The 285895-nt window shown below is 50.8% G+C and overlaps 2 protein-coding genes and 2 long non-coding RNA genes across 13 annotated transcripts in view; 1 reads left to right on the forward strand and 3 right to left on the reverse strand.

The window, feature by feature from the left end:
- ZCCHC7 (zinc finger CCHC-type containing 7) overlaps positions 1-13862 on the reverse strand; it is a 143660-nt gene extending 129798 nt beyond the window's left edge. For 3 of the 6 annotated variants that reach the window (XM_065046605.1, XM_065046606.1, XM_065046600.1), the window contains exons 1-4: positions 13778-13862; positions 13227-13266; positions 10694-10806; positions 6583-7287 (exon numbers count right to left, since the gene is read on the reverse strand). In XM_065046605.1, coding sequence (XP_064902677.1) covers positions 6583-7270 — 688 coding nt within the window. In that variant the 5' untranslated portion in view covers positions 7271-7287; positions 10694-10806; positions 13227-13266; positions 13778-13862. Of the gene's footprint in view, positions 1-6582; positions 7288-10693; positions 10807-11226; positions 13267-13777 lie in introns of all 6 variants that reach the window. The other 3 variants (XM_065046604.1, XM_065046603.1, XM_065046601.1) reach the window with 3 other exon arrangements.
- Positions 13863-44483: 30621 nt separating this feature from the next.
- PAX5 (paired box 5) lies at positions 44484-191047 on the forward strand. The gene is given in 12 exon segments (XM_065046608.1): positions 44484-44678; positions 51820-51918; positions 51921-51984; positions 56297-56494; positions 60292-60356; positions 62449-62577; positions 95950-96125; positions 115401-115457; positions 121475-121604; positions 155190-155291; positions 178046-178132; positions 185645-191047. Coding segments are annotated over 12 exon segments (1230 nt in total). The 5' UTR covers positions 44484-44632; the 3' UTR covers positions 185722-191047.
- LOC135577338 (uncharacterized) lies at positions 186112-216336 on the reverse strand. 2 transcript variants are annotated; one of them, XR_010469092.1, is made up of 5 exons: positions 216130-216336; positions 210630-210722; positions 210161-210199; positions 199867-199949; positions 186112-198443 (listed from the first exon to the last, which is right to left on the reverse strand). It is a non-coding gene; the product is annotated as an uncharacterized LOC135577338 (long non-coding RNA). The 2 variants fall into 2 exon arrangements; XR_010469093.1 differs by lacking the exon at positions 210161-210199.
- Positions 216337-266160: 49824 nt separating this feature from the next.
- Positions 266161-275829, reverse strand: LOC102097609 (uncharacterized). Of its 4 annotated transcripts, none has more exons than XR_010469099.1 (4): positions 275498-275828; positions 273833-274015; positions 268533-273349; positions 266161-268430 (listed from the first exon to the last, which is right to left on the reverse strand). It is a non-coding gene; the product is annotated as an uncharacterized LOC102097609 (long non-coding RNA). The 4 variants fall into 4 exon arrangements; XR_010469097.1 differs by having other exon boundaries at positions 273833-274246; XR_010469098.1 differs by having other exon boundaries at positions 268533-269139; positions 273172-273349; positions 273833-275807.
- Between the last annotated feature and the right edge of the window lie 10066 nt (positions 275830-285895).

Genomic DNA, 285895 nt, shown 5'->3' on the forward strand with positions numbered 1-285895 from the left:
ACAAACCCAGGATTCAAACCTCCGCCCCTGCAACAACCTGCACGGCATGTGTTGTACAAACCGGGATTCAAAGCCCCGCCACCGCAACATCCCGCACAGCGTGTGTTGTACAAACCTGCATAGCATGTGTTGTACGCACCCGGGGTTCAGACCCCCACCCCTGGAACAAACCTGCACAGTGTGTGTTGCACAAACCGGCACAGCATGTGTTGTACAAACCGGCACGGCGTGTGTTGCACAAACCGGCACAGCGTGTGTTGCACAAACCCACAGGGTGTGTGTTGTACAAACCCGGGGTTCAGACCCCCATCCCTGGAACAAACCTGCACAGTGTGTGTTGTACAAACCCGCACGGCGTGTGTTGCACAAACCCGCACAGTGTGTGTTGTACAAACCCGCACGGCGTGTGTTGCACAAACCCGCACGGCGTGTGTTGCACAAACCCACATGGCGTGTGTTGCACAAACCCGCACAGTGTGTGTTGCACAAACCCGCACAGTGTGTGTTGTACAGAGATTAGGATTGCAGCTCTCCACGGGAGAGGAAATACGTTAAATGGAAGCTGTTAATGAAGGGATGGATGAAAGACTTCCAACTACAGGAGATTAACGTTCTTATCATATATACTCTTATTGCAAGTGGAGGACGGGGTGGGAGGGGAGCACCCTCCTTCAGACACCCGGAGACTCCGGCACTGAAGAGGAAATCGCTACATTTAGTGCACTGTACAGTTTCCAACAATTCTCTTTGCACACTCTCTCCTGGACTCCAGACGTTTTGAAAATCAGGCAAATGATACCAAAGACCTAGATTTCCTGAATTACCTGTTTTCAAACACCACGTGAAGCAGGCAGGACACGTTCTGCAAAGTACCCAGCAGCAGCAGCACACGCGTTTCCAAATGCCACCAAGGAAAGCCCAGGTGGCGAGGGGGACAGGTGACACGCGGGGGTAGGTGGTCACCGCTCTTCAGCTCTGCGGGAGCTATGCACAACCTCACCAGAACAGCACGGCCAGGGCACCGTGCACACCGCGCACACCACGCACACCGCAGGCACTGCACACACCACGGGCGCTGCGCACACCGCGGGCACTGCACACACCGCGCACACCGCGGGCACTGCACACACCGCGGGCACTGCGCACACCACGGGCACTGCGCACACCGCGGGCGCTGCGCACACCGCGGGCGCTGCGCACACCACGGGCGCTGCGCACACCGGGCACACCGCGGGCACTGCACACACCACGGGCGCTGCGCACACCGTGGGCGCTGCACACAACGCGCACACCGCGGGCACTGCACACAACGCAGGCACTGCACACACCGGGCACACCGCGGGCACTGCACACACCGCGGGCACTGCGCACACCGCAGGCACTGCGCACACCGCACACACCACGCACACCGCAGGCACTGCACACACCGCGGGCACCGCGCACACCGCGGGCGCTGCACACACCGCGGGCACTGCGCACACCACGGGCACTGCGCACACCACGGGCGCTGCACACACCGCGCACCACCGTGGGCACTGCGCACACCGCGGGCACTGCACATGCCGCGGGCACTGCGCACACCGCGCACACCGCAGGCACTGCACACACCGCGGGCACTGCGCACACCGCGGGCACTGCGCACACCGCGCACACCACGGGCACTGCACACGCCGCGGGCACTGCACACACCGCGGGCACCGCACACACCGCGGGCACTGCACACGCCGTGCACACCGCGCACACCACGGGCACTGCACATGCCGCGGGCACCTCGCACACCGCAGGCACTGCACACAACGCGGGCACTGTGCACACCGTGGGCACTGCACACACCGCGCACACCGCAGGCACTGCACACAACGCGGGCACTGTGCACACCGTGGGCACTGCACACACCGCGCACACCGCAGGCACTGTGCACACCGCGGGCACTGCACAGACCGCGGGCACCGCGCACACCGCGGGCACTGCACACGCCGTGCACACCGCGCACACCACGGGCACTGCACATGCCGCGGGCACTGCGCACACCACGGGCGCTGCACACACCGTGCACACCGACCACTGACACTGCACACACCGCGCACACCCCAGGCACTGCACACACCACACACACCGTGGGCACTGCACACGCCGCGGGTGCTGCACACACCGCACACACCACACACACCACGGGCACTGCACACACCGCGCACACCGACCGCGGACACCACACACACCGCAGGCACTGCACACACCCCGGGCACTGCACACACCGCGGGCACTGCACACACCACGGGCACTGCACGCACCACGGGCAATGCACACACCACACGCACCGCGCACACCACACGCACCGCGCACACCGCAGGCACTGCGCACACCGCGGGCACTGCACACACCACGCACACCGACCGCGGACACCGCACACACCGCGCACACCGCGGGCACTGCACACACCGCGCACACCAACCGCGGACACTGCACACACCGCGCACACCGCAGGCACTGCGCACACCGCGCACACCGCACACACCACGCACACCGCGGGGACTGCACACACCACGCACATCGCGCATACCACGCACACCGTGGACACCGCACACACCGCGTACACCGCGGGCACTGCACACACCGCGCACACCGTCCATGGACACCGCGCACACCGCGGGCACTGCACACACCGTGGGGACTGCACACACCACGCACACCGCGCACACCGCACACACCGCCCCGGTACCTCCGTGTGAAACTAGAACGCCAGCACCCGCTGCACATCCCAGGTAACAGGAGGCTGCCACCAGCTGTGCGTGCGGTGAAGCCGGCAGGCGCAGGAGGAAAAGTGCTGCTTTACAGATACAGCGCTGCTCAACGTTAGACGAGCAAAAATAAAACGTGAAAGGCGTCTAGAGCCACCTGCAAAGAGGGCGGGACAGGGAGACGTGTTGAGCTCTGCGCTGAACAGCAGGGTTTATTTCCAAGATGTCACCTGAAGACAAAAGGGTAGAGGCAAACCTGGATTTACCATTGGGACCCAGAGCTGGTTACCCAAGGCACAGTGACATCTGTCTGCCACGGCAGACGGTGGTGACGGAGAGCAGAGGGCCACACGGGAAGAAGACTCTGCACTGGAGGCACCAAGGAAGTCTTATTTGTTTATAGAGAATATTGAAAATAAGGAGGCTGTAGACAAGAGCAGTGCAGGCAAGTAAGATGTAGAGAAGATAACAGAATACAGAAACAAGCTTAATTCCTTTCTTCGAGGATTTCTGACGCCAGTGGAACCTCAGCATCTCTATTTCTGGGTCCCAGACTCACCAAACGACTGACACAACCGGCAACTCTCACAGCCAGAGAATCGCTCATATTTCAGCTTCCTGTTTAGTGTGAAGCAAACTGGACACCAGACACGCCAGGACACTGTCCTGGGAGGCCGTCCCGTCGGCACAGGCACAGGCGGCACTGGGGGAGAGGGAAAGGGAAGCCCCGCACCCTACACGTCCACGCGAGCTGGTACTGCAAGCCCTAAAACCGGGATTTACATACCCTGCAGTCAGCTAAATCCTTGGTCTCATTCCTTAGAAATCCTGAAAACAGAACTGTGCATAGCTCAAAATAATTTAAATGAATTAGAAGATAATATCTTTGAGAGGATAATTTGCCAACAGGTATATTTAAAACGCATTTCTTCCTTTGGATTTAAATTTTTTATGTTTACATTTAGGCAAAGAAGTCCTTTATAGAAACAGAGATACAGTGCTGTGTAAGCTCAATAAAGAAATTACAGTTACTTTACGTAAGGAAGACTGATGGCTTTTGTTCCCTACAACTGTTTTGATGCTGTTTCGGTCTATCACTACACACACAGATACGTGCAGCACTGATTTGTTTTCAGCCTGTGTCTCTGCATCCCCATCACCACCCACGTCAGAAACAGAGCAGCTGAACCACACTTCGGTGTGCCGGAGCCACCCGGATGCCATTCCCTGGCACTGTGCCGTGCTTGAGAGGGGTCTGGACGGAGCCCACCCTGCGCGGACCCCGCGGCACGGACACTGCGGCATGGAGCCAGCGGCACAGACCGCATGGCATAGACCCCACGGCACAGACCCCGTGGCACAGACCCCACGGCACAGACCCCGTGGCACGGACCCTGCGGCATGGACCCTGTGGCACGGACCCGGTGGCACGGACCCCACAGCACAGACCCCACAGCAGCAGGGACCCCACAGCAGGGACCCCACGGCACAGAGCCCGCTCCGCCCGGGGCACAGAGCCCGTGGCACAGAGCCCGCTCTGCCCGGGGCACGGAGCCCGTGGCACAGAGCCCGCTCCGCCCGGGGCACGGAGCCCGTGGCACAGAGCCCGCTCCGCCCGGGGCATGGAGCCCGTGGCACAGAGCCCGCTCCGCCCAGGGCACGGAGCCCGTGGCACAGAGCCCGCTCCGCCCGGGGCACGGAGCCCGTGGCACAGAGCCCGCTCTGCCCGGGGCACGGAGCCCGTGGCACAGAGCCCGGTCCGCCCAGGGCACAGAGCCCGTGGCACAGAGCCCGCTCCGCCCGGGGCAAGGAGCCCGCGGTGCAGCAAACGCAGTGGCAGTGGCTTGTGCACAACTGGAAGAAACATGCAGAGGTGGAGACTTTCTGCGAACCCACCCGCGCTCAGAAAGGCAACACAAAGCGCACACAGGGCCGTGTGGGTCCCGCCAGCTCCGGCTCCCCCGCCGCCACGTGTCCCCAGGTCACCTGCCTGCCCAGCAGTCATGAGAGAATATACTCCACCCTGAAAACGTATTATCTGTGCTATGCACAAACTGCATCCGTGGCCAGCAGTCACCACACGCCACCAAACACTGGCTCCCCAACAGGCAGAGTAATTTAAGAGAAAGACAAGATAATTAGCTCTAGTTTCAAAGAAAGACAGGAGATGAAAATGGAAAAAGAAAGGTACTATGAAATTTAGCAACTGTATGTTAATTCTTAGAAAACACATTTTAAAATAATTATAGGGAGAAAAAAAAAATACACAAATTCCAAATACAACACGGCTGTGTGGGGTCCTGGCCTGGCACCTGGTGCTTCTGCCACCGCCTGTGCCGGGGACCGTTCTGAAGCCCCGAGGCTGGGCCAGCGCGTCGGCGCCCTGACCAGCCCCCAGGATCCGCGCACGTGACGGTCTGGACTGCGGGCAGCGACGCAAGAACACACACAAGAACAGCTCCCGAGCAAAAATGAAAGTCACGGGCAAGGAACAGGCATTTTACCAGAAAAGATGGCAAAGGCAATTTGTCAGCTTCCCCCCTCCATCAGCCCCGCAGCAGCGTGACAGCCGCGCTGCTCGCACAGCCGACCCGAGCAACCGCAGCCTGCAGACCAGCGCCGCAGAGCCCTTCATCTCCCGGCGCCCAAACCCACATCGCTTACACGCGCAACAAGTCAAATCACGGTATACTTCTTGTTTAAGTGAAAAAAAACAGAAAGCAGTGTTTCCAAGGTGTCCCCTCTGTGGTGACCAGGCGGGCAGGGGACACTTCTGGACACTGCCTCTGTTCAGGAAACCAGTGGGCAAGAAAAAGCACGGCTGACCATCTCACAGAGTTTTTAGTTGCTGGTGACAAAGCACGTATTACATAGTATGATTATTACAAACACACATCTAAAATACCTCACTAACCATCACATGTACTAACTTTCTGCGCAGTAATGCAGAAGAATATGTTGCAAAATACCAAACCATGAGATATTAGTCTTGGTGGTTGGGAATCTCTCTGAATCATTCAGTGCAGAATCCATGCAAGAAGTTACAGTACATTTCAGACCAAGAGCATGAAGTGCCGGGCTCCCACGGCAACAGCTGCAGAACCGCCGGGCGCTGTCCCCTCCGCTCCGCTCCGGCTCACGGCAGCGCCTGGCAGCGCCGCGGCAGCGCCGGGGGCACCGCGCCGGGGCACCGCGCCGGGGGCACCGCGCCGGGGGCACCGCGCCGGGGGCACCGCGCCAGGGCACCGCGCCGGGGGCACCGCGCCGGGGCACCGCGCCGGGCAGGCTGGGGCAGAGCAGCAAGCTCAGCACAGACCGAGCGCCGACGCTGCTCCCAGGTTACGAACACCTGTTCCCTCCCTACCCTGCAGCACTCTCCATCAGTCGTTTCCTCGTTGTGCAGTCCCTACCTCTGATTTCCTTTACACCTCCAGTCCTCAAAATGTGGCGGGTTTTTTTTCTACTCACTTTGTTTACAATAAGCAACCGCTGTATTCCCTCTGTATTTCACCCCCGCTCCTCCCTGCCCACCCGCAACTTCTTATTTGCTCGTAAGAATACAAAAATACAGGAAAGTCGTAAACTCCACAACATGAATCATTCTGATATTACTTCTAAACTTCTAGCAGCAGAAACACTCTTTCCATATCTGACACTACTGAAATAATGGTATTGAAATGGTATAAAAAAATGGCTATTTCCTTCATCATAGTTTTGCAACCATCGTTAAGAACTCCAATTTGGTTTCTTTTTGTCTTTCTTTTCAAACATTGACATCAGTATTGTTGCAGACAAATCCTCCCATATACAGAAGAATAAATAAGTGATTAAAAAAAGTACTGACCTTCGCTGACCGGAGTTGCACAGCCCTCGAGGTTCAGCATTATATCTTTGTCTCTGTCATCAGAACTGACTCCCAGCAGCATCCAGCTCTCGACGTTATCACTTTCGGATATCAGGCTGTCCTCCTCTGAGCTGTCATCTATTATGAACACATCTTGGATGGTGTGAGCTCCAGCAGAACCACCTGGGTCAGGCTTCCCACCGGTACTTTTCCTTTCCCTTGGAACGTCTGTGGCTGACGCAGTGGGACTCAGGGCGTTACGTCCCGGAGCTCCGGGGTGACGTGGTGTGGAACAGACCGGAGGGGTTTGTCTTCTACTGCGAGCTGAAGAGCTTGTTGACTTCTTCCCTTTGCTTTTATAAACACTGTCTTCATCCGGTGTGTCAGACAAGACGATGATCTCGGGGTCATCTGTAAACTGAACACCACCATCAATTAATTCAGTGCTCTTCTTGTCTTTGGAGCGTTTCTCAGTTAGAATTGAACTATGATCCAGGACTCCTGCAACATCGTCTTCTTCATCCATTTCCAGTGTGCTTATTTCTCCAAGATTTTGGGAATAGTGGATCTGGCTGTAGAGATGAAATTCCACCTCACTATCAACGCTCTTCTCGCTGGACGACTCCTCGCGATAAAGTTCATCTTCGTACATTTCAGCATCATCAGCGTCTTCGTCTCCAACAAACATTCTGGAACGCGAGTAGCCTGTGTCAACAAAACCCAAAAGGCTGTGTCAGAATGGTCACGAATGCATGCCCCAAACTATCTTTCAAACGGTACCCTTGGTCTTTGCAAAACTGCTAACGTTAGACACAGAGCTCTGTGTGGAGAAGACAATACTGAGCAGACTGAGCAGCTACGACATCCGTGCTCAAATCCGTAAGAGCAAAAGCTACTTGAGGATGCACATTGTTTAATCTTAACTACTGATTTAACCTGAAGTACTATGGCTTCTGAAAGTTGTACTCCATGTGCTGTCAGCCTCCTCGGCTCCCCACCATTCTGGGCTCAAAACCAGGGTACCTGCACAGGCTGGGAGCCAAATGAGTGTCTGAATCCCAGTTTTGATCATTCCACCAACTAGTGTCAATTCTGGGTACTTTGCAACTTGTTTTACCAAGTAACATCTTACATACACACCTGAAAGAGCAGGGAAGCAACACTCCTCAGTATTCAGTGCCTATCTACACTCGGGCTGCAGAGTCACCTGAACTGGTGCTTCAGAACTTAACCCTGTGATGGGAAGCGCCAGGGCTATGGTACAGAAGCACACAGACACGCGGCACAAGCTCAGGTCTGAAGACAGCATAAAAGATGAAAGAACAGTAAAGGTAGTATACAAACCTGCAGCCTTCATACAAACTGATATGTTACGTGGTTCCAACAGGATGTAACAAACTGAGTTACAACACCATGAAAATGCAATTACAATGGTCTTAGACCTCAGTAAGGTGTAGCTGCAAACAGCATCCGCCCAGCTCAGCGTCAGCTATGACACCTCTGTACTGCTACCAGTTCCGCAATAATTATTTACAACACTTAATGGCCTTTCTGGTGGATGTACGACTAAAGCCACAATTTCCCTTCTCATGTACTCAGCCATACTGCTTTTTAAACAAACGTGCGACAAGAACTGGCTGGTGGGACACAGTTAACCCCCAGCAAGCTTGCAGACAATGTAAAAGGAGTGGCTGACACCCTGGATGGCTGTGCTGTTACTCGACGGTGCCTCAGCGGGCTGAGATGTGGGCAGAAAGGATCCTCACGAAGATCAGCAGAGGTAAATGCCAAGTCCTGCCCCTGGAAAGGAGAGGCTGGACACCCACCGCTCGGAAATCAGGACCTGGAGATGGGACTGGTTCTGATTTTTGATCCTGAGGGTGCTGAGAGCCTGTGCCAGGTACCCAGAGCGGTGGTGGATGAACCGTCCCTGAGACATCCCAGGCCAGGCTGGACGGGGCTCTGAGCACCCTGAGCTGGTGAAGATGTCCCTGTCATGGCAGGGGACTGGGGGGCTTTGGAGGTTCCTTCCAACCCAAAGCATTCTGTGATTCCATAAGACAACACAGTTTTCAGACAAAATGCCTCCTGGACTCTGGGCGAGCGGCACCCGTGGGCCGAGGGACGTTACCGTTCTGCTCCGGTCGTCGCTGACGGGACCAGAGCTGGGGTGTGAGCTCCAGGCTCCCAGTGCTCAGCAAAGGGCCCTGCAGCAATGGCAGGATGGAGCCACTGTCAGACAGGGCAGGCTGGGACAGCTGCGGCCGCTCGGCCTCGGGGATCTCATCATTACCCGTGAATGCCTGATGGGAGGCGCTAAATAAGACAGAGCCAGACTCTTCCAACTGGTGTCCAGCACCGTGGCAAGAGGTAGCAGGCACAAAACACAAAATACAAGAAATTCCACTTAAAGAAAAAACTCCTTTATTCTGATGCCCAGGAAGGCTGTGGACCCTCCTTCCTTGAAGATGTTCAAAACCCAGAGGGACACAGCCCTGAGCAAACTGCTTGAGGTCACCCTGTCTGGAGTCAAGAGGGCTGGACGCGTCCTGTGACCCCAACCCACGGGCTCCTCCAGAGCTCCCCACAGCTCCCAAAGGCATCTGAAGTTACTCTGCCTAATTCATGGGACACTTTATTTCATTTACACGGCCACATCATGCATGGAGGAGAGGAAAGTGAATACTTTATATGAAAATCTGTCTCTATTTCTGTGTTACAGTTACTCCCAAACTGTCAGAAGGAGCTCAGTTATTTGTTGTGGAAGGAAGTGGCACAGTATTGTTTAACTTCACACATTGATACACAAGTGATCTTGATTTGGAAGCCTTATACATGAGCAATTTGTGTGATGATGGTATTTAAGGAACCTAAAGCCTCATTTGACAGCTTTCTGGGCACACCCTGCAAGAGTCCTTCCCTGATCATGACGGATTCAGCCTCATCTGTGTTCCCGGTATACCTGAAGTCAGATCACAGGGGAACACACCTTTCCCACAGAAGCAAACAAAACCAGGCCACATAACACAGGGGCACACAAGCGGGAAAACACAAACACTTACTGACAACCCACGCGCCGTACCGTGCTCTGCTTAGGCCTCCAGCGGATCAGCATGGATCACCCAGCACAGATCACTGCGCACATCACTCACTCTCACCCACTTGATCCAGCGCCCGCTGAGGTCCCACCCAGACCCGCAGAACCCGGCTCATCCCAGCACCTCTCAGCTCCACAGTCTCCTAATACGCTCAAGCTGACTTCTGTCCTACAGCCGATTTCTAACGTACAAATGCAGTCCTAACACTTACCAAGGGGAGGGCAGAGAATCTGTTTTAAAAGCTGTCCTGTCCACACCGTGACTATAGCCTCCTGGACACCTTTACACCTGACAACACAAAGCTCTGCTTGGCAGCACGACACATGCAGCAGTAACCCAGGGATAACCTGGATAAGTCTGTATCTGCTAGACTCTGCCTCTCTCATCTGGGTTCTTAGGTAAATATAACGTCTATTATGCCAAATAAAGTATGAAAGAATGTGGTGATATAGGTTTATTGTGTCTATTTCATAGTTGTATTTATGTTTGGTTGCCATAGGGAGAAGGAAAAAGTAAAACACTGGTTATCTCTGTGGTTGTAGGTAGTAAAAATATAAGACAGGAAAGCTCCTGACAGATCAAAGAAAGCTCCTGTACTTAAACATTTCTCTCAGCTTTACATGGGGCCACCCCTTCACACAGGTCTTTGCCTCTTCCCATCTACGGGGTGAGAATAAAAGCAGAGCTGGCTCCAGTCAAGCCCACCTACACTATTAATCTGTGGTTACATGACGTGAGAAAAGAGACTTTCAGTGATGTAGGGAATGAAAGGTCCCCCCAAAGCGTGCTGCGATTTGAGTGACACTCAAAAAGCCAACTGAATTCAAGCACTCTTTCCTTCCCACTCTGTCATCCCCTGGATGAAGTTACACGAAGTACATGACCGCTGCTGGAAACATGCAGCTCAACAAGGCTGCGGGGCCACAGCTGTCAAAGGACACACAAGGACCTGACTCACGGACACCTCATAACGAAGGCAAGAGGAGGAAGAGGCAGCAGGACACGACACTTACTCTGATCTGTCCTCCCCGCAGCTCGGGTCCAACAGCAGCTCCTCCTCCTCTCAGGTCCACGCACTCCGGGATGGCAAAGGGCTCCTCCTCTTGCTCAGCACATATGGCAGGCCCTGGGAAACAAGAAACAACAAACGTCAGCATCGCCACGCAGGCTGGGGTGTCCCGTGCCCTGCTCTCCACCCCCAGGCTCAGCGGCAGCTGCTGCCCCTGCTGCATCAGACCAGAGGGGTTTGGCACCACGGCAGACAAAACTCTGCCTCTAGGAAAGGGAAGAGGAGCTCGACTGACAACGTTCTCCTGTTTTTCATACTGCCAGAGTGAAAGCATATCTGACTGCCAGCCTTCAGCAATTCAGATTTCATTTCACCAGTGAAAGGTTTAGACTAGGAGCAGCTGTCAGTTTTGCTACCAGCTAGACTACAACGGAGACATCCCACACGTCTGACTGCGAAAAGCACATTAAAAACAACAGTCCTGCAAAGAGTAACTGATCTGATACAGGCTGCAGAGAGTACAACACACCGACGCACCACGGGAGGACCTCATCCCTTAGGCAGGAGCAATCCTGTTACCACCCGGGCCCAGAGCACGACTCCCCTCAAAAGTACCCGACAGCCCCTCTGGGAGGCCCCAAGTAACAGCAGCTCCAGGAAAGAGCTAAAGAAAAAAGTCACAGCAATCTGAACTTCTTTTAACCGCTTCCAAACAAATCTCCAGATGACTGTAGCTAGAAGTGGCAGGAGATCATCCTCCCAGGTCATTTACAAAGACGGCTGGCCAGCACCCTCCATCCCGCCTCCCGCGGCTCGGACAGCAGGAGGATGCGGCGGCGGCTCGGACAGCAGGAGGATGCAGCGGCAGCTCAGACAGCAGGAGGATGCGGCGGCAGTTCGGACAGCAGGAGGATGCGGCGGCAGTTCGGACAGCAGGAGGATGCGGCGGCTCGGACAGCAGGAGGATGCGGCGGCGGCTCGGACAGCAGGAGGATGCGGCGGCTCGGACAGCAGGAGGATGCGGCGGCGGCTCGGACAGCAGGAGGATGCGGCGGCGGCTCGGACAGCAGGTCCGACGCGGGGCAGAGCACCACCGCAGTTCAGCCAAAACTTCGGAGCAGTTTGGCACACGCAGGTGTCACGTGAGTGAGAAGGGGCTTTGCCCAAGTGCCAGGAGGATGCCCGGGCCAGTCCTTCCACACCATTCCCGCTCCCAACCAGCTCCTCCTCTCCTCTGCTTCACTTCATCACTTCTGCTGCTCTTACCTTTTCAACCACTAAAACCTTCCAGAGCTCACACAATAACCTTCCTCTGCCCCACTCTTGCCATTTGAAATGTGCGTTCTGCTTAACCTCAAATACCGAGATTTCTTAAAACAAAAAATAAAACAAAAAAGGGTTTGCAAAAATATTACTTTTTCATCCTTTGCAAATACGACTTTTCCAATAACTGTACTATTCCCACCACAAATCATCAGGGAATTCCAAATATTTCCCTTACTTGCTCTCTGCTTGATCTTTGCAGTAATGCTGAATCTAAAATTTTATGACAAAGGCTGCATTGAAAATGCAGCAACAAACACGCTCTTTGCTGGTTTAGGAGGTAAAGACAAAACACACCCTCAGACTCTCTGTTGCAGGCAGGAGCAACAACAAAATGGGAAAGAAAGGTCTTCTGAGGAAATTACCAGCAACTCCCTAAAACCGCATTATCTACCAAAGGAGCAGCTCGGACATCAGAACGGCAGGAGCCACCAGCAGACCTGACGGCCGCGGTCACGCTGGTGACACACGGCCTGCCCCACGCTTCAGGCTGTTAAGGCACTGCACAGGTACGGCCGGCATGAAAGCGACAAAGAATTTAAACGTTTCACTGCAGTTTAATGAAATCTTCCACGTCAGCCGCTGTAACTGCTTCTGTACCCTTCATCAGTTTGCATACTCTTCTTTTTGGGAGCAATCAAAACTACTGTTATGAGGCACAGCACCAAAATGAAAATCACATTGTTGCTCTTCTTGCAGCCCTGTGAGGGTATGCAAACGTCAAATCTGAACAGATTTTTTTAAAAAGCAATATACGGCTATTATCACGGGTCGGCGACAGGAGACAGCTCTTTCCTTCACCTGTGTTGTGCTTCTGTGCCCAAGGCAACGCAGATCTGATCCGGGCTCAGCGGGCAGCAGCGCAGCGCAGCGCCCTTGGCCTGCGCCAAGCAGAGCCGACAAGCGCAACACACATCCTGCGCCTGTTGTCACCGCTTTAAGGAGCCAAGAAAACAGGCAGGCGGCACCAAGACGCTGGTCTAACAGTGACGTTTGCTATCAGTCATTTTTGGCTAAATTTTGCCACACATTTATTCCAAGGATAACGTGTGTTGCTCAATGCCGAGATGTAAAACTTTTTCTTATGTTCACTTACTGTGTGTTTGACAACATGTTTCTTTTCTGTACTTTGTTTAAATACGGTGCAAACAAGTGTAAAGGAGAGAAGGAGAGCTCTGGAGAAGAGGGAAGTGATGTCTAGTGACAGGCTATACCTTCAGGAGACCTCGGGGATCTATCTTCCACACCCAAACCCTGGAAAATAACAAAACATTCAAGTTTACTTCAAGCCTGTCGGAAGACTTCTCCCCTCAGCAATTCTGGAAGCACGTTCAGCTCAAATCAATGGCTTTGCTGCTTCTCAGATCACGACCGAACCCAGCCCGGTGACCCGAGCACAGCGCCGGCCCGGGTGTCCGCGGCGGCGGGAGCGGCGGGGGCGGGCTCGGGCCCGCACGGCCGGGGCTGCGCCCGCCGGGCCCGCGGCAGCGCAGACGCGCAGGGACGCGGGGCTCGCTCGCCCGCTGAGCGCCAGGAGCGCCGGGCTGCCGCGCTGGGCCCGGCCGCGCCGCTGCGGGGGAGGCCCGGGGCCGGGCGGACAGGCCGCGCCGCGCGGGCACACGGCGGGGCTGCGGCGGAGCGGCGAACGGGGGCGGCGAACGGGGGCGGCGGGGGCCGGGGCACGCGCCGAGCCGGCAGCGGGCGGGCCCGCGGGGGCGCGGGGGGCGGGGGCCGCGCCGGGTCCGGGGCCGGCGCCGTCACGTACCCACCGCCGGCCGCGCGGGACACGCCGAGCAGGAAGTGGCGGCGCACGCGCCCCGCCCGCCGGCCTCGTGCTTCCGGCCCCGACCCCGGCGGCGCTGCCATCACGCAGGCGCGGGGCGCCCCGCCCCGCCCCCTGGGGGTTCGCCACTCCCCCTCGCGGCTCGCCACGCCCCCTGGCAGCGCGGGGCGGGGGGCGGGGGCTGGCTGTCCAGAGTCTCGCGGCGGCCGGTGGGGGGCGTGGCTTAGCGCGGGGCGGGGGCCGGGGGGCGGGGCCGGAGCCGCCCCCCGTCGCGGCTCGGCGCTGGGGCCGCGGGCCCGGGCCGCTCGGTCCCGCCCGCCCGGGGGCCGTGGTGCGGCGGGCCGGGGCCGGCAGGGGCCCCGCGGTCTGCCGGCGGTCAGCGCCCGCGGGCCCGCGCTGCTCCCGCGCTGCTCCCGGACAGCGGGCGATGCCGCTCCGCCGGGGCAGCGCCGCCGCGGCTGCAGCCTCGGGGCCGGGCCCGGGGCGGGACTCCGGGCTGGACGGTGCGGCGCTGGGGAGAAGGCCCCGTGTTGGGGGGCGGGGGTCCCCGTGTCCCTGCTCCCGGCGCGGGCCGGGCCGCGGGTGCGGGGTGTCCCCGCGGAGCACGCAGCCCACCCCGCTTCCCGCGGCTCCTGCCGGGAGCGCTGCGGCCGCACGGGTGTCCCCACGGCCGCGCCGGTGCCGTGTCCGCTGCCCTGCGGCTCCGTGAGCAGGACCGTGGGGCTGCAGCTCCGTGGTGATGGGGGCAAAGCGCTCACACGGACGGCTGTGCCGTGCCAGGCGCGGTGGGGGAGCTGGGAGGAGGTCGTGGTGTGTTTGCGGGGCGGCCAGGGGACGGCGTTGCCCGCAGGCGCGGCCGCCTGGCGCACAGCCGGCTGAGGAGGCGGCGGCCGCTGGGGTGCAAGGGGCTGGGCAGCCCCAAATCAGTGGACCTGGACACAGGGATGAACCGTCAGAAGGACCTGCTGAGGATTGCCAAGGACGTGACTGAGACCGGGAACAAACACGTTGTGAGCTTTGGGGAGCGGCCTGGAAGATCTGAGCCTCTTGTCTGAACTACCAGGCGGATTTAAACAGTTTAAACAGATTTTTCAGTCCCAGCCAGCGGGTGCTTTGGAGGGGGCAGAGCGGTGGCAGGGCCGCGCCGGGTCAGTGCTGGGTTTGGCAGCGGCGCTGAGCGCCCCGGCAGCCGGGCCGGGCTGAGCGGCGCTGGACCACGCGCCGTGTCCGGGGTGCAGCCACGAGCTCCTGAAGAGCTCCTGTCTGATGGCACAACCGATGGCTGTCAGTCTGCTTCTGACTGGCCCTGTCACAGCCAGAAGCCCAGAGCGGCAGCCCTTCCCCGCACGGGACCTGCCGGGCGTGCTGGTTGGAAGCGTTCGGTGCTGCACGGCTTGTGTGTCCCTGCACCAGAGGGCCCCAGCACTAGCAATGCTGTCCTCTCTTTATGGTGCTAGCTCTAATAAATAGCATTTTCAGCAATACTTTACAGAGTCTTAGTGCCTTTCTTACGGGGATTGTAGTGAACCGGCTGCCTCTTTCCTGACCAGCTAATACAGGAGTTTTCCTCATTACTCTGATCTGACAAGGACAGCAAGTGGTCACGTTTCTTTGTTTTACTGTCTTTGAATTTTAGAATAAACTTCTTGCACCCTGGAAGGACACAACAAGCATTGCAGATTTTCAAGAATATGCAATTGCAGGAGGATTTGCCGGAAATGGGAATGTTCAGTTAAACCCTGCTTCACGTTTTTCGCCTGTAAGTGGTTTTGGATATCACTGTTTCATTCGGCATTCTCTAAGCTCCATTTCTGCATCTGACTGCTTTTCCTGCTGCTCTGATGGCGGCGGTTCAAAGATTTTCCCATGCAGGTTACTGAAGATGAATAAAAATGACTTAGGAAAAGCAGATAAAGGAGCTGAAGTCAACATCTGATGGAAAAATGCCCTCTGTGCAAAAGTGTGTTTCAGAAACCAAACCCAAGAGACTGAGAGGTGTTCTCAGCGCCCTGGTACCCTCATGCAGCACGCTGCGAAGTTCAGCACGCTTTCTATTTCTAGTTCAAATGCTCACAACAGATAGGAAGAGCAAGCAGTATTCACTTAAACAACAGCACAGACTTCCAAGTAACTATATTTTTCCTTTGTTCTGGAAAGCAAACCTCTGTGCAAATTTAGTTTTCAAACATTTTGTCATTATGATGTGTAATTCTCAGCTTACGGCTTTCGGTTGAACTTACTTCCATGGAAATCTCACTGGTTTTAGCAAGACCCGCTGCTCTTCTGGGCCTGGTGCGATGCTGGAGGTGTTGGTTTCTGCTCGGCAGACCAGCGGCACCGTTGTCACCATCACGGGCACTGGCGCTGGCGCAGCTCGTGAGCCAGCGTCTCTTGCTGTGCTTGGGAACGGGTGACAGCAAAGGCTTCGGACAGCGCGGGCGCAGGTTGGACACGGAGACCGCAGAGAGCAGCAGGGACAGCTCACCAGTGGTCGGTCACCAGTCGCTGGAAAAGCACGACGTGGAGAGCTGGGGAAAGCTCTGGCTTCAGGGGAGAGCCGACAGCCGAGCGGGGCAGGAGCCGTCCCGAACGCGCAGAGCGGGAGCTGCTGCCACACCGGGTACCCAGAGCAGCCAGGACCAGGCACTGTCTGCACCGGGCGCACAAGCAGACACGCGCACGCAGAGCACGTGGACACAGACGTGCACGCAGCGGCCACGCAGATCAGCGTGATGGGAACAGCAGCACGTGCACACACAGGCAGCACCGGCGGCGCAGTCTGCTTCCCCTCTCTGCCCGCTCCAGGTGCCGTCCCTTGGTGAAAATCACGCGCGTGTGCATGTGTACATGCGTATGTATGCACACATGTACGCCGTGTCGCAGCTTTCGCCAGCCTGCGCGGTTGCTGTGGCTGCCCCGGTGTCCCCAGCGCCGCACACAGACTGTGCACCGAGCGGTTGGGCTGCTGTGTCCCACGAGCTCCTCTGCTCCAGGCTCTCCTGCACCTGCCTCTGGCACTGGGCTCCCGAGCCTCCCGCCCTACTTGCTGGCCCACACAGCTGTGTGTTTGGTAGCGATTTCCCTTGCTGGCGTGCACCCACAGCACAGGGACACAGCGCGTTGCTCCCGATGCTGCACCGCTGCCCTTGGCCTCCACAGCCCCGGCCCAGCTCCTCCGGCTGGCGCTGTGCCTGGCGTGCACGCCGCGTGGAGAGCCCCTGGTGCAGGAAAGCAGCTGTGTGTCCCATTTCGTACTGCCAAACAAGCTCATGACAGGGCTTGCACAGTGCGCTGCTGCTTCCATGCACGCGTCGTGCCTGACGAGCGGCAGCAGCAGCGGGGTCACGCAGCGGTGGGACAGGCCAGCAGGACCCAGCGCTGCAGGGGCACCGGGGACACTTCTGCTGCATCCTATGCCATGGTAGCAGTCCTGCACCTGGTCACCCCACACTCTGGAGCGGCCCCCATCCCACCCTCTCCCACCCACCCTCTCCCATCCCACCCTCTCCCCATCCCACCCTCTCCCATCCCACCCTCTCCCACCCACCCTCTCCCATCCCACCCTCTCCCCATCCCACCCTCTCCCATCCCACCCTCTCCCCATCCCACCCTCTCCCATCCCACCGTCTCCCCATCCCATTCCTCTCCCACCCACCCTCTCCCCATCCCATTCCTCTCCCACCCCACCCCACCCTCTCCCACCCCACCCTCTCCCCATCCCACCCTCTCCCCATCCCACCCTCTCCCACCCCACCCTCTCCCCATCCCACCCTCTCCCACCCCACCCTCTCCCCATCCCACCCTCTCCCATCCCACCCTCTCCCCATCCCATTCCTCTCCCACCCACCCTCTCCCATCCCACCCTCTCCCCATCCCATTCCTCTCCCACCCACCCTCCCCGGTCCCTCCGCAGACACGTGTGCGCTGCTGCGCCCGCGGAGCACAGAGCTTTCATTTTTCATTTCATTCTCTGTAGGTGTCTCAGACTTGGGGGTTTCCTTAGTGCACTGCAGGCGCTCTGTTTCAAACATTACTGGGGTGTAATTACAACCTGCGTTCTGCCGCTGGGAGGGTCAGCACGGGCGTGTTCACCTGGCTGCACAGCTGTCGCTGGAAGGTCAGTGACAAAAAATGACGCACAGCGTCATACGCAGGTTTTGTCTCGCAGCAGAGAGCGGGCACCCCTGGCCAGGGTCAGAGCACAGCCCCCGCAGCGGTACTGGCAACAGGTGCTTTTCTCTGATCTAATCATGATACTTTTCGAAACAAAAACTTTTTGCTGTTACAAAACCTTCTCAAATGTAACAGATAATTAATTGATGTAAAACAATTGCTGTTAATCTGATTAAACGAGGAGCTGCAGTTGCACCATGTTGTACAACTCTGAGGGCCCTGAGGGCAGCAATGGAGGGCACTGACCGGGGCTGCGTCCGACCCCCGCTCCCCCGGGCCGATCTTCCCCGCCCTCAGGCTGGCACGGCCCAGCTTTGCTCTGTCCCTGTCCCCGCCTTCGTCTGTCCCTGTCCCTGCCTTGGCCTGTCCCCATCCCAGCCTTGGTCTGTCCTTGTCCCCATCCCCACCGTGGCCTGTCCCTGTCCCCATCCCAGCCTTGGTCTGTCCTTGTCCCCATCCCCACCGTGGCCTGTCCCTGTCCCCTTCCCAGCCTTGGCCTGTCCAGGTCCCCACCGTGGCCTGTCCCTGTCCCCATCCCAGCCTTGGCCTGTCCAGGTCCCCACCATGGCCTGTCCCTGTCCCCAGGGAGGGGTCCGGGCTGCTGTGGGGTTTGGGGTGGGCCATGGCCCTGCCCTGCCAGCCCCTCGCGGCAGCTGCTGAGATGGTGTAAAGTGCATGTTCAGAGAAAGACCTCAGGTCGGGGACCTTTCGTCAGAGCATTTCCAGGAAACGTTCTGTATTTCTAGAATGAGCAGCAGAAAGACCAGAGGGTTTGGGTTTAGGACTGACCACAGGGGTATTTTATGCTTGCAAGGACTCATTCTTGCCAAACTCGACCTCGAAAGGAAGTTTATTTCCGGCGGCACCGCTGCGGAATGCAGCGGCCGCCCCGACGCGCCCTGCGCCGGTTGCCTGTCCGCGCGGACTCGTGTGCCCCCGCGGCCCTGGGACACGGCGGGGCCGGCAGCCTCTGCAGGCGACAGCGGCGCTTCCCGTCCCCGCTGCCGGCCCACGAGCCCAGTCTGCGCCGCAGGTGTGTGTACGGGACCGCCCGGTGACGGGCGCGGGAAGGGAGGCCTTGGTGCGGTTTGTGTGGCTGTGGCGGACGGGTCCGAACAAACCTGCACAAACCTGCCCAGCAGATCTGTGCCGACAGCGCCCAGCGTGACCCTCACCCAGCGGGAGCCGCGTGTCTTCTCCAGACAATCCTGTGCGCAGATGAGCCGATCAGGAGCCAGAACGGCCTCTGCTGAGCTCGACTTGAAAGCAGTCATGGCTCTAGGAGGGCACTGAAGCACAGAGGGTTAAGTGTGACACTGAATTTCTAGATTTCATATGACATACGAAAAGCAAGGCGACATGTTTGCCTTCATCTTGTTTGTCTTCCCTTGAAGAAGCAGCCCTTGTCAGAGCTTTTAGGTGACACCGTCCAAGTGCATCCACCCCAAGCATGGAAGTGCCACAGCTCCATTCCAGATGTGCTACCGGGTACCTTGCAGCTGCAGAGACGCAGAGCTGCCTGCGTTAAATGCAATGGGACTTATATCTGATCCTCAAGCACTGGCGATTCCACCATTGCCCTCTTTCTCTCCCAGGTTAATTGGGTCCTGCTGTTGCCTTTGCTTCTGAGTGCTGTTTCCAGGAGGAATGATAAACTCCACCTGCCACGTGCCTGAAGCCAGTCCAAACTGTTAATCTCCTTCCCCAAATTGCCCATCTTTGGTGTGCCAGCAACTTGCTCATAAGAGGAGAGGACCTGAGCACAGAGGTTCAGGTCCTGATGCTCATACTTGGCCAGGAGATGAGGGGGTGGCACCTGCTTTGCACCTCATTGCTTGAGCTGAGACACACACGGTTGTGTCCGGCTGCACCCCCCGCAGAACGTTCCCTCTCCCTCCAGAGCTCGCAGCCTTCTAAGGTGTTCAAAGAGGCACCTTCCTGCAGCCCGGGGCTGGGTGGTGGGACTGTAAGCAGCCCTGCCTCCTTCCTCTCTGGCACCGCAGCCAGCTGCTCGAGGCACCTCTCGGCAGCGCGGGCACCCTGCACACGGAGTCCAGCCAGTGGGCTCCCCGCAGCAGCGGGCGACGGTGCCGTGGCTGCCACGGTGCCGCCTTCGCGCTGTGGTTTGCCCAGGTCTCCCCAGAGGTCTGTCCGTGCAGGGGGAGGAACATCCCGAGGGCGCTGCCCTGGACCCCTGCGCTGCTGTCCATGCCCGCTCGCCCGCCCCGCGGGACTGGCCCCGGGGCTGCACAGGCCCCGCCGGAGCAAGCGGGCACGACGGCGCCCGCAGGGAGCCCCGTGTGCTGGCACGGGGAGACTCCGCGGCACCGCCAGCTGCACGGGCAGGCTTCGGCTCCCAGGTCTCCCAGAGGGCAGGATCCTGGTGGAGACCATCGTTCTACCACCACAAGCCTTATGTGCTTAAGAAAGAAAAGCATAGAGGGAAATTTTCCAGATATATAAACTAGTAATTTACAGTCCAAATGCCAGTAGGTGGCACCCAAGAATGTGCAGCATTGTTCGTAGCCTTTGTGCAAGCCTGGCTGCTTGCTCTCCAGAGGTCTTCAGCTCCTCGGAGCCCCGGGAAAGCCTGGAGGCCTCTGCCACCGGGTGGAGACCCGTCAGAAAGGACCCGGCCAAGAAAAATGCTGATTTTCATTTGCTTCTTTCCAAAGCACGTTTCTGAGCACTGTAGGAAGCAGCATGAAGGAATCCAGAATTAGTCTCAACAGTGTTACTCATCGATAAGGTGTCCGTGTCAGGATGCTGGTTTCTGTTGCTCTTAACTCTGCTAGATGTCAGGAAACGGCCTCCAGGAGCTGCTCTTCACCCGGCGTTCCTGTGCGGACGTACGGCTGGGAGGACCTGCCCTGTCCATGAGCACCGCTGAAGAGACTCACAGGACCCCTGTCCGCGTTGAAGACTTCATGATGTTCCTTCCAGTCTGGAAGACTGAGAATGCGACTGAAGAATGCCAGCGTGCAAGGAGGACAATTAAATGTGCACAGGCTTAATTTTCCAATATTGACAAACGCTATTTTTGCCTGGCCCCACTGGGTGAGGTGGTTGCACTTGTTTCTGGTTACCTGTGCTGAGCGAAGTTGTCTCTGACCCAGCCTGGGCTGTTTCCCGACGATGGGGCTGTTTTCGTCCTGCAGCTGCAGCGGGTAGCAGTTTTTATGTTGGGTGTCTGGGCCCGGGAGCTCCATTTTCATCTGTCTTGATCTAGTAAAACACGTAAACTTTGAGGTGACGAGCCTCTCCTCCTCCTTGAAGTTCAAATGTGGACCTGCCCCAGTGTGCCAGGCAGGAGCAAGCAGCACCACCTGCACCGGCCTCGCACAGCACCGGAGGCAGGAGAGGCAGAGCAGGGGAGGGGGACGCGGGAGGAGACCCGCTCAGCCCGGACAGGGAGGAGGCGGCAGGTATCTGCCATTGCTGTTGCCATCTTCCCATCTCACTGCCCATTTCAGCATCAGAAACCTGCATTGCCCACGTCACAGGAACAGCACTTTCAAAACTATTTGCACTGAAAAGCATGAAAATTGTAGGTGCTGAGCCCTGGCAGACCTTGGGGTGCCCGGTGGCCTGCTGTGTCATGGTCCCACTCAGGACACCTTCACAAGATGCGGGAGCTGTGCACGGCTCCGAGTGCCACTGGGTCACAAGCCAAGGGACATTTTTCACCACACTGCGTTTGGACCCGCGCAGCCTCCTGATCTGCAGCCCATCATCATCCTCAGCCCAGGGCGGCAGGGACAGGAGCTCTACCGAAGTTAATTAAATTCCCACCCCCCACCTGATCTGCTCCTCCTCCTCCCAGTGCTCCACTTTACCACTTCAAACCGAGCAGTGGGAGAGGGGAGTGTAATTATTTAGCTCCTTAGAGCTATAGCTCTACAGTGCTTCACAGCTTGTTAATTACAGTTTCAGCTGCTTGAGTCAGTGGAGGACCAGGAGAGCATGTGGGGGGCGTGGGGCACAGGCTGAGCGAGGGGAGGGACCTGGTGGGGTTGGGAAGAAGCCACTAGGGCTGGCAGTGGGGAGAAGCCAGACGGCAATGGGGCGGAGGAGCAGAGGCACCGGCAGCCGGGAACCTGGGAGAGCTGCAGGGAGTGGGAAGCAGCTGGGGAGCAGAGGGAGATGGAGAAGAGAGGGAGAAGGCAGAGCGGCGTAGGGGTAGCGGTGACAGGGCCGCAGGTGACACCAGGGATGCTGTGCGCTGGCGTGACCCAAGCATGTCCTCCGTGCCCACCTGCCCTCTCTGGCAGAGCAGGTAAGTGCCCAGGCTCCAGATTCGAGTGTGTCGGTGAGTGTCCTGCAGCATGGGGACTGGTTTCTGGAGAGCAGAACGGCTTTTACGACACACTGACCCTTGTCAGAGAAAGTATTTCCTGTCCAAACCATCCTAATTTTCTCACTAAATGAGCCAAATAATTGCAATGGTATTCTGCCTCTCTCCTAGTTCCAGCAAGTAAGAATCCTCAGCGTTTTCAGGGCAAATCCCCGACACCCTTCCTCCGATGCAGAGCTGAAGCCTTGGGGGACACAGGAGGACCCGCTCTGCTCGGGAGGTGCTGCACGACCCGCACCGCAGAGCCCGGCCTGACCGAGCTCCGAGCTCGGACACGACCGACGAAAAGCGGGGCTGCTGCTGGCCCGCGGGCTGCCCGGGGCGGTGCGGGGTCAATGACCGGGGCGGGGCGGGGCCGGTGCCCCCGGCCGGTGCCCGCTCCCCGCAGGCTCCGCGCAGCCCCGCGGCCCCGGGAAGGCCGGTCCTGCCGCCCGCCCGGCGCTGCCCCCGCGCGGCGGGGCGGCGGGGGAGCGGGACCCGGCGGGGCGGGGCTGTGCCGAGCGGCGCTCCCGCTGCCCGCGGCGCCGGGACGGGTCCGCTCTTCATCCGCCACCGCCAAACGCAGATTGTTTAAGAAGTGTTGCGGAGGGAGGAGGGCGCGAGTCCTCCGTGGAGAACCATCCTGGGCTTATCTACCGCTCCTGAAACGAACACGTGCGAGTTTCCTCTTTCTGTCAGCGGTGAAAGGACAATTCAGAGCCAGAAAAGACACTGTGCTCAAAGACTTAATGCTGCACTGCCGATAGCTTTTTAGCTCTGACTTCATGATTTCCATTTTCCTTTGGCAGCTCCCAGTCTCTGTTTCTCTCCTTTTTCTCGAAAATTTCCCTTAAGGAGCCACCGGTGACGGCCCAGGAGGCAGCGTGTGAATGCTTTTCTTTATGTAATGCTTTGACATTTGGCATTCCCATGGCATTATGCCCCATCAATGCAGAATAAGTTGTCAGAGCATGAAATTGGTATTTTTACATATTCTTAATGTACAGATGTCAGTCTGAAAGCCATGCACCAGCATTATGATTAAATTCTCTGTTTCATTCTTTGCCTATGCATGGATCTGTTTGGAAGCGTTCTTTCCTTTTGGGGGGATATAGGGAAAAGACATAACCTTAAAAAGTAATAATTCTACTTAGTAGCACTATTGAAAGGTGAAGGTGAAAGCTGAGTTTAAGACATTGCACACTGAATGCAATACGGACTCATGAATCCAGAGCAATAGTGTTCAATTTTTAGCACCTGTGTTCCTGGCACGGTAGAAGAAAGTGAACAACAAGTACCAGATGCATAGAGGGAATATAATCACTGACCCTGTTTCTGGTGCCAAATGTATCAACATGTTCCAAATCAAATCTGCTCAGAGTTTACAAGTTCGTTATTCTATGTTAATTACCCTGTAAGAATGGCAGACCCTTATGGGAGGCTTAATGTGCCAAACATAATGTACATGGAGAAAGAAGGGGAAGGACATGAGAAAGGATCCACTTAGGGCTCAAAATTGCTTGATTTGGGGTTCTTTGATCACAGATACATGAAGAGGAGCTCTTGCAGGTGACCTGCTTGGAGGCAAATCAGCTGCTCTACCCTCTGCTGCCAGCCCCTGTCTCAGGAACCTGTGCTGTGACAAAGGCCAACACTGGTGCAAAGTCACACAAGGGGGTGTGCAGACTCCGTTGTTGGGAGCTTCCAAGACCAGGCTGGGTACAGCCCCGAACATGCTGCTCGGGTCTCAGAGCTGAGCTCTGTAAGGGCTGGACTAGAGCCTCCCTGGGGACCCTTCCAGCCTAAATCGTCCCGTGACCCTGGAGGCAGAAGTTTAGAGTAAGAGCATGTTTGGACTTCCTGTAGGACTTCTTAGGGTTTGTCCAAAGAGCTTTCAAGGTTGTGCAGACCTGCATCCCAGAGCCTCGACGTATGTCAAGAGTGCACGAGGGTCCGCGGGTTCACAGGATGAGCCAGGAGCTCCGCCAGGACCCCAGTTTGCAGTGAAATCAGCTGGGAGGCCAAGGGCTTGACTTCTCTCCATGTGTAGAAGAAAACAGCCCATGGACTCTTTTTAGTTGGATCTCCCTGAAAAATAAGGTAATCAGTCATTGCTTGCTCCTCTTCCCTCCCAGGGGCTGGTGCTGTGCTGGCCATCACAGAATCCCAGAGTGTCAGGGGTTGAAGGGCCCTGGAAAGCTCATCCAGTGCAATCCCCCCATGGAGCAGGAACACCCAGATGAGGTTACACAGCTCCTGTCAAACACAGCAGAGCAGGGAGGGATTAGAGAGTAACAGAGATCACAGGCCTTTCTTTAAAAACAACGTCTATGTGGAGAAGAGCGGGGCAGACCAGTGTCCTCACTGGTCAGAGGGCTCCAGAACAGGCTCTGCAAGGGTCTCTGTGGCCTCCTGGCTTGGTCATGGTTTAGAACGGCCAGACCACAGATCGTCTCTTGCTCAGGGCTTGCTGGAGGGGTGAGGATGGGTTCTCAGTGCTGTCAGAGGATGCTGGGGAAACAGGAGCTGCGAAATTATAAATAGGGGGACATAGGAGTGGAAAGGAAGAGAAGATTGCACAGAAAGACAGAGGAGAAGATGAAAGCTGGCTTTATTGGGTGAACAAGGGAGACAGAGACATATGAATAAAAGTTTAAGGCTTTGTTAGTTCTGTTAGTTACTGGAGAAACTGCTAATTGATTACATTCCTAATAAAAATCCACTGGCATGAATGAATATGATGTCACTTGGGCTTGGCTTTCAGCACAGAACTTACTCCTGGAGACAGGAGTGAGATTAGAGATAGAGCAGCTCAAGCTTTAGAAAGAGCGATTCAAGCCAGAGACACAATGCAACGCTAGAAGAGTTTCAAGACTGTTCTATGAAGTGGTTTTAGTTTCGCACCCTTGCAGCACAGCGGGGCTGGGGGGCGTGCGCAGGAACCCGTGCCCACGGGCCCCGGACTCCGCAGCCCCTGTGCAAAACCTGCCGTGGCCAGAGGGACGCCTGGCGCTGCTGTTGGTGCCGAGGGACGAGCACCCTCAGCCTGAGCTGTCTGCTTCTCCCCAGTGCTCACCAGCCACCACAGCTCATCCGTTTGTTTGAACATGATGGACCATTTTCCTCTTCCTGTAGGAGATTCTGATGTGCTGAGCAGGGACTGCCAAGGGAAGAGGTGCTGTCCCAAGAAAGCCATCTTTTCCCCAGACTGACCGTGTCTCTCTTCCTACCCTCTGCTCAGCTCCCTGCCCAAACGTCAGTCTGGCTGGGAAACACGGTGATCGGGAATTTGGCCGGATAACTTCTGTCCAGTCCGTGGGGTGCACCCGTCTGCATCCATCCACCGAGCCCCTGAGCCGCTGCTGTGCCTCCGGGGGCGCCCGTCCTCGGAGAGCCGGGAGCAGAGGAAAATCCGCGTGCCGTCCAGCTCTGCTGCTGAAGACAGTCTGATCTGAAACAAATGAACGAGTCTCTCTTGGGAAATGAACCAAAGCCAAGTCGTTTCGGCAATGGTTTCAGCAATGCTCCAAGGCTGCAGCCGCATCAGCTTTGCACGTGTGGCCCGGGAAGCAGCGGGCACGGCAGCCGTTGGCCATCGGCATGAGCTGTCGTGATGCGCTGCACAGCCACGGGTTCCCCTCCGGTGCGCTCCATGGTGCTTCAGCTCCTCAGTAGCTCCGGAAAAAATGTACATGTGAGCATGAATTGTTTTGCCTGAGAAAGAAAGACATGCTGGACCTTCTGCCTGAAGCGGGTGCCACCGCAAGGACCTCAGGGCCTTGTTACCAACAGGGCTGTGCATTCAGATACGAATGTGCGCTTAATCATCATGAGGAGGCCAGCAGAGGAGCAATCCACGCAGCGACTGTGAGAGGCAATCCCCCACCAGCGGGCACCTTCCATTTACTGCAGAAAATGTCTGTTTTCCCAAACAGGGGTATGAAGTTAATCCTCATAAGGAGAAGTCTAAGTCCTGTGCTACTCTCTGCAGGATTTCTCCTACTTCATTAAACACTGACATCTCAGAGGGCAAATCCAAAATGTCACGTCACTTGTGCTTGAAAAAAGCATGTGTATCAATGCTTAATGCAAGCTTATTTTCCCTTCTTATTTTGCAAGTGTAATTATGTAGTAAATCGAACTGTGGGCTTTTATTTTCTTGTTAGCTCTAGGTGTGTATCAGGCCATATGTTTTAACGAGAACATTATCGCAGATCTGGAGCCGAGTCAGCCCGTGCCAGCTGCGGACGCGGCCCGTGTCTCTGCCCTCACCCCGAGAGTTTGAGCGAAAGGCGATCAGACGCGGCGATGACTTTGCCCGAGGTGCTGGGCTGGCAGATACCCTCATTTGCAAAGACACCACTGTGATACTCCTGACCATTTATTTTACCACCAAGATTTTGGTCTCATCTAACATGGCTTTTCTCAGAGTCTTTCTGTGCAGGCTGACGACATTTTTAACGCTTGTAGGAGCAGAATTTGCAGGAGCTCTGTGAGGTTTGCCTCCCTGCTGCAAGGTGACCAGCCAATGGGGGGAGGCTGGCACGGAAAACCTGGGAAGCGCCAGCACCGCAGCCTGTGCTGGGGGAACGGGCTGGTCCTCGAATGCTGCCCTTTTTGGTATTTAAAAATGCAGGAAGAATTGCGCTGAGCAGGAGCTGTGACCCGGACAGTGCAGACCACGCAGCTCCTCTGAAACGATTTCCTAGTAGCTCTCATAGCAATTGATGAAAACACCCCATTTGGGGAAAAAAATGTAACACACAGCAAAATCTGTCTTCCTTTGAAGTTTTCCAGCACTATGCAGTCAACCGCCCCGGCTGTGGGTGCCCTCACTGCTCAGAACCGTACGCCTTGTTTCCAGTCAGGGTTTATCCGGCATCTGCTCCAGATGCTGGGTTGTGCTCTAAACATGTCGGCTGCCCCCTCTGCCCAATTCCTCCTCTCAGGAGGGCGCGGATAGTGCTCACAGCCCCCTCGGTAACCAAAATGCCCTTTGCGGGCTGTGCCCACGATGTTTCCAGCCCTTCCAACCCGTGTCTCGCCCTGCGCTCCTGTCTCTGAGGGGGACAGGCAGGATGGACCTGGCACCCCCGCGACTGCTGGGCTGCCCTCGCGTCCCAGCACGGGACGTGCCAGCGCCGAGTCACCCGCTGTCCCCTTCACACCCGCCCCAGGGTCTACGCTGCCCAGCCCAGGGTGACTCTGCATGGGTCATGAGTGTCGTTGCTCATTCTCATGTGATTTGCCACCAATCTCTGGCTCTACCAGAGATTCATCCTTGTGAGTGCTCACCCTGCTCTCACTCTGGAAACAGCATCAGTGGAGACTTTGCCTGTTCTGTCACAAAACTGGGGGAATTACCATCGATCCAACTACACAAACAAGCAGAGAGAAGGCATCCTCCAGAGCATGCTCCAGACAGACGCAGGTTGAGCTCTTGCAGCCCAGCTTACCTTCCTCCTGTGCAGGAGGATTTCCAGTTAAACCCAGCAGGTTTGCCAGCTTACCCCACAGCTGCCTCTGCAGCGAGGTGAACCCCTCTTCTCTTTTCCATGCCCCACATCAGCCCCCAGGAGGTGTGGCTGTGAAAGGATGGACCACGTATAGCCCTCCCACCCCCAGTGCACACTGCGGCCTCTGCAACAAGCTGCCAGTGAAAAGAGTGGAGGTGTGGGGGCTGGTGGTGATGGGGGGCTGGTGGGGTTGGGGGCTGGTGGGGATGGGGGGGCTGGTGGTGAGGGGGGGGCTGGTGGGGTTGGGGGCTGGTGGGGATGGGGGGGCTGGTGGGGTTGGGGGCTGGTGGGGATGGGGGGGCTGGTGGGGATGGGGGGGCGGGTGGTGTTGTGGGGCTCCAAGCCGGGGCCTCCAGGACAGCCAGGTCCCATCAGGCAGCACCCGGGAGGGACGCACACCCGCAGCAGGCCAGGGCAGTATGCTGACCACCCCACTCCACGCCCCTCCAGAACCTGCTTCTGCACTGTCTTTACTCCTTGGTGGCCTCCATGGTGTTTGTTCATGGGAAGGAGCTCCAGCCGGAGAACAGCTCATCTCATTCTGAGGATGGGCAGCCCAGAGGACATGACTCAGGATTAGGGAAGGCAAAGCTAGCTGTCAGGTTGCCCTCACGCCCGTTCCTGCAGACGTTCAGTATTTAACACGCTGGGGTGCTCTGTCTGCTCTGCAGCCACAGGGGCAACAGCAGCTCGTGCAGGGCCACCCGGGCCGAGCAGCCTGACCCCAGCGCAACACCGCACACAGAGATGAGCTGCTGCAGCGAGGCTCACCAGGGCCCTGGGAGACCCCGGGCCACGCTGCGCTGGTCTCTGAGCTGCAGGCCGGAGCCGGGGCTGCTGGGGCCGGTATTGCCAGGCCGTGTCATTCTCCAGACATGCTCCGCAGGCTCGCAGATCTGCTTTCCCTGTGTGCAGGGTCTAAAGACAGAGAATGAGCCATGCCAGGAGATGGCCCTGCAGCTCTGACCCCTGAGCACCCTGCAGAGCTCAGCCGCCATTCCCCTGGGCATTTGGGACATGACTTTTGATTTGAATGGTGTTCAGCTGTTGACAGCGCCAGACCCCAGGTGTGAACAGCAAATAGGGTTTAACACAGCCAGCATGGCCAGCGAGGAGGCAAGACAAGCCACAAGTAGCCCAAGCAGTGCTGCACACAAATGTGACACCGGGGCACTGCTGGAGCCAACAGCTGCCAGGACAGATGCAGAAACTTTAACTGCCTGGCCACTCGCAGCCCACTGCCACTTCCTTCGTTTTGCATTTCAGCAGGACAAGTGGAGGAGGAATTGTATTTTTAACGACATCCAGCCAGCCCCATCCCTGCTGCGTTCCTCCTGCCTTCTGCTGCAGAGACAACCCTGCAGGAGAGCTGCTGCGGTCCCTGCGGAGCGGCCAAAGGGACACGCATGGCCCGTGGTGGCACTGCCTGGCTCGGGCGCCGGCGGGTGAGGTGTCCACGGGACAGCAGCTCTGCGCCGTGTCCAGCTGCGGCAGCCTCGGGGTGTTTTGTCTCTGCTGTAGAGGCACATCCCCAGGGACACTGCAGGAGCAAACACCATGTCTCCTGTGGAGGCAAACGGGACATATTAAGCCCGGGCAAAGCAGGTGGTTGCTGAGTGCGGTGTGCGGCAGGGCAGGCACCGCTCTGCCCTTCGCCGGGGCAATGGGAGTCACCGCGGTGGCTGCTGCGCCACAGGGACGTGTCGGGAGGCTGGGGACTGCAACACCCCGAGCTGGGGGAGGGGGTGGAAAACACATCTTCCAGCACAGGAACATCGTGGTCATGCTGATGTGTGTAGAACTATTTTAAACATCACAAGTTTAGCTAATTCCATCAGTGAAGTAAGTAGTAGATACCTAGCTCAACATGCTGTTGAGTGTCCTGTTGAACAGCTCCATATTTCAGCAATGCAATTGGTTCAAGTCGCTCATCTCTTCAGGGCCACCAAGCCAGTCCAGGTACTGCTTGTTGCTGAGAGCAGGATGGTCCGGAACAGCTCAACTATAGAGTCTCGTATGGCAGTGCTGGAGCAAGGTGACAGAGAGGGGTGTCTCTAGGAGCAGCTGGAGGAAGCAAACTCTTTAGTCAAATCCCCTGCATTTAGTAGACAAAAAATGTCTCTGAAAATCTCTTCAGCATGTCTTTCCTGTGCCAGAGAAACAGACTGGCTGCTCGCCAATGGGCAGACGGGCTGCTCTCCCTTTGCTCTGTAGGACAAAGCTGAGGCAGGAGGGACCACCTCCCCAGGACGCCCTGCTCAGACCGGACTGAAGCAGGCTGCGCTCTGACCCTATGAAACCAACACATGGCAGGCCCAGGGACAGGAAGGAAGAGGAAGAAGACAAGGTGCTGCTCAATGTAGGTGGAAATTGAGTGTTTGAGCAGCCAGTTGCCTAATCTCTGCTGATCATATCTTGGAATCAGCAATTCACAGTCTTCTCACGCATACATGACTTTCCACAGGGAAACATAGATGTATAGCCCCGAGGAGGACCCCTCTGCAAAAGTGTGATGTTCTCCTGGTAGAAACTGGTCAAAGTAGTGCTCCAAAGCAACGTGCTTTTGGAAAAAAGGTCATGGTAGGACTACAGAAACAATTATTATTTTCTTGAGAAATAATTACTTTTTAATCAAAGCTCTTCCAGAAAACAAATACACACACATAAAGAAGCCCCAAAACACACCATAGTCTGAGTCATATACATGGTGTGGAAAATTTCAACCCGAACACTTAAAATTTGGCGAAGGTGTAAGCACTTATGGGAAGTGACGGCTGTGCTTAGTTAATCAGTGAAGCTTGAATCACCTATAATTAGGCAAGGAAACGTGTGTATGCCGGAAACTATACAAACAAGCTATTAATAACTGCTTCTTTTTCACTGTTCTCCAGCCAGCAGCTGGGGCCAGGCCGGTCCTGGCGCCTCGCTGGCGATGCTGGGCTGGCCTGGCCACAGTGCCCCCGGCACGGTGCCCTCAGACCCCACCCCACCACACCATCCTCATCCTCATCCTCGTCCTCGTCCTCGTCCTCGTCCTCATCCCCATCCTCGTCCTTGTCCTTGCCATCATCCTCGTCCTCGTCCTCATCCTCATCCCCATCCTCAACCTCATCCTCGTTCTCCTCTTCATCCGCATCCTTGTCCTCGTCCCCATCCTCGTCCTTGTCCTTGCCATCATCCTCGTCCTTGTACTCATCCTCATCCTCATCCTCATCCTCATCCTCATCCTCATCCTCATCCTCATCCTCATCCTCATCCTCATCCTCATCCTCATCCCCGTCCTCATCCTCGTCCTCGTCCCCATCCTTGTCCTTGTCATCATCCTCGTCCTTGTCCTCATCCTCATCCTTGTCCTTATCCTCGTCCCTGCAGCTGCCAGTGCCCAGGAGACCTGCATGGCTGTGGGTCCCGGTGCGGGAGCTGGGACAGGAGCTCCCGTCTCTGCCTCCGTGTGCCGGATGTCGGGCACGCAGAGACGTCCCAAGTGCAGGGTCGTTCACTGACCCCTGCCCTCCTCCCCACCGCACAGGGCAGCATGTGCAGAGCTTTGACAAATACCAGCGTGGCCCCAGGAAAAGCAGGAGGGCAGAACAGGTGTCTGCAGTGTGAGGAGCTGGGAGGTCACCGCTGTGCCATCGGGGCAGGGGACAGACCTGCCTGGGCATGGGGACCTGTGCGGGCAGGGAGGTGGAGAATGCGGTTTGTGCTGGTGGAGCAGACGGTGGTGGATTCAGTCCCTCACGTGCAGGACCTGCCTGTTTACAGGTCCCAGGATTTAGGTCTTGACTGTGGGTGGCACAGGACACGTTCCCCTGCAGCTGGATGCAGATACCACCAGAGACACCCCGTGCCCTCCCTGGCCTGCTCCTGCCTACGAGGAGGTGCAGCAACTGTCATAGAATCATAGAACCATAGACTCATAGAATCATTTCAGTTGGAAGAGACCCTCAAGACCACCAAGTCCAACCATAACCCAACTCTAGCACTAAACACTAAACCATGTCCCTAGGAACATCATCTGTGCACATTTTAAACCCCTCCCGGGCTGGTGACTCCAGCACTGCCCTGGGCAGCCTGTTCAATGCCCCACAGCCCTTTGGGGAAGAAATTATTCCCACATCCAACCTCAACCTCCCCTGGCGCAACTTGAGGCCGTTTCCTCTGCTCCTGGCGCTTGTTCCTGGGGAGCAGAGCCCGACCCCCCTGGCTCCAAGCTCCTTTCAGGCAGTTCAGAGATCAGAAGGTCTCCCCTCAGCTCCTGTTCTCCAGCTGAACCCCCCAGGTCCCTCAGCTGCTCCTCATCAGTCTTATCTCTGTGCTGGTGGTGGAAACGAGTCCTGCTGGGGGTGTTGAGTGCAGTGTCTTTGCTCTCCAGGACCATCCTGCCCTGGGAAGATCTGGAGGTTTTTCCTGGTAAGAGAGTTTTTGTGTGTTCAGGTTCACAGGCTGTGCGCTGCCCCCCCTGCGAAACATGGTGGGACCTGCTGGTCCTCGGGAATCGAGTTCCCTGTTAGCGGGAAGAGGGGTGGGTGCTGTCACTGCTGGCACAGAAACGCTCCAGTAAAATCACTCGTTCACGTGTTTTACAGAAACACGTCGGTCACCTCGTTACTGTGATCTGAGAGGCACGGGCTTAAGTGGGAGTCCTAGGAAAAGGACTGTTAGGATAAATCCTGGAGGTTTAGGTTCAGTCACTGCACTGTGTGTTAGCACTGCCTCTTCTGTGAATATCAATTTCTAGAATTAACTAGAAATCTCTCTAATCTTTTTCTTGCTTAGTTAGAATTCAGTGATTTCTGCCAGTGTTTCAATATTTTTCTTTAAAAGGGCAAAATTTCCAGTGCTATTGACATGAAGAAGCATCTTTGACACACGTGTGTGATAGGGGTGGGTCTTTTAAAACGCAGCATTTATGAATTTGTTGAAATCAAGCTGCCTGATATCAGCTTTCTCTGTGCAGAGAGTTCACGCACTGCGGCCTCATGTTTAGTGTACTGTATCTGTTGAAGCACCCTATAGTTTCCAGGATGTTTTCTGAGGTATTTAGATTTATTTAAATGTTTGCGATGTATTTGTTGTTAATTAAACATATTTACCCAGGCTAACGCAACACGAAAGAAATTACCTTGTTTACAGTGGAATCTTGACAAAAATACATGCAGAAAAGATAGACAAACACACATAAACCTGGATTGCTGAGTGGAACATTGATTTGCTGCCACTTCCAATTTTTCTCATTAGAACTTATTTTATTTGAACATAACTCAGTACCCCGTGTAAATGTGAAGTTGTTAATCTTATTACTATACTGAAAACAAATTAATTATTATGCATGATGTTGGAAATGGGTTGTTAGGTTGGCATTGGGAAGATTAGAAAAATATACTCATTACTTCAAATGATATCTGATGTACAACTCTGCCTCTAAAATCAGCTGCAACATTCAGATAGCAAATGGAGCAAGTAGAAAAGCCCTTCTTGTGCGGTTTTAGAATTTCAGGCCCGTGTTTTGAAGGCTGGATTAAAGACTGTAGTTTGCAGCTAGACTTCGGTATTTTGAAACACCAGTATTGAACCAGAGCAAATGAAGTTGTTAGACTGAATTTCATCCAGCTGCAAGGTAGGATTCCCTGTGTTGGTATAATTAACTAGTATGAGATCCAGGTGTCTTACCTGGACAAGAACCTGCATTGCAGGTCTGCTATCTCACCATGACCACTTCTCGAATCACCGGGGTACAGATGAAGTAAGCCCACTACTGGTATTGGTTTGGTTTGTTTTTTGGGTCTTTTGGGGTTTTTTTAATAATAATACTGGGAGGAGGAACAGGAGCCTGTATGTAAGGTGTTTTTAGACCTGTGGTTCTGGTAGAAATGATGTTTGCTGGTTAGTGAGTGTGGTTTGAGGAAGGTTTGGGGTGACAAGAAGCTGTCCTGCTCACGCTCTGTCTGGAGCACGCAGTGTTCTTGCTGGCCGGGCGGTGGGGGTGGCCGGGTGGGTGGTGTGTCCTCTGCTCCGGACGGTGCTGGCGGTGCCGTCTGCGGTGCAGCGGTGCCCAGTGGTGCCGGCTGTGCTCACAGCACCGCTCAGGATGCCTGTGCTCGCCCCGCGAGCCTCTGGTCATGACAGTCATTGGAACATTTGCTGTGTGTAAGTGCCGCTCCTGCGGATGAGCTGGTAAGAGAACCCCCAGTCCAAACTGCAGGTCACCAGCTGCAGAACTCTAACGTATTTAGTACAATAAGAAGCATTTTCTTCTAGCGTGAAGCCTTCTTTTCTGCTGTTAGCTTTGCGTGCTCAGGAGCTGCCTCTAGTAGCTTGTCCTCTGCAGTTTTGCAGATACTAAATGTATTGCTTTTTCCAAGGAGAGCTGACAGCCTGGTGAGCATCACGTGGGCCAAGTGGTGGAGATTTTAACAAAAGGTGTGTCAAAACTTGGAAGAGCAGAGTGAGCAAACAGCAGTGGAGAGTTCCCACAGATCTTTGTCTTGCTCACCTCACAGGTTCATGCTGGAGTCTTTTTGTAGGTCTGGCAGGTCTTAGGGCACATTGTGCCCTGCCCCGTAACCCAAATGACCATCTAGGATGGGACCATATGTGAACCATCTCTTCCATCCCAAAGCCTTTCTGTTTTTCAGATAGAGTCCATTCTTCCCCCTGTAAACTTCCCTCACTGTCCACCCAGCACTGGTATTGTTCCCTTCTCAGGCTTGCACAGACTTTTCCTTGAAGTGTGAAAAGAGCTGGTGGCCTCTTCCTTCACAATGGTGGCAAGTTCCAGCTGCTTTGTGCCATGGGCGAGGTTGGACTGTGCGCCAGGACGGTTCCTCTGGTCCTGATGCTCAGGAGGGGAGCAGAGAGAGGCAGCCCTGCCTAGGAGCAAGGTCCCTGTCACACTGGAGCTTCCAGAGAGGTCTCCCAGCCGGGCAGCTGGCACCGCGTCCGCAGAAACAAAGGGTTAACAGCGTCTGGTGAGCTTTGCTGCAAGACTTCTGCCCCTCCCCCCACCCCCAAAACTGGTTGCTGTCTTCAAAATAATGCGTGTTCTACGGGACAAGAAATAGAGACAAAACTAAAATAGCAGCATTAATGAGCGAAGTAAATATCAGAGCAGAGCTGTAAAAGCAGTGAGGAAATTCCCCTAAAGAATGTTTTGTTCCGCTTTAGTGACACGAGATACAAAGGTTTGTCCGTGCAGTCCCCATCATGACGAGGCTGCTGGAGCCCCGGTGACGGGAGCACGTCCTGTGCTGGCGGGAGACTCGGCTCACCGGCACCGCTGCACCCCGGCGCCGCAGCCCCACCAACGATCTGCTGGGGTCTCCAGCCCCAGAGAGGAGAGAGGGTAGATTTCGGTGGAAAACGAGCCCTTTCTTCCTGCTTGAGCAGCTGAGTGGGCAGCAGGTGCCGCGGGGCTGGTGCCGCCCTGGGACGGCAGCCGGTGCCAGCGCGGGCTGCGGCTCTTCCCCCGCGTCCGGGCCCGGGTACGGTGAGGTGGTGGAGCCGCGCTGCCCACCCCAGTTTTGTCCTTTGGCGAGGCAGCCTGTGTTCCTGCTCGCAGGTGTTGCCCGATCCGGTGCTTGACTGAAATATTGTATTTTAAAGCAAGCAAGGAAATTCTTCAGTTTTTTTTTCCTGCAGAACATATCACAAGGTAAATGGCTTTTCATGGCGGTTATAGCTATATATTGAGCAAACAGGCTAAGTGTTATCTCACTGCTCTTTTTTAATTTTCTTCTTATTGATTTCAAAATTTAACTAAAAAAAGGTTTCAATTACAAGACAACCTTTTTATATTTCACACTTAGTAATTTTCATACAGCTGTGTAATTGGAGGTAAGCAGTATCTGGAGTTAATGAAATAGATTTCTGTATTGTTTTTAGGGTCTCCAGTTGACTACAATTCACTGTGTGATAAAGAGCACAGTGCTCTGTCACCTGCTCTAAACAGCCCCCACCCTGCAGAATTAGAGTGAATGCAGATAAAGAAAGAAATTACACTAAAAATACCTAAGGAGAGGAAAAACCCACAACCTTGTGTGTTAATTGTTCTCAAAGGAAGGCAGGGACTGGAAGCACCCCGGCCTGTTGCTGTATGCAGCCACGGCAGCTCCGGGTCCCCGCGTCCCGCACGGCTGGTCCCGCAGCGCTCGGGGTCCCCGCGTCCCGCACGGCTGGTCCTTCAGCGCTCGGGGTCCCCACGTCCCGAACGGGTTGTCCCGCAGCGCTCGGGGTCCCCGTGTCCTGCACGGCTGGTCCCGCAGCGCTCGGGGTCCCCATGTCCCGCCTGGCTGGTCCCGCAGCCGCTTGGGGACGGTCCTGCGTGGCACCGCGGAGCCGCGGCTTTTGGTCCTGCGGGACGGGGGGTGCCCGGCCCCACCGCAGCAGTGCCGGGGCCAAGCAGGTTTTGCTAGCACAGCCCGGGGGCCGCTGCTGCCTCTTGAAGTGTTTTTCGAGGGCTGGTGGTTTGAAACACTGCCTGGCAGCGCTTCCAGGTGAAGAAATGTTCTATTCTGTTTTATGCTGTGTGTAAGTTACTGTGAGGCTAATGGCTTGGGTGCAGGTGAGAGAAACACAGGGAGAGCAAAAGGGAAGGAGCTGATTCTTGAAATGAAAAGGCAATAAGCCTTCCAGACCTTTGAGATTAAAATAACCGATGAAGTGCAGATGTGGTGAACCTTTCCTTTATTGTTTTTATAGTTTTACTTGCTGGGCAGCAGAGGTTTTCCTCAGTCTGCCGTTCGTGGCAGTGCCGCCCGGCGCCGTGCCGGGCAGCAGCGCAGGCGGAGCCCAGCGGCAGCGGCTGCCACAGGGCTGGGGAGCAGAGGCGGGAGGCGCGGGGGGAGCAGGGGGGCTGGAGCAGCCCCTGAGGACCTGGCAGAAGGCAAAACAGAAGAAAAGGTCCCTGGAAAAGCATCCGTGCTGAGCAGAGGCAGAACTGCAGGACCGAGGTTTTGGCCTGTCTGACCAAACCGTGCTGGCCAACCACCCTGGGGTGGCCCTGGCGATGGTGCGGTTCTCAGCACCCGTCCCGCTGCCAGGGGATGATCCCCAGTCTATTAGAGACCATTCCATCTGGATCCTGCCAGGACCTGCCGGTGGAAACCCTGAGCAGCAAAACAATAGAACGAGAGCAGAGACGGCAAGAGACGTAATTACAATTTTGGGCATCACAGCCAGAACATACGGCCTCCACGCAGGCCAGCCAACGTCATTTGCTCCTTCCCGGGATCCGAGCGAGCCCGGCTGTAGGTGCTACCCCGTGTTCTCTCTGCACAGCACAGGTGACCCTGCACCACTGTCCCCAGACCCCCCCAGCTGCGTGTCCCCATGTGCCCTGCCTGCAATGTCCCTGTTTGTGCACCGCAGCACGGGCCCGTTACGGGAGTTATTGCACAGGCCGCTCTGGGATTGTTATGAACCGTTTGTCTTCGGTCGGCTCAGCTCCCCAGGGACAGCTGCAGTGCAGACCGGAGGGGAAGAAGATGCCAAACCTGCCTTTTGGCTGCGGCTGGTTCCTGGACATACACTGTGACACACACTGTGTGACCGGCAGACCTGCTGCAAGCAAGACTGTTCTGCCATGTAGGGACCTTGGGAAGTGTTTTTGGCTACAGATATTAAAAGAGATTGAAAAACCCAACAAACTAGGGAACTCCAGCCTGTCCTGTCAAAAGATCATCTACTTGTCCGCAGTAGCGGGGGAGCGTCTGAGTTACCCGGGTGGTGTTCTGCAGTCAGGAAAACCTGGCAAATGGCTGCAGCAAGTCCTTTGCTTTCCCCAGCCCCTGGTCCCAGCAGCCCACGTAAGAGACAAGTCCAGCACCCCGGCTGCGCGCCCCGCTCTGCACCGCCAGGCCGCCCGCACCGCGTGCCTGACCGGCGTCTCGCCCGGCGCCACTGTCAATGAAACACTTCCTGGGTTGTGACAGCGTGGGGTTTGCTCTGGCGATTAGCATGGTAAAATGTGCATTTAAATGTTGTGCATCTACCGGTGTGGGTCCTAAAAGTATGGAAAGAAACCTTTCGGCAAGCCATTGAAACACCTACTAGGTGCTGTGATGCATCTGATAAATATTCCAGGGAACATCTGAAATCTCTTACGCTGGTTAAAAGCAAAGTATGTTAAGATGAAAAATCCTTTGGCAACTGGGATTTATAGCAGCATCTATTTACGTATGTGGCGACATGTTGCCTGAGAGATGTGCTTACTTAACAATCAACCAGTTAGCCAGGGAGGAGCAGCAGAATATTGAACTGTGTGTCTGTGGGTATTAAACCCCTGATCTAGAGAGATCCTGAACAGAGCAGGGCTTTAAATACTGACCAGTTTCTGATCTTGGCCGTTTATTTCATTAGAACTAATTAATTATATTTGGAGGCTGTGACTTGCCATCTTTTTTTTTTTTCTTTTCCCAACCAATAGGGTAGAATCAGTTTATTAACATGGAACTTAACCTAGGAAAGATAACAGTTAATATCACGTGTGTGTCTCCTTTTCAGCCTTGAGAAAGACTCAGATTTCTTAACCTCCTGCTTGCATTTTCTGGACACTTATGTCTAGCAAAGTCTCGCTTAATCAGCTGTATTTTCCTCTTCCCTGGCAATTCTTGGAAACAGCTGTTTAGCGATTTAACTTCCTGTCTTCCAATCTACCTCTTCTTCCAGCAGTTCTCAAAGCAAAGGAATCAATTTGACCTTTTCCAGCGTTTTAATAGCAGCAAACACAAAAGTTACATCACAGGATGAACTTGGGTTTAAATCTTTGTTCTTGACTTTCTTGAGAGAGACTGGAAAAGAAGGCATTGTGTAGTTGAGTCGGCTGCTTTTGAGCTAGAACTCCCATCACGAAATCCTCCTCCTTGGTTTCATTCCTGTGCAGCATCGCCAACATGGGCCCCTCTTTTCAGAGCCCCCACTGGAGGCTGCAGTCAGAGACAGAGAAACAGGGTGTGTGACTAAGCAAGCTGTTCTTCAAGCTTAACACAGAAGTTCGGTTACAACCTGCCTGTCAGGGCTCCTCATGTGCCAGGCGCGCGGGGCACTGCTGAAGTCCCGGCTCGGTGGCAAGGGGTAGGACTTGAGGGAGCTTTTTCACCACTCCCTGGCCTACAGCTGCCAAGATGTGGTTCCTGCTCCGTGCTCTGCTCAGATCGATGTGGTTCCTAGCCGTGCTCTGGGTCTCCTGTGTGCCATGGGGCTCAGCCTTTCCCTTCTCCCACATTCCGCTGGGCAGGCTGCAGCTGCCCTGGCAAGGCAGGGGCTGCTCTGCCCCCCAGACACCATGGCCCTTGGGCATCCCTTTGCTCTGCACTCTGGTCCCAAAAGCAGCGCTCATCCCTCCTCTGCTGCTGCACCGAAACACGCGCTTTGCCTTCCCGAGGAGCTGCTGAGATGCCTTGCGGGATGCAGGACACCAGCTCTGCCCTGGCAGCTCCTTGCCTCAGCCCTTCCGTGGGGCTGGACCCGGAGCCGTGGTGCGGGGCCGGGGAAGCCCGCGCTCTGCCGCCCAGCCGTGCTGAGCTCCCAGGGGGCCGGGCCCTCACGCTACCGCGTCACTGCAGTAATTTCAGAGGGTACGGTGGGGTTTCTCACAGAGCGCGCAGGAAGAGGCAGAAGCCAGCATCTGGCGCAGCTCGGCCTCCCTCGGATGCTGGCTCATTTTCAGTTGTGCATGTAAGCGTGTCACCAGGCCAAAAGTTCTGCAAAGCTGGCTTTTAAAACCGTGTCTTTTTAACTATCAAAATAACCACACTTGAGATCAGTGAAAGTGACTGAGAGAGGACTGAAGCGTTCACTGTGGCCCTGAACCCTTCCACACCAGGCTGATAAAACAGGTACAAGCAGGGTGTAGGCTATTCATTGCTTTGATAAACTAGATTGCTCTTTTGCTTTGGCACAAATTTATCTCCAAAAACGCAGGCTCTACTCATTGTATGGTTGTGGGCTGAAGAAAAAAGGTCTGAAGGCACAAAAATGGGTGGTGAGGATGAGCCCTCAGGGCGCAGGACAGTGGAGCTGGGGCAGCCCGTTCAGAAAGGCGTTTCGGTGCTGCCTGCTGCCGGGCAGCAGCAGCTCTCTCTGCTGAGACACTCGCAAGGGCCCCAGCGTGCTGCTCGGCTCCGGGTACAACGGGCAGCACTCGTGAGACAGCGGAGAGTGGTACGTGAGGGGAGAGCAAAAGCAACAACGCATATTGACTGAAAAAGAGAAGTCTCTCGGCATTTCCTGCCCACATCTCATGCTCTCAAAAATAAACCCCCCGGTTTGTTAGCCACGCCACCTCAGCTCTGCCCCCTCACTAGACCAGCCACACTGGGAAATGGGGCACTGTTAAGTTTGTTGACATCTCTCCTCATGAATCTCCGGTTGCTGGATCATCATCCGGGGGACACAGAGCGCTCCTTCCGCGTGGACCGCCCGAGCAAACGCCGCTGCCCACGGGAGGCGCCTGCTCCACGCTCTCTTCTTTCAAGCCTCATTTCCTGATGGCTTCCCATGGACAGCTCTCTAAAGATCACTGAGGATAGCAGATTATGCTGCCCAAGTGCTCCCAACTTTACAGAACTGCTCATCTCACACCTTTAAAATTACTTCAAACTGATTAGGCTACCGCTCTCAGAACTCAGTTTTATCTCTGGGAACATACCGGGCCACGACCACCTCTAGATCTCCCGTATTTTGAATATAAAATTACAGGCATCGCAGGAAAAAGAGGCTGGTACTGCAGAGAAGTAGTGGCTATTTCGGAAAGAGTGAATCCCCCACCCTCTAATCCTGCCTAGGCTGAAGGGTAGATCGTAATTTCGAGCAGTGCTTCCCCTCCACACATTTGGTATTATTATATTTTACAGAAATTGGAGAAAACACAAATAACTTTAGAGATGGCATGTGGCTTTGAGCACTCTGTGTAACCCTTTGCTCCTCCACTGCCCCGAAATCATGATTAACGGCACCTCGGGGAAGGGCGGCTGCCCGAGGAGCAGGGCACGCTGGCATCCACGGGAGCAAGGTGATGCCAGCACTTGGCTCTGGCACTTCCATGTGTTTTGGCTGCAGAATGGTTCTCCACAAGCCTTGAGCAGTGCCTGGGTTTGCAGTACGTGTGTGAGCGTTGTGGGATGGGGGTTATCCTTTCCCTTCCTACCGTTCTGCATCAGAGATAAAAGCACAAAAGTTTAGGCCAGGTTTATCGTTTTCTCATTGCTGCAGGGAATGCAGGCAGTGACAACTGTCCTTGGAAAACTCCAAAAGCAGTGTCAGGTTTCTGCTGTGCCACCGTTTCATGTCTTCACTGTATTTTTGTTTGCCTCTTGCCGTGTACAGAAAGCTCAGAAGCACTCTAAAGACGGTCCGGAATGGTCAGAGACGCTTGTGACTTTGCGGTGGGCTCCCGAGTGTCCCTGTCGTGGGGACTTCAGCCACGGTGCGATTTTGCACCCCAGCAGAAGTTGCTCCTGGGAGCATCGGGAGTCGTTTTCCAGTGACCGTTCCAAGTAGAGCCCACTTGAGCGGCTGCATCCCGGCTCTTTCCAGACCCACTGACAGCAGAAACGTTCCCCTGTGTGGGAACGGCAGGGGCTTTCCCCGGGGGTCCGTGGGGCCGGGCTGCCCGGTCACAGCGCAGCAAAGGCGAGGGACGGGGTCCCGGGTGGACTCCCGCCCCTGTCATCCCGCAGAGCGCAACCCCGCTGCTGTGAGCACCATGCGGTCCCGCAGCCCCGCTCCTCGGGGTGCAGTGCAGGCCTTACCCCAAACGTCGCACCCCAGAGCAGGCCCCCTCCGCGGAGCCCTCCACGCTGTTTCCGTTAATGCGCTTGCCGGGATGTCCTAGCGGCCCCGGGGCTGTGCAGGAGCGGCCGCGGGGCCAGACGGCGCACAGCCGCAGGATGCCGCGGCCCCGGGGCCACCGGGCCGGACTGCGGGCCAGGCCAAGGCAGCGCCTGTGCGGGCGCGCGGCGGCGCACGGCGGGCACGGCCCGTGCTCGCAGGCGGGGAGGTGAGTCTGCGGCTGCACATCCCGCAAGGCCGCACATCCCGCAGGGCTGCGCACCCCGCGGGGCCGTGCATTCCGCAGGGCCGCGCACCCCGCGGGGCCGCACATCGCGCAGGGCTGTAAATCCCGTAGGGCCGCGCACCCCGCGGGGCCGCACATCGCGCGGGGCTGTAAATCCCGCAGGGCCGCACACCGCGCAGGGCTGCGCACCCCCCGCAGCACACGCGGGTGGCCCCGTGCACGTCCCCGTACCGCCGGCCGCGCCGGCCGCCCTTCGGGGCCGTGCCCGTTCTGCCGGGCCGGGACCCCGTTGCAGTCCCTTCGCCGCCTCCCCACGCTCCTCCTGGGGCTCCGTTGCCGAGGCGGGAGGGGATGCGGGAGCCCTGCGGTTTGTTTTCAGGACAATAAAGTGTTTTTCGTTCATTTCGCTGCACGCGGTCACAGAAGCGCTCCCGGGCTCCTCGTTGCTGCCGGGGCCGTGGGCCGGCGTGTCCGGGAGAGGAGAGCATCTGGAAGGATGGGGGTTCTGGTCTTCATTTTGCTGGCTTATGTGGGGCTGCCTCTTCCCGAGGCAGCGCCGCAGGGAAGGACCATCCCAGGGCGGTTGTTCGCACGGCGGCTCGCATCGCGGGAAGCCGGCTCTGGCCGCCGGTTATTTTTGTGTAAGCAAATGAGAGCGAATAAACGTTGGTGAAAAGGGAAGCAAAAGAGCGAGAGGCAGGAGCCGGCCTCTCTCCAGCCGCGCTGCTGGCGGGGCAGAGCCAGGCGGCCAGGGGTCCCGGTGGGCCCGCCCCGGCCCAGCTGCGGAGCCGTCCGAAGCTGCCGGGTTGCCGATCCTGGGATGCAACGGTGTCCGAAGCGTAGGGATGGGCGGGAGGGAAAAGGGAGGTTTTGGAAACAGCGTGGCGCCCATGTCAACTCCCAGAAGGGCCCGGGGAGAGGGGCTGCGCCGGGAGAGGCGGCTGGGAGCCCCTTTACCGGCCTCGCGTCCTCAAACCCGCAGAACCCGGCCCGAGAGGAGCGGCCCCTGCCCGCCGTGTCGCAGGCAGCGGGGGACCCTCCCGCCAGACCCCCGCTCTTCTCCTCTGCCCTCGGCCGGTCGGCACCGGGCCGCGGGTCCCGTGGGGACGCCCGGTTTCACGGGAGCAGAACCCACTCTCGTCCCCCGCCCGAGGACTGGTTAAATGTCTGGGCGGGTTCCCTGGAAGATGGACCGGGCGGCGGCCTAGGAGGCCGCGCTCGGGTGGGAACGGGTGAGGAAAAACCCACGGCCGCAGGCGCCGATGGGCAGCAGGGCAGGCAGGGCGCCGGCAGGACCTCTCTGCGGGCCGGGTTCACGGGGAGCTCCCCGGCGCTGATGTTTATTTTTTCCTTTGGGAAGGGGAGAGCCGTTTTGTTTTTTGTTTTTTGTTCTTCTGGGTTTTTTTGTTTTGTTTTGTTTTGTTTTGGTTTTGTTTTTTTCCCCAGTCGCCTCTGTTGAAAAATAAATATGGGAGCGATCGAGGCCTTGTGAATTCGCCCCCTCCCCTCTCCCCGCCCTCACTCGCGCCGCCGAGGCCTGCAGGACTCGGCCGTGGGTCTGCAGCCGCTGCTCGGTACAGGCGGAAAACCCCCGAGCACACGGGACGTGGTGGGGGGAACCCGAGGGGACCCCCAGGGCCGGGAAAGAACAGCCCGGACCCCTCCACCATCTCCATCGGACCGCTCGCTCCCGATGCCCGGGCTCGGCTCCGGCCTAAGGGCTGTTCGCGAGGGCGAAGGGCAGGGCCGGGGGTGATGCGGGGCGCTGGGTCCCCCTCCGCCGCCCCCCAGGCAGTGGCAGGCGAGTCCCTGTCCCGCCCCCGCGGCCGCCCGGCCCGTCGGGGAGCGCGGCCCCAAGGCTGCGGCGTCACCCCCCAGTTCGGGAAGGGGAAGTCGGTTCTGCTGAGAAGTTGGTGACGGGCTGGGGCTGGCGGAGGCAGAGCGGGCAGGTGCCGCTGCCGGTGCCGCTGCCGCCGCCGCCGCTCTGCAGCAGCCGGCGGAGCGCTCGGGGGGCGGCTGGTTGCGAGCAAACTTTGATTCCTGCTACAACAGATGTCAGAGTTTTCCTGGGTTTTGGCTGCGTCTGGGGACATCTTGTGATGTTTTAGAGAACAGGACATGATCTCACATGGCGAGGAGCTCTTTAGGTTCTTAATCATTTCACGGTTCCTTCAGAGGCTTTTTTCCACCTAAAACGTTTAGTTTCAGCTCAGTGATCAGCTGCAAAAGCTCGGCGGGGAGCGGAAGAGTTGAATTATTCCAACCTGCGAGAGCCTCTAAAAAAATAAAAAAGGAAAGAAAAAAGGAAAAGAAGAAAAGGAAAATAAAAAAGAAAAGAAAGAAAAGAAAAAAAGAAAAGAAAAGAAAAGAAAAGAAAAGAAAAGAAAAGAAAAGAAAAGAAAAGAAAAGAAAAGAAAAGAAAAGAAAAGAAAAGAAGAAGAAAAGAAAAGGAAAGGAAAGGAAAAGGAAAAGGAAATAAAAGAAGAAAAAAGAAAGGAAAAGAAAGGAAAAGAAAGAGAAAAGAGAAGAGAAAGGAAAGAAAAGAAAAAAGGAAAGGAAAGAGAAAAGAAAAGAAGGAAAGAAAAGAAAAGAAAAGAAAAGAAAAGAAAAGAAAAGAAAAGAAAAGAAAAGAAAAGAAAAGAAAAGAAAAGAAAAGAAAAGAAAAGAAAAGAAAAGAAAAAGAAATAAAGGGAAAACAAACAAACAAAAAAGAAAAGACAAAAAAAAAGGAAAAGGCGATAACCACACGACGTGGAAAGTTTTCTCTCTGTCCGGTCCCGGAGTCCTGAAAAGCCGTGATGGAGTTGGAGAAAACCTACGCGACCCCCCGGGCCGGCCGCACAGGTAGGACGCGAGTTGGGCTCCGCGGGGAGCCCGGCGACCACGCTGCCGCGGGGGACGCCAAGACCCATCGCCGCGGCCCGTCACGCGTGGGCCGCGGCGTGGGGCAGAGTCGGATGCGGAGGAGCCGCACCGGGACCGGGGCGGGCGGCGGGGCTGGCCCCCCGTGGGACCTTCGGGGCGGCGCGGGGGCTGCCGAGACCTCCGTGTCGCGCGGTGGGTTCCCGCGCAGCCGCCGGGGTTGCCCGTGTGTCCGTCGGCCCTACGGCTGTGTCCGGGAGAGCGAGGGGACCGGGACCGAGTACCGACGAGAGGCCGCGGAGTGCTGTGTCCTGTGTCCCCGCGGGGAGCGTGGCGCCGACGTGTCCGTGGGACCGGGGGCGAGTGTGGGCGCGGAGGCGGCCTTGCGGTTCGGTGGCGGAATGCAATTCCGAAGCGATCGATGGCGCCTTTTATTAGTTAAATCGCCTGAATAATCGTTTAATCGATAAAGCTTTCCATGGCGGCTCGCCGCACCGGGCCGGCGGGCACAGCTCGGCGCCCCGAGGCCTCCGCCGCCGCCGCAGCCCGCGGGCACCGTTGTGCCGCCGCATCCCTGCGGGGTATCGGGCGGGGGGCGCCTCACCCGCGGTGTCCTGGAGAGGAGGAGGAGCGGGGTGAAGGCGGGATGAAGGCCAGACAGGGAGAAGTGCTGACCCTGCCCCCCCGCTCTCCCCCCTCCTCGCGGGCCGGCATGACCCCGATCCCTGCGCCCCCCTCCCAAACTCTCCCCAGGCCCGAGACGCAGAGCGGCGGAGCGGGGCGGCCGGCCCGACGGCCCGGGTCTCGGCTGTGGGGCTGAGCGGGAACCGGCCCTCGCCGCCCCGTCCCAGCCCCGCGGCCGCGCCCGGCAGTTTCGCGTTCAACGAAAACTCACCCGCCCCGCGCCGCCTGGGCGGCTGCAGCGGCCGACAGTTCCCCGCCGTGGCGGGGGGTCCCGGCAAGGCCGTGCAGCAGCCAAGGCCCCGAGGGCGCGGGTGCCGGGCTCAGAGGGGCTGGCGGCCGTGGGGCGGGGGCAGAGCTGGCCCTCGGCGGGGCGGCAGGCGGGCAGCGCGGCGGCGGGCGGGGGACGTGAACTGGTGGCTGGAATGGGAACACGTCGGCCGCGGACGCTGTGGCTCCAGTGCCGTAGCGAGCCCTACGCAGGGCCGCCGAGTCCCTCCGCGACCGCGGGCCGCGCGGGCGGGCGGAGGCACGGACCCGGATCCGACCGGGCTACTCCGGGCCCGCACCCACTGCCCCCACTCGCGTGGCGAAACCACGGCCCGGGCCGCGCTGTCCAGACGTCGGGGGCACCAGCGGACCCCGGACCCGCCAGCCGTGGGGGATCCCCTGTCCCGGGCCGCCCCCGGCCCCGGTGCCCCCCTCCCACGGTCTCGCGTGGCTGCGCCCCGCCCGCTGAGGGCGTGCGGCCACGCCCCCCGCCCCCATTGGCCCGCAGCCCGCCAATAGGCAGCGGCACCGCCCGGCGGCCAATGCGGGGCGCCGGCAAGTTAACTTTTGCGATTGGCCGGGGCGCTGAGTGACGGGCGGGCCCCGCCCGCCGCCGCCGCCGCTGTCCAGCCGCGCGGTGCTGAAGCGCCGCCCGCCGCGCCTCCTCCGCGGGCGCGCTGGGCCGCGCAGCCGGGCCGAGGGGCGCGGCGGGGCCGGCGGGCGCGGGCGCGGTCCCGGGGCGGTGCCCGCCGCAGCCGGAGAGCCCCCGCCCCGCCCCGCGCGCCCCCGCCGGCCCGCCCCCGCCCCCGCCCCCTCCGCCCGCCACAACCCCCGCCGCCCGCCGCGGGCCGGCAGCGCGCCGGGCGCACGGCCCGAGCCAGGCAGCGCCCCGGCACCCGGCGGCCGACGGCGGGCGGGAGGGGGCGGCTGGGGCCCCGCGGCCCGGCGGGCGGCGGCGGCGGCGATGGGCGCGCCGCGGCGGCGCCGCGGGTCGGACGGCGGCCGCTGACGGGGCGGCCCGGTCCCGCGGGGCCGCGGCGAGGCGAGGCGAGGCGAGCCCGGCCCCCGCCCCGCTCCCCGCCCTCTCGCACACCTTCCCCCGCCGCTCCCCTCGCTCGCTGCCGCCCCACCCGGCTCCGCGAGTTGCTGTGAGCGGCGCGGCGGGGGGCGGCACAGGCGGAGCGCGCCGCCGCCCTGGGACCGAGCCCCGCGGACGGGGCGTCCGCCAGCGCTGCCGTCTGCCCCGGCCGTCGCCGCACAGCCGCCGGCGCCGCCAGCACAAAGAGCCGTCGAGGAGACGGCGGTGGGCTCCGGGCCGCCGGACTGAACCACCCGCCGCTCCGCGCCCAGCGCCGCGTCGGAGCCGGGAGTCCGTTAGCCGCCATCCAGGGAGCGGCCGGGGGCAGAGCGCAGCCCGCGGCGGTCGCTGCTCGCCCCCTCGAAGGAGTGACCGGACATTGCCGGAGACGCTGGGAGCCGCGCTCGGCCGCCGCTGTCGGATACCGCGGCCCCGCTCGGGGCGGGACTCTTCGTGGGGTTTTTTTTGCCTCCCCCTCCTTTTTATTTTTTTCCCCTCCGGCTGTCTCCTCGGGTCTCCTCCCCCACCCTCAGTCGCGAGCGCTGCCGGCGAATCGAGATCAGCCCGGCGAGGCCGCCCCGGCCCGGACCGCTCCGATGGAAATACACTGTAAGCACGACCCGTTTGCAGCAATGCATAGTAAGTAGGCTGATAGTTCAACTTCTCTGACACGGCCGCGAAGGGCCCCGCGCGATAGCGGACGGCGCCGCCGGGCCGGCTCTTCCCCGCCCGCTCTGGGTCGCCGAGGAGTCCGGATAAACGGCAGCCCGGGCTGCCGCCTGTCCCGGGCGGCTCCGCCGTGTCTTTCCCCGGCCCGGGCCGGCCGCCCGCGGCCGCCGGGACTTCCGTGCCCCTTCGGGAAGCGCGGCCGCGCCTCGGGGATGGTTTTGCCAGCGGACGGACGGCGGCGGGATGCTGCGGGTTAGCGGTGTTGTCCGCGGTTTTTTTCCCGTAGAGAAAGAGCCGATGCAAATAGGTGTTTCAATATACACGTAAATATACACACATAGTTTACTATATGTGTATATCTATCTGTATATATTCACGCACCCTTATGTATGTAGTTATATATGTATATGTGTATATATATTTTTTCCCCGTACATAAGTCTCCGTGAAGAAAGCCACCCGGCATTTCTGACGAACAGAAAAGTTTGCTATACGATATTCTCACTCTATTTCAACATTTTGATATTCGTTAGTTAAAAACAACGAAAAATATAAAAGGCAAACAAATACGAAGGGCGCGGGGCTGGAGGGAAGATTTTTTTCTTTCTAACCATCGAAGAAAGACAAAACGGTTCCTGCGAGCTCCGCGCCGGGCAGCGCGGCAGAGGACGAGCGGGCAGCAGAACTGGTTAAGTTAACAGGTCGTGGGTGCTGGGCTTGGCTCAGATTTGTTGTGCTTGAGAGGTCGGGGAAGACTTATCCATTAGCACAGTGTTATGTGAAATGACATCTTCTCTCACGGTGAGTTAAACGCTGCATTACGGCGAGAGATTGCGAGAAAATTTAAGGTAGAACTAATCTCATTTCCCGGTGCACCGCAGCCCTTTAGCTAGAAGAAATTTGTTTTCAAAATAAACGATCCAAAGAAACCTTCCAGCGCTAGAACTGGAAACACCCCTCTCTTCGTCTTTCTCTCTCCCGCTGTTTGTCTGCCCTCTCCCCCCAGCTCTGTTCGTCACACGGTTTTGGGGGTGTCCGGAGCGGGGGGCGGCAGCCGGTAATGCGCTTCTACACGCCCACCCGTGAAAAACGAACTCTTCTTCCCGTGGCAACGCGGCGTTTTAAACCCGCGTTTATTTCTCTCTCATCATTGAACCAAACCACGTTTTTTAAAGGCGAACTTTAAGGGCAGAAAGCCGGCGGTGCGGGACGCGGGGGTACGCGGAGTGGGAGCGGGACGTGGTGCTCTCGGACCCGCTGCCCACGGGGGACGCCCTTCCTCCGGGGGGCTGAGCACCCTCGGCGGGAGAAGCCGCGGCGGGTTCCAGCGACGCCCCCCATCATTCGCAGCCGTAGAAAATCGATGCCTTCCATAGGAATTTCAGGGCAAACAGAAGGGGAAAAACAAAAAAACAATCAAAAAAAACCCAATCCAAAACCCGAAGTTCCGATGCCTTCGGTCTGTCCGCCGGCCGCAGAGGGGGAGCCTCCGGAGCCATTCGGCCCCAAAAGACCTCCAGACCCGCTGCTGCCCCGGGGCGGGGCGGACACGACGCCGGTGAAACGCGGGGAGGAGAACGGGGAAGCCGGAGGCTGCGGCCAGCGGGGGCAGCGGGGCCAGCGGAGCAGCCCAGGGCACGGCGGCCGGGGACAGGGCGATCCCGAGGGGACCTCGGCCCGTTGTGCCGCCGCCACGAGCCCTGCGGCTTCCCCGTCCCGCGTGGGCAGAGCCCAGGACCGCCGCCGTCCCGGGCCCCATGGGCGTCGAGGCGGACGGGGACAATCGGTGCGGCCTTCATCCCGGGGCTGCTGGTCGGTAGCGGCGGCTGTTCGGGACCGGACCGCTCGGGCCGCCTCGTCCTCCTCCCGCCCGGCTTCCCCGCCCGCCGCTGCCCGGGACTCCGGGTAGGGCTCGCGGACCCCGCACCGGCTACCTGGCTGGGGCTCCCCACCCTGGAAAGAGCCCCTCGTCTCGCCCCGTCCCCGCTCCCTGCGGGGTCTCCAGGGTGCGGACTGGGGCACGGGCTCGCTCCCCCAACCCCGCATCGCTCTGGCGGCCAGAGCAATGTCTGTCCCTCCTCTCGCAGGCCCCCGGCCCGACGGGGCCCCCGGTGTCCGTTAGTGCCCGCAGCTGTCCGGGGTAGCGCGGTAACCGGCGGAGAGAGACCCTGGGCGGGCAGGGAGCCGGGCTTGGCGCCGGAGCCGCTTCCTGAGACAGTGGGCGGGTTTGGGGAGGGGTCCCCTGGCGCGGCGGGGGGGACGGCGGCGGCCCCAGCCTTTGTTTCCCCGGCGGCTGCGGGGTCGGATGCTCTCGGTCTGGGCAGGCCTGGGCTCTGCCGGCCTCCTGGTTCTGGGAACTGGCTTCGGGGTGAGAATCAACACTTGCCCTAAGGAAATGCATGTCCTTTTTCTTTTTCTTTTTCTTTCTCTTTTTCTCTTTTTCTTTCTCTTTTTCTTTCTCTTTCTTTCTTTTCTTTTTTCTTTTCTTTTCTTTTCTTTTCTTTCTTTTCTTTTCTTTTCTTTTCTTTTTCTTTTCTTTTCTTTTCTTTTCTTTTCTTTTCTTTTCTTTTCTTTCTTTTTCTTTTCTTTTCTTTTTCTTTTCTTTTCTTTTTTCTTTTCTTTCTTTCTTTCTTTTTCTTTTCGGTTTTTTTTTTCTATTTCTTTTTCCTTTCCTTTCCTTTCCTTTCCTTTCCTTTCCTTTCCTTTCCTTGTCCTTTCCTTTCCTTTCCTTCCTTTCCTTTCCTTTCCTTTCCTTTCCTTTCCTTTCCTTTCCTTTCCTTTCCTTTCCTTTCCTTTCCTTTCCTTTCCTTTCCTTTCCTTTCCTTTTCCTTTCCTTTCCCTTTCCTTTCCTTTCCTTTCCTTTCCTTTCCTTTCCTTTCCTTTCCTTTCCTTTCCTTTCCTTTCCTTTCCTTTCCTTCCTTTCCTTTCCTTTCCTTTCCTCTTCGCCCCCCTTTCCCTCGTCACCGCAGGATCTTTCTGTTCATATAGAATGCACTGTATGTTGGTTTTGTAGGATTAAAGCCGGTAATACAGGAGAAGCCCCAGGTCTCGCTCACCGCAGTGTTGCGGGGTTGCTCCTCATGCCTCCGCCGCCGAGTTGTCCCCGCGGCGGCTGCAGCAGCGTCCCCGGGCAGCCCACGGCTGGGGGCCGTGCCCGGGGTCAGCGGCCAGGACCGCGGTGCAGACGTTTGTCTGCTTGCCACAGGCTTTGGTTTAGCCATCACATATTTCATGTGGATCCATTATGTGCCCCGACAGTTTTAGAAGGTGTTTGCAAAGTTTGACAGCAGTTTATCAATGAGAAATGACTGGATTTAAATAAAAATAGCTCTACATAATATTTAAAAACAACAACAACAACAGAAAAAAACAACAAAAAACCACAAAACCCAGAACCAAAAACCAAAAAAAAACCCCAGAGAGGCATTTGGCTTGTCAGCTTATTCAGTACTCTTCAAGTCCTGTGCAAATAGAGTGATTTTCTGTATTATCTTTGTTCCAGAATTGGCAATTTGTACTGCCCCTATTGCTTGTTTCCAGTTTCTCCACTTCTCTATGGTTTGGATGATTAACAACATGAGGGTTAATTGTACTTCCTCACTCAGTACATGGGATTATTATATGTTCATGAGGTTTACATAGTTTCACTACTATTTATCCAAGTGGGTCCTGTTTCCCACCGGATATATGATTCATCTTGCTAAAGGTGAACAGTACAAATCTGCTAGAAAAGGAACAATATACTGGACGTGCCTGGGTGTTCACATTTCATTTGTGGGATCATAATACCTGCCAAGACTGCTGTAAATTGTAAGAGCAGAAATCATCTCCTTTATTTATTTTCCCCCCCCATTGATTAAGTCAAGGCATTTGAAAAAAAAAAAAGCTCCAAAACAAGCAACAAAAACAAACAACAAAAAAAACCCCAAACAATAAACCGAGCACATATTTAATTTCAGGTATCCTGCTCTGTCCTTAGACACAAATAGTGTGTAGGCTGAGCCTACCCAGCCTTGTTTTCGGTGGGATTCTCGGGCAGAGGCTCATGAGCAGCCTCAATGCGCACCAGCCCTGTCCCCGGAACTCGCAGCCAGGCAACAGTGGCCACTGGCTCTGGGAGGAGGGTGGCCTGGGCATCGCTGCGTGGTTTCCCATGGCCATTGTCCCCCACAGCCCGATCTGCCTTCCCGCAGGAAAGTTTCTCCCCCGTGGCGAGTGGCATTGTGGCAGCATGGGCCGTGTGGCCGCGGCCACCTCGGGGCTACAGGTTGCAGGGAAAAGCAGCTGGAGGCTGGCCCGGGTGCTGGGGAGGTGATGCCCAGTGCCGGGGAGTGCTGGGCTGGGGGTTCTGCCTTGCAGAAACATCCAAAACTCTCACACAGCTCTCCTTCTCCTGCCCTTCTCCCCCCCCCCCTGTGTTTTTCAGGACATGGCGGCGTGAATCAACTAGGGGGTGTTTTTGTGAACGGCCGCCCCCTCCCAGATGTTGTTCGCCAAAGGATCGTGGAGCTTGCCCACCAAGGGGTCCGCCGTGTGACATCTCCCGGCAGCTCCGCGTCAGCCACGGCTGCGTCAGCAAAATACTTGGCAGGTAAAGGAGGGACGACCCCACCTTCTGTGTCTGTCAAAGGTGTCAGTGTCAGACCCTTAATTGAAGGCTGCAAACAAATGGAGAATAGTAGAAACCTCAGGAAATCAGTCCAGTGAGCACAGGGGTTTCCTGACCACTCATGGTTTCGTATGCCTGACGTGGGAAAATGTGCCAGTATTTCGCCTGTCTGGTTTGCCCCTTTCACAGCTCCTTGTAGGTAATTCTAGCACAAGGAGCAAATTGTCATGTGGGGTGTATTTGCTGTATATATGGCATACGTCCCTCACCTGTCTGTTCTGAACAGGTGGAGGAATCCTGGAGCCACCTTCAGTAAAACTGAAAAAAAACATAGAAGTTGTGGAAGTTACTAATTTTGCTTTCTGAAAAAGAGTCTCTTTTAGAAATAATGTCATTACATATTGCATCAACATTGCCGTGTGTTCATTCATGTAGGCTATTCTGATATCTGTCCCACTGTTTAATTCAATGCCTTTCTTCTACTCTTGTGCTGGAACACATTCTTAACTAGAGCACAGAATATCATAAATAACTATTTTGGCTATTTTGTGTGTGAGCACTCTGTTCAGGCTGGAGCTGCTTGAACCGCTGTGGCAACAGGAAGTTGAACTTTGAATGCATGTAATTTCCTGATTACATTTTAAAATTTGACATAGATTCAGGTAAAAAATACCATCCTTGCTTCTTTGTATCTTAGGAGCAAATCTAAACATAATTTTTATAAATTATAGTGTTAAAATGGTTTTGAACTACAGGTATTCTGAGGGAGTTGAGCAACTTATATTAAGGATTTTTTTTTCCTTAGAATATGTTTTTCTTGATAAGCTGGGGAAGTTAATTCTTGAACTATTTACTAAACTTTAACAGTTAATTGTTTAAACTTTTGCTCTTTTTATTTTTACCATATTTTTCTTTTCCAATTCTAAACCGATTTGCTTTCCTGGACATAGCATAACTGCAAAGGCTGTCAAGGCAATTTTTTTTGGTAGTATCACGCAGAGGATCTGCTTGGATTAGCAGCATTTGCGATCTCTCAATTGCTGTTCAAATGTTCAGAACCAGGCTGACTTGGCAAAGTCACAGCCCCTCGTTTTGTAGCTCTTGGCACTGTTTTCTCTTTAGATCTCTCTTACCCACTCTTGCCTTAACCGGTGGACACGGTCTCCATGGCCGCGCGGTGGTTCCAGAGCCGCATGAGCCCGCGCACCGGTCGCACTGAGCATCCTTGGGCTGGATGACCTGGTTGCAGGGAGATGCGTTTGCCTGTGAACCACACGCGTTGCTGCTGGAGTAGGTTTGAGGACACTGATACCATTACTGTTTGAGAGGAAAGCTTTCCGCGGGCTGTGCGTGAGACCTGCCTGCGCCCCACGGACTGTGTCACTTGGCTATCGCTCTGCATCCGCCGTCGGCACAGGCTGGCGTGGGTCGGCTGGTGACGCTCTTTACCGCAGCAGAATTGCCACCAATTCCCACCACGAGCAATGCACAGCTAAGGAACAGGCCATTTATTTACCTACCAGGCAGATGCCTGATGGTTTTACTTTTGATAGTCTGAATAGCTTTGCCATTAGATATATTTGCACTATACAGCTAAGAGAGGCTCCAGAGCTTTGTCATTAAAGTTGTCAACAATAAATTGGAATTTCATACCTCATTATTTTCATAACTAATCATTACAGTGGGTAAAATGTCACTGTAATTGCAGCTGTGTGTGTACGTGTTTTTTCATGTGTGTGTATGTGAAAAAGTGGGAATACTTAAAATAAATCCTTACATTTGGAATATTACGGTCAGATTTCTGCCAGTCCTCGGTGCAGAGTTAGAAAGCATGCAGAGGCAGGTCCGCAGCAGCCGCAGTGCAGGCGAGCCCCTCACTCCCGGAGGGGGCACCGCGGGGGCCGCACTCGCCGCTGCATCCGCAGCTTGCTGGAAGCGAAGGGCCGGGAGCTGATGTGCACGGAGTGACGCCAGCAGCCCCTGTCCCTGCCCTTAAAATGGAGACGGGCGCCAGGGATGCCAGCGCATCTGCAGGCCCGCTGCCGGCACCCGGGCCCGGTGCTTGGGTGACGGGAGGGAGGCGTCAGTGGCACTGGGCCGGGGCTGTCCCTGTCACACCGAGCTGTCCCGCTGCCCAGGGAAAGGGGCCGCGGCCCAACCGTGCACCCTCCCACTCGGCGAGCACCTTTCCACTGCGTGTGTGTGCCGGGCAGGGCCCCAGGAGGGCAGGCCGTGGTCGGGATGTTTGGGATGGAGGCCCTGCTGTGCAGAGGGCACTGGGGCTTGGTGCCACGGGGAGCTCGGCGCTGCCGTCGCGGTGCTCCCACCGCGAGAAGCACCGTCTGGCCTGTGTGGCCGTGGCTGCCAAACCGTGGCTGCCCGTCTGCTCCGCCAGCACCGCCAGCACTGTGTGGTGGTGCCGTGAGGCACCACTGCAGAAAAACACTAAGGAAGGTTTGTAACACCCATAGTTTGGGCTGGAACGGAAGAAATTGTGACTTTTTGTTTGGCAGCGTTCATGGTGTTGTCTGGCTTCCTTCCACACCCTCCTCTCAGGAGAGGCACTAGCAGCAAAGGTTTTGAGCACACAGGTGCAAGGTCTCAGCAGCATGTGGTCCGCGTTTGCCATAATTTTGCCATGTCCTTGGGAAGCACGGGAGGAGCTGAATTTCACCCCCTGCCCTAAAGCTCCCTTCTAGACTGCGTTCAGGGACACCACGAGGGTTAATCCATCTCTGACACTCGATGCTTGTCTTTACTAATATTGCTTAAATGTCTCATGGAGACTGATGCATCTGAGTCCACTCTCATATCCAGAATATCTGAAAAGAGGTATAAACAACGTGGTGTCAGTCTCTTTAAAGGAATTTTAGGCCTTGCACGCAGAGCTTTTCCAGGAAGACTGAAAACCGATAGCCTGGCAGAAATTTGATGAACATGGTTGCGTGTTACGGTGAGACAGACTTCAGCTGCTCAGCCTGTTTGTGTTCTGCTCACACCAGAAAGATTTGGGATTTTTTTTTTTTTTTTTAATATAATGGGTATGTCAAGTAGCTACATAGAAAATATATTAATAAGCAGTTTTATGTTCTTACCTGGGAGCAGTTTCTGAGCTCCCTGCTGGAAGTACGGGCAGGGAGCATGGAGTGTGCAGGTCGGAGCCGCCGCGAGCGCAGCGCAGTGCGCCAGGTCCGCGTGGCACAGGGGACACGCTGGCTCGGGGCAGCTGGGGCGGCTGCTGCGGGTTGGCACAGAGTTCATTCTTCATTTGGTCACAAGAAAATTCACAAGGTAGAAAGACGTGAACGGCTGGGAGCGTGTCTCGGGTGTTGGTGCCCTGACAGTGCAGCGCAGACGAGCACGGTCTCGTTCCGGGTCCCCGTTCCGGCCCTCCGTGGGTAACATACGACTTCTCTTAGCAGCAGGTTTGAGGCTTCATTTGTTAGGAGACTTGTGGGGCCGGGGATCTCAGCTGTGATGTATTGTTGCAATGCTACCAAAAGCAGTTGCTCTTCTGTGATTCATATGTAAAGAAATCCGGCATATTTCCATTGGTTTAGGGATCCAGTCTCCCGCCTTTCCCGGCGTGGCGAAGGTGCTGCACCCCAGGAAAGGCAGCAAGGGTGATGGCAGAAACCAGCCCCGCAGCGGCTGGACCCCTCTGGAACACAGCCAGCTCTGTTTTCCTTGGAATTTACAATTAAAACTACTAACACCATAACGTTAAAAAGAATACATTATGGAAAATATTAACCATTAAAATCATAATACTCATATCAAAACCATCGCACGGGAAAAAGCTATACCAGCATACTTATTCCAGAGGTGCAAATAAAATACAATACTTAGCCTTCTTTTCACTATGAAATGGTATCAAGCCATATATATTAATGACAGAGAATTTCTGGAGAAACAGTAATTTACTACAAAAGAGTTCACAGCAAAAAGTGGTCTTTGGTGTGATTTGTTTCTATTATTGCCAACGCTGCTGATTAATAACACACATTTTCAGTTAATTTTGGATCCCGGCATGCCCTTTAATCTTGCATTGTTTCTTTTGTCTTGCTATTACAGAAAAATATATATTGTAACCCAAGGCCCAATTCCAATTACTATAAGTTAAGCTATTAGGTGATAAAGCACTACAGAGGCAGAAAATGTGTATGTGAAAGTGAAGATGTATCTCAGGATTTGCTGGGGTTTGGTTGCCTTGAAATTATGTTCCCTATAAATCTCAAAGCATGTTCTCTGTCTATTCGTGATAACTAAAGCTTTGTTTTGGATGTTGTCCCAGGTATTACGAAACCGGGAGTATTAAACCTGGAGTGATTGGAGGATCAAAACCAAAGGTTGCCACACCCAAAGTCGTTGAAAAAATTGCAGAGTACAAACGCCAAAATCCCACCATGTTTGCCTGGGAGATCAGGGACAGACTCCTTGCTGAGCGAGTGTGTGACAACGACACGGTGCCCAGCGTCAGTTCAATTAACAGGTAAAGATCTGTTTGTCCTGGGGAGGGACGTTCCTCGGAAGCACTGCTGCTGAATCCTCATTCATTAGCACTGCATGTTTCGGGCTGTTTGCAAGAAATGCAGCTTGCACATGTTTCCGTGGTGCATTTGGGGCTGGGCAGCGGCTGCGGGCTCACCCAGCGGCCACAGCGTCGCAGGTTGCGAGCATGTCCCAGGGGTGGGCAGGGTCTGCTGTCGGCCTTTGCTTCTGCCCCGTCCTTGCCCCAGGCTGTAAGTTGCCGTCCTGGCTGGTAGCGATCCTGCCTGTTTGCTCTGCATGAGTCCTCGGTTCTGCTCTGCGGGGTGGGTGTTTGGTGGGGGGAAGCTCCGATAGCTGTTGAGTGGGGGAGCGGTCACCTGGGAAAGGGGAGTCCTGGGGCCTGGAGGGACCCCAGGCACAGCCTACGGTGCCGCTTCTGTCCTCCTGGCTCCTGCTTGGTCTTGCTGAATTTGACCCAGAACCGTGCTGGCTGCTGCCTGTCAGCGTGAATATCACCCAGGGAATTCGGTCGGTGCCTCAGCTGTCTGCTCATTACATGGGTGCACTTAAATGGCCTTGAACTGCTCGTGTAAAAATGCAGGACAATCTCATTTGCAGCCTCAGTTCCTTGTCTGGGAGGTTTTTTCCAACCTTGCTGGGCAGGACTGGGCTCGAAGCGGGGTCAGGAGCTGTAGTAACCTACTGCCGTCTGGGTTACACCTGCTGTACTCACCCACTTCTGAGTTGAAGGATGCGTAAAGCTGGTGTTGAACAAACACTGTGTTATGCCTCCAGCCTGCCAGACCAATAATAAGGGATTAATACTTGGAAGGTAGAGTGCTTGGGCAGGCTCACGCACACCCGTCCCCTGGCAAGCAGAGTCCTTCCATTTTCATTTGGGGGTTTGCTCTGTGCTGGGCTTCCAGTTCACCATGCTGGTGAGATGGTTTTCACTTGTGTGATTGCATGTGAATTCTTTGAATGCAGCTAGCTATAAAGTCCCATCTGTGTCCATGGACGTGAAATAAATTGATGCAATATTCTTTTATTGGCTATCCCAGCCTGATTTGCATTTATGGAGTTGCCGCTTGAGTAGCCGGCGTGGCTTCCCCGGCGCTGGCGGAGCGCGGTGCCTCTCGCTGCCGAACCGGGCGCCGAGGCAGACATCCCCGTGTTTAAAAGCAAAAATGGGTCAGTTGGCGCAGCCTTTCCTGCTGCCTGGGGGCCCCTGATGGGCCGAGGCTCCGAGCAGCATTCGGTAGCCCTGTAGACATGGCATTTTCAGTTTTAAAAAGGATTTGAGAAATAATATAGACACCAGGAAAACTGAGGGAAAATATCAGTCTTACTGACCTCAGATAACTAAGGGCAAGCTCTGCTTCCACACAAGTCAGCTGGAGCCTGGCCACGTGAGGGGCACCGCTGCTGTGAGCACTCCTGGGTTTGTGTAGCAGGGCTTCAAGCATGCTCAAAAAAACTGCCAAAAAGGCAGTCTTAGCTCTGGGAAAAAACAAGATTAAGAAGCTTCCAGTCATGTTTTGAGCTGCTTTCCACATCTACCTCTTGCTGTGTCCTTGCGTGTTTCCACACTGATAATGTGCACACATCTACTGCCATTACGCCAGGAACCCATTTCATGATCTGCCACCAAGTTTTTTGGCCATAAATCTCATTATTTCTCACCTACTTACAAGTGTGGCTCAGTTATTTTCCTTTTCTTAAAGGTGTGAAATCCCCCTTCAGAAATGCATACGATCTTTTTGAATTGAATTTGAACCCAGATGGTTTGTTTTGCCAGCCTAGGGGCACTTCGCTTTAACGCTAAATCCTTCCAGTTCCATGTTGAAGCCTGTGGGTTTTATCCTTATATTTGAAATTAAGCGTGTACTTCAGGGCTTTGCTGACAGGCATGTTGCACACCAAGGACTCAGATCCCTGCTCGCAATGCCCGGATTCACCACTGAGGTGCAAATCAGGAGCTGCCTCAGGTCACTGCGGACCTGAACCCACCTGAAATCGTCGTGTGGTTCCCATCGTGCTGCAGGAGGGTGAAACCCAGCAGCTCGGGGACGACAGGGTGGCCGTGCTGCTCCCGTCCCAGCCCCCCCACGGCGAGGGGATCTCCCCGGGGATCTGGTTCCCTGCAGTGGGGCTGGTCCCTGCGGCGGGACTGTGGGGGCAGACACGCTCAGCACATCCCCGCTGCCGAGCGTGCTTTTTAGCAGATGAATTTGAGCTGTTGCCCCCGTATATGAGCGAATAATAACTACTATTATTAATTAATAACATTAATTAATATTAATAATAGTCCACTCTTCCACAGCAGGAGCAACTCTGTGTGATTAAGGCTTAATTAATCATTGCGATTAGTTTTGCTCAAATAAGCCGAGAGCTGCCCAGCTGCTTCGGAGTGCTCCACTCCTCCGTCCCTCCGGAGATGAAGACATTTATGTGTCAGAAGGCGCTGGACACCCTTCCCTCCCTTTGGCAGGGGCTGTTTGCAGCCCTGCTCCAGCCGGTCCTGGCGCTTTGCTGGAGCTGCTCGCCGGCCCCTGTGCCGCCACAGCGCGCTGGCCGCCGAGGACCAGCCGCGGGCCGTGTCCAGCGGCAGCGCCTTCCCTCGCCAGCCGGCAGCCAAAAGCTGGTTTTCTGACAGACCTCACCCCTTCCAGCCTCTGCAGGCTCGGCAGAGGGTCGGGAGCGCAGGGGACGGCTGTGTGTCCTGTTTTGGGAGGGGCCGTGTGTCCCCGGAGGTGGTTCCTGTGCCGCTTCATGGGGTGACTTTCAAGCAAGCAACTCCTGTTTGTTCCTATGAATGCATCCACACACCAGCTCCATCTCATGCGTCCTCTCCTCTTCCCTGTGCCAAATCTGTGGCATTTCTCCAGAAAGGGCAGCGGAGTTTTCTGGGAAGGAGAGCAGCTGCACTCACTGCAGCGTTGCAGTTGGGCAGAAATGCACCGGGCAGGGCGAGGTGTGCTGAGGAGCAACCCGCCTCCCACGAGCACGTTCCGATTCTGCTGCAGCCGGTGGCAGAGCTGTGTTATCTCCGGAGACATTTCAGACCCCATATTTTCTGTTTTCACAGCGCACCTGGTAGAGCAACTCCAGCTCTCCTTAGCAGCTGCCCTCTGTCCTGCAGCACAGCACATGCCTTCTAGTTTTCCCACATCTCTGAACTTTTCCTGATTCACGTCATTATAAAACAGAGCAGACGGTGTCCCTGGTGATGACAACGTAGTTATTCAGCCTTTAAGCTTAGCATTTAATCCAACACATTTTTGATTTAATACTGATTTGGCTAAGCAGATCCTTTTCCGAGGTGTCCAAGTTCTTCAGCTGTGTGAGTGCAGTACCGGAGGCAGGCTAGGGACAACCTGGTCCATGCGCCCAGCACCCGAGGGTGCAGATCACAGCCTGCTGGGACGTCTGGACCCATATGTGTCCAGCGCCTTCAGGAGGGGTGCTGGGCCCAGTGGGTGCCCAAACAGCGATAGGTGTGTCTTTCCTGGGTGGTGAGGACTGGGGCCTCGAAGGGACCGAAGCACGAGATTCCGCAGTTCCCCGAGGAGGATGTAGGAGTCAGTCGCCCGAGGGTCCCTAATGGCAGGGGCTGGAGGCAAAAATGTGGTCCTGGATCCACCCGCAAACTTCCGTCTTTCAGTGGAGGACGAGGGGATAGTGTGCAGAAAAGCGTTTTCGTGTTGGTGTAGGTGTCCTGCACTGAAAAAATAGCGTTGTGCCCCCTGTGAATGCATTCCTCGTGCTAAGTAGTCATTTCTTTTCAACTACGTACAGGATCATACGGACGAAGGTGCAGCAGCCACCCAATCAGCAGGTCCCAGCCTCCAGTCACAGCATAGGTAAGGGAAACTTTTATTTTTTTAAAAATATATTTAAAAAATAGCATAATGGATTACAAATATTGTAAAGAACTTTAATCATCCTTATGGACAGATAATTCTGCATAAAACACTTCAGCATACGTGCTAATGTGCCTTCTTTGTCATTCTCCAAGGGCTGAACATAGCAAATGAATTTTATAAATACTGCTAAAAGGTTTTGAATTTTACTGATTATTATGATAAATAGCTTTCACCATGAGACAGAAAATTGAAATCTAAACCAAAAAACCCCCACTAATGGGGGTCTATAGAATGTCAGATAATTAAAGTAATAAATCAAGAAAGGGATACTTATTCATAACATTTTCTGCATCATTAGTCAGTAAGTAGTTTTGAATGTGTTTTTTTCATCTATCAACCATCCCTTCCATAATTCTTTGTGCACTTGCAGTCTTGAGTGAAGAGGTAGCGAAACTTTCCCAAACTTTAATTCAGGTGCAGAGCAACGCTGCTGCGCCCTGCGGGGCCGTCCCAGCCCCTGCCGAGGCTGGCGGGGCTCGGGGGGCTGCAGCGGGGACAGAGGGGCTCGCTTGTCCTTGTCCTTGCTGCGTGGAAGCTGCCGGAGTGTGGGTGAGCCCTTGCTCCACAGGCAGAAGGAAGGTGCAAGGGGGCCTTTGTCCCTCTCTGTCACTTCACAAGTGACATGTGTCACTTGCTAAATGGGGAGATGCTTGGCGACCCCCCCGGCAAAGGTGGGCGGGTACCCTGGGACAGAGTGTGGGCGCTGAGCTGTGTTAACTTCGCAGGCTTGTCAGGAGCAGACGAGGGAAATGTTTCTCAGGGCCTGATGGAGGCAGCAGGGATTCCCGGTGCCTGATTGCTCCCTTGGGCTGCGGCAAGTCAATGAGGTTCTGCAGGACCCTCTGTGCCAGGGGCTACACGATGCTCCCCAGGACACAGGGACATGCCAGTACAGGCACAGCTGGGAGCTGGAGCAGGTGACAGCGGTGCTCCAACCCTGTCCTGCAGCTGGAGCAGGTGACAGCGGTGCTCCCTCCCTGCCCTGCAGCTGGAGCAGGTGACAGCGGTGCTCCCTCCCTGCCCTGCAGCTGGAGCAGGTGACAGCGGTGCTCCCTCCGTGTCCTGCAGCTGGAGCAGGTGACAGCGGTGCTCCCTCCCTGCCCTGCAGCTGGAGTAGGTGACAGCGGTGCTTCCTCCCTGCCCTGCAGCTGGAGCAGGTGACAGCGGTGCTCCAACCCTGTCCTGCAGCTGGAGTACGTGACAGCGGTGCTCCATCCCTGTCCAGCAGCTGGAGCAGGTGACATCGGTGCTCCCTCCCTGCCCTGCAGCTGGAGCAGGTGACAGCGGTGCTCCATCCCTGCCCTGCAGCTGGAGCAGGTGACAGCGGTGCTCCATCCCTGCCCTGCAGCTGGAGCAGGTGACAGCGGTGGTCCCTCCGTGCTCGCTATGCTGCAGCCTTGAGCTCCTGCAGCACTGCACAGACACCATGTCTGCAGCCCTGGCTGCATCTCCAGGCCTGCAGTGGTTGTGGTGAATGACCCCTTGGCTGGGCAGAGCCAGCGTGCTTTCCTGAGGGCTCTGACCAAGCAAAATGGATTTAATTACTATTTTTGAGAGCCTCAGGGCCTTTCAGCCATGTATCCTACAGCTGGCCATCCCCTGGTCCCAGGGGCTAGAGGCTGGTAGCTTGGCAAGAGGGTGCTGCTCCGGTCCTATGGTCCCTGTGCTGTGGGACCTTGCTGCCAGTCTGTGCCCCCAGCCAGCTCCACCCCCCTGCTGGTGACATGCGCTGCTGTGTCCCCTGATGGGTCTGCCATCCCGAGCAATGTGGCTTCCCACCACGCCTCAATCAGGACAGGTGACCGACCGCTAAAGGCTTAGCATCACCATCCACAGTGCCCGCCCCAGTGCCTTGTGGTGGAGCCAAGGGATGACCGTGCCCTGGCTGCTGTGGGCTGGGCTGGATGGGGCCAAGGGGCTGTGGGGCAGCAGAGCCCCTGTGCTGCGGCCACACCGTGGGGCCGGTGGCTGTTGTGCTGGCTGTCCTTCGCCCTGTCCTGCCCGTTGACTGCTCGGCCTTGCCTTGCAGCCTCCACGGGCTCCGTGACCCAGGTGTCCTCTGTCAGCACCGACTCCGCTGGCTCGTCCTACTCCATCAGTGGGATCCTGGGAATCGCCTCCCCTGGCACCGAGAGCAACAAGCGCAAGAGGGATGAAGGTACCAGGAGCTGCTTTTGGTGGGGATGGTGTGCCAGCACGCAACCAGGGTGGGATGGGGTTGGGGGGATGCTCGTACATGTGGTGTGATGGAGCTGCAGGTACCCTCCATGGCCATCAGCTACGGTGGGGTTTGCTCCCAATTCGGCAGGCCTTTGCCAAGGTCACAGCCTACCTGGGGACCATCAGTGTGACGTGGTGGCTACAGACAGGACCTCTTCAAGGAGCAGGGGCTTGCCTGGTGTCTCAGAAAGCACTGGGGGTGTGTCATAGTTTTTTAACCAGACCCTCCTACTGCTTGGGGGACATTTTCCTCCCACCAGTGAAAAGGGGAAGAGTCGTCATGTTGAGTGTGGCCACCTGAAATATCAAATGTCAGAGAGGTGTCCTCAGACACAATGAGACAGAAAATTAACAGCAGAACTGTCTGCGATGCTGCATCTCTGCACATCCCCGCAGTTCTGGGGGCTTTTGTTGGCTCAGGGTGTGGAAACAAGCACAGTCTGGTTGGGGTTGGACATTGCCAGGGCTCCTCGGGTCTGCTGCAAGGATTATGGTCCTGTTTCATTCTGTGTCCTGGGCACTTTCCCAAAGAACACACTGCTTTGGAGAGAAGGGTGTTTGGGGTAGAGTACAGGGGAAAAGGAGAAATTCTGCATTGGTGTCGTACAAAAGTGCCTTTAATCTAGAGCATCCCCTTCATTTACTAACGGTTTACAGGGAAGAGTTGAGGCCAAGGCCTCAAGCCTGGTACCTGAGCTGCACAGACAGGCTCCAGTGTCCGTGACTGTGCTGGTGCAAGCGGCTGGTCAGCTTGCAGAGCAGGGTGTGGTTTTACCAGACTGGGGGAAAAACTGCAAGAGGTTTATCAGGTCAGTTTCAGCCATGTGGAGACTGGTCCGATGGTGCGGGTACGAAACTCTGTGTTCAGGCACCCGCTGTATATTCTGTTAGTTAACTCTGCAATTGTACACCTGATTTCTCTTTTACAAATCAAGGCCACAGCTCCATGGCTAAATATTAAAGGACGTAGGGTAGAAATTTTGTATTTTATCAGCCATGCCAGGTGGGAGGCCTTGCATGTTGAAACCACACGGCTCTGTCACAGCCCCGTTGTGAAGCATTGGTTATTGGGTGCCTGTGATTACAGAAGACTCTGGTCTAATTGTAGAGAAAATGATCAAATATTTCCATGGGAAGATCAGGAGCAGAGGTGAGAAATTCCCCAGCTTTTGCCAGTTCACATTTAGAAGACTGCACATGATTTCTAAAACAACCCCCATCATTTTGGCAGGATGAGTCATGTTTTTCAAGCTCATAAGCTGGACAGTAATGCTGTCCTCAGCAGACCATTTAAACTGCTTTTATAATAGGTTCAGAGCTGCAGATTTAGAGAGACATAAAAAGATATTTCAACATCTCTGTGTGTTTGAGGGATGCCCAGAGCACTGATAACCGCTCCCTGTGCTGTGCAGCACGAGGTCCCTCTGCAGGGCTGGGCACGAGGCACTCGCGGAGGCGTCTGGGGCTCCACGCTGCAGGTGATGAGGGGGTGGATCATGATGCGAAGCCACTAATGTGCGGAAGAGAAGCATGTCGTCTAATTACGGCCTGTATCATGATGCAGATGCACAAGGGGGCAGAGTTAACTTTACCATTTCCTGACTTTGGAGAGCCAGAGAGAACCTCCCTCAGCGAGCCGCTCGCATCGCGTCCTTTCCTCAGCGGCTGCGGGAGGTGTGTGCCCTTGCTGTACCTGCCCGTGTGTGCCTCCTGGAGCCACAGGCTCTCTGGTGCCCGTCGGTGGTCCCAGGTCCCCTTGGCTGGGGAGCAAACCGCGGTGGACTTGTCCCTCCGGCTTTCAGCCGCATCAAGCGCTCGGTGTGATTCATTACCCGGTTTTGTTCTCCTCACTCTTGACATTTTTTCAGCAGATGTCACCAGTCTTTAACCCAGTGGGGAGCTTGCTGGGTAGCAATAGGAGCAAACCAAATCAGACAGTCTTTATTGGTTTATATAGCTGAAGGTGTCATTTTTTTCCCTGTTGTAATATGGACTTTGAGCAGATGTACCTTGGTGGGGGATCGGTTGCTTTCGCTTGTGGTTAAAGGACATGCTACTGGAGGCTGACATGAGAAGCAGGCTGCTCTGTAACAAGACAGATACAGCTGGTTGCCGCAGCAGCAGAGCCTGTTTTGCCTGCAGATTGTCTCTGTGAGTTCCATGGCTGCACATTCGCCTGGCCCTGCAGCTCAGAACAATCTGCCGAGGAGCAGGTGGGTGTCAGGGATGTGCAGAATGATCCTGCTGAGCCGCCTTCTATCGAACACGGTGCTTCAGGGGAGCGGAGCGTGGGCAGCAGACCCTGAGCGTGAGTGGGCAGAGCTCCGTCCCCGCGTGCGGCCGCCGCCGGTGCGGGGCTGGTGTCATCACTCCGCTTGCAGCTGGTCGGGTAGCTGGTGATGGTCCTGCAGTGCTCATCTGACAGAGTGTGCACTTTTGGGAAGTGCTGAGCATCCCCTGTCTGAAAGTCAAAGCTTTCTGAGGGGTGATTTGGTAGTCGTTGGTGGGCAGTTAGAGGACGGTGGAGGGGAGCTGTGTCCCCAGGCAGGCACAGAGAAGCCTGGGCCAGAGACAGCATGCAGGGCACGTTTTGGGGGTGTGGAAGGTCACTGGGCTGTGTGTGCTCTGGAGGAGGATTTGAGAATCCTGTGAAAGGACAGAGAAGAAGGACCAAAGCAGCAAAGCAGCCAAGAGCCCACCCCTCCTTATCCTTTCGCTCCTCTTTCCCCTAGCCCTGGTTTCCACCCTGCACTGCAGAGTTCTGCAGGCATGGGGGAGCAGCACAGTGACACTCCTGGCACATTTGTGCCATCCCAGCTCAGAGGATGCTAAAGCAGGCACACATGCCAGAGGCACGGATGTAGCTCTCATCTCCTGGTTCTGTGTCTGCAGGAGAGAAGCATCTCTGTCAAAGGCACAACCCAGGAATCCTTCCACGAGAGGCCTGTGCTCTGCAAGGGGTGGCTGTGTCTGCTGTCCCTGTATGAGTGTGTTCACCTCCCTGGCGCGAGGGGACCGTGTGGGGATGGTGCTGGCTGCCGCAGGGACAAGCTGGGTGCAGGAGCAGCCGCATGCCTTGTCCTGAGCCTGTTTGCCAGCCGAGGAGGGCTCGAGCTGCTCATTCTGAGCACGTCCCGTCTGTACGTGAGTTTGGGCTGGGGCACGTGCAGCAGTCGCTCATGCGCTGCTTCAGCAGCCGCTGGCAGGACCGGCCTGGGACAGCGGGTCAGTCCCGCGCCCGCGCAGAGACGTCACCGGCTCCCGGGGGTGTGCGAACGGGGCTGGAGGAGTCACGTGAATCTCCATTCTCCTGTCTCTTCCTTGTTTTATGCAAAACCATCTCCCTGCATGGGAATGGCAACCTTTGGAGCAAATACTGCATATTTTGATGGGGAACTGCACGCCTAATTGTTAGCCCTCTACCAGCCACCTGATTCTGCACTGGCAGACACTCACATGTTTTAGCAGCTTAGCCCACTCCAAAACTGATGCAGAAATATGCTCATGCCCTCACTTCTGACTGGAGCACTCAGAAATCTCTGATACTGACAGGTAATAGGGGCAGTTTGCAAATGTGAGCAGCAGCCAAGCTAGGCTGAAATCTGTTTGCATACAGTAGACGCTCCGTAAGTCCAGGGTGCCTGTTGTGTCACTGACGCTACATCTGTGTTGCTGAACTAGAGACTGTTGGTGCACTGGCCCATTCTGCTATGGTCAGCACCGCCCCAGCATGATTTTGGTGTGTGCAAGGGGCTGTTCTCTCAACCAGTGTCTGCTGACACAGGGGGTGGCATCGGGGGACATCACCACGCTGCTCAGCTCTGGTGCAACCGCGATGGCACTGATGATACGGGTGTTTCCTGGCAGGGACACGGGCTGTGCTAGGCCACTCGGCCTGTTTTCTTCCCTCATGTAGATGCATCTGGTCAGAGCAAAAGGCTACGTGCAGCAGCAAGGGCCTCATCGCAACCCGCCGGCTCAGCCCTGGCCCCAGCCAGGAAACACCGTCAACACCGCAGCAGCGGAGCTGAGCAGGACGCGCTCAGCACAGCACCAGGCGGGGTGCGAGTCTCTGCAGAAGGGGTTTGACAGATTTAAATACCTGCACTGAACAGCTGCACAAACCGTATTTCAAATTCACTGGTATAGAGTCTTCTCAGCAGTGGAAGCATTTGGGGAATTGAAACCATCATGACAGGAGACCTTCGCTCGTACCAGTTGTTTTCTTTCCATTCTCACCAAATATAACCCTATGTTGCTGCCAGCATCTGGTGTGATGATGTAGGTGCTTGTGCTTTTTGTTTTCTCAACTGAACTCTCAGAAAAAGGCCTTTCCTTTAAACCTAAACTTGGTATATTTAAAGGCATTTGGGTCACAGCCTTCTGTCTGGGAGGATAAGCCTCCAAGAGGGGCAGAGACGCTAATGGGAACGAAAATAATCTGGGAGCGGGTGCATTCCAGTGCCTACAAAGCCATCTGATGTTGCAACCACTGGTTTTCCATGCAGGGATGCCCCCGGTCAGGCGCGTCTGGGCAGCCAAGCAGCACCGGTGCACCGGTGCACCGCTGCAGCGCGGGCGCGGTTCCGAGGGCGCTGGGCTGTGGGAGACGCCTGCACTGGAGAACGGCCAGAAAAGGGTTTTCACTGACAGGCGTGGACATGGGCTCACTGAGTCAGTGACGCATCTAACGGGAGAGACCAGGAAAAGCAAAGCAAGCGTCACTAAACATGAGTGAGGACTAAGAATACACACAATATTTCTGCATTTTGTGTCTTTTCTCCATACAAGGCCCGTGATCTGTGTTTTCCTAGTGGGCAGAAACAAGAGGCGCACTCACAGCCAGGCAGACACTCGCGAGGCTGTGGGCACTGATGCCTGGAGGCTGCACGGCGGATGGTTGGCAGCCTCGGGAGGGAGCTCAGCACAAAGGCGCTGCCAGGGCCTCTGGTCACCTCTTGCGGCTGAAGGACGCAAGAACGGGGTGGGTGCCCTGGTGGCAGAAGATACAGAGAAGGCAGAATTACTGAATGCGTTCTTTGTCTCAGTCTACTCTGCCGGAGGCTGTCCTGGGGAGCCCTGTACCCCTGAGACCCTGGATAAGCCAGGTCAATGGAGGAGTTTGCTTTAGTTGATGAGGACTGGGTTAGGGAGCAATTAAATAGTCTGGACATCCATAAATCCATGGGTCCAGATGGGATGCATCCGCGGGTGCTGAGGGAGCCGGCTGAAGTCATTGCTGGACCGCTCTCCGTCATCTTTGCCAAGTCTTGGGAAACGGGGGAGGTGCCCGAGGATTGGAGGAAAGCAAATGTCACTGCAGTCTTCAAAAAGGGCAAGAAGGAAGACCTGGGTAATTACAGATCGGTCAGCCTCACCTCTGTCCCTGGGAAAGTAATGGAACAGCTAATCCTTGGTGCCATCTCAAGGCATATCAAGGATAAGAGGGCTATTAGGGGCAGTCAGCATGGCTTTACCAAGGGTAAGTCATGCTTGACCAACCTCATAGCCTTTTATGAGAATGTAACAAGGTGGATGGACGATGGCAGAGCGGTGGATGTGGTCTACCTTGACTTCAGTAAAGCCTTTGACACAGTCTCCCACAGCATCCTCACAGCTAAGTTGAGGAAGTGTGGTCTAGACATTAGAGTAGTGAGGTGGGTTGCAAACTGGCTTAAGGAGAGAAGCCAGAGAGTGGTAGTCAATGGTGAGGAGTCTAGTTGGAAGCCAGTATCTAGTGCAGTGCCTCAGGGGTCAGTGCTGGGGCCAATATTATTCAATATATTCATTAACGATTTAGACGAGGGAATAGAGTGTACTGTCAGCAAGTTTGCTGGTGACACCAAGCTGGGAGGAGTGGCTGACACGTCAGAAGGCTGTGCTGCCATCAGAGACCTGGACAGGCTGGAGAGTTGGGCGGGGAATAACCTGATGAAATTTAACAAGGGAAAGTGTAGAGTCCTGCACCTGGGCAGGAACAACCCCAGGTTCCAGTATAGGTTGGGAAATTACATATTAGAGAGCAGTGTAGGGGAAAGGGACCTGGGGGTCCTGGTGGACAACAGGATGACCATGAGCCAGCACTGTGCCCTTGTGGCCAGGAGGGCCAATGGCATCCTGGGGTGTATTAGAAGGGGAGTGGCTAGTAGATCGAGAGAGGTCCTCCTTCCCCTCTACTCCGCCCTGGTGAGACCACATCTGGAATATTGTGTCCAGTTCTGGGCCCCTCAGTTCCAGCAGGACAGGGAACTGCTGGAGAGGGTCCAGCGTAGGACAACGAAGATGATTAAGGGAGTGGAGCACCTCCCTTATGAAGAAAGGCTGAGGGAGCTGGGGCTCTTTAGTTTGGAGAAGAGGAGACTAAGGGGGGACCTCATTAATGTTTATAAATATATAAAGGGTGAGTGCCATGAGGATGGAGCCAGGCTCTTCTCGGTGGCCAACAATGATAGGACAAGGGGTAATGGGATCAAGCTGGAACACAAGAGGTTCCACATAAATTTGAGGAGAAACTACTTCTCAGTGAGGGTGATGGAGCACTGGCCCAGGCTGCCCAGGGAGGTTGTGGAGTCTCCTTCTCTGGAGACATTCAAAACCCACCTGGACATGTTCCTGTGCGACCTCACCTGGGCGTTCCTGCTCCATGGGGGGATTGGACTGGATGATCTTTTGAGGTCCCTTCCAATCCCAAACATACTGTGATACTGTGATACTGTGAAGGACAAGGTGTCTTCCAGGGCATCTACTCTAAGAGATTGCTGGGAAAGCTTGTGAAGTGTTTTTCCCCTTTGATTTAACTCCACTTCTTTGAACGTTGAGCACCGGAGCCACAGCTGGTACCCGGCTGCACTGGGAGTGGTCAGTGTGATGTCCACAGCTCTGTCCCCATCTGAGCTCTGCCTGTCACCTGCAGTGTATTCAAGTGGCACGAGTCATGTCCAGGGGCATCCCCTGCTCTGTCTTCTCATGGCCGAGACAAACATTTGCCCGTTCTGCCCTCGGTCCCACTGTCCTGCTTGTGCCCTCCATCTGTCCTGCCAGCAGGCAGCTCCCGCCCTGTCGCTGAGCAACTGTGTCACAGGCATGGCCGTGGCTTTTCAAGCCTTCACAAACACAAAGTAGATCTCATGGTATCTTCCCTGGCTGCGAAGGTTCTTTATTATTCTATCTTGGAGGGCTGGCATGTGGGACTCCTCTGGTCACCCATGGGTCCCTCTTGCTGGCAGCCAGAACCTGCTCTCTGGGTCCCACTGCTCGAGTGTAAGAGCCCTTCCCTCTCTTGCGGTTGGGATGTCCTCCCACTCCAGATTTACCCCTTGGAGCCCCGAATAGCTTTAGGCACTTCTGGCCTGTGGGGGTATGAGCGAGAGGACTCGCTGATGAGGGGTCACAGTGCCGTTGGGGACCATGGAGCATTGAACAGTTGCTGGTGTGGGAGTGCAGGAGCTCAAGGAGCCCCCAGACATGTTTATGTTGTTGGTCCATGCTCCAGGGCATTGGCAACTGTAAAACAGACTTTGCAGCCAGCGGGTATAGAGTTGTGTGCAGAAATTAACCTCCACCAAGGTCCTGTGTTGACAGAAGTCCCCACAACTCCTCAGATAAGGACCTCAGCCTCACAGCATGTGGTGGAGATCAATATTGTCCTCTTCAGCAATTCCTTGGGGTCTTCTGCACCATGCAAGTGATGTGCGAAGGACTGAAGCCTTTGGGGATCTGAACTGTGAGGGAAACAGTCAAAACCAGACTGTGATGGGAAAAAAGCAGCAGGTTATGGGGAGAAAAAAAAATCACTTGCTGATAGAAACTTGTACTTTGTGATGCCAAAGTGCCGCACTGTAAGTCTGGGCAGTGACGAGCGGGGAAGGGGACTGGAGGGGACCGTCCGTGCTCCAGCGGCACCGCGATGTGCCTGAGCTGGCGTGTGCGGGTGCAGAACCCGCTGCCGGGTCCGCGACAGCCAGAAAAGTGGTGCAAAAATGCATAAAAAATCAGAAACCAAACCCTCCATGGCACAAGCGGCGAGGTGGAGCAGGGGAGTCACCCAAGTCCACGCAGAGGTTAAAGAGAAAGAAATCCCCCCAGAGCCCCAGGGAGGTGCTGGAGTTTGATAATTTCTAGGCCCCCTCAGCAGTGCTTACTCACTGGAGTTGTCTTTACTCCTGGGGATAACTCCAGTGACTATAATGAGATGAAGCCTTTGAAGGAAATGAGGTTTTGCAGGGTCAGCAACTGCTGATTTGAATTTCTCCTGCTGATACAGGTTGTCCTCTGCATCCAGGGATCCTTGCCTGGTATTGTGGAGTGGGGAGAGCTGCTCGTCCCAGCAGTTCGTCAGCTCCTCCAAAGAGAACGTTTTCCCTCAGCACACAGACACTTAAATCATCCATTTACATAGAGTTTGAGCCAGACTTTGGTAGTTACGTTGCAGTTATGGCTTCGTCTGTGCAATCTATGGCTTGGTGGCGCTTTTATTTTTTTTTTTAAATTTTATTTACTTGAAAGCTTTTTTTTTTTTTTTCTGAGTCCTTGGATATTATTTTGTACAACACCAGGGACATTGTTTTGTTTCACTCTTAGCCTTTACCTTTTGTGAACCTTACACAGGGAACTGTGGATATGCTGAAGTGGCAGCAGCTCTGGCCATGCTGGCAGTTTGACACCATCACTGACAGTGTCATCCATGGACGGTCCTGGTTTGACACAAGCAAAGACATTGTCGGCAGTGGATATTGGTGTTTTGACACCAGCAGTGATGGTGTCACCTATGGATGGTGGTGGGTGTCCGGAGGAGTTTGACTCCTCCATGGGGTCTGACTAAAACCCTCGGGGGTTCCTCCTTCTGTGGGGTTATTGGTGCTGAGCTGGTCATCCTGGACGTTAACAAGGGGAGCTCAGCTGGAACAGGGTTTCTCTTTGAGAACAGTCCTCATGAAATTCTAGGGAAAACAGCAAATGTTGGCCAGTTCAGCTCTCAGCTGTGGCAGCGCTAAAATGAGGTAGGGTTGCTCTGGGCTTCAGAGAAAGTTCTGCACATCTGAATTCATGAAAATGAAACCAAAAGCCATTTGAGCAGCCAGACTGTGCTGTTCTGACATGTGCCAGTGGTGCGTTCCTGTGAGCATGGCCGAGGATGGACTACGTTTCTGAAAAGGATCAACCCCTGCCCAAGCGGGTGGTGGATTTTTGGGCTGGGTTCTGCATCTGGGAAAACTCCCTTCAGCTCTGTGTGCCAGCAGGAGCATTGCTCGTCCCTGCAGTCTCCGTGCGCTCCCCAGCATCCCTGCGACACCCCGGGCTGTGGCGTGCTGCCCATGGGGCTGCCAGCGCCCTGGTGCTGCTGGTGCCGCTGCTGGTGGACGAACCCTCCGGGGTGCCTGTGCCGCGGGGCATGACCGGGCAGCGGCAGCGTCTGCACGTCCCCGTGCCCTGTCAGCGGGTGCGGAGGGGCTGGCTCTGCCCCGGCACCGGCATCGCTTGCCTGTGGGTGGTATCACGCATTCACAGCTCCGTGCAGGAAATGCCCCGCCGGCGCAGCTGCCCTTTCCGAGCCAGTGGTGACCGGCTGTCTGGTGCGCACGTCAAGCGTGTTGTCACTTCTCCCCTAACGCGGTCCCCGAGGCCCCTGTTTTCCAGAGCGCTCTCCTCCCGCTCCAGGGTGAAACCCCACGGGCTCCCGCCGGTGCCGGCGGAGCGGGGCTGCTCCTCGAGCTGTGTTAATGAAAAGCCCAGGATTCCACCGCTCCTCACAGCCCTGCTGTAGCTCCAGCTGTTCTCATCAGGAGCTGTCGAGTGCTAGATGCTTTTCAAGGAATAACCTCTTCATATAGGTTTAGCTAAAATCCAGTTTATGGGTAGATGTCTTGTCAAATTATTCTGTTGGTGCCAGTACTGGGGCTGGCCAAGATTCTTTTGTGGGAATATATTTTCCAAAGAAAAAGCCGTTTTGTGGAAAAACAAGACTTGTCAATGTTGATGAACGTTTTTTATAAATGCTAATACAAAATAAAACAGAAAGGTGATGAGCAAGATGAATCCTTTTGATTTTATCGAGAAACTGGTGGCATCCAGAGAGGATGAAATACTGAGCTGCAGTTACAATGTGCATTTGTACATATGTATCTATATACACCATGTAAGTACATACCTCTAATGTCTCCATCAGCTGCATATATATACAGATAGAGGTGATAAAAGTTTTGCCTTAGGATAGATACATTATATTATTCACAGACTTTCTCAATTATCTTTCCATGTTGTAAGTGATGGTAGTGATCTTTCAGACGGCTGAAGAAAAAAAATCCAAGAGAAAGGGTTGTTGTTTGGGTTTTCACTGGTGTACCAGTTATTATTGTGATTTTCCGTTCAAATGACGTGCTTGAGAGAGGTGTTTCTGTGAGAAGGGTTGTGGTGCATTATGCTGGATTTTCCCCTTTTTTCCCCAGTGCAGATCTGCCTTGCTCAGCAGTGTCAGAATATGTCTGCACCGTTAAAAGAAACGTTACGTTTTCCAGGGTGTAGGGGGCTCTGGGAGCTGCGTTCAGCGCAGCGCGTTTGCCCTGCAGGAGGGAGATTTGGCCACTTGCAGGTGGTGTTTGGAGAGACACAGGGGAGGTTCCACATGGAATGTCTGACGCCACGACATTAAACAAAGGGTTTGTCACCTCCGTGGTAGCAGGAATCCTCCGAGTATCACGTATTTCTGTGTCAGATGGGTTAGCCAGGGTCTCCATCCCACCTCTCCAGTCTGCTCTTCTTCCTGGGGAACAGCAAACTGGGTTCTCCTGTGGGTGGTGGCAGGTTTGCCGACTTCATGGTGGCACACAATGCAGTGCTAGTACCAGAATTATCACGTAGGACTGAAATCTGCTGCTGTTGCAGTTGGTGCTGTATTTGATTTGATCTTACTGGGATTTTAAAGTCAGAATTATTTTCTTGGCTGAAACGACAAACTCCTGAAATCCTGAAAGATAGTGGAAAGCTACTTTTTCATTTGGTGCTTTGGGAAGCCAGAGTTAATATTTTAAGCTGTAATTGCTATTGTTGCCAGTTGGGAAGTTCTCAGTAAGCAGACAGCACAAAACTGTGGGATGCAGAAAGTGGGGTGTCCTGAAACTGGTGTTTTCTTCAGTTCTGTTTTGTCTGCCATAGCCTTTGTGCCGAGGCTTATTTATTGCTAGAGGCAGCTCCACAGTATTGGCTGAATCCTGCCCATTTTGGTCTCTCCTAGCATTTGCGTAACAGTTCTATTGTTTATGAATCTACCCCATTATTCAACAAATCCTGGAAGGCAATGCAACACAGGCTGTGGAATTATTTGCGCCAGACTTGGTAACTGCACTTTGTACTTCAGGTGTTTTTTAGCTAATTGCTGGTCATACTGAGTTTGCACATGAGTCTTGGACTCATACCTGCGGGCCGTCTGTGTTGTCTGGATGTGCCCAAGAAGAGCACATTCACAGATTTGTCGTGGCGTGGTGCCCAGGACACGGCAGAGCTTGGAGGGAGCTGTAGCACTTGATAAGGACGGCCGTTTACTCGCCGTGTGCCGTGCTGGAGCAGAAATCCCTGGAGTGGGGCTTGTTCTGCCGTGGAGCTGCAGGTGGAAATAGGGGCAGGTGCATTCTGCAGCGTGTGCTGCGGCTCCGGCGCAGCTGGTCTGTGGGGCGGGAGCTGGTGCTGGCACCAGCGGCGCTTGTCTGAACGTGCCCCGTACCACGGTAGCTGCTCCCGGGGCTCGCAGACACCCGGCAGCCCTCAGCAGCAGGGAGCAGGACATCCAGATATGCTGCACAGAGAGCCAGATCCATCTTTTTGTTCTTTCTTTTGCTTGAGCAGACTTTGCAGATGGAAAAAGACCTTGCTGGGAAAATCCAGAGACGCGTGTCCCTACCTGGCCCAATGTCACATCCGTGTCTGGTAGATGAATTATTCCACTGATGTTTCACTGAACTTCCACAAGACGATGATGTTCAGGTTGTTTTCCTGTGTTATATTCGGGCAGGGTTTTTTCCCGTCTCTGGGCAGCGGCCCGGGCGGGCTGCGCCCCGTTTCCCTGCGCTGCGGCTCTCGCGCCCGGCAGCAGCGAGCGCAGTGCCGAGCTGACATGCTCTGCCGGGAGCTGTGGGGCGACTTTGCAGAAGCTTTTCCTTGGAGTTGGTTTTAGAGCCACAGCCTTTGCTTCCCCTGTTCTCTTCATGAGCCTCAGCTGTGGGGACTGGTGTTACATGGGGGTTCCTGCACGGCCGCTTCCTTGTTTTTGTGTGTTCTCAGTTCTGGCACCGAGACGATCCGTGTGTTGATGCCCATGAATTCAGAGACAGGAAGAGTTCTGAAAAGCAACCAATACCTTTTCTTCTGGCAGATGCCTCGAGAACATGAGTGTACAATTTTCCCACGTTTTACCTCCTCTGAGAATCTGCTGAGAGAGAGTTGTAGTTAAGGCATACTTAGGGTAATTAAATTACTCCAAGGTTATGTCTCTAGCATGAGACTGACTTTTCTTTGCTGCTGCAGTTGCGTGTTACAGGTGTAGGTCAGAACCCAAGGAAGTTTAGCTGAGGTGACTCCCCAGGCCCCGCGTGGGAGGGAAATCCAGTTGCAATCTCCTCTCAGCGGGGCACAGATCGGCTGGTTTGTAACATGGCAAGAGGGATGTCTACCGCAGAGGTACTGGAAATCTGTCAGGTGCTGACACCAGTGAGACGTGGTGGCTTTCTGATCACACGGACGCTTCGTCTGCATAAAACAGCTTCCCTGCAGCCGCGCACCGGGGTGCCCAAGCAGTGATGCGGCTGGAGGCCACATCAGCTGAACGCTGAACTTCTCTGGTCGCAGGCTGGGTGAGGAGCTGTGGCTGTTGCCAGCACTTTGTTCAGAAACTTTCTGTAACTTGGTCACTGTGGTACTTCAATATCCTGCAAACTGGCACAGAGCCAGAGAAAAGATGTCTCTTGTTGGACTGAACGCCAGGGATGGTTGTGGGCAGAGAGGCCAAGTGCTGTAGGGGTGCTGTTCTTGTGGGAAAAGATGCCATCACTAAGGGAACGTGCTTCTTCCAGGTGCTTTACAAAAATCACGTCAACTTTTAGTCAAAAAGTGAAGAATGCAATCTCAAAAGCAAACTTGCAGTTTGCTGTCCAGGAGACACCTGGAAGACCAACTTTGGTTGAGTGGTGGCCATCTCATATGGCAGAGCTTAGACTGGCCTGGCTGCAGCAGTGGCTGGTGGGGTGCTGGGTTTTCCTGGTGGGCTGTCGTGTTGCCCTGCGGGAGCCCATGTGAGCTGGTTTTGCCTCCACCACCACTTCTGATGTCCGGGATGCATCTTTGCCCATTTTGCTGCATCATGAGGGAGAGAAGATGAAGCCCCAAGGGAGGAGCTGTGCTTGATGCACAGGGGTGCCCATCGAAGGCTTTGTGGTGGCCGACCATTTCAGCTGAAGGTACCAGAACATCCTATATCGACTAAATATGCTTCAACCCCAACCCCTCTTAATTCTGAGCAATTACTTTTGGACTTTGTGGTCAAAGTATTCCCTCGGTTTTCACTTTCCTTGGAAAATAATTTTCTGTAGCTGCTGTCTCTGGACTGTTTGCATGTCAGATTTCTTCATTTGGAAGCTCTTGTAATGAGCAGTTGTCACGGGGCACAGCGGGCTCAGCCTCCTGGCTGTCCTGAGTGCAGTTCCTCTGAGTCAGACAGAGTTTTTGGTGTGGAGCTTGTAACAAATTCAGATCCTGCAGGTGTGGCACTGATTTCTTGGCAGCCTGATGTGACGTCTCGAAGTGTGTGCCTGAATCCCGGCAGCAGGTGCAGTGTCTTGTGTGTCAACTGGAAACCCTCTGGTGCCGCCCGCTGCTGTGGGGTCCGACCCGGCAGCGTGGGGGACGTGCATTCTGTCCCTGCTGGGCTTGTCCTCGGCTGGGGGCGAAGGGCAGCGCTGACTGACCAGTGACTCGTCTCCCCCACTCAGAAAACCTGTTCCTGAGGCTGGAGAGAGCTCAGAAGCCTCCTGCCGTGTCAACGGGGCTCCTCTGCTTCTCCTCCCGTCTGCCTGTAATGGATTTTACACCTGAGCGGTTATTTTTGGTGGTACAATTCCTACCTGTCCCAAATGGGACATTTTGTCTCTTGTTACAATTCACAGAGCCAGACGAGGCTGGTGGTATCATGCTGTGTGGCATCGACACATGATGCCCTTGTAAACATTACTGTCAGAAGTGGCAATTCCATCTCTATTGTCCCAATAAGATTTCATGCTTGACAGTGCTTGACTTTTTTTTCTGTAAGTCGACTAATAAGAAATAGTCATGTAGCAGGTTTTTCCTCCTCTGATTCCTTGGTTTTCCAGTTGCTTCCCTGAGAACTGGCCCCCGGCTGTTCCCTTCCCATCCTTGCCCAGGTTTCTCCACGCAGGAGGACGCGGGAGGTGGCGTCTCTGAACAAGTCAGGTTTTGCGGTACAACAGACTTTGTCTTCTCCTGCCCAGTCCCAGTTGCAGGGACAGAGAACAGTCCCCATCCATCTGGCCTTGGCTGGCAATGAGGAGAGTGGCCAAGGCTTGGTGCAAGTGGTCCAGGGTGGCAGGAACACAATTGTAGACATGCCCAAATTCAAGGAAGGTATTTTTTTAACTGTTCAGGTGTGTGATTTTGAGTTTTGAATTTGTGTAACTCTTCATTTAACCATTCTCCATCTCTTACACCCACATGGTCCTTGTTGCAGAGGTGTGTGATGCCTGATGGTTTAACCACCACAGCACCTTAGTGGGTCAGTTTACTTTAAAGAAGGAGTTCAGAGCATGGAGATACTGACAAATCTATTTGTGGTTCCCTGGAAAGTTAGTGTTTGGTGTGTGAAATCAGTGTGAATGTCTGGGACTCTTTGGTCCTGTCCTGTTTGCCAGGTCACCCTTCCAGAGCCTCCTCACAGCCAACATAAGGTCCTGAGTACGCTCCCCGCTAGGATGCTGTGGATGAAAATGGAGCCGTTGAGTCAGTGTCTTGGCTCCTCGGTATGAAAGCGGTGCCGCTCCACTGCTCTGAGTGTAACAGCTGTTTGGCAGTGGGGTACCATGTGTGTTTTCCCTGGCCACTGCTGGGGCAGGACCCCTGGTCGATGCTCGTGTCACTGCTCCCAGGCTCCCTCCAGCAGCGCAGCGTGTCCCAGCGGTGCTGCGGAGATGCTGGTGCGGAGGCAGCAGTGGGCAGGGGCGCTGGGCAGACCCGGGGAGCAGGGGGAGCGGCCCCCTGCACGTCACTGCGCTGCAGAGCGGTCCCTTGGACCCGGTGGAAGCGGCACTGCCGGCCAAACCCATCCCACCCTGCTGAAGCTCCCAGCACTGCCCTCGCCTCGGATGAGACACAAATCTTCCCGCGCAAGCTGTGAGCTCCAGCATCACCTTGCACCACCAGCCATGGCATCATGCTGCTGCGCACCCGCTTGTCACCTTGGAGACAAAAACCAGCCAAAATCATTAGTGTCTGTTCTGTCCTGTGGCTCTCCCAGCCGGGAAGCTTTCCTCACCTCTGATATTTAAAAAAAAGTAATGGTGCTGCTTGATTTTGCTTCCTGATGCCATGCTGAGTTTGTAAGCTGGTCACATCTAACCAGTTACCACAAAATTGATTCTGGAGCCTTCTGTTTAGAAACCTGCGAGGTACATCCCAGGCAATCACGCTATCTCCATCAGGCACTGAATGAACCAGTCAATAATCACCATTGCAAAGGGTACAGAGGTCTTTCCTATTACCCTTGATATTTTTTTTTATGAGTATCGCTACATATAGGGAAGAGCTATATGGATGGACGGGTGGAATGTAGACGGCCACTATGCATGTGTACACATATAGTGTATATATGTGTGTATAGATAGTTCTAGGTATGGATATGCACACTGGTGTGTTCCTTGTAGCTCCCTCTTTTGCTTTCTGAATATGTCACTCAAATACACTGGCCCAGGTCTTTAAATCAGCCTTAGCTAAACCTGTAGAGCTTCTGTCCGAAACCTCGTCATGGAGATAATTGCGCACGCTGTCCTGATAGCTGGCCAGCCCAGAATGAACACACCTGCCTTTTTCTAAGGTGCCAAATGATTTTTGAAAGGACTGCAGACAGTTTATAATGGGAAGGACTTTGCAAACAGGAGATTGTTACTACATGTTCACTTACAGCATCTTCACCAGTGGGGAAACTGAGGCACGAGGGGCTGGCCAAGTCTTGCCAGTGGCACTGTGGAAGAGTCAAGGCTTGCAGTCAGGTTTGTGGATACCCAGTTCAGGGCCACGTTCATGAGCGTGCAGTGTGCCGGCCCATCTCAGTGTTCCAGGGAGCCTGTCCTGCGCTCGGAGGAGCTGCCGTCCCAGGCAGCCATGGTGGCGTCTCTTGTGCTGGCTGGTGGGAGCAAGGTCCTCGCTGACACCCCTGAGCACAAAAGAGAAGTGGTATCCTGACAGCTAAAGCTGTGTCTATTTTTGGTCTGGTAGGATCTGTTCTCTTCTGGTGGCACCATGCTCAGCTGGAGGAACGTGTGCATGGGGATGTGTTTGCTCTCATGTGTACCTGTCTGCCCCATCCTCCCCAGCCGGTGTGTGTGCACAACACGGAGTGATAATGCCTCAGCAAGGGCTCCGTCTGCATCCAGAGAGGTTGTAACTGATTTGTTGGGCCATTTCCATGGGCTTCTGCTGACCCCTGTTTTTCCCTGGGTGGTGCCGCACGCTCTGTGGGAAGGTGGAGTGGTCAGGGAAGGGCAGGTGGGTCTGTTCGGCCCGTGGGCCAAGGGTGCTCTGCAGCTGAGTGACTTCATCTCTTATCACTGATCAGTGTTTGCCTGTTTGTTCTGACTGCACTTCTGCTCTGCTTTGCCTCCCTGGTCACCCTTCAGATTCCACCATTGCTCTTGACCTCTGGTAGCTGGAGACATTAGTTTTTGCCATTGATGCTCATCTTCCAACCCTCCAGACCTGTCAGTGTGACTCGGTCCCATCCCCTATGCCTCTCACCCCAGGCACAGGTGAAAGTGTGGTGGGACATTGTGAGGGGGCGTCAGATGGGGTGAGTTTTCTTGTGGGATGTCTTGGAATCTTGTGCTGGCAGTTATCACTGGCTCTGGAAGGTCACAGCAGTGAGGAAAAGGTTTCAGCCATTGCTTTGGTGCACCAGAGCCAGCAGGTGCCATGTCTGGATTGGGCCTTTCCCCAGGTGGAGGAGACCCGGTGTCCCTGGTGGGAAGGGGCGGTGGGCGTGCGCAGATGCAGCCCTGTCTCATTGCCAGGGGGGACAGCCCAGCGCAGCCTCGCACGGGCTCCTGCTCCCCACGTGTCACAGCCCGTCATGCGCTGTGTGTCACCTCCAGCAGCTCCAGCCATCCTGCAGCTCCTGACACCGCTGTTTGGGGCAGCGCTGACGAGGGTCCTGCCGGGGCTGAGTGAACTTCTCCATCAGCGGCTGAGCAGCATCATGGTCACTGCGGCAGGGAGTGGGGCAGGCCACCATGTGGGAACCAAAACCCGTCCGTCTGGTGGTTTCTGGCAGCTGTTAAAAACAAATCATGAATGGCAATACCAGATACAATTGCATTGAGATGGCAGAGGTCTGGGAGAGTCCTGATGGGCTGCCGATAGTCAGTTGAAACAAATTGCCCAGTGCTGTGATACCTCAGCTCCCAATAACAGAGGGCAAATGGCCTTCCAGGGGGAGATATAGATTTTCCTTTGAGATATGGAAAGAGAAATAAATTAAATTATGTTCGAACATAGGGTTCTTTTTCTCTCTCTCTCTTTAAGAAGAAGAAGGGGAGAGAGAAAGAGGGAAGGGAGATGGGGGGAGAGAGAAAGAAACAGAAAATAAGCTTCAGCGGGCATTTGCAATTTAATTGATATCTGGCACCAGGAAGCCAATCAGTATAAGTAAATTGACGTTATAAGATAAAAATAATTGCCTAATGGGATGCCTTCCCCCACGGCTGCAGCAGGCCAAATAAATACGGCGTCACATGTGGCAGCAGCGTGGTGGCTGCCGGTGGGCACCGGCTGCTCCACCGCTGGCGGGCTCGGCGCGGGCTGCCCATCATTTTTATGGCATCTGTCTCCGCTCCCTGAGAGCAGGCAATGAGGGGTTGCGCATTGATTGCCGCTCCAGCCAACGGCGGCCGGGGGAGAGACCATAATTAATGGCTTTATTTGCTGGAACACCGCTGAGAACAATTGAGACCATTGCGGTAATGACCGGTGCCCGTGTCCTGGCGGCGCGGGGGCTGTGGGTGCTGCGGGAGGCCCCGGGGCGCTGGGGGCGGCTTGGCGGGCAGCGGGTGATGCTGAGCGTGGTACCGGGGTCATCCCTGCTCGTTCCAGCGGAGGTGGTGGAGCAGACCCCGGTCATCGGTCCCTCTGCAGCTGCGGGCGGAGCTGCCACGGCGTGATGGGGAGAGGGACTTGGTGATGGCACTGGGGTGTCCCGCGGGCAGGTGGCGGCCCTGCTGCCCAAGCCCTGCGTCGCACCCACCCCGGCGCTGCCCTGCGCCAGCCCTGTGGCTGTAGCAGAGTCAGCTTCGCACATTAGGAGTTTTCTTTCTTCTTTTTCTCAAAAAAAAGTCTCTTCCAGAGATTTCAGCTGTCAGCAGTGGTGCAAACCAGTAATTTTTGTGAACTGTGTGTGGTTTAGTCTTGTTGGCTTTAGCTTTGGCTGGGATGCGGGACGGTCACTGCTTTGCAGAGCACGCTTCGTGAAGAACCTGTAGCTGTGTGTAGGTGTTTATATGTATATGTATGTGTACATACGTAACGAAGAAAAGGCTTAGGCATCATTGAACCTGAGTGTGTGTCCTTCTTAGAGGCAATGCGGTCAAGACGAGAGCTGGGGAAGTAAAACCACGAAAAATCATAAAGAACCCCTCCTAGAGATTCTGTAAAGAAAAAGTGCTTGTCTTTTACTGAACCATTTGTGGTTCATCACAAAGTGCAAAGTTGGATATATTTTCTGCTTCTGATTAACCAAAACTCATTTAACTTAAAAAGCCTGCCAATTAACCCCCCAAATTATTATTTTTCATTTTGAAAAGTGTTTTAGACAAAAGCTACAATGAAAAATCATCATGCCTTATACAAGTCAGAGAAAAAAACTTGAAGAGTTTGTTTACACCTAAAACACTGTTGTTTTTAAAGCATGTGTTCTGTTGCCCTGGCTATACAGGGCAATCCCGTCTCTTGGGTTATGTGCATTTGCACTAGCAGCGACGGGGATTCGGCAGACAGCGCCCAGTGCTCCGGGTGACGCCGCCAGCACGGGCAGCAGTGCCGACCACGGGACACCGCAGCGCGGGCCCCTGGGCCGAAGGGAGCTCCCAAAATGGGGCAGCGTGGTGGGCAAGGAGGGCTGATGCCCAGGCCTGGTTAGGTGTGAGGAATGGAGGCTTATTTATGTTTAAAACTTGTACATGTGTATAGATAGATAGATATATAGATTGATGATAGGATGAGAGGAAGTGGCCTCAAGTTGTGTCAGAGGACATTTACATTGGATATTTGAAAAAGTTTCTTCCCAGAAAGGGTTGTCAGGCATTGGGACAGGCTGCCCGGGGCAGTGGTGGAGTCACCACCACTGAGGGTATTTAAGAGACGTGTAGGTGTGGTGCTTAGCAATGTGGTTTGGAGGTGGAGTTGGCAGTGTTGGGTTTGTGTTTGGACTTGATCTCAAGGGTCTTTTCCAGCAGCTATAATTCTGTGATTCTACATAATTTGATTACCTTATATTCAAACACTAAAAATTTTGAACTGGAGAGCTTAAATAACTTGCATTCCAAAGTCTAAGGATGGGCTCTCTCAACACATTCAGAATTTTCCCCAGTCGGGCTTTGTGTCACACTGTTCTTCAGAAATGATCCCCACTTGGGAACAAGATTCAGTTTCAGTCAATCAGTCTTTTCCCATAGAGGAAAAAGCCTCAAAAATTTCCCGGTTGCTGCAGGTGCGTTGTGCGGTCAGAGTCACATCCCCTGACCAGACTGAGCAAACCAGAGACTCGAGACCCGTGTCTGCCGTGCTGCGCCGCAGCTCGAACCCCCGGTTCGGAGAAACGCCCGGTTCGCCAACAGCTGGCTGTTGGAGGAGAGGGGTAACATTCAGATCCAGCAGTCTTGAAGAATTATTTGCCACGCTCTAGCCATATACCTCTCTATCTCTATCTCTATCTCTATCTCTATCTCTATCTCTATCTCTATCTCTATCTCTATCTCTATCTCTATCTCTATCTCTATCTCTATCTCTATCTCTATCTCTATCTCTATCTCTATCTCTATCTCTATCTCTATCTCTATCTCTATCTATCTATCTCTATCTCTATCTCTATCTCTATCTCTATCTCTAATCTAGATCTAGATCTAGATCTAGATCCATCTCTCCATACCTCTGTATCTCTGTATTTCTATGTCTATATTTTTTTTTCCTGGAGGATTTATCGCATTAGATGGGAGGGGAGCAGTTGGGTTTAGAAGACTGGAGCAGACATGAGGGCAGCCTCAGCCGTGCCATGGAGCTGTTATCTTTGTGTTTGTCCCAAGTGAGGCTGCAGGAATGGACCCACCCGCTGTCAGCCCAAAAAGTGACCCGCTCAGCCTCCCTTCGAAAGAAAGCAGGATTTGAAATAGTAGAGGCTCATGCAGTGAGATTCTCCCATACTTGCTTAATAAGGGCATCCATGTGATAAGCACAGTGTCAAGGGAGTTGTACTGTAAATTGCTGAGTTTCCTGCAGGATAAATAATTAATGTTTAGATGACACTAATTAATTATGATAATTAGCAAAGAGCTACACTGTTTTTCCTCAAAAGTAAAATCTTGGCTGATTAATTTTGTTCTGTGTCCAGTGCATCAGAACATTTAAAGCAGAACCTTAAGCTACAAATATGTATAGGGAGATATAATTTTCTTTGGGCCACCAACTGACTTTTTATCCTTTTCTGTTCCGCTGTTTAAAAAAACCCCACAAGAGTGTGGAAGCATGAATCCACTTAGAAAGCTAAAACAGTGATAATATAAACAAAACTCATGTTTAACTGCCTTTTCAGTGAAGCCAGCCAGTGTGACCACTGCCCACGTGCCCGTGCATGCTGCGGGCACCTCTGCCCCTCCCCAGCCACGCTGGGCTGGACGGGACGCTGGGGACAGAGCTGGGCCAGGGCAAGCACGGTTCTGTGTCTGCTGGGCGCTGCCAGGGGTGGTGCCGCAGCCGCCGCAGAGGACAGCTGGGCGCTGTTGCTGCTGTGAACGGGTCCTGCCCCACCTGCCAAAGGCTGCAGGCTGCTCCCCATGTGTCCTCCTTTCTTCTCCCTCCTCAGTGTGAAACTAGGTGCATGTCAGAAATGCTGGCAGCTGAATTCCCCTGTGGTGGGCACAGTGGGGCAGCAGCGAGGAGGGTGCTGGGGACAGCAGGTCGCTGCCTCCACCCGTCCCCACCATGGAGCACGCGGCTGCGTCCATATACGCGCTCAGAGGGGCTGAGGCCGGAAGCATTGGTGCACAGGGTTTTGCTGCATGTTCCCTTTTCCTGCACAGCATCTCTCAAACCGGCTGTGGGAGCCAGGGTGGTGGTAGCAGCATTGTGTCCCCCCAGCTTGAGGAGGATGCTGGGGCTGGGGACACCAGGGGATTCCCCACACAGGGTGGGTGGCAGCTGGGAGGACCCTGCTGGTGCTGTTCCACCAGGAGCAGCTGCCAGAGCTCCAGTGCTGTGGCGGGGGTGGACCTGGGGAACCCGCACAGGCGAGACTGGGCATGGCCTCACCACTGTCCCGCCTCTGCTAATGGCAGCAGCTGCCTCCCATGGGATGCAGGAACCACCTCGGTATCTGCTTTGGGAGCTGGTGTGATGGGCCTTCTCCATCGTCCAGCTGTCCGCTGGGAGGAGAACAGAGCACGGGGACACACTGTGCTCCACTGGTGGATGCGGCACAGCCAGCTGCGATGGCAGCATGTCCGGCAGCACCGCAGCCCAGCCACTGCGCCGGGGGATGTTTACGTACAAAACGTGGTGGCAGACACAGGCCCAGGGACACTCGGGTTCAGTGCAGGAGAGCGCACAGACGTTGAGGCAGACGGCAAGTGCAGCTGACGGACGGTTGGTGTGCAGAGGCAGCTTTTGGATGTCAGAAGCGAATGGAAATTTTTGAAGTGTAAAAATCTGCATTACACAGATGTGGAGGATCTTTAAAAGCTAATTTTGCTTGAATAATCCATGTGGATAACTATATAAAATACTGTGAAACTTGCACTTCCTGTGACTTGTAAAAATCTATAGATGCATGTTATATTATATTTTATAGCGGTGTTTATACTAGGTGTGTAAGCCATTCTGTTGAATGCAATCCAGATATTTCTTTGCTTCGTTGTAAGCATGCACATTTGCAGGCTTGAGACCACAGTTCTTGGGTTTGTAAAATGAGGCTTTATTTAATTTATGCACAAGAAAATCTGTAGGTATTAGCAGTTTTCCATGAGTGCTGTTTGTGGATAATTGGATGGAGAGCATGGACTGACACCTCCCACTTGTTGGATGGTGCGTGACACCTCTCTGCAGACTGTAGGTGCAGTGCTGGCGCTGCGAGCTGCATCCTCCACAGACTTTCCCCCTCTCTCCTTCGTGTGTGGCAAACGCGGCCTCGTCACCGGTCGGTGGTCCTGTTTGAAAGTTCTGCTGGGAAAGCGCGGTTCAGGAGGAGCAGCGTCGCTGCCGGGAGTGCCTGCTCGAGGAGCTCTGCCGTGGCGTTCGGCAGCACGGTGGAACCGTGGTGTGCCAGCGGCCACCCTGCCAGACCACAGCGCTCCTGGTGCTGCCGAACTGGGAATTCGGGGTGGGATGTGGGTGAGCTTGTCACCGCTGTCATCCTCTCCGGGTAAGTGTCCCAGATAGTGCTTTGTGAAGTATTGAGGTTGTTAGGTGGAAACGTTGCTGCGCCGTTTTAAGCTTGCATAGAAAGACTAGTTTTGGCTGTTGGCAACTGAGTAGCCCGTGTTTTCCTCATTGGCTGTCAGTTCCTGGGAAGGGCAGGGGCTTGTCTGTCTCTGCTGGGGTCACGCAGGCTGATGCTGTTGCAGGTTGTGCAATGGCAGCTGCTCGTGCTGTGCAAACTTCTCGCTGGCTCCCGTGGGTCTGTTCTCTGCGCTGGTGCCCAGGGCTGTGGTACCGAGGGGTCGCTCCTCTGCGCACAGACCCTGCCGGGCTGCATCTGCGTGTCCCACCACTGCTGTTCCTCTGGCTGCCAGATTTCGTTCTCCTGCTGTTTTTCAGAGCTGTAAATTCTCTCCCAGACACTCATAACCAGAGGCCAGTTTGGTGTTTTCAAAGCTACACAGGGCACAATTTCATCATCAACCCACTTTTGTTCCTGTCGCCCAAGCATACCTGGAAATGATTCTTCGAAAGAAATGACGAAAGGATGTGTTATGGAATGGTATGGAAGTAGGTATAAACTGTGTTAAAATAGCTACAATGAGCTTTTGAGAGCTACTTAAAAACACATGAATTGGGGGTACATGAAATAAAGTACAGGTCTCCACAGCTTGCTGCTGAGCACAGCTTACAAAAACGGATTAGGGAAAGAATCAGTTTCTCAAAATCAGTCATTAATAAACTTGTCATGACTTATTCTATATCTGTAGCTACTGTAGTTGTATCTCCCCCTAATATTACAGAAGCCATAGAAATACCAGCCCATAGACATGTTGTGCAGCATCTGTACGTGGAGTCCTGCTGCCCCAGGGCTTGTCCAGGCGCCCACAGCCCCACGGGGTCGGACGGGCCTGCAGAGCACGAGCTGGGCTTGGGCCACCACTCCATCCTACTGATCCAACTCTACATGTCCAGATTCCCCACCAAGGTGGGGAATAATCACTGACGTTATTGTTGCTGCTTTTTAAACATGAAACTGCAGCATAAGAGCAATCACAAAACCCAGAGCAGCTCCACCTGTCCCTTGAGCTGCTGTCCTCATTCTATGAATCTATGAAAAGAGACTGGACAATGTGCTCAGACATACAGTGTGACCTGTGGGGTTGTCCTGTGCAGGCACAGGAGCTGGACTCGATGATGTGTGGGTCCGTTCCAGCTCAGGACATTCCGTTGTTCTCTGGATGAGCTCTGCCTGGTGTCGGGCTGCTGGCCGCCCGAGGGTGCTGCCTGGGGCTGGCACGCACAGGTCTGAAACGGGCAGGACAGCCCATGCCGTTCAGCAGATTGCTCATCCTGTGGGCTGAGACCCCTCTGGGGTGGGCACGTGTGCGGCCAGTGTTGCAGGGAGGATCCTGAGCCCCGGGCACCAGGCTCCCCGCAGCCCTCGCGGCAGCCGCTGGGCCGCGGAGCATGGCCAGGGCTGCCCACGGTGCTCTGACCAGCCTGAGGCCCCGCAGCCGCTGGCATCATCCACCTCCCTCCACCAGGGCCACGTCCCGTGCGTGCAACGCACCAGCAAACCCATCCTGCTCATGGCCTTGCGGGCGCACAAGCGACCCAGCTCCACTCAGTGGCACTATTTGCACAAGTGTTTGCTCAGATGTGCAGGCTGCCAGGTTCACCAGTGTTCTGGCTGCTGAGGTGCGAGGTCCCACCACACCTTTGCTGAGCACTCTGGAGGGAAGTGTGGGATGGTGGTGACTGCAGGGCTATCCTAGCACAAATCAGGAGATATATAATAGAATTTCTGTGTGGCTACTGCAGGATTTAAATCACTGTAGGAGGAGATGAGCTGTAATCTCATGGGAAATCTGTTCTGTTAAATAGCCCCCCCTTTTTTGGCGATGGCTCTAACCTGCTTTGCAGCTATGGAGTTGCACCCCGGGTGCCACCCTGTGGCTCCATAATGTGGGTGTGCAGCCTGGCTCCAGCTGGTACGTCAGGGAGGACCACCAGCTGCCCTAGAGAGCAGGGACAAACACTCTTACAGTGGAGATGAGCTCTATCTCTTCTCAGCACTAGACCAGAGGTTGCTGGTTGAAGCGCTAATTGCTCTGCTGCTGAGCATTTTAGGAAGACAATGATGCAGCTCCGCTACTTCCATCCTGCTTCTTACACTTCCCGGAGCTGGTGCAGATGCAGTGCTGGGTGTCGGGGCAGCCACTGGCCAGACGTGCCCTGCACAGCTGACGGCGCTGCCAGGAGCGGCATGGTGGGCGTTTGCTGCCGGGAGCCAGGGAGTTGCCACCTGCTTCGCAAGACCATGCATGGGGTGAGGGGTCCCAACCTCCGGCTGGGGTGAGGGAGCCGGACCAAGGGGCAGCAGAGCCCGAATGTCCCTTGGCTCCAGCAGCGCTGGGTGTGCGGGCGCACAGAGCAGCACGGTGGGAGGCTGGAGGCATGGGGGTGTCCCCGGGCTGGCTCTGCGTTCACACAGCCGGTGGGAAACCACCGCACAGTGCCCAGCGTCCAGTGCCGACTGCTGGCCAGCCACGCTGCCGCAGCGTCTGCGCACGTGCTGGGACATTCCCTGGGTCAACATCACCACGTGCCCATGATGTGCACCGAGGCCACTTTGCAGCTTGTGCTGTACTCAGGGGCTGCAGGGCCACAAAACAGGTATTTTCGCTGCTTGTCCAAGCGGGGACGGTGTGCGGTGGGATGTGACAGTCACTGAGCAGAGGGCAGGGGGCTCGGGCCACTTGGGCTCCTTGTGTCCTCGTACCCATCCCACCTCTGAAATGAGTGAAATACCTGCAAAAACACAGTGTGAAGGTGTGAGTGTTCATCAAAAACCGCCGAGCTTTTCCGAGGCGGAGGCAGGACAATGCGCTGCCGTCAGCAGATGCAGGTCTCTGTGTCTCCAGGAGGAGCAGAGCTGGTCCAAGTATATCTAACAGGTCAAGCCTTGAAATGAAGAAGCAATAAGCCACTGAAATGGTACTATCACCGAAACATGATTGATCAATTGAATTCTATCAGAGACAGTGGGCAGTGAGATTAACTCAGGCCTGATGGGTTCAATGAGTTAAAGCATGATGTTCATTTCAGCTTCATTTCACCAGTCTTTGCTTGTGAAATTGGTCAATCAATAGAGGTTGAAGATCATATATATATATATTGGTGACCATCTTATAGGGAATATAATCTAGTGTAGTCAGCTCCTGACTCCGGCTGCCTTCAGTGGGTAATGGAGACAGAGCAGAGACTCTATCAGTGCCATCGAAATGGCCTGATATCTTCTCCAAATGAAAAGTATTTTTGGATCTCTGATGATTTATCTTTTTTCCTCTCTTTCTCACTTTGATCTACAGCAAAACCCATACCCATCTTCATGAAATATAGTGATTTCTCTTGAAAATATTTGTGCGATGATCAGCTATATACACTTCAAAATATAAAGCTTCTTTTTAGTGACACTGTCCTTTGAAAAAATAAATAACAGTGCTTAGAAAACCCTAAGAGTGTAAACGCAAAGATTCCTCGCAGTGCGTGTGGCTCTGAAACTGACCCCTAACTGGGAGAGCGCGGAGCTGCCGACTGCCGCATGCACGCAACCCCAAGAAGGTGGCATGGAAATTCAGTTTGTGTTTTAAACAAAGCCTTCCAAATGGTAATTAAAAAAAGTCTTTATCTTCTCTGGACTAATTTACAGGCGTGCTACAAGGAAACAAATCACCTTTTTGCCTCCTGGTAATATTTCATTTGCTTCATAATGTTTTAAATGTGGTGAATAACACCCTTCCTAATTAGCCTGCATTTCCCTATAAGGTGGATTAATTAGGTATGATACCAGGTAATGAAGTTGGACAGTACAAATTAGAGACAGAAACCATGTCCTTAATGAATATGGGCTGTTCATAGTACTAGCTATTTACTTCCTTGATTAACCCTATAAAACCGTGCTGTTTAAAAAAAGAAACCAGAAGATTCTCCTTTTCTTCAGAAGAGTGTCGCATCAGACCAGTGTACCATGGCGGTGTGCACTTCATGGTATATCATTATTATTAATAACACTGGGAATATTATTGCCGTAGAATTTGTGGATGTCACCAATCTCTCAGCTGCTGTCACCTGGCTGAGACACTTCACCGGACCAGGGCAGGGGCTGTCCCGGGCTGTTTTCCAGGGACACTTCATAACACAATCATTAAACTGTGTTGTTGCAGCTCCCTGAATAGAAAAATACAAGCTGTATTTGATCTCTTGCTGCTTTCTGATGTTAAGCTTTAGGGCTTTCAAACATGCTCTTGTGTTTTGTGAAGGTAGAGTCTAGGGTCCTTTGTTCTCTCTGTTGTGGCCCATAGTCTTAGAAATGTATAAACAAAACCCTGTCTTAAATTAAATGAGTTAAGTGGTGAGAGTCGCTAAAAATCTTTTGAAGGCGTATTTTACCAATTTCAGATACTCTCCTGCTGTTTCAGAAAACAAGTCATGGATGAATATTTAACTGTAAAAGTACCCTAAAAAAATTAAATTACAATTTGCCAAACTTTTTGAGCTGATGAGTATATTGAGTAGTCATGCATGAGTATTGAAGTGTAAAAGTATCCTTAAAAAAAATGAAACTACAGTTTATCAAAATCTTTGATCTGATCTTGCCATTTGCTTAGGCCTCCAGAAAATAATGTCCTCTGAATTGGTGTAGATGCTGTATTTCTGGGTGATAGTCGTGCAGTTCCTGCAGCCTTTTGTCGGTGAGACGGCGCACGGTACCTCTGGGAGGCGGATCTGCTCTGTGCCTGACTCTTCCCGGGCTGTTCAGACTCTGGTCAGACACAGGAAACCGTCACTCGTGTGTGATATTGATGCCACGTGAGCCTCAGCTGACTGAGCCGGGTTCTTTAGAACTGCACCCAGCTTTTCTTGTGAAACCACAGGTCCTTCTGAGCCAGAAGCAAACAGGGAAGAAGTTGTTCAAAATGAGAAATGATTGCTTTTTCCCGCACACAGAGTGTGGAACTGGGGGTGTCAGTGGGTCTGCCCCAGGCAAAGCCGTACCTGACACAGCAAGTCCTCCAGCTGCAAACGCCGGATCACACACTGAGGGGTACACTCCTGAGGCACCCAGATGGTATCTGGATGGGGCTGGATGCTGGAAGGACCTTCATCAGACACAAGGAGGCAGCTGGAGCAGGTCTGGGAGCTGCTGGGGCTTCGTGATGGCAGAGTGGCAGGCTCGCTGTCCGTGGGGCATCATGGCAGATCACGATGCACAGGCTACCAGTGCATCCCTGAGGGTGATGGTGCATCCCTGAGGGTGATGGTGCATCCCTGAGGGTGATGGTGCATCCCTGAGGGTGATGGCACACCCCTGAGGGTGATGGTGCATCCCTGAGGGTGATGGTGCACCCCTGAGGCTCATGGTGCACCCCTGAGGGTGGTGGTGCATCCCTGAGGGTGATGGTGCATCCCTGAGGGTGATGGTGCATCCCTGAGGCTGATGGTGCACCCCTGAGGGTGATGGTGCATCCCTGAGGCTGATGGTGCACCCCTGAGGGTGATGGTGCACCCCTGAGGGTGATGGTGCACCCCTGAGGGTGGTGGTGCATCCCTGAGGCTTATGGTGCACCCCTGAGGGTGGTGGTGCATCCCTGAGGCTGATGGTGCATCCCTGAGGGTGATGGTGCACCCCTGAGGCTGACGGTGCATCCCTGAGGGTGATGGTGCACCCCTGAGGCTGACGGTGCATCCCTGAGACTGATGGTGCATTCCTGAGGCTGATGGTGCATCCCTGAGGCTGACGGTGCATCCCTGAGACTGATGGTGCATTCCTGAGGCTGATGGCACACCCCTGAGGCTGATGGTGCATCCCTGAGGCTGATGGTGCATCCCTGAGGGTGGTGGTGCATCCCTGAGGCTGATGGTGCACCCCTGAGGGTGGTGGTGCATCCCTGAGGCTTATGGTGCACCCCTGAGGGTGATGGTGCATCTCTGAGGCTGATGGTGCACCCCTGAGGCTGATGGTGCATCCCTGAGGGTGATGGTGCATCCCTGAGGCTGATGGTGCACCCCTGAGGCTGATGGTGCATCCCTGAGGGTGATGGTGCACCCCTGAGGCTGATGGTGCACCCCTGAGGCTGATGGTGCATCCCTGAGGGTGATCGCACACCCCTGAGGCTGATGGTGCATCCCTGAGGGTGATGGTGCACCCCTGAGGCTGATGGCACACCCCTGAGGCTGACGGTGCATCCCTGAGACTGATGGTGCATTCCTGAGGCTGATGGTGCATCCCTGAGGGTGGTGGCAAACCCCTGAGGCTGATGGTGCACCCCTGAGGGTGGTGGCACATCCCTGAGGGTGATGGTGCACCCCTGAGGGTGATCGCACACCCCTGAGGCTGATGGTGCATCCCTGAGGCTGATGGTGCATCCCTGAGGGTGATGGTGCACCCCTGAGGGTGATCGCACACCCCTGAGGCTGATGGCACACCCCTGAGGCTGATGGTGCATCCCTGAGGGTGATGGTGCACCCCTGAGACCGATGGTGCACCCCTGAGACCGATGGTGCACCCCTGAGCCCCGGTGGTTCTGGCCTTGTGCTGTGAGGGAAGTGTGTTGCATGAGAGGTAGTTCAGGATGTTGTGGTCAAATGTCACCATCTTGTCCCATCTATGTAATATACTAGAGAACATGGATGAAACATTTGCCTGAGAAGAATGTCCTTTTTTTGCATTAAGAGGAGTATTATATCTGTGCTTTTTATTTGCATTTCTGGAAAGATGCTGGTGGACTGGGAACTAATTGTTTTGCAGAGTAGGTAGGCACACATGTAGTGCTACTGTCAACAAAACATAACCCTCCTAGGTGGATGCATTGATTATATGAAAAATGTTTTTACCACTCCCTGGAGCCTATTCATAAACCAAAGTGTTTCAAACCTGCCAACAGTATTTTAATTATCCAAGATATTCTAGTGTATTCAAACAATGCATGATGCTAATGGTAATTATCTCACATTTATATAATGTCTAGCAGCCAAACACATCCCAAAGACCTTAATGAACTTTTGGGTGTCACGTGCAGCGTACAGAAATTCCTGGACTGGTGCGGTGAAGTGCAGCCCTTCCCTGCAATTGGTCTGACTGTGCGAGCACAGCGCAAAAGAACAACTATTCCTTCATTCACAGGATGTTGGGGGATTGGACTAGATGATCTTTTGAGGTCCCTTCCAATCCCAAACATACTGTGATACTGTGATGCTGTGGAGTGATATTGAGGGCGAGTGAATTTTGGGTGTTTCCCAGGCCCCTCTCACCAAGGTGCCGGATCCTCTGGGCGGTGACAGCCGTGCTGGTGGTGCCAGCCCTGCCCCCTCCTGCCCAGGTTCTGCCGGCACCAAGACCAGTCCGCGCTGCTCTGTATCCCAGCCCTGCACGCTGTGCTGGGACGCGTGACACAGAGTCTGATCCCACCACAGGCTGATCCCACCTCAGGGGTTGATCTCACCTCAGGGGCTGATCCCACCTCAGGGGCTGATCCCACCTCAGGCTGATCCCATCTCAGGGGCTGATCCCATTTCAGAGTCTGATCCCACCTCACGCTGATCCCGACTCAGGGGCTGATCCCACCTCAGGGGCTGATCCCCTCTCACAGGCTGATCCCCTCTCACAGGCTGATCCCATCTCACAGGCTGATCCCATCTCAGAGGTTGATCCTGTCTCAGAGGCTGTTCCCATCTCAGCTCCTCAGGACGGCAGCAGGACCGCAGCAGCCAGAGCCAGGGGAATGACGCAGGGAGCAGCCCTCCCTGGCTGGTTCTGCAGATGATGCTTGCAGCTCCATGCCAAGTCCTGACCCTCAGCTCAGACCCCTGCAGAGCTCCATCGCCATTTCCGTGTGATTCCCTCCCCTGCTACACTGCCCAGTGCTGTGCGGCAAGGCGCCTCATCCTCTGGCTTGCACCCAGGTCCCTGCGGTGTGGTGTTTGAGGATTTCCCTTGCAGAAGGAGATCTGCTGTTCCTCAGATTCCTGGGGATGCTTTGGTGGCAGGTGCCCAGGAGGTCCCCTCCCTCGCCGTCCCTGGGAGGAGGGCGGTGGGGGCGGCTCTTGGCCATGTCTCCATCCGTGCCCATCCCAAACCGCTGCTCTGGAGCTCATGCTGCAGGACGGGGTGTGATGCTGTCCCCATCACGACCGAGGTTGCTGGCCAGCTGCCACCTTCGCTGGCTCCTCTCCAAACCTGCTCACCCCCAAAACATCTGGAGCAAATGCTCCGTAACACCAGCGCTGCTGGTGGAACACAGGTCAGCTGCTCTGTATTTGCATACGATGGGTTCTTGTTATACACCTGATCTCTGGGTGTATAAACAGTGCACAAACTGTACCAGCGTCACTAAGAACATTTTCCAGGTCATTCCATGTCTTGGATCATTTCATTCCATTTCATCACCCTCTTTAGACCAAAACTGCATAAAGCTTTACCTTGGATGACAAATGGTGAATAACATTAGTTTAACCTGGAACTTAAAGCCAGCATTTCCGTGCTCCAGAGACAGGGTCTCCCTGGCCTCTTGCTACCATGCAGCTAGCAACCAGAATTTTAATTTTATAAGCCATGGTTGACTAAACCCAGCACCAGGTCTATTAGATATTATTTGATTTAGGATAGTAAAAAAAAAAAAAAGAGATTTAAAGATACACTGCTCTCTTATATCCTTTTGTACTTTTTCCAAGCTCTGTACACGTGTTTATCTATTCAGAGGACAGTTCAGCGCTTTTCTCCTGTGTGGAATGAACTAATCCTTGCATTTTACAAAAGCCAACATTGCCCTCTTGATTTAAGTTGCATGACTTTGTTTCAACAGGTAAATACTACATAAAGCTGTTGTTGCCTAAATTGCCGAACTAAAATTTAGAACAAAGTCCCAGCATTGATTGCTAACATGAAATGCCGGTTCAGTCTAAGCAGTTTGTTACAAAGGGTGACCTAGACTGCAAAAGTATTTCTGTGTGTTCTTCCCCTGGTTTGAGATATCTGTCTCAAAGCCTCCCGGTTTTCTGGACACACAGCACTTCCTGCAACATCCAGCTGTGCTGAAGGACGATCTCGGATCAATGGTCCTTAGTGAAAAATGTCCTCTGCCTGGCATTGCCTGTCAGTGACGGGCGGTGCGTGTCTGGGGGCAGAAATGGTGTCCACAGCAGCGGGCTGTCTTTGCATAGGTCTCCTCTGCACTCACCATCAGAACCTGATGCAGAATCTGCCAGGGAAGGTCTGAGTGGTGTTGTGCTCTGCAGACTGTGTGGACAGTAAACTACTGCGGCACTCATGAGCGTCCTGTGAACAGTGCATTTGAATTCTGCTCCTCGAAACTATCTTGGCAGCAAGATTCTATTTTTAAAACATTTCTTCCCTCTGTCTGGTGCTGTGTTGCCATCTGGAAAAGAAATCTGATATGTACTGTTGTTCTTGGAGTTCCACCTCCTGGAGTCCTGGGAATACTGCAGACCTCAGCTTTCAGTGCATAAAAAATACACATTTCTAGCACTGACAGGTGAAGGAAAAGTAGAAAACCACTGTAAATCTGCAAAAAGCAAATTGAAACAAGCCCCTGTATTGCACATGTCTTTTTGAACTGCCAATCTAGACATTTCTCAAACTTGTCTCATGGCTTTTCAGCCATGAGCAGTCACTTATGACTTCTGCTAAAAATCTCTGCCAAAGGGGAGAGATGGAAGAACACGTGTCTCGGAGCCCAGGGTTCCGTCACACCGGTAAGTGCAGGAAACGCTCGGTGCGATGGCACTGCGAGCTGGCAGAGCGCGGGCCCAGCCGTGCCCGGGCGCTGCAGCCGTGGGCCAGCCCAGGACCAGGGCCGCCCGGGCGCTGCGGCCGTCGGTGTGGGGTTGTGTGGGCAGCTGCTGCTGGACAGCGGGTCCTGCTGCCCGGGGCGGGACCACCACAGCTCCAGGCTGATGGGGTGGAGCTGAGCGCGGCGTGCACGTGCTGCGGGAAGGGGCCGAGTGTCTGGATCTGCTGGAGCTGCCCCCAGCCAGCTGTGCCTGACTGGTCATGTACTTACCATCCCGTGTCCTCCTGCATCCAGAACCACCAACCAGACAGGTTCTCAGGTGGTGCAGTAAAAGTGATGTGAGGAAAGACGTGACCATTATAATTTGTCCTGCCTTTAAATTAGGTGTGAAATCCTTTATGGTAGATTGTGTTGAGGGTTGGCTGTAATGGGAGACTGGTCAGAGCATCTTCTGGCAATATGTCTTGCTTGCAACCTCCTCTGAGAGTCCTCATGGTGTCACCATATGGATACCCATATCTATGCGCAGGACAGGATGATGCACTCCTCTGTAGATCTCATCGTTGTGATGATTACTTATTCTCTGTCTTCTCTCTCCTCTTTGAAAGGTATTCAGGAATCTCCAGTACCAAACGGCCATTCTCTCCCAGGCAGAGATTTTCTTCGAAAACAGATGCGAGGAGACCTGTTCACCCAGCAGCAGCTAGAAGTATTGGATCGAGTCTTTGAGAGACAACATTACTCCGACATTTTCACAACCAGTGAGCCCATCAAACCAGAGCAGGTACTATTGCAAATGTTCAATATTTTCCTAATATGCTGTCTGCTGGCAGAGGTCTGTTTGCTGGACATCATCAAACACTTCTCAGAGTCTCAGTAGAAAAACACAGAGAAACAGGTGTTGTATCAAGCTCTTCAGCCAAGTGCATGCTAGCCATGAAAGACTGAGTATTAAAAAATGAAGGAGAACACTTGTTGTGTAAACATTAGCAAGTGTTTGGTTATGAAATTACACCTGCTCTGGACTGGTTATATCAAATGAGTCCTTAAAGAGCATCACAGCTTGTGATGCTTTTGTTACATCAAAAGCAGGTAACAAGGAGAAGACTTGCAAAACCCAGTGCCTAATTGTGGTTCATAGTTAGCATGATTGTGCACACAAATTAGATTTTTGTATCCAGAAATGGCTTATTAGGCATGTAATTGGCCATTTGCTGAGAGAAACACCCAATTAGCATGTGAAGGTAAATTAGTTGCACCTACAGATTAGCAGTGTGTTTGAGAAGGACTTGGCACTAATTTTTTGGGTAAGTTCCATTTTTGCAATACAGAAGCACATGCAAAAACCGATGAGCTGTGTCTCTCTGTGTTCTTCCTGGGCAGCAGTCTTTAATTTAGCTGCTGAGAGGGAGGTAGAAATGAATATATTGCTGTCAGCATCAGCATCAGTTTAGCTTGCTACTTAATGATGTATTTGGCCATTAATCTTCCGTGTTCTTAATATTAGATCTGCTTTTTAACAAGGTGGATGGACTTTTCAAGCTGCAGACAAACACTGATTTCCCTTGGAGGAATTCATACGTTTGAGGGCCACTGGAGGTTATCACATGGCAGCCTACAACTGTTTTGGCTCCAGTTTAAGGAACATATATTGGTATAAATCCTTTGAAAAGTTACTTACTTATGCTGAAAGCCATATGGTAGAGTAGAAATTTCTCATACCTTTAAGCTTACGTGTCACTTTTTATTTCATTCGTAGAGTCAGTTGATTTTCACCAGCTTCAGCTGGTTTTGTGGTTTCCCTGGTTTGTGTTTGCTGAGGAGCTCTGCAGATCTGAACTCCACCTGGAAGAACATGGGGAAGATGCTCAGGTCAATGTGATTTTTTGAAATGGTCGTTAGGGAAGACGGAGGTCGGTGTGTCTGGAAGGTGACATGGCCTTCACGTACCACTAGATGGTGGCTGTCCTGTCCCAACACCCGTGGACCGCCAGCCTCGCAGCTCTGGTCACTCAGAAATCGTATGGCATTAGCTCTGTCCTCGAGAAACTTTTATACACCTGAAAGAGTCATTGCAAAGTGAGCAGTGATGGAAGAGGATCGTTTCTTTGTTTCTGTATCGTGAAGTCTCAGAGTCGTGCAGAACTACAGCTCGGGGCACACAGCCCAGCAGCGCACATTTATCCAGAGATAAATTCTTGCTGGTTTAATAGGAAGAACGGAACGAGGATGCTGCTGAAGCATTACCCCCTTGCCAAACCTGGGGTATCTGGCAGTTGGAGGAGTAGGGATCTCCCTGGGTCCGTGTGAGCAGCTATAACCGGAATGGCTGTGCTGCTAGAGAGTTAAGACTGGAGATGTGCCCCTATTTGGTTAACAGGGTACGCCCTGCATGCTCTGTGGAGTCAAACTGGTGCTGAGAAATGTGACATTTCTGTCACATTTCTGTGACATTATGATGTACAAAAGGTGCTTAGCAGAACTGACTTGCCTAGGCATTTTTAAGTTTAATTTAACATGGAGCTTGTATTTGTTTGCTTTTATATTGGCTGGAGCATTAACATTTGCTTTTGGAAGGCTGGGTCATGGTTAAGGGCTTGTGGCTGTTTTGGGTTGGCTTCTGCTTTTTGATGATGTGTAAAGTGTAACTTTGGTCACGAACACATGTGATCCATATGATCACTTCTGGTTGGGCAGGATGCAGTACGAGCTCCGCTGCCCGCCGGAGCAGTCAGGTTTACAGCAAAGCTGCGTTGATACTCAACCAGAGCGGATGAGCTGGCTGGATCAGTTAGCAAGGCCAAAGAAATCAATGAGAAAGAAAATACTGAGAGCATCAATGATCTGACTTGGAAAAGCAGAGCTGTCCCTGAAACAGAGCGCTGTGGTGAACCAGGCCTGGCTGTGGCTGCCCCGAGAGCCCCGAGCCCTGCGTGAGGAGCTGAGCGGGCCGCGACACGTGCGGTCCTGAGCGCTTTCTGTAGAGGGAAACAGGAAAAAGATGCTTCTCTCCCTAGAGACGAGGTGTGGGGAGAATTCTGCTGACCCACTGTTTATCTGTTTTATTAGAAACATGGTCCAGGAGCAGCCAGCTCAATATCACTAATTTTACGTGGGCACAAAAAGCTGCTGATGTCCCTGTGCTGTTCAGCTGAGAGAACTCCAGGTATTTTAGTAGAAGAACTGCTGTCTTTAGACAAGGAAGTTCCTTGTTCTCCCTGCTTTGAGGCTCCTCTTGAAGTCGTCCCCTTGTTCGTCGGCAGCCTCAGCACGCTTGGTCCCCAGCTGGATGCTGCCTCCCTCTGCCTAAAGTCCTCCTGCTGCATTGTCTGCGCAGAAGCTGGGCTTGCCTATTGGAAAGGGTGCAGGGTCTCACACACAGGTCAGTGTGTTGATGGACTGTGTGGGAGTGCTTGCTCACCGCTGCCAAAGCTTTACCTTGAGCTCTTCCAGCTCATTTCCTTTACTTTTCCATCCTAAATGTTTCCCTCAGTTCACCTGTATAAAATGGAGACTCATGAGTTATTTCTCACCTCAAAATATGTTGTGCTTTTGACAAGCATCATCTGAGTTTTCATATCTGCTGTAAGCTCTGCCTTCTATAGAGAGACCCACCAGGGAACAAACACCTGTCTTTGGGGGAGGGCTTATACAATGCTGAGAGAGAAGGAAGGCAGCCACTGGACAGTGACGGGAAGATAAAATGTCAGCGGTGCTTCGTTCGTAAACAGTGCCCATCGCATGCGCTGGGTGAGGCAACGGTCCCGCTGTGCGTTCGTGTGATTGAAGACGGTGTCTGGCTGTGTGCATTGGGGGTAGAAGCAAGGGATCTCCTGCTATGTGCCTCATTTTGTGACTCAACACCGGCAGCACAGCTGCGTGTGCGTAGGTGTGTGCTGTGCAGCACAGGCGTGCAACACCTGCACACGTACAGCAGGGGAAATGCTCAACAGCAGGGGAAGTCCAGCAGCTGGGAAGCCTGAGCGCGGATGGTGCAAATGGAGTCAAGTCCTCTTGTGCCTCTATGTCATGGGGGAGTAACCGAGGCATAAAGTCAGTACTCTAGAAGCACACTGGCCCCCCTGCCCCCTGACAGAAACCTGCTATAAACATGAATTAATGTACAAAAAGAGTGCTTTTCCCTCACGTTTGTGCCCTTTTGAGCTCATGTTTTGAAAGCAACCTGTGATCGATTTACACTGGCTGCAAATGTTCACGGAAAAATGATTTCACGTATTTCTGGGCACGGATTTTGAAATGCACACAGTAGTGTGGTTGCAACAGCACCATCGCGCTGCCATTCTGCCTGTGGCTGCCGCCACCACCACCTTGCAGCACTTTCATGTGCTGGGGCAGGGCCCACAGTTAAACGTCACAGAATCCTGAGGTCTCGGAGGAGGAAAGCCTTCACAGCCCCTGCCACCGGGAACGCAGCAGCTCCTGCTCTCCTCTCTGTGCCCCGTGCTGCGTGTGGGCGTCCTGCTGCTCCCCGCTGCATGGGCTCTGCGGTGCGGCCCCGGCCCATGGGCCGTGCTGCTGGTGCTGCTTGCGCAGCCGACATCCGGACTGCCCCGGGTGCCCAGCCACGCTCCCTGCCCGCCCCGGGGCTGTGCAGACCCACCGCTCATGTTCACTGCACCGGCTTTCTCCAGAACGCTCACCCATGTTCCTGCGCACAGAGCTGCAGCACTGGCCAGTGCAATTTTGCAGTGCCCAGTCCACGAGGAGCATCCAGCTGGAGGTACTGGGGTGCTGGCTGTACCCAGCACCCCCTCTGCACGGCCGATTGTCCACTGGTTGTTTCCCACGACTCCTGCTCGAGACGTGGAGGAGCTCTGCCCCCGCTTCCTGGGGAAGAGGTACAGGGCTGGCGGGCCCTGTGGCACCGGCGTGTGAAGCGTCAACTCACGTGCACTTGCCAGCTGAAGTGTGGACAAGAGATGTTCCTGGAGATCCAGGCCTGGGAAACAGCCGTGTCCCAGGGGCTGCACGGGGCAGGAGGCGAGCCTGGGGCTCACAAACAGATCTGCTTTTGGTGGCCGTGAGACCAGGATTAGTGTTTCTACAGGGCAAAACTGGGATGAAGAATATACAGCTGGATCAGCTTGACAGGAAAGGCAGTGCATTAATTTCCTCAGAATAAAGAAGATAATTACCTATGCTGGATTTCTGTTCACAACAGAAATGGATTCTCTTGTATTTCCAGCTCCACACATGCGTCCAATCGAATACTCATTGAAGCCAAGAGGAATATTTCTATTGACTTCAATAGACTTTAGATCAGGGCCATAATGAGGCACAACATGATGTGACCAGATCCAGCACTCTGTAGGTCACTGACTTAGAAGAGAACTGTTTGCCACTAATAGCAGATAATTCCCAGGCACTTGCTGATGCTTTCCCTTTGCTTTCAGCTGGAACTAAACCACGTGTCAGTTCTTGGATTAGTTTCTGGATAAAATGGGCTTATTTTATGGGTATATTCTGGGTTTAGGTTGAAACCAGTAACCTGGCAAAGGTATACTAATATATTTATTTATGATATGCAGTGTAGGTAAGTCTGGATCTGGAGGAAGGCACAGGCAGATGAAATTTGGATAACTAATGAACCTGAAAAGATTGCTAATAAATTGAAAAAATGGAAAAATTGCACAAAGTTAGAAACTGATTACCCTGTTTTGGAGAGAGTTGTGATGAAGCTCTCTGAGCTCACCAAGAGAGGGGTGTGAGTCCTTTCGAAAATCTTCAAGTTGTACTTTGTGTCCAAGTATCTGCCAACATTCCCCTCTCATTCCCTTGAAAGTGGAATCTGTCTTTGTCACTGTAGGGAGCTCTGTTGGAAGGTGTGTTTGTAGGACGGTCCTCCTTACAACGCTGGGCTTTGATCTTCGGGAGTAACAGGGAGAATCCAAGATAAAGCCAGAAAGTATGACCTGTCTCTGTGTTTTAAGTGTGACTCAGTCACTCTCCAAGTGCAGTTACTGGAGAAGCAGAAGGAAGGAATGAACCATGCACTTGGTCCTGGTCCCTGCAGTGCGGACAATAGATTTTTTTCTGAGGGACACCTTTGGGTGAACAGAGGATGCTGAGGATCTTCTTAAAATACCCTGAGACTTGCACTGAGAAATGTAGAGCTAATATTTACTTGTATTTTCCCAAAACTTTATGTTGTCCAGTAGCAGTGAGAACTCACGGCTACGTTTGAATGTGCAGAATAAAATCTTTTCTTGATCTGCCACCTGCAGATGTGATTTGAGCATTTAAATGCAAGCTCTTACTCATGGCTTGTGTGACACACCGTGTAAATAAAGAGTGAATTAAAAAGGGAAACAAAACAACTGCACATGGCTTGAAAAATGGACACAAATGCTAAAACCGGGAAAAAAAGAAAAAAAGAAAAACAGAAAAAATTGAAAGGAACAGAGGAATTCAGGATGGATCTGCCAGCTCTGCAGACACCTCCTGGCAGCAGGCGGGGCTGGCGGCAGCGGGGCGGACAGGGCTGCTTGTTATGGGACAGGGCTGCTTGTTATGGGACAGAGCTGCTTGTTATGGGACAGAGCTGCTTGTTATGGGACAGAGTTGCCTGTCTGGGGACAGGGCTGGCTGTTTTGGGGACAGGGCTGGCTGTTCTGGGACAGGGCTGGCTGTTTCAGGACAGGGCTGGCTGTTCTGGGGACAGGGCTGGCTCTTCTGGGGACAGAGTTGCCTGTCTGGGGACAGGGCTGGCTGTTTTGGGACGAGGCTGGCTGTTTTGGGACAGGGCTGGCTGTTTTGGGACGGGGCTGGCTGTTTTGGGATGGGGTTGGCTGTTCTGGGACAGGGCTGGCTGTCTGGGGACAGGGCTGGCTGTTCTGGGGACAGGGCTGGCTGTTCTGGGACAGGGCTGGCTGTTTTGGGATGGGGCTGTCTGTTTGGGGACAGGGCTGGCTGTTTTGGGACAGGGCTGGCTGTTTTGGGATGGGGCTGGCTGTTCTGGGGACAGGGCTGGCTGTTTTGGGACAGGGCTGGCTGGCTAGGGAGAGGGCTGCCTGTGCCACCCCAACCCTGACCCGTAGGTGCCGTCAGCTCTGCGGGGTGTCAGGGGGCATGTGACGAGGAACAAGATGCAGGATGAGGTTGCAGGAGCTGCGTTACCTCCATACTGCCCCATCTGCCACCGGTCGGACCCTTGTCCCCACCGGCAGGGCGGCTGGTGCCGTCTGCTGTCAGGGAGCGGGGAGCGGGTCCCCCCGCTTGCCCGCACCGAGCGCCTGTGCCTGCAGAACGGGGCCGGTGGGGAGCACCAGTGTGAGCCCCAGGCATGGGCCGCTCTGCGGTTTTACAGCTGCACTGCTCCAGCTGAAACCTCCTCTGATCCACTCCCTGGCTTTATTGGTGGGAGGGGAAAAAAAACAACTCTAAAATCCAGCCTAAGAGAGCACATCAGGAGACGAAAAACCTTCCCATATTTACTCTCAGTAGACTATTAAACAACACCAGGCTATTAATTTGGCTTTTGAGTCTTCACTAAAGCCCATAAAAGCGCACAGTTGTCAAATGGAGTTCATTTTAATTTCCTTTCAATCACAGTAAATTATTCAGGTGATAAATCAGCTGGGGCAGCCTCCTGGCTGTAATAGAAACCCTAATTCCTGGCTAATTATCCAGCCCATTGCTGCCAGCAGATCAATACCCTACGAATGGAAAGGGCGCGGGGCCTGGGCGGGCAGGGTGGCTGAGGGACAGCAGCTGGTGGCCTGGGCGCCCGTGACCCCTGCATGGGGCTGGGGGGTTGAACTGTGCAGAGCACCCCCGTCCCCCCACCCCTGAGGGACCTGTCACCTCCGGAGGGACATGTTCCCCCGCAGGCAGCAGTGGGACCGTGACTGCTGTGGCTTGGTTGGGGGAGCAGGGTGCGGTGCCCCCACCCATGGGTGCAGGATTTGGAGCTGCTGGAGCTGGAGGGGATTTCGGCACTTGCCCGCTCTGCGATGACCCTGCTGTGCTCGGGCCACTCAGTGGGACATGGTGCTGGCCCTTGGCTGCAGCTGTTGTGTCGATTCCCCGGGTCCGGGACTCGGCTGGTGACAGGTAACGGCTGACAGAGGAAAGCAGCTGTGCCCGCAGCACAGGTTGGGCAGAGCAGCCACGTGTCCACAGTGCCCAGAGGGGCTCAAGCCTCAGGACACAGTCTCTTCTCTGCACCCTCTGTCCTTCCATTGTGCTGCTGGGGTTGGGGAAATGGGCAGGGGGTTGCAGCACATTCTCCCTTGGCTCTGCTCTGTGGTCAAGAAGGAGAAAATAAACCTGCCACAGTGTTTCTTCCTGCTGAAAATCAACTTCTATGACTAAAAAGTGCTCTGGTGAAACACCCTGTCTCGATGCTGTGTCCAGTTCTGGGTCTCCGAACATACAAGAGACATGGACCATAGGGTCGTGTCAGGTTGGCAGCCAGTCACTAGCGGGTTCCATAGGGATCCATCTTAGTGCCAGTACTCTGCACTGTCTTTACGAGTGACTTAAACTCAGGACTTGAGGGATTGCTTAGCAAGTTTGCTGATAACAGAAAGTTGGGAGGAGCTGTTGACACTTTGGAGGGCAAAGAGGCCCTGCAGAGGGATCTGGACAAATTGGAAAACTGGGCAATCACCAACCACGTGAGGTTCAACAAGGGCAAGTGCCAGATTTTGCACCTGAGACGCGCAGCCATGGCTGTACAGACAGACTGGGGGACGAGATGCTGGAGAGCAGCTCCGCAGAGAGGGATATGGGGGTTCTGGTCTATGGCAAGTTGAACATGAGCAACCAGCGTCCCTGGAGCCAAGAGGGACCTGTGTCCTGGTGCACCCAGCTCAGCACGGCCAGCCGGGCAGGGGGGGACTGTCCTGTTCTGCTCTGCGCTGGGGCAGCCTCACCTGCAGCATTCACTGTGTGCAGGGCTGGGGAACAGGATAAAGGAGATAAAGCTACTGGAGGGTGTCCAGAGGAGGCTACGAGGTTGGTGAAGGTTTGGAGGGGAAGCCGTGTGAGCAGTGGTTGCAGTCCCTGGGTTTGCTCAGCTGGAGCAGAGCAGACTGAGGGCAGAGCTCATGGGCTGCAGGTTCCTCAGCAGGAGCAGGAGGGGCAGGCTGAGCTCTGCTCTGTGACAGTGACAGAGCCCAGGGAACGGCAGGAGATGTGCCAGGGAGGGTCAGTGGGACATGAGGAAAAGGTTCTTCACCCAGAGGTGCTGGACACTGAACAGACTCCCCAGGGAGGTGTCACAGCCCAACCTGACAGTGTTCAAGAAGAGACTGGACAACGTCCTCAGACACACGGGGTGACCTGTGGGGTGTCCTGTGCAGGGACAGCAGTTGGACTCCATGATCCTTGTGGACTTTCTATGATTCTATGACCTGTTGGAGTGAGTCCAGAGAAGGGCCAGGAAGATGCTCAGAGCCTGGAGCACCTCCTGTATGAGGACAGGCTGAGAAAGTTAGAATGTTCAACCTAGAGAAGAGAAGGCTCCAGGGAGACCTTATGGCAGCCTCCAGGACCAAGAGGGGACCTACAAGAAAGCTGTAGAGGGATTTTTTACAAGGGCAGGTAGTGACAGAACAAGGGGTGATTGCTTTAAAGTTCAAGAGGGGAGATTTAGATTAGATATAAAGTAGAAATTCTGCCCCATTAGGGTGGTGAGGCCCTGGGACAGACTGCCTGGAGAACTGTGGATGCCCCATCCCTGGAAGTGTTCAAGACCAGGTTGGACGGGGCTTTGAGCAGCCTGGTCTGGTGGAAGGTGTCCATGCTCATGGCAGGGAGGTGGGACTGGATGGTCTTTAAAGTTGCCTTCCAACCAAAATAATTCTATGGTTCTTCTAGAGTTGCAGCAGAAAGCACAGCTTGTTGGGCCAATACCTCACATTTGCATCCTTGCCTCTCTGCCTTCCCTTACAAGTGTTGGGCATTTTTTTGTGCAAGAGCTTCTGAAGACTGCACAAAATTCCCCGTGTGTGCTGCCTTGTTGTGACATGTCACACTGGGTGATGACACTCACAGCAGACTGCTGTACGACACCTAGTATTTTGTGTGACAGTGGGGCCGTGGTGGCAGGGAGTTTCTGGGGAAGCAGCATGACAGGAGCCATGTATCCTGCTAACGTTTGTCTGTGTCAGCATCCTCTCGGCAAAGAGCTCCCTGCAGCCTGCATGGACGCCTGGGGGTGCCTGTGTGAGCGGGTCCTGAAACTGAGCCTGTGGGTCCTTGGTGAACTTGCCAGGAAACCACGGGCTGTCTTGTCCTTCTGGGTATCACTGTCTCATCCATGCTGCAGTGAGTCGGAGCCTGAAGAAACGGATAAAAACCAAAGAATAAAGAGGCCCTGGGCTGCACCTGCTTATTCCCTCTCTGCCCAGCAGCATGTGGCCAAATCAGTGCAACGAAACCAAGCGGGGAGAGAGCAGCAGCGCCTGGGTCTCAGGTATTTCTGGGTGCTTTTGGAAGACCATGGCTCCCCAGTGGCTGCTGTTTGGTTGGAGAGGCCACACGATGGGTTTGCGCTGGCGCTGTTTCCCCGAGTTCGTCACGTCAGGCTCGCAGGGGCTCGTCCCCCCAGCTTGCAGGGCTTTTCCTGGGGCCACATCTGGCTCTGGTGGGGCAGAGCATGGGTCTGTCTACTACCCGGGAGTCCCTGCACCTCCTGCCCTTCCCTGGCAGGGACAGGGGATCCTGAATCACTGAGGTGGGCAGCGCCTTCAGGAGTTGCAATGCATTCATGGGTTTTAACATCCCCTTTTTTCCTCCTGACTGCTCTCAGGTATGACCATATGTGAAAATACGAATCGCTTAGTTAAAGGAAAGGCCAGACTTGCTGTGCCTGGAGCTCTGGCATGTCCTTTGTCCTTGTCTCTTTTCTCTGTACTCTGTACAGATGTAATGTGGGGTGTTTTTGCCCACAGGCAGGCTCCCCAGTTGTGCACAGGCTCATGTGAAGGAGGTGATGTGTGGTGTGGTCGGCAGTGCCAAGGATGCCGTGGCTGGTGCGTCACCGGCTGCTGTCCTGGCATCCTGACGATGTGCCCAGTGCTCCCGTGTGCACGTCTGAGCCGCGGAGACGAGATCCATCTCCCTGCGCAGAGCAGCTCCGGGCACCCCGGTGCTCCTTGGGGACTGAAAGGCCGTGGGGCAGGAGTGTGCTGAGATTTCTCCCCCAAGGGTCTAGGGAAACAGCGTTTGGAAATTGCAGCCTCAGCACCATTTCTGCTGAGTAATGCCAGCAGGAGATGCTTTGCCAGTCACCACGTTTTGTCTCAGCACTTTACACCATCTTTACACTCGTTGCTTAGTGACAACAAAGGAACACAAAGTCCTGAAGAGGCAGTGGGTGTTCTCATCCAGACTTGCCACGGCTTCCCTAGGCATGGTACAGAGGTCTCAAGTTTAAGAAAAGCTTTCTTCTCTTGTTATCTGCCAGGAGTGTCCACATTTCCTTGCAATTCGGAAGCTGGTTTTGAGTAATTGTATCTCTTTGTTCATCATATGTTTTGTGATCCATAGATATTTTTTTCAGTTTAGAGAGATAAACCAGGTCCATCCCATCAGCAAGTTTTAAATAAAAATCCATGTTTGTCTTCAGTGGAGGCTTCCAAGGTTTCATGTCACCGAGAGACAGCTGATGGAAAGTTTGTCATTACGGAAAGTCACAGACAGTAGCCAGTCAAAGAGTGGACTCTGCCCAAGAGCTGAAGGAGAGCAGTGATTTACTGGCCATGTGTCAGATTTTCAATATCACATCGAAGTGCAATATATGAGTTAGATGAGCAAAATTAAAATTGCTCATGTAGTCTTCATCCCTTTGAAATGATTTGAAAAATAATATGGGAGTCATCCATGCACTTTACAGCGTGTATGAACATGATGCTCCACTTGCATAGGAAAACAGATCTGGAGTTGCCCTGAGGCTGGTTTTCTCTGTGGAAAAAGACAACATGGTGTAATGGGGCAGTTGGCCAAGATTATGTCATAGCAAAACAGACCAACCTCCTTTTGTCTTCGTTAGCCCTGCAAGATAGGGAGAAACAAATCTGTGAGTAAACAGACTTGCTCATTGATTTATTTCATGTCTGGTCTGCTCACATTGTGAGTGAGTGGAAGGACTTGCACTGGCATTTGAAGAATGGAACAAGACTTCTCTTAGTCCCTGTTAAATGTCTGGATCCCGCAGGCTTTGAATAGTTTCAAATGTAATTTCCACCCTTTGGCTTGGAAATCGCTGCTGTTTTACACTCATTCCATAGGCTTTCTCTAAATCTGTCCATCACTTTAATCAACAAAGATGGGTTTCTCAAAGTATGGTCCCTACACTAGTGAATACCTGTACATCTTGATGTGCTAAGTCATCCTAGAAGGACACAAGCTCTCACAGCAGTGCCAGCTGGGAGCACAAGAGACAGGGGCGTGAGCTGTGGCAGGGCCCAGGGGCACAGTGCTTCCCGGGGAGCGGGCAGGCAGGGCAGAGTTTGGCCTCACAAGCTGTGCAGTCTCCACCCATGGTGGTTTTCAAGACCCAGCTGGATGAAGCCCTGAGGGATGTGGCCTGGTCCCATGGCTGGCCCTGCTTGGAGTGGCCTCTGGAGCTTCCTTCCAACCCGGAATATCCTGCGACCACGATGTCCAGCTACCTGCTGTTCGTTCCAGCTGTTATGATGTGACTTAGGGATATTTCGCACAGCTGCGATGGAAAATGTGGGAAGTGTGATTGGGGTGGGAGAGTGGTGCCCGATTCACACCGTGTCCAGGATGAGACAGAGGGCTGTCGGGGATGGAGCACCTGAGGCTGCTCAGTGCAGACGCTGAGTTTTCTGAAGAATGCTGTAATTTTGGGTTGCCATTTGTTCAGGAAGGGATTGAATGAAACAACCTACAGAAGCAGTTGTATGATGACAAAAAACAATTGTGGAGCTAAGTCACTTCCAGAAAAAGGGTCTGGTTTCAGAATTCCTCTCTGCTCATAGGAATAGTGGCTGCTTAAGATTCTGCTGGCAGCAGAATTTGCTGCTGAAATGAAAAAAATAATTAAATCTGAAAGGAAGGAAACTCTTACGCTAAGAGAGCAGCTTAACATGTAGGGGATGGTTTCAGCCCTACTCCTCTCACCTTGAAAATATAATTGAATAAGGGCGGCCTCGCAGAAGCAGGGGATTCCTCTGCTCGTCCTCCGTGCTGCATGCATCCTCGCCAGGCTCAGAGCGGCCTGAGGTCTGGTCAGCCCGCAGGAGCCAGGGACGGAGACATCGCGGGGCTGGGGAGGAGCGGGGCCGCGGGCAGCGGGTGCCGTGCTGAGACGGGCTGCGCAGGCAAGCCGGGCAGAGGCCGCGCTCGTCAGGCACCGCGTTTGGCTCAGGGTGTTTGACCTCTTATTGACACCTGTCTAAACAATTAAAACACTCAGTTAAATAATGGATTAATTAACATAGACAAGAAATAGTCATCAAATTATGTGGCTGATGAGTGCTCTTCAAGCACTGTCCAATTGTGAGGTTTTGTACCAGTGGGAGTTTTTTCTGAAGGTACAGATCCCACATCCGTGTTTTCGTTCATACGGACGGTTCCTCCTGTGACAGTAGACAAAAGTTTAAAATATGACTCCAAATACACTTCTGGCAGAACAGTGGGGGTGTCTGTGGGGTGGGGGGATGCTGGGTTCACACCAGCAGCGTGTGCCCCCGCGTCTGGTGCCATTTCCTCGTGGTGACATGTCACTGCATGTACAGCGCCCAGGCGTCTCCAGCGCAGCTGCTGTTTTATCCACAAAATGATTGTTATTGCAACAGCAAACGTGTCTGGTTGAACTGTCTTTCCAACAGATAATATTTTGATAAAAAGTGAAATGTTTCACTGAAACCTGTCATCTTTGATGATTTTTCCATGTAGAAGGTCCCTTGCTGGAGCCTTTTGTGGTAGTGAGGAGGTGCAGAACCTCCACAGCAGCAACAGACTGTGGGTGTCATCAGACAGAGTCTCTGCCTGGAACCACCACCCTATAGGTACCCCGCTCTTCGGTCAGCCTGCCTCTGTTTTGCTGCGTTTTCTCCAGCCCTGTGCAGACAGTTTCTGATGGTTCTGGCTGTTTTATCTGAAGCTGAGGAGCCTGTTCCCCGATCCGCGGGCGGGCAGGGTGGATGGGGTGTGTGGGTGCAGAAGCGGGTGTCTGGGGTGGGCAATGCTCTCCTGCCCGCTCTGCATGAGGACCGGCCCGCATGCTCTGCCAGCGCCTTGTCCCGAAGCCGCTGCGCTCTGGGCCCGCTGCTGGCTGGGTTTGGTTGTCAGTGGTTCTTGGCTAATTAGTAAAGGGGAAAAACACTGCATGGGATATTTTCCATGGAGCACTGCGTGGAAACCAGCTTACCGTGCAGAATACGTGAGATGCTAGAGAAAGCATGATTAAAGGATTCTCTGGCGGTGTTTGTGAAATGCCTTTGCTGAAAGCATTGCAGAAATACCAGTGTCGTTCTTGGGAACTTGCTCAAGACTTCTCAAGTGTCAGGAGCCATTGGCAGGATGGGTTGAAGATGTGGCAATTTTGACGTAAGCCTCACATACATTCCCAGTGTGCCTTCATACTTCTGCTTTGTGTTTCTCCGTAGGGAAATACTTGACTGTCTGCTCATTGTGTTTTCGTCCCTGCTCACGCATGTCAGGTGCTCCAGTGGCAGCAGTGGAGCCACTGCGATGGAGAATTGTCCATTTTCCCTCCTGTGGCTGAAATTGTTACATTTGGGGGTAAAATGTTGACTTTGTGTCCCGAAAAACAGCATTTTATAGCCATACCTTGTGGCAATGAGTGTTAGAAAGTGGTTATGTGCTGGAGTTACAAAAAGCGAACTGCTTTTTCCACCAGGGTGGGGTGTGTTATGCTCTATTTCAACTGGATGTCTCATGCTTTATTTTAATTCAATGTCTTATGCTTTGTTTTAATTAGGTGTCATATGCTTTATTTCAGTTGGGTGTCTTACGCTTTATTTTAATTGGGTGCCTCTTTCTTCTGGCACTGCGTGTCCGACGGTGGAGGCTGCTGGCAGGGCTGTGAGCTGCTCGGCTCGTCCGTGCTGTGGTGAGAGGAGCCGCGGGAGGACGGGGCAGACGGTCCCCAGAGATGGGTGCAGAGCACGAGCACGAGCTTGAGGAGGACGAGGAGGGGGAAGAGGGCTGGGAGAGGACAGGCCAGAGGGGCCAGGGAGATGCTGTTTTGGGAAGGAGATGCCATTTTGGGGAGCAGATGCTTGTGCGGCGGGAGGTGGTGCAGCAGACGTGCAACGGTGGCGCTGCAAGGAGGCTCCTGCAGAATTTGTTGTGCAATTTCTGCTTTCCTCAGTAATCCAAACTGTGAGGTCCTGGCATGGAAGTGTCTGGGCAGAGTGGATGGACGGTCTGTGGGTGGGTGGATGGAGGGGCTGTGGAAGGGCAGATGGAGGGGCCGTGGAAGGGCAGACGGAGGGGCTGTGGAGGGGGAGATGGAGGGGCTGTGGTAGCATGGCTGGAACCTGGGCAGTCCTGGTGAGGCAGGTGGGAGCTGGGGTGAGTCCTCTCTCTTTTGTGTCCTGGAGGAAATTGAGGAGGCTTTACACTGTCAGAGGAAGGAGCTGGTAAGGATCAATGTGTGACGGTGGAATGTTTCCACGCTGGCAGCAGCAGATACCGGCTCTCACCACCTCTGTGCTGCTGCTCCTCATCCAGGCACTTGTTGGCCTGATGAGGCTGAAATCTGTACGGCCACCTCTGCTCTCCAGGACGTACGTCTCCATTTGCCTCCCTTGTGCTGGCCTTTTCTTTGGAGGTTTCTGCTTGCAAGCTGGTGGGAAGAGTCCACCAACCTCCTCTGACAGCTGGGTGACAGGGATGGTGGTGGAGACCCCGGCTGGAAACACCCGCGAGTGCCTGCAGGTCCCCACTGTGCTCCTGCAAACCCTCCCGGCGCCACCCAGGGGCTGCGGCACCGGGACGGCTGCGCTGGCACGTATGAGTTGTGAGTCCGTCGTCCCTGCGCACATGGCCGGACACCACACACACTGTGCAGTCCTTGCTTTTGGTTCATCTGCTGGCTTTGAAAGGAAATAATAATAACAGCAACAGGAAAAAGGAACCATTTCAGCAGCAAACCAGGATGTTTTCTGTGGTGTGTTTCGTGGGATGTTGTTCACCACGGCAGCCTCACTGCAGCGCGTGTGCGTGTGTGTGCACGGGTGTGATTTACTGGCCTGTGCGATGCCACATGTCTTTAAAATTACAGTGCCCATTTCCTGCTGAAATAATTTCTACGAAGAGAGGCTCCTATTACAGCAAGAGGAGCACGGACGTCATGATTTATTATTATTTATGGTCCCGGGGCCTTGTTTATGCACGATGGGTTAGGTGCTCAGGATAGAAATGCCATTATGCAAATGACATTGAATGTCCTTACTGAGCCTAAATAATTTTTGTGTTGGACGATTAAACCTCATCTGTTATTGATATGGGCTGCAGTCGGGCTATTAAAGAGTCCCAACAGTACTTACTCCCAGTAATGGGAAAATTGAGAGGAAGAGGCTAAACAATTGCCTCAAGTGTGCCGTGATTGTCTGGTAGGAGTGGAACATAACGAACCCCCTGAATGGAAATCGTGTTTACTACTTAGGGATAAATAAAAAGGGAGAACATGCAATAAATTACGCTTTGTGATGTGAATCGGCGCACCAGAGAATTTACGTACTTCCAATCTATTTGTTTGAATTTTGGGGGGTGGGGTGTTGGAGCGGGGCACGCAGGACGGTTCCCGCAGCGCCTGCCCCCGTCCTCCCCGCCGCCGCGCCGCCGCCGCGCTGTCCGCTTTGACACAGCTGTGCGGTCACATTTTGATCAGTGTTGATAGCTTATGAATTCCAAAATTGACAAAATTTACAGAAAAATGAGGATAATCCATCTTCCTTAGCAGCCTGTCAGGAGCTGGCTATACTTCATAATCTTCAATTACAGATGCTATTTTCAGACATTTACATGCAGATATTAGAACAAAATGAAAATGAGAAACAAAGAGCGAATGGAAATGCAGCCATTTATACGTATAAAAGAAAAACAACAGGTAAATTCTACGCATTTAGATTGGATTTGGGGGTCCCTTTGGAAAATCTGAGAACGACTGCATCCACTTATGGATTGCACCGTGGAAGTGTAAAATGTAGCACGTTGCTTCCCACATGCAGATAATCTGAAGATTGGGTCAAAACCAGGTCAGTTATTCTGAAGTATGAGGGTAAATGTGTTCATGGCAGGGTGCACTAGTTAATTCCCACTGTCTTCAGAGGAATCTCTGGGGATGTGCACAATCTTAATTGGATTTGGGCTGAAACTAAACACAGCTGTTAATTTTTAAAAAACATATATCATTTGTGAAAGGGAAATTCATAAATATTCAGTTTAAATGGAGGAAAAAAGGTTATACCACTGAAATCAAACTCCCATGCCCTGTGAGACAGCAAAGAGCCCAGCGTTGCCAACAACAAAGGGAAACGGGGGCTCCGTCCCAATTAGCTGTGGCAATAGCCTTTACCCCAAAGCGGGATTGTTTTCAGTGGCCGCGGCGCGTAGTGCGGGGAACGGGATGTAAATTATGGAATGGAGGGGTGGCTGGTGGCAGCACTGCCGAGGCGTTGATATATCGGTTTTCAGATGCCTTTCCCATCTGGATCCGAGGCTGAGGAGGGTGTTCGGATGGATTTTCCATTCCCATAAAATTTCAGGCAGAGCAGCACCAGAGCCTGTGCAGCTGCGAGCGGCGCTGGGTTTCTGAAAGCCTGGGGAGATTAATTAAAGCTGCTTTGGATTAAACTCTTCGAACCATATCCAATGTTACGAATTTCTTCCCTTTGTCTGCGGACAGCCTGCCTGGTGTGCGCCGCTTCTGCCTTTATTTATTAATTTTAAAGCATTGCTACGTGCTGACTCGCAGACGTGAGGTGTGGGGTCTCTCCTGCTGCTGTGTGAGCGCTGAGCGGGGGTTTTGGTGCTCGCAGCCCAGGGGACAGCACTGCGCCACTTGGAGACCTCAGATTAGCACCTGGTTTAAAAGAGAGGAAGTGCTGTTTTCATCGTTTTTTGGTAGCGCAGGCGCTTGTCACCTCCCACCCAGACGTGTGGGTGGGGGGACAGGTGACTCAGATTTGTCGGTCCCCTTGGGTGTAAAAGAGTATACAGGATACTTAAGGTCCATAAACAAGAGGATTTTATTTTGCAGCTTGGCCCAATGGGCAAATGATTTGGTGGCAGAAAGATTTGTGTCATTTAAGTTCAATTGGTAAACGTAAAAAGTTTGCAGCACATGTGGGGCTGTAAATCTTATGTTACTGTATTAGTTATAGGAAAGAAAGCAAAACAATAGAAGTCTAGGAAGGAAAGGAGAGAAGTTTCACCACCTTGTAGCTCTGCTTTGTGTCTGATGGGGTTCGTAGTCTTGCAGCGACGCGCAGCGTTCTCCGGTGTCTTGTCGAGTCCCTTCAGTGAGGCTGGTGGGTGCAGTTGTCCTCAAGATGCAATGCTTGTGCAGCTGGGCTTCTTATAGTCCCCTGGATTGCCTGCTTGCATAGTCTTTGGTGTGTTGTGCAGACATCACTGGGGGGTGATTGTGAAAGATGGAAGAGTCCCAAAGGGTCTCAGGCACCTTGAAGATCTTGGCAGTCTGGGGTTTTCTCCCTTATTGCCACACTGGGCCTATCAGACACGTGCCCTTCAACACACGCCCCTCCTCCCGTGTCAGCCAGCCAGGCTTTATGGCTCTTGAGCTTATCTTTGAAATGTAAATTGCAATTCACCTTATCATTGTCCCACCTCCTGCTCCTTGTCCCATCTCTCGTGGCTGGATGTTGCAGAGCTGGTTTGGCCACAATGTGAGAGACATTATCCTGTCAGCCCCTCGCAGCGCTGGGAGCGCCGTGTCTGTCGGGGAAGCTGCACAGCCTGCGTGGGTCTGTCTGAGTCGCCACGCTGGTGTGAGCTCTGTCACCGCGGCTGTCGGCGGTGTTGTGGGCCTGGGTGGCTGTGGTGGCAGCCGAAGCCACGGGGGGCTCCGCATCACGCCTGCCCAGGGCTCTGCAGCTGCGGTCCGGAAAACCGAGCACATGCAAAAAGCAGCACGTGTGTGTCCTCGTGGGCACCGGCGGGATCCCGGTGATGGCCGCGCAGCAGACGCCTCTGCTCTGCCGCTGTTGGGCACGGTCCCTTGAGGGGTCGCGGGGTCTGTGTCTGGAAAGGGCAAGGCAAGACGAGATGCGTGTGTCCCACGCCCCTGGTTGCAGCGTGGCCGCAGGGCCTGTCCCAGCCCTGGGACCTCTTCAGTTTCCCACACCGGCACCCAGAACCAGGCTGGTTTAGGGAGTGGTCTTATTCCCCACTGTGTGTCTGTTTTTGTCTGCCACCTTGGGATAAAATTCCAGGTAAATCTTGAAGAGGAAATTGCTGTAGGTGTAGGGTGGGTTGATGTTTCGGTGGGTTGTGTTCAGGCATCTTCCCTGGGAAAGGTGCAGGTGAAGCTGGTGATGGGCTGTCTCTCCACTTCACTGCAGCGCAGTAGGAGATGTCAGAGCCTGGCCTTTCCCATGCTACGGAAACTGTTTGGAAATGGTACTGAAACACTCCTGCACCCGTTTTCCCTCCATCCGCCCACCACTTCCCCCTTTCTGGGAGGTAGTATTTAAAAAAATCTTTTGCACTGGAAGTGGATGTGGAACTCCTCCCAGCGCAGAAACCTTCCCACGTGCCCTCTGCAGGGAGGACACGCAGGAAAAACACTGAGCAGGCCCTGCTGCCCGTCACGGGCTGCGCTGCTGTCCATGGGCACAGAGTCCTTCCTCCCTTGTGCCCCCGAGCCCGCTCCCCCGGGTAGGCCAAGCCTGCTGGGGCCAGCCCTGACTTCTGCCAGGGGTCCCATCCGCCCAGGACTAGTGGGATGGGGCAGAGGGAGCACAGGAGACCCTGTCCTGACCCTCCTTTCAGTTTGTCCTTCTCGGTCTCTCCTTTCTATATTCCTCATTTCATGTGTCTGTGTTTTCTCTCCTCCATGCTATGGCAGTGGTGCTCCATGCTGATGAGACAGTGCGTGGTACAACCGCAGGCAGTCATTTTTCAGGTAATTTCTAGGGTACTGAACACCCGCCTCTTGCTTTTTTACCTAATGAGCAGCAGGTCAGGCTTCCCCCTGCATGGGAGGGACCCTGGTCATGCCCCGCTGCCCCAGGCTGCTCCGGGCTGGCTGCAGCACCATCGCACCAGTGGAGGAGCCAAACCCGAGACCCCCTCTGCTCCCTCACCAAGTGGCTGGAGAGGCTCCCTGGGAGGGTCCTGGTGGGTCTGTGAGGTGAGGGGCTGCTCCACCAGCGCCGCCTCTCCCGGGGTTTTCTCTCCTCTCGGACAGGGTGTCTGGAAGGATGGGCTCTGCCTGGGGGGTGGGCAGAGGAGACACCGCTGCTTCTTCAGGGGTGCTGTGATCCCCCAGCCCCTGCACAGGGATGAGGGGCTGCAGGCAGCACCTGCTGGTCGGGTGAGGGGTGGAGGGTCTTCTGCTCCACACCCCCAGCTGTCCTCTCCATCGGGGATAGAAGGTGCCTCTGCTGACCCTTTCCTCCATGCAGTCGGGCAGTGATGGGCACTGTTCGCAGTGGCATTGTTCCTTCTCTGCCCACAGCTCTTGTGCAGTATTTTGCTGCCCTGGCCGCGTCTCCACTGCTTTGCTGTGGGAACTGCGACTGCAGGGATGGGGGTGACATGGGGGCTCCCTCCTCCCCTAGGGCTGTGCAAGGAGGTGTGGGATCAGCAGCCGCCGTGGCTGCCCCATGGCCCAGGCTCACTCTGCCAGGTGCTGGTGCAGTGGTGGTGGTCAGTGCATGGCTGCTGTGGCTGCTGGTGGCTGGTTGGTGATGGCTCTGAGGAGGGATGCAGGCAGAGTTTTGTCATAGAAACAGGGAAGCAGCATGAAATCCCTGAAAATTCCACTGTTCTTACCTCTGGGAAAAGTTGCTGGGACATTACAAAAGTGGTGTGGCTCCTGCCTGCAGCATGCTGCTGGGACCAACAGCTGGGAGGGACCCCAGATCTCCATTTCTCATACCTGTGTCTCGTGGAGCCCTGTGGAAGCGCTGCCTGACTATGGGTTCTCCCTCCACACCATTCTGGGCAACCATGACGCTCCCAGTCCCCCTGGTCCCGTGGTTTGGGTCATGCTGCCGTGCATCCCTGCATCCCCCCAGGCAGGAGGGTGTGGAGGATTTGGGTACCACCGTCCTGGCCCCAGTGGGGTGTGCTGCACCCTGACAGCTGCTTCCCTCTGACACTGAAACTGGTCAGTCCCTCTGAGCCTGAAGGGCCCAGCTCGCAGTTCATTGACATGGTGCTCTCAGACCATTACAGTTCAGGTGTGAGATCTCATCCTGCTTCTTCTTGCATCAGGTCCCTGGACCACAGAAGGAAGCAAGCATTGGTGTTTTGACATCTGCAGCCTGCTCCAGGCCCCCGTCTCTGGGGTTTGTGGACAGATGCTCGGTCTGGTCCCAGATGGGTTTGTGCAAGTAGCGGCAAGACCCTAAAGCCACGATGGCTGTAGGATTTGGATATGCACCCCCTGTTCCAGCCCCACATGTGACCCAGCCTGTGGCACAGCTGGATGCTTCCTCCTGAACAGCTGGCGTCCAGCTCCTGCTTCATAAGCTGGAAGTCACACCCTGCCCATGGGGAGTGGTGGGTCCACGTGCTGTGGGAAGAGACAAAGAGATTTTCTAGTCTGGATATGGTGCGGCTATGGCTTGCTTAAGGCAGAAGGGGTGAAATCAGGTGTCTTTCCCTGGGGAGTGGTGTGTACTCTTCTCCAGACATCACAGGTGCCAAACAGCAGTGCCCATGCACAGCTTTTTCCTGCCCTGTGCTGCCAGCCCGTCTCACACAACTCGTGCTCCACCAGCTGCCTGGCACAACTCTGCAGGTCTGCAGCTGTTCTCATTTTCCTTGGTGTCTGGTCAGATCAGGGCTTTGGGGAGCTAAAACGCCCGGTGGTGCCACAGCATGTGCATGTACCCATGTGCACGTAGGATGTCGGACAACATGGAGTGTTGTGGGGTAGCTGAAATATGTACCTTGGTGGCATGTGGAATGAGAAGCAGCAGTTTGGTTGCACTTGTAGAGAGGAGAACTGCTGGGACCATAGCTGGCATCCTCCACAGAGGAGGGACACTCCTGGGGTGGTCCTGCCCAAGCACCAGGCGGAGCTGAAGCAGACATCATAGAATTGTAGAATGTCCTGAGCTGGAAGGACCCACAGGACCGTGGAGTCCAACTGCTGTCCCTACACAGGACACCCCACAGGTCACCCCGTGTGTCTGGGGACGTTGTCCAGTCTCTTCTTGAACACTGTCAGGTTGGGCTGTGACACCTCCCTGGGGAGTCTGTTCAGTGTCCAGCACCTCTGGGTGAAGAACCTTTTCCTCATGTCCCACTGACCCTCCCTGGCACATCTCCTGCCGTTCCCTGGGCTCTGTCACTGTCACAGAGCAGAGCTCACCCTGCCCCTCCTGCTCCTGCTGAGGAACCTGCAGCCCATGAGCTCTGCGCTCAGTCTGCTCTGCTCCAGCTGAGCAAACCCAGGGACTGCAGCTGCTCCTCACATGGCTTCCCCTCCAAACCCTTCACCAACCTCATAGCCTCCTCTGGACACCCTCCAGTAGCTTTATCTCCTTTATCCTGTTCCCCAGCCCTGCACACAGTGAATGCTGCAGGTGAGGCTGCCCCAGTGCAGAGCAGAACGGGACAGTCCCCCCCTGCCCGGCTGGCCGTGCTGAGCTGGGTGCACCAGGACACGGGTCCCTCTTGGCTCCAGGGACGCTGGTTGCTCATGTTCAACTTGCCATAGACCAGAACCCCCATATCCCTCTCTGCGGAGCTGCTCTCCAGCATCTCGTCCCCCAGTCTGTCTGTACAGCCATGGCTGCGCGTCTCAGGTGCAAAATCTGGCACTTGCCCTTGTTGAACCTCACGTGGTTGGTGATTGCCCAGTTTTCCAATTTGTCCAGATCCCTCTGCAGGGCCTCTTTGCCCTCCAAAGTGTCAACAGCTCCTCCCAACTTTCTGTTATCAGCAAACTTGCTAAGCAATCCCTCAAGTCCTGAGTTTAAGTCACTCGTAAAGACATTGCAGAGTACTGGCACTAAGGTGGGTCCCTATGGAACCCGCTAGTGACTGGCTGCCAACCTGACACCACCCCGTTTGCTAGCCTGTCCCGTCAGCCAATTGCTCACCCACTGCACTGTGTGTTCTCCCAGCTGTGTGCTGGACATCTCGCCCAGGAAGATCGTGTGAGAGACACTATCAAAGGCTTTACTGAAATCCAAAAAGATCATGTCAATAGGCTTCCCTTGGTCAACTAGGTGGGTAAGCTTGTAGTTGAAAGAAAATGAGTTGATCAGGCAAGATTTTCCCCTCATGAACCTGTGCTGGCTGGGACCAATGACTGTGTTGTTGTTCAGATGTTTTTCATTAACTCCCAGAACAATCTCGTCCATAATTTTGCCAGGCTCAGAAGTGAGGCTGACAGGCCTGCAGTTGCCACAGTCATCCCTCTTGCCCTTCTTGTAGAATGGGACAATGTTTGCCAGCTTCCCGTCATCTGGGACCTCTCCAGATTTCCTGGAATGTTGAAAATGTGGCTGTCTGCATCTTTGAGGCAGTGGTGGTAGAAGAAAGTGTCTGGCTGCGTGAGGATGTGGGAAAGACAAGGGCACAGAAGTTGCTGGAGGGGGAATGAGCTGGAAGGGCTGAGGAACAGAAGTTAAATGCACAGGAGACAGGTGCTGACTGAGAAGCCTGTGATCCAGAGCACCCTGGATTGCTGATCCGTGGGCTGGGTGAAGGAACGGGGTGGCAGCAGCTGTCACTGGCAAAACCATTTAACATGCTCGTCTGAAAGAGCTGCGTATGTGGGATGCTCCAGGGTGACAGGCTGTACTGGCGCCTCAGGCAGGTGTCGTCCTTGGAAGAAACACGCGTGTGTTAACACAGACCTCCTGATATGGAGTTATCCATCTAAACCATACCTGACCTGAAGTGCTGAGCTCATGGTAAATACCAGATTGTGTCCTGGCCTCTTGGACATTTCCAAGAAACTTGCAAGGGAGGGAGAAACATCTGTTCACTCATAATAGCTTTTGTTTCCTAAAAAATAAATTAAAAAAAAAATAAGTGAACTTTTTTTTGGGAGCTTAAAAAGAATCACAGGGTCCTGTGACCCCCATTGGCTGCTTCAGTTCCGGACGGGCGCTGCGTTGGCTCGGCGTGCCGAGGCTGCTCGGTTCGTCTGTTCCTGTTGCTCTTCTTCCCGTAGAGTCGTCGTCCTCTGGTTGCTGTGTGCATGATGGCAATCTCACAAACAGGGGACGGAAGCTTGAAGTGCACACTGCAACAGAGAAGGAAGAACTTTGAAAGGAAGCTTCCCAGTTTTGTGTGAAACATCCTGACAGTAAGAAATCACATAAAAAGGCAAATGAGGATAAGCTTTCTGCCATGTATGTGAAAGTCCTACTTGATATAAGTATTGGCCTCACCTGCTGTAGACCGCCAGAGCTACGTGGACTTTTACAGGGTTATAGGACAGAAACAGTCTGATTTCTGAGAACCTCTGCTCATTTACCGTAGCTTTGGCTAATAAGATTAAAAATATACCTTGAGATGAAAGACCATCCTTACAACTGTCAGGCGATTTGTTTTTAAATAATTTGGATTTAGGAACAGTTGGCTACAAATGCCTCCATTAACCAAATACTTTATGTACACACTGTTTCTTATGATATAATGGGGAAATGCAGCATTCCTAAGAAAAGGGGGGCTGAGCGGGAGACCCTGTTCCCACCTGCTCATTAGAGCCTGTCTCTCCAGGTGTCCCCACGGAAATAAGGAGAGTTCAGGTCAACAGGCTGAGAGAGCTGGTCTGTTCAGATGGAGAAGAGAAGCTCCAGGGAGGCTGTAGCGTGGCCTTTCGGTGCTTAAAAGGGGCCCATGAGAAAGATGGGACAGACTTTTGAGCAGGGCCTGTTGTGACAGGACAAGGGCTGATGGTTTAAACTAAAGGAGGGAGATTCAGGCCAGACATGAGGAAGAAATTGTTGCCCTGAGGGTGGTGAGAGCCTGTGCCAGGTACCCAGAGAGGTGGTGGATGAACCATCCCTGGGACATCCCAGGCCAGGCTGGACGGGGCTCTGAGCACCCTGAGCTGGTGAAGATGTCCCTGTCATGGCAGGGGGCTGGGGGGGCTGGGGAGGGCCCTGCAGCACAAACCCTCTGTGGTTCTGTGGTTCTGTGGTTCTGTGGTTCTGTGGTTCTGTGGTTCTAACTGACAGGAGCATTTTTTCTCTAGTAAGCAAGTAACTTGCAGTTGGAAGTTACAGCTCCTGTTGCTCTACAAGATCAGCTCTTTAAGGAAAATTTTGTTATGTATTGATGAGTTTGACTCTGATTTTATAAAGAAAGCCCATTTTGGTATTTTCCAAGAACATCTATGATAAGCACAGACCCACTTATTGAGCATTTTGAATGCTTAATGGCCCTGTGTAAACGGGTATTTGCTTTAAAACTGACTGGAAAAGGGACCTTTTGAGTTCTATATTGCATCTGCTTTTTGTCATACAGGCAAAAGCTCTTGAATAGTGCGGGAAGAAATCCCATCAGAGTTCCAGACCCGAGCGGACGGAGGAAGAAATGCAGCCGACTCAATATGAGTGATAAAGCATACTTCAACTTTATTGCCCGAGATAGCGTGCATTTATACCAAATACCATAATTATGCATACTTGTCTCTATCTAATAGGCTAAGCACTAAAAGGTTACATTTACTTACTCCACCTACTTGGGTTTAGCTAGCTATGCGCATCCCGCATTCTTCTGACTCTTATCTCTTCAAGGATATCCTGACCCTGCCTTAGTCAGTACTTTTCCGTTCCCCCCTTTCCCACGGCCTAATAGACAAGCTAACTAAGGCCTACTTATGTCAACTAGAATGGGCTCTGCTCGTACAGTTGCTTGGTGGACTCATGTCTGTGCTCCTTGAGCCAATCCCCGACAGAATAGTACATTTATTATCACTAAAATGCCTTCTGTTCCTTTTTCCAGGCAACTGAATACTCAGCCATGGCATCGTTAGCTGGTGGATTAGATGACATGAAGGCCAATATAACCAGCCCTACTTCTGCAGATTTGGGAGCCAGCGTTCCCGGGCCGCAGTCCTACCCCATTGTCACAGGTGAGCAGTTGTCCAGCGCCGATGAGCGGTGCGGAGCACGCGCTCGTGTGCACGCTGCAGGGCGATGGCCTTTCTGGAGGAGCTGCATGAGATGTGGAGCCATTTGCTCAAAACGTCTTTTAAACTGTGATTTCATAGCAGCTCTGTTGCAAGTCAGGTGCATGGTGCGTATAAATCCGTTGTGTTTGCTTGGACCCAACAGAGCTGACTTCTATCCCCCTGCCCGGGATCTGCCCCCACCCCAAACCTGCATCTCGGATGCCGCGAGGCAGCAGAATGCTCCCTGCTGCTTTTGGCCTTGTTGCTTGGTTTTCATAAAGGCACCTGGCATGTTCGACTGGCTGGGGGTTTTCTGACAGTTCAGACTAGCCTGAATTTTGGTTGCTTTGGTTCCTACAAATGCTCGTGTTTTATACCATTCTGGAATTTTAATTGTGCACCAGGGCTCAGCACTTGGATGAAAAGGAAAGGTTGTTTGTTCAAGGAACGCAGCATCATCTGCATTTATGTGGCAGAGACAGGGCAGGAGTTCAGAAGAGGTAGAATTTGGAAAATACTGTGGTCATGCAGTGTTTTTGGACTGACCACGTCACCTGGGAGGAGATTGACCAAATGGTAAGAAAACGACAAAATTATGTCTCAAAGCAGTTGTGAGAATCAGAAGAAATGGGATTTTAAAATTCAAGGCTCTGTGTTTCCCATGCGTGTTACCTCTGAGTATTACTTGTGTCATTGTATCTAACTCATGCAGATTTCATCACTGGATTTTCTCTGTTTTGCTAAAGATTGGATTTACTTTTCTATTTTGTTGCTAAAACGGAAGGCGATACCGTTTTTAGTGTAGTAGTATTGTATCTTGAAAGCAATACAATCTCATCTAGCAGGTGAGCAGTTTTGAAAACAAATGTTATTACTGAAGTATTTTAACCCAACCCAGTCTCTGGCTTTTCTTCCCAAAAGTTTAGGAGTATTCAAATGAAATAACAGTTACATGAACTGTAAGGACATCCACGTTTGCTTCAAAGTGGGAGGGGACAAACATGGAGATAACTGTCGGGTAATGGGTGGGTGGCTCAAGAGGCAGAGTCATAGATGAGAGAGGTGTCTGGAGGTGGGTGGGTGGGCAGGAAGAGGGGTTTTGGGATATTTGTGGCTCATAACAGGCAGGGAGAGAAAGCATGCCCATATATAAGAAGGAACGTGAACCAACTTTTTTGGGGTCATAAACGACATGTTCAGCCTATGAAAGTCTAAGAAGTGTCTCCCAAGGCAAATTATTCCGTAATTGTTTGGTACAGAGCACTGTGCAGCTGTCTTCAAAGCTGCTGCTCCTTGCAAAGGATCCAGCTGATGGGCACATCGCGGGTGTCCAGCTGCCCTTCCTTCATCTGCTGGGGTTTCTCTGGCTCATCCAAGCCCATGTCCCTGTGACACGCACGATGCCGGTAGAGCCCCATGACACACACAGTGCCGTTAGAGCCCTGTGACGCACATGATGCCATTGGGGACACTTGTGTTCTCTGTGGCCAGTGCAGCCCAGCAGACGCCTGTGCCCACGGCTGTCTCGCCTGGCAGCCCCTGCAGCTCCCAGGAGCTGGCGAGAGCTGGTGAAACCAGCCAGCCAGAGCTGCGTGGCGGCATGGGAGCTGCGCTGGAAGCCTGGAAGGCAGGTAACAGGGCTGAGTGCCTCCTTGCTGCTGTCTCCTCAGGAACTGCTTGTTCAAGATTTGCACCTGGCCACTGTCAGGCTCAGCCAAAAGCTCTTGTTTAATTTGATGCTTCAGCAGATCTTGCTCTTTTATGCGGGTTTCAGCACTTCTTATGTTACTACTTCCTCAGAATTTGGTGAGTTGACTGATCAAGTTTGTTAGAGCAAAAGTGGCTACAGAAAAGACGCTGCAGAGCTTGCTATGGATCACGCGTGTTCTCTCTGTGACATAACCTGCACTTGAGCAAAAGTTCCAAATGTTAAATTTATTAGTTCTCATCAAAACCAAGGAGCAGGCTTTATGAGTAGCAAGCCTAGAAAAAACCTGCCATTGCTCTTAAATGTGACAGGGTGAGGGCTATAACAGAACACATTTTACAAGGCAGGAGGTATTTATATCTTTAATTTGATATTGCTGTAGGGTTTTCTAACACCTGCATTCATAAAACTTAGATTTACACAAGCATATCAAAACCCTTTTAAAACCTTTGTCTTCTGATACATTTTTGGAGGAGGTTGCCTGACTGTTACCCTCCCTTTTCCTTTTCTAACACCCCTAGCAACTGTTCTCTGCTGCTTATGCTCTGGGAGCGCCCAGAAGTCCCCAGCACTATCTGGGTCCTGTAGCACTATAGAGCCCATATATGACACAACCGAGTTGCCCTGCTTATTCTGAGGCTTTCCTTATGAGCTGAGGGGATATGCAGACTGTTGAGCAGGAAGATTTCAGTGCAAGCCATGCTTTGTAATGTGCATGGCATGTAAGTTACGGTGCACTTGGTGGTGCATTTGTCACCATAGCTCTGGACAAACTTCTCCATTTTCTCCCAAGAATTCACTCACTTTGTCAGTCACGTCTCTTTTCTCACCCTGTTTTTGTAGTGGGACAGGGGGTTCAGAAGAGAACGTACATTTATTGGCCCTTTTTCCTTTGTAACCAAAAGCCGCATATTGCTACTGGCCATTCATCTGTACTAGATACCACTGAAAATTGTAAGGAATGGCGCAGTGACGAACAATGGTGGTTATGAGCGTGAGATCCATCAGACATTTGCTGACACATTGCATACTTTGCCTTATGAGAATCATAGAATCATTTAGGTTGGAAGAGACTCTCCAGATCATCAAGTCCAACCATAACCCAGCCCTGGCACTACCCCACGTCCCTGAGAGCCTCATGTCCGTCTGTCCAGCCCTCCAGGGCTGGTGACTCCAGCACTGTCCTGGGCAGCCTGTTCAATGCCCCACAGCCCTTTGGGGAAGAAATTGTTCCCAGATCCAACCTCAACCTCCCCTGGCGCAACTTGAGGCCGTTTCCTCTGCTCCTGGCGCTTGTTCCTGGGGAGCAGAGCCTGACCCCCCTGGCTCCAAGCTCCTTTCAGGCAGTTCAGAGATCAGAAGGTCTCCCCTCAGCTCCTGTTCTCCAGCTGAACCCCCAGGTCCCTCAGCCGCTCCATCACACTTGTGCTCCAGCCCCTCACCAGCTCCGTTCCCTTCTCTCCACTCGCTCCAGCACCTCAAGGCCTTTCTTGGTGCGAGGGGCCCAGAACCGCCCCAGGATTGGCGGTTTGTCCTCCCCAGGTCCCAGAACAGGGACAGTCGCTGTCCTGGGCCTGCTGGCCATACCAATGCTGATATAAGTTGGGATGCTGGTGGCCTTCTTGGCCACCTGTGCTCATGCTGGCTCATATTCTGCAGCTGTGGATCAACACCCCCAGGTCCTTTTTCACCAGGCACTTTCCAGCTGCTCTTCCTCAGCTGCAGCATTCATGGGGTCGTTGTGACCCAAGTACAGGACCTGGCACTTGGCCTTGTTGAACCTCAGACCACTGGCCTCAACCCAACGATCCAGCTGGTCCATTCCATCTGCAGAACCCTCCTACCCTCCAGCAGATCGACACTCCCACCCAACCTGGTGTCAGCTGCAGACTCACTGAGAGTGCACTCGATCCCCTCATCCAGATCATCAATGAAGAGATTAAACAGAACTGGCCCCAGTACTGAGCGCTGGGGACACCACTTGTGACTGGCCCCCAACTGGATTGGACTCCATTCACCACAACTCTTCGGGCCCAGCCCTCCAGCCAGTTCTTTATCCATCACAGAGTATGCTCATCCAGGCCATGAGCTGCAGTTTCTCCAGGAGATGCTGTGGGATACAGTGTGAAAGGCTTTACTGAGGTACATAACATGCACAGCCTTTCCTCATCCACTAACTGTGTCATCTTGTGATAGAAGATCAGGTTGGTCAGGCAGGACCTGCCTCTCATAAACCCATGTTGACTGGGCCTGATGGCTTGGTTGTCCTGTATGTGGTGACACTCAGGATGATCTGCTCCATGACCTTCCCCAGCACCAGGGTCAGACCGACAGGTCTGTAATTCCCCGAATTCTCCTTCCAGCCCTTCCTGTAAATGGGTGTCACACTTGCAAAATTCCAGTCAACTGGGATGTCCCCAGTTAGCCAAGGACTGCTCATAAATAGTTGAACGTGGCTTGGTGATCACCTCCAACAGCTCCATCAGCACCCTTGGGTGGATCCCACCCAGCCCCATAGACTTGTGTCTGTCTAAGTGGTGTAGCAGGTCACCAACCATTTCCCCTTGGATTACGGGGCTCCATTCTGCTCCCTGTCCCTGCCTTCTGGCTCAGGGGGCTGTGTGCCTGGAGCTCTACTGGTCTTACTATTAAAGACTGGGACAAAGAAGGCATTTAGCACCTCAGCCTTTCTCTTATTCCATGTCACTGTGCTCCCCCTGCATCCACAAGAGGGTGGAGATTCTCCTTAGCCCTCCTTTTGTTGCTGACACATTTGTAGAAGCTCTTTTGTTCCCTTTTACAGCAGCAGTCAGACTCAGCTCTAGTTGGGCATTGGCCCTTCTGATTTTCTCCATGCGTAACTCCAGGGCATCCTTGTATTCCTCTAGAGTAGCTTGCCCCTTCTTCCAAAGCTCACAAACGCCCCTTCTACTCCTGAGTTCCAGCCACAGCTCTCTGTTCAGCCCGCCCGGCCTCCTTTCCCAGCCGCTTGTCTTTTGGCACACAGCAACTTTTTTGTTGTCTGTGGTCTGCCCAAAGCTATGGAAAATGTGTTGGTTTAATGTTCCTAAGTTTGGCCAAGGGCGGGTGGGTGGGGGCAGGTGGTAGGCAAGGCAGGTGACACCTGAAAGTTTGCTTTGTCTCAGCCCCACTTCGGTGGTCAGAAACGGACTCAGGAGAGCGGTCCTGCCAGAGCAGGTCCTGGACCGTGGTTCCTTGTCTGGCCGGCAAGAACCCAAGCCTTGCAGATCCGTGGTGGTATTTCTCCTGCGAACTCCTCCTCTTTGGAGACAGAATGGCCAACCTCAACTCCAGTCTTTTCTTTAGATGCTTTTAATTTCTTCACCCTTTTTTGAGTGTTCCTACTCTTCCTCTCTCCAGACAGGCTATCCTGTGATGTGTCCAAGCAAAATGAGAGCCGGAGACCGAAAGACTTGGGGGACAGCTTGTTTTGGTCATGCCAGCTAGGTGTGTTTCCAGCTGCAAAAGTGATAAAGCTCCACAAAACGTCCAAAGTCTGTGTCTGGTGGTACTAATGGCTTGAGAGGTTGACCTCATTTCTCAGTTCACATTCCAGATTATAAACAGTTTTGTAACACCTTCACCGTCATGAGACCAAGAGCTGCTTATAACACTGGAAGTGAGTGGTAGTAACCAGAAAATCTGTTGGTGGGAAATGGTTGTACCAGGAACTCCTCTGGTGAGTGAGGCAGAACAGTCAATGTGTGATGGATGGTGCTTCACCAGGGTGCAGCTATTGGTGGGAATAGGGCTGAAAAGACACATTTCTGGGGGTGAAGAATGTGAAATATGACATGCAGGGGTTGGAGCTAAGAATACTAAAGTCCTTTTGATAGCTGGTATCTGCCATTCAAGCTTAATCAGTTTTTATGACAGAGTCTGGAGACTTCCCGGGCTGCCATTTGTGAAGAGACCTAAATCTAGTTAATTTTTTCTGTTTTAAGTCTGTAAGGGAGATAGTGAAAGAATGTAATGCAAATAAAACTGAGAAGGAAGGCCCTAAGTGAATTATGATCACAGTCTTTTCATTGTTCTGGTTGCTGGTCTGTGGTGTGGGCAGAAGAACAGTATTGAGGGCTGAGATGCAAAAGATCTGTTGGTGGAAAATGTAAGATTTCTATTTCTTAGCAAGCTGGTAGATCAAAACATTCGGGACACTTTTTGAAGATGAAAGTATTGCTTAAACATTGTCTTTCAGGCTGTGCTTGCTGCTAGAATAGGTCTAAGAAAAAATTTAGTGACAGTCCTCAGTACCTCTGAGGACTCTGTTGTGTTATGGACCACCAGCCAAACCTCTGATTAAAGAACCACTTGATTTCTCTCAGTTGTTTTTATGCCACATTAAATATTAAGTTTTAAAAAACCTGCTTCCCTTACTGCTTGCTGCCACGGTCCATGAGTGCTCTCTTCATTTACAAGCTGGTGACAGGTGCTCAGCTCATTACTGCTGCAGTCAGCAGTTTCCAAGCAGCCTGTGATTGTTACTAATTACCTGCAGATGCATTTTCGCAGCTCTGGCTTGCTGATTTTAGCGTGGTCAGTATCACTTTGAGAGGACAAAGTCACACTAAACTGACACCTCTGCAGGCTGGGTGCTGTGGTGCCAGCAGACAGAGGGACCCGCGGCATGCTGGCCGTGCTGGCCACGGGGGCGGTTGGTGTTGGCAGAGCCAGGAGCGCAGCCACCAGCTCACCTGGAGCCCAAGAATGGCCTCTCACCGCAGTGAGGTCTGGTGTGAACTCTGTTGCTCTGTTAGGAGAAGCAGCTCAGGGTAAGCATTGGCAGTGGGCTTTGGTTTGTTCCTCCAGCAGATGTTGGAGTGGGGGAGCCTGGTCCTCTTCCGTGCCGGGACATCCCCATCGCCCTTTGCTCGCCGGCTCTTCCTCGTCACTGCCAGGACGCTCTCAGATGTGCTGGGTTCCAGCCTGACGCGCATGTCCTGCTGCAGCTGTACTGATGAGCAGGCTGCAGCGCATTTCGTAGCTTTCACACCTGTGCGGGAGAGAGGGACACTCTACCAAATACAGACAGGTTGTCCTTATCCTCCACACTCAACCATGTAAGCACAGCACAGAAGAAGTATTACCTTCTGTGTTCCCTCAAGGGGTCAGCCTTGGAGACGCTGGTCCAATAGAGCCAAATGCACTGGCTTTCCTGCACGTTTTGTATGCACAGTGAAAAGGTGAAGAGAAACAGAACAACAGGAGCAGAATCCATTTGTCATCTGGAGGGATGGGGAAGGGAGACACTCTCAAAGGCTGTCATCTTGGTCATCTGCTCTGTCTGGCATTGCCAGACTCAGCACCAGGTATAACCAGTCCCAAACTACAGACTGAATGGGACGTAGGGAATGTGGGACAGGTGCAACTGGCTGGGCAGACTCCTCCACTCCTGGAAAGGTCGGTGCTTCCTTTAGTGTGGATGAATCCCACACCTTAGGTACTGTGTATTATACCAGACAGTTATTTCTTCATGGGTGGCACAGGCTTGTGGCTAATGCAGGTAGCAGGGATATGTTTCACTTTCCATATTCCTGCATATTTTGTGTAAATTTTCATAGTGAGAAAACAAAAACGCTAAAAAGGATTATATGCATGTCAAAAGACAAGCCATTTCTTGCTGCTGTTCTGCTGTAACACACCATCCCCAGCTGGCCACTGGGCATATGTTCCCTTAGGAGGACTCAGTCTCACAGGAGTCTATTTCCTGACTCTTCATCCTGCTTCATTCATCCCATCGTGCCGTGACTGAGATCTATGGGCCTCTGTTTCACCAGCGTTTGTTAAATGGCAGACATTTTTGGTCACTTCTGAAGCTAGGCATGAGATGGTGACCAGGCAGTTGGACTGGAAGCCCTGCCAAAACCAGATCGCTCCTGAGCAGGTCAGTGTCTGCAGCCAGCATGGATTCTGATGCCTCCAGGAACAAGGAGGGAGAGCCGCTCCCCTAAAGTCTGAAGCTGATCTCTGACCAGAATTAAACACCAATCATATTTAGCATTTAGCTCAATACCATCCGAAATAACTTCTTGGGTGTTTTTTAACAAGAAAACAAGTGATATGTAGGATGCAGATCACCCCCAGAAGGATTGCTCCAGATCCTTCTCAGCCTGTGGATTAAGAAGGATTATTCTGAACAACCCCGGATGCCAACCTTTGGGTGGAGGAGTCTCAAGATGCCATCCCCTCTCCATAGACTAGAGCTTAGGCATTGAATTTGGAGTAGACATCTGCTTTTTGCATAACCCACATTTGCGTGCATTATAACACATTCGATTGTGGTAATCCTGATCAGAGGGTGCTTTGAGCTTCGGTCTCCAGCCTCCTGATTAGGGAGGGTCAAGCACTGCCTGAGTGATGCTAAGGAGTGGTCCTATGCAAGCAACAGGACTGGAGTGCGCCTAACAGAGAGCAAGAGCAGAAGCACCCAGAAGATGTGTCTGTTCATACAGAAGGATTCAGAGAAGGGGGCCAGAAACTCTGTATGCAAGCTTGGAAGTGGTGATGGTGAGCCTGCAAGAGCTGTGGGAGTTTGCACTTGGGAAAAGGACGCTTGCAGAAGGAACCTTACCCAGCTGCATCAATGCTGATGGGGACTCGGGCTCTTCTCAGTGCTGCCAGTGGCTGGGCAGGAGGCCAGGGGCACAAACTAAAACATGGGAAACTCCTCTTACACATGAGAAGAAACGTTCTCTTCTGTGCGGATGGTCAAATGCTGGCACAGGTTGCTCAGAGAGGCTGCTGAGTGTCCCTCCTTGGAGAAGTCCAAAGCCCGATTGGACATGGTCCTGGGCAACCTGCTTTAGGTGGCTCTGCTCTGAGCAAGAGACTTGTGCTGGATGAACTCCGGAGCTGCTTTCTGACCTCAGCTGCTCTGTGTTTCTGTGGTAGGGATGGTGCTTCCACGCTCCTGGGATTGTGCCCAGGTTGGCTCTTGGGCGGTTTGCAGTCCATGGAGCTGGGACCACTGGCACCTTCTGAAGGTCTGCCTGTGCTGGTATGTGCCTGAAAGTGGCGCAGGTGCACGAGGAAGCTTTCTCACACATTTATTTTCCCCTATCCATATATGTGTTTAAAGGAACAGTCTTTAGATCCACCAAAACATGGAAGAAAGGATGGATGTTTTGCTGCTTTCCCTTATTTGCTTTATGCAGGGTTTTTTCAGTTTTCTTCCCCCCCGTCCCTGCCCTATCCCTCCTCATCCCTGGTTCTCTATCCACCCAGAAAACAGGCCAGTTCTCAAATGCTTTCCATGGGATTCTTGGCCTGACCCAAGCTCTCTGATGATCTCTGCCAGGGCTGTGTCCCTCTGGAGAAGAGGGGACATTGGAGTTGTCTAAGCAGCTTGGAATCTGGCCTATTTCTTTTTATGGATTGGAAGTTAGGTGTCTCGGGGTACACCAGAGAAATCAAGAGTTTAGTCTTAGTGAGAAGCTGCAGGAGCGGTGTGTGGTGAGGTGTGTACGCTTGGGTGGAGTATTCGATCAGTGTGAGTAGACACGGTGGGGAATGGCCACAGGCTGAACCCTCTGGGGAAGGTCCAGGTGGACCCTAAGGAAAAGACTCCTCTCCACCAAGACTTGGCTGGATTCTGAGCGCTCATCCCTCCAGAATGAGCCACCACCTCTTTTCAAGCCTTATCTTCTCCTTACGATTGCCAAAGCAAGTTTCACTGATAACCAGCGCTCTTCTTTCTTCAGCACCGGCGCGCCCTCTGCAACTGTTGCTGGAAGGAGCCAAGAAAGGGACGCTTCTGTTTTGGCCTAAGCCTTAGCTGATCTGCCTTTCATGGACCATTTTTGATGATGGTCTGAGACAATAAAGTACTTTTAATGTCCAATAGAAACAATACTGTGAGGCTCAGAAGCAAAAATAAAGCTCCCGATACATACCTTTGAGGAATACGTCGTGAATTAGGACTTTTCACTCTTTCTTGCATACCTGGTGTTCACAGTGAAGACAACTATTACTTTAGAGACGCAAAAATGTGGTAGAGGGTCCATGTTTCATTGACGTGAGGTCCAAAATTGCATTAGTAGTGCTGGGAAATGGTTTGGGAAATCTGCCCTTGGTGATTCCTGGGGGAAAATGCGGATGTTTGTTTTAATTTGTGTATTGCTGTAGTAAAAAGAAAAATCAACCCCCAAATCTTCTATCTAGTTGATTCTGCAGGTGTAGTTTGTTTATTATTGTGAATTTAGGTCTAAACTCAGGTCCTGCTGACCATAATGAAAGAGCCTGGCTTCATTAGGAAACACTATTTGTCCCTTATTATGCATGTGCTACTGTGCATTTTAAGAATGAGTTAGCAATGGAATCTCTTCACTGATTTCTCACCATTTAGGAGGTCAGTGGCGGGTCGTGACTGTAGTGAGATCTCCAGGTAGAAAGGAGAAAGCACTTGCAAAATGTGACTTATTCCATGAATTTTTGGATATAAAATTAAGGATCCTCATCAGAGGGTACCTGTCTCTTTCCAGTGACTATTGAGGAGTCGAGGAGCACTTGGATAAGCCAGACCTGTGTGAGTGGGACAGACCTGCCCACGGAGAGGAAGGGTTGCAGGGGGGCCTGGAGGGAATCGTTATCCAGCTGATTGCTGAAACATTGGCAAGCGGCAGTCTTACAGCTGCGTTTTCACTAGCTGAATCAAAGGATTTTGATGATTTTGTTTTCAGAATTGATTTTTCTTCTGGAAAAATGCTTTGTTAAAATTTTTGTTGGCTAGTTTTAATAGCAAGAATAAGTGTTTTTCTGAGGCCATTATGTTTTGGTCATGTCATCTGTCTCTACATGGAAATGTTGATCAGTGTTTAAACATTATCACCAAATTATACTTGAATTTCTGTGGGACTGTTTTGAAGTGCAAATTGGTGTTGGTAGATGGCTGGTTTCTAGTGCAGCATAAGGCTAGATTTACAGCTTAGTCTCTACATTTAATAGATAAAAGTGCAGATGCATTTTCCAATAATCTATTCGTCACTCCCAATAGGCCCTGTCATGTTAAAGACTTGAAAAAAGGCCACATAAACTCTTGTGGAAAGGCAGCCAATCTGAAAACAAAAGTGTCATTTTTAATGACAGGACAGAGTCTAGCTGAAACACTGTTGAATTTTTCCATTTTTATGAATTCTTATCTTGCCATTAAAAAAGAACAAGCGCATTTGAGAAAGCAAACGAGGCCACTTGTACCCCACTAAGACCCAGGCTATTAACTGCCTCTTTTGATGATGTACAGCTTGACTCTGCTGGGAGTTTGGCTGTGGATTTAAATGTTGAATTTAACTATGGTAAACATGTTTTGGTGCAAAGCATGTTTAATAACAATTTGCATTTACATAGCATCTTTTACTTAAGGATTTTGGAATCTTTAATTAATTAAATCTGTTTCCCCCCGCCCCCAGTACTGCTGTGGTGTGGATAATAAATACGACTTTAAATGGAGCAGCCATGGCAGGAGGATTAAGACAAGCGGGTTCCAGTGTCCCTGTGCTGGTCCTGATTGCGGTGGGGCTGGGGCTTGTTCTGCAAACACCCTGAGCAGCATCTTGAGCTCACCCTGGTCCAAAATGCCTTGGAAAAAAAGGGCATTAAACCAGCTCTGCACCAACGGGTAGAAAACACCTTTCTGGCTGCAGCTGCAGCATCTCCCACTGGTGTCGGTGTCCTGGGGACACTTGTCCGCGGCCGTGGGGCTCCAGGGCAGCGCTGGCAGGGCGACTCACTGACCTACCGCCTCGACTGCCACTTCAGACCACAGGCGGCATTTTTTGCTGCCAGAGAAATGCTGTGAATCTGTCACAGATCTCCAATTGGAAATAATAAATTCAAAAAACAAGAACAGAAAACTCACTTCAGTTAGCATAAATGTTTCCTAAATTGCCTTTTTTGGCCTGCAACAATAGTGAAACAGCTGAGAGTGTCTGTGCAATCCACTAACATGATATTTCCAGGTAGGCAGAGGGATGTGTTGGCATCTGTGCATGTGCATGGTACAAAAATAAAGTCCAGTGATAGTCCAAGCCAGGCTACAGACGTCATTTCCAGGACAAGGTGATTGTTTTGATGACAGTGGTTGAAGACATCCCCACGCTTGCTGCATCACTGATGACAGGTGGCCTTAGCTGACCAAATACGAGTTACTTCTCATCTGCTACTTGACCATGTGGGAGGTTCATGTTATTTACACAGGGGACAGTGAGTTGTCAGACTGGGAATGGTAAAACAGACAACTGGAAGGCTGTGTGCACTTCTGGGTGGTGGAGAGCACGCCACGAGGACACTTGCTGTGTGCCATCGGTTCACGCTGTCACACCACGTCATACCATCACCTAGAAATGGGAACACGCCTTTTTTATTTTATTTATTTTTTTTTTTTAACCTAGGAGAAGCTTGGGAGGACTCGAGAGGGAATACCTGCAAAGTGTAAAGTGTCCATAATCACATCAGCACGAAGCCTGATGGGTGATGCTGCCACCGGTGCTGAGCAGCATAGGTGAACCTGCTTTAGCAGTTGGGTTGGACTAGATGATCTCCAGAGGTCCTTTCCAACCCCAACCATTCTGTGTGATTCTGTGATCCTCAACAGACTCATGTCTGAGGAGCCCTGTGGAGCTTGGGGGGACAGGGTCCCCAGTGTTGTGTTGTGGTCTCTGGGAGGCCATCAGAGGGGACAGGGTCCCCAGTGTTGTGTTGTGGTCTCTGGGAGGCCATCAGAGGGGACAGGGACCCCAGTGTCATGCCGTGGTCTCTGGGAGGCCATCAGAGGGGACAGGGTCCCCAGTGTCATGCCGTGGTCTCCGGGAGGCCATCAGAGGGGACAGGGACCCCAGTGTCATGCCGTGGTCTCCGGGAGGCCATCAGAGGGGACAGGGACCCCAGTGTCATGCCGTGGTCTCTGGGAGGCCATCAGAGGGGACAGGGACCCCAGTGTCATGCCGTGGTCTCTGGGAGGCCATCAGAGGGGACAGGGTCCCCAGTGTCATGCCGTGGTCTCTGGGAGGCCATCAGAGGGGACAGGGTCCCCAGTGTCATGCCGTGGTCTCCGGGAGGCCATCAGAGGTGGCTTTGGCATAGGGTCACATCCAGCACTGCACTGGTGCTGCTGGAGCTCTGACAACTCCGTTTCACCGATGGCTCCTCGCTCTTCCCAGTTGGGAAAGGACAAAAGTGCCAATTGCTGAGCCAGGGGAGAGAAAGCCAAGGGATCCAGATGTTTTACTGATGTTGTAGCACCTTTGGGGTGACGGGTAACAGTTTCTGCCCTAGAGTAGGAAGGAAAACTCTTATTTATTTTCCCTACTATCTTATTTGAAAGAGCTCTTCCTGTTGTTCTGGTCCTGGAAAAACACAGTGTTATCAACAAAGAGATAATTTTTTAAAGTGATTTGGGGCTTTTTGGTAATGGACCATTGTTAATTTATTACTTCATATTACATAAGGCAAAAAATGTGCGAATTTCAGGTTTTGATGTAATTTCTCATAAAAATGTTGAACTGTAATAAAAAAAAAAGAAAATGCAAAAAACAAAAGGCACTGGAAAAAAGGAAATGTCACTGGCATTTCTTCAGAATACAAGTTGTTGTTTTTGAGCAGCTTGATGAAACTGGCACATCTACCAACAGTGAGGAACATCGCTTGTGTGAGTCCTGTGAGGATCAGCAGGGACGGGGACTGCCTGTGCTGCCACAGGCTTGACACCTGACAGGGGATTGCCACACAGATGTGGCTGGAAAGGGAATTCAGTGAGAGCATGAAAGGAGCATCTGGGTCCCACTGGAGTTTTCCTTCTTTTCATATTACATTCTTTGCAACAGTCTAAATTCCTTGAACTCAGCCTTGTGGTTGTGCTGCACCTTTTTTGAGCACTAACTCCTAAGAAAAGGCTTGTGCATCAGTAGTATCCCTCTAAAGAGAGGACACGTGTGAGTTGTCACCTCCCCAGCAGGTTTCGTTTCTGGCAGTTGAGGGTCTGGACCTGGTTCCTCCCAAGAGGTCCGCATCCTCCATGGCAAGGATGGTCCTGGACCATTGGGGCTTGAGGCTTTGCAGGAGGATGGAAGGTTTGCAAGAGCATGGTGGGAAGCCAGCAGATGTTGTTGCAGCTCCAATAATTGCAAAATCCATAAGAGGTGTGGGATATTTGGGAACGTGTATAAGACTTCCTTTGTCAGCAAATCTGTTCTTTAGTTCTAAACAGAGGGCTTGCTTTTGCTCTTTCTCTCCTTGTTAATATTCTAAGATGGAATATGGGCACAAACTGTTCACAGACACTGATACGGCCTTGAACAGATCTGGTGGCTGTTCCCTGCCAGGCACAGTCGTTCTTGAGCTGCTTGGCCTGCCCGTGCCAGCTAGTACAGGCAGAACCAAACGTCCCAGTCTGGCCTAGTCCTGCTGGTGCAGACACAGCCAAGCGGGTGGGACAGGCACTGGGCCAGAACAACATGTGACCTGGCCGTGCCAGCTGCGCCTGGCCCAGCCGAGCCCGGACGTGTCGGGTCGCACCGCCAGCCGCTCCCTGCACAGCTGCGCCGGCCATGCCCTGGCAAGCAACGGGCAACTGTCACACAAACAAGTGGTTACTGGCGATAAACTGTGTGACAGGGACACACAGGATACACGTCACACACCATACATAAGTATGCAGTGTGCAGGGATGTAGAGCTGTGCCTCTGCTCTGTGTTCCTTTGCCTGCAGCTGCTGAGGTGACCCTGGGAGATGCCCCACACACCTCCCACATCCTGCCCCAAAGCATCCCCCCAGTTTTTTTCACCCTGGAGTAACCTGTGTGCACTCTGTAGCAAATGTTTGTGCAGTGACACTGGCATCGCCAAACCCAGCTGCCTTCTCCACTGCACAAGAGATGTGGGTGGCTGCCACAGCCTCTTGCTGTGAGGATCCTCAAGGCTGGAGGAGACATATCAGGTCTTGCACAGGTAGGATCACCACCTCATGACCAGGAACGCCCGTGTCCATAGTATAAGCGTTCATTGCTGCTTATCAGGCTCAGGGATGCACCACTGTAGGCTGCTTTGTGCACCCACGGCCCAGGAGAGCTATCTGTGCTCTCATCTGTATTCTTTCCAGGGTGTTCACCATCTGCAAGTCTCATCAGCCCAGGTTTTAGTGGTAGAAGCTCTTAAGGTCTTAAGATATAAGTGGGATATTGATTGGCCATTCTGTGCCATGGATAGAGTAGCTCTGTGATTCTCCTCGGGGGTGTTGTGGCTGGCAGCTCTCATACTGAAGTGGGTGAAGTGGACTTGTCAGTTCCTTTGAGCATGGTGTGGGCTTATCTCAAACCTCAGCTTGTTGAGGTGGTAGTGGCCGAGGAGCAGGAAGTGGCCCTGTGAACCCCGATGGGGACCAGTAGGAGGCCAGTATCTAGTGGAGTGCCTCAGGGGTCAGTACTGGGGCCAATATTATTCAATATATTCATTAACGATTTAGACGAGGGAATAGAGTGTACTGTCAGCAAGTTTGCTGATGACACTAAGCTGGGAGGGGTGGCTGACACGCCAGAAGGCTGTGCTGCCATCCAGCGGGACCTGGACAGGCTGGAGAGCTGGGCGGGGAATAACCTAATGAAATTTAACAAGGGCAAGTGTAGAGTCCTGCACCTGGGCAGGAACAAGCCCAGGTTCCAGTATAGGTTGGGAAATTACATATTAGAGAGCAGTGTAGGGGAAAGGGACCTGGGGGTCCTGGGGACAGCAGGGTGACCATGAGCCAGCACTGGGCCCTTGTGGCCAGGAAGGCCAATGGCATCCTGGGGTGTATTAGAAGGGGGGTGGTTAGTAGGTCGAGAGAGGTTCTCCTTCCCCTCTACTCTGCCCTGGTGAGACCACATCTGGAATATTGTGTCCAGTTCTGGGCCCTCAGTTCCAGAAGGACAGGGAACTGCTGGAGAGGGTCCAGCATAGGGCAACGAAGATGATTAAGGGAGTGGAGCACCTCCCTTATGAAGAAAGGCTGAGGGAGCTGGGTCTCTTTAGTTTGGAGAAGAGGAGACTAAGGGGGGACCTCATTAATGTTTATAAATATATAAAGGGTGGGTGCCATGAGGATGGAGCCAGGCTCTTCTTGGTGGCAAACAATGATAGGACAAGGGGTAATGGGATCAAGCTGGAACACAAGAGGTTCCGCTTAAATTTGAGAAGAAACTTCTCGGTGAGGGTGACAGAGCACTGGAACAGGCTGCCCAGGGAGGTTGTGGAGTCTCCTTCCCTGGAGACATTCAAAACCCGCCTGGACATGTTCCTGTGCGACCTCACCTGGGCGTTCCTGCTCCATGGGGGGATTGGACTGGATGATCTTCTGAGGTCCCTTCCAATCCCAAACATACTGTGATACTGTGACCCCTGTGCCATGACCCCCGCTGCCCTCGACCCAGCCCACCCTGTCTCATCCATCGTGTCTCATCTCCGTTCACCCGCAGCTCCTGTCACCGCGGGAGCTGCGTTCCGGTAGCGCGTGCTGGGCAGCCACCCTGGTCCTCGGGCTCGGCCCCTTGGAGCAATGCAACACCAGTGCATCAGTGTGTTGTGTCACCTGAGGGTTCGCAGACAGCACAGCCACCTCCATGCTTTCCCCTGCGTTGCCCTGCCTGCAGACCCTCACTGAGGTCCTTCCTCCCTGTGGTGGCTGCTCTGAGGTCCCTCGTCTGCCACAGACCTGGGGGACTGTACACCACCCCCTTCCCACTGTGGGGACTCGTGGTGGCTGCAGCACTGTCCCCGCTGCCAGCACAGTGCCAGCGCCCGGGCTCACCTCCATCCCTCAGTCCCGCTCCGGACCTGTCACTTTGGCAGCACAAGTGTGTCACAGACAGTGGGGACCTGGTGGTGACACCACGCAGGGATGCGGGGCTGCAGGTGGGGACTGGCAGTGTGGCATTTGGTCACCCCTCCAGGACACGGTCCCAGGGACCTGTCAGGGGACAGGGATGTCCTGCAGCCTTGCTCAGCATCACACAAACCCCGTGGAGAGCAGGGCAGCTCTGCCCCGCCATCAGAGGTGCTGTCCTGAAGCGACTCCTTTCTGTGACCCTTGTAATTACTCCAGTCCAATCTTTCTTCATATTTTCTTTTAATTATTTTTCCCTTTCTTCTCTCGCTCTCCTTTTCCCCCCCTAAAACTCCACCACTCCTCTCCAGTGTATTAAGGATGTGAGTGAAATTGATGGCTGGAATGTCTCAAGTCTTTATGATGATGAATGACTTTCACTGCCAAAGCTTTTATTGTCTGTGATTTGGGGAGAAGGGGAGCTGATTTATTGTGGCCGACTGTCATGCCATTTAATACAGTTATAAATCCTGATGCCACGACGGGCACTGTGGGCCAGGGACCTCCTCTGGCCACTCTCCCACTCCCCTTTTTTGTCCCCGCTTGTTGTTCTCAGCTCTGCTGCTCAGAGGGGAGAGGGCAGGGGGATGAACCCAGAGCTCCAGTGCTGGAGGCCGTGGGGGGGAGCTGGGCCAAGTCCTGCGCACCCCCAGCTTCCTGGGCAGGGGAGGTGGCCCCAGTCCAGCCCTGGGCCACCAGAGCATCCCCTGGTCCTGGTCCCAGCTGCTGGAGCTGGGCGTGTCCTCTCTGAATGTGGCAGAAGGGGAATCCCACTGTGGTTTGGGAGCAAAATCCTGTCAGCTGCTTCTAACATGCAAGAGCCCTCAAAGAGATGTGTTGCTAATGTGTACGTATCTTAATTGCATTTTTTAGCTGCATTTTAGTGACCCTGATGCACTTTTCACTTGTGGTTTTTGCAGCAGAAGCAACGTGGTGCTGCCTCCTACAGCTGGTGCAGCTGGCAACGCTTTTCCTTCACCTGGGTCAGAGAGAGACCCCTTGCTGCTGGCAAAGTGCGGGCAGGGTGCAGGCAGAGCGCAGGCAGGGTGCAGGCAGGGCTCCAGCAGGGCACAGGGAGGGTGCAGGCAGAGCACAAGCAGGGCGCAGGCAGAGCACGGGCAGGGTGCAGGCAGGGTGCAGGCAGAACACAGGAGGGTGCAGGCAGAGCACGGGCAGGGTGCAGGCAGGGTGCAGGCAGGGTGCAGGCAGAACACAGGCAGGGTGCAGGCAGGGTGCAGGCAGAACACAGGCAGGGTGCAGGCAGAACACAGGAGGGTGCAGGCAGAGCACGGGCAGGGTGCAGGCAGGGTGCAGGCAGGGTGCAGGCAGAACACAGGCAGGGTGCAGGCAGAGCACGGGCAGGGTGCAGGCAGGGCACAGGCAGGGTGCAGACAGAGCACAGGCAGGGTGCAGGCAGGGCGCAGGCAGGATGCAGGCAGAGTGCGGCCAGGGTGCAGGCAAAGTGTGGCCAGGGTGCAGGCAGAGCACAGGCAGGGCGCAGGCAGGGTGCAGGCAGGGCACAGGCAGAGCACAGGCAGGGCGCAGGAAGAGCACAGGCAGGGTGCAGGCAGGGCGCACGCAGGGCGCAGGCAGAGCACAGGCAGGGTGCCGGCAGGGTGCAGGCAGGGTGCAGGCAGAGCACAGGCAGGGTGCAGGCAGGGCGCAGGCAGAGCACAGGCAGGGCGCAGGCAGGGTGCAGGCAGGGTGCAGGCAGAGCACAGGCAGGGTGCAGGCAGGGCGCAGGCAGAGCACAGGCAGGGCGCAGGCAGGGTGCAGGCAGGGTGCAGGCAGAGCACAGGCAGGGTGCAGGCAGGGCGCAGGCAGAGCACAGGCAGGGCGCAGGCAGGGTGCAGGCAGGGCGCAGGCAGAGCACAGGCAGGGTGCAGGCAGGGTGCGGGCAGGATGAAGGCAGAGTGCGGGCAGGGTGCAGGCAGGGTGGAGGCAGAGTGCGGGCAGGGTGCAGGCAGGGCACAGGCAGGGCATCTTGGTGCCTACATCGCTTGCTCAGCAGCTGGGTCCAGCCATGAGCCCCAGACCAACCAGCATTGGCACAAATGGCATCTGTAGACGTTGAGGACCCCACAGTCACTCACTTTGGGCAGGAGAAGAGGCCAAGGTGGCTCCTGACAGGATGCCAGGGCGCCGTGTCTGGTGTCGGACCTCGTCGTGCTAGGGAAGGTGCAAACACACCAAAGCACGAAATGCTGCCAGACACACTTCGTCTGCCAACACGTGTGTTGGGCTCTGCAGGTACTGGAGTGAGGCACAGGGAAAGGGTGGAAAAGGAGCTGTGTGGTCCCACAGGACAGCCACGTTTTCTGATGGAAAAATCACATTTGAGCATTTTTGGTCAACCCAGTACTTTCCTGGGCAGAGATGAAGTATTTCCAGCACAGTATTAGAGATTTTCCTGTGTTTCATGCTACATGTGTGCTGTACTTCCATATCTCATTCTGTCCTCTGGACTGAAGTCACTGCAGGACACTCTCCATAACGTAATCCATACGTTTACTGAACTGCCTGGCATGTCAGCTGAGCTGCACACCTGGTGACCTTATGGGAGATGCTCTCTGCCCACCAGGCAGCTGGGAAAAAGATGGGACGTGGAAACAGGAACTTTGGTTCTGCTGTTTCACAGGGCAGATGAAAAATGCAATTTCATCTTAAAGTGATTTCAAATGGGGTTTCAGATTCTTTCAACTAAAGAGAATAAAATATTTCAATCTTGACAATTAAAAATATTTTGATGGAAAAATACCAAATCCCAAGTATGTCAACATTTCCACAACTTCACTTTTTCTATCACATAATCCAGGTAAAATGCCTGATTTCAGCTTTTCATCTTATTCCAGGATAAAAATGGCATTATTGAAAGATCAGAAAAAATCACACTTGGGTTGTCGATCTGGACCTCGTTGAGCCCTAACTAAGATGTTAAAATCTAGGGTGCAAATATTTTTCCTGTGAGAAACAGAAAACTGCTGATGACATTAGCAATGGTCCTTAAGCTGGAAATGTCTCCATCTCAGATTAATTCCAGATGCAGATCATAAATATTGATTCTTGTGAGATGGCAGATTTCAGGATGGGTTTGATGTCTCTGCAATACAGACTGGTGGAAGCTGGTTTATTTTTTCTCTTCTCTGTGCTTATCCAGCAAACCAAGCAACTGATGGCCGGTTGCTCCGCTCTTCCCACTGCCGGTTGCACCTGTGGCCTCGACTGTGCTGGCCGTGCTGACGTGCGGGGCTGCTCTGCCCTGCAGGTGTCTGTCACACAGCGGGATGGCGACACTGAGCTTGAGCAGCCCCTGATCCCCACTTGGCCAGGGGTCCTGGCTCCTTGTGTCCGGTTGGATGTGCTGAGGTCCTGACTGGTGATGGGACCGGCATGGCGATGGGACCTGCCCGCACATTGCTGGTGTTTGGGATGGGTGTTGGTGAGGGGTTTAATGGCTGGCATGGGGCCAGCAGGATTCACACTCAGGCAGGTTTTCTCGGCTCCTGGGCTTCTCCTTCCCTTCTCACTGCTCCCAAAAGCCCTCTGGATGTCACTGCTGTCCTTGGCAAGGCATCTGGAGACACACAGCCTCCTCTTCTGCCTAGTGTCCTGACCTTGGTCCCTCTGGCTGCTGCCGGGCCACCCGCTTGCCCTCCCGTGCTGGGTGGGGGGCACAGAGCTCCTGACCACCAGTGCCGTCCCAGCGCGGTGGGTCACGGCAGGAACCAGGGAATCCATGGGCCCCCAGGACAGTCTGGCCTGGCTGCTGGGATCCTCTGTGTGTCCCCCCTTGGCCCTGGGGGGCAGCATCCCCCAGCTGCTGGGCTGGCAGGAGGAGGAGGGGGCTATCCTGCCCTGCTCCTCATCTGCTGCTGGAGATGCTCTGAGCCATGCTGGTAGCAACGAGGCCTCTTTGGGCTAGTGTCTGGCAAGCCAGTGTCACAGCCTCGTGTCCCCGGGTGCAGCAGCCCCACTGCCAGCAGGACGGTACAAGGCAGCAGTGGTGGCCACACCATCTGGGGTGCTTTTCAGTGGCAGCCATGGTGGCGGAGGCTGGTGACAGGGTTGTCACCACAGCTTTCCTCCAGCACTGCCACCATGCCAGATGGTGCCAGAGGAGGCTGCTGGCTGCCCTGCCTGGTATGGGCAGGGAGCTGCCTGCACACCGGTGCATTCGTGCGCTGCTGAAACTGAACTTGCTATGGACAGCAGGGTCTTCTGGCCAGATCTTGCAGGTCTTAGCCCTGGTGAAGGATGCTGCCTCTTGTCAGCAGCTCCTCTGTCCTCAGGGTAACTTCCCGGCCCAAGGAAAGCTTTGGACTTGAGGACAGAACTGGAGAACAAAGAGTGTGTGGAACCACTTGTCTGTCCCCCTTGGAGCTGCCTCTGAGAGGCTGTTCCTTTCAATTAACTGCTAAATATTTGCTGAACAGGTGCGAACCTGTGGCAAAGGGTTGAAATGTGCCAGATTTTCATTTCTTGAAGAGCGAGGAGTTGGAGGACAGCCACCTTCTCCACAGACATCCCTCAGTTTTCAGGAACATCCGTGGCTCCACCGTAAAATGCTGCCAATGCTCTTGTTTGCACCCTGTAGCTCCTGGTGTTTGTTTTTGCTGTTGTTGTAGCTCTAAGGGAGTCCTGTTACAGCAAGAGGAGGTTGTAATTCTTCACAAACTGAGATTAGCTTCCTAGCCCTCTTGGTTGCTAGGACAGGCTAGAAGATAGCTTCTGGGTGTATGCAAAACTCCACACTCTGGAAAAGAAAAGAAAGGAAAAAGTATTTTGAGTGTCTTGTGATAACTCTGTTGCTCTCCCAGTTTTCATAGAGTGCAGTAATGAACAGCTAGTTCTGCATCTGTGGGACCAGGGATCCCTCAGACCACACTTTCTGAGCTGCTGGTGCTCTGATCACCTCACGCCTTCAGCAGCATGGTGATGGCTGTGGATGGTCTCACAGAGCCTGCTGTGCTGCTCTTATTAGAAGTATTGCTGTGCTGCAGAAAGGAAACAACAATAAAGGGAATATGTTGCTTCTGCATGCGTTAAGAGCACTGATCAAACCACATGAGATCCCATTTCAGACATAATGTGCATTGGAGGGCAAAATTAGATTGAGAAGTAAATGGAGCCTAAAATTTCCATAGCTTTATTCGTCAGAAAGCTGTTTCATAGCGTGGTTTAATTCTCCTAGTTCTTTCATTCATTGCGTGTAGTGTGCTGGCTGGAGTACATTTTAGAAATAATGGAATGAAAAAAAAATCTTTAATTTGGTGGTGGTTGTGGGGAGCGTGAGGGCTGTTCAGACCGAGGCGCGGGGGATACGAAGTGCAGAAGCTGTTACACACAGCAGCAGAATGGCCAGACTGCCCCTTTCTGCATTTTAGCGGGAAGAGGTGTTTTGTTTAAGGATTCTTTGTTTGTTTATTTGTTTTCTTTCACATTTATTTAAGTTCTGAACTATTTGAAGTTGGTTTTATTAGTCCTGTTTTAAATAAAAGTTTCATTTAATTGCTGCTGTAAAAGACACTGCACGATGAGCTGTACTTGTCTGAAAAATCATATTTTCTAAGATCTGCCATGCCCATTATTTTTATGTGAGGTTTCTTTTCTCTCCCCTTTTAACATGTCTCCTTGACAGGAGGAGGCTAACTGGTCTCTCAGATAAGGAGACACATGGGGTTTTTTGCCTTTGAAGGCAACACTTGATGTCATTTCCAAACTAAGGCAGATTGCCGAGCAGAGCGCTTGATGTACAGTGAATCCCTTTTGAAAGAGTGAAAACTGCAGATGGGGATAATTGGCACCCGTGGTCTGACTGGAGATGGGGGAAGCCGTTGTGTGTCTGTCCCTCGGACACCTCTGCGCGTCCATCCTTCCAGGCCTTTCCCCACTCAGGCTTCCTTCCACAGCCCCTGGAAGCTGCTTGTCATGCCTCATGCTGCTTCATCAATTCCCACACGCTAATTGTCTGCAGTGCTGCCTCTTCCTTCTTGCATCATGAGCTGTGGAAATGCAAGTGGGGAGATGTGCCATTTTGGGCTGTTTTCAGCAAAGCCTTGGTCCCCTCCTCGCTGTCACCTGGAGCAGGGAATGACAGTTTTCACCTTTACACTTCATCTCCATATGACGGTGTGCCCAGACCTGAAACGTCTCTTGCAACCTCAGTGTTAAGAACACTGAGGTCCTGGCTCTGAGGTCTCATTTCTCCCACCAGCAGACCCTGTCCTGTTGGGGCCAGGACCAGCCGCCTTCCCCCACTCCCAAAACCCAGGGTCTGCGGAGATGCCTCTCCTCCATGCGGGCAGAGGGAGCGAGCCCTGGACCAGGAGCCGGCAGGGGTTTTGCCGTGCTCAGGCTGACGGGTCCCCATGCCCCCATCGTCCTTTTTGGCTCTTCAGGAGGGTAACCCCGTCTCGGGCTGAGCACAGGGGATCCAGCCTCTCTGGGCTGCGGCAGAGCCCTGCGGTCCCCCCTGCTGCCGGCACGTTCTGAGTGAGGCAGGGAATGGATTTTCCTGTCTTGAAAAAATCCAAATCTGAGTAACATTTAACAACTGAAAGTACAAAACAAGGCAAACACTGTCCAGAGCAGTGTGCACCTATTGTTTTTATTTGGACCACTTTTTGTATCTGCTGCCAGAAGTTTGCATTTTATGTAGAGGAGTCATTCCAGTCTTGAAAATGGGATTTTATTTTTGTTTAAGAGTTATGGAAAATCTGATGTTCTAGCATCTTCGAAGCTTTCCCTAAAAGCTTTCGGAGTTAAAATGCCCAGATGAACAGCCTCTCTGCTTGTGTAAACTCCAGATTTCCACAGTTCAGGTGGTTTTGGGCATTTCTATCTCTTAATGAAAAGATTTTATTAACAAAGATCTTGTCTGGCTCTGGCAGAAAGGTGAACCTGAAGGCTGCGCTCTGCTGTGTGCTGCCCACAGCCCTGGTCCCAAGCCGTGCGGCTGGGCATGCCGGTCCCTGCTTGCTTTGCTTTGCTTTCCTCTTCTTTCTTCTTCCTCTGATTTTGAGCAGAACAAAAGGATGCGATGACAACAATCCCACATCGCCAACGCTGAGTCGAGAGAGCTGCCGACCCTGGTTAAAGCCCACAGCGTCTTTCAGCGAGGGGCAGCGGCAGTGAGGGCACACACACCTGTGATGGAGCTGAGCAGTACTGGGGGACGGTGAGACCCCCAGCTAGGACCCTGCTTTGTGCTGCACTTGACACTTGCGCCGGGTCTGATGTGTGGCCTGTGATACGGCCATGACACCCCCAGCACGGACACCACAGCTTGGCCACCTCAGAAAGCTGTGTGCTTGCCCGGTGCTGCTGGGCTGGGTATCTCTGCAGTGATACAGCATCAGAGCACACTTTCCCCGTGTCTCTCCATGAACGAGCAGTCTGCAGTGGTGCTGGCAGTGCCGTGGCCCTGGCCATGGACGGGATGTATGAGCAGCTGCCTGTTCATCCCTCCTGTGGGAATGACTTTCCTCCTCAGTGACAGAGGGGTGCTCACAGGTTTTAAGCCTGCAGGAGCTGTGCAGTGTCCATGTGGACTCGCAGGCTGTGCCAGGCGGAGCCCAGAGGACCTGCCTCCAGCTGCTGCTCCAGCTGCAGCACAATCCCAAAACTACTCAGGCCCTGCTGCTCCTCTGCTCTTCTCCAGGCAAGTGTAGAAGGGAAAGGACCCCACAGAAAGGATTTAATGGATGTGATGATAAATTGCCTCCAGACCCCTGTGTGTCCTCCCACAAGACTTCATCCTTCTCATGCTCACCTCCGTTGGTCCTCCGTTCCTTCTGGTGCCCCCTTCACAAATGCAGTGCCAGCAATGGATAGTTGTCCTCTCTGCAGTCAGTGCTGCACACCTGGAGTGTGGTGGGACCCTCTCCCTATCTGCCGCCATGCCCACTCTTCCCCACATCCCTCCACGCTTGTGGCCGCACACCTGCGACACAACCGCGCTGTGCCGGCTGCGCTGCCCGTGCTGAGCTGGGTGAAGAAAGATCTTGAGAGGCATGAAGGTTTCACTTAGTGGGACACAGGGAAAGGTTAAATTATGCTGATGCATTTTGGTATAATACATGACTAATTGTTTGCCATACAAGAATTAGGGTAAGGGTGGGTTCTGCCAGAGACATTGTCCACCTGTGGTATTTGTTCCTGGGCTCCACACAGATGTCTCATCCAATACTTTGTGTGTGTATTAAATGAGAGGTGAAACCAGAGAATTCTAACCTTGCTTGTGTTATGGGTGGGGAAAGACCCAGGTAGACTTTGAAGATCAAGGTGGATGACAGTGCAGCTCAGCTCAAGTGTGCGAACAAAGCTTTCTCATAGTAGCACCCCTAAAAACCCAGCAAAGCTGGACTGTTGAGTTGTTCACAGTGTGCAAAAACTCCATGGCTGCAAGGAAGACATGCAGGAGTTTTACAGAGCAGCAGCCAGAAGCGATTGTCCAGAAGACATGGGGGTGAGGGCAAAGGACTCCGCGGTTCTGGGAGTCTTGCTCAGAAACTACAGAGAAAACAGACTGGAGTATTCATCTCTACTTTTCCGTTGCATTTTTGCTCTACCAGAAAGTAACATTCTTCCTTCCTTTTTCTTTTCCCTGCCCTGCCTCTATTTCAAAAGTGCAGTTGTGTTGATGGGAGGAGTAGCGGAGGCAGCTGCTCTGAGGGGCAGCCCTGGGCTCCTCCAGACATCCGCTGCCGCCTTGCAGAGGAGGAGGAAAATAGGCCCACATCTGCAACCCCTGTTTCAGTGCAGTGTGCTTAATCTGAATTTTATGGCTTTGATGGCAGATTACTGCGCTGCTGTCACAAGCCCTTGCAGCCCCAGTCACGGTGGACACTGCGCATTTCAATACCTCCTCCACTAATCTTTCCCTCACTGATCCCATTCCCTGGCTGCTAATTTCACGCAGGCACTTAAACATGATGGATAATTGTGTTCTGCTTATCAATGTTTAATTTAAGGGCTGTTCCATCTGACCTGGATGCCCTCTGCAAGAGCTATGCCTCATTATTGATTTCATGGTCACACCTGTGACATTACCTGCTTTGTAGGAAGTGGACTTTGACATTCCTGTGAGGCTTTGGCAGCCAGAGCTAATTGTCAGAAGAATAATCGAGTCAGCAAAATCATTACAGGTGAGCTGTGTGTTACCACTGTTTTATCTGCCTCTAATTAGGTGCAGAAGAGGTAACTCATTGCAGTAAGCATCCCGCACTAGGTTTGATGTCCACAAATAGAGCCAGATGAGCACGGGAGGGAAGTTACTCACCGGCAGTGGTGTTTCAATGTCAGGGTCCTCTGTTGGCAGTGACTCCTTTCCTAGCATAATGGGGCAAGATGAAATCTGATGGTCATCAGTGGGATGCATTGGCAAGATGCATCAGCGAGATGCATAGATGTGATGCAAAGTCTGAACTGTGTTCAGGCAGGACTGAATGCCGGAGCCGCGTGCAGTGACTCTGGACCCAAAGCAGCAATGACGGAAATGCCGTGCTGCTGCAGTGCCGAGTGTGGAGCAGTGTTTTGTACAGTAAAACTGGACACTTTTCAGACTCGCTCGTCTCTGGTTTGGGGTGCTCCACTGCCCTGTGCCTCTGCCCTGGGCAGACCCTGGCTGTGACATGTGTGTGCCCAGGCAGCAGGGGAGCTGGAGCCAGGTGATGGAGCTTGCAGGTGCTTTCCTTGCTAACAGGGTTGTTCATTTGACCAAAATATTTTCTTCAGGTTAATGATTGAAACAACAAGGTTAAAATTATCACAGCCTTCCCTGGGGAGGGGAAGAGCTTTTCTAAGCAGGAGCTGGAATTTTGAGAAGAAAAGTCAATTCTGGTAAGAGGTTTGGCTGAAACAGGCTGGAAATCTGGATTTGCTTCCCAGAGATGAAGTGGTTTCCAAAACACCATCTCTATCAGTCTTTGCTTTTGCTTTTGTTTTTGGTTTTGGTTTAGTTTTTGGTTTTGGGTTTGGTTTGTTTGTTGTTGTTGTTGCTTGTTTGTTTGTTTTTCTGGTGTCAAGCAAATGCACCCATCTGTGAGGCACCGCTCTCTCACTGCTGGGCAGCCTGTGCCTGACGTGGCGGGGATGCTGCCACAGCCTGTCGGTGGAGTGCTGCATGCTGACTCCCGGGGACAGGGTGATGGTCCCTGGGGACCTGGCAGCCGAGCAGCACCAGTGCACGTCCCTTTCTCTGCCACCAACATTTGTGGGCACTTGGAGGTGGTGCCATGTGCCATGTCCAGGAGCCGAAGCTCCCATCGTGCTGCGGGATCTGAGACCACCTGAGGCCATTTCAGAGGGAGTGCAGCCGAAAGCCAAGTCTGATCAGTCCCACTTGGCTGCCTTTTGGAAGGGTTTGCCTGTTTTGCTGGTGCGCTGTCGTGACACAGCATCTTCGTGTGAGACATCGGGATTCCTGGTGCGTGCGAGCACAGGGCTGCGGGTCGCAGCGCGAGCAGGACAGTGCTGGGACTGCCTCCTCGGCAGTCCCGTGGGCAGGTCACTGCGTGCCCCTGTGGTAGCATCTCTCCACTTCACTTTGCACAAGCCTACATTGCAAAAAATTGTTTTCTGTAAAGACATGCAGAGTCAGGTGAAGCGCAGCCTCTGCAAGGGAGCAGGGGGGCTTTGGGCAGGGGTGGAGAGGGTGTGTGTGTGTGAGACGGTCCCCAGGGAGCCGCTGGTCTTTGCTGGTGGAGCACCCTGATGCTGGGCGTGACATGGGGTGCGAGCTGCCTCGGGTGGCCATTTCAGACAGGCTGACACCTTGCAGTGTTGCTGGCAATGGGAGCGGGGACCCAGCAGCACTGCCAGGCTGGCTGTCCCGGTGCCGCCGACCTGTTGTGTTCACCCTTTGGAGCAGTGGGATCACCCGCTAACCCTGCAGCGCCGACCGCTGACCACACTCCGAGCCGACGGCAGTTTCATGTCTGCGGTGTGTGTGGGGCGGCAGGTGGGGGTTTGGTTCCCCTCGGTGCTGCCTGTCTCAGAGGGGAGAATCACCAGCCCCACCATGGCAGAGGCTGGTTCTGAGGCAGCAGCAAAGGGGCTCAGTGAGCCCCCTCCTCACCACCTGGACCCCCTGCATTTTCTAATGTATCCTTTGCAGTAATTAATTACCTCTCCAGTGGGTTCATTTCTTTCACACTGTTACTGGCAATCAGTTAGATAAAGGGAAAAAAACATGTTGGTGCCCTGTGGTATTGAAAGTGAAGGGTTTTCACACTGTCAGGGTAATGAATTCTGCAAGGGTTTGAAGCACCTGAGCTTGGGGAAGTCCTCGTGTCATGTGTCTGGGAGTGACAACCCCCAGTGGTTAATTACTGCCATGGATGAGAGCTGAGCTGATAGCAAAATGAGATAATTTCATTAGTAGTTAAATTTGAAGTTAATTGGATTCAAGTTTACACACAGTAGTATACAAAGACACACTTGGAAACACTCTTTGCCGCCTTTTGATTTTTTTTTTTAAAAGGTAGGTGAACCAAAGGATGTTTCTAAGCCGCTCCCTCATGTTCCTCACCATGGTTGGGAGCCGGGAGCATCCCTTGCTGGCGCACACAGCCGTTTGCCAGCCGGCCCGGGCAGCCTGTGCTGGAGCGGGGGCATTTGCTGGTGCCCGAGTGCTGCTTGCCACGTCTGCTTGTGGGGGTTGCCGACCTCTCCTGCATCCGGCTGCAAAATAATTTCTTTTATGCAAGAAAATTACTTCTTTGCATTTTTTTTTTGGAAATTATAATTTGCTTTCAGTGTGAGCACGCTGCCAGCTCCTGGCGAATGGAGGGACGGGCATTTATTGTGTATCTTGTGTGTGCAGAGCCAAGCACTTCGACGTGTGGCTGTGCCCTCCAGCCCTGCAGTGCCAATTGATATTGTTGTTATTCGGCATCATCATATTTTGTCTTTTGGAGTAATGTGGGATAAATTCTGGTAGAGATATGCCTAAAACTGAAAATGATGTGCAACTTTTCCTGTCTGTGAGAGCTTGTGGTGACTGTGTGAATATAGGAACGGCTGTAACAGAGGCACTGGCTCCGCTCCCTGATGTCAGCCGGGTGCTGGTGCCGCCCACCCCTGTCCAGCTGCACAGTCCCAAGCCCCAGCCCCTCTCTGGGTGGGTCTTTCTGTCAGTGTTGGGTGCTCCCAGTCGGATGTGCTCCCTCTCAGTGCAGGCGGCCCACAGGCCTGCGCAGGGGGGCTCTGCCCTGCTGGTTCTGCACTGGGGAGTCCCAGAGCCACATCCGAACCCTGCGGCACCAGCAGCTCCATGAGAGCAGTGGCTGCACATCGTCTTGTTTCTTGTTGGGATCTGCAGGGAGCTGGGTCTCCAGGCTGAGTGCTTTCCTTGGAGCAGGAGGGCGTGTCACAACCCTTGCAGTATTTCAGTGATGGTGCTGTGCAGAGACTCTGTCTTGGAAAGTGCTTCGGCTGCTCGGAGCCTGGCAAAGCCCTGGCTCTGCGGCATGGGCAGTTATGAGCTCCTGCAGGGACAGGTGTGAGCTCCTGTGGGACAGTTGTGAGCTCCTGCAGGGACAGGTGTGAGCTCCTGTGGGACAGGTGTGAGCTCCTGCATGGACAGACGTGTGCTCCTGTGGGACAGGTGTGAGCTCCTGTGGGACAGGTGTGAGCTCCTGCAGGGACAGACGTGTGCTCCTGTGGGACAGGTGTGAGCTCCTGTGGGGACAGGTGTGAGCTTCCACAAGGACACACGATACCCATGCCCATGCTGTCCCCACCTTTTTTTTTGTCCAAAAACAAACAACTTCTGGTGTTATTAGTATTATTATCCTGTCTCCATCAGACTAGACTCTGGCTTAGTTGCAGTTTTGGTGGATGGTGGCACAAACACCATGGCATACTCATAGAGTGGCAGCCCATTTTCTCAGCATCACATCTGGCTGATGGATGCTCTCCTGAGCCTGCAGAATATGTTGGCTCCAGCTAAAAGCTCCAAATCCTCACCTTCTGGCCTTTGCAGCCTGTGCCTGAGGTATCCCAGGTGCTGCTGCGGGTGAGCGGATGGAGCTTCACTCCTCTGGTGTGGAGGGAATCATCAGTGGCAAGGTCACCTATGGAGCAGACAGAGCTTGACCCAGATCTGGCTGTGATGGGGAAGGGATGTGCTTCCCATTCTGAGAAGGACGTTGCCAATCTCATCGCATCCTGTTTGAAGAACAGGTGCCTATTCTGCCTTCAGTAACACAAGCATGGTGTACGGTGTGTGTTTTGGATGCATCCCCCCTCACACAGGTCACCTAGACCCTCACTTAGTCCTGTCTTCTCTGGGAGCTGGACAAGTGATGGGTCTGAGCTGCCTTGCTGATGCGCCCCTTGGAGACGCTCTCCAGTGATGTGGAGGAGCTTGGTGAGGTGGCCTAGAGGAGGTGGTGGGGCAAAGAAGAAGGCGGGGTCTTCTTCACCCACTGCCTCCTCCAAGCTGAATGGGCACAAGAGCTGCCATGTGTCCCCCCTGTCACCAAGGCATGCCAGCTGCAGGCCAGCAGATACTGCTGAAGGTACCAGCGCTGCTGGGGCCACCAGACTCCCCATGGGGAGGCCATTCCAGGCAAGAACCAGCAAGGTGTTTGGGTATGTGAAGCTTTAGGCAGTAGCCTCATAGCGTTGGCAGAAGTTGTTCTTGGAAAGTCCTGCTGAGCTCTGCTCTAGTTGAGCTTGCCTGTAGGCTGGAGCTGGTTGTTGAGCTGCTCTGTCCCGCACAACACTAGCCCAGTGGGCCAGGCAGTGAGGCAGCTCTGCCTGCAGTTGCTTGTACCCCATATCCAACTTTAGCCATCTGGAATAATCTTAAAAAAGCCTAGATCAAAGATGATTAGGAAAAAGTGTGTCCTGAAGGACCTTTGTCTGGCTCCATGGCCCACTACTAAAATACAGATGTTCATTTCCTCTTGGCTGCTTTGCCTGAAAGAGCAAAGTGGGAACACTCTGGGGCAGGGTCTGCTTCTCTGCCTCTCTTTGTGCCATGGTTATTAGTGTTTGTCTGAAATAAATAGTTTCAGTGCACTTGAAGCTTGCCAATACTGGGGGAAAATGCCATAGGGGACAGCAATACTCTTTTTGTGGGGGAAGCACACTGCATGCAATTAAGAGGACAAGGTGAGGCCGCGGTACATGCAGTTGTGCCCTTTGCCAGCCCCCGTTGGCCTCCTCCCAGCCCCTGCCCCAGCCTGGCTGTGGTGACCCTGCTGCAAACATTTGTCAGCAGATGCCAGAACAATGAATCTGGAAATGAGATGTGATGGAAACAAGACCACACCTGTGGAACAGACCATGAATTGTGTTATCTTCACTTAGGGAGGAGCTGCGATCCTGCTCTCCTTGGTGTCTTCAGTGGTGGCTACACTGCTCAGTGCCCTTGACAGTGATCCTAACCGTGCTTGGTGTGACAGTAGCTTTGGGAAAAGTGAAAAATGTAATATTTCAATACATTGAAATAAGTTGTAGGGCAATGGTGCTTTTTTAATAGCTATTGGAAAGTGAGGAGTGGGGCGTGGTCAACGTGGGATGGGTCAGGATGGGGATGTCGCCCACTGTCCTGGCACCTTTGGGAGATGAGGCATTGGGCCAGTCCATGGTGACACCACACCGTTGAGGGAGGGAAGAGCTGTGATATCCCTTCTGGGGTCTGTGGAGGGCTCCTGGATGATGGTACCAGCACGGACGTCAGGTTGTGAGAGGTTCTTCTGTGTTCGGGACAACCCTTAGCTGGGTACTCCCTGCCAGCGCTGCGGGTCAGCTTTGCTCTGCAACCAAATTTAAGTGGATCACAGATACTTTTGCCTTCCCCAGGCTGTCGAGGTGGCATAATCAGAGTTTAATTTTGTGCCAGAGAGAAGGAAGCAGGGCAGTGATGATTTTAATCTAAAAGAGCCATTTTCTGCTTGCATTGAATAATTAGAATTCATTATGCCCTTCCGTAAGGGATCCGGCTTCCCCCAAGAACTGGAGAGCAAATTAATCAGTTGTTTTGAACCTTAAATTCTTTCAGGATGTGGATGCACCACAAATATTCTGTAGGAAGGGCCTGAGAGGAATGGCGCGCATCCCGATTCGTGGAGGTGGAGTGCCGAGGAAAGTGGGGCACGTGCTGCGAGACGCTGCAGCGTTCCCGCACCGACCCCTTTGCCTGGCAGGGTGGTGGGGAAGTGGCCTTCGTGGCCGTGGCCCGGCGTGGGGAGCACCAGTTTGCAATAACTCACATTCCTGTCTCCTGTCTTATCAGATGAGGACTCGTTTCTCAAAATCTCCGCCAACCAGAATTTTAAAAATGCTTTTGGCTCATGGGGAAACGTTTAGTTTCAGCCTCTCCAAGCTGTAGAGACTTGCGAAAAACACTGTCATAAAATCAAATGGCTCTGGAAAACATTTTGAACACAAGAATCTGTGCTTTCTTCTTGTCAGCGGCGCTAAAGTCAACAAAGTCACGTAACTTTTCTTGTTGATCTGACGTGCCATGTTTTGACGAAGGGACCTGCACTCACAGTGATTTTTTTCTGGATAACGAGCTGTTTTGGCCAACAATGTCTCAGAGCCAGCTGGAGCTGGCAGCAGCCAGAGGAGCGGGGACCTTTGGGGCTGGGGTCCCTGCAGCCAGGGTCCCTTTCTCTCCTGAAACACACACTTGAGTGTTGAGAGCCCAGTGCTGCGCTGCTGCTGCCCTGAGCCCGCGGTGTGGCCAGAGGGGACAGCCCTGTGGGAGGGCCCCCTCGCTCCCCAGCCTCTGGCAGAGCCACTCGTCAGGATGGCGGAGCGGCCGGTGCAGGGGATCGAGCAGGTCCCCTCAGCAGAGCGGTGGCCAGGGCAACCCGCTGCTCTCCCGAGGGGACGGCAGCACTGGTGTGCTGCTGCAGGCCTGGCCGTGGTGTGCCAGGCCAGGCTGGGTGCTGCCATGCACCTGAGGGCTCTTGGGAGGCAACTTATCTTTGTGTAAGTAATGTGCCCAAGGATGCTGTGGGAGTGCAGAGGACCGTGGGTGGGTTCCAGGGTTCCCTCTGCAGTGAGGGATGTATCCTTCCTGGTGAGATCAGAGGAACACCCCTTTCTCCTATCAGACCTCCCGTGGCCACAACAGACAGTGATTTACCCGAGCTTCTGTCACAGCAGCCTGCGGGGACAGGTCTGTCCTGGGGTCCCACGCAGGAGCAGGGTCTGGGGGGGCTGGGACGTCACTTTCAAGTTGTGCTGTTTGCATGTCCCGACTTGGCTCTGCAGCAGCGATGTGTCCCTGGGAGCTGCACCCGGGAGGGGGTGAAGAGGGGGGGACCCTGGTCCAGGGGCAGAGGGAGATGGGGTATGTGCCATTGCTGGCTTTCTGTGGGGTTATTTCCATGGAAGACCCGTGGGAACTTGAATAAAAATAAGTGTTTCTGCCATCTAAGTAAAGAGCACTACATCAGGCTGTCTGTGAATCTGACCCCTTCTTCTGGCACCCCAGCAAACTATATCTTAAACTGACTTCATATCTCAACTTCCAGTGTTGGTTCCTTTCTTGTAAGTGGCTTTAACAAGAGATAGAAACAGTGTCCCACTTTCTATTTAGATCTCTGCAAACCATCAGCCGATGCACTGTGATTTTCTTGAGAGTTTTCTGGGAAAGTGTCATTAAGATCATTGTTGTTTCACATTTTGCTGTTTCTGACTTTATGAATCTGAGCTTTGGAGGAACCTGGGAATAGGGACGAGCAGCTGGAGTTCAGGCGGGCGCGTTCCCCTCCCTGCAGAGCTCTGCTCTTCCCCTTCCTGTCTCTCACTTCATCGGAGCTTTGTGGCAGCTCACAGAGAAAGAAGACTGTCCCTCCCCTCCCTGCCAGCCTGGAAATCCCACCGTGGTCCTCGCAAAGCAGCGATGACAAATGCATGGCTGTGTTCTGGGCGCTCAGGGAGATGTGAACCCGTGTCCGCTCGTCTCAACGCTCACGCGGTGATTTGTTGGTTTGATTCCTCAGGTCGTGAGCTGGCGAGCACAACCCTCCCAGGATACCCCCCGCACGTCCCCCCGGCCGGACAGGGCAGCTACTCTGCTCCAGCGCTGACAGGAATGGTGCCTGGTGAGTCTTCAAAACAAGGAGGGGGAAAAATAAAATAAAATAAAAGGAAAGGAAAAAGACAGCATTTCATGAGGAAAGCGTGGCGCTCGGAGGCTGCGTGAAGGCCACAGCGCTGGTAGGAGGGGTGGGGGACGCTGGGACCAGGCGCAGCATGGAGGTGTCGCAGCCTGGAGACAGCCAGGGCACGTCCCTCACACCAGGATGTGATAGGGCCCCAGCCCCTGCCCCTGCCCCTGGGGATCCCCAATTTGGGCCGTGCCAGGTGCTGCCCACGTGGCACCGCTTGGCTCCAGCCCACCTGTTTTACCCGGGCACCATGTCCCTCTTGCTCTGTCTCGTGGGGACATCACTGGCCCCCAGGGCTGGACACGTCCTGACCTCAGTGTTCCTCTGTGAAAAACTGTGTCCATCCACCTGACTCCTGGGGGACAGCGAGGTGTCCTCAGGATGCTGTATTTCTGTGATTTCCTTCCCTTTTTGGAGCATTGTGGTGAGAAATAGCGGGTGCTGTGGATAGTACTTTCTGTGTGGCCAGTGGGAGCGGAGGGTGCTGGTCATGAGAGAAAACGGTGTTCTGAGGCCCAGATACCTATGATAAAAGTCATGAATCTGGCACATAATTATTGTATGATTTTAAAAGTGTTGATAACTTGAAAATTCTCTTTGTTTCCCCTATTGCCTTCCAAGCCCATAAGGCTGTTTGAGCCAGCTCTTTGGACTCAGCAGGGTCAGAAGGTTACTGAGGAAAAACCCTTTAAAGTGGAATTTTGTGTGTAATCACATGGCTCTGGGAGGTGGTGAATTAGAAAAAAATACTTGTAATAGGAACTGTGAGTTGGTGACAGTAATTTGATGTCCAGGCTCTGCTGGGGTAAATCTTTGTTACCAGCTCTATGTTCTGCAAATTGCATTTTATGAGATTGCTACGGATACTTCTACGATTCTAAGGAGTTAAGAAAAAAATCAGCCATTTAATGTATATATTCGAGTTAGAAACTAGCTATGGAAGTTAGATCATAGTTTGTGTAGAAAGCAATTTTTACCCACAAAATGTAATGTCTGCAAGAGCTGCGGTGAGGGTACCAGATGCAGTTTGTGTGGAGTGAGGATAAAAAGTGAACACCTGAAAAGAGCATGAGATTTTGTCCTTTCCTCCTGCTGTTTCTCATGGACACACGCGTGGACACCACTGCTGGTACGTGCCGGGCCTGCCTGGCTGCTGTGGCACAGCCATGGCTTCGTGTGAAGATTTGAACTCATGTCAACTCTCCAGCTCGACCGCAAGCTGTAATTACGATGTAAGGCCTGGAGCAGCAGGCTCCGTCAGTCGTCTCTGTGTCCAGGGGTCAGACATCCTGCCCCACTGGTCCCTTCCCTCGCCTGGTCCCTCCTGGGCTGGCTCCTTGCTGATGTCCTGAGCTCCTCCTTGCCCCAGGGGCATCCTCCTGCTGTGCGTGATCATCTGACGCATGTTCCTGGCAAACACACACACTTAGAGGCCTTTAGAGACCTTATGGGAATCTACCACATTCTTTCTGAACACCTTTCTCTGAAAATCAGAATGTAAGCCCCAGTTCTTTCCCCAGCTGAGGCAAATACTTGCTCTTCCTTCTCTTTTGGGGTACTTGGGAAACCAATACATCAGGGATGACCAGCTGTTCAGGGGCAGCTGCCAGGGTGCAGTAGCAGAACTGGAGGACGTGAGGCTTGGCGGTGCTCAGCCAGAGGAGATGCAGTGAGGGTTCGGTGATGTAGAGTCATCTGAGCTGATTTTCCCAGGTAATAGATTTTATGTTTAACTACACATAGGCTTGTGTGACCTATTATATTGAATAACTGCACTGTTCCTCTCACTGGTTCCTTTAATAACAACCTTCTGCTCCAGCTAGTGTGAAGGTCAGCTGCAATTCCTGTAGGTTCTCCTCATTTAAGTGGGAATTTGCTAACTAGCATCCAAAATACCTTCTCAATTCTTTGACTCCTGTCCTTTGCAGCACCAGTTTCAGAGCCTCCCTGGGAAAAGTGCCACAGTCCTTGAGGGCCCAGGCAAGGAGGAAAGGGAGTGCGTTTGTTGTACCAGGTCTCAGGGTTTTGTTTCATAACCTGCTGCTGCCTCATCAGAGTTTTCAGAGTCTGTGCTAGAAATGGGCTTCCTTGATAAGATTTTTAATCATCAGCCATGAATTTCTGCCATAATTAAGTAATTGTGTGAGTTAAGCGCTTAGAGACGTGGGAGAAATGTATACACGATAAGACATGGGCTGTGTTTTGTTGCATGCTTGTTGCTGCTGCCACTGCTGGTGCTGCTGTGAGCAACCCCATCCCTGACCATGCTGTCCCCTGTCTGTCCCATGTCTGTGGGTCTGCAGAGGGGACCTGATCCAGCTCCCGGCCAGCGACAGGCTGGACACTGGACACAGGAGCTGTGCAGATTCCACTGCTTGCTCTGTGCTCATGTCTCCTCCAGCTCCCCGCTGTGCACCTGAACAGGAGGGGTTTCTGCCCTGCCAGCCCCGCTTCTGCCCTGCTGCCCCCCGGGCAAGGATGCACACAGGGCATCCCGCTGCACCACTACCACCGCCTCTCTTCCTTACCGGCAGAAACAGGGACTTGTATATCAATAGGGAATTTCCTTCTTTTATGTGGCTCAGGAATGTCTGCTTTGGCCTAGAGCATAGATTAATCAGATACTTTTCTCTAAAGGAACCAAACAGGCAAACATGCGGCTTCGATTTCAGTCCATAGCTTTATGAACTGAGATCAGAACACGGGAACAGGCTGCCCAGGGAGGTTGTGGAGTCTCCTTCTCTGGAAACATTCAAAACCCACCTGGATGCCTTCCTGTGTAACCTCATCTGGGTGTTCCTGCTCCATGGGGGATTGCACTGGATGAGCTTTTGAGGTCCCTTCCAACCCCTGACATTCTGTGACTCTGTGATCTATCATCACTCAATGCTCCCGTAAACACATTCCTCTGCAGATGGTGGAACCTGCACACTTCTCCTGCCTTTTGGCAGCTGTCACTCTGTAAATGTGGCCAGAGAGGAGCTCTACGAGAGGTGCTGCAGTCCCAGCAGGCCACAGTGCTCTGGTGGTACAGGATACAAGGGCAATGCTACAGTGCAGACAGATGGGCACTTGGATGGGAAAGCAACTGGCTGGGTGGTCAAGCTTGGAGGTGGTGGCAGATGCCACACTCCAGCTGGATGCCAGTAGCATGTGCGGTGCTGTGGGGTCTGACGAGGTGTCTGTCCTCTTTGTCTTCTTCATCCGCCTCCTCAGGTGTTCAGATGATCCCACACCGAGGAGTGCCGTCAGTGTGCTCCAGAGCAGGGCTTTCACCTGGAGGCATCCAGGTAGGCTTGGAGAGGAATATGAAATCCAACAAGGGCAAACATAAAAACCTTCATCATGGAAGGGAACACTTTGTGATAGACTGAGGATGACAGGCTGCTGGAGCAGATGTAGGCAGATGGGGAGCGGAGTGTCATCCTGCGGAGTGCACTGGAGCGAGGACGACCGGCAACATCAGGGCCAGGAGCTATAGGGAAAGGATTGTCCCCTCAGGTGGCACTCATGGATTTACAGTGGGAATAGTGCAGTTTTGGGCCCACAGCACAAAGAGGCTATGGGCATAAGTTAAAATATGCAAGATGTAAACTGAGTATGAGGAAAAGCTTCAAACCTCCCCTGTGAGGAGGCTCCAGTGGTGGAAGAGGTCGCTCAGAGGGGCTGCACAGTCTCCATTCTGGAGGGTTTTCAAGGCCAGGCTGGATGAAGTGATGAGCATCCTGGAGCCCATTCCATCTTGAAATGCCCCATAATTCTATAACTCAATGTTTTGATTATGGCACCACTGAAAATGTGCTGCAGAATCAGGAATTCGTATGCTTCTGCCCGATTCTGTGAGCAGAGATGGGGTCCACAAGCTGTTAAGAGGAGAACAGGTCCCTCTCTGGAAAGCAGTGATGCCAGCAGTCCATGCAGGTGCAGAGATGGGACAGCTCTGCCCTAGACCCCAACCACCTGTTTAATCACAGAGCCATGAATCCCCCTCAGAGGCTGGAGGGAGCTACGGAGGCACTCCCCCCCACCCCCCATCACAGGACAGTGCCTAATGTCTACACAGGGACTGGGAGAAATCTCCCTCCATGTTCCCTGTCCCAGTTGTAAGCAGGGTCTCACCCCTCCACAGCCCTGGCAGCACGAGCGCCAAGATCCCAGCTCAGCATCCCCGTCCACCCCCACTCCGTGCCCAGACCCCATCTCAGCATCCGCGTCCACCCCCGCTCCATGCTCAGACCCCATCTCAGCATCCCCATCCACCCTGGCTCCATGCCCAGCCCCGTCTCAGCATCCCCGTCCACCCCCGCTCTGTGCCCAGACCCCGTCTCAGCATCCCTGTTCACCCCGGCTCCATGCTCAGACCCCGTCCCAGCATCCCCGTCCACCCCCGCTCCATTCCCAGACTCCGGCTCCCTCCTGCCCCAGAGACTGGGGCTGACAGGGGAAAGGTGGGTGGACCCAGCATAAAGTTGTGACTTTTGGTGCATATTCCTGGGTGTCCTGGGGGTAGGCAGGAGATCAACAGCATCAGTTGGCATCTGTCATAGGAACCTGGGGGTCCCGGGAAGAGACGCTGCCATCCTCAACTGGGGCAGGGGACACAGCAGCTCCCAGGGCCTGAAGTAGACACTTCTCTTTAATCCTCATTGTCTAGTGGTTTATACCTTGAAGTAGGAAAGTTTATATCCCTTACAAATGTTTATTTTGTCTAGTGTAGGTCTCACTATCTTCTCTTTATCTATTTAGAGGTTTAATCTACTATTGATTCCTACTAGATTTGTGGTCTCAGTACTACCTCTGGGCACAGGATCCCACAGTTTAATGAGATGCTGTATGCAGGAATTATCTCCTGGTTTCCATTTGATACTATTGTTATTATTTGTTCACACTGTGATTGTACCCTTACTGTGCTGTCACTTTGGAAAAGCAGAGCAGTGTTTCCCCAGCAGCTGTCCCTTCACCTCCTGGGAAGACCAGGCAGAAGCAAGGCACATCTCCTCCATACCACCCAGTCCTCGCAGCCTGGAGCCATCCCCCTTTGTTGACTCCTTTCCAAAGAGTCATTCCCAGAGCTGTCTGACTCTTCTAATGGAGATGGTGCTGTATTCTGCTGGCAGCTTTTGCTCTCTTTTCTCTCTTTACCCCACATTTGAAGATTTGACTTTAGGAGCTTAGCAGCAGCTGGTTGGGAGCACATCCCTGGGAAATGCAGTGTTTCCAGGGATTTTACTCCATGACCTATGTGAGGGACCTAGACCTTTTTTTTAGGTGAAGTGCTTGAAAGGGAGTGCAGCTGCTACAGCACTGGTCTGCTGGTACAGATAGCACAGATAGCACAGCTTTGCCGTATTTCCATCGCCTTTGGGAGGCTGGACCATCTCTCCAGCTCTGCACCTCCTCTTGTGTGGGCTGGGCTGACATGGGGATGGGGACCATCACAGCTCATGTGGGCTCTTTTCATGGTCCTCTGTTGCTCCATACACCACCAGCCTCTTTCCAGTGCTGGATGAGGCCTCTTGCCATGGATCACTGCTCATGTCTGTGGGATTACCTCCTGAGATGTGTCTGAAGGTCTGTGTTTTCCTGTGTATGGGACAGCCGGTGGCCATTGGCCAGGGACAGAGGAGAGGACACAAGGAGCAGTGCTGGAGCTGCAGCTTGCGTGCCAGGAGTCATGTTCTATTTGGGACAGCAAGGACCAGGCTGGGACTTGGGCAAAGCAGCATCTGCTTGCCCTGGCAAGCAGACTCATGGTGCTGTGGCTGAGCTGGAAAGAGATTGTGTGCAAGTAGCTATGATCATTCACTTAAATACATATTTCAGCTCTTGTGTCATAAATTCTGGGACAGCTGCGCCTGCTGCCCCCTGGTTCCTGTGTACCCCCCTCTTCCCTCTTCCTGTCTCTGGGGGTGGACTCCCTCACCTGCCCCCCTTCTCCCCTCCCCGGACTGTCACTCACCATGTCCCCTCCTCTCCTGGAGGGCCCTGCACACTGGGTGACAGGAAAGGGTAGACTGTCCGGAATAGTGATGCTGAAAATATAGTCATTAATGGGACCCTCGAAACCCAGATGTCCTTTCTGAACACCGGTAATTTGTTTTTAATGAAAAACCATGCCGTGACCCTGAACAAATGAATTTCCTTTATATGAAGTCTATGTGCAATTACCCGACTAAAGAGACCTGAAAACAGTGACATTCAAAACGGGGCTTTGAAAAGAAAAGCATAAAAAATAGCAACAGTATCATTAGCAATCTTTTATCTAGGAGAAGATGCTACTTCTAACGTGCAAAACAGAAGGAGATGGTGTTGATAAACAAAACACGTGGTTTCCAAGCGCATTTTTTCCTTGTGGCTAACAGATATTAATGCGGAGGAGAAGTGAGATTGCAACTTTCCAGGTCGGGGCTGTTTCTCCCCCATGAGCTGTGAGGGACAGGAGAGGACTGTCCCTCAGCCCCCCGGCGCCCAGTGGGCAGTGAGGGTTGTGGGGAAGCGGGACTGCGAGCCCCACGGCACAGCGGGACTGGGACACAGCAGTTCAGCTGTCAGAGCTCTGGAATAAAGCCTGCAGTGACTGGTGGCGCTTGGTCCTACTCCAGCACTCTGAAGTCTTTATTCCTAGTTAGTTTCCTGTGTTAATGTTATTCGTTCTGGCTCTGCCTTTGCCAAAGTTTTGTGATAGCATTTTATAACCTCCCGACATGCAGCAGTAAATATTTGAAGGCAAAGTGACTGGGAGGCAAACAAATTAAAAGCAGAGGCAGAGAAAGTGGATTACAGTATGTTTGATGACAGAGGGCATAAGTGGTAAGCCTCAACTGGTCCTTCTCTGATGCACAACCAAAAGCTGGAACTGCTGGGTTACTTGGACAGTGATGCTATTTTGGCCAGTAAAAGTAAAATCAGGTACTTTATCCTAGAAAGACTTAAAGCAACGGAGGAATAAACCCTAACATTTCTTTGGTGAATTGGAGCATTTACAAGTTACGTCCTTGGAGCCTGGAGGTGACTATTAAGTCCATTTGCTGTCTGCCCCACCTCCTTCACGCTGCTGCTACAACAGGAACATGTATCTCTGCTCAGATTATGGGCATGCATTTTTTTTGTGCTGCTACTGTGGCTTTTTGCAGCTCACATAGCTGAAACCCAGCTGTCACCCGGAGCACCCCAAAATACCTTCACCCTGCAGATGCTCACAGGAGCACCCGCAGCTTCCACTGCCAGAGCCAGAAGAGACCCACCGCCAAAGGACTGAAATATTGACATCTGACGTTTTCTGGTTAAGCGAATTTACTGTTTTGTCCCACCTCTGGGGCTGCTCCACCCTCCTGTAATCTTGGAAGACAAATCACAGAGAAGTTTCACCACATATGATGGAGCAAGTGATGTGCCGTCACAATTGTTGTGAGGCAACATCAGACTGCAAATCAACTGACAAATGGTTCCCTTAATTAATAATGAAGCAGTTAAGTAAATGGTACACGTTTATCCACTGCTCATGTACATTTTGAATGAGGGTCTGCCAGCATCTTGGAAGCCTGCAGAAATGTTTTGGTGTTCATCTCTCAGGAATGTAATTACCACGCTTGCACAGAATATAGATGAAATTTATATTGTTTTCAATATGTTGTTGTCACATATTATTTCATTAAATTGATTTAGAAATTACACTAGAGGGGGCAAGAAGGTGATTTGTTGGGAAGCCAACAGCCTTTAGATCTGCTGTTCCTAAACCCAGCTTCCCCTCACAGACCCAGTCCACAACTAGGGTCAATTAGTCCCAGCCCCTGACCACCGAGGCTCTGCTGCTGCACACCAGCTGGGGACGAGGTCCCAAGTGTCCCGTGCGCGGCACAGCCGATCCTGTCTGCTCTGCGGGCTCCCTCTGCTCCAGCCATTATTTCTGCCTTCTCCCATCGACGTGAGGTGCTGTGCATATCTAAACACAAGTAAGCAAGGCAAAGTGTGTATAAACAAAAGGGTCCATATTTAGGAGTGAGGAGGAGGAGAGAAAACATATTGTATTGCTTCACTCTTTGGAAATTTCTATGCATTTGTAATAACAAAATTACCATAATTTGCTCGTTAACGCAGCTAGATCAGTCAAGCATTGTTCCAAACATGCAGAGGCTGCTTCTCGCACCAGGTCTGGCAGTGAGTTAAGCACGGTGGAAATTAGCATGCAAATAGCCCTAATTCAGTGGCAGAGCTGTCAGATCCGCGTTCAGCCGCTTGTTCCCTTTGAAATCCCTGACAGGAGTGGCTCAGGCAATCCCACCCTCAAGTAGATCCAGCCAGAAGAGGTACCAAGGGGGCACCTCCTGAGTGACGGTTTGGCTACCTTCAGTCAAATCAATCAGTTGTGTCAGCCGGCAGCGGCACGCAGGGGTGTCGGGGGCTGTGGGGCTGGGGGGGCTGTTTCCAGCCAGACCTCAATACCGAAACCGTCCCCTCCACACAATGACACGGTGCCGGGGTTTGGGACTCCAGCAGTCAAGCGGTGCCGCCTGCCCATGGGACAGCTGGGAATTGTCAAGTTAAGTGGCTGTTTGTGGCCAATCCGTGACTTCTGGGGCTGTTTAGCACTGAGTGGTGGAAGCTGGGGTTTGCGGTCATTCCCTCTGGAGCCCTGCCTGGGGCTGCTGGCTTGGCCATGGTTATGGATCTTGTGGACCATCACCATGGAGGATGCTATGCTGGGCAATGCAGTGTGTGGTCAGCATTGAGGGATGCTGCCCCCAGCACTGCAGCCGCCCCCACCTCTGGGCAGGGAGGAGAGGGCTGGAGGCATCAGCCGGCGGCAGGGGGGTCCCTCCTGTGCCTGAGGGGAACCACGGGACCCTTCCCTCTCCTGTCTCTCTGCAGCTTGCTGAGGTAGTCACACAGGGACGCTGGTGGCAGCTGAGAGGCACAGAGTGGCACAGAGGCTGTTCCCTGGTGATGGGTCATTCAGTGTTACGGGTCTGATGCTCTGCCCAGCTTTAAGCAATGCTGCTGGTTATAAAGGCAACAATGAGAATTTAAAAAAGTGTTTTGTTGCTGTTGTTGCATTTTTTTTGTGTTACTAAACATTTTTCTGTCTCCTGAAAGACAGTTGTGTTTGGGATTCGTCACACTGACAGCTACAATGAACATGAATCTCTGCCCAAAATACCCAGAGCCAGAAATTTAAAGATGAGGTTCTTGCAGATGAAACATGTTTAAAGCTCACCCTCTGCTTATTACTTGCATTTGCCCTGTAGGGCCAGGTGCGGGGAACTTCCCATCGTGGTTGGCAGAGTTTGCCCTGCACAAGGTCCATTTGTCCCCACCGAGGCAGCTCCCGGGTCTCCTCCAGGCACCTGGGGTGTCCCCCCTGCAAAGGACCCGGGGGGCGCACCACTGTCCTCCCCCCTGGGAAGGCAGGGACTGCTTTACAAAGGGTTTCCTCACAGATCCTCACAGTCTGCCTGGCTCTCAAAACCAGCGGTGACAGCAGGCCCCAGGTGATGTGCCCCCCCCGATGCACTGGTGGCTCGAGCTCGGTGTCCAGCCGGCACACAGCGTGCTGTGGGCGAGGTGTGCAGCTGCATCCCTGGCCCTCCGCAAGTTCTTTCCTGTCTGCTCCTGCTTTGTCGTTATTGATGGCTGTCCATTGGTGGAAACACAATAGGAAAAAGGTAACTGTAATTAGGGAGCCATGAGGTCTAATTTAGTTGATGTTTTGGAAAGCTGTGCTTCGGATTAGCAGAGCAAAGCACCGGGGGCCTGGTCCTGAGCCCTGTGCAGGTGCTGCCTCCAAGGTGCAGGGAAGTGACCAGCGCTGACCCACTCTGGCTTGTGCTTGCAGGGCTGAGCTCAACTGCCTTGCTTGTGATGAGGTTTCTCAGACCAGTGTAACAGCGATGTGAGAGCACACAAAATGCTATATGATTTCCAAGCATTCAGCTTTTTCTACATGCATGTCTCCTTGTTTTATGTCAGTACCCAGAGTTTAAAAAAATGTGAGTTTACAGAAGCATCGCAGTTACAAACAACAAGTTCTCTGAGCTTTGAGCACTGTGGTGTGCCCAGTGTCTGAAACAGCTGCCGGTGATGGTTTGGATGCTGGAGCGGCTCTGCCCTCATGTGCTGGGTGCATGCAGGAGCCAGGCTCAGCCACCAAAATCAATCAGGCAGTTTCCTGACAAACTGTGTTTGACTGTGAGCAAGAGCTGAGATCCTCAAAGTAAGCAGAGTAGAAAGCATCTCATGACCTCTGTGTCCATGAGCAGGAAGGTGATGTGGCTGCTGTGCTCCTGCATGGTGCTGCCTGCACTGTGCTGTGCCAGGAGCACCCTGATGGCAGCAGCCGGCGGCACTGATGGGAGAGCAGAGCCTGTGTTGCCATCACGTCCCAGCCCTGCAGCCCAGCTGCCGACTGTGTCCTGGTGTGATGGGTGCTGCAGTGGATGCGTTTTGTTTCTGCTGGGCATTTGGCTCTGTCTGGCCTGTTTGCTGCCCACACTGAGCACAGCATGGCGATGGCTTCTCACCTGCATCCTGAGCCTGGGTTTCTGCATATACTGAAAGGTCTGTCTGGCTCTGAACGAAAGACTGGGGTAATCAGTATCTGCCTGACTTCATGGCATTAGGAAGCATTTGCCAAGTTGTCCTGTGATGAACCAACCGTGTCCTGCTTCCAGTGTTTGCATGGCCAAGGGAATGCTGGAGACATGGTCCTCAGTGCAGGCACTCCTTGGCACCCCGGCTCCTGGCGCCCCCAGGCACCCCCAGGCACCCCCATTCCCCACACCCCCAGGCACCCCTGAACCCCAAGCCCCTATTTGCTGTTGAAGGATGACCTGCGCAGAGGTTTGGGTGGGAGGGAGGTTGTAGCCATTCTGAATTTAGCATTTTTACTGCTCGCTGGCCTTGCTTTCTGAGACTGTAGGCTTGCTTCCTGTGTGGTGATTGCTGGAGGGAGTTTGCTTGCAGTTAGCACTGTTTGAAAGTAAAACATCTGTCCCATGGTAAACTACAATGACAGACCTGATGTTTGTGGCAAAAATTGAAATGAAATATTTTGAGAATTAAGTATTTTCTCTCTTTTTGACTTTATCAAAACAAGCAAAAATGCCAAGACACTAAAATAGACTGCAGTGCAGTATGGTGCAATGTAATACGATCAGTGAAAAAAAATGGGTTCAGGGAAAGGAAAATTAAGTAAAAAAAATGAATGACACACCTTGGCAAAAATGGAGGAAGGTGCTCCACGGACTGCCCGGTTTTCACAGCAGAACTTTCCTCTGAAAATACGTTTTAAAATGGAGGCCCTCAAACTGTGGGAATTGGCGTTTGTGCTGGAAAACTGCTGTGTGTGCACAACCGCTGTGCAGAAGGTGCAGATGGGAAGGTCTGAGGACGTGTCTCCTGCCTGCCCCGTCATGGGCCACCTGGCTGCATCAGGAGAGGGACAGCCTGGGTGGCCAACTGAGAAGTCCCCAGAAAGATGCATCCTCTTATTTCTAGAAGCACATGTGGCACAGGGTACATTGATTGTTAATCAATCATGTGTCACCTCTGACTGCAGTAGATTTGGGATCATGCTCTGCAAGGACTGCAGAGTATGTTGGGAAATTTAAATGTAACTCCCTTAATTCCTACATAAAAAGACTAAAATCAGCACTCTGGTCCTCACTCGATGTCTGCTTAGCAGCAGATAAACGAAATCCCATCAGTCTCGGGTAGCAGCAGCAAAGGTTGCTTTGCCACACAGGAGCTTTTCTGCAGAATAACTAACTTCCAAGCCCACACGTGTGTTTTAGTGACATGGAGAGGTGTGCATGGACTTGGGGGTGGGGTGAGCAGAGCCCAGGTAGGACAAAGGCTGTGTGCTGTGTTGCTGACAGGCGATGGGCAGCAGGTGATGGTGCTGCCCCATCTTCTCTTCCTTCTACCAGCCTCCTTCAGCACAAGGAGCCACCTTAGCCCAGCCTGTCTAGTCTTTGATCTTGCACATTCACTGAAGTCAGGAAATGTAATGCCAGCCCTCAGCAAGGATCCTGGTCCCATGGAGATGTGCCTGGAGCTGTGGGGATGCATGGGGAGCCATGGGGGACGTGTCATGGCAGCCACAGTGTCTTTGAGCATCAGCCTGCTCTGTGTGGGATGAAACACCTGGTCTGTCTTCCCTTCCTCACCACGTGTTCTCTTCCTCGGCACAATTTTTGGCTGGGTCCGTTGGATCAGGCCAGGCTAAGTGTCTGCAGCTCTGCTTGGAAATAGCTTTGACTACCAGACATTTGCCAGCAGAGCAGCCATCCTGACAGAGCGCTGCGCCGCTGCGCTCCCGGAGACTGACCTGAGATCAGCTGACACGCATTTTCTCTGCATTAAAAGGATGACTGTAACGTGGATGTGGTGTAAAACTAAAGCAGTGCCATGAAAATCAAGTGAGAAATTATCTGTCTTCTGTCACTCAGGCATTCATTTGCATTGTGTATGGTGTCAGAAAGAAAAACCGACATCTCTGCTGGGGCTGTGTCTCATATTTTAGAGCTTGCACAAGCTCCCCGCAATGACAGAAAGAACCAGAGAGGGTAAGCAGACCCTGCTGACATGCAAAGCCATAGTCCAGAGTGGCTGAAGCCTGGAGTCCAGCTCAAAAGCTGGTCTTGCAGGCAGAAGGGCTAAGATACTGAGGTTTTGGGTGGCTCAGCTGGGAGTGCTCATCCATGCAGAGGGTTTACATCAGGACAAAATGCTTTTTGGTCCATCAAAGGTGATGCCAACTCAGCAGAATGGGCAGGACCCGACCAGGCCTGGTGTCACCGGAGCTGCTGCCCTGTCCCAGCGGAGCCATGGTGGGTCCCTGGCGTGGTCTGGTGTGGTCACCGAGGATGGGGACACCGGCGGGATGCCTGAGAAGGTGTTGGTGTGGAGGGATGCTCCCTCAGTGCTGCAGATGCTTTCCTGCCCCTGTTCACACCCGTGTTTGCAGATAATTGAAGACTGTTCTGTGTCTGCGGCAGCCTGCCTTCATCAAGCTACTGAAACGCTCAGCTTCCAGACTCCACAATTTCCACAGGGTAGCTACATTAGTATGGCTTGTAACATTTTACCTACTTCTGCTACTGGCTAAATTATTGTGTAATTCCTGGAAGTAACTACACATTACATTATCATCATGAAGACAGAAGTTCTACAAAAGGACCGAAGTCAGGAAAAAGCATGGTGTGGAATATTTTCAACTGAACCAAATACAACATTTCTGTTACATAGTTTGGAGAATTCCATCACACAAGATATTTCTTGACACTTTTTGCACCGATGTGGAGTGAATCCATGTTGTCTAGCTTGATATATTCTGCAAGACAGAAATTTTCCTTCTCATCCCACCTGCACTGCTCAGTCCACAGCAGGGGAGATGAAATGGTGCCAGGCTGGAGAGCCTGGCGCGAGGGCAGGAGCAAGCAGTGCCCTGTGTGGGTGGAACGTCTACATGGCCCTCATCCACCCCATGTCCCTCGTCTCACGTGGGCGCCAGGTGAAGTGGGGCTTTGCGAAGGCCGCGGACAGCCCCACAGACCAGGCCTGGGGAGAGCCAGGAGCTGCAGCATCTCTGGCATCCCCGGCCCTGCGGTCACCGCGGCCCCGCGCATGGCTCGTGTGGCTGGTTGGGGTTGGTGTCACCGGCTGGGCTGGGCCTGCCCGGGGTCCTGGTGGCCGGTGGAGAGGGCAGGTGACTCTGCAGGAGGGAGCGGGGAGAGGGAAGGGGCAGATTCCTCATCGTCATTAGTTGCAATGCCATCTTCTATGCAGATGAGTTGGACGGTTGTCCTCCTGGTACAGGGAGATAAATCTCTCCTAATGCAGTTCCAATATGGTTGCTCTGTGGCACCACCTACCTTTGTTGTATTAAAGTTAAATACCTTTGTGTACAGAAGTTTAAAGTGCATAGCTAAAACCTATGTGCTTGCAGTAATTGCAGATGTAAATCTTTTTGTCATCCTGCAAAGACTAGGTGAGGTATTTCATAAATATGTCAGAAGCAACATTAAAATTTTATGGCAGGCAGCTCGGGTCGAGAATAGTACAGTGACTTCACAGCAAGGTACGTCCACCTTAACCTACAACTCATTAGTCATTGATGGGATTTCTGTGCCTTGTAGCTTCTTGGAAACGAGGTAGTGTTACAAAAATCTGCATGTTACTGTTTTCTTAAAATATGACAGCCTACTTAGAACCATTACAAATAAAACTGTAAATCTTTGAGCAGATGCTAGTTAATATAAAGATAAAATAAGAGGGAAATACTGCCCAATCTGTATGATCGTAAAATTATATACAACCTTCATTAGGCATTAATTGGCAGTCTTGATAGGACTGGGAACTTTGGAGAGACACTGTCTGAATGTGACCAAGTACCTTCCAGCCCTAACTGCAATCAGCTTCTGGTTGGCTGGCGTGCAGCAAAAATTGGCTAGTGTACAGGCGAATTTCATTCAAAGATCACACATGTGAAAGTTCAGGTGATGGTTGTACCTGGACCACTCATTGAAGTGTTAATCAGTGGCTACGAGGCATTACAGACACGAGTGGGATGTGCTTTTGGTGAGTGTAAGTGTGCTGTGCTGGTGGAAGAGATTATAAATGAACATGAAGGGCATAGGAAGCATTTTGAGGTTCCAGCCAGCAGGTTGTTCCTCCTGCTTTTAGGAGAGAAATTAACTTTGATGAGCAAAAGGTATTTCAGGTTTGTTCAAGAAGGGTGTTGCAGCTGCTCAGCGGTGGGAGCAGAACGCTGCTTACACCGCAGACGTGGCAATTAACAGTGACCGCCGCATGTCACGGCTGTTCTTTCAACACACAGCACAGACACCATCTAATTAATTGTGTGGCGTTAATAGCGCTACCTGGGATCCCGTGAGTGACTGTGTACCCACGGCTGGCCAGGCTCTTGCAGTACATGGCAGCTCCAGGGGCTCTGCCTTGGCTTCAACTGGACGAAATTTTTGACAGTTTTATCATATTGTGTTTGAAAAACACAGGTAGAGGTTTTCAGGGCTCAGAACTCACTGTTTGTCTTTTTTGCTTTTTGCTTTTTTCTTTTTTTTTCCTATTGAAAATCAAAAAGTGAGAATTTTGTTCTGTGTAAGGGAAGTTTTACTTGGAAATAATTTCTGAGGGCCATTCTTTTGCTGAAATCTATTACCTTCCATTTCATCCTCAAAAAAAGAAAAACAGCAATTGTGCAGGAAGCATTTTCCCTTTTCCATTTATTAATGCTTTATTCACTTCTTTCCTGCGGGAATGGATGAGGGTCCAGAGACCAGAAGCAGCTTCGATCCTGATGCAGAGGATCTCAGGTGCTTTGAAAAGCAGCTTTCTTCTTTCAAAACGGCTCACTGAAGAGGTTTTCCAAAGCACCATTTTTCAGTCCCCTTGGGAAATGTTTAATTTTGGTTGAAGCTCCTTCCAACCACACACTGCACCGGCGCCGGCACAGTGCAGTCTCGGGTGCCGTCACCGAGCCCCTCCTGCCCGCCGCCCCCACCAGCCTCCAGTGGGCTGTAGCACAGTCGCAGGAAAACTTCCCAAACCCGCCTTCGAGGACAGGCCTGTGAATCCTGCCGGCTCATCCTGGGTGCTCAGCCAGTTATCACCTGGGTACTTTCACTGACATAGCTTGGGTAGAACATTATGGGGTTTTGTTATACATAATGTATTTTCCTGCTCGACTCCTTCCCAGGGGGAACATTGTTTCTGAAATACACACTTTTGTTTGAGTAGGGCCGTACTTTTGGTAACTTTTCCCTCTTTTGCACTTCTGTTTTTTGTAGCACATAGACTGCTCAGTCTAGAGCCAGCTGTTTAATGGCCAAGTGTGGTTGTTCTGCAGAGTTATCCACGTCCTTCCTCTTCTGTGGACAAAGAAAAGATGAGGGACTAGGAGGAGACCTGGAAGATTACAGGTGTTCCACCCTGGTGTGCCATGAGTTTCCAATCCCCCAGGCTAAATACAGCTGATATTTACAGATCAGAGCAGTGTAAATCACCAATTCTCTTGTTTGCAAATGAAATGTTAGAATTGGAAGACAATCCAAGGTTCAATCAAAACAAAAAATTACAATAAAAATTACTGTGAACTGTACTTCAAAGACACAGTGTGTATTCCAGTTGAGATTTTTGGATTTTTTTTTCCAGCCTCACTGAACCCAATTAGAAAACTTAACATCTCTCTGAATTTAAAAGAAAAATAAGATTTGTTTGGAAAACTTCTGATTTTAAAAAAAGTCTTTTTATCTGAAAGATTTTGTCAAAAATTTGCAAAATTATATTAGTGATGTGAAACAACTTTTTAATGTGAAAGCAAGTTTTAACTGAAAGGTGTTTCCCAGCCCCCTGTGCATGGAGAACACGTCTAAGGGAGTGAGTCCCCATGAGCCGCAGAGGCTGCAGCTCTCCAGGCAGGGCTGAAAGCCAATTTCTCGGTTGCCTGAGCCACCACGGTGGCTCTTTGCAGAGAGACAGATTTGCTTTACCATGGAGAAAACTGACCAGAGAGGCCAGGTTGTTTTAGTGCTCTTCTCAGGCCTCTCACGCTGACCCCATCTGACTCTCTGTGGGATGCTTCCCCGCTGCTGGACCACGAAGCAAGCCCTCTGGTAGTGCCAGCAGACAGTGAGAGGTGACTTATCTTCCTGTCCTGTGGTTGGTGTCCACCTCCAGCACAGCTGGTGCCCGGCTCTATTGGACACCTGACTTCGATGTGACGGATTTCAAGGCTGCATTAGAATGGAATCATGGAATCCCAGGTTGGAAGGGACCACAAGGATCACCTGGTCGAACCTTTCTTGACACAAGCACCACCTAGACAAGCTGACCCAGCACCTGTCTGGCTGCATCTTAAATGTGTCCAATAGTGGGGAATCCACCGCTTCCCTGGGAACATTATTCCAACAACCAGCTGTTCTCATCGGGAGAAATTTCCCTCTTGTGTCCAATTGGAATAACTTGTACCCACCACCCCTTGTCTTTTCCATGGGACTCCTTGCACAAAGGGTTCTCCAGCTGTTTTGTAGCCACCTTTTAAATACTGGAACATGGTGATGAGGTCCCCCTAAACCTTCTTTTTCTCAAGGCTGAACAAGCCCAGTTCTCCCAGCCTCTCCCTGTACAGCAGCTGCCCCGTCCTTTGATCTAGCCATCATTTCACGGTGTTGGCCAGTGACACGCAGGAGCTGGGCACATTCATGGGGCTCACTGCAGGGTTAGCCCCACTCCCCTTCAGCCAATCATGTCTTGGCTGCCAGGGTAATGACTGCTATTGCAATTCACTGAAGAAATTTATGATCCATGTGACTACTTCAACGAAAGAAAACAATTGAAAACAAAAGCCATGAGAATGTCAATTTTTAAAAGTTACAGTAAAGTTTTTGCCACAAGGTAAAGGTACAGACACCTGTGGCCCCTGTCAGGATGTTGGGCTGGAGGGGGGACACGGCTTCCTCTGCAGGAGCCCAACTCAGGAACAAGCACAGACAATTAGTTTTGAACTTGCCCAGGGCCGCAGTGAGGAATGGGCAGAGTGTTGCTGTTCTTGTCCAGGACTCTCTTTATTATCCCATCACCTCCTGTTCTTGTCCCTCATGCAGTTGCATTTATTCAACACCACTTTTCCTTTTTGTTTCAATTTTTTTGCCAAATGGAAAGGCTATGTAAAACATACATATATCTCAAACCTGAAGCCTGCATGGCAAAAGAACCCAGAATTAATGAAGAAAACCAGCAGCAAGAGGGATGGCACAGCTGCGGGGTTGTGGTCACTCTCCCCTTTGTACAGGAGCTGTCACGTTGTGGTCGGAGGAAGGCACGTCGTAGCACCTGCACATCATACCGCCTGCATGCTGTATCATCTGCAGCCATCACACAGACACAACCGCTCACCCAAACTGTCCTGGTGGCTTCTCCCCATCCCAAATGCAAAATATCTGATATCTAAGAAAACGCGGTGAAAAGCATGCAAACACGTGTGCTTTCACGTAGCTGGCTCTGGTTGAGCTGTACTGGCTCTGGAGCTTCTGATTCACAGGATCTTGTGAGACACCGGGGACAGGAGGAACATGTTGAACTTGGAAGTGACATTTGAAACTTCTTTATCGGGTATTTGTTAGTATTTTGTGTTTTAGTCCAAGAGTACCAGCAGCTGGGTAAGAAGCATGTCCCATGTGTGACTAGGTTGCTGGTTTCTGCTGCTGTTGCATGCCAGATAGTCCTAAAAAGGCAAGACTAAAGGACACGGTCGTTACTGTTGTGCTACTTCACAGGACCACAGCCAGGTGCTCTGTATGGTGAGCAGTGACAGTGGCCAAGCTGTGGAGCAGGGGCCCAAGGAAGATGTGAAATCTCCATCCTGGGAGATTTCCACACCTTGGCTGCACATGGCCCATGTCAAAGCTGGCTCTGCTTTGAGCAGGGTTTTGGAGTAGGTAACCTACAAAGACCACATTCAGCTTACATTATTCTGTGGTTACAGTATCCATGTTGAAAAAAAATCCAATGAAGACAATTTGCCTCCCTGTCCCACCTACCGAAACCCAAAGCCGGTAGAAATGGAGTCTGCGTCTGTCCCACAGCTCAGCCACCATCTAACAGCGTCTGCCGTCCCTGCTGCCAGGCTGCCCCATCCTCCTGCCCTTGGGCAGGGGAAGAGGGTTTCCTGCATCCAGCCGCAGTGCACAGAGGTACCTGCGTCCCCCCCATCCGCTGCAGGGACAGCTCTCTAAAGCAACGGGAGTTTGAAAGACACTGTGAACTCTCTTTCTTCATCTCGTGGTTCTTAAGCTCATGCTTTTCAGGTTTTCTGTATATCACAAAGGAAACTTGCAGGAAGCTTTCTTTAAAACCAAACAGACTGGTAAAGGTGAGTTGATAATCCCCAGAGAACACGCTGCACAGTGAACAATGCAGAGCTGCAGAGCAGATGATTCTGTTCTGCCAGCAGCAGAGGGTCCTTCTGCCGCCGCCATCCACTTGCAGCCGTCCCTGGGGCTCACCCCGTAGGTGAGGGGACTGTCCCTCTGTCCCCTGTCTCAGGGTGCCGTGCCTATCCCAGGCCCACTGCTGCTTTGTTGCAGTGATATTACTGGGAATCGTTCTTCCCTCCTCCCCTGCACCTCTGCTTTGATGGGTGGTGGAAGGGTCTGACCCAATTTGGGCTACAGCCGCCTAAAGCATCGTGGCAGAGTGGAGTCAGGTCTGCAGCAACAGCTGGGCTAACTCTGGCAGAAGCCCTTGGTTTGGTATCTTTGTGCCTCAGTGACACCAGAGTTATTAAGGAGAGGGCTTACTATTTTATGTGAGGGAGGGATGGGTCCCATTGCCACCCCTTCCTCGCAGCAAGGGCAGGCACGTGTGTGCACACTCTGCACGTGTGTGCATCCCTGGGTAGCTGATTTGTCGTGGTTTTCAATGGGGAGAGGGCTGGCCACTAAGCAGCGCTGTCAAAAACTGTAGCTGATGGACCTCGGAATATCTGGTGGAAATCATGAGGCATTCATGCAGCATTCATTCATTTAGCCTAGTTTCACTTATGGCTGTACCATTTGTCTGCCCAAGTGCTGTGATGGTGGTATCAGGGCTTGGGACTTTCTCCCCCACTTCTCCTTTTCCCCTTCCTCCCCTCTCATAATTCTTTTCTCTCATTTTCCTTCCTGCCCCCCTTCTCTCTTTCTCTATTTTTTTTCTCTTTCCCTGCAAGGCCGATGGATATGCAGAGTATGTTAAGAAGCAAGTGATACTGTCACCGAGCTGATGGTGCTCAGTGACTCCTCGAGCTCCTGGCTGGTCTGTACTGCAGGAGCTTGACACCCTGACCACTGAGGCATAAAAAACAGAGAATTGGAAGCCTCAGCCTGACAGGCACAGAAGCATCCCCCAGAGAGGGTCCACGATGTGTGTCTGTGTGCGAGTGTGGGGAGGAGGGCAGGGGGATGGTGGGGGAGGAGAGCAAAGCGGGAGAGGATGAAACAATGAGATGTCAGCCCGTTTGCCCCCGCAGCCCTGCGCAGCGCTGATGAGCGTTTGGGAAGCGCTGCCGCCTGCTCAGCATGCACAGCATCGGTGCGGGACCCACCGCAGATGTGCTGCTCAGGGACAGTGGAGGGGAGGAAGGGAGAGTGGTGGGACAGCTGAAAATGAGGGCCTGTCCTGTCGCCGATGGGTACATGTGCCCTCCCTCGGGGTGCAGCTCTCGCAGGCGTGCGGCAGCTCACTGCAAGCTTTGGTCAAAGTTGGGGGTGCTGCCGGCGCCTGGAGGAGCTGGGCAGACACCACTCCATGCCCCATGCAAACACCATGCAGCAGGGACCGCAGTCTGTCCTGCCTGCCCTGTCCCGCTGTCCGTGCACCCACAGCTGCCTTAGCGGGGTGTGGCGGCGAGACTCTGTCCCATCAGCTTACGTGTGTTGTGTCAGTCAGGCAGTGCAACTGTTTATGCAACTAAAATGGGGCTAAACCTCTGCATTTCTCACTGCCCTGTGGAAAGGAAGAAATTAAACCACTGTGGAAGGTGGTGCACGAGCCCCTGCCTGTAGAAGAAGGATTTTTGTGTGGCACACTCTGGAAGGAGGACCTGGCTGTGAGCCTTCAGGGACTGGGAAGGATCATGTCACTGACCCCTCGCGCTACCAGCCAGTTTGCTGCCCACACGCTTTGCAAGCCTCGTAGGACAGAGTTAGTTTAGAGACTTGCGGGAAGCTGAGGGCATTTGGGAATGGAGGAGAAAAGGGAGGGTGCTGTCTGAGCAGACAGCCTCAGCGCAGCAGTGGGGAGGCAGAAAAAGGGACCGGAGAGTAGCCGCTGTGTCTTTCCAGAGGGACTTTGCTCCCTGGCTTGTGTAAGGTGATGGGCATGCCTTCGCCAGTAGCCCTGGTACTTCAGATGGCTCCTGACATCTCTTCTGCTTTCACTGTCTTCACCATGCCTGACTCTTTTAGAGTGGGCACTGTCACAGAGGTAACCTTCAGTTTCTGAAGTCATCTGTCATCCAGGACAGGAAGCAGAGGAAATGTAGATATGATGTATTTCACAGGAAATGAATGTTTGGAAACAGCTCTGTTTTCCATGGCTCGTGGTGAATTAATGCCTTTCCTTAAAAGCAGTAAAGAAAACATGCTCTGAGCTTGTGCAGAAATGTGGCCAGAGCGGCAAGGTGCGCTACTTGTGGAAGCACTTGCTGCTGCCACTTCCGAGTTTGTCACATTGCCCCAGCCGTGAGGAGGGAGCTGGCCCAGGCCGACCCCGTGGAGTCCCAGGGCCGTGGGGAACAGAGAAGGGTTGTTAACAGAGATCCCCTGGAGCAAACCAGTGATGGGTGGCTCTTGCCATCAGCATGTTTGCTGGCACTCTTCGGTGTAGGCTGAGAGGCAGCTTGCTTTTACTGAAGCAGCATCATGTGGAGACCAAGGTGCCCTGGACTCAACCCTATATTTTAACGTCAATCTATGTTACATCTGTATTGGCAGAAAATACCTTCGCAGGTGGCTGCAGCGGCTGCCCAGTCTGCACGGCTATCACAGCCACCAAGAGGTAGTGCGGGGGGATCACAGCACCTTGACCAGAGCATCGTCCCCGCTCCCCTGGGCCAACGGGTCAGCAGCTCACCATACATGTCCTGAGTCAGGAGCCTGGGGCCTGGCTGTGGTCCCCAGGACAGCTCTGTGGGTCATGGTGGCCAGGGCTGCTGAGCTGGGAAGCAGTGGAGTCTGCTTCTCGGTGGGCCTAAAACAACCCTTGGTTTTGGGATGGGGGTTATGCCAGTGCCAAGGACCAGAACAGGGAAAAGTCGCAGCCAGTGTTCTCTGCAGCAGCCTGGCAGCCCTCTCCTCCTCTTGCCGTAGGAAACCTCGTTCTCCTGCTGTGCTGTGTTCTGTGTGCGTGTATTTGTTTACCAGAGGCGAGAAGGAGATGAGAAAGAAGGAGAGCAGGAAAGTGTCATTCATAGAAGAGTTCCTAATAACTCAGCAGCAGAGTTGGTGTTTGCATGGTGGTGGAGCCTGGTGACATACCCAGGGCCAGAGCCCCATGGTGCAAATCTCTGTCTGAAGAGCTTTCAGCCGAATTATGAAACAGAAAGTGACACGTGAAGAGAACAAACAAATGGGGAGAGAAGGAGCAGGTGAGGACATAAATGGCAATAATTCTTTGAGCCTTTTCTGTGACTTCATCTGGAGGGTTTCAATGCCATCTGAAAGTGATGAAAGCATCCCTCTTGGGTAAAAGTGATGGGTGGATGTCTGGGACCAAGACCCTCTTCTCTTGGGCATCCTGGAAGTCCACCCATTATCTAGGAGATTAGATGGTTCATCTTCTAGCAGCAGAGAGCCTGTCTGGCAGCCCTGTTGTTGTGTTTCTTGCCCTGAATGCCGTAGGACCATGAAGCGCCAGCCCCATCAGTGTGTCCTCAGCTCCTCTCCATCCCTCCTTGCTGTCTCGCCTCGCTGCCTGTGACAAACCCACCAGTTCAGCAGGCCTGGTTTGCAAAGGACACATAAAAGATGACTGCACCCATTCACCCACCCCTATTGCCCTCCTTCAAAGAAGATGGCCGGTGTTGCTTTTACTGAGGCCGTCACTGGAGCACTGACGTGCTGAAGAGTTCCTTTTCCCCACAGCAGTAACCATGGTCTCAAATGATCTTTTGTTTTCTCTTTTTAATTTAGGGAGTGAGTTTTCTGGGAGCCCGTATAGCCACCCGCAATATTCAACGTACAATGACTCCTGGAGGTTTCCCAACCCTGGACTCCTGGGTAAGTTGCCATTCATGCCTTGGGGGCTCAGTGCAAGCTGTGCCCTGTTTGCCACTGGGCAGCCATTGTCCATAGCTGGGGTGGGCAGGACACGTGTCCTGGCGCTGTCTGGGGTTCCTGTGCCCGGCTGCTCTGTGGGACTGCATGTCTTCATTGAGGCACACAAATGCTCTTGGTTCCCTTCACCATGCCCAAACCTTTTGTTTCTCTTTCTGTCTCATAAAATCCTCACAGAGACACGTGGTGCTGCTGGAAGGCAGGATCCCTATGTTTCTGAGGGTAAGGATTCCTGTCCAGACAAAACTCGGGGCACTTTATTAGGAGTGCTTGTTTCATGGAGGTGCCGGGTTGCTTACCGCCAAATGGAAGCCCCACCACTCCCTGCAATATCTTTTTCTTTCTTGTTCAAGCACTTTGCATTTCTCCCCAGCCTCGTGCTGCATTTTTTCCCCAGCTGTGTGTTTTCCTGATCCATCCCTCCTGCAAGGGACAGTTGTGCCCACGTAGCTCCCCTGATGCCAGCACAGTCCCTACAAGTGCTGGGGGGCAGGAGCCCCGTGGCTCAGGCAGGATCATGGCCCCCATGTGAAGGATAAACATAATCCATTTTACACCACTGTCAAAAGCTGGCCCACTTTGACCTTATATACATGTAGCATGGAGTAATTAGAATTTTTCCCTGCATAATTTGCATGGATGAGGTAAGTAAAATACCAATTAATTGTCATCTCTCAACACAGGAGTAGCATGCCTTAGAGATTTCCAGATTTATGGATGACAGGGCTGTTATATGTGACCTCCGGCAGAGAAATAATGTTGAATTTTTGTCATACTTTTTTCATCCAGTTTCTTTGTTTTAAGTAATTGAGTCCCCATGTAATTGAGCCACCCAGGCTGTATTCATCATGGTTCTTGTCCTTAAACAAATCCTCAGGGAGCAATAGACAGCCTCTGCCTCCCATGCCATGGTGCTGGTATAATGCTGCTATTCACTGTGCCACATTTAAGGGTTTGTTAGCGCTTCCATCATAAATCAGCAGACAGATCTCCAGCTAATATGGATGGGCATAGCTGCACAAAGCTGGAGGAGTCCCTTGCTTCAGCCTGCAGTTTCCATGGCCACAGCTGGCAGTGCCTGTGGGATTTTGGCTTGGCCATGTGGGGAAGATGCTTTAGCCAAGGGAAGGAGTGAGCACGCACCATGCTTTCATCATTTCTAATTTTGCAACTCCTGTGGAAGCAGGAGAGCTGCTTTAGCAGCTTTAGCTTTAGCAAAGCTTTTCCACGTGGACAGGCCTGGGAAGCCAGGTTTTGGGTGGGTTTTTAAATTCTCCTGGCAAACTGGTAAAGAAACTGGCATGATATTGTTGGAAAACCCAGCTCCAGCCCTGCTCTTCTGCATGTAGAGAGAGCGTTTGGTGAGGATCTGGGCTGCACAGCATGCTGCTGCCTGGGGAAGACATGCGCACCAGAGCTGTCCTGAAACCACCCTGGAGCTGCCCACAGTGATGAGCAGTGGTACTTGGACTGCAGCAGCAGTGGGTTGTGCCCATGAGTTGCTCAGCCCCTTATTTCGGGTGATGGACTCCTACGCGCGCTAGGCTTGCTGGCCAGGGTGCACGGCACATCCCCACAGTGCGCCACAGCCAGGGGATGTGAGCAGGTCTGGGCCAGGAGAAGACTTTAAAACAGAGGTTGGTCAGGAGCCAGCTGACATCTGCCAGAACATGTTTAACCTGTCACATTCCGGTTTTGTCTTTCTTCCTCTTTTTTTTTGTTTGCTGTTTGGATACATTCTGGGGCAACTCCCCCTGGTCTCCAGCTGTGTGGAGGCGTGCGGTGTGTGCAGCAGAGAGGACGGCGCGCCCCCCACAGCAGGCCTCGCTGCTCGGGATGGTGAGGGTTTCTACAGCAGCATTTATGCAGCAACATGCTGTGAACACGTGTTTAAACGAGGCAAGGGCAAAAATATTTGGATGCTACAATTTTCCTTCAGAAACTGCAGCTTTATTGAAATTGAAATGTTTCAAAGTATAATGACAACAATGCTGGCATTTTTTGCTCATGGGAGTTGTTGAAGTGTGTAATCTTGGCTTCCTTGGTTTTATCCTCTTTGTAATACTTTGTCTCAGTATTTTCAAAATCTTATGTTTCAGTAAACATAGGCTCACCCACTGCACAAGTAAGGTTGTATTGCTCTGAGTGTGCAATGACACACTGATTTGGAATTATGAGAATGGAAATTTGATGCATCAAAAAGAACAAGAAATGGGAGTTTTTCTTCTGCAGCAAGTCCTAAGGATGAACTTACAGTTCCAGTTCAGCTTGGTCACAAAACTGGGAGTGCTGGAGTTTCTTGGAGGAGGATTCCCTTGTCTGACCATTGTTAATTTAAAAATACTTGTATACAGGGCAAGTAGGAATCCAGTGGCAGAGCCTTAAAATCCTGCTCCAAGTCTCCTGGCACACCCAGAAGGCTTTGTGTGAGGAGCCTGGGCACCCCCAGTAGAGTGGAGGTTAATTTAAACTATATCCAGGATGTTTCCACTCTTCTCAGGAGTATACGTGAGTGTGTTTAGTAATTCTCTTCTGACAGCAAGCTCTGGCAGTATCAGCTTCAAAGCAGAAACCTTGACAAAATTAATCAGGACTGGTACATGGACTGACACAGTTTGTTTTACTAAGTCCCACTTGCTTCACCAAGATGAAAGTGTAATACTGGAGGCACTTAACAGCACCTACGCTCAGTTAATTCCCTGTGCTGGCAATAAAGACTTGCACTGCAGCAATGACACCAGGCCGAGACCTGTGAAAGAGGAGCTAGAAGGAGAAATGCTGTGATTTGGAAGTGGCAAGAAGAAAATATACTTGAGTTTAAAAAATATTTTGGAGGGGAGTGAAGAGAGTAGGATGAGAGAACTGAGAATGGTGAAAAGGCTTTTGTCATTCGTCCCCAGTCATCGTTGCACGAGTCTGAAGCTCCAGTGAAGAGGTGTGAGCTAAGGGTGTGCAGGTCACGGGCAGCAGCTGTTGGCCTCTGGAGAGCTGCTCCCCATGGCTCCTGTGCCCACTGTGCCCTTGCTCCAGGGCTCCGGCTCCTCTGCACCAGGCAGCCCCCTTCCTCCTCCCCAGCTGGAGTGGGAGCTGGTGCAAATGGGTCATCCCTGGTCGCTGGGGCAGTCCCGAGTGCCCTCCCCCATGGTTCCCGTGGAAGGGGAGATGGCCAAGCTGTCGTCCTCCAGAGCTGTCAACAGAAGCGTGAGCAGAAAAGGTCAATTCCCTGTTGCACTTCTGCAGCATCTTTCTGCTCTCCTGGTGGCCCCACACCCAACCCTGAGCAGCCTTTGATGCCTGGAGTGGTTCATCTCACCCGAGCCACAGCTGAGGTGAGGAAGGTCCCTGTGTTTAGAGGGATGTGCTGGGAAGGGGCTGTAAACCCTGGCTGCACGTGTGGTGTGTGGTTCAGTGGCTACAGCATGTGTCCCCATCTCCGACACAGAAGAGGAGGTAGAAAGAGGGACATCGTTTTCGTTTTTTCTCTACTGCACCAAAAATGCTACCGCACAGGGACGTGCATGGGGCACACACAGGCACAAGTACACATGTTCTGGGGCTCCCTCCATCACTGTCAGCACATCCTGGTACCGCCAGCCAAGACCCAGCGTAGTGCAAAGAGTAGGTAACAGCAACAGCCAAACAAAGAAAAACGATTTGATTTTGTGCTGGCTCGTTGCCATAACAACTTCACCACTGGTTGGTGGTGAACGCTGGTTGCATTCAGCTGGTTGCTGCTCACAACAGGTTTCACTGGATGCGGTGTCCCTGCTCCTGCCCGGACGTGGTCCCTGTGTGGTGGTTGGCAGCGTTGGCTCCTTGACGACACCTGCACCATCACGGTGCCGTGGCTGTGGGTGCCAGCACCATGTCATGCGAGGGCAGGGCTTGAAGCCAGTCAATTAGGATTAGATTCAGTTCTTCTGTGGGTTTCTGTGAAAATATTAGAGAACAAGTAGGCACCAGAAATGACTGTGTCAAGAAATAAATTGATGATAGTATGAATTAGAAAGCAAACATGACAGAAGGACAGACAAGTCTGTTCTGGATGGGGATATGGTGACAGCGAGGAAGAGTGAATGCTTTGTGATGTGATGTTTTCATTTTTCACTTTAAATACAAGCTTTTTTGATTTCACTGCTGGAAAGTGAACTGGAAAAAATCAAACTCAAGAGAAGTGTAAGGTCTTTGGAAAGCATGAGAGAAATATTTGGCTTTGGCAGCTGCACTGAGTCAGAAGAGCAGCAGAGGAAGAGAGACAGGGAAAAGCAAAGGTCCCGACCCCCAAAAGATACCCTTTGCTCCAAAACCTTGGGAAACATTGCATCTGACCCTGGTGGGACCCACATGTTGCTCCAGGGGTCAGGGTGAGATTTTTTTGGTGCCACTAGATCACTTCCCTGGACTTCTCAGTCCTCTGCCTGAGCTGAGCTGCTGTGATCAGGTGCTGGTACCAGTGCCAGCAGGGACTGGGGTCTCTGCTGGTGATCACACCTGGGAGTTGGCCACCACCATCCTTGCTCCCCATCAACCTCCTGGAGCTGCAGGAGGTGAGGACAGCAGTTCCACCTGACTCTTCACTGGCCTGTGGGGTGTTTTACCTGAGGTCCTGCCTGGCCTGCAGCAGAAGATGGTCCCCATGGACTCCAGGAGTGGCCATGCAGTGACATGGACTGAAAAACTGGGCACCCCCAAGAGTGCACCCCCTGTTCACTGGCTACAGCGACGAGTGTTCACTGTCTTTTTGAAGATTTCCAATGTTCTCCATTAAAAATTGTTCCTGAGGGTGTGGCTTGTTCACCTGATGTCACTTACCAGGAGGAGGATCATCCATCCAGCCCAGGGCAGTGGTTTTAGTGTCTTCAGCAGATAACGCAAGGCCTTCAGCTCTGCACTCCTGCAAATGTAATTTGGATCATTAACCTCTGAAGGTGTCTACCTTTGCCCCCACTGATTGTGGCTTAAAATACTTGCCTTTTAACTGATAAACCTAGTTGAGATGAGGTCCTGCCTATAAGTTTTGCAAACATCCTTGCAAATGCTTTGCCTGGCCAGTGATTTCCTAGTCTGTCTTGAGTTACTCTTGTGTATGGTAAGACTATGCTGCTACACAACTGGGACCACAGCCTTGAAGCTTCTTTTGTCTTCTTTAAACCCAGCCCTTTGCAGCAAGTTTGTATGATGTTAAAGTTGGAATGTCTAGGGCACTGAGGGTGGCACAGAACTCGCACATTGTGTGCACCTCCAGTGCTGCTGCAGCACTGACTCATGCAGAAGTCACATTCCCATAGCCAAACCCAAGCTCAGGACACAAGCAGCCTAGAAGAAAGATATGAGCTTGCCAGCACCTTGAGATGGGTGATGGAGGATCTGTGACAGTAAGGCAGGGCGGTAGAGCCCATCCTTGCAGGAGGTGTTGCAGTTGGTGGGGTTGTCTCCTCTTGGGCAGCACAGCTTGTTTCACCAACGATGGAAATCACTCCAGGCAGCTCACTGCATCCGGTTTGGGGCCTTGTGTGTTGCAATTGTACCACCAGTGGCTAACACCATTGGTCGATGGCCTTCCTCTTAGAGGCTGGTGATGCAATTCTCACTCTGTGCTTGAGCTTTTGAACCAGCAGCCTTTTAGTGAACACTTGAGTTGTTTTAGGGTGAACAGCAAAGCCTTCCTCTGGAGGCTGTGCAAGATGGGGGGAGACCAGGAGGTTCTCCAGCCCCCCAGGAGAGGCACTGTGGCTCAGGGGTAAGCAGGTGACATTACCACAGGGCACACTGGCTGGGTGCTCCTCTCTGCTCCAGAGGGTGTTGCTGCGGTCATGGTGGTGGAACTGCCGGGAAACTGCCATGCTCAACCCATGCCCAGGTGTTAGGCAGCTGCCGGACCTGCCAAAATAGGGTTTGCTAGATTCTGGAGTGGGGAGCAAATGGCTGGAAACACACCTTTGGCTTTGCTGCCACTGATGCTGTGCCTGAGTGAGGTACCACATTCTCCCGGAGGGGCCAGCTCCTCTTCCTCACTGAAACTGCAGAAGTTACCCTCTCTGTGACAAGACAGGACCCTGGCCATGAAGACCCTCAACCATGGCTGCTGTCCCAGGTGGTGTAAAAATAGGGAGTTCAGAATGGGCAGCAGCTCTTGGGGGTGTCACTTGTGCAACTGGACCCTGCAGCCCAGCCTGCTCCAGAGCGATTCCTTGCGCTGGCTCTGTCACGCATCCAAACCTGCCTGGGGTTCTCAGACACATGTGTCTGTGTGCCAGTCTTCCCAAGGGGCTTCTTCCACATTGTGGCATGCCTCACGCGTGTGAATCTTCTCGTGACTTGGAGACCAACCTGGCAGCACCTTGAAAAATTCTTTGGTCAACTCTTTTCTTACTCCAAATCAGAGTTAGTTTCCACTGCACTTGGACGGTATTTAATAGCTGGTGCTATCTGAAGAGACTGGTATCTCTCCAGCTACATCTGAAGTTAAACATTCTTCCTCCTCCAAGCAAACAATCCAGCTTCCAGGTGATACATTGGTGACCACCCAATCTACTGGTGCTTAACCCTGCAAAGCAGAAAGTCATTGCCAAGACTTTTCAGGCTTTGTCTTAGTAGATGAGTGCTTTGGTATTCGTCAACCTGAAAAGTTTTTAAGTCTAGCCAGCATAGTTCATTCAGGTGTGTAGCACACGTACTCAGTCAAAAAAACAGAGAATACATTTGATCAGTTTGAAGCTTAAGTGTCCATTTCAAAAGCTGTCATATGAGGTATCCGATACTTTGTTGGTTGAGGCATTATTCACTGGAAGTAGTTGTAAGCTGCTTTCTGGCTTGAGATTAGTTACCAAGCGAAAGGGAAACTCACCTATATTTTCTGAAGATAATTTCTCCACTCAGCAAACGTCTCAGATGCCCAGGGGCTCCCCCTGGCCAGGCAGACATTGGTGTCATGTGGTGATCCCAAAGCAGATCTGGTAGCACAAACTTGGTGGCTCTTTCTTGAGCTCCAAGGTTGCTACCAGAGCTAAGCAAAATCCAGGGGGTTACTCTCTGATGGAAGTAGTTTGAGAAAATGGGGAATTATTGTTGAGTCCAGCAAAATATCTTGAATACTTTGGGGTTCGATCTCCTCCTTTTCCCAAAAAGAGGGAAAAAATACATCAGAGAAGTCAGCACGTGGTAATGTCTTGGGGTTGGAACACTTCGACCTTCCATTCTGAAAAGCAATTCACTTTTTTGGTGAAGTAAGTTAAACAAATGTTTTGAGGGAAGGAAGAGAATTGGGTACCCTACAGCTGGCAGAAATGCAGAGCAACAGTAACACCATCCTCATGCAGAACATGCGAATGTGATTTTTATTTTAATTACCCAGCCTGAGCTCAGGCTGGAGAGCTCTCTGCCGCCCGTGTTGGCATGCTGCAAGCTGGCACCTTTCCACCTTTGTCTTCCTCACGCTCATCCCTTCTCTCACAGGCTCCCCATACTACTACAGTGCTGCAGCCCGTGGGGCAGCCCCGCCAGCAGCCGCCACCGCCTACGACCGTCACTGACACCGGAGCCCACGGCCCCAGCCCAGGACCACCGCCAAGAGACACCTTGTGCCACCACGCCAGCCTTGTGGCAAGGGCGGGGGAAGTACCCAGTAGGAACATGCTAATTGAAATTCTGCCCTTTAAACTTGGTGAACTGATTATTGTCCTATTCTTGAAGCTGATCGTGTTGACTGGGTCTCAAATCAAACAAAGGAACAGGAGGAAGTGGTTCTCCTGATGCTCCGTGTGATCAAAACTGAGTAGTAGCTTTACATTTTTGCAGCTGGCTGGCTACTGCTTTAGTGGCCTGTGGGTGCCACGACTGTACCTGGGGATAAGGAAGATGTGAGCAGCCCTTTGGGGTGGCTTCCTCTTGCTGCACACTGAAACAGGCTGTGACAGTCAAGGCAATTTTCCTTCTTTTCCTTCATTCTTTCTTTCTTTCTTTCTTTCTTTCTTTCTTTCTTTCTTTCTTTCTTTCTTTTTTTCTTTCTTTCTTTCTTTCTTCCTTTCCTCTTTCCTTTTTTTTTTTTTTTGTGACAAAGGAAAAAAAAATCAGTCTGCTCAATTTTACACAAGCACCACTGTAAATACTTGCTTGTTTTTATTACTATAAGAATGACTTAAACATAAGCAGCAACGTTGTACAAATGTGAACTCAAAACACATCTGAAAATGTGTTTTGAAACTGGTGCACTGATTCAAAGAATTCAGTAAGCTTTAAGCAACTTTGAACCAGGTTAACACTCATTGTGATTATATTTCGGACTGACGTTATTTCTGTATAGAGCCTCCTATCTGATGGTTGTGTGTGATCATGTTATATGCTGGTATCAAACACATAGGCAACTGAAGAAGTGGGCAGTTTTGTGACATTTTATTGCTTAATATTATGTTCATTTTTCATCATGATGAGCACTGAAACAAATTCTCTAGTTTAAAGTCAAGCAGCATCCAAGAAGGAATTCTTAAATAATGACACCTTATGTACATCTCAACAGGCTGTGTGCTAAAACCCAACTATGAGCACCATGAGAGGAATGGGGAGAGATACCATGGTGATTACTTTGTGAAACAGGCACGTTGAGCGCGACGTGCTGGGCGTGGCGGTGGCCACACGCACTTTCTGATGCAAAATGGAGGGGAGGCTGTCTATTTTAGAGGGCTCTGGATTTCAGTAAAGGCATTTCAAATTAAAGCTGCCATAGTCCAGATGTGTGCCAGGAGTTATTTTGCCTCATGAATTCTGTATTTCTGGCTCCTGCTCTAATAATCAGTGTGTGGCTTCCTGAGGCCAATGAAGAGAGAAGAGTGGCTACAAACAACCTATGAAATGGCTACAGCAGCCACTTCCCCTTCATGGAAGCAAGATCTGCTGATTTACCCTGCAAACCCCTCATGTCCCAGGCTGAGGGGCAGCCAACCTCAGTCATGCCTTGGTGACAGACCTGACCCTGTTCCCTCGTCCTGAGGGCACCAGAAATACTGCCTGACCCTGCTGAGAAGAAGACCTGGCCATGGCCTCGTTACTCCCAGCCCGATGATCTGCACCAGCCTGGTGTAGCACAGACACTGCAGAGGGGTGCTGCTGGTGCCTGTGTGTGTCCCAAGACTGGAGAAGGTTTGCTGGTGTTGAACCTGAGATGCATTCCCATGGATGAACAATCAAGTACAAGCACTTGTTTCCAGCTGTACAAGCATTTCTGTGGAATGGCAGCTCCTGAGTTAACACTCCTCCTGCTCCTCCTCCCTCCCCACCTCATCGCTTGTACTGCGTGTCTGGCGCCCTTCATGGCCGCTGACCCGTTCAGAAGCTCTCTCTCCAACTCCAGTGGCATCTTCTCACAGTGTGGAAAGGCAGCCATCACTTCCAGGTTTCCAGGACAGTGTGTTCAGATTCTTAAAAGCCGTGAAGGCACCCACATCCCACTGGCTTAGCAATGTTTCAGTGAGATGTTTACAGGGTCTGTCGGGAATCTTGGCCAAAGTCCTTCCAAACTGTGTCCCTAACCTAGAAGTAAGTTTTGTGACAAACTTACCAGTGAGAAAAGTCCTGCTTTTCATCTTTCAGAAACTAATAGCTTATACAGACACATTTTTAATGGAAGAAAAAGCCAGCATGGACAATTTACACAGGAAACTTTCTGAAGCATTACCTTGGTGTCGTCTCCTTCTGAGCACCCTGTGATCACTCACACCCTGGTGACAAAGCTGCAGAGGGTGTTTCTGTGCCTGGACGCTGGCTGTGTGGGGACTCTTCACACCTGCCCTGGGCCCGGGTGTGTGTGTTGTCTGCTCCCTGAGCACACACCTTCTCTGTGAGCTCAGGGAAGGACGAGGTTGTCTGCGACTCGGCTGAAGAGGAAAGAAATGAGGGTTTGACCATCGGCAGTGAGGGTGTGGGTGATGGCTCTGGAGCAGAGCTGGGCTGAGCTACACCACCTATGGAGACACCACCCGCTCGGTGACCAAGCTGGCCTAAAATGAATCTGTCTGTCTGTCCAGCAAGGGAACAGCATCTCCTGTTGATGGCCTGTGGGTCTTCCACCTACCTTTCATACTGCCCTGCAAACATATTTATTTTATTTGCTTCCTTGGTGGCATGGCTTCTGTGTTGTGTGCTAATTCAGATAACATTGAGAAGACCAAACATGGTACCTCAGCAGAGGTTGGCATGCTCCAGCCAGCTGCACCTGCAGTTGGGCTGGGGACTGAGGAAAGGCACAGTGGTATATTTCCCCTGAAAGATACATGTATGGTGCTGGATGAAGTGACCTGAGGTTCTTGGACCTGGCTGGCCCTATGGTTTTCATCAGCATGCCCTGAGCGTGGCCCTTGGGCAGAGCCACTTGCAGGCGTGGTGGTGTGCTCCATGCCACCACCCGGCAGCGCAGGCAGTGACAGCGCAGGCGCATGGGCAGTGAAAGATCCTGGCTGGAGCTGCAGAGATGAAACCCCCGACACTCACCCTTCCACACGCAAACTGGATGCATCCAGCCCACATCCCAAAGCAGGGCCGCTGGGCTTGCTTATATCTACTGGGACTGCTTCCCTAACAGAAAAGCCATTAAGGGTAGGCCACTGAGTATGGATGCTGTACAGACTCCTCCTGACATACTTACTGGTTTTGAGAATATTTCACCTAGAATTTACAAACTGCTTTCCTCAGGAGGTCTGGACTTTTTGTCCATAGTCTTCACCGAGGGAATCCTCCTCCTCAGGGAGCACCTTTGACAGGTGCCGCTGGCAGACGTTTGTCCTCTGGGGATGATGGAGAGTTTGCTGCTGCTGCCCGCTCCTCCGCGGCCCCTGCTCAGCAGCGATGGTCGCCACTAACTGTCCCGTTTCGCCAGGACATCCCTGGGTGAGGTGGAAGCTGGAAGCAAATGACCCCGTGGGGCTGCAAAGAGGAGAAAGAGCCAGATCAGCGCAGGGATCTATCATACGCTCGGCTGGATGGAGGGTTTTCCAGTAGTATGTGCTCCAGCAATAAATTCTTCAAGTACAGGCTGAGAAATGAAATATGAGTGATCAAGAGAGAAAACGCTCCTGCAAGACTAAATCAATGTAGCCATGAGCCAGGATTACATGGACTGACCTGTTGGGGAAACCCTCAGTCAAGCTGCGAGAGTGTAATCATAAAGAAGATGTAAAATGCATTGAGTTTGCTTAGCCTCTATGGCTAAGGATGTCCTGGAACCAGATCCGCAGAGCAAAAGCTTCATTTGTTTCCTGTCAAGTCAGAAAAATGCTCCAGGTTCTGGGAGCACAGGGCCAGAGTGCCTGTTGATGCCGAGACGCAGAGAGGCCTGAGCAGTGCCCTGACGGATGCCGGGACCGCAGGCAGCCTCAGCACTTGAGGCACTTTGAGAGGAGACAGTGAGGAAAGAAACAGCACCAGAGAAAGAAAAGAGGAAAAACAGGAAAAAGAAGCCAGCTGAAAGGCGGTTTTTGGCAGAAAGTCTGCCTGAGCAGGGAGGCATGGCCAGTGGAGCTCACTGCAGTGGGTGCCGGGACACTGCAGCAGGTGCCTGTGCCGCTCCGGGCTCCCTGTGGGGCTGCAGTGCCAGGCAGCGCTCTGGCCCCACTCTGCCCACACCAGCAGCCACTGGCAGTTCATAAACACTCTGATGTGCTCGATCGTAACTGATGGAGTTGTATTGCTTTTCTTATTTTCTTTATTTTACCTATTCTGCATGTCCTTCACCATGAAGGAGAGAGTAAGCCATGTTACGGTGTCGCTTATTTCCAACCATGAGTACCCAGAGCTTCAACGAGCCATGACCCTCAGCGGAGTTAATCCGCGCGGCTGCAGCCAGCAGCAACACGACTGCCACTGAGTGTCCTCCTGGTGCTGTGCTCTGTCCCGCATGTGTGCACCCATGTCTGTGCACCCATGTCTGTGCCACCACCACACGTGCAGCCATGGACAGCACAGCCAGCACAGCATTAAGCTGACCCACGCTGTGACTCCTTTCCAGCAAATACTGGGAAAACCTACTTTTTCTTCTGCATTCACTGAGAAAATGATGTTAGAGGGCCACCAGCTCTTGAGTGACGTGCCCTGTGGCCTCTTGCTGAGTGCCCAGGCCATAGCCCTGTGGAGCACAAGCAGGCAGAGCCAATGTGGGTGCTGGGCACGCATCCCGAGTGGCAGCCACCACCACTCCACGGCAGAGGCAGAGCACTTGGTGGTGGCATGAGGTGGGGACACCAGTGAGAGCCCCGTTGTGTCCTCAGACTAGAACCCGCTCTGTCACAGGTACATGTTACTACAGCATAAGAAACGAAAAGGTCTGAAAGCATCAAAACCAGTTAGTGTCACTTTTCTGGTGGAGCTAAAAGACTAGACGTGCAAACACTGGGGGACACACATGTCCGAGAGGTGCCTGGTGCCAGGACTGCTCACTGCGGTGTGGTGGCTGGCGCAGGTGTCTCCAGCTGTCACCTCCACTGGTGTGTCCTGTGAGGGGGCTCCAGCGCAGGAGCATTTGCAGGACACGCCGCAGCGCTGCAGGGACCTCCCTGCACGCTTGAGTGTTCGATAGGCAGGGGGACTCACAGAGGGATGGCCCTGAGTCCTGCAGGACCCTTGGCCACCACCCCGCTGGACTTTGTGTCCAGGGTCTGCTGCTCTGCCCTGCCTGAGGAGGGACGGTGCCGGGGGCACCCAGACCTGCCTCTCACTTTGCTCAGCCTCGCATGGGGAGAAACCTTGTCCTGGTTTTTCACTTTCTAGTGGCCTTTGTACATTCTGAAATTACAGAAACTCATTTCATTGCAAACGGAATTCCTTTCCAAGAAAAAAAAAAAAGAGAACAGGCTTTTTTTTTTTTTTTTTTTTCTTAGAGACAAACTACTTTGTATTAGGGACTTCTAGCATCAAAGAAATACATATCTACTGTATCCACCAAAGTCTGCAATGCCTGCATTGAAGCTTACTTCTTAAAAATGAGAGGAAAAATAGAAGAGGGAGAGAAATAAAAGCCTCCTCCCCCTGGAAAATACATACAAACAAACAAACAAAAAGCTTACAAAAAAACTCATAAAAATAACTGTTGAATTGCCTTTGAAAGTAGGGGATAACATCTGTTGCAAAACAGATGAAAAACGCTTCTTAAAATGTGTATGTTTTGTATTCTTTTTTTCTAGTAGGAAAAGAACAGACTTGAAATCTTGGTGTTTTTTCCTTAGTGCTGTGTGTTGCTTTTGTGTGTTATAATATTTGAATGTAATTACAGCAGTGCCAATTTGCCAAAGATGTCGAACATTATTTTGGGGATTTTGTTCTGGGATTTGTTTGGGGGAGTAAAGGGGGAGGTGGACGGGGCGGGGGTGCTAAGGCATGGGTCAAAAGGGAGGGGCCGTTTGAAGGGGTTTTTTTCATTTATTTGGGTTTCTTTTCGATTCTTTTTCTTGTCGATACTGAAATTTGTGATTTTATTCTAAGTTAAATGGTTGACTGCAACACTTTATTTTTAGATTAGTTGAAGAAACATGCAATAAGACTGGCGTAGTTCAATATCTGTGTGTCTTTTCATGAGAGTGACTGTTACTTGTGGACATTTGGTTTTATGTAACCTTTATGTGAGATAATTATTTGTAAATACTTACCATAATTTTATTGGTTCCTAAAATAAAAGTAATTTTTTTAAGTTCAAAAGCCTGCTTTCACTCTTGTTTTCACCTTGTGTCCTGGATCCCTTGCAAAAAATGCCAGCTGGTTGCATTTGAAATGGCATTTTAGGGGCCATGAAGAAAAGACATCATCACGCAGGGCCAGGCACGGCAGCCCGGCGCTTACTGAATCCACCTTGCCAGCCGGCCGCGCCATCAGACCATGCAAACTGTCAGGTCTGCGTCCGTGGTGGACATCCAGGTGCTCTGGTGTCCTCAATCCTGCCGGCGGGTTGGCGTCCTGATGGGGCAGAGGTGATCTCCAGGCCAGCTCGGACACAAACTGGAGCAGTTTGCTGGGCACTGGAAGAGCAGCTGAAGAGCTGTGCTGAAGGGCAGCTCTGGTCTCTGCAGACCGCAGTGGCTCTGCTGGGGCTTCCCCTGCGCCAGGGCAGGTCTCTGATGTCCTGCCTGGTCACCCAACCCTGCACCACGGGAGACGTGTCCCTGGCTGCACGGGCAGGCTGGAAGGGGACTCCCGGGCATGGGGGTTTTCACCCCAGCTGCCTCCTTGGTCCACGCAAAAATCACATGTCCACCATGAGACAGATGGGAGGAGCCAGAATTTCTGCCTGTTCCTGCTGTCCACCTGCAGAGCAGGGGCTGCGGCTGGCAGGGAGCGCTGAGCCATGGCGAGCGATGGCGGGATGTCCTTCCCCAGTCCTGGACCCTGTCCCACTGTGTCCTGAGATGCATGTATCCACGGGTGAGTGGCACTGGCTCTGGGATTCATTTTGATAACTGCTACTGCCCTAAAATAACTCTTATTAAAAAGTGATATAGCTAATGACTGATGAATTGTTTTTCTCAATGAGTATCATAAAAATGCATCTCAATTTGGACGTACAGGCATAAGTAGGGGTTTATTTGTGGTACTGCTGATGCTTCTGCAGCCTCACCTTTGGCTCCACCTGACATCTTATGGCAGCATCTCTGTGCCCCTGCAGAGTGCGTGTGTGCACTTGGGACTGCTATCTGGACTGCGTGACTGGAGGGAAACCTCTCTGTAGCCTTGAGCTGTGAGAAACTTACTTGGACCATCATCACTCATGTCCTGCTTATGCTGGTTGATGCTGTCACAGCACCTCAAACACCCAAGTATTGGGTTTGTGAAGCAGCAGTACTGGGAATGCAGCCCAGATGGAGTTAATGTTCTTCATAGCCACTGGTAAAGTGCTGTGCTCCAGCAGGAGCGAGGTTTTCCAGAACAGCTAAAGGACTGGCCGGGCATCACCACCTGCTTGTGGGAGATAGTGAGTGACTGCCTTTGCATCACATGGTTTTAGTTTTGTTTTCCCCTTTCCTTCACTTAGTAAACTGTTCTTGTCTCAACCCATGAGTTTTCTCACTATTGCTCTTCCTATTCTCTCCCCCATCCTACTTTGTGGGGAGAGTAAGTGAGTGACTGGGTGGATGCTGAGCTGCTGGCCGTGGTCAATCTACCACAGTGATGTACTCCTCGTACTAAACATTAACTTCACTTGTGATAGGTAAAGTCCTCGGGGAGCTCAGGAGAATGCGTGCAATGTCTCTTTAGTTCCTTGTCCCAACACTATATATTTCTGTCTTAAGCTTGAGAAACACAGCTCATGAAGCCTTCCACAATTCAGCAAATATTTGTAAATAAAGCAAATCAGAGTCTGATCACAGACAACAGGCCAAAAGAGGCAGACTTTAGTCAAACAGCAGCTTACACCCAGTATTTACTTGATCGCCAGCAGGTTCCACTTCCAGGAGAAGCTGGTGCTCTCTGCTCCATGATACAAGGCGAGGACACTTTCATGCACTAGTACTTCAGAGTGCAGCAGGTGTTCTCACACTTTAGCAGGCAGTGTCACAGGGTGGATTTAAGAAGAACAAGTGCTCAGAAATCAGGTTTCTGTAATTATTCATCCATCAGCCCTCGTCCAGCCAGGCTGCACATCCCGTTTGACTCAGGGTGTCCCCCTCTGCCCCAAAGCCCTCTCCTGCCTTTGATCACCAGCTGTTCTCCATGCACCATGCTCACCTCACAGCTCTCTGGGTTTTTGGGAACAGCCCTTGAAGTCCCCTGCCCTGTGGGGACTGAGGTGATACCTCCCAGCCCCACTGCCCACCTCATTGCATTTGCTGTCCTCTGGCACTTCGCAAGACATGGGTGCCCTGAACAACCCCAGGTCACTAGAAGGAGCAGGAATCCCCCGTGCTACCCCCTGAGCACCGGAAGAATCAACTTCTCATAAGCGACATCTGCTGGTGATGGTGCCTCCTGGGGAGCAAGGAAAGCCCCCAGCCCTTCAGATCCCTCTGCATCTAGATGGACGGCTCACCTCCCAGGCAGCAAGACCTCAGAAGAGGCCTTGTGTTCAGAGACCGCACCCATCCATTGTCCCACAGCAGAGTATGATGAGATGCAGATCCTGGCACTTCGTGAGGGGAGTAGATGGTGGATCAACCCAACCACCTTTCCTCCCAGAGCCAGTGTCTATGCCCGGGCAGCCTTTGGGGAGATTCACAGTGATGCAGCAAAGGGACATTGCAGAACTGTTGGCTGGTGACAGCAGTAGCTATGTTGTGACTGTCCACTGCTTGCAGTGAGGTGCTTGTGGCAGGGATTGCCATTCCTGACTCTGCTTTTTATACTTTTTGTACTTCTACTGTCTTTCAGCCGTGCTAGGTTAAGAGAGGTGCAAACTGTCTGTCCCGCAGCGGGCAGGCAGTGCCCGTTCCTCATTAAGCCCTCCCACGTTTGGATGTGAAATGCCACGTCAGCCTGCTGGCAGCAGAACAGTGGGATTAGATCTGACAAAACCACGGTGAGAGGCGCAGGGTCTTCCTGTCTCTCCAGGTGTGAGGCCCCATACTGCTCCGTTCAGTGAGAATGCCCTTCAAGGATGCAAATATGGTTTTATCTGAAGCGCCTGTACAAATGCTTATTGTTTAAGATGCCCAGGAATTGTCATTTAAACTTTTAATGAATAGGAAATGAAGACCCTTGGTTAAACAAAGGAACATCTCTGTATTGTAATAGATTTTTCAGACAAGGGCAATACGCAGTCCAGACAGGAAAGTCAGGGGCAGAGATGGTGGTTACACAGGAGCTGGTACAGAGAGACTAAAGTGACAGCCCCTTTGCCAGGAGTCCTGCAGTGGGCCATGATAGCTATGAGCAGGAACATCTGGAAATAATGTCACAGACAGCTGGTGAGAGCTTGTGGCTGCTGTCTCAGGATATGATGACCTATTTTCATCCTTAGCCACTCAGTAAAACAACCCAAAGACTTGAAATGCCCTACGAAGAAAAGAAAATTCCTTGTCTGTGTAGGTACTGTCTCAGAGCCATTAGGAAGGTTCCTTTCAGGCAGTGTTTCTGAAATGGTGGAACTACTGACCATGGCCGAACGGTGGATCAGAGAACATGCGCCAGCACCTATCCAGCTGCATGGACTTCTCTCTGCCTGCGAATGTGAAGGTCCTCACTCATTGACCCCTCCAAAGGCTGTGGTGGACAGAAGGCTTTGAGCACATTTGAAACAGGATGCCATGTCCACACTTGAAACTGAGTGCCAGGTATTTAAAATGTGTAGCCAAAACTGCAGAGCCAAAGCTTGCCAATGTACGCACAAGAAACTGTCCCACCTGTGGCAAAATAGGTAAGTTTGGCAGGCTGCAGTGACATCAAACTCAAATGAAGGCTAGAAGCACTAATTAGCATTGGGACATGTTTCGCAGAAGCTTCAAAAGAGCATGAAGAAATGGATTAACCAGAGAACTTCTTCCAACAGGTATGAAATTCTGCATCATGCTGCATAAATTCACTTGTGTGTGCAACCAAACTGGCGAAACTGCTCTGGAAAGGCAAGTGCTCTGTGAAAGGTCTTAGGGAAAACTTTACTTTTAGGACTAGTTTCTTGGAAAGGTCTTCAAACGTGGGCCATTTGCCCAATGTTTCCAGCCCCAAGGCTTTGTCAGTGTAGGACCACACAGGATTTTTAGAGTGGACCCTTCCCTTCTCACAGGGCCACACCATCCCACTGTCACACACCGCAGGACAACACCAGTGCATGGAGAACCCACCACGTCCCTTACCTCCACCATCTGGGTCTGAATACCTTCAAACAAAAGAGAAATCCTCCACTGGGTGACATGGGGTTGAGGGAAGATGAAGATCATTTCCCTTGGGACGTTTGTAGGGGGTCCACAGGGTTAGAACATGATAAGAGAATGAGGCCCTTGAAAGTAAAACATCAGAAAATACCTCTGTTTGAGTCAACAGGACTTTAGTTTGAAGAAGATACCAGAAAGCTGAGTGGGGCCAAAAGACAGTTTTGCCAACACTCAGCAGCAGGAGAGTAGCTGCTCCAAGAATCACCCTCCACGGAGCTAAGCCAGGAGCAGGCTAGTGAAGGGGAACCAGAAGTTGGGTACAGACCAGTTGGATTCCGGTACTATCCAAGAGGATTCACACATGTGAGCCTCCTCTTTGGCCAGAACCCCAGGTTCTGTGCCTGGGGGTGATGGGCTGACACTCCCACCACCTGGTCACCCACCACTCCTGCAGCAGGATGGAAGAGAGAACCAGAACTGGAAAAGGGAGAAAAACTCCTGGTTTGAGGTGATGACAGTTTGATAAGAGAAGCAGAACTGTGCACAGAAGTTTATGTCCTGCTTCCCATCAGCGGGCAGGTGTCCAGCCACTCCTGGAAAGCAGAGCCTCAGCATGCATAGCTGTGTTTGGGAAGACCAGCACCATAACCCTAATGTCCCCTCCTTTCTGCCTCCTTTCCCTGAGCTTTTATTGCTGAGCAAAACATCTTACGATGCAGGGTGTGCCCTCGGTCAGCTGGGGTCAGCGGCACCCTGCCAGCCCCTTGGCTGGACATGCATCTGGGTCAGGCTGAGAGCGACGCCGCAGCCACCCTGTCCGCGCCGTGCCCCTGTTGAGGCTCTGCCACCTCACAGCACTGGGAAAGACACCTGATAAGAGACTGCTCAGTCAGTTCCTAACTCTATTAAACCCATTGTAAACAGCCCCTGATAACACTTAAAAATAATGGTCCATTATGACAGCATTGCTTAATTAGAGTGGAACTGACAAATGGAGTCATCATGATTAATGTTATTATAATGAATACATCTACAATTTGGTATTACACACAGAAATGCCTGGCTTCTCAGGAAACCCTCAGATACAGAGAGTGTCTTTTATATTCAGAGGGATGTAATAATTCCTCTGAAGGAATCTCTTTGTAATTTAGCATGAATTAAGGTCCATTTATCACACTGTGTTACCCAGTGCAGCAATTTAGCTAAATCCTATATATGCAATGTAGACTCTTGTCTAAGAATAACCAATAATGGAGAAATCCTTTGAAGAAATACATTTACTGTAGATCATTAATGCTCAGTGTGCTAAGTGGCCTTTAAATTAAACTAAGTTAAATAAACTCTTCTTTAATATTCCATTGTAACTTTTTCATTAACAAACACATTAAGGCCTTTTTCATTTACATACAGCTGATGTAAGCATATGATACTAAAATGTTCAATTAGCAAGGCAAAATGTAATTCAGAGTGTCTATGCTGTAAGAAAAGACAGGAGGAAGCTGGGCTTGGGCACACCGGCCTCATGTCTTCGGACGGCTACCCACTGGTCCTGCAGGAACTTGCGGTGGTTTGTCTGCGTTGCCTGGTTCCAGTGTTTGCCGTAAAGGTTGTTTCTTTTACAAGGGCAATAGCTGCCGGGAAGAGGCACAACCACACAAAGGAGTTTGCAGGCTGTCCCGTACAACACGTCACTTACTATACAGGCGTAACTTGTCCAAGCGGCTGTGCTCATTTCCCTCCACACACACCCTTCAACCAACATGACCTGCTGTGGATGCTTCTCATCGAGGCACCATCTGTGCCTACATTTGGGCTCCAGTTCAGTGTGAAAACTGGTTTTAATGTGAATCCACTTGCTCTCTGGGGAGGGGAGCTGGAACTGCACCCCTCTCATACTTTTGCCCTGATGAGGACACCAGCATGGTGGTAGAACAGGACTGTGGCTGCACATGGGCCAGCCCCACCACCAGCCCAGTGAGAAGCATGTTGGTATGGCAACTCCTGCTCGTGTGCCAGCCCTGTTCCTCACAAAAGGATGGTGGGCAACCCTGGCAGAGCCCTGTGAGTCAGAACTGGAAGGGTGTCTCCTCTGTCCATGTGATGAGTTCCCTGAGCAGCGTGTTGTCGGTGTCTTCCAGCAAACCTCTGATTTATCTTGCAAGATGCTCCTGAAGGAGACTCAGACACAACTTCTGCAATGGTGTTTATCTTGATACTCGTCTTCAAATCATATTTATGCAAGAGTGTGTCTACAAGATTTCTGATGTGACTGTGCAGTCATCTTCGGTATTTAAGCAACAGCAGAAGTCTTGTACAGGTGGAGGAATAATTTGCCTTCGTTGCTGCCACCTGCTTTCTATTTCCCTATGTGCAATCAAGATGATGAGTAATGATGGCTCTTCTTGGCTGGAGGAGAAATCCCAGTTAGTTAGCGATCCTCTGCTGGGACTGACTGGCCAGCTTGCTGGCTGGTGCATCTGTGGGAAGCAGGGTGAGATATGCAGGGGACGAACAACACAGCGAGGGAAAAAACAAGGGCTATGTCCCAACACTTAGAGCTGTATGGCTATTACACGTTTGGCTGGAAAGACATCTAATCCTGATGGAGCACAGCAGCTTGTTCTGCTTGAATTTTGGTGGACAAGCCTGATGGTGAAAGAAGAGCTCTGTGCACATTTAATTGACTGTTGTGGAAATGGAAATGCAGTTATATCCCTGTTTGCCTTACAAAAACACAATTTAATACTTTATTTGTGCAAAATTGTCCTAAAAATCTTTCATCTTGCTTGTCTCAAGAGGCTATGCATGTTTTAATTTCAGAAGCTGTTAAATAAACCAGAATGTGCAGGATTGTTTGGCTCAGCGACTAACTTTTGGACCATGAGCTTAAATTCACTGACTAAAAAATAACGCTGATTGACAGGATATAAAAGGTGCAAAATGAAGTACATTTAGTGTGCCTGCTTGGGACAGGTGGGAGTGCAAAAGCTCTTGAGTATCAGTCAGAGAAACCAATATATAAAACAAGGGGAAGTAAAAATTTGGAAAAAACAAAGTCTTCAGAGCAGAAATAAAAAAATAAAAAATAAAGGAATAAAGCTTTTATATCTGACTTTCTCTAGAGCAAACTAACAATGGCAGTTGTGGGAAGTGAGAAGTGAGAAGACTGATCTAAAGGTCTGCATGAAGAGTGCACACCCCTGCTTCTCACTTGGATTTCATATCACGGATACTAAAAGGGAAACCTTTGCAAGCCACGTGCTGGCACCTCTGCCCCTGGTACCAAAGAAAAACACCCTGGGAGCCATAACAGCCCCTCTCCATCCCACTGGTTCGCCGCCGGCCAGGAGGAGTAGGAGAGCTCCCGGTAGCAGAGACGTTCGGGTCGATGGCTGCGCAGAGTCTTTCCTAGTGGACCCTGCTCTGCACTGAGCTCTGGTACAAGACTACAAAATGAGCTTGGTCCCCTGCTGTTTTTTCTGGAAATCATAAGTTGACTGGCTGTTTGATTGGTTGATATTTTTTGCAAGATATTGGCTCTCAAAGCTTAATTTTAGCAGCTAGGGAAATGAGGTGGTGTATCTTATTATGTGTGTTAAACATAACCACAAAAAGCTTTTGTAAGCAATACAGGAATTACCTAAACCACCAGCTCCCAGAAACAGGGAAGGCGCATGACTGAAGGATAGTTTTAAACTACACCTTTCTCTTTTGGTCCTTCCTTTAGTATCCGATGCCAGCTGCTGCATAAAGAGGGTACAACTCGCTGCAGACATTTACCCAGCATGGCACTGTTACCTCCGTGCAATCATCCACTTCATACCCTTTGTATGGCACTAATAGGTACCAAAATTCATGGGTCACTTGCACCCTCCGCTGGAAACAAGTGCCTCTACATACCTAATCCAGAAAAGGTCATCCTGGAAGAGATGTTGAAGGGAAATGGCAAGCAGGCTTTAACTTTCACACTCACTCCATCACTCCTGCAAGCACATGATAGAAAAAGATCATCACAGTGAAGACAAAAAGAGTCGCGCAAATTTAGCAGTCTGGCAGAGAAGCAAGGGAGACAATCTGCTAGATTACCCCCAGATTATCATACAACAGATTTAGTCTGAAACTGAAACACCTCTGATGGCTGGAAGTAATACGGACCCACAGTCCTAAAGATACTTGAAGCCCAGTGGAGATTTTTCTTTTCATTCTAAGCAAAATTTGAGTAAGCATAGCAGGGATGGGGAAACACCTCCTCAGCCATCCAAGTTGTGGTACATATTTCAAATACCAGCAGACATGTGGTTCAGGTCATTCCTCCACTTTTTATCGTGAAGGTGTCCTACAGGCCAGCAGCTGCAGCCTGGAATGGGGCAGTGGAGTCAGGACCCTTGGGCATCAGCAGACCACCGTCTGCAAGTCAACACCTTCATCTCTAACTGCAGTGACGCTGCTGCCATCAATGTGCAAGAGACACACCTAACAAATAATTCTCTGACATATTTATCTATTTCATAATTATAAAAGGAAGCCTCAAAACTGCCACAGGCTTGTTGCTTACTAATCCAGAACTAATGTGACCAATATGAAACTCTGACTTTGTATGTCCACAATACTGTCATTGGAAGAGTAGCACTGTGCATGCAGCAGAGGTTTACCTACTGTATGGAAAAAAATATGTAAATGTGACAATCAAGTCCAATGTAACAACTAAAATAACTTTTAATTGTTTTCCCTTCACTTATATTTTCTGCTTGGCTGACTCTGCTTATGGCTCCTGGAAAGGCCAGCTCATCAGTTTTTGTTGTTAATCAAGAACAGTAATTGTGTAAGTTATAAAGACACAAGATGATTCTTTGCTGAATAGGATAACAACTTCCAGAAAATGCAAAGCAGTTTTTAAAATGTTTTTTTATTAGTAATTTGTAAGACTGCTATCTGAGTAAATAAGAATCCCAAGAGGAGCTGGGAATCCAGTCTCGAGGAAGGATTTGCCCCTGTGTTTCTGGTGTGGCAGACATTGTTTCAGAAGAAGGGGTCTCATGGGGCACTGCCAATTTGGGGCACTGCAGCTAGTCTGGTTCTGCCTCTGTTCAGGATCAGCAAATGCCATGCATCCAGGCAAGAGGGGAGGGGAGGGGAGGGGAGGGGAGGGGAGGGGAGGGGAGGGGAGGGGAGGGGAGGGGAGGGGAGGGGAGGGGAGGGGAGGGGAGGGGAGGGGAGGGGAGGGGAGGGGAGGGGAGGGGAGGGGAGGGGAGGGGAGGGGAGGGGAGGGGAGGGGAGGGGAGGGGAGGGGAGGAGAGGAGAGGAGAGGAGAGGAGAGGAGAGGAGAGGAGAGGAGAGGAGAGGAGAGGAGAGGAGAGGAGAGGAGAGGAGAGGAGAGGAGAGGAGAGGAGAGGAGAGGAGAGGAGAGGAGAGGAGAGGAGAGGAGAGGAGAGGAGAGGAGAGGAGAGGAGAGGAGAGGAGAGGAGAGGAGAGGAGAGGAGAGGAGAGGAGAGGAGAGGAGAGGAGAGGAGAGGAGAGGAGAGGAGAGGAGAGGAGAGGAGAGGAGAGGAGAGGAGAGGAGAGGAGAGGAGAGGAGAGGAGAGGAGAGGAGAGGAGAGGAGAGGAGAGGAGAGGAGAGGAGAGGAGAGGAGAGGAGAGGAGAGGAGAGGAGAGGAGAGGAGAGGAGAGGAGAGGAGAGGAGAGGAGAGGAGAGGAGAGGAGAGGAGAGGAGAGGAGAGGAGAGGAGAGGAGAGGAGAGGAGAGGAGAGGAGAGGAGAGGAGAGGAGAGGAGAGGAGAGGAGAGGAGAGGAGAGGAGAGGAGAGGAGAGGAGAGGAGAGGAGAGGAGAGGAGAGGAGAGGAGAGGAGAGGAGAGGAGAGGAGAGGAGAGGAGAGGAGAGGAGAGGAGAGGAGAGGAGGAGAGGAGAGGAGAGGAGGAGAAGACTCAACTCTGTGGTGCAGCCAAGGAGAGACAAGAACCAATTGCGACCTTATTGTACCAGTTTGTGCTTAAAGCCTTCCTATTGTGATCTCTGGAGGATCTTTGAGCAGAGTAATCCCCACTAAACCACAAAATCAAGCCATCTTCTACTAAGGAGTGCAGATATAAAAAAAAAAATTGCTGAACCAAGTGGGATACGACAGTCTAGCTCGCTCTAAATATCAAGTCTGATTTCATTATTATCAGTGATTTTAATCTGTAACAAAAAACTCTGAGAGAGGAGACAGCTGGATTTTTTTAATATAGCTATTTGGGTACCGCTGTATCCTGAAATCCTTTTGTTGCTTATTTACTGAATTATGAAATGTATTTAAGTGGATGAAGTCTGGTGCAGCCTGCTCAGCAATGCATGAAGAAAAGAGTTGAAGGTGTAAAAAAACGTCAAATATCTTTCTCATATACATTAAACTATTAATAAAGATAAAATGATCTTTATGTTTTTGGTTCATAATATCTCTTTTATGAAAGTAAGAAGCAGTGTTGATTCACAATTTGTTGGTTTCTGTGCTTTGTGTCAAGCAGACACTAAGTTGAGAGGAAAAGGTGGCAGATGGAAAAGTTTCTGCTCTTTGAAGCCTGAGCGTTGCTTCTTCGGGCGTCCCCTTTCCGCTTCGTGGGTGACCTGGCACACAGGACACAGGGTCCAGGGTGAGGACAAGGGAACGTCACGTGATGGAAATTCTCAGAGCCAGAGTGAAGAGGAGCTTGTGATGATGCAGGAGCTGGGTGCACCCTGGCTCTGGTGGTGTTTTTGAGCTTTGGAAAGTGTTGAACAACCTAATTAAATAACATGGAAGAGATTAGTACAATTTCTTCATATCCATTTACAACTTGTAATTAATTAAGATATCCTGAAATATCAATGGGAACTAGGATGCCAAAATTTGCACCCCAGGTCTCATGCCATTCACAAGCACCCTGTATGAGTGGTCTAATTTCTGCAAATCTAAGCACTTGGAATAACTCAAGGAGTGAAGTTTCATTAAGGCAACTAATTAACATCAAGCACAAACCCTGTGCACCTTCTGAATCCAAAATAGAAGCCTCAGTTTAGGAAGGTCTGAGGATGCACTCCAGAATGTCAGGCACAGACCAGGCACATCCCTGAGGGAAGTCTGCAAACCTCTTCAGCTGGATTTGCCCTTGGCACAGCTGCAAGTACTGGGGGAGCAGTAGGAACCATGGTCCAGTCCTTTGTGCCCATCAGTTGCCACCTCTACGAGCCCAGAGAAGCAACAGAGGCGTGGAAGCAGTTGGGATCACAAATGAGGGACTTAGAGGAAGGGAAACCCCATCCGGGGCCCTCCCAGAGCAGCTGCTGGGCAGATCGTCTGTGTCCAGCTGCAGGAGGGATGTGTATGTATTCCTGACGGTATGTATATATATTCCTGGTGTTGGACCTCTGTCCTGCTTGGCAAGAGAAGGAGAAGGATAAAGCACCTGGTGCTGTGTTGGTGTGTGTGCTCTGTGTGTCCGTGTCAATCTGTGTGCCCAGCCACACGCGCATGTGTACATGCTGCCTTCCTGCCCCGCATACTGGCTTGTGAGCCCTGTGCCATATTACACTGAAACAGTGTTTCATACCCAAAATGTGTGACACTCAACAATTGCCTCAGATATGCAGGTGTATAAGATTTGAACCTGAACTATTTGTCTTGCCTGATAGTAAAGCCACACCATGGACAACTTTTTTACTGTTGGCAGCAAGTTGGACCAGCTTGTACATGTGCAGCGCTTTAGGGGAAAAATATTTGGTTTTCCAGGAGATGTACATCGACCCATACAGCCATCGTGCCCTTTCTGCACAGATGCAAACAAATGAGCAAAACTTTGCAACAAGAAGGGGAGGAATGAGGGTCCATCTGTCCACTATAGGCGAGAACTGTGCCCCTGTCCTGCCACTCTGACAGAGCAGGATGTGGGGCCGCAGAGCATCCTGCTTCCGGTGCCCAGGGCTGTGCACAGGACACCGCTCCCTTCTCCCTCACCACAGGATCCAAAACATTTTATTTCAATATTCATCTCTCTGTGTGGCAGACCCTGTGTTTCTGTCCCTAATGCAGTGATTTTCAGAGGTTTCTTTGAAAGGTGATACTCCTCAGAAATACCTGACCTACATTTGTATTAGATTTATCAAATACACTAATACACATGCATAGGAACGTGTGTCTGCTGTGATGCAAGGCAGTCATTTGCCTCTATCCACAATGAGGAAAGGACTTTGCCTACCCCATGAAGAACACACTCCATGAAGAAGTTAGATTGCCTTTTCCAGGTCCTACACTAACGCTGTAATTTCCACATCTTCATGTGCCTTGTGGTGCTGGTATCTCCCTCCCTGCCTGCTGTACAGAACATCAAATACTTGCAGAGTTAAACTTTCATTCACTTATTTTAATTTTAACTTATTAACTAAGCTAAATCAATCATAGACTTAAACCAACAAATGCTATGAGTGACTGCTGGTAGATAGAGGTAGAGGTGACCAAGATAATTTTCTAACCTGTCTGGTCTACACAGAAAAGTTCCAGAAATTCTGTGTTTGCATTTGAAACACTTCCACTGGTTCAATTCATTTTACTCTCTTGTACATGAATGCCTTGCAGGTGAATGGGGGCTGTGGCAGAACAAAAATCTGTCACATTAAACTCCTCATGGAGCTTGGAAAAAGGGTCATCAGTTCACCCTGTTAATCTTGGGTCTAACCAGGGAGGTTTGTCATCCCACTGCTCACCAAACCTCTTCCGTTGCACAACATCAATGGCTTATTTTCAGACTATCAAATCCATTTCTCAGGGAGGTGAAATATGCAATTAGTATCATAGAAACAAGCTTCAGTTCATGATACATCTTAATTAGCTATGTAATTTTATTTATGTTCCATTTGTAAAGTCCAGTCTTGTAACTACTCTTTGAATGTTGAGCGACAGTGCTGGGGGTTTTGTTGTTGTTTGTCAGCTTTTAAGCATAAAGGAAAGAGAAATGTTTGGCGAATGGTGAAGAAAGTTGCCTGAAGGTTAAATGAGGTTTCAGTAGATACGTGCTCCTCCACTTCTCCAATGGCTGTGGATTACATATTGGCTTTTGCACCTCAAATCTAAAAGTGAAACTAACTGAAGATCATGACTAGGTCAAACAGTCATTCTGATGAGAACTGTTCACATTTCATCATTTCTGGTGGGAGCAATTCACATTTCATCTCAGGGAAAAGGGAGGCAATAGACACCAGATTTTATTTGTCCTATGCCCGTCCTGCTTACTGGGCTCAGGATTCCTGTTTAAAGGAAAATCTGTTTCCCAGGATGGGAAATGACTCTTGTTTATCCGCAATCCTCTGGGAAGCAGGATGCTTGAAACACTACTGTTTGGCAAAGAAAATTCTCCTTCCCAGGTGCATTTAATTCTCTAGCAGTTCCTACTTATTCAGAATAATAATCCATTGCTGAACAACTAGTAAATGAACCACTCTTGCTGGAGCATCCCCACCGGTCGTCACGACTTTTTTTGACTGAGTTTGTCAACAGCAACACACTGTCCTCAGCAGACCTCACACACCTTCAAAATGAGATTCTCAAATGCCCCAAATGGGACCCACATAACAGCACATGGTGCTGTAGAGCCCATTTTGCAAAGGCTGAGCAGAGGTGAGCCCTGGGGCAATGCCAAAACCTGGGGAAAATACCATCTTTCAAAGCAGAGGAGGAAAGGCCACACATCCAGGGCAGGTAGTGCCAATGCCACTGGTAGATCAAGCCAAATCACAGTATCACAGTATGTTTGGGATTGGAAGGGACCTCAAAAGATCATCTAGTCCAATCCCCCTGCTGGAGCAGGAACGCCCAGGTGAGGTCGCACAGGAACATGTCCAGGTGGGTTTTGAATGTCTCCAGAGAAGGAGACTCCACAACCTCCCTGGGCAGCCTGGGCCAGGCTCTGTCACCCTCACTGAGAAGAAGTTTCTTCTCAAATTTAAGCGGAACCTCTTGTGTTCCAGCTTGATCCCATTACCCCTTGTCCTATCATTGTTTGCCACCAAGAAGAGCCTGGCTCCATCCTCATGGCACTCACCCTTTATATATTTATAAACATTAATGAGGTCCCCCCTTAGTCTCCTCTTCTCCAAACTAAAGAGACCCAGCTCCCTCAGCCTTTCTTCATAAGGGAGGTGCTCCACTCCCTTAATCATCTTCGTTGCCCTACGCTGGACCCTCTCCAGCAGTTCCCTGTCCTTCTGGAACTGAGGGGCCCAGAACTGGACACAATATTCCAGATGTGGTCTCACCAGGGCGGAGTAGAGGGGAAGGAGGACCTCTCTCGATCTACTAACCACCCTCCTTGTAATACACCCCAGGATGCCATTGGCCTTCCTGGCCACAAGGGCACAGTGCTGGCTCATGGTCATCCTGCTGTCCACCAGGACCCCCAGGTCCCTTTCCCCTACACTGCTCTCTAATATGTAATTTCCCAACCTATACTGGAACCTGGGGTTGTTCCTGCCCAGGTGCAGGACTCTACACTTTCCCTTGTTAAATTTCATCAGGTTATTCCCCGCCCAACTCTCCAGCCTGTCCAGGTCCCGCTGGATGGCAGCACAGCCTTCTGACGTGTCAGCCACCCCTCCCAGCTTAGTGTCATCAGCAAACTTGCTGATAGTACACTCTATTCCCTCGTCCAAATCGTTAATGAATATATTGAATAATATTGGCCCCAGTACTGACCCCTGAGGCACTCCACTAGATACTGGCTTCCAACTAGACTCCGCACCATTGACTACCACTCTCTGGCTTCTCTCCTTATGCCAGTTTGCAACCCACCTCACTACTCTATTGTCTAGACCACACCTCCTCAACTGAGCTGTGAGGATGCTTCCTAATCTCAGCTGAACCTCATGGTCGGCTGAACCCTGCCGGCTCCGGCTCTCGCTGGGCTGGCTCCGATCAGCTGACTGAATGAATCACTGTTTCACAAGAAGAACACAGGAGCACCGCTCATCTCCCTACAATCCAGCTACTCATTAGCTTAGAGAGAAGCAAAAAAGCTTTGTAGAAACTGGGGGATGCAAATTTGAGGAATCATTCATATTCAACAGGCTAAAAAACTTTGCCAGGGTTGTTGGCAGATCACAGAGAACTGGTACATTATAATTCAGCTGCCTTTGTTTTTTTAAAAAAAACAAAACAGTACTCATTGAAGGGAGTCTGCAAGTTATCTTGGGGCTTATTCTCCCACTTTGCAAGGCATGTGTCACATTGCTGTGTTTGTTCGGAGTGGCATTGTATTAGGCTCTAGAAAATGCTCTAATTTCAATGAGTGGCTTTGCAAAATTAGTGAGCATGTAAGGCCTTCTAGAACTACTCACAGTAACTTAATAGCTAATTAATAATTAACTAATGGCTTGTAATTAATTACAATAAGGACAACAATTCAGAGGGCCAGACTGGACCAGGCAAGTGAGTACCAAACCAGCATCAAACCATGACGCCTCTGATCAAAATCCTCAGTTCTCCACTCGATCTGCAAATGCCACTCTCCTGGACTGCAAGCACATCCTGGAAATGCAGCGAAAAACTGAGGTGGGTGGGAGCTCCAAAAGCTTCAAACCTGTCAGGTGGTGGGCAGCAGGACGACTGCCAGAAAATTATCGCCTATCCTGGGGTATTGGCTGGATATGTGCTAGAAAAGCTAATATTTTTTCAGGAGTGTGGTCACTGTAGCCAAGGCTCCCCAGGCACACCTGGGGCTCTGGGAGCCCAGGAACTCGATGATTCCTGATAAACAGGACTGGGGAACAGTCCTCTGCTGGACCTTCCTCAAGAGACCACTAAGTGGACGATGGCACTGTCACCTTGGAGAGTCCACAAGGAGTAATGGGTTCAAACTGGAAAACAAGAGGCTCCACTTAAATTTAAGAAGAAACTTCTTCATGGTGAGGGTAACAGAACACTGGCCCAGGCTGCCCCGGGAGGTTGTGGAGTCTCCTTCTCTGCAGACATTCCAACCCGCCTGGACACCTTCCTGTGTAACCTCATCTGGGTGTTCCTGCTCCGCGGGGGATTGCACTGGATGAGCTTTCCAGGTCCCTTCCAATCCCTGATATTCTGTGATTTCATCGTATTCTGGAGTCACAGGTACCCCAGTGAAGGTGGGCTGCAGAAGAGTCTGACTATGGAACCACCTTATCAAAGCTGTTTTATGGCCAAGCTGCAGAAATCAGGAGATGGATGACTCTGCCCTTGTTCCCTACCCCCTGCTTCCCCATTCCCCCTGACACTTTTGGTTATGGGCTGAGAGGTTGGTTTGCTAGTGGTGACGTGGGTTAGAAACCACAGGAGCTCAGGTGTGTTCACAGGTAGTTGGCTGCAACATGTCTGACCCAGGCGATGCTGCCTCGCATTGGTCATTCTCGTCCATGCATTATGTGATGAAGGGATGAAGTTGCCTGTGACAGCCCAGCCTGGGATCAGAGAGATGCTAGCTGTGCTGCTGGAGGAGCAGCTGGACAGAGAAGCTCTCCACATGGAGGGATCAGCAGGCTGGAGGACCTTAATCAACGTGTTTGCTCTTGCTCCCTGAAAAGTGGAGTCCTGAGCTCTGGGGAGGGCCTGGGCCTGACCAAGCCCACAGGCAGGAGCCTACAGCTGGCCAGGGCTCTCTGTGAGATCCAGCTCATCCAGGAGGCATCCCTGCTGCTGCAGAGCTGTGATTTTCCAAGCTCAGGCAGGGAGAGTAGCCCCCATTATTCACTCCCCTTGCCTGTTCTATCCCCCCATTTCTCTCCTGGCTTTTTCCCAGGAAGAATCCCCCATTGCACTGACCCTGGATCTCCTGCAGAACTCCCTGTGTTACAGGCAGGTCTTGTCTCCTGCCACTGCACCCTCTGAGCTCTGTGGGGGTGGAATGGGACAGGCAAGTCCTTAGGGGGCTTTGCAGAGCCAGGACAGGCGTTCAAGCCTGAGACACACACCAGGATGGGGCCAGGACTTTCCTCTTTGTCCCAGGAATGGGACGGTGTCTGGGTGCTATGCCAACCACTCAGCACCCTGCCTTGTTGCTGACAAAAGAAAATCAGCTGCCTTTGATCCAACCTGCCATGAGGCTTGACACGGACCTGTGAGCTGTTTTCATTAGGGGAAGACACCAGCTGCTGAGGCCCTCAGGAGAGTCCCAGTGCTGCAGAGGAGGGAGGGATAAATGAATTGTGTCACTTTGCAGTGGCTTGGAAAGGGATAACAACATATCACAAGCCGCACCTTGGAGATCTTACTGTGCAAATTGAGGAAGAGACGAGAGATTAATAGAATGAACCATAGTGATGCCAGTGATCACATCCAAAACCAAAGCTGCCAGTACATTTCTTGCAAGAGAGACACCACTATAATTGGAATTCTAGAGACAAACAGCACACCCATCTCTCACTCCAGGGAATTTAGGCAGCTTCCATTTAGGGAAGTTTTAATATTTGCCCAATACATGTTTAAGTGCTTCCAAAACAACTAAAACAGGGAAAATAACCTGAAGAATTTCCTGATTTTTAATGCTTCATCCTGCTCTGGTGTGAACAGGAGCATCGAATGACCTTCCCCCAGAGCAGAATTTTTAAATTCCACTTAGCTCTATCAGGGAGCAGTAAGAAAATATCAAGGCACATATTGGTAAAGTCTGCAGATATCACAGTTTAGTGAAGTGTTGGGGTTGGCCGGACACCTGAATCCACGAAGTGTGCTTGTTTGACTTGAACAACACATCTCTCACAAGATGAAACGCAAGCATGCAATGATGTCAGATTCTAGGAAGGAGACACACTGTGACAGATGCACTCAAACCCCTCCCTCCTCAGCCAAACCAGCAGCAGTTTGGTCCAGGTTCCAGAGGAGGTAGTGCAACACACACGTTAATGGGAAGGACTGACAGAGAAAAGGATGTAGGGAGAGTCAGGGTGCAAAACCAACTGACCAAGAGGTTCCAGGGCCCAGCTGTGGTAGACAGAAGGACCAGAGAGTAAGGATGGCAGGACAGACAGGAACACTGTTCCTGAGGTACTGCAGCAAAGTGAGGTACCTCTGAGTCAGAAAAAGATGTCAACAAACTGGGCATGGCTCAAGGGAAGTCTTCTAGAACAATTCAGTGCCTGGAAACCTTACTTGTATTGAGAGACTGAAGAAGGAGCCTTTGGTTGGTCCAGGTTAAAGGGTCAGTAAAACGGTGGCTTGACCTACCTGGTCTACAGACGAAAGCTCTGAGGATAAGATTCTGGTCTGGCAGAAGAAAGGTCAAGAATTGAGTCAGAAAATTGCAGAACATAGCATGCATATTTAAATTAGGGAGATAGCAGAGCACTGGACCGCTTTTCTCTGCAGTAAAATGGGTTTGTCGCTACCTCTAGATGTATTTCCAAAAGATTAACTCTGTGTCAGTCTAGGACTTGCTGGTAGACGGTGATGGTGTCAAAGTTCTGTTCCCCACATCTGGCTCTACACGTTGGCCTTTAACAAGAGTGTAATGATCTGTGAAGGTTTGTGGGTGGAGGGCACACAACATCACTTTTACTCCTGGATCACAAGTGGTAGAACACACTTTTCTTGGAATGTTGGTATGCTTTTACTTTTACAGCACAAAACAAACAAACAACAAACATTGTGGGCAGAAGCCTTTAAAACAGAGGCTGGAAGGGCTGATTTAACTCACCGCATTGCTCTGCCTCAGCACCTCAGATGGCTTCCACTGAGGGGAATGGGATTGTGCTGGGAAGGTCCAGGTTCAGAATCCTGGCATACCTGGCTGGAAAAGAAAGATCTCCGGCCACTGCTGTGGAGAGGGCTGGCTGTGCACAGACCTTGGACCCCTGGACACCTGTGTAATTGCCTTAAACATCTTCTTTGGGTCAACAAATCCCTACCAACTATTTTCTAAAAAGGGGTGTACGCAGGTGACAAACTGCTTACAATAGAAATAATGTGAATATTAAGTTAATCAAAGCACTCACATTTGAAGGAATTAAAAGAGGGGAGGGAAAAAAAAACCAGCTTGTAACAAGCAATCCATGTCACTTTTTTCCCTCCTGTGTACTCTTGCTCTGTCCCATTTGTCTAGCAGTAATCTACATTTCAAATGATTACATGGGAAGCTGAAGTGGTAGTGACAGGGATAAACGAAGCTTGTTAAACTAATAGCTGCACTAATGCCCAAATATGTGAACTTCCAGAGTCAGGCAGCATCCAAGGCTGCTGGAGCTGTCAGCCCCGCTCCCCCTGGGCGCGTCCGCCAGCCGCTGCCACATGATGAATGGCCCTGTCGAGTAAATTCATCCGGGGCCCAATTAAATAGGCAGAAATGAACTAGAGCCGTCAACCAGGGAGAGAGAGAGGGAGAGGGAGCTAGAGACGGAGGAAGAAAGAGAGAAGATTTAGAAAAAAAAAAAAAAAAAAAGGGTGGGAGGAGGGGAGAAATATTCCTCAGAAAGTCAAGGAAGCTCTGGCGCAGTGAAGTCATTCTGTCAGAAAATGGCCATTTAATGCTTTGCCGAGCCCACGACAGATAAGTCATCTGAGGAAGCTTTAGTGGAGTCCCAGGGCATTTCATTTATTAATTATCAGCTCTGAGCAGGGATTGCAGCCTGCATCTCCCTTTTCCCCATCCCTTTTTCTCCACCAGGCGCTGTCAGCCCTGCCTCCTCCTGTCAGGTGGGACAGCGGCCACCACAGTGGGCAAGTCGAGCACATGGCGGCAGGGACAGCAGGAGAAGAAGCTGCGAGTTCTTCACGCACCCTCCTTCACCTTCCTCAGAAAATCCCGGCCCTGGTGCTTCGCCCCAGCCCAGTCCGCCTCCTTGCCCCAAAGCCCCTGTCTCCCTTGGAGGAAGTGGTTGGGCCCCACACAACCATCCATCCTGCCCCATCATGTTTCCTCCTGACCCCCATTTCCCTCCCTCATGATCAGCCAGCTTGACCACCTTGGGACTTCAGAGGAACCAAAAACCATGCAGTGGATGCCCCCAAAACCAGCCAACCAGCACTGATTTCTCCTCTCCCTTGCCAGCTGATGCCTCAGGCAGCTCTAGCCACCCAGCCAGGCTCAGGCAAGTGCTGGGAGGGAGCTGGCATCCCTGATGGACTCCCCGGTGCATTCTCTGAAGCCAGAGCTCTTCCTTTCATCCTGTCCTCCACACAGACATTGCCAGGCACATCTCAAGGAAAACCTGGCATTGTTTTTGGTGAAGCTGCTATGGTGTGAGTTCTTGCCTAAGCACCAGACTGTTACGCAGCACAGCTGCATTCTCATCACAAAGCACTTGCCCCATCTCTCCTTTTCCCCCATTCTTGTAATAATTTCCAGAAATAACAGAGTAGTTATGCTGGGGGGGAGACACCACATGATGTTCAGCTAAAGCATCTGCAGTAATGTAAGAGCTCTTCTCCAGCCCATTCAGTGATGTTTTCCTCTCAAGAAGCTGAGGAAAGCTGTTGCAGTTCACAGTGTTCATAAGCACTGAGATACATGGAGGGTGCACAGCGCAATGAGGTGGTGCTGGAGCGGGGCTGACAGCCCTTGTGGGCTTTTGTGTCCCCCCTGCTCACTACTGGCACTGGTCTGGGAGCCATGGGAGCTGCAGGGGCCATGGCCAAGGCACAGGAACCCTTCAGCCATGTGGAGGAACACAGCTCAGTGCTCGGTTCAGTCCTGGTTCTGCTTTATTCAGCATTTCCCTTGTCCAGGGCTGACCTTCATAGCACTGGGATCTTTGCTTACCTCTGCCAGGGCTCCCTGGTCCTGCAGACACAAGCCGAGAGCATCAGCCAGCCTTCCCTTCCCTTCCCTTCCCTTCCCTTCCCTTCCCTTCCCTTCCCTTCCCTTCCCTTCCCTTCCCTTCCCTTCCCTTCCCTTCCCTTCCCTTCCCTTCCCTTCCCTTCCCTTCCCTTCCCTTCCCTTCCCTTCCCTTCCCTTCCCTTCCCTTCCCTTCCCTTCCCTTCCCTTCCCTTCCCTTCCCTTCCCTTCCCTTCCCTTCCCTTCCCTTCCCTTCCCTTCCCTTCCCTTCCCTTCCCTTCCCTTCCCTTCCCTTCCCTTCCCTTCCCTTCCCTCCCTTCCCCTCCCTTCCCCTCCCTTCCCCTCCCTTCCCCTCCCTTCCCCTCCCTTCCCCTCCCTTCCCCTCCCTTCCCCTCCCTTCCCTTCCCTTCCCTTCCCTTCCCTTCCCTTCCCTTCCCTTCCCTTCCCTTCCCTTCCCTTCCCTTCCCTTCCCTTCCCTTCCCTTCCCTTCCCTTCCCTTCCCTTCCCTTCCCTTCCCTTCCCTTCCCTTCCCTTCCCTTCCCTTCCCTTCCCTTCCCTTCCCTTCCCTTCCCTTCCCTTCCCTTCCCTTCCCTTCCCTTCCCTTCCCTTCCCTTCCCTTCCCTTCCCTTCCCTTCCCTTCCCTTCCCTTCCCTTCCCTTCCCTTCCCTTCCCTTCCCTTCCCTTCCCTTCCCTTCCCTTCCCTTCCCTTCCCTTCCCTTCCCTTCCCTTCCCTTCCCTTCCCTTCCCTTCCCTTCCCTTCCCTTCCCTTCCCTTCCCTTCCCTTCCCTTCCCTTCCCTTCCCTTCCCTTCCCTTCCCTTCCCTTCCCTTCCCTTCCCTTCCCTTCCCTTCCCTTCCCTTCCCTTCCCTTCCCTTCCCTTCCCTTCCCCTGCAGAGCATTTTTCCTCTGTGTGGCAACACGTAAGCTCCTTCCAAAGTAGAGGCTGATATCACTGGCATATTACAATTTGCTCCATCTATCAGAGTATTCATTTATCTGGCTGTTCTGTGTGCCTCACAGACACCTCCAGAGCTGAATCTCTGACATACACAATGCCAGTTTAACATTTTACTGCCTGGCATGGTACTGTGCATGCTCCAGGGCTCTGTGGAGGAAACAAACTGGTCTGACAGTTTGTTCTTGCTTCTGGCTTTCTGCTTGTAACTTGTAATAGTGCATCTCCTCTGAACTTCATGGTAAATTTTCTGAACATTTTGTGAGATGTGTTTTCAAATACTCCTGGAAAGCCTATACAAATAGTAACAAGTCATTATTCTTTCTACAGTTATGTTAGTGATACTTCTCCATTTATCAGGTATTCTCCACTGAAATGCCTCTGCATTTCCTCTCCGTGTCTCCTGTTTTCTATGTATTTGGCTCTCCAGCTTGAAATGGCTAATGTTTTTTTCTGCAGAGGTTGCCTTGGAATGTACTTCCCAGTGCCCTTAATCAGAGGTTCCATTGGCTCTGCCGTGCTCTCCCAGCACAGCAGCCAGTGTTAACAATTGAATGGGCAATGGCATTGACGTAACTCAGCTGCCAGGAGGTCCACCAGAAATTCAGGTGTTTTGTCCATACTAGAAACCCACCTCCTGCCTCATGGTCATGCACAGTGGATGGCACATCCCACGCTGGGATAATACATGGGCGACAGCGTGAGGGTCAATCATAGTGACAGCATTTGTTACCAGAGCACTGTGCTCTGTTGCTGGAGCACAACAGGATCATTCTCTGTGGCACCCAGTGCCTGGAGGATAGCTAGAAGAATAATTAAAAAGGAAGCTTTGTTTGTACTAAAATGACAGATCTTTTTTTCACAGGGCAAAGATTTTTCTTATCAAAAATCTATTCACTAAAATGCTAATGATAGTCAGTGATTAGAAACTGCTGCTCAAGTTTTGAAAGTTCCCAGTAGGTTTCATAGACACGGCGTGTAGCTTGTCAGTTCAAGAAATGCTTTCAACAAATCAAACTTCAGGGTATGCATTTTTTAAAAAAATTCATTTTCTTAATGCTTCACTGTGCTAAAGCCAGTAGGGACTTCCAAGTTAAGTGACAAATACCACATTATTATTTGCAAAGTCAGTTCTGATAGGAGTCTCTCATGGCAAAGTGTTCTCAGATAGGCATAGAGGAATCACTAGAAAATGTGTTTAACTCTTATCTTAATTAAAAAGAATGATTGTTTTATTAAAATGAATTATTAACTTTTTATTTATTAGTGTTGGAGAAATTCTTTGCCAAGAAGATGAATGTGTTCCAAGAAGAAACACAGATCTTCAAGAAATGGAGGGCTCAGCTTTCAGTAGGTGTCAAGCAAACAAATTTGCAGGCAAAACTGCAGCACAAAGCTCTGCTAAGGATGAGTTCCCAGACTAGCCTCTCCAGCTTTGTGAGCCCAGCCTGCATGAGAAAACTAGTATCACCAAGTGGCTCCCCATCATTGCTCACCAACGAAAGGCAGAAAACACCACTCATACATTTAAATCTAACTAGACGACAGGAGGACAAACTGCTGCAGGAGGTGAGTGGTGGTCAGCTGGTGAGCAGCGGGAAATCATCTCCTGGGTGCACCACAAGTCCTCCTTTCTGCACAGGGCTTGCAGATTAGTGAACACTGGCCAACTCTGGACAGAGACTGACATATGAAAATAGTGAATTAGCTGTTCTGATGCCTTTTAAGTTTCTCAACACTGAACCAGCTCCTCCACTGAATTAAACAAGGGCAAGGGTTTAAAATCACAGGGAAACAAAGGGTGTGTGGCTACTCTGCTGATCAAGGAAGAACAAACCTAATGTATTTTGTGAGAAAGGGATTATATTGCTTATTAAATGTCCCAGATTTTGTTCAAGTACAGACTATTGTAGAAATTATACAGTTAGTGGTGAGCTGTGGCCAGAAGGCTTTATCTGCCAGGTTAAAACGGTAATGAGAATAAGCAGATAGTTAGGTGACAAGATAGTATGTCTGGAGGTGGATGTATATGTGTGTACATACATACCTCTGCAGGTGAACCCACCCCACGGGTTGTGGAGGTCCAGTCCTCTCTGAGATTCCCCCAGAAGGTGAGTTCTCACCTCAAGTTGCAACCTCCACCCCTCTGCTGGCCCCTGGATGGGCAGGTCCTCACCCACCACGTAGCACCCTGCCCTCTGCACACCCCACAGCGCCCATCTCTCCTCCCAGGGCAGACAAGTGTCTCCCTGGTGCGAGGCTTTACACCACAGGGTAATCAGCTGTCTGATGTCTGAGTGGGAGGACAATCCATCATTTTCAGTGTCCCACTTGTCCCTGGGGACTGGAGGGGAGAGGAGTATCAGCACAAAACCCTTCCTGTACAGACAGTCTGACTGAACAGTTGATGTCCCTTAAAGAAAAGGAAAAAAAATAAAGAGACTGAAAAGCCTTTCCCTGCCATCCTTACCTTGCAAGAGTCCTTATGAGATAAGATGACCTCTGAAATTGAGACTCCTGTTTGAGATCAAGAGAAAAGTCCAAAACCATGAAGAACGCATGATGCATAACCACGGGCGGGGTCAAGGGCACCCTGCAAAGCCAGCTGGCTGGACCACTTTTTGCATCTGCCCACCTCTGCTCTGCATCAGCACAGCCCTACCCGCCCCAATGCAGCCTCTGCTCTCCGTACCCGGAGAAACAAAGGGAAGCTGCACGATGGCAACGCCTGAAATAGAATCAAAGGCTGAAGAGAGGGACAGACTGGTTATAGCCAGTGGTCTGTCTGATCCAATATCCTCTGGTAACAGTCAGCAAAGGGGCTTTCTAACACTTAGACAGATTTTCTGGGTTAGTCAAAATCCTTAGCTCAAACAAATTAAAGATGCAACATTACAGATCAAGTGAAAAATAACAATAATGATTTTATTTTTTGTAAATATTAAAATACTTAATGAAAAAAAATTGTTTTTGCAGGAAGGACTGTAGAACACTTTATCAATAAGCCTTTCCGGTCCAATCTGACATGAATGAATCTCTTTGCCAGTTTGAAGTAACCTTTCACTATTTGATACAGAACCAAGAAAAGCTCTTCAAAAATGTAAAACTGAAACCAAAACACAAGGCAGAAACCAGGTGGGACTCCTTCTCATTTAGTTTCTTATAGACGGAGAACAGTTTGTGCAGTTTGCCCCATAGCTTCTGCCTTGAAACAAAGTCAAAGCCTGATATTTCATAAGAATTTGGGATACAGAGCTTTCCTGGGGAAGACAATCCACTAAAAGTGCTGAAACAAGAATCAAACAGCTGTACGTGAATCTCACCTGAGCTGAACATCAACATAGCACCTTATTCATTCTGCTTTTAATCTTCAGCAGAAGGAATAACAGAATCGGCCCAACCCAGCAGCAAGGCATTCACATAGCAGAAGCTCAGTAGTGCCCTCATTGATCAGAGTGAGGGCAGTGAGAATTTGGGCCAACAGACTGCATTGCATTGAGTCAGGAGACAGGTCGCGTGCCTCAGCTGCACCTCATTGGTGCCACTGCAGGTTTGCTGATGAGGAGGGACTTGGAAGCCCCTAGACATCTTGGGTTCAAGACATCTTAGGAGGTGGCTACTCCCTTCCATGCACATGAACTGGAGGACGTATGGAGGTCTCATGTCTGGCCCTGGCCAGGAGCTGCCCATGACCGGGCGAGCTCCGCACAGCCCATGCAGGCAGAGGATCAATCCATGTCTGCTGTTTCAACACTTGCCAGACCACCTCTGTGTGCAGCCCCCGAAGTGTATATTCCAATGTAAGCTGCCCAGCACAGATCTTCCTGTGCTGTTGAAACCAGCAAATTTAAGCAAACGTCAATAATTCCATTTCATCCCTAAATTTCTTTTGTCATCATCATTGAACTTGGCTTACTAATGATTTCTCAGAGTTTCAGCTTGAATAGGCATCCATAGATTTTCCTTCTTTTTGGGTTAAACCTGGAGTTATTATTGGATGTGTTTCTGTCAGCTCTTAACCATTCCTTTGGCTTGTCCATGACCAAGTTGCTGTATAAATCTGGGGATGCAGGAGGGACTCAGTGGGGAAGGAAAAGAGCTTTATATCAAGGCCACATCGCTGCATGCATTATGTTGCTGCATCACAGTAGTTCATCAAGTTCTAATTATGCCTGGTTGACAAATTCCTAGGCCTTTCAACTAAAGATAGAGTGTCTTTGACTGAGTCCATTAGGGCTCGTAATTTTTGATAGTTGAATTTGCCAGTTGTCTGCTTATACTGATTTTTTCCCCTACTAAAACCAACTTTTATATAACTGCAAGTCTGGGTTCATTTACTTTATGTACAGGTCCCCTAAGAAGCAGAGAAGTGAATTATATTCTCCCTCTCGACCTCAAGCAGTTACTAAATTACATTTTTAGCACCTGAAATTAACAGCTAACTGGAGGTAGGCAAGGGAGAGAGTAAAGTTAATGAATTGACTAAATATGATAGCAGAGAAAAGCAGAGAGCTGTGTTTCTTCTACCTGTTTTTCCAAATTTTACTGAAGCAAGAAAACAGCAATTACACACCAGTCCCGTGGTGTCTGTGAACCAAGCAAGCCAAAACGCCTGCTGCAGGTGCCAACATTCCCATCACCAATCTGACAGCATTATTTTGGGAAGCGGGACCCAGGAGCCGGTGGCTGGGCAGGCTGGGCAGGCACTGCTGGCAGGACCGGGGGGCTGGGCAGCAGGAGGATCCAGACCTGCAGCAGCTTTCCTCACCCCCCTGCCTTCTCTGGCACTGTCTGGGACGAGCACTACAGTGCTGGTCTGGGGAAAAGGGAGGTTACGCAGCATGAACATGAGGCTGCAGGTGGAGCTTGGACAGATTTTGCTTTTCCACTCCATGTCCCAGCAGGTCGGAGCTACCGGCTACACTGAAGATGCTCTCTTGGGCTTCAAGGAGAAAGCACAAGAGAGTTGTACTGACACGTTGTGTTTCAGACTCCTAGTGAGATGCATAACAGTTAGTTCAGCTGATGGAAACCCATATATTTTTTTTTCTCCTCCCTCTCTCTGTTTTTTTCCTCCATTGTGCACAAGCCGCTGCCTCAGCTGGAGGCCCACACCTGTGCCCCGAAGCTCACTCTCAGCCAGGTCTCAGTGATGCTCCTGCCCTGCTCGGCCCCACGCTGGGTCTGGGCTCCCCTGGTACCTGAGCATCCCTGCCCTCAGGCTCTGGGCACTGCAAACTGGGGCACTGGCTGTGGGTGTGAGACACCCACCGCAAGGGGGCGTCCACCAGACAGGGGCGCCCACCAGAGAGAGGTGCACGTGGGAGAAGAGTGTTTTCTGCAGAGCCTACAAGAGTGATGGATCCAGGGACAGGCAGATTTGCAGGTCAGGAGGGCATAACTGGGCTTTGGCTGCGAGTATCAGCACCTTGTTGCATCTCACAGGTGTTAACACAGCTCAAAGCACAACATCAAAACACCCTGCAGCCAGATGACAAGATATTTGATTTATACTTGTGAGTCACTTAAATACCTTTGCTGGTGTCCTTGATGTGGGTGCTCCAACACCACAGGTTCTCCTGGTTTGGGGACATGGCTGCAGCGCAAGCCCACACTCCCGCTCTCTGTGCCACATTACCAGCCCTCGTGTCACTCATCGGGGGCTTCTGCAGCAGGAATAAGGTCCGTGCAGGCAACCTGCTTTGCACAATTCATTTGGCCTCATTTTTGAGATATGCAAGACAAAATTACTATTAGTGCAACAACACATCATCACTAGGGTAAAACTAACCTGTCTCACAATTGTCTAGTCCCAGCTCACATTCCCTGTTAGTGAGTGAACAATCCAACAGCTGGTGAATTCTGCTTCACATTGATATGAAGAGCCGACATTGAAGGATCAAAAGGCGACATGACTGTGAACACTTGGCTGCCACAAGCCAGTTATCCCTGTGGTAACTTTTCTGACACCTCTTTCTTAAAACACCAAAACCCAGAAGGATAGTGAGGCCTCACTTTCACAATCTGTATTTGCACTGAAAATCAAGATCAAGTGAGCATTTTGCCCTTCTGCTCTTCAGGAGGTTTCCATCCTTCCTGAGCTCACCTTAGGACACCTATGTTATGCTTTGACAGGTGTACCCGCCTCAGTCAAACTCCTACCTGCTGCTGTCCCTGGAGGGACAATACTTGTTTCTCTTCCCAGACCTAGCTGGTTAGGGGTTATTACATGCAGAGAAGTGTTGAACTGACTGACGGCCAACAAGCGAAGTCCAAAGCTCCCTGTCCCAGAGTTAGAAGTTTACATGCACTTTTTTTTTTTCTGGATGTCCAAAGGTCTCCCCTGTTCCTGACCTGGTTTTGCATCATAAGTTGTAACTGCATTTTGAAAAGGAGAATACCTACCCGTATCCTTACACAGTTATAAGATTTCCTCCTGGACTGGCATTGTATGCCAAATGTTTCTTTGTAGTGCACTGAAGCTGTGACAACAAAGGCTCAGTGAAGGGCTCCATGAAGGGGAGAGCAATGCTATTTGAAGCAAACAGCCCCCCAAAAACACAGAGTGCCCTGCTGCAGGTCCAAGATTGTTCAGCAGAGGACCGGGACTCAGCTGGGGATCTTGAATCAGGGCTCACAGCTGCAGCAAGGGGTAGCAGGACACTAGCTCTTTAAAAGAGGAAATAATGAGACAACATGAGAAAACATGGAGATTTAAATGGTGAAGTGACATCATTATTTGAAGAAGGAGCAATACTTACTCGAGTAGCCCCATACCAGATCCTCTCTGGTGGTCAAGGTTGTGTTCAGCATCATTAATGCAAACAGGATCCCTGTCAGGTGGAGTGTGGCATGCTGCATGTCTGGACAAAATCTGTAATTTCTGATTTAAGGGAAACATTAGGGCCTCGACATTTGTCGTCCTCCTGACTGAGACTGAAATTGATTATGCTGCATGGCTTGAAGTGTTCAAGGCCAGGCTGGATGGGGCTTTGAGCAGCCTGCTCTGGTGAAACTTGTCCCTGCCCATGGCAGGGGGTTGGAACTAGATGACCTTTAAGGTCCCTTCCAGCCCAAACCACTCTATTATTCTATTTCTAGAGGTGCCATGCAGAGACATTGGCTCAGGAAAATTGTCATTTCACAACCATGGAATTTCACGAGGGCACTAAAGCCCTTTCACATATGATAATTTTGTATTTCTTGATATTACCTCACATCATCTCATAAGCTTACCTGGCAAGCACAAAAATAATGGAACTAGGGGGAATGCTCCCTCAAAAAACAACAACAAAAAGAAAAAACAACACCACCTAACAAAACACAAACAAAAACCCTCCTCCAACTGCTGCTCTGAAATGTTTTAAAATGAAGATTCCAAATTTGAAAGTATTTTTTGAAAGTTTCTCATGCAGAAATTTATGAATTTCTCAAACACACACTAAGAGCTCTCACATCAGGTGAAATTGGTGCTTTCCAACAAAATGCACTGAAAAATTCATGACCCACTTCAACTGGCTAACGGCCAGAGCAAAGAAATGGAAACACAGTGCAGTGACAGGTTCTCATTAAAGCTAAGAGTTAACCAGGGTCTGTGCTCCCAGGGGGGGAGAACCATCAATTAGCAGCATTGAGAAATAACCCTAAAGAAGAGGAGCCTGTGACCACTCGCATCCACTAGAAGTCTACAGACAAAAGATTTTGTTAAAAATATTTACTTGGTTAAAACTGGGAAACTTCTATTGTGGGAGATATCACAAGTCTTCAGAGCCATGCAAAGCCTTGAACACAAGCAAAACAAAGCCTACCCTTGTCAGGATCTTCCAAAGGAGACAACTGAACATTGTCCTCATGTCCTCACTTCTCTGGCTGGAAACACACAGACCACATTACTTGGGGTGTTCTGTTGTTTTTTTGGGGTGTGTGTGGTTTTTCTTCTGCAGGAAGCATGGTGCTGAGCCACAGAGCCATGTGGTGCTGCCAGAGCAGGCAGCTCATCCCCATCTTGTCCCCCAAATTTCTGTTTTCCCACCTTTACTCTATAAAAAACTCCTGTGACTGCACACAGGCTCCAATCCTCCGAACGGCTCTGGCTGAGCACTCGCGGTGACCCTGTGTTTGCCGGGCAGCTTTGACACACACGTTTGAATGAAATGGGAACTGACAGTGTCAAGGCATTGTAAGTGCTCGGCTACAAAGGATTCATGCAATTATCTTTTGTCGGAATTCATTTTGTCAGCCCTGCACAGTACTAATGTCTTTAGAAATTCTGAAGATGAAAAACTGAGAAAAAAAAAATGCTGGTAATAGCAGCCTCTGGTCACAACAGCATTTTTGAGGCAGGAAAGATGACAGCCAGGGAAAGTGGTGGTCATAAGAGCAAGCACAGGGCTGGGAAACGACCCACTTGAGCCATGAGATGTGGGTGCAACCGTGGGTCTCCAGGAGTCAATGGCTGTTGGGTGTTCACAGCTTTGAGGTGGCTGGCTCAGGCAGTGTGTGGGGAGGTCCTACCAAAAATGGTTCTACCCTCTCTAGCCACACAGTAGGGAAAGCAGAATTTGGCTAATTACCTGCACGTTTGCTTTCTGCACACACCAGAAGGAACTCGCTGGCTCCACAACACACAGTGCTCAAGGGGATCATGCTGCTGAAATTACTCTAGGGCCAAACTCCCAGAAAATCTCTTGAAAATTTACTATGGGTAAATTCCTTTAAAAACTACCGATCCAGGTGTACCGAGACATTGTCAGAGGCGTCTATGTCCTGTAATTCTGGAGGGAAATGCATTTTCACACCTTTTCATAATTTGTTAGATTAAAGTTTCACAGACACCTTAATTTACTTATTCTTGTAAATAGTTACACTTTTGGAAAAAAATATCTTCCACGTGCATCAGTTTTTAGTAAACTCATTTTGTTTTTCATGTACTTTTTCTTTCAATATTTCAAAATTATTTATTCCAGCAGTTTTCAATATTTTTTTTTCACAGTAGGGTGCAAAAAGTTTGTTTGATATTCTATCTCTAGAAGTATTGATTGTTAATCTTATCAAAATGATGAAAAGGTCTAATTTTTCACTGCGGCAACAAAATTTTCACTCTTTGAGAAAGCAGGATACTCTTATTCAACAGTTCCTTATTACTTCTGTCCCAAATCTTCCCCACCCTGGCACAGGCAAAGGCAGAGACAGCATCTACCAAGGGTCTGCTGGGCACTCAGTCTGGTCCCCCAAGGTCTGCAGGGCTTGAATGCAACACCAGCTCCATGGGAATGGACACACTGACATCTGTTGACTGCTCACAACTTCTCCAGCCCACTACCGGAGCTCTTGATGTAGCTGGAGAGGTTAAAGCATGGGAATCGAAACACAAAGGGATGCAACTCTTACTTATCATCACGAAGGGCCTTATTGAGGAACATGCATATCTTTCTGGTGCTCAGGTTGTGTTCACAAAGCCTGTTAAAAGGACATTAATGAGTTGCTTGTAACTGCTTTTAAGTATTTAGGGTTATGTTTTACTGGCAACGAAATTTATTTCCTAATTGATCAACTAGATTAAAACTTTACTGTGCAAGGCTCTTAAAAACACTTTAAAATATGTTCTGTTTCAAAACATTTACAGAATCTGAGATTTTCTGATTCTCACAACCCTCGGATAATTCCACAGTCTGTGATGGAAGAAAACATTATGTTTGCCTCCCATGAAGGCAGAGGCAGTTTCCAAAATCAAGAGCTGTAAAATGTCCTATAATTCAGCTTTATTTAGAAGCTGGGAAACTAAAGTCAAGGGCTAAGCTGGAAGACATCCCCAAACCTGGCTGCCTTTGGTGCTTTTCTGGAAAGGTTTCTCTCCCAGTCTTGCTGAGGGAGAACCACCAGGCACAGAGGCATGATCGCATGTCAGAAAGAGGGACTGGCTTGTGAGAGAGCACCCTGGGAGAAAGCTAACATCTTCTGACCTTTGAGCATCAGACCACAGAGGTAGAGAAAAAGTCTGGTTGTCCTTTGACCCATCTGGTCTGAGCTTCTGTGGGCTCAGAGTCTCACCCCAAGTCTCCAAAATCAATGAAGATGGGCCAGGGAAACACAGTGGCCACAGCTGTTTGCTGGCAGGAAAGAACACCTGATGTCTCAGGGAGAGGGTGTGTGCAAAACCAGCACTGACTTGAGATTTGAGGAAATGACATTTCAGATCAAAAACGAAAAGGAAAAGTAAGAGATTAAAAAAGAAAAAGACCTTGGGAGAAAAGCCAGAGTGAATTGGGAAAAGAGGCCAAGACATACTGTTGTGGGCTTGGGAAGTTTGACTTCATATGTCTCATTCAGCTGGCATCCTCTCTGACATAAGAGACTACGTATCTGCAGACACAGAACCAACCCTTTGATCTGAGAAAAATGGAAGTTCTTTGATCTTGCCCTTGCTTTCAGGGAATTCCTTACAGGCTGACATCCCATCATTTTTTCTGCAGGTAGTAATGACTGCAGTATAGAAAGCTAGGAGAACACTTGTTGGAAAACATAGATTTTAAGAAAGCAGCAGTGACATGACCTTCTTGTAATAAAAACTGAACAGTTCAGTTTCCATCATAAAGAGCTTCACAAAATGCTTTAACTTGTCTACAGTGTTTAAACCCAGAGCTTTATTCAAAAAGCAGGACTGACTGTCTCTACTGGCTCCTGCAAGATCTGACACATTTATAGCCGTTGGGGACTGAGAAAGTTCATCAAGACACCCAGCCACCATCAAACTATCACTGTTTAAGTTACTTTTTAAAAGCCAAAGCCTGGTATTGCAAATTAAAGGAAAGACAGAAATTCATCTTACTTATCATGACCTCCCTCAGGGTAGGTTTGAATTACATTCCAGGTGGGCTACGGAAATCTTTCATGTCTCTCGCTCCATTAGTTGGTACACTTAGCGAAGGATGGGTAATAACCTGACATACTCTTCTCGTCATGAACAAGACATGGCTACACATTCGGTCTGGTAATTTCTGCAATAGCCCCTTCTCTGGGCGACCAACACCATCCAGTCCAGTCCCTGCAGGCGTAGCCCCAGCCTGGCGCTGCATGGGCTTCCAGCTCACCCACCACTTCCAGCAGTGTGAAACAGAGGGAGCATTTTCCAGAGAACGCCCTGCCATCATCTCCAAGGGCAAAACTCAGATGTCCGTACCAGCCCGAAGTGGGAATTGATAGAACTGGGAAGGGCACTAAAGTAGCAGTTACGAAATCATAGAATCATTTTAGTTGAAAGAGACTCTCAGGATCATTGAGTTCAGTCATAACCTAACCTAGCTCTAGTACTAAACTTTGTCCCTAAAAGCCTTGTCTAAATGCCTCTTAAGCCCCTTCAGAGATGGTGACTCTACCACTGCCCTAGACAACCTATTCCAATACCCAACAACCCTTTCTGGGAAGAATCTTTTCCCTAATATCCAATTTAAACATCGCCCTGGCGCAACTTGAGGCCATTTCCCCTTGTCCTGTCACTTGCTACTTGGGAGAAGAGGCCAGCGCCCTCCATGCTACAAGAGCAGAGTTGACTTGTAGAGTCACTAAAAGACAGTGTTTCCATGCTCTTGCAATAAAGGGATCAGAAAACGCATTGCTTAAAAGTACCAGCAATACCAGTGTTGCTTTTAGTGTTTTACTTAAGTTTATATGTTAATGGTTTTTTTAAACTTTTATGTCCTAGAATAACAAGGAAAAATGAAAACATCGTTTTTCTCTTAGAGGTTAAAGGAGAAACTCTTCCCCCAACAGCAAAAAATATTTCAAGAACTAGAAAGCAAACTGAGAGAACTCAGTGAATTTGTTTTCTTTTACAAAGCTCTGTGCACAGGGTGCAGTGCCCTATGGCAGGATGGAGCAGGATGGGGAAGAAGCACCGGCAGCTGCCTCCCACCACAGAATGGGCACCCAGTTCAGGAACAACTGGCTTCGCTCAGGCATCACGTCTCCAGGCAGCTGGGGACCAGTGAGGTGCTTCTTGTGCATTGTGTGCATTGCCTCTGGCATTTTTACATATGAATTTTTCTCTTAAAAGTTGTGAAGATTCCTGAGGTAAAGTCCAGCACATGCTTGTAAAGCGCGTTCACAGAGAAGCAAGGATGACTTTTCTCAAACTCTGTCATTTCAGCCTAATTGTAACATTCGAAACTAAATGAATTCCACAGACTGGAGTGGGCCTTGTAAGAATGACCTGCTCACCATGTGTGGGAATGGCAGCATCTGACCCTAAACCAGCAAAAAATTAAAGCAAGGACGAGGAAGATAAGTAAAGCCGAATAATTCAAGGAGAGCAATTTAAACTCATATTGGCAATAATAATGTGCACTGGTCCACATCTGATCTTCAGCTATTTCTAAATTACCTAGAGATAATCAAAAAGAAAGAGGATCTGCTACACATTGGTGTGCAGAACAAGACCGTGCAATTAGTAAGCTGAGATCTGCGGTTGATCAATAGCGACCCTTCCTGATAGCTCTGGGTGTTTTTACAAGGAAAGGTTATTTCTGCTATTCCAGCTGTATGGGGAACGGGACTTGCCCCAGATGAGAAAGGCTTTACCCTGTCAGTGCTGGCCATTTCTGCTGCAGGACTGGCCCACAAGGATTTTTTCTGAAGTTCCCATCCTACAGCACGGCGATCGGCAGGATGTAGGCTTCAAGGACCAGGGCTTCTGTTGGCTGTTTCTCCAGAAGATCCCAGGACTGCAGTAGCTGAGGTTGGCAGTGACCTCTGGAGATTATCTTCTCCAGCCCCCTAGGCTCAACACAGGCTCACCTTCAGCAAGTTGCTCAGTTTTTGAGTATCTCCATGAGACTCCATGACCTCTCAGAGTAAACTGTTCCAGTGTTTGACCACCCTCACAGTAAAAAGTTTTTTTCTCATGTTTAGATGAAATTTCTTTTCTTTCAACTTCTGCCCATCGCCTCTCACCTGTTCACTGAACACCCCTGAGAAATGCCTGGGTCTGGCTTCTCCCTGCCAAATATTTATACATGTTGACAAGATCACCCCTGGAGCTCTCTTCCTGCAGGCTGGACAGTCCCAGCTCTCTCAGCCTCTCCTCACATGACTCCATCATCTCCTCAGTGTCTTCATCATTTTAACAGCCCTTCACTGGACTTCCTCCAGTAAGTCCATGTCTTTTGTACTGCAGAGCCCAGAGCTGGACCCAGCATTCCAGATGTTTCTCACCAGTGCTGAGCGCAGGATCACCTCCTTTGACTCGCTGGTGACACATCTCCTAACAGAGACCGGGGACCATCAGCCTTCTTGCTGCGAGGGCATGCTGCTGGCTCACGTTCAACTTCTGCCCATGAAGATGATGAGCTCCTGGTCTGCAAAGCTGCTTTCCAGCCCATTGTTCTTCAGCCTGTCTTGGTGGTTGGGGTTATTGCTCTCCAGGTCACAGAATCACAGAGTGGTTCAGGTTGGAAAGCACCTATGGAGATGATCTAGTCCAACCCACCTGCTAAAGCAGGTTCACCTAAACCTGGCTACACAGGACCAGGCAGGTTTGAATGTCTCCAGAGAAGGAGACTCCTAAACCTCTCTGGGTAGCCTGTTCCAGTGCCCTGTCACCCTCAAAGCAAACAAGTTTCTCCTCATATTCAGATGGAATCTTCTATGCTTCTGCCTGTGCCAGTTGCCTTTCATTCTGTTGTTGGGCACCACTGAAAGGAGTCTGGTCCATCCTCTTGACACCCACACCTGAGGTTGCCTATGGGGATGTTGTGAGAGACAGTGTCAAAAGCCTTGCTGAAGTCAAGGTAGACAACATTCACTGCTCTCCCCTCATCTACACAGCCAGTCATACCACCACAGAAGGCTATCAGCTTGTACAAACCTGAATGCCCCTTGGTGAATCCTAGCTGACTACTCCTGATGACTTCCTTTTCCTCTACATGCTTGGAGATGACATCCAGAATGAGTTTTCCACTTTTCCAGGTGAGACCGTATGTGCCTTTGAGGTGGTTTGCCTTCTGATTCTCATCTTGGCAGACAGCTAAGGAATATTTGTCACTGCTCTCGTGAGCTTCACACTTCTGTTGAATTTCATGAGGTACTTCTGTGCCCAATTCTGCAACTTGTCCAGATCCCTCTAACGGGCAGCACATCCGTCTGCTCTATCACCCACCCCTCCCACTTTTGTATCGACTGTCAACTTGCCGAGGTTGGACTCTGCCCCATCATCCAGGCTGTTAAGATAATAACGGATATTTTCCCCATTATCCACCCCTGGGGTGCACCGCAGATCACTGGTGACCAGCAGGACTTCTTGTCACTTATCACAACCCCCTGGGCCTCCTTGTTCAGCCAGTTCTCCGTCTACCTCACTGTCCATTTACCCACTCCACCAGTTTGTCTTCGAGTATTTTATGGAAGGCAACATTTAAAAACTCGGTAAAGTCTAGACAAACACCCATTTCTCTTCCCCTCTCTTCCCTGTGACAGTCTTTTCATCATAGGAACTATCAGGTTGGTCAGGCATGACTTTCCCTTTGTAAATCTATGCTTCTTCTTCTTCGTGTGTTTGGAAATGGCTTCCTGGACTATTTGTTCTATCACCTTCCCACAGATCACTGTGAGACCAGCAGGCCTGTAGTCTCCAGGATCTTTGGGCTACAAAGACGAGTAGGGGCCTGGAGCACCTTATGAGGAGAAACTGAGAGAGCTGGGTCTGTTCAGCCTGGAGAAGAGAAGCTGAGAGAGGATCTCATCAATGTTTATAAATATCTCAAGGGTGGATGTCACAAGGATGAGAACAAACTCCTTTCAATGGTGCCCAATGACAGGATGAGGGGTAACGGGCACAGGCTGAAGCATAGGAGGCTGACTCTGAATATGAGGAGAAACTTGTTTACTTTGAGGGTGACAGAGCACTGAACAGGCTGCCCAGAGAGGTTGTGGAGTCTCCTTCTCTGGAGACGTTCAAAACCTGTCTGGACATATTCCTGTGCAATCTGCTCTAGGTGAACCTGCTTTAGTAGGTGGGTTGGACTAGATCATCTCCATAGGTCCCTTCCAACCCCAAACATTCTGTGATTCCTTCTTGTCCTTCTCGAAGACAGAAGTGACATTTCCTTTCTTCCAGTCCTCAGGAACGTCTTCCTACCACCACACACTTTCAAGGATAATGAAGGCGTGTACTGCAATGTCATCAGCCAGCCCCCTCAGCTCTCATGGATGAATCACATCAGTACCCATGGACTTATGTACGCATCCACAAAGATGAGCTGGGACAGGAGAGCTCCCGTCAAGGGTTAAGATTGCGGGGTGACAATAAAAGCCTGGCAGATGTATTGTTAACCTCCTCTCTTCCCCCCCTTCCCCCTTTTGCCCCTCCCTCTCCCCGCTTCCCACTCAGGACAGGCGATCGGGAGGGAAAGAAGGACTGAGAGAAGAGAGCTGGGCGATCGGGAGGGAAAGAAGGACTGAGAGAAGAGAGCTGGAAAAATTAAAAATGATTTACTAATGCTACTAATAAGAATAGAGAAAATAATACAAAATATACAAAACCAATCTTGAAAGTCTCAGCAACTGCAGAGCCGGCACCCAAAGTCTTGGACTGGACTCTGCAGCCAGCTGGAGCTGGATTCAGTGTGTCACTAGGCCTCAGTTCGCAAGGTCCTCTCCTAATGTTGGCCATAAGCAGAAGGGGCAAAAAAAGGAAAAGGCCCAAGATCCTTGTGGTCTCCCACTTTTATATGAAGTATTCACGTGAATGGAATGTTATACACAGTTGATCAGTTTCTTGGTCACCTGTTTCTCATTGCCCCTCTCACGAGATGTCCATCCATGCTTATCATTAACTTCGCATTCCATTGCTATGTTTACCAAAACATGTATCTGGTTCTCCAGGAAAATGCAGCTCATATGAAGCTTTAGTGGGCAGGCAAATTCGCTAAAAGACAAGCTTGTTTTTTGACAAAACCAGGACAGCTCCCAAGGGACAGAGGAGCACTCACACAGCAGAGTGTCCAGAGGACTTCACAGCACTAGACAACAACACTAGACTTCAACTAGACTTCAACAACACTAGACATCCCACACGCTGCTGCAGAGATGAGCTGCTCTTCAAGAGCACTGCTTTTGCAGTCCAAAAAAATTCTAAATATTCTTTAAATGTTTTCTTCTATTTAGAAGTACAGCTAAGGGGACTTTCCAAAAGTTTCAGGCGTTTGGATAGGAGATGTTGACCAGAAAATGCGGTTGTTCCAGCATCAAAAGATATTACAAAGCAAATCCATCATAGAAAAAAATCTTATAAAAAGCCAAAGAAAATTGAACTGAATTAATTTGATTTATGTAATTGAAAGGAGGTAAAAATAATTTGTTTTCACTTCCTCAGTTTCATTTACATTTTTCAGGTTTTCTTCTGTTAAGCCATTCGTGATGCTGTATTGCAACTTTCTGATAGAATGATAGAATAGTTTGGGTTGAATGGGACCTTTAAAGGTCACTAGTCCAACCCCCTGCAATGAGCAGGGACATCTTGAACTAAATGCTGTTGGACTTCTGCAGTTTTTAAAATGGAAATATTTTTCCTGTCAAAGTTGTATTTTGTATTTCACCCTTTGGAAAGAAAAAAAAAAAAAAAAAAAAATTGCAGCAAACCAGAGATCCTCATCCCAATTTGCTCCACTACATGTTTCTCCAAGCCACCAGAAATCTCCGTCAGCCCAGGAAGACATCAGCACTGAAGGGGAGTTTGTGAGCACGGGTCCATAGGTCTGTCCCAGGTTAGCAGCAGTAACGCTGAACCTCATTCATATCCCTGGACCGAGGTTGCTCTTTCAGCTTCATGGAGACAACAGTCGAGCAGTAATAGCTGATGAGATTTTACATGGCTCAGCTGTCAGTATCCACCACAGGAGCACAGGATAGACAATAAATGTTTGCAGCAGCTTTGCAGTGTAAATTGAAAAGAAAAAATCTACAAATAACCGGAGAAAGGAGACCGCAAAGCAGTGAGCAGTTAGGAAGGTGCCGGTAAAACTGGCTGGAAGCAATCCTGCAGGCTTACTAGACAGTTTTAATGCTTTGTTTGACACCATTGCTGTTGCTGCAAGGTCTTGGCAGCCCACCCAGGGAACCTCACTTCTCCTCAAAAGCCTCAATTTCAGTCTCCGCAGCAGAGGACGGGTGCAGGATGTGAGCACAGCCCCTCTGGTCAACACAGAGGCTGGCAGGCAGCTGAAGGGATGAGGCAGCAGCACTGCAGCCCCCACCACTGAGCCTGGATAGAGTTTGAAGCCAGAGCTTTCAAAGCCACAGCAGGAAGCCTTGCTGCTACATGAGGGTAATAAACGGGCGTGAACACGCACCGCCTCCAACACAGCCATGTGCACCGGCCGCGTCTGCAGCGAGCCCTCTGCTCTGCATGCTGGTTCTGTCACATTAATTCATCCCACGTCGCTATGGCAACGCGTGCAAAAAACCACACTGCAGCGGGTCTGGATCCGGCTCCTGCAGACCCATCTTGGCCCTGACGTGTGTGCTGCCCAGGGAGCAAACTGCTAATAAGGTCCCTTAATTTTGTTCATCAGGAACACCTCTGCTCACAGACTGTCAGTTTGAGACATCTTGAAAAATGTTATGAGAACCAAGGGGAAAAAACAGAAAAATAAGCTAATGCCTTCCACCAAACAGCAAGACCTTAGATGAGCATCAAACTGCTTTGTTATCTGCAAGGAGCAGGGTAACAATGCTGCATGGCTGCCAGGTTTGTAGCTCATAAGCATCCAATATTTGTGTTTGTAACCAGCAAAATCCCCCTCCTTGGGCAGGGACCAAAGGCCACAGCTGTCCAGCAGCACCCATTCCCTCCCACCAGCGCCCATTTCCTCTGGAGCCCGAGTGCACTGGAGATTTTGTGGGTCTACAGACAAGTCTCTCCTGGGAGCTGGTAGCAGAGGAGGGACGATGATCTGACAGGAGGCATGACTTAAAATAAGAAAGGTGACACTGGTGACAGCAAGAGCGTGGGAAGTGGGAGGGAGCAGAAGGAAAGCATGAAATCCATCAAACCCGTATTTGTCTCATTAAAAGTATTTTTAATTTATAGTGTTCTAGAATTTACTTGTCACCCAGCTGCACAGCCATCACCATGTTGCCTCTCACTTACTTTCTTTCCAGCTTCTCTCTCCCACCTCACTGGGACTGCCATCAATTTATTCCCATCAGCAGCAGTTACAGTAAATGGATTCATTTGTGGGCAATGGGAGCTGAGAGACAAAGGTGACAATATAATTAAGGTTTTTAATTCTATGCCTGAACAGTTAAGTCCAGAACTCATGATAATTAGCTGGCTGCAATGAAAGATCTTTAGTCGTTATTTTCCCTTTGTTTCACATAATTTTTCACTTTGGCCAACTACATTTGTCCTTTAATCTGAATCCTTGCTCAATAATGCTCTGCCTTTCCATATTCCCTGGGACTGCAGGAGTGCATTAGCAGTGCAGGAGCCTATGAAGAGCAAATGTGGACACGGGGCAGCATCTACGGGTCCATGGGACGGCTGGTGCCTCTCGCAGGTGCACAGGGGAGGGAAGCACTGCCAGAGGCAGGAACAGCGGAGCAGTGGACGGAGAAACAGATAAAAAGGAAGAAGGGAAGGCTTCTGTTAGCACAGCACCTAAAACAAACAAAGCAAGCCCTGCTTTCAACATTGTGGACTTGCATATGCCCAGCATGTGGCCCTCAGCTGCTGTTGATACTCATAGGGAAATGGTTATTAAAGACTATCAGAAATGCATCCTTACATTTCTTTTTTCCTTTAAAAAAAATAAGAAAAAATGCGATTACCTGCTTAGCCTGCTGTTTTTACACTTTTGAATTCCATAACCAACACATGTGTGGCTGGGCCACCATGCTGAGTAAACAGAACAACCTCATCAATGGTGATGTCACCAGAAGGCTGTCTTTCAAGGCAAGGACACAAAAATCTCATAAAAAACATCTTCATTAGAAGAAAGAAGGATGAAATGTCAAAAGATTATTTTTTTAATACTGGGTAATGAAGGAATCTTGGGGCCTGCCACCTCCTCACTGGTGACACCACCAAGTCTTATGCTGCCAGCAGAAAACCTTCAAGCCTGCCTTTGACCTTGCAGAACCAGACCACAAGGGTCACCACCACACACTGACTCGACCTTCATCCAGGATAAATCAGCTTACAGGTCCAAATGCAGGGTCAGAGGGGTCCTGCAAGCTCTACAGTTTAGGCCTCTTGGTTCAGTAAGTATTGGTCAAAATATTTTATCCTTTTCAGGGGTTTCAGAGTGACATTTCTGTGATCCAAATATCTAAAGAACCATAAATTCAGTCACTGTAAGTGAGACACTCTTCTCTTGAACCTGCATTTAGTCATAAATGAAAGGAATACAATCAAGTTAAAGCAGGTGTGTGTTTGGTGCAGGAAGAAGCAGGAGTCAGTAACTGAAAAGCTAAGAAGTGCATTTGAAAATTTCAGCAGGAATAGAACAGCAGCAGCATTGCAGAAAGTGAATCACCCTATGCGCTGCAAAAAACAGTTACAAGAACTACTGGGAGAATGTTATGCAACGCTAACTTTGACTTATCACATAACTTAGCACATAGCACCAATAAGACCCTGCAGAGAGACTATTTTGGCAAGTAATTTGCCCTCTCTGACCTGCCTGTAATCCGTGATAGCATTCTCATTGCTTCAGCACTGAGTGGACTGGAAAAGAGACAGGAAAAAAAATACTTTGGAGAAAAAAGAAAAAAGGAAAAGTTGGTCCTACAAAGCAAAATCAAACCTTGACAAGTCACATAATGAGTCAGTAGAAATGTTTCTGTCCACCTGCTCCTTTGTTATCTCTGGGTATGGCATTCCCCTGTGACCCCCATGCACCAATTCCTCCGCTTTAGGACAAAATTTCAGCCAGGATCATAACACCATGTTTCAGAGGAGTTTCTGTTTTGGTAACCTACTTGTCCTAGGGACTGCGCAAAGGCTTTCCTGAAGCTCAGAAAGCACGCATGTGGTGTCTTGCATGAGCTGGTCAAAATCTGGCAAGCAAGGGAAGAGGTGACACTCAGGGGTCTAATTTCACACAGAGCTCAAGTCATGTTGAACACCAGTTCAGACCGAGGCTGATGATGGAGAAAGAGAGCTAACTAGGAATAACAGTATTGTCTCCTGTGAGAAACATTTACATCTGGAGAACTAGCTGCTAATTACCGTTGTCGTCATTGCTCATGCCATTGACTGTTCCGGCCATGTCTGGTACCTTTGGTACCTGGGGGTTGTCTTTGAAGGAGCAGGGACGAAACCTGAGGAGCTTCATCTTTCCACACCAAAATAATCTTTAACATCTGCACCCTTCAGTCTCAGTGTGCCAAAAATACAGTTTTAGTCTACAGCTCCCTTCTCCTCCCTCCCTAGTAGCCTTTTCAGGGAAGTGAGCATCTCCTGGGAAAGTGTATGTTCTTGTTAAGAGGAATTTGCTTTGGTTTGGAGGCTTATCTCAGCTCTTGTTACAGATCTCACTTCAAATCAGCACAACTTATTCTCCTAAGCTGGGATGGCATGTTTGCCCAGGGGGTTTGAGCCCCTGGACTTACTGCTCTGCATTGCTCAGTGAAGCAGTTTCTTCCCTGTTAAGCTTTTATCAGGAAAACCTCACAAGCTGTCCCTGCAGAGCCACAGGGCGGCAGACACAACTGCCCCCTTAATGCCACCAGCGGGCATTAAGGTGGTGGCTGGGAAAGGAGGTGGGAGGCAGGTGCCATGCTGTTGCCTGCAGATTTCATGTTGTATAACATCTCTTTTACAAACAACCTCGATACCTACATCTGTACTGACACACGGTGAGCAAAACCATTGCTGGCTGCATTTTCCATTTCAACTGAAGTCTTCGACCACCCAATTTCTGCATCCCTCAGGCCATTTCAGTCAGGGCTCTATAGGGACAACATTATTCTGAGGAGCAGAACAGTGAGCTGAAGACTTTGGTCAATGAAAGGATGGGGGACATGGAAGGAAAAGCAGGAGATGTTTTCCCCCTGCACTGAGACCAGCTGCACCATCTAAACCCCCAGCACACAGCTTCGGCTGGCAGCATGTGTCCCCACTTGTTGAAACGGGTTTAATTCCTTATATGGCACTGCATCAACAAAGGCAAGGTTTCTCATACTGCATGAGTTAGCAACACCTTGCCTGTGCTTTGGACATCCACCAAGCAAAGGCACAGAAAGTATGCTGAGCGTGCTACATGCCCTCTTTCTGGAGGAATTCCCTTAGTTTCATTATTGCCTCTGGCAAAGCCATTCTGCTCCCTTCCAAGCCACCAGTCAGGTCCAGGCTCTGCCCGGCATCCCTCTGCACCAGCTGCTGTCTGCCAGTCCTTGGAGGGATTGGAAACATTCTCAGACCAGCATTTGGAAACCCTGTTGTTCAACAGATAAAGATGCTCGCGCACCCTCTCCCCAAAGTTTTCATCCCAAATGCTTACTTAAGCCTTCGCTTTTTTCTGTCTCCTTGTTACGTTGTTGAAACCTGCAGCAGGAGATCATGTGCACGTTCCTGTGCCCTTGAATCCATTAACTACAGCAAAGTGATTAATTATTTTAGTCTCTTTATGGCATCACTGTTAACTTACTGTACATTCATATTTCCAGTCATAAAAATGATAGTCTTAAAATAAGGAGGACATGTGTTATTGAACCATTTATAACAAGAGCTGTCTGGAGCAGGAAAAGACCCAAACGGGCATAAGAAAGCAACAAAAGTTAATGATTCAGAGATAAAATACTATGTTTTAATCTACAGGGTGTGTGACAAATCCAAGAAATTAGAAGCTAAAAGGGTACATGACCAAGGCAAGAACCTTAGGACACATATTCAGCTGGTGTAAAATCTTGGAGGGAGCAGAATCATGGTTAAAACACAGAATGCAAACTCAGAGGCTCGCCATGCCCATGGCATTTATTCTCACAGCAGCCTCATGGAAGGACCAGGGGGCAGCCAAGCATGGGAACTGTGCCTGGACCCCAGCCAAGACAGAGGTGCTTTGGGTGCCCCTCAACGGTGAGATAGAACAGGGGAGCCCTGACAGCCCATGTCCCAAGGGCTGCTCGCTTGCTGCCTTGGCTAGGGGTTTTCCTCCTGGGCCCGCAAGCAGCCAGGTTAACCTGTGGGGGTTTTCTTCCCCCATTCTATCACCACCTGGCTATGCTGAACTGTCAATCTTGACAGCGATTAAAATCTTGCATCCAAAAGAGGTGCCCTCTGTACACATTTCCATGGACATATCTTCCTCCCATACGCTGATACCAAACACTCATACTACTAAACTACAGATAAGGACATAGACCTGGTGGGTCAGTTCCCAGAGGTTCCTGTCCTGACCTACAACCATATCTGCTGCTCTCCGGAAGTTACTCAGACCTCTCTGCCACATGAGCAGGTGGGTGTCATAGGATGTTTCTACATGAAGATGCCAGGACTGGAGGCTGTATGTGGGATCCTCCTGCCTCCATCACGTCCTCTCCCCACACCGCACATACAGGAACCATTGATATGCAGGGCACCATCCAGCTGCTCGGCTCTTCACCACCTGCAGCGGTGCTGGGGTCAGCAAGACTTGTGCTGGGGGTACCCACAACGGCACAACACAAAAGTCAGACAAACTTCAGTGATTTAGAAAAGCTGACCCAAAGGTTTTCACCCTGCGATTCATTCAGCCTAATTCAGATTATTTACCTTTAGAAATGGGTGAAAAATATGAGCCAAGACAAAAAAACAGATTTCATTTTGGATCCTGAGCAGCAGTAAAGTGTTATGCTGAGAGCAAGATATCTACCTTTTTCAGTGATGAATTTCTAATGGAATTGAAAATATGGATTCCGTTAGACTGTTGGCTTATATGTATTGAATCGGGCAGTGATGAGGAAGGTAGGGTCACAGACTTCAGGATCTGGTCTGGAAACAGCAATGGAGAGGACAGATGTGGAGAAGGATGGGGAAAAACAGCCACGCGCAAAGTGTTTTATACACAGTAAATATCTGCCCCCACCCTCAGCCTTCTCTGTTGAATGTAAGACCAAAGCATTGCCAGTAGATGCACTCTTGCATCCTTCAGCATGAAATCCTGATCTTAAGCATCAGGATGGTCAGTCCAATTACCCTTCCTTCCCTCCAGACCACAGGGTTTGCTGGGGCTATGTGACCATGTATGTGTAAGAAGCGGCATCCTTGCACATGTGAAGCAATATAACATAAAAGCTGTTTTAGTTTGAAGGCACCAGAATATCCTGAACATGAGCTGCAATGTGTGATCACAGTCCAGAGCCTGTGGTGGCCTGGGCTGTATCCCCAGCCCCATGGGCAGCAGGTTTGGGGGATCCTGCTCCTCTGCTCTGTTCTGCTGAGACCCCCCTGCAGTGCTGGTCCAGCTCTGGGTCCTCAGCACAGGACACACATGGAGCTGCTGGAGAGGGGCCAGAGAAGCCCCAGGAATGACCCGAGGCTGGAACAGCTCTGCTGGGGACAGGTGAGAGAGCTGGGGTGTTCAGCTGCAGAAGAGAAGCTCCAGGGAGATCTTAGTGCTGCCTTTCTGTGCATAAAAAGGGCCCCTGAGAAAGATGAGGACAGACTTTTCAGCAGGGCCTGTTGTGACAGAACAAGGGGTGATGGTTTTAAACTAAAGGAGGGAGATTCAGGCCGGACATGAGGGAGAAATTGTTGTCCTGAGGGTGGTGAGAGCCTGGCCCAGGTTGGCCAGAGAGATGGAGGATGAACCATCCCTGGAGACATCCCAGGCCAGGCTGGACGGGGCTCTGAGCACCCTGAGCTGGTGAAGATGTCCCTGCTCATGGCAGGGGGACTGGGGGAGCTGGGAAGGTCCTTCAACCCAAATTATTCTATGATTCTATGACTGAAACAGAGAACAAAGCAGGGGTAATTAAAAAACAACATTTCTACTGGACAGAGGAATATGCACTGACCACCAGGCCAGCACAAGATAAAGCTCTTCTCAAGGACATGGGCAGAAATCCCCAAAGCTGAACACAGCATCAGGAGAAGTTTGGGTCATTCCTGGGGAAGTGGCAGCACTCACAGAGCAAAGCAGCAAACCCAGCCCTGGATGGAGCAGGGGCAAAGTCACAATCTCTGCATGAGCCCAGTGTGGCATGTGGAGCAGCCCCTCTGCAAACAGGCTTCTAAAAAGAGAAAGGTTTTCTAAATGAGAACAGAGACACCCCCAAAAGTGTTGATCCTAAAGTGCTAAAGAGTGGTTTTGCTCATAGATTTTGCTCCTTTTCCATTAATCATCTTGCAGAGGCCGTGCCTCCTCTGGGCATGCAAGGTCTGCTGTGGGGCAGTAATCTGGGGTTCTGCTTACTGCAGAACAATATTTAGATTTCTCGAAGAAAAGTACAACTTAAGAGTTTGGTGTTGGGTTTACTCTATTATTTACCATAGGGGGGAAATACTCCAAGCTGAATGCTGCTGACCTTCTCTCCAGGAGCCTGTACCTGTTCACGAATCAAACTTTCAGGCATCTTTCATCACTGATAACCATTCATTCCAGAGTCTGTGTTTTAGAGCTCCAAAGGCAAACTTTCAGGCAAAGCCTGATAACTGTTGCAGAGCAGACTTTCAGGAAAAAAGTTTCTCAGGAAAAAAAAAAATAATGGAGTATAATAGCAGGAGATCTGCCTTCAGCTGGGTACCTGTGCAGAATTCCAACCTAAGTATAGAAAACCATAGACTTTTACATCTTTACAGACCATTCATACCATGATTCAGCCCAATAGCAAAATTTCAGTTTGGGGTTTTCTTGCTCCTCGTTGGATTCTTTCACTGATCACAGTGTGCCTTTGTTTTGTTCAGCTGTAGACATTGTTTATGGTCCACGGCCTTCCAGATAATATTTTGTTTGAAAAAATCCTTTCTTCTCAGCGAAGTGCAAACCAGACCCTGTTTTGCAGATGTGTGTAGAGTCTCTGTGTCAGCTTTGGACTCATTATTTTTTCTCCAGTCAGTTCCATTCTTCCCAGCAAAGTGCAAACTGGACCTTATCTTGCAAGTGTTCATTGTAGTTTGTAGTTGTTTTTGGTAAGTATGAGCAGAACTTTACAGCTTAAGACTTCAGCAAATCCAGCTTACTAAGTAGCATGAAGCAGAGAGTAAATTAAAAACAGTACAACCTTATAAATGATTCATTATATTTAGTGTGCATTTACTTAAGCTGAATGATTAATATTAAACTTAATTTTGGCTCATTCATTGACCTGTGAGTAGTAAAACCATTGCCACATAGCTCAGTTATTTAGCAGAGAGAGCTCAAAGTGGGCCCATCCAGGCTGTTGTACTTATAGAATAAAGTGGTTGACTTGTAGTCAAATTGCATGCAGTAGGAAAGATCTGCACAAGACTCCCTGCGCCCACAAGCCACTGGTGTTCAGTTGCTATTCTGCTTCCCTGCCCGTCTCCCGGAAAGAGTTCTCAGCCCGGCTGCAGCTCAGGCCCTTCCCTCCCCTGGACCCTGGACCAAACTGCTCTGGTTTGGCTGAGGGGGTCAAGTGCATCTGCCACAGGGTCCCAGGTCATGCCTAAGTGCATTTTCAGGAAAGAGTCTTACTGAGGGGACTGGCCTGTGCACACTCCAGTAACAGGTACCGTTTAAAGAAGGGGCTGCCCTCTGGATTTCCACTTGACAGGCAGAAGAACCAGTGTCTGGACTCTGATCAGCACTGGTGCGTGGGATCAGATGAGCACTAAATGGTTCTTCCACCTGGGGAGGTCTGAAAGGACAGGTTCTTAGACCATAAAGTCCTGGACTCCCTTGTGCTATAGGCTTGTGCAGCACCTCAGTGCATGAGATGTGTTCCCTTTGGGGTTACTGCATCTTATGGCCACCCACAAGGACAATGGCAGCTGCTGCTTGAAAGTTCTCCCATTAGAGAATTATTGATAAACAGATCATTTGTATTGCACAATAGGAGGAATACCAGAGGTCCTGGATCCTCTCCCAAGAAGATCATGTGTTCACTGCTGAGTAAGAAAAAACATGAGTCAAAAATCTTAGAGAACAGCTCACTAAGGTCTTGCAATGAAAAATGTTTTGAATTTTTGCTCAAAATCTTTTTGGTTTTAATTTTCTTTGCTTAAAGAAAAGTCTTTGGAAAATGGTCATATTTGAAACAAAAAATTTTCTTTGACCCAAAGCATAGATACTTTTGTTTCCTTTTTTTTGTTCCTGGGCCTTTAATGATGGAAAATAGCTAAAAAGAACTGCAACTTGCTTTCTTTTTCCATTTATTAAAGGTATTTTGAGGTGATGCCACAAGACTCACAGACATGATGCTAAGGAACCTTCAAGCTGCTGGCCCCAGTGTGTCAGACTGTGGAATCAGTGACGCAAAAGGCACAAGGGGCAATATGAAGCACATTGTGGTCTTTGGGTTATGGTTTAAGCATCAGTTTCCCACTGCAGAGTTCCAGTCTTCTCACCATCCAGGCTGAGCCTGAAATTATCCAAGAAGTTGCCCAAATAAATTACAAAGTTTGCAGTGAAATTCAAACTGATTTTAAAATAGGTCCATTGCTCTTTTTGTCCCACTCTAGCACTCCAATCCTCCTAGCAGTCATTGAAGAGAATCTACAAAAGTCTAAATAACCCCAAAATATTTCACACATTCTCAGTTTTCTGTTGTTTTCAATAAACTATCATTAAGTTTTTGTAAGTAATCAATAAAAAATTGGCTTTGTCTCTTCCTCCAAAATATTTCGATGAAGTGCAACAAGGCACAACTGGTTTCAGGTTAGTGATGGAGATCAGTTTTCAGAACTCTGTTCCTTACCAGCCATGACTTAGGGCTCCGTGCTCCTCTGTGCAAAGCCTGAGCTGCATGGCTTTAGACCCAAGCCCATTTGCCTGCCTATGGAGTAACCACAAGGGAAAGGATGAGTAATGCCACCAGGCTAGTCCCTCAGGAGAGACTCTGCCTTTTCCTATAGCAAGTAAACCATCCGTGACTTTATCTCACTGAGAGGTTCATGCAAGGGCTGGAAAAGACAGGGAGTAATAAGCTAGATTGGTTTTTTCCTGATTATGCATTTTTTTGCTTAGCTTTCCAGTGCATCAAAGTCCAGCACAGTTCCACATATAAAGAAGTTATAAAGGAAACTGGGGACTATCGCAAGGCACATATTAGCTTACATGCTGCAAAACCACAAAGCCATTCATACAGGTGGATTGAACTGGAGGTAGCTGAGTGAAGAAAAGCTTGAAAGGTGTTAGTTTTGTGACGGGACCCATTTAAGTATTCCTCCGTATTCTTTCCAAAGGTAATGTTTCTGCGAGTTCATCTGCGACTTAAAGTCAAAAAGTGATGCTATTGTCATTCTTTATTTTCATATCTCTCCCATGTCCCAGAATTACCTCAACCTCCATCTTCCCTCCATGCGAGGCCTCCTGAACGGCTCTGAGATGGAGCTGACTGGTTGAACCACTGTTGGTTTCCAGCTCTGCACCAGGCTATAGAGGTTAATGCAATCCCAGAATTTTGCAAAAAAGAGACCCTGTCCAGGACAGGTTTAAGGCTGGTCCTTCTGAACTTGTTTGTTAAGACAAGGAGAAAAATTAGCAGCTGCCTGCTGCTGGGCAACTCAAATCAACTCCTACTTTTCCCTTCTTACAGTGACATATCAATCAGCAATGAAACAATGAAAGCGGGATTTTAAAGCCTGTTCTTGCTGTTCCATGCTGTTGCCTGTTCCCCACCATACCACTCAGACAGCTGTAGGCAAATGAGAGCCCAGAGAAACCCAAACTTTGCAAATAAACTGAATGCTCTGCCCTTGTCAAGTCCCTTCCAGGGAAGTCATCGCTTGTCACGCAACTGCCAGCTCCCATGAGTCCCTTGAGAGCTGTCACTGCTCTCATCCATCATCATCAAAGAGGTCCACCTGCTTCAGGGTGGATGTCTCAGATGTACTGATGGCTGCAACGCAGTAGATACATCTCGTCACCACTTCCATTGCATTTCTATTTGGATCCAAATGAATGCTATTTATTTCTGAAGATATTGTGCACCAGTGCCTGCCCTTGTGTGGCTGCACTTACTGCAGGGAAGGTTATCGGGCACTGCGTCCCCAGTCTGATTTGTCTTTCCTTCATGGTCTTGTCCTTACAGCTGTCTCTACTGGCAGGGGAAAAATGTGACCTGGCCAAATGCCTCTCCAGTTCCCAAGGGAAATGACAGTATTTCCACCCTGCATTTTATCCATATTAAGTGTCCACATTTAGTCTCTGAAGTATTTCAGATAACTGAGTTAGCAATTCAATTTATCACTGATATTATAAACCCAGAAAGCATAGAAAGCCAATTGGTTTCTTCCCATAAAATGTGATGGTTTTTAAGCCAGGCTCTGGACTCTTGGGATCTAGCTTGTTTTGGCATGCCAGAATGACTGTTCTATCTCCCATTAATCTTGGGAAACCAGATTTATAATAAGTTGATTTGTAATTGGACATTGCTGTCCTACCCTTCCCTGGGCTTTCACCAACCTCTACTTCTTGATTTGTCTCTTTACATAGCACTCAAGCCACATTCTTAAAAGGTTCCCACCCTACTTTTCCACAACAGCTTAGAGGATGAAGTTTTAAAACATCTCAATATGTATTTTCAGCAGTTGAGCAGTTTGGATTGGATCTGCAAAGACACTTGGGTGCTGATATGTATAAACAGTGCTGCCAAGGCATGTTTTGAGAGCCTCTCATTGCAGGATTTTTTTCCCACTGCAGAAGTTTAAGAAACCAGTGTTTAGTCAAAGCTGATGGGAATGTTGTTCAGTCAGACCACCTCCCATAGGTAGCAGTGTGCCTTAGGAGCTGGCTCAGACCACACACACCTGCAGGAGATAAGAGGGTGTTCACCTGATCTTCAGAACTCTTGAGGCTAAACACTCATTCCTCTCTTTGACAGGCAACACCAGTGTTATCTGTGCAAACATTTGTGGTGTACACACTGCATGCAGGTAGATGCAAATTGTGTTAGACCAGATGCTCCTGATGCTTAACTCACAGAAAATAAACCACTTGTCTGAGGACACTCTTGCCCATGCAGCTCCCTTGCTCACGTGTCAGACACCACCATGCTCCTGAGCGCCACAGACCTCTATGACGACAGCAGGTGACTCTGGAAGTCAGAGCAGTCTCAAAAATGTTTGGGGCACTGGCTCAACGCAGCAACACACAATCGCCGTCACTCTTGGGCAGCATTTTCCACTTCAGTGCAATACTGGTGGCAGCCGGCAACTTGCATTTTCTGCACTGCTTTGTGTGCTTTGGGAAAATTCTGCATCACATTTAAAGCCCCCTCTGAGAGGACTTCTATTTCTGCTTTCTGGCAGCTCTGAAAATGCAGCCCAGGGAGTCTGAATCCCACAGATCTGGACACATGAGTTGCCCCATAAAGAAAGGAAAAATGTAACAGTCTTATTTTCGCTATGGCAATTCTTCCTACGCTTAGCATACACTTTGTGAATTATGTATTTAAAAGCTTACAAGTAATTAAAAAAACTGTAAATTTACCACCATGTAGCACCTGGAAAGTGACAGTATACGGCTCTATAACAACACCACACTGACTAAGTGGCATTGTTTGCACGGCCTTATTTTTTTCCCAAGATAGTTGGGGACATCATAATCTGAATCTCTTACTTTGTGTCTTCACAATTAATGGAAAAAAATGTATAGTGCTTTCATTTCTTCTTTTTTCCCCTGAATACTACTCAAACAAATCTGAAGTTCTGTAATACAATCCTCAGATCCAGGTAGACAATAAGAAATTACTTGTGTTTTTTATGTACTATATGGTGCAATCAATGAAAAATTAATTATTGGAGTAAAAATAATGAGTGTTCTTCCACACCAGACATGAATTTTAGGCTGTTCAGAGATAGTCACTGCTAATTAAAGTCCACACAGGTCCTCCCAGGCAGCACTAGGTCTTCACACATGGGGATTCCGCAGTGTGGTGGGCAGGCAGGTCCTCTCCAAGGACAGTGGTGGCCACTGGTGAGAATGGTTGCCACCAGGCTCCTGAAACGTCAGCAGTTCCTCCTGTGAGGAGTTGATGAAAGGAATAAACATAAGGTGAGGAGGAAGGAAGGAGTAAGGAAGAGGAGAGAAAGGCCAACAGAGACTCTTCAGGCACCACAATAACTCTGACACCGGCAAGCTGGGCAAGATTTTAATCAAGTCTCCCTAGACTTTGTGATGAGTCTAAAGATCTCTTTTGGCATGAATTTAGCAGGAAAATCTGGGAAAAGGTCCTGTTGGTGGGTGCTCTGAGGAGCCTGGGTGTGAGTTTTGGACATTGTTATGTCATACCTGTTTTTCCTGTAATAAATTCATGGGGGTGTAAACCTGAGATCAAATGCAGAATATTTCAGTCTAAAATTACTGGTTATGAACACGGGCACTGCCTGCCTTGAACCAGAGGACAGGAATAAAATGGGTCTATGTCTTACTGAGCATTATGTTTTGTGAACATTTTGCTGTGCAGTTCACAAAGTTTGAGAGCTATATTTTAGTTGGTGGAGGTTTTTATTTCTTAAAAGCCTGCTATATTTAACTGTTTCCTGCAAGCCTAATAGTAAAATGTGTTAATATAATTTTTATTATTTTTTAATTTTTAAAAAATAGATTTAAATTACTTTCAAAATAGCAGAATGTAAAAATGTGGGCTTTTTCTGCTCATTTTGGGGAAGGGATGGTATTACGGGAAAGGGAGACATTGCTGATTGATTAAAGAGCTGAAGCTCTTGATTTATAAAATTGCACAAACACACAAAAGCAAAGGGAGAATACTAGGTTAAGTGTTTCTTGGGCAGCTGTTCTTAGTCTTCTCCCCCTCCACCCTCCATTTGTCAAAGATTTTACAATCATAGAGTCAGAATCATTTAGGTTGGAAAAGACCCTCAAGATCGAGTCCAGCCATCGACCCAGCCCTGGCACTACCCCATGACCCTGAGAACCTCATCTCGAGATCTGTTCAACCCCTCCAGGGCTGGTGACTCCACCACTGCCCTGGGCAGCCTGTTCCGATGCCCCACAGCCCTTTGGGGAAGAAATGGTTCTCAAGATCCAACCTCAACCTCCCCTGGCACAACTTGAGGCCGTTTCCTCTGCTCCTGGCGCTTGTTCCTGGGGAGCAGAGCCCGACTCCCCCTGGCTCCAAGCTCCTTTCAGGCAGTTCAGAGATCAGAAGGTCTCCCCTCAGCTCCTGTTCTCCAGCTGAACCCCCCAGGTCCCTCAGCCGCTCCATCACACTTGTGCTCCAGCCCCTCACCAGCTCCGCACCCTTCTCTCCACTCGCTCCAGCACCTCAAGGACTTTCTTGGCGCGAGGGGCCCAAAACTGACCCCAGGGTTCCAGGTTTGGCCTCACCAGTGCTCAGGACAGGGGACAGTCACTGTCCTGGGCCTGCTGGCCATACCAATGCTGATATAAGTTGGGATGCTGGTGGCCTTCTTGGCCACCTGTGCTCATGCTGGCTCATATTCTGCAGCTGTGGATCAACACCCCCAGGTCCTTTTTCACCAGGCACTTTCCAGCTGCTCTTCCTCAGCTGCAGCATTTATGGGGTTGTTGTGACCCAAGTACAGGACCTGGCACTTGGCCTTGTTGAACCTCAGACCACTGGCCTCAACCCAACGATCCAGCTGGTCCATTCCATCTGCAGAACCCTCCTACCCTCCAGCAGATCGACACTCCCACCCAACCTGGTGTCAGCTGCAAACTCACTGAGAGTGCACTTGATCCCCTCATCCAGATCATCGATGAAGAGATTAAACTGGCCCCAGTACTGAGCGCTGGGGACACCACTCGTGACTGGCCGACAACTGGATTTGGCTCCGTTCACCACAACTCTTCGGGCCCAGCCATCCAGCCGGTTCTTTGTCCATCACAGATACACCATTCAGGCCATGAGCTGTAGCTTCTCCAGGAGATTCTGTGGGATACAGTGTGAAAGGCTTTACTGAAGTCTAAGTACACAACATTCACAGTCTTTCCCTCATCCACTGTGTCACCTTGTGATAGAAGGAGATCAGGTTGATCAAGCAGGACCCGCCTTTCATAATCCCATGCTGACTGGGCCTGATCACTTGGTTGCCCCATATATGCTGCATGATGGCACTCAGGATGATCTGCTCCATAATCTTCTTTTGATAATGAAAAGGTAAAAATGAGGAAACTGATAAGACATTGCCTGAGGCAAGGTGACGGGCGACTGATGCACAGGGCAGAAGACAAACCCATGTCTTTGACACAGTCTCCCACAGCATCCTCACAGCTAAGTTGAGGAGGTGTGGTCTAGACAATAGAGTAGTGAGGTGGGTTGCAAACTGGCTTAAGGAGAGAAGCCAGAGAGTGGTAGTCAATGGTGTAGAGTCTAGTTGGAGGCCAGTATCTAGTGGAGTGCCTCAAGGGTCAGTACTGGGGCCAATATTATTCAATATATTCATTAACGATTTAGACGAGGGAATAGAGTGTACTATCAGCAAGTTTGCTGATGACACTAAGCTGGGGGGAGTGGCTGACACGCCAGAAGGCTGTGCTGCCATCCAGCAGGACCTGGACAGGCTGGAGAGTTGGGTGGGGAATAACCTAATGAAATTTAACAAGGGCAAGTGTAGAGTCCTGCATCTGGGCAGGAACAACCCCAGGTTCCAGTATAGGTTGGGAAATTACATATTAGAGAACAGTGTAGGGGAAAGGGACCTGGGGGTCCTGGTGGACAACAGGATGACCATGAGCCAGCACTGTGCCCTTGTGGCCAAGAAGGCCAATGGCATCCTGGGGTGTATTAGAAGGGGGGTGGCTAGTAGATCGAGAGAGGTCCTCCTTCCCCTCTACTCCGCCCTGGTGAGACCACATCTGGAATATTGTGTCCAGTTCTGGGCCCCTCAGTTCCAGAAGGACAGGGAACTGCTGGAGAGGGTCCAGCATAGGGCAACGAAGATGATTAAGGGAGTGGAGCACCTCCCTTATGAAGAAAGGCTGAGGGAGCTGGGTCTCTTTAGTTTGGAGAAGAGGAGACTAAGGGGGGACCTCATTAATGTTTATAAATATATAAAGGGTGAGTGCCATGAGGATGGAGCCAGGCTCTTCTCGGTGGCCAACAATGATAGGACAAGGGGTAATGGGATCAAGCTGGAACACAAGAGGTTCCGCTTAAATTTGAGAAAAAACTTCTTCTCAGTGAGGGTGACAGAGCACTGGAACAGGCTGCCCAGGGAGGTTATGGAGTCTCCTTCCCTGGAGACATTCAAAACCCGCCTGGACATGTTCCTGTGCGACCTCACCTAGGTGTTCCTGCTCCAGCAGGGGGATTGGACTAGATGATCTTTTGAGGTCCCTTCCAATCCCAAACATACTGTGATACTGTGATACTGTGTCATAAAAAGTGTCTGTGAATCTATAGGCTTCCTCACAGCAAAGTAGTATCTCCTTAATGTCTTCAAACATGGGCTCCTTAACTAGAGCAGAGGTAGAACATGGGTAACAGAAAAGTACTGACTAGTATGTATGACTCTGAGGTGTTTAGGCTTGGATTGTAAAATCCCAGAACAGCAAAACCAGCTCTGCCAGCAACTACCCTGACTTTTGCATCAGGTCCTGCTGACTTTGAGTAGCAGCCTAATGTGGTTATCATTAATGCTGTGTTAGCTGCTACATGCTTCTTTTGTGCTACTGCCTTGGCTTATTTCCCTGCATTTGTGGACAGGAAAGGAAGGGATTCCTTTCCAAATTCGGTGAGCACCAAGTTCAAGAGCAGGCACAACCTCATCCATCTGGAAGCATCAGGTTCCCACTCTCCAGCATGAATGCTATTGTGAGGAGAAGGGTAGGCTATTTGTTTTCCTTAGTGTCTGTAAATACTTTAACTTTCTGCACTTCAGTGTTTTAGCAACTGCTTAGATTTCTCTTTACATAATAGTGACCTTGACTAACTGCACAGAAGAAGAAATATCGAAGTAATAAGTTATACACTTCTTGCTAAGACTATTCACAGGCAAAATGGAACATTTTAAAGTTTGCGATATTCAACGTTCAAATAAAAAAATTGAGAGTAATAGATCTTTTGTCAGCAAAATGAGAACTGCTGAAATACTGGAGGGGGAGGTAAAGCCACTAACTAAATAACTGGAAGTGACAGCATGAAAAGAGCTATTGACCTGGTATTTTTTGAAGTGCATTCTGGCTAAGCAAGCAAGCACAGCGGTTCCAAAAGACGGGTGAGTCAGTCCTATATCTGCCTTGCCAGCTCCCACCACGGCAGTGACTTAGGCTGCTTTTCTCTCAGAGCTTACCAAAAATAATGCAAGTTTCTTCTGCAATAGAAGCATTTAACACAGTCCTTGACAAAGGGCACCAGTGTTTCAAATCGATTCTCAGTCTTTATCCAGATTAGTTTCAAATCAGAGGGATGCTTCTTTAGAAAGACAAGTCCCTACTTAGTCCCTGAGCCCTACTCTCTGCCCCAGTGTGATGAGGGTCTCTGTCAGGCTGACGGGCCATGGTGCTGCCACCACCCCCTTCCATCCCTCTGCCTGTTCCTTGGAGAAGCCCACTGCAGCAGTCCAAGATACAGGCAGACACTGTGGCTTGCTGAAGGCATGTGCTGGGGACAATGTTGTGCTGGCAAGCATAGTCAGAAAAATGAAGATGGATTTCCATGCACAAGATCTTGCTGGAGGTTAGCAGCAGATGTGGCAAGTCCCTGTGCATGACTGCTCCAGCAAATGGTGGTATAGAGCCCTGCACAGCAGCCCTGCCGCAACACAACCACCCTGTCTCAGACAGGTCAGTGTCTCCACACAGCAGGGACTGTGAGTCCTGCCCACACCAGCCACCCAGATGGGCAGGAGAGAGCAGCATCACCCCCACTCCAGGGTGCAGCGCTGTATTTCTCAGAAAACAGGGCCCATATGAGTCCAAGCTGCCCCTCCTGAACAACCCCACATGCACCACCCGTGCCCTTCTAAAATGTCAACAAAATGCATGAAACTGTAATGCACACAAATTTGAGATGACCAAAGTCTTGCAGTGTCTGTCAGACATTGCAGGTTTGCTTACCCAAGACCTCACTGTGAGCGGTAGGCACAAAAAGACAGAAAATGGGATATCTGCAGGAGCAGAGACAAAAGTGATACTGGCTCACTTACACTTTGCAGGTCCGTGCTCCCTAAAGCCTGGAATTACAAAAAGATTACTCGTGGGCTTCTGCTGTAAATTATAAAATTTCTAGATACCTAGCATCCTTCAGAATTAAATTTTCACTTGACTTCAGATGAACTTCCCATAAAGCCATTCTGCATGTACATTGGATTTTGTTGCTTGTAGTTCTGGCAATTTTGTTGTTGTCACTTCATTTAGTTGGAAATACTGTTTGTCTGACGTATATTAATGCTTTCCCAAATTTATATTGCTACGTTGGTCAGATGTATTAACTTTGATGTGAATACAGGGGATCAAAGCAGGAAAATACTCGAAGAATGTGCTTTCTATTCTTGTAGAGACCATGACAATATTATTTATAACTATCAGATGTAAATTACAGGCAAACCACATTCCTGTAGTCAGCATGCTCTGTCACTTCATGACCCTTTGAAAAAGCCCAGTGATGTTGTTTTCAAGAACAGTTCAAACAAAAACATCTTTTTGGCATAAATGGAAATATTAGTCCAGTCATGTTAAAAATTGTCTCCTTGATCAAAAGATGGCACTGGCTACTACAAGGAACAAGAGCAATGCCACTGTGTGTTCCTGGCAGATTCTCTAGTAGATGGAGACAGAAGAGTATTAATCCTGTTTAAATTTGCAGGAGTCATCCGCACACACATAAAATATTAACTACTTGTGTTTTTCTTTAAAGGACCAGGAAGGAAAACATTGCAAATGATCATTCATAAATAACAGAGCAACTGTTATTGGCATATATTGGGCCTCTGGTCTTTTCAGAAAAATAGTGAATCGACACATTTCATTTCTGATCATTGAACATTAATTGTGTAAAATGATGGAGGCTTTGGATTTATTTTAAGGAAAACTTTGGATTTATTCTAAGGAAAACAATTTTATTTTCTCAGATCTATGCAATTTTTTTTTCTAGGCAGAGGTTTCAAAGAATCATAGAGTCACAGAATGTCAGGGATTGGAAGGGACCTCAAAAGATCATCTAGGAATGCCTCCAGAGTATGCCTCCCTGGGCAGCCTGGGCCAGGCTCTGCCACCCTCACTGAGAAGAAGTTTCTTCTCGAATTTAACTGCAACCTCTTGAGTTCCAGTTTGATCCTATTACCCCTTGTCCTGTCATTGGTTGTCACCAAGAAGAGTTTGGCTCCATCTTCCTGACACTCACCCTTTATATATCTGTAAAAATTAATGAGGTCACCCCTCAGTCTCCTCCAAACTAAAGAGACCCAGCTCCCTCAGCCTTTCTTCATAAGGGAGGTGCTCCACTCCCTTAATCACCTTTGTTGCCCTACGCTGGACCCTCTCCAGCAGTTCCCTGTCCTTCTGGAACTGAGGGGCCCAGAACTGGACACAATATTCCAGGTCTATAGTCTAAATAATTTGTATCTCAGAATTATCCATTGGACTGACTTAAAATTAAGTAGCTGATGTCCTGTCTACCCAGCCATAGCTGACAAGAGTCTCTAATTAAACGCTCAACAGATATAAAGGCCAAGAGAGCAAGACAGTTCCCGATTTTCAGGGTATAACAGAAGCACCTTGCCCAGGGTCACCCAAGGTTGCAGAGGGAACGGAAACCATGATTTCTGCAAGCCCTGGTCACCGGCTCTATCCCGCCGCCTCCTTGCGCACAGGCACTCGCTGCTAGTGCGGGTTTGGTCACGGGTGGGCGCCTTGGGAACACGAACGAATCTGTGACCGTCACCGCTGCTGCCTGGCCGGGCTCGGCTCGTCTCCGCCCGCCGCTCCTGCCGCGGCAACCGGCGGCGCCGGCAGCAGCTCCAGCCGCCCGCGGGCGGACAGGGCCGGGCAGAGCGGGCAGAGCGGGCAGGAACGGGCAGAGCGGGCAGGGCAGGAGCCGGCAGGGCAAGAGCGGACAAGGCCTGGCAGAGTGGGCAGGAACGGGCAGGAGCGGGCGGCGGGCAGAGCGGGAGGGGCAGGAGCCGGCAGGGCAGGGCAGGAGCGGACAAGGCCGGGCAGAGCGGGCGGGACAGGAACGGGCAGGAACAGGCAGTGAGCACGGCAGAGCGGGCAGGAACGGGCAGCAGTGGGCAGGAACAGGCAGCGGGCCAGGCAGAGCGGGCAGGGCAGACGCAGGCAGGGCTCCCCTCGGGGCGGGTGGGCGGTGGGACGGGCCCGGCGGGTGATTGCTGCTCAATACTCTGGAGCATCCGTGCTGCAGTCAGAGTGTTTCCAGCCACCAGGGCAGGCAGGTGTGTCCAAATCCTGCCTGCCTGGGCACTGGCATTCAAAACCCAGGGATCGGCATTCCTGAAAACCCCAGCACAAGCACAATCTACCTTTGCCAAAGTGTGTCACCACTGACTTCAAAAATATCCGAGCAATGAGGATCCTCTAGACCCTCCACCCAGCATGTCGTCCTGGGGTTATTCAAGCACAAGAGGCTCACTTCTTGCACTTGAACTTCTTGTCAGCTGTGAGTGCTTTGAGCATCCAGCCCTCAGCAGCAGCAGCAAGGTTGTTGTCTGACTGCACCCATGCAGTGCAGAGTCTGGACAGCATGGAGAGCTGGCTGTCCAGACTGCCCTGCTTTGGCAGTTTGATGAGGCTGATGACGACACTTCTGTACTGATGAGGGCAGAAGCCAATGGAGAGATCACCAAAAAAACTGGGGACTGGAGCTCCAGTGGTAGAGTACATGGTAACAGAAAACATCCCCAGATAAACTGATGTGCTCTGCCTCCACAGATCTCAGGATGAAGTGGCAGGATGGAGAAGAGAAGGGGGAGCAGATTCGCAATCAACACTGTGTAATGGTTTTGTGCTGGCAGAAGAGCCATCGTGGGACACAGCCCCTGTGCACCTGAGCAGTGGACACAAAGGGGCAGGGACCTGTTACCCACCTGCTCCATGACAAAGGGTGCATCCTCAGGTAGTTTTATGATTTCCCAGAATGAGACTGATTTAGCCACCACAGCTAATAAAACCTTAAAATGCATGAATGAAGGCCTGACACAAACCACTGCCATTAGTGCTGCTGCTGCAGTTCCCCTTCATCTCAGTCCCTGCGAGGCTACCAGTGGGGTCAGATTTGGCAACCCCTCACTCCCAGCTGCACCCTGCAGTGCTCCTACTGCTGTCCCCACCATCTCTCCCAGCTCCAAGGAAGCATGGGTTTCACTTCTGTGTGCCTAGCCACAGTTAGTGGTGAATATTTCTGGGAGAGACTTTATTTCTGCACAAAACATTTCCATACGTATATGGAAGAAACACAGTACTTTCCATTACAGACACTAAATTTCTGGTCAGCTTTGATAGTAAGAGACTGAAATAGCCATCACTGAAATTAAAAGAACTTTCTACTCAGTTTTAGGAATTCTGGATGTCTGAGTACATCTTGGCACAGTTGTGTAAAAAGGTGAGCAATAAAACATGTGCCTATAGGTTTAATTTATTTGCAAAAATCTTCAACAGACCCCAGGCAAGTCAATCCAGGTCATCAGCTTTGGACACACCAATGTGATTTTGGACATATTCATGAGCCCTGATGGGTCATCGCCAAGGTGAACAGTCCCAAGAACAATCACCAAAATCCCTCAGGGAGGTTTAGTTGTGCCTTGACAGGGTCTTCCCAGTGAGCCCATGCAGGCTCTGAGCTGTACACGAAATTGGTGCCTTTCAGTGGAGAAATGTTCCGAGTGCAGCTTTAACCGTGGCACCTCCTCTACAGGACAGGGACCCCAGGGACCCCCAGCAAGACCATTGCTGGGGGTGGCTGGCATTGTGGTCCATGGCATGGTGCTCCCCAGAGGTGCTGCGGTCAGAAACTCCAGACTGGTTCCCTCCAACAGGTAACTGATTGGATTAGGAGTCTTGTCTGATAGCGTGCCTGCTCAGCTGCGTGGGCTCATCAGACTTCCCATCCTGCCTGCTAATAAACCTGGCACTGGGGACCATTCTGCCTGATGATCTCTCCTTTGGGAGTTTTTAAGGCTTTGCTGTGTGATAACTAACTGGACTCTATTAAAATTGCAGGTCTGCTGTTGTCCTGTCATCCTGGAGAGTCACGGTATGTATCTGTCACCCAGGCAGAGGTAGCTATTACATATTCAAGTGAATATATAGCCCTTTCTTTGGGAAGCCAGGCATCCTCACCAGTAAACAGAGTGGAAGGACCCTTGCTCATCTCCTGGTCTGTCACACTAAGGGATGAGCCTGAGTAAAGGATACACGATGTAGTATCACAGGGGCTGTACGATGGCTCTGCTGCTGAAAACATGTGCAACGTCTTTGCCATAAGGATTAAGCAAAGGGTAATTATCCTGCCTGGGCTCTCAGTTTTCAGCCTGTCTCTGCTGTTTCTGCTCCTCAGACACACATGCTGCCAGCCAGTTTTCCAGGCTACAGCAGCTTGACATGGGGCTTCCCAGCCGCTGCAGGCACTGCCTCCACTGCAGCTTTGTCACTGAACCACACCAGCATTTGCACAGCTCTGCGTGAGCAACAGGCTTCTGCTCTAATACATCTACTTGCAATCTGCCCATAAAAAACACTGCCTGAATAAATTAAGAGACAGCAACTGTGGGATCTGTAATATCACTACAGAAGATGTATAAGAAAATCACAGTTTTCATTGTTTTTTGGATTTGCCTTTGCAGAGGTAAGGGGAGGTAGCCTGAGAAGGGTTGAATGCAATAAGGCAATGAAAAATCTTCCAGGTTGTTAAGCTGCTGTGGCTTTGGCCTAATCACCACATGGAAGGACCATAAAAAACAATATCCCTTGTTGTTTAAGATAAAAAGTTAATGAATGCAGAATCACAGGCCGAGTTGCTGCAAAATATTACTGTGAGATTCTAGCTTTTGTTTTCACTGGAAGCCTGCAGAGGCAAAGTCTGAGTCTATTTCAGGCTCAAGAGAATCTTCCAGCATCTCAGTATCAACAACACACCAGAAATATTCAAGCCGCTCAAATGTCTGCACATTAATAATGCACTTGCAAATGACTCAGAAGGAATGAAATGCATGGGCCACCCTAAAAGAAATTGCCTCAAATCCATGGTGCCGTCTATATATCTGCATTTGTGCCTGGATGCTGTCCTCGTGTGTGTGCTTCTCACACACAGACCTTGCAGTTCGCCATCCCCTTGAAGGGAGGCTGGTAAGCTGGGGGTCTTGGTGGTGCTGAGCATTGGGATGTGACCCACAAGGCAAGGGAAGTTTTGCTTTCTGTACAGCTTTATATGCAAGAGTAATGCCCATAGATAGGAGGAAAATAAAGAAGAGAAGCAGTAGAGGTGCTTTCTGTATCTCCAGTGATTCTCTCCATGTTGTAGGCATGTGACAACTGGGTCTTTTCCACCAGTAAGCCTGCTGCTGCTCCTTTGCTGGTTTTTCCTCACCTGCTTCATTTCTGACAGGGAGAAAGTGCAAGTCCTTTTATCTTGCTCAGATGCCAGTAAAAGTGCTGCACACGGAAATTTCAAATCCTGTGCAGAGAGATAAGTCTCAGAAAGTCTTGATGCTGTTGAGGGTTAGGAGTTGGGGAATCACAACAGAGAACAATAAACATATGGTAAGTTTTCTGCTTACCATTTTGTAATCTTTCCATTCAAATACCTCAGACACTTGAAATAGAAATCCAAAAGCCAAGGACTGTCTGTCACTGCATTGTACTAGTTGCTGCCCCTTAATAATTACCTCAGTTTATATCCAAACCTGTATTCAAGTCACTTTGGAGTGCTAAAAAACCCTGTTTCTCACCGGTTTAATAGAAGTTATTTTGGACCCTGTTGTCCCTCAAAATAACCTCGGAGTGCCTCCGTGACAATGTTATATTGCTTCACACGTGCAAGGATGCTGTTTCTTACACACACATGGTCACATAGCCCCAGCAAACCCTGTGGACTGGAGGGAAAGAAGAGTAATTGGACTGGCTGTGGTAGACCAGTGGGGTGGATTGACCACGGCTGGACACTGGGTGCACACCAAGCTGCTCTGTCACTCTTCTTCTTTAACTGGACAGGGGAGAGAAAATATGATGAAAGGCTTGTGGTGGAGATGAGGACAGGGGCATCACTCAGAAATTACCATCACAGGCAAAACAGACTCTGGGAAATTAATTGAATTTATTTCCAATCTAAATCAGAGTAGAATAATGATAAATAAGAACAAATCTAAAAGCACTTTCCCTCCACCCCTCTCTCTTCCTGGGCTCAACTTCACTCCCAATTTCTCTACCACGTTCCCCCACTTGGCCCAAGGGGATGAGAAATTTGGGTTGTGATCAGTTTATTACACATCCCTACCACTCCTTCCTCCTTGCTCTCTTCCCCTGGTCCCTCCTAGAGGAGACAGTCTTCCAGGAACTTATCCAACTTGAGTCCTTCCCACAGGCTGCAGTTCTTCATGAAATGCTCTAGTGTGGGTCCTTCCCACATGGCAGTCCTTCAGGAACAGACTGCTCCAGTGTGGATCCACCATGGGGTCACAAGTCCTGCCAGAAAACCTCCAGCATGGGCTCCTCGCACCAAGGGGCCACATATCCTGCCAGGAGTCTCCTCCAGTGCAGGCTTTCCATGGGATCACAGCCTCCTTTGGGCACGCATCTGCTCCAGCATGGGGTCCTCCACAGGCTGCAGGTGCATCTCTGCTCCACCACGGGCCTCCATACTGCAGGGACAACCAGCCTTACCACGGTCTGCACCACGTGCTGCAGGAGAACCTGCTGTCCATCCTTCTTCCCAGACCCTAGTGTCTGCAGGGCTATTTCTCTCCCATAATCTCACTTCTCTCTCCCCGCTGCTGTTGCACAACAGTTTTTCCCCCTTTTTAAATATATTATCACAGAGCTGCTACCATTGCTGACTGGCTCAGTTTTGGCCAGCAGCAACTTCATCCTGAAGCTGACTGGCACTGGCTCCTTTGGATATGGGGAAACTTCTGGTATCTTCCAGAAGCCACCCTTACAGCACCCCTACTACCAAAACCTTGCCACATAAACCAAATACAACTATAAACCTTGCAATGACGCTTCTCACCTGAACTATCTTATCATCCTGTGAAACAGATCAATTCTGAAGAACTTCCCACAGGAACATGGGCATGTAACATGACAGCCATCATGTTACTTGGTTGAACCTATAGGCAAGACTAATGCAATATTGAATAGTGCTTCTTACCATAATAAGGTTTCCTATGATCAAGTACTACTTTCCCACAGGAGCAGGAGTATACTGGAGGTCCATTTTTTTCTCATTCCTGGTTTCTTTCATAACATTGTAGGTAGAAATAGCATCCACTTCAGTGAAAAGAGCATTATGTTTGCTTCTACACTCAGAGGTACCAGACTTTGGGCTGCTTAGAGGCTCTGTGTTACTGTGAAGATCTGTAATACCTGCAGCACACCCTCTCCTGACGGTGCTCCTACAGAAACATTTGGAGATGTTACTTAGCAAGACCTATAAACACTCCTGTCCAACCAGCTACTGATGGGGTCTGAAAGACACTGTTCCTGAGCACAGTTCCCAGATCCACCTCCCATGTCTCATAGGCAACTTCTGGAAACAATGGAGCTAAGAGGACAGATCTTTTCTTACATCTGCATCCTCTAGTATATCCCAAGATTTTCTTTTGCTTTCCCCAGAAAGGAAACAGCTATTTAAAAGGCAATAGGTTGTCTTGTCCGGACCACCGGGAATTTTGAAAGTCTGGTTAACAAGATCATGAGAGCACTGCTGCACACACTGCCTCTGTAGGGTGTGCCACCCATAGGATTTTGTTTCCCCATGGAGAGGAGAAGGAGTCAGGACTAGTAGCCAGACGTGCTGTGCTATCTACCTGGGAAGGATCCACGGTAGAATGTAGTTCTTCCTTTCAGGAAGATCATAATGAATGGACTTTTTTCCAGGCCCTGTACCCAATACTAACAATATCTCAATTCTGAGTAGCTGACTCCACTCTGAAATGTGCAGCCTCAGCCTTCAATAGCTTTCCTAGCCATGCTACCACCAGGAAAAACTTGGGTATCCAGTGGGCTACATGGCTGCTGTCCGCAGCAAATGGAGTTGCTGTGTTTTCTTTTTCATGGTAACGGTGATGACAGACTTCTGGCCCAGCATCTTGCAGCCTGTTACACACATACAGTAATCCCTTGTCCTTTGAGGTCATTGCTTAATTGGATAACGTGTTCAATGGAGCGGCCATAGTAGCATAAGCCCAGACTGGTGGCTGCCATACTGGAGACAGAGCCAGTCACCACTGGGTGCCTCGCAGTTACCCAGCCCCACAGAAAGGAGATGCACTCACTCTCTTGCTAGCGCAGACCCAGTCTCTTTGTCACCCCTGAGCAGGTGCACAGAGACTGGCCTGTGGGCAGGGTGGGTGCTCAGCTGCTGAGCTGGAAGACAATAGGCAAGCTGTAAATGGGATGGTTCATATCAGAGTGGAAAGGCAAGTTCCAGGATAAATGTCCAGCTAATTGCTTGTAGTTCTGGAGAGGTGACAAAAGCATTTGCCAGCTAGAGATGTGAGGAGTCGAAGCAGTGGAGACCCAGAAACATTAACCTCAAGCGCAAAACACTCGAGTCTCCAGTGGGGTGAGAATGCTGGTACAAGCTAGAGCCTCATCCTCTCCACTGCTCCCATCATCCACTGCTTTGGCTGCCCTCCTGCAGAAACAGACCACACCACCACAAGGCACATACGTGGTCATGAAAGCTTCAAAGCTTCAGAAGCACAGAGTAGAGAGGAGAAGGATTAAACTACATCAGAAGCTTGTCTCAATTTCAGGAGAAGCCACATGGGTGCCAGTACATGGCGTTTTTCTTCCTTGCCTCTTGGTACTAAAACAACACTTATGTCACCCACTGGCAGACTTCTTTCAGGGTGTGGCACTGGATAGTTTGTGACCTGCTTTCAGCTTTCGAGCAATAATCTTTGCACCCATTAAAACCTTTCAGAAATGTGACACACATTAAGTCCCCAGAATGCTGGGCAGGAGCATGACCCACATCACCCACTGCTCCACAAGGACCCCCAACTGTCTTGCACAGCCCCTTGATGGTGGTGGCAAGCTGTGCATGTAACAGATGGTTCCAGTGGTCACTTTGTCCTGTACTGAGCTCCAAGCACAACTGTGTCCCAGGGACTTCTGGCTTTTTATTTTATGTCAAATGACTTTTTTATATCCCCTCACTGTCATGCCAGTTTTACAGCTGGTATCCATGTTAGCCTGCTAATGCTTATCTCACATAATTATTTTTATAAATATTTATGTATGTCCTGTTTATTAGTTAGTATTAATACATCTGCTTTAAAGCATCATCATTGACATTTTGATGTCAATGCCTTAGGCACATTCTCCTTCCTGATGGTTTGAGAGTGCACCAAGGCAAAGAAGGCATCTGTAAATCTCTCCCACAGCATGGAGGAATGCAGCACTGGGAATGTGCTAGTGTTGGTCTTTACATTTCCTCCCTGGGCTGCTTCTATGATTGGATCATACTTTGGTCAGACAGGTACCTCAAAATCCATGGACACCACAGTGTGTCTTCTGTGAGCCAGGCCCTTCAACAAGAAGGGGGATTTCTTCAAAGAGTCAGACACCCGAATAGCAAGAGAAATGCAGCAACATGGTTCTCACTTTAGAAGAACAATTCAAGCTGTTCTATAGGTCAGCTGTGGCCTGCCAAGAGACCTTTCATGCCATTCTACAAGACCCACACAACACACAAGTCCATTTGGTCCTTCTGTGTCCACTCTTAGATGAACCATCTCCATTTGCTGCCCTTGCTGATGAACAATGGGTGTTCTGTCAGTGATCCAGCAGGGAGACAGATGATCCACTGTGTGTGCAGACACACCAGGCTTAAGGATTGACAGAGGAAAAATAAGTTTGTGTTGGGCAGGAAGACCCAAGCAACCACAAAAGGAGAAATATTTTCTGAGGTTTTGATGGAAAATTTGGTGTGAGGGAAGCACAGTAGGGATAAAAGGAAAGGGACCCATGAAGGGCGCAGCTGATGCCAGAGTCCTCAGCAATTGTCAGGGAGGCACTGGCAGCCCGGCAGTGGTGTGCACTCCAGCAGACTGCTGAAATCCCTCTCACCCAGCTTATTTCTGGGCTCTGCTATGATGCTGGCTATGGAGTTGGCACAGGGCACCTGAGGCTGATCCTGCATTCCCTGTGCCCCAGTGTCCCCCTTGCTCTTTCCTCTTCTCCGGGTCTGTACTGTGCCAGTCCATCCCTACTTGCCCAGCAGCTGGAGTCCCCTTGTCCTCCTTGTTGCCCATTGTACTTGTGGACAGGCTGCATGTCCTCAGGATGCTGACCACAGGATCAGAACTCCTGATGCTGCTGTCAGACTAGGCTGAGGCAGCCCGAACTGGGCAGCCCTACTCAGTCCCATGGGGCTTCTCTACAGGGTTGACAGTGGTGCCAGGGCACCTCTGAGGTGCTTTGGTGGAAGAAAGAGCTTCAGCCCCATCTCATGCTGCACAGCACCTTGCACAGCGTTGGTCCATTGTGCACACACACACGTGCTCCCCATGTGCATTCCTACCCAATGCTTTGTGCAACACAACCATGAACATCATGTGGGAGCTGAACCCACCTACCCCAAAGAAGAACTCTTGCAGCCATGGGTGCAGGCAACGTCAGCAGCATGTGCCCTGTGGGAAGCCCTGCTGTGAACAAAGTGGCTTGAGAGGATGACTCAGGCAGTGGGGGACAAGCTGAGATGCCAGCCTATGCAAGACAGTCACCGTGCCTCCAGAGCAGGACACAAGAGGAGGAAATTCCCAAATACAGTGAATGAACTGACCGCAAGGCTTTTGGGGTCTGGAACTAGAGTGCTTGCCTAGTTTATGGGTATGGTGATGTCCTGGTTTTGTTTAAAATAAGACCAGTTCTCTTTTAGTGAATTTTCCTTTCAGCTAAGTTCTTCTAAGTAACTGCACTTTTCTGAATTTGGCTGCATGTTTTTCAGACGCTGTTTGCTCTGGAGGTGATAATGGTAGCAATGGTATGCAGAAGAGACGCAGGTTTAGACTTATTGTTGTGGAAGACAAGGTTACTGATAAATTTTGCACATACTGTAAGTGAGAGGGGTGTATTTTCAAGGAGGGCAGATAGGACAGGTAACTAAAATTGACCAACTAAGTATTCCATCCCATACACGTTAAACACCTTATAAAAGTGGGAGATCATGAGGGTCTCACTCTCTTTGACCATGGCCAGCATCTGAAGAGGACCCTGCCTGTCATGCCTGTGATCTGAGGCCTGATTCCAGGCCCTGCATCCCTGAATCCAGTTAGATTTACTGCAGAGTCCAGCCCAGGACTTCTGGGTGCCTGCCCTGCAGCCTCTGGAGGAGCCGCCGCTGCCTGGGGTTTTCGAGAGTGGTTTTGTATTGCAGTATCACAGTATGTTTGGGATTGCAAGGGACCTCAAAAGATCATCTAGTCCAATCCCCCTGCTGGAGCAGGAACGCCTAGGTGAGGTCGCACAGGAACATGTCCAGGTGGGTTTTGAATGTCTCCAGAGAAGGAGACTCCACAACCTCTCTGGGCAGCCTGTTCCAGTGCTCTGTCACCCTCACTGAGAAGAAGTTTTTTCTCAAATTTAAGCGGAACCTCTTGTGTTCCAGCTTGATCCCATTACCCCTTGTCCTATCATTGTTGGCCACCGAGAAGAGCCTGGCTCCATCCTCATGGCACTCACCCTTTATATATTTATAAACATTAATGAGGTCCCCCCTTAGTCTCCTCTTCTCCAAACTAAAGAGACCCAGCTCCCTCAGCCTTTCTTCATAAGGGAGGTGCTCCACTCCCTTAATCATCTTCGTTGCCCTACGCTGGACCCTCTCCAGCAGTTCCCTGTCCTTCTGGAACTGAGGGGCCCAGAACTGGACACAATATTCCAGATGTGGTCTCACCAGGGCGGAGTAGAGGGGAAGGAGGACCTCTCTCGATCTACTAGCCACCCCCCTTCTAATACACCCCAGGATGCCATTGGCCTTCCTGGCCACGAGGGCACAGTGCTGGCTCATGGTCATCCTGTTGTCCACCAGGACCCCCAGGTCCCTTTCCCCTACACTGCTCTCTAATATGTAATTTCACAACCTATACTGGAACCTGGGGTTGTTCCTGCCCAGATGCAGGACTCTACACTTTCCCTTGTTAAATTTCATCAGGTTATTCCCCGCCCAACTCTCCAGCCTGTCCAGGTCCCGCTGGATGGCAGCACAGCCTTCTGACGTGTCAGCCACTCCTCCCAGCTTAGTGTCATCAGCAAACTTGCTGACAGTACACTCTATTCCCTCGTCTAAATCGTTAATGAATATATTGAATAATATTGGCCCCAGCACTGACCCCTGAGGCACTCCACTAGATACTAGATATATTTTGTATTATTTTCTCTATTTATCAGTAGCATTAGTAAAGCATTTTTAACTTTTCCAACTTATAAGCCTCTCTCCCTTTTCCTCCTCTTACCTTTCCTAGTGCCGCAGTTTATTGTTATCTGGCAGTAAACAATGACAGGTGATTAACCAATTAAAAATGCATGCTAAGGAAAAATAACTGATAGGAAAATGCCTGATGCCTTGTGTACAGCTTTGATCAGCTAATCACAGGGATGAAGACTCTGCATGGCAGCTGCACAGCTGCACCCCTGACCACTGTTTGGCCACCTTGTCCTACTCCTTTCCATAGCTACCTTGTGGGCACATAGGAGGAAAGAGACCTTTACAGGAAATCCAATGCCAGATCAGATTACATAGATAACGAAGCCTGGTCCAGGGTGAGGAGGGCTGGAACAGGCAGTTTTGACCAACAGGTTTCCAGCTCCACCTTTGTGAGGTGGTGTCTGAAAGGGCCCAGGAGAGTCAGACACTGGTGGGAGCAGGGCTTGGAGTGCATTGTCAAGGCTTTTTGTTAGAGCGGGCATAAATTGCACAACGTTTCAATGGGAGGAGTGTAGAAAGACTCCTGGTCAAGCATTTTGGATACCTCACAGAAAAAAAAAATAACATCTGCTGGTGCACAGACTGAGGTAGAAACACAATGAAGAGACATTATCGCCACAAACGTACTGTGACTGTTCTGGCTCTGGCACAGAGGAGTCACCTTCACTCACCAAGGGCAGCTCTGACAGCACCGTTACACCCAAGCCGATCTGGACATGTGCACACACCTCTACTAACATTTTGTGTCATCAGCACAAGTCACTTCACTAGTTTCTACTGTGTATCAGATACATGTCTGGTTATTGGTTTTAATTACTGGATATATAAAGGCTTCAGATGGTTACAGGCATTATTGAAAGACTGTAAATGAACTGTTTCACAGCTGAGCACACACCAGCCACTTGACAGCAATCCCAGCAGATGTAGGTGTTAGGCAATAGTCTGCTCAGCTAATTGAATTATTTGCTATACTGCTTCTTATAGAACTTGGTTAGAAACTGCTTATATAGAATTCACTCAGCGTAAGTGAGTTTGCTTAGCATAACTTCTGCAAGCTGTGGACCTTTGAACTTTCTGCCTTGTTAAGTAAAAAAGGCCTCAGAGACTTCAAGCTGGAAGATGAGGGGAGTTGTGTCCGTGAACATAAGGAACAGAACAGTATCTGACAGAAGAATGTTTTGGGTATTAGCAAGAACTTAATTTCTCCTACTGTGGGTGCAAAATAGCAACTGAAGGTCAGAACTTTAATTGACCACCCACCTGATGAAAATGAAGAGATCCAACGAAGAATGGGGAGACCCCAGACTCTAATTTTACAATTGGCCCAGAGTGATGTGCAGGGGTGGGGGCTTTGATTGTGGGAATATAACTGTCCAAGTTATTTTTCTGCTGAGAGTCCATCTTCAGGAGGCACCAGGTCAAGCTGCTCTATGCTGTACCTTTCAAATAAATAATTTATTGTAGAATTCCTGAAATCCATGCCTGATTGTCTGCTACAGAAACCTAGGGAAAAGGAACTTCATTAACACAGGTAAAACTTCTGCATTTTTTTCCCTGTGAAGATCTTCACAGTAGCATACAATGGCTTACCACTGTGGGAGTACTCTATGAAAAGCCTGGGCAGATTGCGTGCAGCAAGCTCTGTAAACTGTTCCACTCTTTATTAGGAGTGGTGGCAGCATGGGAGCTCTGTGTTGCTGTGGACTGAGCACAGCAAGTGGTGGGTGGCTGATGCGAACTGCTGCCTTTGTCATGTGTAGTCCCAGTAGATTGTCCAGACCACATGTCCTGTGGTGAGTGATGACAGCATATGTCTTTGGCAGCAACACTGTACTTGCATGCTCCTTCCCCATTTCTGTGACTGCCCTGAGCTGCAGGTCCAGTGTGGTGCACAACAGCAGAAAACAGCAGCATAACAGCAGCAAACAACCACACAACAGCAGCAAACAGCCACAAGGCAGCTGCAAACAGCAGCAAACAGCAGCATGGGAGCTGCAAACAACAGCAACACAGCAGCTACTCTGTCCCTGGTGTCTGTGCATCTGCCAGCAGCGCTGGAGACTTGGCGCCTTGCTGCCCCTCTATAATGCTGAGACCCCACTGGGCTGGGACAGGGAACTGTTTTAAATGGGAAAGTTATACTCTGTGTTCTGTTAATCTAACCTCACATAGTCTGGACCTCACTTAGTCTGAAAAAGAACCTTTCTTGGCAGGCAGGTTTGCAACTTTTCTTTCCAAAGCCAGTATTTTAGGGGAGGAAAAGAGCAGTTTTCTTCTTTTCATATTGCCATGTGCAAGGCCCAGGGAAGAAGCTTATCATTGTGTTGTGTTGCTGGTTTTCCTGATAATGGACATTAATTTTTGCAAAAGTTTCAGCTTCCTTCAAACTCATTGACATCTGCGGTGTTTTAAGAGAAGAGTAGGTAGCGACCAAAGTCAGGACAGCAAGGGTAGGTGCCATGATTGGGAGACGAGAGGGAAAAGATTGGAGGTGAAAGAGGTCACCTGGGTATGTTGGATCCTCTGTTGTGAACTGGAAACTGTGGGGAATTAGCAAACTGTCCCTAAACTTGCAGAGGTGGCAATATGCCAGCTCTGCTTGACTGTGAAAGGGGGTATATGGGAGAAAGTAACAAGACCCCTAAGCAGATATTTGTTCTTGTTTAACATAAATATTTATGGTTTATAAATATATAATGTATGACATTATCATATGAAATATATAAATATATATGAAATATTGTGTGTGTGTGTGTTTTCCAACACACACAACACACACATTCCCCTCCTGTATTTTGATAATCAATAGCCTATGCTGTTCTTGTTTCACACAACAGAATTTTCCAATACACTCCCTGATGGCTAAAAATCCCTGAAGCCAATACTTGGTGCTGCCCTTCCAGGCTGCATCCCCTGTCCCTCAGTCTGCCTCCAGCAGAGATAAGTCACCCACAGAGCAGCTCTCAGAGTGGCACCTGAGCATCCCCTAGACAGCTCTGGAGTGAGGCCAGATCTGTCCCAGTTGGGAAAAGGGCTCTTCAGTGCTTAGACCTGACTGTGTACTCTGCTTATTCATGTTGACAAATCCTGATCCAGCCACAGCTCCGTGATGGGACTGAACCTGGTGACAAAGGGCAGTCTGGGCACACAGGAGGGATTTTTGCTGTTAATAAGAGTTTCTGAGGTTGTTCTCCTGGGATGCTGGTGGGTGAAGAGGTCTTGCAACAGACAGGGACCTTGGACAGATTGCTTTTAGAGGGAGCCACGCTGGGACATGAAAGCTGGGACCACTGCAAACAGCCTCCATCACCCAGAGCCTCTCTCTGTCTCTGTTCCCAAGCCACCTCTGTTCCCTGTCATCCTCCAGGCCCAAGGCAGTGGCAGCGACCCTCTATCCCTCCACCAGCCCCTCCCTTGGGACTGGGACATGGCTGCCATGTTGCATGGGGGTCGCAAATGCCCGAGACTTGCACCAAGGCTCTCAGGGGTCTGGCGCGGACCCTTCATGCTGGGAAGCTGCTGGTCTCTGGGGAGCTACCTACTGCCTGCAGATCTGGTGCTTTTATCATGCACACTAAGAGAAGACATAATCAATTCCCCAGTTGGCACTCTGCACTGAATACCCACTTTTTCAGTCTGATAGCAGGACTAAATTAGTTATTCAGCAATGAGACCCTAATTTAAAGCGAGCAACTGCCCTGACAAGGATCATTGTTCAAGGCCATCCCCCCTTTGCTTTCAGATGAGAGGCCCACCAATCCCTGGAAGGTGATAAATAGACAATTAGAAAATAGATATATTTTGTTAGTTCTGCAAAGCTCCCTGGTGCTGTCAGGCTCACAATAAAGGGGGCTCCAGTAAATTGGTGGGCAATGAAAGCCAGCTGTACGGTCATCACTCCTACAGACACAAAGCCATATGTGGCCATTTACAGGACATCCCTGAGAATAGATGGAGCCAATAAGACCAGAGGGAACTAAAAATACTTGACAAAGTTGGCTGCTCTTCATTTAACAAGAATAAAATATCTAATGGAGTGTAATGGAAGCCATCAATCACCCCTGTGTAAAGTACAGCTTTAATACTCTACTTTTAAGTATTAATGCAAGTTTTTATTCATCTGTAATAAGTCAGAAATTAGTATCTTCTCTGTGCAGGACAGTGATGTTGTGCAAGGGCTAACAAATGGTGTGGGCCCAGCAGCACCACCATGAAACAAATCCAGACATGAAAACTAGAAGAGGAACACACAAAGAAAGAGGACTGAAGGGGAGAGCAACCACCTCTTCAAAGGTAATGAGAGATCTGCAAGACTTTCCTAGGAAATATTCTATTTAGGCTTGCAAGAAAGCTGTCATTTCTTCTTTTTACTTAACAGGCTCTTTCTAGGCAAGGGGATAGGAGTAGGTGTCAGGGCAAGTCCTTCAGTCATCTGCTTATTGGGGAAAAATATGTGAAGTGCTTCTTCTGGAGGCAAGAATCAGAAAGCCAGAATCTCCTGGCATGTGTGCTGTTCTGCAAAGTGGGATTTTAGTGTAGAGCTTAGTGCTGGACTTGTGCAACATCACACAGATGTCAGGAATGAAATCGGGCCAGGTCGCACCACAGTGTTTGCTTTCAAGGCCGTCACAGTACGTGGATACCCCTATTTAATAATCACAGCAGTTTTAAGAAGCTACTTCCTAGTGTAGCCAGCTGGCAAAATTCCATCAAAATAGAACAAAAAAGTTTTGCTTTGTGTTACCACTGCTATAAAATGGGACTGATCACTCTGTCTTCTCTTTGTGTGCAAGAGGCAGGTGAACAAAGCTGCTACAAGGCATGGAAACTGGTATTTATTAACACGGAACCATGACATCCTCACAAGATGAAAGCACACATCAGCAAGTAAGAAAGCCCTGGCTGTACACATGAGTGTTCAGACTTCCACCCCATAAAGCCGGGATCTTTGCCTGCATTTAAAAATGGCATATGCTGCAAGAGAATCGTCTGCTCTCTCTTGCCTATTTTTAGCTGCTCTCACAGCACAAGAATTGTAATTTATTTTGCAGAACACCAAATGTCACATCCTATGAGTACTTTGTTGTACAAAATGCAATATAGTAGCTGGAGAAAAGTGACCTTCCATAATGGAAGTGTCCTATACAACTAATAGAAAATTATAACCAATAGCTTTTACCAGATAATTATATCCCTCTTCTAGAACAGTTTTAAAACGCCAAGGACATCTCTCTTCACAACATTGTGCAGATTTGGTTTATTTGGTGTGAGCTTTTTTTTTGCTCTTTCAGTTCCTTTAGAACCAAATTCATTTAATCACTGACCATGTATAAGAAATTCTTGTTGGTGTTGACAGGGATTCAGATTCCAGGCTTAACACTTGACCAACATTCTGATCAACCATCCCCACCTTTCTGCAGGCATGGTGACTTGTCACAAGCTTACAAGTTCTACACAGCCTCCCAAATCTAGTTTAACTGCTCTTAAATCTATTATGTACTATTTTCATGGGAGCTGCTGACTGGGTAACAACTATGGATTTCTTTATATACGGCCACAGCCACAGACGAATGCAGACTTGATATCTCCTCTACACCTGGAGGGTGCCATCCTGAACGGGAGCCTCCTCTATGAGTTGGTTTGGGTCTTTTTTTTTTGAAATATTTTAGCAGCTGCATGTGGTAATGATATTGACTGAAGTGTACTTCTCCTGGCACAGGATTGTCCGTGTCAGAGTAGACGAATAATTTATTCTCTGAGTATGTATAAAACACTTTTAGAAAAAAAAACCTCACTGCTTAATATGAATCCACTGTTCAGTCTCACTACATCTTACTGAAATAGCAAACATGCAGCAGAATGAGGACAGAAAAGCAAATGTGCTCATGGCATCATGACAGAAAGGAGCACTCCTGCTTCAACAAGCTTAACCATGGGATGGAAACAAATTCCCATCCAGACCTCACTGAAAATGTTTGAACAGCTTCCAAGTAATAGCTAGAATAACAAAACACAACGTGTGTCAACAGTCCCATTTTTTCTTGCACAAATACGTGCATGCCCAGGAACACAAGACATTGAGCAGCTCCTGGTTTCTGTTCCAGATTTTCAAGTCTTTCATAATACTTGGCAATAATTTGGTTTTGCGGAAAAACATTGTTTTCATAGAGCTACCAAGTATTGTATACGTATGCTTTCTGACAGCACTCTCAGTTACCCAGCAGCTGCCTCATTCCTGTCTGGATCAAGGTTTATCAACTTCCTTAGAAAACCCAGTCATGTTATGGCCTTTATTGTAGCAGAAGGTAAAAGTTTCCTTTAATTACTCTTTCTGTGAAAATCTCTGGTCTCAGACTCAGATCTCAGAATGCTGGATGTTGGGGGGAACTCGTGGAGATCACACAGCCAAACCCCCTGGCTCAAGCAGGGTCACCTAGCAGTGGTGTCCGTTTGGGTTTTGGACATCTCCAAGGAGGACCCCACGACCTCCCTGGACTGCTGCTCAGTCACCCTCACAGTGACAAAGTGCTTGTTGATCTCCAGAGGAAACTTCACATATTTCTGTGTATGCCTGTTGCCTCTGGTCCTATCACTGGGCACCACTGAAGACAACCTGGCTCCCTCATGTTCATTCTTCTCACCAGGTATTTATTCACATGGATAAGATCCAGCTGGGCTTCCTCTTCCCCAGGCTGAGCAGTCCCATGTCTCTCAGCCTGTACTCATAGGAGAGATGCTCCAGTCACTTCATCACCACCATAGTTTTGGGAGGCCCAGTGCTGGACATACCACTCCAGACATGTGTCACCAGCACTGAGCAGAGAGGAAGGCTTACTTCCCTTGACCTTCTAGAGGCACTTTGCCCAGGATGCCATCGCCTTCTTTGCTGGCTCACAGTCAGCTTGGTGTCCACCAGGACTCACAGGGCTATTTCTTCCAAGCCACTTTCTACCTGGGTGGTCCACAGCATATGCTGGTGTCTGGAATTGTTTGTCCCCAGGGTCAGTATTTGGCATTTCCCTTTGTTGAACTTCACGTGGTTCCTCTCCACCAGTTTGTCAAGCCAGTTGACATCTAGACAGACTAAAAAAAACAAATAAATAAAAACCAACAAATATCTCTAGAGAGGGACTTAATAACTGCATCTTGTGTTGGCAACAGGCAGCCACACAGAGATGGTCTTACCTGACAGGCAACACTTTAAGGATGGGATCAGAAGGTCGATTTCCACACTCAGAAAAACACACGCTAAGCACACAACTACATGTTCTCCTGTATGGAGCGTATATTGTCAGCGCCTTGTCCCTGGGCCTGTTGCGATGTAAAGTACATGTATATGTGCTCTCTCCTCGATCAGTGCTGAACAGCAGCTTAGCCAGCTCAGTTCCCTGGGAAGGACTCAGGCAGGGACAGGAGGTTCTGGTGCCATCATCTGCAGGAGCCAAGGCTGGGGATGTTGAGAAGCTCTGACCAACCAGGAAATACAGCAGAAACCAGATCTCCTCTTCTGCTGTGTGTGTACCATGAGCAGGGTGTGAAACAGGCAGCTTCATCATTTTTCAACCCTTTACACTCAGAATATTCCTACGTTTTCGTGTTTCCAACAGCTGACATGTCTGCAGAAGTGGTCCCTCCCAAACAGACTGTGGCTGGGGTCTCCATCCATGTACCTGGATCAAATCCTCTCTGCTTGGTGTGCTTCAGAGCTAAAACTATGGACAGTTCCAGGTGCCAGGAAATGCTAAGAGGACTGGTCTTTCGGAAGCAGTCCAAGAGAAGCCCATCCCAGCCCCTAGTGCACATCAAAGGAACAGAGAAACATTGAAAAAAATAAATAAAAATTATGGTTCAGGAGAAGAGTTTGCAGAGGATGTAGAATTTGCATTATCTTTTGGATTCTGGCACAGATATAACTCTCAGAAGCAAGACACTATTGCAAAGCATTTACATGGAGAAAAACTGCAACTTCTGCTCTTTTGGCCTCTGTGAGATTTTTCAGTCCTGTCCCAGTAGCCTCCAACCAATGTGTGGGAGGGAAATGGAATCATAGAAGCTGCCTGGCTCTGTGCAAAGAGTGAGATGTGTGGCGAAACTGGAAAGGTTTGCGCTGTGGTCCATGCTGGAGAGGGCTTCCTGCAGCACCAGGATCAAGATGCCTCCGACAGGGAACACTCAAATGGAAGGAGAGATAAAAGCAAGTTGTAATACAGAAAGGAGAAAAGCTCAGGGAATCTCAGGCACATGTGGTCCTGCTCACAGAAGGGCTCAGTGTCAGGGCCCTGAGAACATGAGCAGCTCTGAGTGGCCCCCCGTAAAGCCCGCCCCAAACCTTCACTGTAGCCCAGGACCTGATCTCAGCCCCTGGGGCTCTCACCCGCTGCCCAAGTGAGACCATGGGATGCTGCTGCCTGGTGCTGCACCCTTTGTCTCAGAAGAATCACAAGCCATGGGCTGCTGGGACGTGTTAGAAAAGAGTCACTGGTGACAGATATGCGTTCAGGAGAACCATAGCCAACAGAGGTGTGGAGGTCTCATGGAGAAGAGGGAGTTGCATGTGGTGATCCTTTATTTCCTCACACACCATGGTGGTCCCCAGGTTCTCAGGGAAATATCTAGCTTCAAACTTCCCTGGGTCCTGCTCAGTGGGGTGGAGGCCATGACAGACAGACATCTTTCACACTTTCGAGGCAACTCTGGTCAGGAAGGGACAGAACATGTGGAGATGCCATTATTCTCTTGTTGAAAGTGCAAAACCCTACGGAAAATGTAAATCTGTCATAGCTTCAAATGTGATAACATCCTGGTTGGGTCCTTTCTACAGGAGGCTCAACAATAAGCTTAGAGAGGTTGCATCCACAGCAATATTCAGATTGCTTGTTGCAGAAAATACAACATACTGCTCGGCATCCTTTGGGGGAAAGGTTTGTCACACTGCTGTTAAATTGAGTTTTACTAATTATTTACCAGGCATATCCTTAAAGATATATTCTGTTATTAAATTAATGTAAAATGTATTAATATATGAAAATCACTGAACAGGATGTATTTGAAAGGGAATTTTTTTATTTTGTTTACATTTGGTAGGACATAAAGAGGCCATCTTGGTGCTAATTGTGTCTCTGCTAGAGACATGATTCAAAAGCATAGCCTACCATTGTTGAATGAATATGCCCAGAAAAGCAATTGCTTTTCAAGATGAGCTTGTGCTCATTTATATGTTTATGATTGGTTGATTAACCTTTTTTTCCTTTCTGTTCTGTGCATAGTAAGCAGGATCTTTCTCCTTTGTAACTTTATCATTTTAATAAACCTTGGCATGCCAGCAGCAACCTAGAGATCATCATGACCTGCCCATGACCACCTGAGCCCTACCTAATCAACTCGATTAATTTACCTTAAGCAATCCTTGGTATCAATTTTAATCAATTCCATTTGATAAACCAAAAACTCCCTGGCCACTTTAGTTACACTCAGCGAGGGGGGGGGCAGGGTGTTGCAGGGCTGTAAAAGCTCTTGAGTTTGTCTTTTTCAAAAGAAAGAAGTTTTATCTCTAACACCATTCCTGAAGGAAACCATACACATAGTTAGAATAACTTCTCCCAGCAAAGGAAGAAAATAAGAGCAGCCATACAGGTTCATTCAGTGCATCAGGCTGTGACTAGTGTCTGATGTCCAAGAAAGATGACAATCACTTTATTATGATTTTACCTACAAATTCTCCCACTAAGTAATGATTTACAACTCCTGAGCCTTAGCCACCTCATTTTTAGTGAGACGTCCAACTCAGCAACATAAGTGGATAGGGATACCCAAAAGATCCTTGAGTTTGCAAACTTGTTGCAGAAAAATAATAGAAAAAAAAAAAAAAGGAAGAAAAGTTGATTATACTGCTTAAAAGCAGGTCAAAATTGAGAAGTTACAGCACATGGCAAAAAGCCGCACACAGAGGTATACGCAACTTGAAAGCAACCTGGGCAACTGAGGTGCCATCTCTGGCTTCCCTTGACATGTCAGCCCCTCCATCCTTCATGGAGGTAACAGCCGTCTCCAGAGCCAACACAGGTCTGCAAGGTGCTCTGTTGCAGAGGGAGGTTTCTTTTAAATGTTAGGGTGGTTGGATTTTCTTTTTCTTTTTTTTTTTTTTTTTTTAATCATCCACTGTAGGTATATTTAAATGATTTCTCTCCCCTTGCTACTGTGTCAGCTCCTTTCTGGGGGGGACATCTGTCTGTAAGTCAAGATATGCATTTTGCTTCAGGTTGAACAGAACATCTCCCTGACCCTGAATACAAAGTCAGGAAGACTCATGTTCTGCTTCCACACAGAATGATCTGCAGTGGCTCCTGGCTAGCTTGCCATGGGGATGGGCCAGCAAACCAAGCACTCACATCAGCTGCACGGAGCTGCTCTTGTCCCAGGCTTGGTCTGTGTAAGAGCACAGGGAAAACCCCTGCCCAGGATCAAGTACCAGCTCCAGAGGAGCCCAGTGACCTGCAAACCAGCTCATGGCTGCTTTTCATGTCACTTGACCACCCACTCCACCAGAGCGTGAGCAACCAGCATGCAGGCAATGTCCCCTGCCACTGCCACCATCCCCAGACTCAGCAGGGTTGTGTGTGAGATCAGTGTTAATAATCACATCCTCGCATTCACTGTCAACAGCTTCACCGCTTGCAGCCCGCGCATCCACATGGCTGGGCAGCCTGGGGCTCACAGCATTAGGGGCCAAGGATTCTGGGTCTGGGGATTCTGAAATTGCCCACTCTGCACATTGTGTGCATCTGCAGCTACTTTGACCTGTAGCCAATGTACATGCCCAGACACCCCATGTGATTTACACGAGCAGGTGCTGAGCACCCACCAGACCATGCTTGAGATGTTTAGCTAAAAGCACTCACCACTGCTGGAGGGGCTGCCAGCCCCTTCCTGGTGCTGTGCCCCAGGGGCAGCTCCTCCACCAGCAGCACCCCTTCTCCCCAGCCCTGGGGACCCACACCAGCCCAACTTCCCCCACAGCAGCACAAGCCTTCTTCTCCTGAGCCGGTACCTACAATGGGGGAGAGCAGATGGTCATGCAGAAAAGCAGGAGCCTGCTCCAGCTGCAGGGCACCCTGTTCTCCTTCCTCCTTTCCTAAAATGCCCTTCATCCCCCAAGCAAGGTGGGAGCCCTCCAAAATCACCTGTCTGGCACAAGCTTCTACAAGGGGACAGAAGAGTTGTCCCTGCTGCACATGCTGCTGCCCTTTGTGGGGTCCACATCTGATGTCAGTCATCTGACTCCCACACCACAATGGGTCAGGACTCTCCTCCCTGCCTTTCTTTTCTGTGCACACCCAGCAGCCACCTTTCATGGTACTGTTTCTCTAAAAATGAGTTAATCTGTATAGTGTCATTCTGTTGCTTTTTGCTTTACGGTTTTATTAAATAGGTATGCACTGAACAGGATTTTATCTAAGCAGCCTAGATCCTAACATTAAATCTCTTTTTTATACCACAAGTTAAACAAAACTGAAAATCTATTACTACACAATTAATTAAAAATAGATGAGTTTCTAACTGCTGAGCTTTTAATTAAGAGAAAACCTGTATTACCCTCAACATTTGCATTAGGAGGCTGTGAAGTATCACTACACAGTGATACTGAGAGAGTTTGGGAGATTTGACTGCAGATTTCCACATTTCAAAATAAGGTTGTTACTACCAACAGCAAGCAGACACTTTATTCTTCCCCATTTGGGCGCTTTGCTTTATCTTACCTAATTTTCCCCTTGCTAGCACTGAAGACCAACATATCCACCAACTTGCTTATGTTTTCCCAGCTCACCTGTGAAGCCCAAACCCTGGAAATGACTACTGAAGCAATGCTGAATGTTTTCCATTACTTCCTCCTTTCCCCAATAGCTGAAGGTTCCTTTAGATTGTGATGCCTTCTGATGATCTGAAGGTTCACCCTCATCTTGCTGTTGAAGCTGACGGTCCATTGAAGACAGCAATTTGCATTCCTAACAGCAGATAAAACAGAGATTTGTGCCCTAGAAAGGATGGCCATTATCTCATGTTTTGTCTTCAGAAAAGGTGGCAATTACTTCAAAAGAGTCAAGCCTGGAACAGCGGTATGAGCAAGGGGAGTCTGGGCAACTGAAATCTGTGAGAAGCAGCAGAGGTCTGGAAGGTGATGTGGGATGTAAGGAGCTCCTGGGGAAGGGAGTCCAAGAGCAAAATCCACTGGGAGGCTTTGGGTGGAGGACAAAGGAGATGAGAATAGCTGCAGACTGAGAAGGTCAAAGACTTCTGGAAGAAAGGGAGAACTGATGGAGCATGCAGGGAGGGAGGACAAGGAAGAAGGTCATACAGGTGAGAGTGGTTTCAAGGATGTGGGGAAGGAGGCATCTGGAATGAAAACTTGCTATGGAGGAATAAAAATAGTGCTAAGGGTAGAGAAAGGCAGACCATAGCCCCTCCAGGGTTGTGAGTAATGAACATACCTCAAACCCCAAGAGCTAGTGCTGAGGACAGGGATTTGCAGGTGTATCTGTCTCAGGTGGACTTTGAAAACCAAGGTAACCCAGTGTGAAGCAGGTGCAGACACCTTCCCTTGGGGCTCTCAGGCTGGGATGGACACCGTCTCCCAGGAAGCAGGTGATGCGCCTTGGTCCTTCCTCCCCATCCTTGGGGCAGCCCAAATTGAATCAGAACATGGGTGATGCATGAGAAGAACTACCTTGATTACTTTTCTGGGAGCTATTGGGTAAAACTTTATTTTATGTCATGATGACTCAAGGCAGTAAGAAAGGCTGAAGAAGAGACGCTTGTTAGAGCACGGTTATTGCTCTTCTGCCATGGAAATACAATGTAATTTTCCCATTACTTTCAGTAAGACATTTTTCTTCCCTTTCCTTCTGCAAAAAGAAGTTCTTTGAGTTAATCTCAAAATATAAACACTTTATTTTCCCAGCACTTGAATAAGCTTATTGTTTCCACCATTTATATTTAACATAAAAGTTTAATCATGGAATTGTTAACCATAAAAAACTATTAAATTAGTACAGAACATAAAAAAAAAAAAAAACAGTATTTCAGAATGAGCACTTGAAAAGAAAATTTATGCGTAGAAACAACGGAGAATTACAATTAAGAGCTCCAGGGATCTGAGAATGATTTGTCCAGGCATTACACAGTCATTTCAATTTAAATTAAAATTGTAACTATTTTCTAGTCTAGTAAAAATATGTGGTGTCACATTAAGAGTTTTAATGGAGCTTTCTCCAGGGAATGCAGGAAAGCTAGTTAGTAGCAAATAAATAACTATCTATTGGAAACCAAATAAATTCTCTGTCAAAAACCTAATATTATTTAAAAAAAAAAAAAAAAAAAAGAAAGAAAAAAAAGAGTGGATTATTCTGTTTTCTCTAACGAAGTGCATCTCTCATAGTAAACCAAAGAAACAGTTCACAGGGCATCTGAGTTTACATGGTTTTGCCAGAGATGACTGACAAAAATAAATAAATATCTGCCTGATATATTTTTTTAAACTTGGCAGACTCCTGCTGGAATAATGTTGTGTGTGTTGCTCATGAACTGTGACAATACTACATTCCCTCCTTCTCCTAGAACATACAGAATAAGTTGCTGTGGTCCATCCAATATCAGTAATGTGGGAAAAACAGTCTCAGAAAAAAATGTAATCACTGCTAAACAAATTTTCAAAAGTAAAGGAATTTTTTTAGTGAGTTGCTTTATTCAAGTGTACTTAAACATGCAAATCCAACAGAACAAAGTGTACCCGTGCACCAAGTCAAAAACCAAGCTACATATGGATCTGCATGGCTTTTGCCTTTTGGAAGGTACTCAAGCTCTGGGAGCAGCATGCTTCCATACAGGAAGAAAAAGCCAGGTTTAACAGATAACTGGACAATGTGTTTTGACTCCTTTGCTCACCAGCACCATAGTCAGGATTTCAGAGAAACACAAAGCACCTAGAGCTCACCCTGCACAGTCCTCAGGGCTCCAGGTGGGGCCTCAGTGGTGCTCAACCTACTTGTCTGAGCACAGCCCAGAGAGAGGTGCTGCCTGCCTTTCCTCCCCCCTGCTCCTGTGCTTGAAATATGAGGGAATGCACCCAGTTATCCAGTCTGTAAGTGCCTACTTACCTGTCAGACCAAGCTGGAGACTGGTTTGTGAGGTACTTCTTCTTTTATCATCACTACAAGATGGGTGTGGGTCACAAATGAGCAGCAGGCAGCCCCTGCGATGCCTGCACTGGCACAAAGGTGTGATGTGCCATGTTGGAGAGTGTAATAAGTGATGGTCAAAATTGTTAATGTTGAACAAATCGAGTAGGATTCAATTATATTATGCATATTGTTGTAAGCAGTAACTGCGCTTGTGCAAGTTTGATTATGTTTTGTAGAACCTTGTGGTAGTAGTTAAGCCAACGCCTGGATCGCCCGGATGGTGCAGCGGATGGCGAAGCACCCAGATGGTGCAGCAGATAACAGAACTCCCAGATGGTGCAACAGATAACAGAGCGCCCGGATGGTGCAACAGATAACAGAACTCCAGAGGCAGAAACACCCAGCAACACCCAGCGTGTGAACGAGCGTATAACATACATAAGCACATATGAAAAGTTGAGTGTTGTGCCGGTTGGCGGAACTGAGCTTCCCCCGGTCACCCAGCGCTGTTTTGCCTAATTACCGCTTGCTCAATAAAATCAATTGATTGGCTCAAAATCGATTTATTGGCTCTTATTTATAACAGAGAGATTAAAAAAAAAAAAAATTGTGAATGTATGGAGGTATTATGAGGTCATGGAAAACATCTCCCAGACTTCAGGCATGATTTGGGGACAATACAATAAAATGTAAAGCTTTTTTGAAGCCAGTTTACTTTTATAGCTCTCAGGTACCTGTCCTATCCCACTCAGTGGGGTGAGAACAGAGTTAACTTTTGAATACTTTGTGCGGTAATAAGGAGTAATAACAATCACTCAAGAGGTTCGATTAAATCAGGAATTTACTTAAAACTCCGTAGAATTACAGGAAACAGTGGCTTGGCAAAGTTCGTAACTATATAAGAAAACTTAACAAGACATCATCAACAAAAGTCACAATAATATTACCTTTATGTTCCCAAAGTAAAGTTAGAAAGAGAGAGGAAAAATGGATTAAGACATCAGAAGAAAGTTAAGATTTCACCACTCCAAGGGTCTGCTGATGATCTCTGTAGCTCTCTTGGTGGTGGGTGCGATTAAACTTCATTACTAGTGTCCTGAGTGGGAAGTTTTTTATACTTTAATTCATTTGTATGTGAGGTAGCAGAGGGCAGCTCATCTCCTCGTTCTGCTTGCTCCTCATGCTAATTAGGAGATTGTTCCAGAAATTAGTCAGTGGTCTGAGAAGTGCCCAGTTGGTCCTCTAGGGGTAGCTGGTGACTCGTTATTTTCCCCCTGCCTTTGTTTCAGCCCAGTTAATGAGGCCTCAAGGAAGAGACACCATTAACGCCTTTGTCTCAAAGACTGATGCCTTCATTTTGCAAAGAACAAGTAGGTGTCAAGGAAGAGAGAAGGCCTGTCTCCACAGTACTCATCTCTCCACCCTGCCAGGAGTTGCAAAACCAGCTGTTTAAGGCAGAAGAAGATGCATACCATGTCCATCACAGTACACAGAAGTTAAAGCTTTTAGCAACTAGCAGCTACTGCCAAATATATTACAACACAACAACGGAAATGTTGTCTCTCTCTCCCAACAAAGGTTCATAGCATTTAGTTATTTGGTAAGTTTTCCATAAAGCATTCCTGCTTGGTTTTTCAACTTTTCACTGTTTCCATAAACTGCAGATGTCAGAAAAGTAATTCCCTTGGTTAATATACTGCCTTTAATTAAGTAAAACAAAGGGCAAGCCATTAGACTCATAGCCTCAACCCTTACTGAGTCAGGAAAACAAATCTATGCATTTTTTCTTTGTGTTATGCCTATACCAAATATCACTCTATAGACTCAATAACTAGCTTAGTTTCAATATGTAAACACATTTTGATTTTCCCTTCCCCTCAAAATTTAATTACATTTGTGTCTGCTCAAATTACACAGATCTCATTTAATCTTAACACAGGTCAGCTGCAATTTCTCTGCCAGCTTCCTATTATCCTTGCACCTAAACCATGCAATTGCCTGATCCGCTGCAAAACCACCCAACAGGACAAGTTCTGAAGGAAAGAGGCAAGGAGAAGAAAGGTAATAAAGAGGTGATATTCTCTTTGAAAAATATTTTCCATTGTAGGATTTGAAAGCAGGGGCTTTAAAAAGTGTCTTTACATCAAGCTCTGAATGGAAAAATAATTTAAACATGTAAACCGGTGGGCTGCTGGGCTAAAGCAGAAAGGGTTCACTGTTGTCTGTTCCTCAAGATCAACATGCAACATACTTTTCCTGAAATAGAAAACTAGTCCAATCCTTCTCTGGGAACTAGTTTTCTAAGCAATACATAGTAGAGCTGATCTGCATTTCTGAAAGGCACTTCAAACTGCAACTGATAGGAAATGCGATTACACTGTGAAGGATAGAGTTTCCTCCAAGAATTATGAACAGTCAGAGAGATTAAAGGTGATCTGCTAAAGTGGGGTAAGCTTCTAGTATGTTTTTCAAGCATTGGTCTGGGGCTGCTCTTGTTTAATATCTTTAAATATTCATGGCCTGGACACAAAGTGTGGAAAGCATTACAGAAAGTTGCTGATAGCACCGAGTTAGCGATGAGTGAGGAGGAACAGAAGGGAGGAACTGAGAATATGTGCAGTGGGAAGCACATGAATATGCATGGCACAAAATACTGGGAAGCACATGAATATGCATGGCACAAAATACTAGGAACACTAGTTCTGGTGGTAAGAAGATGGAGTGTTGCTATTTTTATGAAGTCCACACCAGGATTTACAGTGGGGGTGTCAAACTCATTTTCACTGGGGCCACATCAGCCTCGCGATTGCCTTCGTTTATACGGTCCTGAAATTACATTCTGCCCTTTGAAGACAACCGCAAAGCCGATATGCCCCCGCCCGGTGAAAATGAGTTTGACACCCCTGACTTACAGGAATAGGGACCATTTGATCTCCTGTTTTCCAAGGAAGATGTATCAAGATCAGCCAGGGGAGTACACGACAGCAGGATGATGAAATGGAGAGCCAAGGGGAGGCCCCAGGAGCCTGGCTCATTCAGTATCATAAAACACACTGGTAAGTTATAATCACTAATATATTGGGACAAATGGTAGCATTGTGGAGAGAGAAATTTAGCAGTAATGCTAAGAACACATTCAGGTACAATGAACATGAGTTAAGTTTAGACTCCAAAAGAGACTTCTACCAAAATCAATGAAGTTAGGATGGCCTCCTAGGTGTAGCACACCAGTTCATTTCAAGACTGAATGATACACATGACTTTATAGAACCTTGCTGCCTGCAAGAGTAGTCTGAATATGGGGAAGCAAGACAAATCTTACGGCGCTGCTGGCAAATGTTGTCCCAATCTACAAGAAGGGCATAGGGATGACCACAGCAACTACAGGTCTGTCAGCCTCACTTCCATGCCTGGCAACATCATGGACAAGGTTGTTCTGGGGGTTATTGAAAAACATCTGAATGACAACACAGTCATTGGTCCCCGCCAGCACGGGTTCATGACAGGAAAGTCTTGCCTGACGAACTTAATTTCATTCTACGACAACTTTACCCACCTAGTTGACCAAAGGAAGCCTGTTGATGTGATCTTTTTGGATTTCAGTAAAGCCTTTGATAGTGTCTCTCACAGGATCCTCCTGGTCATGGCAATCCTGGCTGTACAGACAGACTGGGGGACGAGATGCTGGAGAGCATCTCTGCAGAGAGGGATCTGGGGGCTCTGGTTGACAGCAAGTTGGACATGAGCCACTAGTGTCCCTGGAGCCAAGAGGCACCCGTGTCCTGGTACATCTAGCACAGCATGGCCAGCTGGGCAGGGAGGGGACTGTCCCGCTCTGATCTGCACTGGGGTGGCCTCACCTGGAGCATTCACTGTGTACAGGGCTAGGGACACAGGATAAAGGAGATAAAGCTACTGGAGGGTGTCCAGAAGAGGCTACGAAGTTGGTGAAGGGTTTGGCGGGGAAGCTCCGTGAGGAGTGGACGAAGTCCCTGGGTTTGTTCAGCTGGAGCAGAGAAGACTGAGGGCAGAGCTCATGGGACTGCAGCTTCCTCAGCAGGGGAGCAAGAGGAACAGGGCTGAGTTCTTCTCTCTGTGACAGTGACAGAGCCCAGGGAATGGCAGAAGATGTGCCAGGCAGGGCCAATTGGACATGAAGAAAAGGTTCTTCACCCAGAGGTGCTGGACACTGAACAGGCTCCCCAGGGAGGTGTCACAGCCCCAACCTGACAGTGTTCAAGAAGAGACTGGACAACGTCCTCAGACACACGGGGTGACCTGTGGGGTGTCCTGTGCAGGGACAGCAGTTGGACTCCATGATCCTGTGAGTCCCTTCCACCTCAGGACATTCTATGATTTTATGATTCACTGTGTTCCTCTGTGCAGAGGCTTCCACAAGCTTGGCACCCAATGCATGCACCTCATTATCCACACAGCTCCTTCCTATGTTAAACCTTGGTTTTGTCTCCCTCTGAGTTCTACCTGATATCAGCTGAAACAGAATTACAGCAATCTCAGTTTTAAGAAGTACTGATAACATTGCAGCAGTTTCCTTAAAAAAAAAAAAAAAAAAAAGGCAAGCAGAAACGAATCTTGCTTCTTGCCCATTCTATGTTTCCTGTCACCAGATGTCATTTGTTCATAGCAAGGAATATTAGCAAAAAAAAAAAAAAAATCAGGACAGCAGCCTATGAAGAGGAACCTTATTTCACACATCAGAGCTTGTGAGACAACTTGAATCAATTATCTCTCTGTTGTTTTTAGCTTAAAAAGAAGGAAGGAACAAGACATCTTAATTATGTTTGTTCTTTCACAACATTGGTCTTGTCACCATAAGGAGGAGATAGTTAAATAGAACGTGCTTCTGAACAGTGGCAGTTCAGGTATTTCAGCATACTTCTGTAGTCATTCCTGAAATTAAAACTCAAGGAATGCAAAAGGAAGTGAACGTTTCAGTTGTTCAGCTCTTGAGCTTTGCAGTTGTGATGGGTGATCTAACACACATATCATTCTATTCATTAGCTCTAATGTTATCTATATGCCTCATTCAATCAACCCTTCCATCTTCTACCCTTATTTCAATTCAGATCAAGTTCCAGACAGAAGCCTAATTCTTGGGGAAACGTTTGTATTCAAATAAGCAAGCAATCAAAAAACAGAGCTCACACAATACTACAGATCTCCAGGTACGTGTCAGGTATAGTCGTCGGCTGCAATGCCATGATATTTAGCTGATTTCCAACTGATATTTAGCAGACTCAAATTTCAAAATCCACAACCCAAACAGGAGTCTAATATTACAGCTAGAGGAGTCAGGTACAGAAAATAAGTGCTGATATGAACTTTTAAGTACTAATTTGTTACAACAACAGGTTAGATATGCTTTTATGAGCAAATCCTTAATTCACATACCAGTCACATACTTCTTGTAAGACGTCCTGCATTGTGTTGGCATCACCATTTACTTTTCTACATTAGAAGCTAAGGGATGTCAAGAGCCTGGCTGCTTCCTCCAGCACACACACACGTGTGGGTCCTCCAAGCACCCCTGCCCAGACCCCAGCCCTCTGCCCCCGCTCCACATAGCCTGTGCGGTGACCGGTCCAGCTTGGTGCTCACTGCAAACACACAGCACTCGCACACTCATCCCATGGGCACCCCACCCTCATGGTACCCCCAAAAACAGTGTGGGCCCTTCACCTGCCCGACTCGCTGCCCAGTCCTGGGACCTCCTACTTACCTGCTGGGAATACACACCCATACCCCCCCCCCCCCACAGTTTTGGGGGGACACAGACACTTGCCCCTGCAGCAGCTGGCACCAGGCACTGGGCTGTGACCCCTGCACATCATCCCATCAGTTGGCACCATCCCACTCACCCCTCCACCATCCTGGACGCTTGGGTTTCCATTCTCACCACCTGCAAAGCCTTGGTTTGATGCAGTTTCTGGAGTGCCCATCCACTATTGTGACTGACTTGGTTTGTTTGCTGTCTTCTGGTCTGTCGAATTTGAATACCTCTGTTTTTTATTTCTCACACCTCTTTTTTCTTTAGTATCCCTATTTGACAAGGTCCTCATCAGATAACTATTCCAAACCAAACATTACCACATTCCACACACACTTACTGATTAATGTGACCAACCAGGTCTGGTTCTTATTATTGCCTCTTAACATCTGTCATTCAGGTTTGTGCCATTGTATGTTCTTGTCAATGTTGTCTCTCTTATTACCCACTCTGAATCTAAAAAGTTCTTGACCAGAAACGCTTCAAAGAGCAGCAACTCTCTCCTCCCACATACAGTTGCAAATAGTTCTGCATTAAATTCACCAAAAAGTTCGCAATTACTTTCCTTGTCTAAAGAGCAGCAAAGGGACAAATTGGTGTTGGAAAAATATGATGGAGTCTTTTCCCTTCACTGGTAACTCTTTAACAAAGAAAGCCATCCAGTTACGGCATTAAAGGTCATAGGTAGTAAGTGGATGGTTTTAATTAGAAGTCATATCTCATGTCTGTTGCTGAAAGTTTCCAACAACACTCAACTATCCACTTACCCAACACGTTGATGGGTTAGGCTTTAGTTAAGGGGCAGTAACTTGGGATTTACATACAGCCTATGCCACAGTTGCATTCAAGTTCCTTAAGAAAAATCTTGTCAATTTGTCTTGATAGTACTGAACATTTTTCCATAGAGAAAGACTTCAACATGTCTGCTGAAGGATTTATCCTGATGTGGTTGCTAGTGAAGCAAGGGTAAAGGCATAAACACTGCTATACAACAGACAACACAACTGCTTGGGAGCCACATACCTGTTTCTTGGGGGATACCCCAACACCCCAACCAACTCCTACATGCACTTACCAGTTCTACGTGTTCCAAGTTTTCCTTTTAGTGCTGGAGTTCTGCACGCAGTACTGTTAAAGGTCTCATTTTGAACTCTGTAGACAGTCAGGCTTACAAATGTTTGCTCCATTCACAGCAGTTCAAAGGTGCTATTGCTCTTAACACAACAACCTGATGACTACTTAACACAAGAGCATCAGAAGGTACATACACTTGATAAGCATCACTGAGGCTTAGCAATGAGATACAGTAGTGTTTTAGATGGGATCATAGTTTAAATCCTAGCACTCTTAACTTCACATTTATTGAAAGCCGTCCTATTTTGTACAACATTGAGCATATAGTGTAACTCTGGGAACCACAACTGTGACTTAGAATCATAGAATCATTCAATTGGAAGAGACCTTCAGGATCATCAAGTCCAACCATAACCTAGCCTAACTCTGGTACTAACCCATGTCCCTAAGAACCTCATCTAAATGCCTTTTAAACACTGTCAGGGATGGTGAATCCACCACTGCCCTTGGCAGCCTGTTTGAATGCCTGACAACCCTTTCCAGGAATAATTTTTTCCTAATATCCAATCTAAACCTCCCATAGTGCAACTTGAGGCCATTTCCTCTGGTCCTATTACTTGCTACTTGGGAGAAGAGACCAACACCTTCCATGTTCCAAGCTCCTTTCAGGCAGTTCAGAGATTTGAAGGTCTCCCCTCAGCTCCTGTTCTCCAGGCTGAACCCCCTAGGTCCCTCAGCTGCCCCCACCACACTTGTGCTCCAGCCCCTCACCAGCTTCATCACCTCCTCTGACCTCTTTCTGCTATTTCAATGTCCTTCTTATGATGAAGAGCCCCAAAACTGAACACAGGATTCAAGGTGGGGCCTTACCAGTGCCAAGTACGGTGGCATGATCACTTCTCTAGACCTGCTGGCTACACTATTCCTGAGACAAGCCAGGATGCTGGTGGCCTTTTTGGCCACCTGGTCACACTGCTGGCTCATATTCAGCCGCTGTCAGTCAACACCCCAAATCCCTCTCTCACTTTCCAGCTGCTCTTGCCCGAGCCTGCAACGTTCATGGGGTAGTTGTGACCCAAGTGCAGGATCCGGCACTTGGCCTTGGTGACCCTCATACAGTTGGCTTCAGCCCAACGATCCAGCTGGTCCAGGTTCCTCTGTATGGCCATCCTACCATCCAGCAGCTCAACACTCCCACCCAATTTGGTGTCAACTGCAAACTTGCTAACGGTGCATTCAATCCCCTTATCCAGATGTCCTGGTTTTGTTAAAAACAGGTTTCTCTTTTAGCAAATTTGCCTGTCAGCTAAAGCCTTCATATGAGCTGCATTTTCCTGGAGAACCAGATACATGTTTTGGTAAACATAGCAATGGAATGCAAAGTTATTAATAGGCATAGATGCACCTCTCGCGAGAGGGGCAATGAGAAAACAGGTGACCGAGAAACTGATCAACTAAGTGTAACATCCCATTCACATCAATACTTCATATAAAAGTGTGAGATCACAAGGATCTCATCCCTTTTCCTTATGGCTGACATTAGGAGAGGACCTTGCTAGTGGTCCCTGCAAACTGAGGCCTAGTGACACACTGAATCCAGCTCCGACTGGCTGCAGAGTCCAGTCCAGGACTTTGGTTGCCAGCTCTACAGTTGCTGGGACTTTCAAGATTGGTTTTGTATATTTTGTATTATTTTCTCTATTCTTATTAGTAGCATTAGTAAAACATTTTAATTTTTTCCAGCTCTCTTCTGTCCTTTTTTCCCTTCCGATCGCCTGTCCTCAGTGGGAAGGGGGGAGACGGAGGGGCTGAAGGTGAAAGCGGGGGAAGAGGGGGTTAACAATACATCTGCCACGGTTTTATTGTCACCTCGCAACCAAAACCCTCGACATCAGATCATTAATAAACAGATTAAACAGAACCCAATACATCCTACTTAAGCATAGGCAAGAAGAGAATTATGCATATCAAAACTAAGGATCAACATACAAAGATGAATACTTTTTAACCCACATATGTGAAAAATATGCAAGGAGTGAACAGTTTACAGAATCCTATTTCAGAAGAGCTGCAGTTCACAGAATCACAAAGTGGCTGGGGTTGGAAGGGACGTCTGGAGATCATCCAGTCCAACTCACCTGATAAAGCAGGTTCACCAGAGCAGATCGCACAGGAATGTGTCTAGGCAGATTTGAATGTCTCCAGAGAAGGAGATTCCACAACCTCTCTGAGCAGCCTGTTCCAGTGCTCTGTCACCCTCAATTTAAATAAGTTTCTCCTCATATTCAGATGGAACCTTCTATGCTTCAGCTTGCGCCTGTTGCCCCTCATCATACTCTTGGGCACCACTGAAAGAAGTCTGGTTCCATCCTCTTGACACACACCCCTGAGATATTTATAAATATTGATGAGATCCCCTCTCAGCCTCTCCAGCTGAACAGGCTTTCTTAGTCTCTCCTCGTAAGAAAGGTGTTCTAGGCCCCTAATCGTCTTTGTAGCTTGCTGCTGGGCTCCCTTCAGTAATTCCTTGTCCTTCTTAAACTGGGGAGCCCAGAGCTGGATGCAGTACTCCAGATACAGCTTCACCAGGGCAGAGTAGACAGGGAGGACAATATCACTTGGCCTGTTGGTCACACTCTTCAATCACATGAGAATGAGGGCATGTGATAGTGAGGTTACTTTCAGATGTCTGTAGAAACCCTCACCTGATTCCTCCTCCTAATCAGGTGGCCTGTAGTAAACACCCACAATGGTGTCCCCTTTAATAGCTTGTCCCTTAATTTTTACGCACAGGGATTCAACTTGCTTGTCATCCCAGCCTAGGCAGAGTTCAAGACACTCGACTTGCTCTCTCACATGAAGTGCAACTCCTCCACCTTGCCTTGCTGGCCTGTCTTTCCTAAAAAGTACAGAGCCTTCCATGGCAACATTCTAGTCATGTGAGTTGTCCCATCACATCTCCATAATAGCAATCAGATCATGGCCCTGTGAACACTCATAGATCTCTAATTCTTCCCGCTTATTCCCCATTCTATGTGCATGTACAGACACTTCAGAGAAGTACTTGAGTATGTGGGTTTCTCATGAGGGGTGCAGAACAATCCACCACAGCAGTGTGTACCTTTGAGGTGCTTGGCCCTTTGGTTTTCATCTTGGGAGGTGGCTAAGGAATATTTGTCACTGCTCTGATTGTTCTGGCATGTTTCCCACTTGGATGTGATTGCATGAGCTTCACCACACCAGACCCCACCACCCAAGCTCATCAGTTCAAACCTTGCTTCACCTCGTCCCTCCATGCTTGGTGTCTTACCCCACAGCATGTCACAAGTCCCATTACATCCTCCTCCTCCATCATATCTAGGCTAAAGCACTGTCACTAAGCCCTGATAGCTTGTGTGCAAAGGCCTTCTTCCCCTTATGTGTAAGGTGAACTCAATCTGATGCCAGTAAATCCAGTGCTGTGCAGGCCATCCCATTACCAAAAAAGCCAGAATTGTGGCAGTAACACCAAG

The sequence above is a fragment of the Columba livia genome, chromosome Z (assembly GCF_036013475.1).
Source record: "Columba livia isolate bColLiv1 breed racing homer chromosome Z, bColLiv1.pat.W.v2, whole genome shotgun sequence".
NCBI lineage: Eukaryota > Metazoa > Chordata > Aves > Columbiformes > Columbidae > Columba > Columba livia.